This window comes from Mobula birostris, chromosome 22, assembly GCF_030028105.1.
Source record: "Mobula birostris isolate sMobBir1 chromosome 22, sMobBir1.hap1, whole genome shotgun sequence".
NCBI lineage: Eukaryota > Metazoa > Chordata > Chondrichthyes > Myliobatiformes > Myliobatidae > Mobula > Mobula birostris.
In genome coordinates, this window is record NC_092391.1 from 46,194,742 (window position 1) to 46,444,219 (window position 249,478).

At 43.4% G+C, this 249,478-nt stretch overlaps 2 protein-coding genes and 2 long non-coding RNA genes across 4 annotated transcripts; 1 reads left to right on the forward strand and 3 right to left on the reverse strand.

The window, feature by feature from the left end:
* Nucleotides 1–20,944: 20,944 nt before the first annotated feature.
* Nucleotides 20,945–30,261, reverse strand: LOC140186400 (tubulin beta chain-like). Its single transcript, XM_072240633.1, has 4 exons — nucleotides 30,128–30,261; nucleotides 24,331–24,439; nucleotides 24,143–24,253; nucleotides 20,945–23,062 (listed from the first exon to the last, which is right to left on the reverse strand). Exons 1-4 carry the CDS (start codon nucleotides 30,182–30,184, stop codon nucleotides 22,008–22,010), a joined length of 1,332 nt encoding a protein of 443 aa, XP_072096734.1. The 5' UTR covers nucleotides 30,185–30,261; the 3' UTR covers nucleotides 20,945–22,007.
* Nucleotides 30,262–30,569: 308 nt separating this feature from the next.
* On the forward strand, nucleotides 30,570–43,352 carry LOC140186178 (uncharacterized). Its single transcript, XR_011882805.1, has 2 exons — nucleotides 30,570–30,935; nucleotides 42,538–43,352. It is a non-coding gene; the product is annotated as an uncharacterized lncRNA (long non-coding RNA).
* A 39,975-nt stretch (nucleotides 43,353–83,327) lies between these two features.
* LOC140186440 (uncharacterized) lies at nucleotides 83,328–227,225 on the reverse strand. The gene is made up of 28 exons (XM_072240711.1): nucleotides 227,195–227,225; nucleotides 225,142–225,354; nucleotides 204,650–204,727; nucleotides 201,809–202,009; nucleotides 199,906–199,959; nucleotides 198,836–198,937; nucleotides 196,258–196,320; nucleotides 192,757–192,972; nucleotides 187,080–187,157; nucleotides 182,754–182,975; nucleotides 179,846–180,058; nucleotides 179,160–179,237; nucleotides 176,154–176,375; nucleotides 166,978–167,109; nucleotides 164,248–164,338; nucleotides 132,059–132,141; nucleotides 128,202–128,414; nucleotides 123,005–123,082; nucleotides 122,333–122,581; nucleotides 108,475–108,693; nucleotides 104,260–104,337; nucleotides 102,436–102,678; nucleotides 99,926–100,144; nucleotides 95,710–95,787; nucleotides 93,852–94,094; nucleotides 88,625–88,843; nucleotides 85,763–85,840; nucleotides 83,328–85,149 (listed from the first exon to the last, which is right to left on the reverse strand). Exons 1-28 carry the CDS (start codon nucleotides 227,208–227,210, stop codon nucleotides 84,986–84,988), a joined length of 4,143 nt encoding a protein of 1,380 aa, XP_072096812.1. The 5' UTR covers nucleotides 227,211–227,225; the 3' UTR covers nucleotides 83,328–84,985.
* Nucleotides 153,578–156,805, reverse strand: LOC140186405 (uncharacterized). Its single transcript, XR_011882861.1, has 3 exons — nucleotides 156,735–156,805; nucleotides 156,194–156,380; nucleotides 153,578–154,006 (listed from the first exon to the last, which is right to left on the reverse strand). It is a non-coding gene; the product is annotated as an uncharacterized lncRNA (long non-coding RNA).
* Nucleotides 227,226–249,478: the final 22,253 nt, after the last annotated feature.

A 249,478-nucleotide genomic window follows, 5' to 3' on the forward strand; every position in this document is an offset into this window, starting at 1 on the left:
GTCGACCATGACGCTGAACTAAACCAATCCCATCTTCCTGCACGTGGTCTACAATCCTTCCATTCCTTACCTATTCACACATGTGGTCTGCATGCTTCTTAAATATCACTATCATATCTGCTTCCATCCCTGCCCCTGACAACATGTTCCACATGCTGCCTTGTGTCCTGATGCAGGGTCTCAGCCCAAATGCCAGCTATCCTTCTGCCTCCACAGATGCTGCCTGACCTACCGGCAGTTTGCTTTTGTCCAACCTGTCCTTATAGTTAACATTGTCCATGCAGTCCACATCTTGGTGAACCTGTTCTGCACCTCTCCAAAGCCTTCACATCCTTCCTGTAATGCATTGACTGGAGCCACACACAATACTTCATATGTGAAATAACAAAGCTTTATACAGCTTCATGACTTGCCATCTTTATAGACTGTGCCCTGACCAATGAAGGCAAGAATGCCATACAGCTTCTTTCCTACCCTATCACTTCCAGGATGCATGTCTGAAGTAAGCCAAAGTTTTTGAAATTCAACCTGCAATTTTGGTAGGGTGTTGAGCACAAGTCTTTTAGTTATTTTTGGTCATAGGTCAAAATGGGTTGAAAAGCTAGTGAGAGTGCCGTCATGCAGGGAACCAAAAAGATTCAAGATTGTTTAATGTCATTTCCAGTACACTAGTGTAAAGGAGAACAAAATAATAGTTATTCTGAATCTGATGCAGCACAAAAAAATTAATAATAAAAAGCACAAATGTAAATACACAAGATAGCTTAAATACATAGATTGATTCTATGGCCATAAAGAATGTACATAAGATGACTGACAGGATATAGTAATGGTAGTTGGGGGTGTGCGGTGGAATGGGTTATTGGGTGGAGGTGTTGATCAGCCTTACTGCTTGGGGAAAGTAACTGTTTTTGAGTCTGGTGGTCTTGGCATAGATGCTATGTAGCCTCCTCCCTTCTGGGAGTGGGACAAACAGTCCATGAGCAGGGTGGGTGGGATCCTTCATGATATTACTGGTCTTTTTTCCCTGAACCTTAAGTGTTTCAATACTAGTGTTTATTAATCATGTCACACAGATTTTACCTTTTTGTCTTAGTACAGTGGATTCTGGTTAATTGGGACCTGTACATTTTCATCCAATGAAACAGCTGTCCCAATTGGGTGAAGTTTCATAGAAATAGTTAACAAAAGATCAACTACCATTTAACTGAGTAACAAATAAGAACACTACCAATATTACAACAGTACTATAGAACTATTAGCTCCTAATAGTTATTGACAGAAGTATTCATCCAGTGTATGCTGCTGATGAACATTATCAGTGCAGATATTGGACTGCCACGTGAAGTAGTGTCAAAAATTGCTGCTTTTTAATTCTGTGTTGGTCAGCCCAAATGAATATCATAGCTTACGCAACTGATGCAATTTAAAAACACTTTAAGCATGGTTTAGTGTTTAACAGGCACATAGTACACACGACCGATGCTAGTTAGAAACTGTTGTATCTTCCAAATCTTCATTTTCCTTGTAACATTCAAAATGGTCTGCAGGTTGAGACTCTAAATTGGAGAAAGGCTAGTTTTGGTGGTATCAGAAATGATCTGGCAAGTGTGATTGAGACAGCTTGTTTTCTGGCAAAGTGAGAGGCCTTCTAAAACAAATTTTTTTAGTACAAAGCTTGTATGTGCCTAGCAGAATAAAAGGTAAAGATATTAAGTGTAGGGAATCTTGGTTTTCAAGAGATATTGAAGCCTTGGTTAAGAGAAAAAAGGTGCATGGCAGATATAGGTGAGTAGGAACAAATGAGGTGCTTATGGAGTATAAGAAATGCAAGAGAACACAAAGAAATCAGGAAGGCTAAAAGAAGGCATGAAGCTGCTCTAGCAGACAAAGTGAAGAAGAATCCTAAAGGATTCTACAGATACAGCATACGTTAAGAGCAAAAGAATTGCAGGGGACAAAATTGGTCCTCTGAAATCTTAGAATGGTAATTCATGTGTGTGGCCAAAACAGAGGGAGAAGATCTTAAATGAATTATTTGCATCTGTATTTACTCAGGAGTCACAGAGTCTATAGAAGTGAGGCATAACAACATCAATCTCATGGACTCCGTACAGATTACAGAGGAGGTGGTGTTCGCTACCCTGATACAAATCAGGGTGGATAAATCCCCAGGGCCTAACAAGACATTCCCTCAGACCCTACGGGAGGCATTCAGAAATTGCAGGGACCCTAGCAGAGATATTTAAATTATCTTTAGCGACAGGGGAGGGACCAAAGGATTGGAGGATAGCCAATGTTGTTCTGTTGTTTCAAAATGGCTGTAAACATAAACCAGGAAATTATAGGCCAGAGAAAAGATAGCATGGTAGGTCATGTCTAACCAATCTTATAGAGTTCTGAGGAAGTTACCAGGAAGGTTGATGAAGGCAAGGGAGTAGATGTTGATAACATGGACTTTAGTAAGACATTTGACAAAGTCCCACCTGGGAGGTTGGTCAAGAAGGTTCAGTCACTCAGCATTCAGGATGAGGTTGTAAATTGGATTAGACGTTGGCTTTGTGGGAGAAAACAGTTGTAGTCGAGGGTTGTCTCTCTGACTAGTGGTGTGCCACAGGGATCAGTGCTGGGTCCTTTGTTGTTTGACACCGAAGATTTGGGTGTAGTGGACAGTGAGGAAGGCTATCATGGCTTGCAGAGGGATCTGCATCAGCTGGAAAAATGAGCTAAAAGATGGCAGATGGAATTAAATGCAGACAGGTGCGAGGTTTTGCACTTTGGTAGGCAACCTGTGTAGATCTTACACAGTGAACTTTAGGGTACTGAGGAGTGTGGTAGAACAAAGGGATCTGGGAATATAGGTCCATAATTTGTTGGGATAATGTTGTAAAGCAAGCTTTTGGCACATTGATCTTCATGAATCAATATACTGAGTACAGGAGATAGGATGTTATGTTGAAGTTGTAAAAGATGTTGGTGAAGCCAAATTAAGATTATTGTGCAACCCACATAAAAGTTGCTGGTGAACGCAGCAGGCCAGGCAGCATCTCTAGGAAGAGGTACAGTCAACGTTTCGGGCCGAGACCCTTCGTCAGGACTAACTGAAAGAAGAACTAGTAAGAGATTTGAAAGTGGGAGAGGGAGGGGGAGATCCGAAATGATAGGAGAAGACAGGAGGGGGAGGGATGGAGCCAAGAGCTGGACAGGTGATTAGCAAAAGGGATATGAAAGGATCATGGACAGGAGGCCTAGGGAGAAAGAAAAGGGGGAGGGGGGGTAACCCAGAGGATGGGCAAGGGGTATAGTGAGAGGGACAGAGGGAGAAAAGGAGAGAGAGAAAAAGAATGTGTGTATATAAATAAATAACGGATGGTGTACGAGGGGGAGGTGGGGCATTAGCAGAAGTTAGAGAAGTCAATGTGCCTGTTGCGTTCACCAGCAACTTTTATGTGTGTTGCTTGAAACTCCAGCATCCGCAGATTTCCTCTTGTTTAGATTATTGTGTGTAGTTTTAGTCAACTACCTACAGGAAAGTTGTAAACAAGGTTGAAAGAGTACAGAGAAAATTTATGAGTTTGCCAAGTCTGGAGGACCGAGGTTAAAGGAAAGATTGAATAGGTTAGGACTGTAGGTGGAGGTGGAATCATGATGGTGCTGAATTGAGATGCATTCGCATTCATCTACGTAAACAGAGTAATTTCTACCTTTGATGTCTCTCCTTTTCCCTTTCAGGTGGATGGGGCTCTGTTGAAGACCCTGACCCGGAGTTACACTCAGCGTAGAAGATAAGCACGCCTTCAGGGTTCTTAGATTTCATGGTCCTGTGGACAGACTGATTCTAAGTCAGTGCCAACTGATGTCGCGGGAGAGAACGGAACATCAGGAACAGTGGGTCAGTTGTCAGACAGTTTCTCTCTCTCTCTTCAGTGAGTGAAGAGATTGTTGCCAATTCTCAAGTCACGGAACTCAGGAAAAAAAAAAGTGGCACAACAGACTTGTAACACCGTAAACCAACAGGTTGTTTTGTTACGTATCCCCTCTCACTGTGAAAGTGGACACCTCTTTAATAGGGAGAGAGAGCCTGTGGCATGTCAAATTGCTGGGTGAACAATTGGTTTATGTTGTACTGCAGGTCATGGTCCTTACTGAGGGCCTTGCTATTGTACACTTGGTGGATGGTGGGTGGTGGGTGGAGGGTGCTGATGCCTTTTTGTGGAAGCAGGTGGGGGAAGGGTTGTTTCTTGTGCATGGGAGGGGAGAGTGGGGGTGCTTTGAGGCTCTAATGTTTTAACCATCATTCATTCTTTGGGGCACTCTTCTGGTTTCTTGGATGTCTGCGAAGAAAAAGAATTTCATGATGTATATTGTATACATTTCTCTGATATTAAATGGAACTATTGATCTGTATTCTTTAGAACGTAGAAGATTTGACAAAGGTATACAAAATGAAGGGTATAGACAAGGTAAATACAAGCAGGCTTTTCCACTGAGGTTCGATGGGACTACAACTAGAGGTCATGGGTTAAGGGTGGAAGGTGAGAAGCTTGAGGGGAGATTTCTTCACTCAGAGGGTTGTGAGAAGCTTGTATAGGTACATGGATAGTAGGGGAATGGAGGGCTATGGTCTCCATGCAGGTTGATGGGACTAGACAGTTTAAATGGCTTTGGCATGGACTAGATGAGCTAAAGGGCTCTTTCTGTGCTGTCCCTCTCTATGATTGTCGGTACCTTCAAATTCTTTGTAGTTTCTAACTTGAAGTAATGAAGTTATTTCATTTTCATTCCCGGCCATTTCTGGTATCTCCAAGCCTGAATATTTGAAACCACAGTGAGCAAAACTGTTCTAAACTGTCCAGGTTCAACCTAAAGAAGGCTACCTTAAGAGCAAAAAAAAATCAGTTCAAATTGAGGTTAGAGTCTGAATCAGATGCACATCAGTTCTGGCAGGGTTTTCAGGCCATTACATCCTATAAAGCAAAACCTAACAGCATGAATAGATTTCTGAATGGACAACAAACCCATGAGTACTTCCTCAGCATTTATTGACAGCCCTGCTGGCAGCCGATGGGGTAACATCTTTTTGAACCTGCTCCTACCTTATCTATATTTTTGTTTCCTTCCAGTTTTTGGAAACCTTATTATAAATCTCAATATTGCTCTATTATGTTTATGAGAAAGACTAAAGCCTCTGCAAAAGAAAAAGAAGATGATTCTCCAACCACGAGGAAATCTGCAGATGCTGGAAATTCAAGCAACACACATAAAAGTTGCTGGTGAACGCAGCAGGCCAGGCAGCATCTCTAGGAAGAGGTACAGTCGACGTTTCGGGCCGAGACCCTTCGTCAGGACTAACTGAAAGAAGAGCTAGTAAGAGATTTGAAAGTGGTAGGGGGAGGGGGAGATGTAAAATGATAGGAGAAGACAGGAGGGGGAGGGATGGAGCCAAGAGCTGAACAGGTGATAGGCAAAAGGGATATGAGAGGATCATGGGATAGGAGGCCTAGGGAGAAAGAAAAGGGGGAGGGGGAAGCCCAGAGGATGGGCAAGGGGTATAGTGAGAGGGAAAGAGGGAGAAAAAGGAGAGAGAGAAAAAGAATGTGTGTATATAAATAAATAACGGATGGAGTACGAGGGGGAGGTGGGGCATTAGCAGAAATTTGAGAAGTCAATGTTCATGCCATCAGGTTGGAAGCTACCCAGACAGAATATAAGGTGTTGTTCCTCCAACCTGAGTGTGGCTTCATCTTTACGGTAGAGGAGGCCGTGGATAGACATATCAGAATGGAAATGGGACGTGTTGGAGATTTCCTTAAAAAGCAAAGAACAGAACTTCCTGAGGAATTTCAACATCTTAACGTCAAATTGGACACTATGCAACAAAATCTAATCAAACACGATAAGCGAATTAAGGAGAATAAAGAAACTTTGTCGATACTGGAAGCGGACTTAGAAGACATGAGCAAGCTCTGCAAAAAATTATCATTATCTAATGAATAATTAACAAAGAAGATTACCAACCTGGAAAGCAGAAGCAGAAGGAACAACCTACATATTCTGGGTCAGTTGAAGGTAGCCACCCCATGGAGTTCTTTGCAAGCTTTCTGAAGCAGCTATTTCCTGGTTTATTGTTGTCTGTGCCTAAGTTAGACCACGCCCAGCGGTCACTGGCCCCGAAACCAATGTTTGTAGTGAAAACTGACTGTAAAAGCTTTTATAGATATGCCAAAAGGAAAAGACTGGTAAAGACAAATGTAGGTCCCCTACAGACAGAAACAGGTGAATTGATTATGGGGAGCAAGGACATGGCAGACCAATTGAATAATTACTTTGGTTCTGTCTTCACTAAGGAGGACATAAATAATCTTCCAGAAATAGTAGGGGACAGAGGGTACAGTGAGATGGAGGAACTGAGCGAAATACATGTTAGTAGGGAAGTGGTGTTAGGTAAATTGAAGGGATTGAAGGCAGATAAATCCCCAGGGCCAGATGGTCTGCATCCTAGAGTGCTTAAGGAGGTAGCCCAGGAAATAGTGGATGCATTGGTGATGATTTTTCGATAGATCCTGGACTAGTTCCTGAGGATTGGAGGGTGGCTAATGTAACCTCACTTTTTAAAAAAGGAGGGAGAGAGAAACCGGGGAATTATAGACCGGTTAGCCTAACGTCGGTGGTGGGGAAACTGCTGGAGTCAGTTATCAAAGATGTGATAACAGCACATTTGGAAAGCGGTGAAATCATCGGACAAAGTCAGCATGGATTTGTGAAAGGAAAATCATGTCTGACGAATCTCATAGAATTTTTTGAGGATGTAACTAGTAGAGTGGATAGGGGAGAACCAGTGGATGTGGTATATTTGGATTTTCAAAAGGCTTTCGACAAGGTCCCACACAGGAGATTAGTGTGCAAACTTAAAGCACACGGCATTGGGGGTAAGGTATTGATGTGGATGGAGAATTGGTTAGCAGACAGGAAGCAAAGAGTAGGAATAAACGGGACCTTTTCAGAATGGCAGGCGGTGACTAGTAGGGTACCGCAAGGCTCAGTTCTGCGACCCCAGTTGTTTACAATATATATTAATGACTTGGATGAGGGAATTAAATGCAGCATCTCCAAGTTTGCGGATGACACGAAGCTGGGTGGCAGTGTTAGCAGTGAGGAGGATGCTAAGAGGATGCAGGGTGACTTGGATAGGTTGGGTGAGTGGGCAAATTCATGGCAGATGCAATTTAATGTGGATAAATGTGAAGTTATCCACTTTGGTGGCAAAAATAGGAAAACAGATTATTATCTGAATGGTGGCCGATTAGGAAAAGGGGAGGTGCAACGAGACCTGGGTGTCATTATACACCAGTCATTGAAAGTGGGCATGCAGGTACAGCAGGCGGTGAAAAATGCGAATGGTATGCTGGCATTTATAGCGAGAGGATTCGAGTACAGGAGCAGGGAGGTACTACTGCAGTTGTACAAGGCCTTGGTGAGACCACACCTGGAGTATTGTGTGCAGTTTTGGTCCCCTAATCTGAGGAAAGACATCCTTGCCATAGAGGGAGTACAAAGAAGGTTCACCAGATTGATTCCTGGGATGGCAGGACTTTCATATGAAGAAAGACTGGATGAACTGGGCTTGTACTCGTTGGAATTTAGAAGTTTGAGGGGGGATCTGATTGAAACGTATAAAATCCTAAAGGGATTGGACAGGCTAGATGCAGGAAGATTGTTCCCGATGTTGGGGAAGTCCAGAACGAGGGGTCACAGTTTGAGGATAAAGGGGAAGCCTTTTAGGACCGAGATTAGGAACAACTTCTTCACACAGAGAGTGGTGAATCTGTGGAATTCTCTGCCACAGGAAACAGTTGAGGCCAGTTCATTGGCTATATTTAAGAGGGAGTTAGATATGGCCCTTGTGGCTACGGGGATCAGGGGGTATGGGGTGAAGGCTGGGGCGGGGTTCTGAGTTGGATGATCAGCCATGATCATAATAAATGGCGGTGCAGGCTCGAAGGGCGGAATGGCCTACTCCTGCACCTATTTTCTATGTTTCTATGTTAGGGGAGCTACCTAGGTCGGTCATTTTATGTTTTCATGAATTTCATACTAAGGAGCTTTTAATCCGTCATACCCGTCGAGTAGGAATGGTCGATTACAACGGGAAGATGATCAGATTCGTGGAAAATTATACACCGGAGGTTATGGCTGAATGTGCCAAGTATAAAGAGGTTATGTCGCTGCTTTATAACAAAGGGTTTAAGCCCTCCCTTTGCTTCCTCGCACATCTTAGAATCGTTCAGAAAAATAGCATGCAGAAATGGCTGGGATCGGTTGAACACACACGCAAGTTTTTGAAAGCAGTAGATAATTGCCTTATATCTCTTACACGAGCAATCATCTTTTTAATGTTGGATAGAATAAGGTTTTAATAAACTTACGTTTTGACTGTTTATATATCTTGCTTTTTGATATTTTCTTTGATTTTTTTATTACTTTACTGTTTTTTTGAGGTTTTTCTATATATTTTGAAATTGTTAAAATGAATCCTGTTATGTTTTGGATTTCTGATCTAAGTTTATTTTGTCTGTTTTCTCTTGGTAGGAACATAATAACCTTGAATGATTGGAGTTTTGCCAGCAGGATTTCTTTGGGAGAGTTGTCTTTAGGGTTCAGCATGCCGACTGTCCTTTGCCCAGCTTTTTGGTTTTGGGAGAGGGAGGGGGTGGGATTTCTTTTTTCTTTTTTCTCTGGAAGCTGGGTTGGGCTACCATCCAAATTTTCTGTTTGAGTACCTTATTTTATGGTTCGTTCTCTGGTTCTAATATTTTATGGTCAGATCTTTTAACTCTTCTGTTAATTAGTATTTAAAATGGACCAAAATATTAATTTACTTAGTTTTAATGTGAAAGGGTTAAATCATCCAGTGAAACGGAATAAGATTTTTGCTTATATTAAAAAGGGCCCCCATTATTTTTCTATAAGAAATGCAAGTACGTAGTTGTGACAACGCACGCCTTTTTAATCGGTGGAGGGGTTTACAATTTCATTCTTCATTCAGAGCAAAATCTCGGGGAGGGGGTCTCAATTTTTATAGACAATACAATTTCTTTTGTTCAACACAAAGTTGTCTCTGACCCTAATGGACAATTTGTCATAGTGTCAGGGAAACTAGATAATAAATTTATTGCATTTGCTAATGTGTACGCCCCAATGTGGATGACCCAGGATTTTTTTTGAGCGTCCCTTTTCATTCCTGTCAGATTTGAGTCTTTATTCTTTAGTGATGGGAGGAGATTTTAATTGTTGTCTAGACCCAGTATTAGATCATTCTTCTCCTAAATCAGCCACACCTAATAAATCAGCTTTATTTATTCAATCCTTTCTCATGAAATGTGATATTGTTGATGTCTGGTGTTTTTTATTAACCCGGCAGAAAGGGAATATTCATTCTTCTCTCATGTCCATCATTCCTATAACAGGATTGATTATTTTTTTATTGATAGTCAAATGATTCTATTAGTTCAATCCATTGAATATAAAGAAATAGCTGTATCTGACGATTCTCCTGTATTGTTATCTTTAAATCTTCCTGGTTTCACTCATATGAACAGATCCTGGTGTTTTAATTTAACTTTGTTATCTGATAAGGACTTTCTAAAATTTCTGGAGAATCAAATTACTATTTTTTTTTGAAGAAAATGCGTTGGAAGAGACTTCTAGTCTTATCATTTGGGATGCTTTTAAGGCATATATTAGAGAACAAATTATCTCCTATACTGCATATCTTAAGAAAAAAGCTAATAAAAAGAGAACTTACTTAGTTAATCAATTAAAACAATTAGACCAGAAATGCGCTTTGGCACCAGACCCTGAACTAAACAAAAGACATATTGAAATTAAAACTAAATATGATCTTCTTATAAGGTATCCATTTGAAAGCCAACTTTTAAAAGATAGAAGCCAATTCTACATACATGGAGAAAAAACTGGTAAACTATTGGCTCATCAATTGAAGAAGTTTATAGCTAAATGGCAAATTAAAGAAATTCGCAAAACCAATTTTGAAATAAATGACACTTTTAGAGAATTTTATTATAAACTGTACAGTTCTGATTTTGTTAAAGATAATACTGCAATGAACACTCTTTTAGACCAATTAAATATTCCTGGACTTTTGGTTGATAATTGAAAGCAGTTGGATCAATCTATTTCTCAGGAGGAAATCACTGAGGCTATACGTTCATTGCATTCTGGGAAATCTCCAGGACCTGACGGATTCTCTGGAGAATTTTATAAGGCTTTTTCTTCTTTGCTTGTACCTTATTTATGTTCTACCCTTACTGATTCCTTCAAGGTGGGTAGGTTGCCACAGTCTTTTTATGAAGCTTCCTTTTCACTTATTCTTAAAAAGAATAAGAATACCACTGAATGCTCTTCATATAGACCAATCTCTTTACTCAATGTTGATGCTAAGATCCTATCTAAAGTTTTGGCCCGTAGACTCGAGAATATTATACCTTCCATAATATCTGATGATCAGACAGAATTTACTAAAAATCAATATTCCCATTTTAATATACAGTGATTGTTAAATGTTATGCATTCTCCATCCAAGGAAATATTGGAATGTGTGATTTCTCTGGATGCGGAGAAGGCTTTTGACCGAGTTGAATGGAATTACCTTAGAATAATTTAATTTTGGGCCAATTTTATTCTTTGGATTAAGTTACTTTACTTATCTCCCTCCGCTCAGGTCCTTACTAACTTTCAGAATTCTAAGCCAATTAAACTCCAACGTGGAACCAGACCAAGGGTGTCCGTTGAGCCCTTTGCTTTTTGATTTGGTATTAGAACCTTTAGCAATTGCCTTTCAAGAGTCTAAAGATATCACCAGTATCTTAAGGAAAGGTACTATTCATAAAGTTTCGCTTTATGCTGATGACCTATTGCTTTTCATATCTAATGTTACAACTTCTTTACCCTCTATGTTTCTTTTACTGACTAATTTTAGTCAATTTTCAGGATATAAATTGAATTTACATAAGAGTGAATAGCTTCCTTTAAATAATTTAATACCAACTGATATTAACCTTCCTTTTAAAGTTCTAAGAAAATAATTTACATATTTGGGTGTAACAATCACTAAGAATTATAAAGATCTATTCAAAGAAAATTTTCTAACCTTGAATTATGTGAAAAAGACATTTTCTAATTGGTTGCCTCTCTCTTTATCATTGATTGGTCAAATTAATTCCATTAAAATAAATATTTTACCTAAATTTATATACCTTTTTCAAGCCATACCTGTTTTTATTCCTAAGTCTTTTTTTTATTCTTTAGATTCTATTCTTTCGTCCTACATATGGAAGAACAGAAAACCCCGATTAAATAAAGCCCACCTTCAAAAAATTAAAAAGAATGGAGGCCTTGCTCTACCCAATTTTAGGTTATATTATTAGGCAATTCACATACAAAATCTTACATTCTGGTTATATTATATTAATCGTGACGATTGTCCAATATGGGTCTTTCTGGAAGCCAACTCTGTTACGAATTTTTCTATTATTTCTCTTCTTGGATCCTCTCTTCCTTTATCTTTAAATAAATTAACTGAGTTTGGTGGTTAAACACACTTTGAGGATCTGGCTACAGTTTAGAAAACATTTTGGTTTATTGAGATTTTCTCTTTCTAGTCCTATTTTTTCAAACTTTTTCTTTAAACCATCTATGACCGATCTGTTTTTTTAGAGAATGGGATATATTAGGCATTAAATGATTTCAGGATCTGTTTGTTGGAGGGCATCTTTCTTCTCTTGAGCAGCCCTCAGTGAAATATAACTTACCAAATACCCACTTTTTTCGATATCTACAGATTAGAGATTTTTTAAGATCTAAACTACATATATTTCCTACCAACCCAGATAAGAACATAATAGATATAATTGTTAATTTGAAACCTTTTGATAATGACTCAATATCTTACATTTATGGTCTGTTGTTGGGACTGAGAATGGCTCTTTTAGACAAAATTGAAAAAGATTGGGAAAAGGATTTAGACTTCATTATCTGATGAGACCTGGAGGGCTATTTTCAAAATAGTTAATTCTTCATTATGTGCTCATCATTCCCTCCTACAATTTAAAGTGGTACATAGGGCTCATATGTCTAAAGACAAGCTCTTTCATTTTTTTGCAGATATATCTCCTTATTGTGACAGATGTACTAATGGAGAAGCTTCATTAATTCATATGTTTTGGTCATGTTTGCCTTGAAAAATATTGGAAAAATGTATTCCAAACTTTTTCTGTACTTTTTAAAAGTTAATTTTAAGCCCAATGCCTTATTTGGTATTGTTGAGGAAAGAGCTATAATTTTGAAGCCTTCTCATTTGCAGGTATTGGCTTTTATTTCTCTTATGGCTAGGAGGGCGATCTTACTTAAATAGAAGGAGGTTACCCCCCCCCCCCAAACACATACTGAATGGTTATGCAATGTTATGTCATGTATAAATTTAGAGAAGATTCATTGTTCGATTTCTGATTCTAATCAAGATTTTCAAACGTTATGGGGACCCTTTCTGAACTACTTTGAAAATCTTTGGATTGTTATTGTTATTAAAATATAGACCTGGGCTATTATAAAACACTAGATGGTAAAGTACTTTTTTTTCTTTTGTTTTTTTTTTCAATCAATCAGCTTTGTCTTGGTAGTGGGTGTAGATTTTTTTATAATATAATTAACCATAATTTCATAATTCAATTTGTTTTATTTGATTGATCATGAATATGGGATACTGTAATTGTATCAGTATGATTTATATATATAGTGCATTTTGTGCTAACTTATTTTGAATTATAAGTATCCTTATGAATTCTGTATTCGTGTATATGAAATTTAATAAAAATATTGAAAGAAAAGCATTTACTTTCCCTCTTTTTGCACTCCTTAATTACTTATTGTAATTTATAGAATTCATTACTATGTATTGCAATGCATTGCTGCCACAAAACAACTAATTTCACACATATTATAGGCATCCGTTAGTCTCATGGAAGGTTTCCAGGCCTGGACAAGGTTGTATGGAAGACCAGCAGTTGCCCATGCTGCAAGTCTCTCCTCTCCACGGCAACGATGTTGTCCAAGGGAAGGGCATTAGGATCCATACAGCTTGGCACCAACTAACTGGATATTTTTTTTCCTATGGCTTCATCAATTCTCATGTCCTTTGCAAATTTATTAATCAGATCATATACAAAAGGAACACAAATTCCAGTACCAGTATCTGTGGTACCCATACAAAATGCTGGAGGAACTCAACAGGCCAGGCAGCATCTAGGAAAAGAACACAGTCAACATTTTGGGCTGAAACCCTTCGGCAGGACTGCTGTACTCTTTTCCTAGATGCTGCCTGGTCTGCTGAGTTCCTCCAGCATTTTGTGTGTTGCTCAGATTTCCAGCATCTGTAGATTTTCTCTCGTCTGTGGAATGCACCATGTTTCCAGTCAGATAAACACACATCCTACTCTTCTAAGGCCGATATTTTGGACCCAGCTTACAAATGTCTCAAACCCACAACCTTCCCCCAAATCAGAGCCTTAATTCCCAAACCATACTCTTACATTATAATTAGAATCCAGAGTATTATTACTGATTTGTATGATGTATTCCACTCAAAAGGCTCACCTGTATGCACTTTAAACATTCCAACTTCTCTACACCTTTCACACTAAGGGATCCAAATTAGTGCTTGGAAAGTTGAAATCCATTGGTAATGTAACCCTTTTACTCTTACACCTTTTATGAATATCTGATCTTTAAAATCTGTGTTAGGCCTGTCCTGTACCCTGAAGACTTGCTAACATTCCACCCACCCATTTTTGTTCCCAAACTCAACCCATATGATCTCCTATGAAGAGCCTTCTATGCTGTCCTCCAGCATTACTTTAGGAATGGATCCCAAGATGTGGCCCAGTTATATCATAGGTGACTCCCCAGTGTCCCCTTTCCTCAGATCTATAGACCTGTAACCCAGTGAATGTACAGGGTGCACCTGCAAATCTGCACCTAGGTAGGAAGGGGTTCAAAGAGTGTTTGCAGATTCACTGACCTTTAGTCACCTTTGTGCAGGCCACATCAATTGCACACCTAACACCAGATTCCTAGATCACACATTCTTCTCCAAATTTTGTCAAGGGAAAAGATTTCCAGCTATATAGGAAAGATTAGAGACATCCTCAAAGTATCTTTGAAGTGCAAATCCCTCACCAGCCTCTTGGAAGTCAAGCACACGAACAGCAGCATTTGGGTAGACACTGCAGAGCGCAAACATCACAGGGCTCAAACCACCCCCACAAGCTAATCATCCACTCATCCTACCCCAACTGTGCCATATTTTGTGGGCCCCACCCAAGCATCAGCTAATTCACCAAGCCCACAGAACTAAGACTGGTAGCAAGTCAACCTCATTTCCAAGGGACTGCCCAAATACAATCATAGTTGGCTATAGAGATCTTATAAGATCCAGTCTGGAGGGGCTCTTGGCACAAACACTTGTGCTGAACTCCCTGCATCAAGTCTGAGTAGCCTTATTGGTACTTAACAAAATAGCACCAAGCTGAGACCTCAAGTTGCAACTCAGATTTAGTTGAGTACTTTTTTAAAAATTGTTTTTCATTGTTTTCTTTGGGGATAGAGGAGAGGTTGGAGTCAGGTTAGGGTTGTAGGAAGAGGGATGTGGGGGACTTGGAGATCAGATTGGAATCTAAGTCTCCAGTCTGTGTTTGAAGACTGGTGGTGTTGTAGGACATCCATGGTCAGATGTTGGACTGACAAGAGTGGAGAAAACTCCCCCCAGCGCAGCCAATGAGTTGTCAGTGGGTTTTAGAATCGGAGTTCTATGCACGCAAGAATAACAAGTTTCAATGACCCTCTAGGTTTTCAAATCAATGAGACCAGAGTTTGAGGCCGAGTGTTCGGCGTGTCTTGGGATTGATGCCCGAGGACGAATCAGCAGTGCAGAAGTTGAGGCCCATTGGCCAGAGCCAAGCCACTGGGAAGGCTGCAGCACAATATCTGCAGGCCCAAGTCCCTGTCTGCTGGAGGCCTATACTGGGGTTAAGAGACCCTGTATGTCAGTGGAGGGAGGAATGGGCTGGTAGTTGCTACTGTGGCTTGTTGCGAACACTTCAAGCAATAAGTATTGTGGGTACGTTACGTTGACACTGGAATGTGTACATGTGGCTGCCCCAGCACACTCAAATGTGTTGGTTGTTAACACAAGCAGCACATTTCACTATGTGTCAATGTACATGTGACACATAAACCAGAGTCTTGAAGAGGAACTGAACAAAGAAATATAGAAACAAGTGTCTTACAAAATCTCACGTTGTAGTGAAACTTATGCACAGATGTGTCATAAAAGGTGGCTCAACCATGGCTAATAAAGGAAATAAAACATTAGATTCAAAGAGAAATCATCTTTCAAACCCGCCCATATTTTTGCCCAATCTGTTTGTTCACGACTCAGCCTCATCTAAATGGCTCTGAAATAGTGATTGAATCAGACTCCACTACCACTTCTGACTGCATATGACAGACAAAAAAAAAATAGAAGCATGAGTAGACAATCTGGTCCCTCGAGCCTGCTCAACCATTTAATACGATCATGGCTGATCTGAGCATGGACTCAGCTTCACCTACCTTCCTTTGCTCGTGACCTTCAATTCCCCTACTGTGCAACAATCTATCCGTCTTAAATAGATTAAATGAGGTAGCCTGCACTGCTTCCCTGGACAGAATTCCACATTCACTACACTCTGGCAAAAGCAATTCCACCTCATCTCCACCCTAAATCTACTCCTTTTGATCTTGAGGCGAAGTCATCTGCTTCTAGCCTCAGCCACAAGTTGAAACAACTTTCTTGCCTCTTCTTGTATATCCCATGCATTCTCTGAATTCCAGTGAGTATAGTCCCAGATGACTCTCTCCACATAGGCTCTCCCTCATCTCTGGAATTAACCTGGTGAACCTCCTCCATACTGCTTCCACAACCATTAGTCTTCTCCCCCCCCCCCCCATTACAAGGAGACTAGACTGCATGCAATACTTGAGCAGTGGCCTAACATTTGTATAGTTGCAATATAACCTCCCTAATCTTAAATTCAATCCTTCTATTATCGAACATGCCATTTGCCTTTTTGATAACTTGCTCCTGCAAACCAACCTTTTGCAATTCATGCACAAGAACTCCCAAGTCACTCTGCACAACAGCATGCTGCAATCTTTCACCACTTAATGTCCTTTTCTATTTTCCTTCTAAAGTGGATGACCTTATATTTACCAATATCTTTCTCCACCTACCAGCCCCTTGCCTACTATCTGCAGCCTCTCCACATAATTTTCCATTCAACTGAGTGTTATCAGCAAACTTAGATGCACAACAGTCTCTTCATTAATGTGTATCATGAACAGCTGTGGGCCCAGCATGGACAAACAACTGATTGCACTCTGCTCACTACTGATTGCCAATCAGAGAAATGCCCATTTATCTCACTCTGCTTTCAATTGGTTAGCTAATCTTTCAGCATTCTATTATCCCACTCCATGCATCCTTATCTTACGGACAAGTCTTTTAAGCAGCACCTTATCAAAATCTGAAAACCCAAGTATACATTCAGTGGCCATGTTATTATGCATCTCTTGTATCTAATGAAGTGGCCACTGTGTGGGCTCATGTTCTTTGCTGCTTCAGCCCATCCACACCAAGGTTTGACGTGTGTTCTGCACGAGAGGCTCTTCTTCACCATGCAGCTTCCTGTCAGCTTAAATCAGTCTGGTTGTTCCCCCCGACTGCTCTCATTCACAAGCATTATCACCCACAGAAATGCCACTCACTGGGTGTTTTTTGTTTTTGTACTATTGTCTGTTATTTGAAGACTTGTGTGTGGAAAATCCCAGATCAGCAGTTTCAGTTACTCAAACCACTTCATCTGCCACCAATCATTTCACATAAGTGACTAATTCCCCATTCTAAAGTTTGGTCTGAACAACTGAAGTTTCACCACATCTATACGCTATTATGCATAGTTGCTGCCACATGATTGGCTGATTAGATATTCAAATCAGTGAGCACATGTACATGCCACTGAATGAACATCCAGCTGTTCTTCTCTTACTACTGTGCTTGTTATAAAACACAAGATCCATTTGTTAAACTGGACCCGTCCTTCCTGAATCCACATTGATCCATCCTGATAGAACCACTTCTGACCAGGTGTCTTGCTATTTTTTTTAAATGATCGTTTCAAGCATTTTCCCAACTGGGTATTAAGCCAACTGGCCTATAGTTATCTGCCTTTTGCCTACCTCCTTTAATGCCACAACAATGACTGTTTTCTAATTGGCCAGAACTCACCCATAGTCCAGAAAATTTTGGTCAAATATCCTCTACAACTTATGCCATTTCCATCAGTACTCAGGGACGCACATATAGCCCTACCAGTTTGCTCAGCGCCAGCTTGTTAGTGAAAGCAATTGTATCAAGGTCCCCACCTCACTGCATCCATAATGTCTCATTGGCATGTTAGATGTGTCCTCCACATTAAGATTGACACAAAACAGTTGTTCAAAGTTACTGCCATTTTTAATTACCCAGTATTAATTCCCCCCTTTTTCATCTTCCAAGGGACCTATGCTCACTTTAGCCACCCTTTATTGCATGAATTATAAAAGCTTTTTACTATGTTTTCATTTCAACCATGAAACTTTCCTCTCACATCCCTTTTAAAACTTCTCACCTTAAATCTATAGATTGGGAGCCATTCAGAATTCATAGAGCTAAATGTTAACTGTTGGAAGTACAAGCAAGCTTGAAGATGAAAAACAACAGCAAAAGCTATTAACCTGAAGGCAAATTGTCGGTCCACCAAGATAGGAGGAAGTAATAATTGGGAACAAAGTAACTGCAAACTACTTAAGTTTTGTCTCCAAAACAAAGGCACAAATAATTTATCAAGTTAGGCGAGCAAAACTCATGCTAATCCAACTTTTTTCTCCCATATTCTTCCTGTCATTTCCCCCCCTCCAAATTCTTTAATCTACACATTAGGTGTGATTTACTATCAATTTACTTACAAATGAGATGTTCTCTTTTAAAGAATGGCATTTTCCTTTCACTCCCATCAATTCTGCCCTAACCAACACCTCATCCATTCCCAACTGCTACAACAGGAATAGGGTTCCCCAGTCCATACCCATCACCCCACGAGCCTCTGTATCCACATCATTCGCTGCAGCTTCTGCCATCTATAATTGTATCCTATCACTAAGCACATCTTTCCCTTACCCCACTCTTCACAGAGATCATTCTTCTACATCATTCCCTGGTCCACTTGTCCGACCCCACTGATCTCCCTCTTGGCACATCCCTGCACGAAGGGCTAGTGCAACTTCTGCCTATTCACCTCCTCCCTCACCATCAGGGCCCAGAACATTCCTTCCAGATGAGGTGATACTTAACTGAGTGTCAGGGTCTTCTACTGTATCCAGAGGTTGAGACACTAGTTTGTCAAGCTCCTTTGCTCCATCTGCCACAAAAGACTGGAATTGCCAGTAGTCACCCATTTCAATTTGTCTTTCCATTCCCATATGTCAGTCCATGGCCTCCTCTACAGGCACAATGAGGCTACACTGGCTGGAGGAACACTTCATATTCCATTTGGGTACACTTCGAACTGATTTCTCTAAGTTCTGGTAATTTCTCCTCCTAATTTTCCATCCTCTGTTCTGACTCCCCTCTTATCCTCACCTCCCTGCCATGGTCCACTGCAGTCTTAACTGATTCCTTCAGTCCTTTACCCCTTCCACCCATAACTTCCCAGCTTCGTGCTTCATCATGCCTCCCCCAGCAACCTTCTTCCTCACTGGTTTCATCCCCTACCAGCTTTTACTTCACCACTCCCCCATATTATTTTGGCTTCTTCCCCCTTCCTTTCCAGACTTGGCCTGAAACTCAACTGTTTGCTCCCCTCCATTAATGCTACCTGCCCTGCTGAGTTCCTCCAGCATTGTGTGTTTGAATTCGGATTTCAAGCATCAGCAAAATCTCTTGTTTAGAATTTAGAGACTATGACAACCATGTATTTCCATCTGGTTAAAATTAAAAGGGTTTGGTTATACCTATAGTTGCAAGTGTATAACGTCTGGTGGTTGGTACATACTTACCTGGCTCTTGTCGGATGGCAACTGAATGTGGCTCAAGTCTATAACCAAATACTACTGTATTATATTTTTAAGAAGTCTCATTATAACCCAATTTTGTCAAAGAGATGTTGGGGGAAGGGTGTAGTCAGTATCAGTACAAGATTAGTAAAAATTTAGGAAGTTATTCAAAGCAGGGCAAATCTGTGGAATTCTTACAACAGAGGAGGCAATTGCGAAAATCAGGACACATAGGAGACCAAATCTGAAGACAAGGAACCTACAGAATGGTGGAAATGTAGGACGTTGTTTAGAATAACCATGGAAGGACTCAGAAACAAAGATGAAAGTTGACTGGGACTGACTGCCCAAACAGGAACAGCCTGAAAATGGACTACAGAAAGCAGGCTTATTGAACCAAAGCTTAGGTTGCCAAATGGAAGGCAGGCAAGATTACTGGGAAAATGAAGTCAAAAGCCAGTGTACAAGTTTCAATAGATGAAGGCAAGTCAGAAGCAAATATTATTTAATTGGAAATTGATGATCTGAGCAATGGAAAATTTATAGCAATAGAAATAGTGCTTGCCAGGACTGAAGTATTAATAGTAACACAAGCTTAGGTTTGGTTTCACTGTGATCTGGGACCTTTAAATTTAACTTAACTAGATCACTAATTGGAAGCTTAGCTCACATCAAATAGGATAGTTAGTGATTTGAAGTATATTCACTGTTATTTGGGAAAATGTAACAGCTATTTAACAAGGCCATATTTCACAAAGTGGGCTGGATGACTAGACTTGGTGCACTTGCGGGATATCAGACAGCAACAACCTTTCCTCTACTTATGGGACTTGTACTTTCCAGTTGATCTACAGAAACATTTATCTCAATTATAACATCATATTGCAGAAGTTCAATACCAAACTCCTTAGATTACATTTGGGCAAGGCACTGGAGAGAAGCCGTTCCATCTGTACTGCTAAAATGTGCTAGACTAACTAGACCTTGTCCAAATTTGATATTCAAACTTTCATATGAAAATTAAACTACAAAAGTGGTAGATATCAGACAGCATAATCATAAACTTCATTCTAATGAACTTGTTACAACTCAAACCTAACCCTATTCTTGACTGCCTGTGATCCTTGGCACAGCCACAACCTGACCATAAACATCCAAATGTGAAAGTAAAACTAGTTCATGTTAGAGGTGCATACATTTCCTAGATGCCAGCAAGAGTGAATAGTGCTGTTCAACTTGGTTTGATAAACAGCAACTAAAGCTTGACAACGGTTCTCAGTGAAGCTCAGCAAATGATAGGCAGCTCCAGGCATGGACATTTCCATAATGCCTGGGATTCGAAGTATGCAGTGTCTAAGTACCCTGTGTGCATGTGGTGCAGATTTTCAACAGGGGAAATTGACAGGCCTGTGGCCAGGATAAAGGGTCAGAAAACAGCCACAAAAAAAAACTAACCTACCAGGTTGCTTTATTGACAAGCTCAGAGGTAGCATAATCAGTTTGCAGTTTTCTTCAGGTCATAATCAAGGATGATGGGAACTTGTCTTTGTAAGTGATTAGAATTGAATCATGCCTTGTGATCAAGCTGAAATGTAACAGCTTTTCCGATGTTGAAGTATTTCCTTCAACCCCAGAGTGAGCCAAACTTAGTCAAAGCAGCAATCAATTGGTACCAGTGAACCATAAATATCAAATCTCAAAGCTTGCAATCTCAAAACAGACCACATGAATTAAGTCATTTCAAGTTGGTGCGCTACTTTAATGATCAAACATGATTCAAGACATGAACACTCTCCATACAAAGCTCTTAGAACATTAGTGTTCAGCCAAAACTTGGATTGTGACACTTAAATGAAATGGTCAACAAAATGAAGTTTATTTGCACTCTGTCTGGAGCACTGGTGGACTCGTCTGAAAACTACCACCTTTGCAGAAAAAGTCTGCTTTGCAATAGTAAAGCTGCCACTTTTTGTCAATTTTTTCAGAATTCCAATTAGCCATAGAATACAGTTACAATCAGGCAGAGTACAGATTTACAACTATGTAGAGGACTAGATAAAGCATAGATTTCCCACTTAATTTATTGGATGACTTCAGTGGGACATCCACTCTGCCAAAAAGTAGCAACTCCACTAGGTAGACAGCAGCATAGAGTTTAGTTTAATGGAAACCTTCCAAATCAGCGGCACTGATTCAAAAATATCAACATACATCTTACAACTTTTCACTTCAACATGATCAACCTCTGCCCCAAATATTCAGGCCTTAGCAAATACTACCTTCAAAAAAAAATTGAAAAACTTAAGATTGTAAAAATGTTTTACAAGATGAAAGTAAGTAATTCATCTGAAGACAAGCCAGTGTCTCCATACTTAAAGATACTCACTTGTGCACAACCAAGTTTTGTTGGCTGGCAATCAACCTTCATCCTAGAGGCAGAAGCACATAGTACAACAAAAATACTCCTTGGGTTCTGCATCAAACTCCCATTCTAATAAAATGTCATCTGCTCAGTGTTGAGCCAACATTGCTTGAAAGCAGTGCTCTAGCTTGGGGAACACTCTCCAGAATTCCTTACAAGAGAAAAAACATTTAATAATTTCTGTTGCAAATGTGAATTCATTACATGTATACATGATTCCATCATACAAGTCAATGCCCCAAATAATCAAGAGTTTAAACTGAAATTTAAACAGCATTCAAGACAGAAATGCAGAACAGAGGAATGGTGTAAAAGTATAGAGAAAAAGACATACAGATCAGTGACATGGACAAATTCTTAGCTCTGAGCACAATACAGTTTAGGCAACTTCTTCGTCCTCCTCAAATTCACCCTCTTCCTCAGCTGTGGCATCCTGATATTGCTGGTACTCAGATACCAGGTCATTCATGTTGCTCTCAGCCTCAGTAAACTCCATTTCATCCATACCCTCACCAGTGTACCAATGCAAGAACGCTTTCCTCCGGAACATGGCAGTAAACTGCTCAGAGATGCGCTTAAACAACTCCTGAATGGCTGTACTGTTGCCAATGAAGGTGGCAGACATCTTGAGGCCTCGAGGTGGGATGTCACAGACAGCAGTTTTGACATTATTGGGGATCCACTCAACAAAATAGCTGCTGTTTTTATTTTGTACATTTAACATCTGCTCATCCACCTCTTTCATGGACATACGGCCCCGGAAAATGGCAGCAACGGTCAGGTAGCGGCCGTGCCGAGGGTCACAGGCAGCCATCATGTTCTTGGCATCGAACATCTGTTGGGTGAGCTCAGGTACTGTGAGGGCACGGTAATGCTGGCTACCACGGCTGGTCAGAGGAGCAAAGCCAGGGATGAAGAAGTGCAGACGAGGGAAGGGGACCATGTTTACTGCTAACTTACGGAGGTCAGCATTCAGCTGACCAGGAAAACGCAGACAGGTCGTTACACCACTCATGGTGGCTGACACAAGGTGGTTCAGGTCACCATAAGTGGGAGTGGTGAGTTTGAGGGTTCGGAAACAGATGTCATACAAAGCCTCATTATCAATACAAAAGGTCTCATCAGTGTTCTCGACAAGCTGATGGACAGATAGAGTTGCATTGTAAGGCTCTACAACAGTGTCTGATACTTTTGGTGAAGGCACAACACTAAAGGTGTTCATGATTCTGTCTGGGTATTCCTCACGGATTTTGCTAATAAGCAGTGTGCCCATGCCAGATCCTGTACCGCCACCTAATGAGTGAGTGAGCTGGAATCCCTGGAGACAATCACATCCCTCTGCTTCTTTCCTCACCACATCCAGAACCGAGTCGACCAGTTCAGCTCCTTCAGTGTAGTGTCCTTTGGCCCAGTTGTTGCCAGCACCACTCTGCCCTAGAATAAATTTTTTTTAAAGAGAGACTTAGGGCATGCAGCTTTAACATTAAACTAATGCACTGAATAGGCAAATAAATTTTGATTTATTTCAAATTTTTAAGTAGATATCCTCATTATACACAAAATTCAGCCTTGGTGTGGAACTGATCCTAGGGTGATCCAAACAAACTTTAAAAAAAAAAACAGCTGAAGTCAGTCACTTATAGTAGATGTTAATTTCCAGGTATGAACACTGTCAGTTTTTCTACACAACTTACTGTAACGCAGTTGACAAATTTGGTAGACTGACCTAGTCCCATTAATACATTCCAGAAGACTGGTGCAGGTAGCTCACGCAGCTAAACGTACTACATAAATTCCCTTCAAAACACTAAACTACAGGTATATTGGAAAATCTTAGAGCAACAGCAGAAAAGCTTTTGCATATTATACAAGCAGCAGCAAGAACAGGATGGTAGAAAAGGTGATCAGTGATGCTGGACAGCAGGCAAATGTCTACATGCTAAATGAAATCAATTAAAGGTTGGGGATATAGAGTGCATTGTGAAGAAACTACAGCCAATCAAGATTTCTATGGTCATTAATGCACAGATAATGAAGTAGCTTACACCTGTGTAGGCAAGGTGGAATTAATACCCATAGCCCCAAGAGAAATTTAAGGATGATGCCCTCAGATGTTCTTCCACAGCCAAGCCCACCTTCTATGTATTAATTTAGTACTGGCTTAGGCAAACAAATACATTGTGGTCTACCAAAGGGTCAATTTACGATTTCCTTTCAGGAGTACTCAAATTAGCAGAACATTCCAAATAAAGTTTGAACACTAGGGACTGACTATGCCCAATCAGATTTTCCCAATAAGTACACATTGCATATTGTGCCAAGCAGCAGGGATGGTATGGTATGGCAAGCCTTTTGCCAAATGCAATTAATCTGTAGAAGATGAAGCAATTTGCACATCCATCAGGTGTGCACACTCTTCAATAAAATGTCCTCCACCCCCATTTTCTAGGCTGGAGTCAATGGCTCAGCACAAGTTACTGACCAGCGCCAGCTATTAACACAAGCTTCACTTACCAAACACAAAGTTATCTGGCCTGAAGATCTGACCAAAGGGTCCAGAACGAACAGAGTCCATAGTGCCAGGCTCCAGATCCACAAGAATAGCACGGGGCACATACTTTCCACCTGTCAGTACAGCACAAGATATTAGACTTATAAAAAAGCAACAATATAAGCAGCACGTACAAGACCTGGATTTGTACCTGATGCCTCATTGTAATAGACGTTTATTCTCTCCAGCTGCAGGTCAGTATCTCCATGGTAGGTACCAGTGGGATCAATGCCATGTTCATCGCTGATAACTTCCCAAAACTAAAGGAAAATATTCATATTAGAAAATAAGATTCACACCAATTCACACACAAATTCAAAAATGATTCTTAAAGAATCTAACTCCAGGTACAAGTTATTCCCAGTTTACTGCAGAACCTCCAATAGCTTATGTTTCCACAAACAATGTGCGCTTTGGGATAGAGCAGCTCAGAGCATTGCCATTCCTCCCTGTAACCCATTCTTCCCACACTCCAACACCCCCCTGCCCATTCTACCTCTCATCTACATTCCAAAGGCAATTTATAGTAAATAATTAACCTACCAATGCACATGGTTGGGACGTGGGGAAAAAAGAACATTTTTCTCAGCATTAACAAAAACAGATAAATGCTCAACTGAAGTTTACTCTGAGCCTAGGCTAAGTCAGTACCAAACTATTAACATTCAGTTTCATGTGCTTCCTGCCCAAAACCAGACAGTTTAATTCTACATAAGGACAGGTTGAATGAGATCAGAAATCTTCAGAAACTCCAGAAGGTTTACAACAAATGCCATTTCTCAATCTCTAAAGAGGTCACATATGCAAACACAAAATATTCTGCAAATACCGGGGTCAAAGCAACATGCACAAAATGCTGGAGGAACTCAGCAGGTTGGGCAGCATCTGTGGAAGTGAATAGTCAACGTCTCGGCCCGAAACGTTGACTGTTCACTTCCACGGATGCTGCCCCACCTGCTGAGTTCCTTCAGCGTTTTGTGCAAGCCACATATGCAAGGCAAGACCACAATTGAATTTGGCTACAAACCCTTATCACATGCTATCACAAACCAAACAATAAAAAGCTGACATAGAGAAAACCAAACACCAGAAGGAAGAAACATTACCCCAAGGGTTGATAGATTAATTGGCCCTTATATAAATTGTTCTTACTGTGCAGGAAATTGTCAGAATTTGGTTGAGTTGATAGTAATACGGGCAGTCAATGCTTCTGACCTCTTTGAAGGGCGTCAGAGTGAGGGAACATATTCCAGCAGATACACAATGAAAGAAATTAAACCACTCAATTATTCATGAATAATAAGTGATTCACTTATTCATCCTTCAAACTTGCTTCTTTACACAAGATGAATGTCAACTCCTGGTTCACTGCACCCACCAACACCTACACCAAACCTCAAACTGAAAATTTATCAGTCACCTACTCTCCATTCAATTCAATTGATCTGCAGCACAAATGTTTCATGCTAAAAGGTGGAATAAAAACAAAATACTGGAAACATTCAGTCAACATCCAAGGAAAGGAAAATGGTAGCAATGTTTCAGAGCAAAATTCTTCATTAGAAATGAGAATAATTGATTGAATTACAGGTAAGATCGGGGCAAGGTCAAGGCTGTTATGGGGATAAATTGCAGAGGCAACCTACACATTTGGTTATGAACAGCCGTTAGAGATGAAAAAACAAAAGCCATAATGAGGGAACAGAGAAGCTAGGAATATAGAAATGTGAAAAGCTCTTTTAGTTTAGGGGAAGTGGGCTCTACAACATCCCCAAATGCCCTTAAGATTGGTGTTGGTGAGCTGCCTTCTTGCACACCTGAGGTCTTCTTTCTGGCTACACCCACAATGCTATAGGGGGTTCTATATTTTGAGCAGGTGACAATGAAAGAATGGCAATACATTTCCAAATCAGGATGATATGTGGCTTGAAAGGCAACTTCTAGGTGGTGGAAGTTTTCCATGACCATAATTCCATGCTTTTCCTTGTTGTTCTAGCTTAAAGGAAGAGATTGTCCAATGAGTCTTGGTGCTTCACTGCAGCACATGCTTCTAATCCATTAGATCTTTATTGGAAACAAAGCTAACATGCATATCCAGAAAGCAAAAAGTACATTACAAAGTGGTGGTGGTGGTGGTGGTGGTGGTGGGGGGGGGGGGGGGGGGGGAGAGAGAGGAGTGGGCAGCACAAGTACCAGAGTAAGGGGCAGCTGTCTATGACAGACAAGAAAAAAAATTGAGGTAGCCCAACTATGGAATTTTTCCCCAGAGAAGGAGACAAAGAATTTCTGGGCATTAAAGGAAACAAGGGATATAGGGAGGGCAAGCTGAAATGCGAAGCAAACAAGAGCTGCAGCCCAACTGTGCAGCTAACAAACCTGCCTGACCCTGCAGACTATTTCTTAAAGAAAATCATGGTGATAGGAGGAAACTTGTAGAAGCCACAAGTACTGGACCATGACAGCAACTGCTTTAATTGACATGCGGGGGATTGAGAAAATTGATTTCTCACTGCAGTTTCAACAGCTGCAACATCAAGTCGGGCAAGGTCAGGGGTGGGTAGTGGAGGGTAGTGTTTGCTGGGATGCCTTGATGTCCTGAGACCAAATATAGTCATGTGAAGTGGGCAAATGCAACTTCTCAATAGCAAGGTGACATAGCAAATACATGCTTTGTTGAGATACATTTACATTGTAAAAGTTATTCAAATCTATTAGAAAAAAATAATTCACTTTTTCTAACTACCACAATATCAATGTCCGTATACTACATTCTAGTTGCTATTCAGGCACAACTAAGCATCACACATGAACATCTAGAAAGCCTGAACATTACCTGCTGGAACCAGAAGCTGCATATTCTACATATAGCCCTTGTACTGAAATGGTCTCAGTCAACCGATGTTCTCAAGCATAGCATTCAAGATTGAAGCTTCATGCATGCTTTGCATGGTATGAAATTTTAGTGCTATTCTTTGTGCTTAAGTTAAATTGACACTGCACTATAACAGTCCTCTCATAAATTACTGCTGTCTACATTTTCAATGCCATCTAGCTTGTATTCCTGCAAAGTTCATAAATATTTGAATGTAATTAATGGATATAAATTATACAATTTTGACCTTCATAGTGCTAAAGTGCACCCCCAGGAAAACTGCATAGTATTCAGTTCTGCCAAAACTAATGGCCTTTTAAGACCTACCCAAATTTCTCTAGGTTTACCTTCACTTCAATCAGCCAAGACTAGTAAAGGACATTGCAAATTGCTTTGCTTTGTCAGTGTTACACAGATAAGCTACAAGCTCACTTCACCAGCTATCATTATGCTTTTTGCCCACGCTACCAATATATATCAGTTATCTAAGAGTTATCCTCATATTCAGTGATTGCTGATGAATACTAGATCAAACTAGTCCGCCCTTTGACATGATGCAGATTATGTCAAAAGGGGAATCAAATGATCTGCATCAAAGTGGGAAATTTAAAAAATCTTGTCAATATGTTAAAGTGTGATCAGGACAGGTTTTTGCACCAACAATTAAAGCTCACAAAATGAAAGCCTTCCTTTCTCCCCTCCCCAATTCGTATATACATGATAGTGACTCAATCATAAAGCTAGATATCAGTTGTTTAAGAACTTGTTCTCTCTGCGTAGTCATCAAGGACATCTGCATTCCACACGCATGGTAAGCTCAAAGTGGATTTCTGACAAAGGAAGATGACTGCAATTACTACAGTTTGTCAATTAATGGTGACTTAAAGTATATGACAGGATTAAACAAGACAACTAGTTGTACAAGTCCCCCAGTTAAAAGGGCTAATGGAGCACTGGTAGTACCAACCACGTGTTATAAATCTGAGTTTCAGAACATGCTCATGAGATTAGGGTATGCAAACGGAGAGAAGATGGAGCCCCAAATCCTGCCTTAACACGCTTTTTTCTTTTCCCATCTACCTATCAGATTATTAACCACACACTCCTCCCATTGGGCCCCTCCCCCTACTGTTCTCATCTACCCAACCCCACATCCCTTATTTGATTACATGCTCCAGCCTCCATGCATTACCTCATCCACAGCCCTCAGTGTTACCTCTACCCATCATCTCACTAGTCCCACTCTTCCCCCCATTGGCCCTCCTCATTGAATCCACCATGTCTCATCCTAGTTCTTGCTTCACTACCTACCCTCACCTCTTTAGACGTTATACCGGCCATTTCCCCTTTCAGTCATGGGGGTGACTATTCTGGTTACCAAATTACAGATTCAGAATGGATCTGAAAGGGACTTTTAGCCAAGGAGATTAAGTGTCTTGACCCAAAAAGCCAACTTATTTCCCTCCACCAATGCTGCTTGATTTGCTGTGTTCCTCCAGCATCTCAGTAATATGCCATTAATTTGCTTTTAATTATTTGTTTTACTTGCATGGCAACTGTTTCATGCACTAGGATCACTAGATCCTTTTGTACCACATTCTCACTCAGTTAAAATGCCTCTTTCCAAAATGGCTAATCTCACGTTTACCCACTTTATATGCCCTCGCCATTTTGAGTCCTACATCCTGTTCAACTCTAACTCACCAATTTGCATTAATAGCAAATGTGGGTGCAGCACAGTCCCTTCATACAAATCATCAATATAAACTGAGTCTAAGCCCCAGTGCACTTCAATTAAGCATTCCCTTACCCCTGCCAATATAACCATTCCCTCCTATCACGCAATAACCCTTATGCAGCACATCAAGTGTCTTCCAAAAGGCCAAATACAACACCTAATGCTTTTGCATTATCTTTTTATGCTCCTTGAACTATCATATTTTTCTAAATCCTGTGATAACGATGACTCTTCACTGCTTTTTGATTTCCTACATGCACTGATATTACCGTCCATTGCAAGGTACAGGCCAACTGTAGTTCCGTTTTCACTTTCCTTGTTTGTTTCAGTGGCATTACATTTATGATTTCCCTACCCACTCATCTTCCCAGAATCCAGTTTATGGATTACAAGCTTTCCCACAGCCATTCCTTCAGTAATTTCTTGACAACTTCAAGATGCAAGGTGTTGGGAGTTGCAAGACAGCTATGTAGTTTCACCATTTCTTCATTCCTCAGTCTTTGACACATTTTAACCCACACTTCCTTCTCACTTGCAGAAGCTATTCCTGTTTTATATGACACGTAATTTTACACGAGTCTTTTGTTTTCTAGCTGGGTTCTAAAAAGATTACCCATTCTGACTTTACCAATTTTTCATAACATCTCACGCATTTTCTTTCCTTGACAATTTCCTGAGATCTGAAACATCCTCCATTAATTGTCTGTTACTGTCGATCTACCATCTTACCTTATTTTCAATCGACTCCAGCCGATTGTCCGCATAATAGTGTGAACACTTATTTAAAAGTGTGCACACGACTTTCATCCGATGGAATATCCAAAAAAAACCCTGACGTGGTGAGTTTAACAGAGAAGCCCCAAGGGGAAATACCGTAACCACACAGAAATATCCATCTTTATTCAGATTCAGGAACCAACCCCGTAACATTAATTCTCAGTGATCCCTTCTATTAATTACCTAATATCCCGGATTACTGTAGATTATAACTGCTAAAAAGCCCTAGCTTCTACACAGGCCGCTGATTTTACAGCCAGGCCGTGCTGGGTTGGGCCGGGCCCCTGCAGAGGGTCGGCCCGCCCATTCCCGTCGATACGCAGTGTGCTAAGGGAGTGGCGCTGCGCAAGCCATGTTGGAGGCGCGGTGGGCTCCCACGCCCAACTAGGCCCGGTACCGACTAGAACCCCTCCACACCAGAACTCGCCGGGGTAGAGCGAAGGGAGCGGCCTACACCATCCCCGGACCAGACCAGGAATGAATTCTACTTCATTCTTAGCCACTGCACATTCTATCCCCGGCAGACTCGAGGGACAGGCCGCCCGCGGGCACGCCACACACCTTGGCCCCAATCTGGTTACCACACTGGCCGGCTTGAATATGCACGATTTCCCTCATACTGCTGACTCCAGTTCCCGCTGCTCCACCACGACAAAAGAAACCGTGCTCAACTGTGCTGCCGAGAACTGCGTCGCGCTTAATATACAGGATCCGCCTCTACCGGCGGACAGCGCTGCTTGTGATTGCCTGAACGGGCTGTCCATCAAATCCGCTAACGCCCCAACCCCGCGCAATTTGCACACGGCACGCGCAGCCAGACGCCAGTTCTCTGTCGTCCGCTTCCCATTGGCCGCACGCCGTCGGGTGCACAGCCAATCACCGAGACGAAATGCCCGCATTCCGCCTTTGGAGAAAGCGGCCGTTGCAGCAGCCGCCGCCGCGCGGGCGCGCGCTCCGGGCTGGCGGGCGGTGGCTGGGTGTGCGCGCTCGGGGCTGGCGGGCGGTGGCTGGGGCTGGGCGCGTCCCGCCTCCATGTTTTGTCAGGAGAGGGTACAGTACATCATTGCTTTGTACAGTACCTTATGTACTGAAAAAGAGAGTTTTTTTTCTCTCTGGTAGGTCACACGCCGCAGAATGCGTTCAGCTGACTCAGCCTTTCCCACCCACTTTTCCTGTTGCAAGTGCCTCGGTAATGGGCGGAGGTGGCTGATGTGAGGGAGACACAACGGCTTGTACCGAGTGCCTGCACTAGACTGAAAGTGAAGTTTCTGGAAACAGCCTGCATCGTTAACAAGTACAAGCTAGAGGGGGTGGCTGAGCGGCCCAGCGCCGCAGCCTTGCCTCCCTCATCGAAAGCTAAGGACTGATGGTAAATTACTTGCTCATTACATGTCAGCCTTGGAGACAGGAAACAGCCACAGTTTCACCCAGACTAAACTTGCGTCCAGACCTATTTACAAATGAGCCATAGAAATTGAAATATAGGCAAAGTACTACACCCCTAATGGGCGATTTGTAATTGAGATGGTTGTTTAAAGCACTTGCTCTTTCAGCTCCCATTGATAAATTTCTTTTTTAAAAAACCTATATAACTAAATACTGTACCAACATTTTACTCTGCTTATATGTGATACCAGAGTATCAGGTGATTCAAAGAGTTATAAAATAACGCATTTCATAGTATTGCCACTAATGGTGCAAAATGGAGAACTGCATGAAGACGCAGAACGTGGAAGTGCTGGTGATTGGTAGGACTGGATAAGGGCGGTAGTGCAGGTAACATGATTTTATAAAAAAGCAAATTGGATGCTGTCCTTCATAAGTCGGGGCAGGGACGCTGTAGTTAAATTTTATGAAGCATTGGCCAAATCTCTGTTGCAGTGCTGTGTGTATTTCTGGTACCAGAGTCCATTTGAAGGAGACTTTTTAAAAGCCAGGGAGTTGAATGCCTTGAATAAATTACCAGGGAAGATTTGAATCACTTAAGGCATGCGGTAATATTGTATGAATGCAGATGGAAGTACAATGGTTGACATGTATGTGATGGGCTGCATGACCTGCTTTCATTCTCTAGGGAAAATAGGAAGTTTTTTTTTAACGTAGCTAGTTAGTATAATCTGCAATATTTATGTTTAGTGAGATGAGATGTAACAAATTTCAGAACAAATTGTACATACTTGAAAAATGACTAGGTGTGAAGGGAGAGAGTGAGAGGATAATAATTATTGAATCACATTGTTTGTCCAGTGTAATCAACAATTCTGCACATTTTGCACTGTTAACATTAACTTTTGGCAGGTTTCAGAATTTTTAATGTATGTTTCTTTGAAACCGAAAGGCAATAAGTTATTATTCAAGATTTGTTTATTTCAAACTAGGAAAATGACACAACTTTAAAGGAAACAGGTGGTAGCCACTGGTTGGAAGAGATGAGAAAGAAGGATGATATATTCATGAGCAAGCTGTAGTGAACTTTGCCAAAACATCCATTCAAAAACATAATTATTCTTAACTGTCACTCTGTGCCCCCAGAAGGAAGGATCAGAGTGATGTTACAATATTAGGATTGACCAATATTTTTAAATCCGTTCAAATCTAGTTCAGGCCATTGAAGAATTTTTCACTGAGTTGAGTAAGCATTTAACAGCATCCAAATATAAGCAGATGTTAGTCCTGCTGTCCTGCCTGTTCATGATTGTTTCCTGATCTGAGTGCTTACAGGATTTTTAAAAATTTAATTTCAGATTTTCTGCACCTGCAATTTCTTTTGATTTGCAGCATTGTCTCCTGGCCTAGCCACAGATCCAAGGCAAAATACTGAGGGTCCCTGCAGGTCAGAAGGAGCAGAAATACTCCCCTCGTTCTCACATTTAGGCCACTAGTTTTTCCAACCCCAATTACAGAATATTGACAGCATAAAATTGGGTATTTGGCTCATTAAGTCTCTTCCAACTCCACATGAATACTTCACGGTGGTATTCACCAAAGAGAAATATACAGAGGATGATGAGATTAGGGGTGGTGGTGGAGGGCTACTGATATTCTGGGGTGTACAATGCTAAAAAGGAGATGTTGGCCCAATGTGATCTATCTCAAGTTCTCGAGAGAGGAGCTTATTGGAGTTTGACAAAGATCTTTGTGTCCTCTTTAGCCACAGGTCAGACCCCAGAAGGCTGGAGGATAGCCAATGTTGCCCCTTTGTTTAAGAGGGCAAATGGGGGCAATCCAGTAAATTGTAGGCCTGTGAGCCTTGTGTCAGTAATGGAAGGCTATTGGAGAAGATTCTTGGGGATGGAGTTTACTCACGTCTGCCAAAACATGGGCTTCCTAGGGACTGTTTTGTGTGGAGGTAGTCATGCATTAGAACAGTGGTCCCCAACCTCCGGGCCGCTGACCGATATATTGCCACAAAGAATGCAGCGGTGGCCAGGACGCACCCAGCACAAACTGGTGCCACCTGGCACCTAATTAATTAGCTTGTTTATTTCGGCTTTTTTCTTAAAAATGTGCTGGGTGTGTCCCAGCTACCGCTGCACCCCTGCATGCTTTGCGGCAATGTATCGGTCCGTGGCCCGGAAGTTGGGGACCACTGCTAGAAACTTAATTGATTTTTTTTAGGAGATGACGTAGATGATTGATCAGAGTAATGCAGTGGATGTTGTATGCATGGACATTATTAAAACATTTGACATCTTCCCTTATAGTAACCTGGTCCAGAGATCAAGGCACATAGAATCTGTGGAAACTTGGAAGACTGGATTCAAAGTTAGTTTGTTCACAAACAGAGGGTAGTCTCTGAATAGAGTCTGTGACCAGTGGTGTTCTGCAAGAATCAGCACTACTTATGATTTGGACAAAAATGTAGGTGGGTTGATTACTAAGTTTGCAGGCAACAAGAAAATTGGAGTTGTGGAAAGGCTGTCAAAGGATGCAACAGGATATAGATCAGTTGGAAATATGGATGAAGACATGACAGGTAGAGTTTGGTATGGACAAGTGTGAGGACATGCACTTTGGGAGGTCAAATGTAAGAGGACAGTATAAAGTAAATGCTAAGGCTATTGGGAGCATTGATATACCAAAGGATCTTGTGGTGGATCTGTAGTTCTCTTAATGTAGTTAAATAAGTATACAGTATCCTCATCTTAATTTTTTAGTGCATTAAGTACAAAAGTTGGACAGTTATGTTATAGCTGTTTAACATTTTGGTTAGGCTACATTTGGTTGCAGTTCTGGCTACCAAGTTTTATGGAAAGGATGTACAGGGTTTGGAGAGGGTGCAAAAGAGATTCACTAGGATGTTGCCTGGATTAGAGAGTATTAGATATAATGAAAGGCTGGACAAACTTGGATTGCTTTTGTTTTTTTAGGACCATCAGAAGCCAAGGGATAACTGGATAGAAGTATGTAATTATAAGAGGCATTCATAGGGCCAATAGTCTTTTTACCCTCTTGTCTAAGAAGGCATAGATTTAAGGTGAAAAGAAGAACATTTAAAGAAGATTTGGGAGGCAAAAATTTTTACACAGTAGTAGGTGCCTTCTCATTCTCCCATATGAGCTGTATGTTATCTACCTTACAGTATATGTCTTAGGTGATGGGGATCCTTAATGATGGATGCTGCTTTTTAGAGGTATTGCCTTTTGAAAGTATGCTCGATGCTGGTGAGGCTAGTGGAACAACACCTTGTATTCCACCTGGATGGAATGACACCTTATATTCTGCCTGGGTAGCCTCCAACTTGATGGCATGAACATTGATTTCTTGAATTTCTGGTAATGTCCCCCCCCCACCTTCCTTCCCCATCCCCTTTTCTCTCTCTCACCTTATCTCCTAGTCTGCCCATCTCTGGTGCTCCTCCCCCCTTTTTCTTCCAGGGCCTTTTGTCCTTTCTTACGAGATTCCCCATTCTCCAGCCCTATATCTCTTTCACCAATCAACTTCCCAGCTCTTTACTTCCCCCTCCCCCTCCCAGTTTCACCAATCACCCTGTGTTTTCCTCCTCCCCTCCTTTGACCTTTTAACTCTACTCCTCATCTTTTTTTTCTCCAGTCCTGCTGAAGGATATTGGCCCGAAATGTTGACTACTCTTTTTCATAGATGCTGATTTCCTCCAGCATTTTGTGTGTGTTGCTTGGATTTTCAGCATCTGCATATTTTCTCTTGTTTGTGATGTAGGTGGGCTGACTAAAGGAGAGGTCACACTGGATCTGGTGCTAGGCTGTGGACCAGATCAGGTTGGTGGGTGAGCATTTCAGGCAAGTGAACCAAACTCCCTGAAATTTACCATTGCTTTGGGGAAGAATAGGAGCAGATGGTATGGGAAAGTAGGGTCAATTATGATATCGGGCAAGAAACTGGAAACAAATATATTCAGGGAAATGCGCAGCAGAAATGTGGGAGTTGTTGAAGGAGTATTTGCATGTGGTTCCAGATGGGTTTGTTCCATTGAGGCAGAGGAAGAATGGTAGGGTGAATGGCACCTACTACTGTGTAATGGTTAACAAAATATGTGAAACATTTAGTCAAAAGGAAGACAGAAACCTACTTCAGGTTTAGGGTGCAAGAATCAGACAGGTTTCTAGAGAGTTACAAGGTAACCAGGAAAGAGCTGAAGATTGGACTTAGGAGAGCTAAAAGGGGGCATGAGAAGGTTTTGGCAAGTAGGATTCAGAAACCGCCCCCCCCCCCCAAGGTGTTCCATATGTATGTGAAGTACAGGAGAATGACTAGAGTGAGGGCCATACCAATCAGGGATAGAAGAGAAAATGTGTGCCTGGAATCAGGAGGTAGTGAAGGTCCTTAATGAATATTTTGCTTCAGTTTTCACCACTGAGAGAGACCTTGATGTTTACGAGGACAGTGTCAAACAGACTAATATGCTACAACATGCCAACATTAAAAAAAGAACATCTGGTGGAACTTTTGAAAAACATCAGGATAGATATGTAAATCCCCAGGGCCGGACGGGATATTTCCTGATTTACCACGAGAAGTGAGGGAAAGGATTGCTGTGTCATTGGCATTGATCTTTGCATCCTCATTAGCTATAAGATTGAAGGATGGCAAATGTTATTCCTTTGTTTCAGAAAGGGAGTAGGGATACCCTGGGAATTATATACTAGTGTCTTACTTCAATGTGTGTTATTCTAATTATTAGAGCATATTTTCAGAGGTAGGAATTATGAGTACAAGAAATTCTGCAGATGCAGGAAATGTTTTGGGCCGAGTCTCTTCTTCAGGACTCGTCATTTAGAGAAGCATAGTCTATTAGGGATAGTCAGCATGGCTTTGTGAGGGGCAGGTCATACCTCATGAGCCAGGTTGACAAAATACATAGATGAAGGTAGAGCAATGAATGTAGTATCGTTGTCATCAGGTGCCGTGCCCAGTTTGAGCTTTGACTGCCATGGCCCACACACTCCTGTTTCGGGTCAAGTGGATCAATTCATTGGTATTCATTTCCAGTTCTCTGGCTGCTGTCTCCATCATCTTTTGTCTTTGTCTTTCTCTTGCTTTCTTCCCTTCAATCTTTCCCATAATTACTGTGTATTCTAACTTCTCTTTCCTAATCACATGTCCAATGAAGTTACGTTGCCTTTTCATAATCTCATACATTATTTCTCTTTTTGTGTTTGCTCTGTTCATGACGTCCTTGTTAGATATTCGTTTCATCCATGACGTTCTTTGCATCCTCCTCAAAAACCACATCTCTGCTGCCTCGCAAACACGAGGAATTCTTCAATTCGTTTCCTCATGTTACTAGATATTGTCCAACATTCTGAGCCATATGACATAACTGGATCAACGTAACATTTCAGTACTCTGAGGCGGGTTGTCATGCCTAGTTTAGTATTGGTCAGTATACTCTTCATTCTCATAAAGTTGTCTTTTGCCATCCTTATTCTTCTTTTGATGTCCATGTCACCCAGCTTCCTAAGTGGCGAAAGTTCTGTACTTGTTTTATGTCTTCCCCATTTATTCTCAGCCTGCAGATAGGATTCTCCTTCTTTTTGGATATCACCATACATTCTATCTTTTTGCAATTGATAGACCCATTTTTGCTTTTTTTTCAACAACTATATCAATTAAGTTTTGCAGTTCTTCCTCCATACTTGTAATTAACACGGTGTCATCTGCATATCTGAAATTATTGATGTTTTCACTGCCAACTTTGATTCCCAAGATGTCTCTTATTTTTTGTAATATTGTTTCACTGTACACATTAAATAAATCAGGGGAGAGAAAACACCCTTGTCTAATGCCTCTCTTGATTTTTGTAAACTGACTCACTATCTCCATCTATTCTTACAGCGGCAGTTTGTTCCCAGTACAGATTTCTGATTAGGTGGAGGTCTTTCAAATCTAGATCTAGGGTTTACTGTAATAGTTCAAATAACTTATTGTGCTTCACTTTATCAAACGCTTCTGTGTAGTCAATAAAACAAAAATATTTTTGCACTTTAATAGCTCGTTCTAAAGAAATCGCCATTTCTCTTCCCAAATGTTCATCTGCCTGTACTATAGCCATTGATATTTGAGGTACAAGCTCATCCGCCTTCTCCGTCATAAGTTCAGTTACCGAACCTGCCGGATCTGCTGTTGGCCTTCGCTCGTATCCTGAGCAGGAACCCTTGCAGATGCTACCGTTCCGGGTTAGAGTGGCCCTGGGAGCAATGAATGACTAAGGGGTAACTCCACTTTCCCCATAGCTCTGAAAGTCCCCAATCAGAGCCTCATCAACGGTTGCAGTTTAGAGTCATACCCAGTATATGTAGATTTTTGTAAGCCTTTTGATAAAGTTCCTCATGGTAGGTGGAGCATGTTCTGCCTGGAGGTCAGTGACAAGCTGCTCTTTGTAATTTTTATAAGTGACTTGGATGAGGAAGTAGACGGATGGGTTAGTAAGTTTGCAGACGACATGAAGGTTAATGGAGTTGTGGATAGTGTAGAGGTTATCAAAGGTTAAAGTGGTACATTAATGGAATGCAGAGTTGGGATGAGATAGCAGATGGAGTTCAAGTGGAGATGTGTGATTGGAGAAAAAAAATCCAAAAGTATTCAATTCTGAGACTAGATTTTTTATGTTTCTTTTAGTATAAAAGACAAGGCTAACAGGTTAAGGAAACCTTGGTTTTCTTGGGATTTTGAGGCCCTGGTTAAGAAGCAGCAGAATAACAGGTATAGTAGCAAAGGGAAAATGGAAGTACTTGATTACAAGAAATGCCAGAGAACACTTAAATAAATCAGGAGAACTAAAAGAAGGCATGAGGTTGCTCCAGCAGGCAAGGTGAAAAAGAATCCCAAGGGCTTCAACAGATATATTAAGACAAAAGGACAGCAAGGGACAAATTTGACCCCTTTGTAGCTCAGCATGGTCATCAATTCATGGAGCCAAAAAAGTTGGATGAGATCTTAAATGGATTTTTGTACCTATGTTTATTCAGGAGATGGACACAGCATCTTTTGAACTGAGGCAAAATAGCAGTAAGGTCATGGACTGTACAGTATATGGATTTCAGAGAAGGAGATGCTTGCTGTCTTCAGGCAAATTAGAGTGGATAAGTCCCCAGAACTTGACAGTCTCTCTCCTTGGGCCTTGTGGGTGGTTAGTTCAGAAATTGCAGGGGCCTTGACGGGGGTATTTAAAACATCCTTGGCCGCAGGTCAGGTGCCAAAGGATTGGAAGATAGCTAATGTTGTTCTGTTCTTTAAGAAAGACTATAAGAATAAGCCAGGAAATTGTAGGCTGGTGAATCCGATGTTGGTAGTGGGCAAGTTATTGGAAGGTATTCAAAGGAACGTGATATATAAGTATTTGGATGGACAAGGACTGACAGTGGATAGTCAGCATGGCTTTGTGAGTGGTAGATTGTGTCTAACCAATCTTACAGAGCTTTTCAAGGAGATTTCCAGAAAAGTTGATGAAGGAAAGGCAGCAAGGGCTTTGATGAGGTTGATCAATGATGTTCTGTTGCTTGGCATTCAGGGTGAGGTAGTAAATTGGATTCAAAATCATCATCTATGTCAACAATCTGCTTGACAGTGTGGGAAACTGAATCAGACAGAGAAGGCGGCCATCAAGTTTGCAACGGGATCTGGACCAGTTGGAAAAATAATAGATGAGATTTAATGCAGACAGCTATGAGATGTTGAACTTTGAGAGGACTAACACAGTGAATGGTAGGGCACTGAGAAGTGCTGTAGAACAGAGAGATCTAGGAATGCAGATTCGTAATTCCTTGAAAGTGGCGTCACTGGTAGATAAGATCGTAAAGAAAGCTTATGGCACATGAGCTTTCATTAATCAAAATATTGACTACAGAAGTTGAGATGTTATGTTGATATTATATAAGACATTGGTGAGGTCTGATTTAGAGTATTCTGTGCAATTCTGCTCACCTAGCTACAGGAAAGATATCAGTAAGATTGAAAGCGTGCAGAGAAAATTTACAAGGATGTTGCCGTATCTTGAGGACCTGAGTTAAAGGGAAATGTTAAATATGTTAGGACTTTATTCCCTGGCATAGGAGAATGAGGGAAGATTTAATAGAGATATACCAATTATGAGGAGTATAGAGAGGGTTAGTGCTAACAAGTTTTTCCCCATTCAGGTTGGGTGAGACTTGAACTAGAATTCATAGGTTAAGGACGAAAGATGGAATAATTAAGATGAACCTGAGGGGGAACTTCTTCACTCAAAGGGTGAAGAAAGAGTGGAATGAGTTGGTAGCGGAAGTGGTGGATGATGTCCAATTTCAAAATTTAATAGAAGTTGCTACCTATGATTCAGAAACAGTGTCTTCTCCTCTCGTCTGTTTTCTGAATGGACATTGAACCCATGAACACTACCTCACTACTTTTATTTTTGCACTACTTATTTAATTTAACTATTTAGTATATACAGTGTACTTACTGTAATTCACAGGCTTCTTTTCAACAAATTTCATGACATATGCTGGTGATAGTAATCCTGATTCTGTGGCCTAACCGATGTTTTACAAAATTATACTGTAAAACTGCCTTCTCTTATAGCTCCTATCTACCTTTGCTGTCATTTTAAGGGATATTTGCATTGTACACTTCTATAGCAGGAACCATTTTATAACCATATCCATAGAATTTTGGAAGTGACACCCAATTTATTCATTTTTTCCACAGCTATTTGTACACTGGGATGCAAATTATCAGACACATAATATTTATTAGTTTTCAGTGCCATCATTTTCTTTTATCTAATACTAATTTTCTTAGTTCCTCTTCTTCATTAGACTATTCTCCCTGATCTACTGGAAAGTTATTCTATAAAAGTTGGCTTCACTGACCTTTTCCTTTGTACAAACATGTAGCTGCTTTTCTAGTCTTGCTCTCATGCAAGTTTCCCTCTTACCTCATTTTTTTCACACAGGAACTTGGTTAACAAGATTTGACATGCATGGTTGAAGGCAAGATACTGAGATGAATTAGTGATTGGACACAAAACAAAGATGGAATAAAGCCATCTTTTTCAGGTTGGGGGTCTGTAGCTGGTGATGTAAAGAAATTGGCGTTAGTCTTGATATACAATCAATGTTTTGGTTGAGAACACTAGAAATCACTTTCCAAAGTATCCTGGTGATACAAAGTTAGGTAGGATTGTAAGTGTGGAGGAGAGTATAAAGAAGCTTCAAGGGAATAAATATCTAGGCAGTTTTAGTCTTCTCAAAGTTGAGTTTGTTGTCATGTGCACAAGAACATACAGTGGCATGCAAAAGTTTGGGCACCCCTGGTCAAAATTTCTATTACTGTGAATGGCTAAGCGAGTGAACGATGAACTGATTTCCAAAAGGCATAAAGTTAAAGATAACGCATTTCTTTAATATTTTAATCAAGAAAACTTTTTTATTTCCGTCTTTACAGTTTCAAAATAACAAAAAAGGAAAAGGGCATGAAGCAAAAGTTTGGGCACCCTGCATGGCAGTAGTTAGTAACACCCCCTTTGGCAAGTATCACAGCTTGTAAACGCTTTCTGTAGCCAGCTAAGAGTCTTTCAATTCTTGTTTGGGGGATTTTCGCCCATTCTTCCTTGCAAAAGGCTTATTCAAGTTCTATTCAAAAAGGTTCAAAGGAACATCTAAACAAGCCTGATGCATTTTGGAAACAAGTCCTGTGGACTGATGAAGTTAAAATAGAACTTTTTGGCTACAATGAGCAAAGGTGTGTTTGGAGAAATAAAGGTGCAGAATTTCATGAAAAGAACCCCTCTCCAACTGTTAAGCACAGGGGTGGATAGATCATGCTTTGGGCTTGTGTTGCAGCCAGTGGCACGGGGAACATTTACTGGAAGAGAGAGAAAAGAAAATCAATTAAATTAAGTAGCAGCAAATTTTGGAAGCAAACATCACACTGTCTGTAAAAAAAAAAGCCGAAGATGAAAAGAGGATGGTCTCTACAACAGGATAATGAACCTAAACACACCTCAGAATCCACAATGGACTACCTCAAGAGGCACTGAAGATTTTGCCATGGTCCTCACAGCCCCCTGACCTAAATATTATCGAGAATCTGTGGATAGACCTCAAAAGAGCAGTGCATGCAAGACAGCCCAAGAATCTCACAGAACTAGAAGCCTTTTGCAAGAAAGAATGGGCGAAAATCCCCCAAACAAGAATTGAAAGACTCTTAGCTGGCTACAGGAAGCATTTACAAGCTGTGATACTTGACAAAGTGGGTGTTACTAAGTACTGCCATGCAGGGTGCCCAAACTTTTGCTTTGGACCCTTTTCCTTTTTTGTTATTTTTAAACTGTAAAGGATGGAAATAAAACGTTTTCTTGCTTAAAATATTAAAGAAATGTGTCTTCTTTAACTTTATGCCTTTTGGAAATCAGTTCATCTTTTACTCGCTTAACTATTCACAGTAACAGAATTTTGACCAGGGGTGCCCAAACTTTTGCATACCGCTGTATATGCACAAATACAATGAAAACCTTACTTGCAGCAGCATCATAGGCACAGAGAATTATATAAATAGCATTCACAAGCTAAAAATAAATTATACACAATTTTTACAAGAAAGAACACAAATAGAACAAAAAAAACATGAAGTCCATTTTCAAACAAAGTGGTCAAAGTGATCACTGAGGTAGTGATTAGGGTTGTGTTGTTCCATCCAAAAACTGAAGGAGCTGTTCTTGAACTTGTCTTATGTTAACTGTGAGAGAGGAGCATGGCCCCGAGGGTGGGGATCTTTGATAGATGTTACCTACGTGAGCCAGTGCCTCTGTAGATAACCTCCAATGGTGGGTAGGGATGTGCCCGTGATCTATTGGGCTGGATCCTTGGTTCTCTGCAGCTTTTTATATTACTGTGCAAACCAATTTCATATCAGAAAAAATGAAATATCACCTAAAAAGGATATATTTATCATAGGAGGAATGCAGTGAAGATTCACCAGACTTTTCCAGGGATGGTGGATTTGCCATATGAGAAAAGACTGAGTAGTGTTGACTCTTTTATCTAGAGTTGAGAGGAAAGAGAGGGCTCACTGGCTGGGACAGAAAGGATATTTATCCAGACTGAGGAGTCTAGAACCAGGAGGCACAATTTCAGGATAATGGGTAGTAGGAACCCTATCACTGAGTTGATTATTTCAGATGTCAATACATTTCTGGATATTAAGGGGGTAAAGGGAAGTGTGAATGGTGCTGAAAAATGAAGCTGTAGTACAAGATACTGCTCTCAACTTCATCAAGATCATGGCTGATGGAGAGTCAGCTAGAAAACGAGTAGAGCCAAATAACCTACTCCTATTTCTCAAGTTAAAATTTCCTCATCTATCCCCCATCCATTATCATCTTAAATATACATCATACTATTTATGTCAATCACTCCAATTTGTAGTCAGTTCCATACTCTAAGCATTCTCTGAATAAAAGTTCATTTTCAATCTTTTATTGGATTCATTAGTAACTGCTGTATGATTGACTTCAGGAGGAGGAATCCGGAGATCCATGAGCTAGTCTTCATCGGGGGAATCAGAGGTGGAGAGGGTCAGCAACTTTAAATTCCTTGGTGTTTATCGTCTCTGAGGATCTGTCCTGAGTCCAGCACATAAGTGCGATTATGAAGAAAGCACAGCAATGCCTCTACTTTTTAAAGAAGTTTGCAAAGATTTGGCATGTCATCTAAAACTTCGACAAACTTCTATAGCTGTGGTGGAGAGTATATTGACTGGTTGCATCACAGCCTGGTATGGAAACATCAATACTCTTGTATGGAAAAGCCTACAGAAAATAGTGGATACAGCTCAGTCCATCATGGATAAAGCCCTTCCCACCATTGAACACGTCTACGTGAAGCACTGTCACAGGAAAGTAGCATCTGTCATCAAGTACCCCCACCACCCAGGCCATGCTCTTTTCTCATTGCTGTCATCAGGAAGAAGGTACAGAAGCCTCAGGAGCCACAGCACCAGAGGTATTGCCCCTCAACCATCAGGCTCTTGAACCAGTGGAGATAACTTCACTTGCCCCATCACTGAACTGTTCCCATAACCTGTGCACTCACTTTCAAGGACTCGTCACCTCATGTTCTTGATATTCATTATGATTATTTTTCTTTCTCTTTGTTTTGTACAGTTTGTTGTTTTTTTTGTACATTTGCTGTTTGTCTGTCCTGTTGGATGCAGTTTTTCATTGATTCTATTGTGTTTCTTGTATTTACTGTGGTTGACCGTAAGAAAATGAATCTTAGGGTTGCATATGGTGGCATATATGTACTTTAATAAAAATTACTTTGAACTTTGATTATACATTCCCTCACATGCAAGTGCCTACATCCAGTTTTAAAACTCTTTCAAAATCTTAAACCTCCATGTGAGTCCTCAGCCTTCAAAGTCCTGCCTGTCTTGATAGCAAAAGCCTCTCAGTTCTGGTATCATCCCTGTAAATCCTTGTCTGTTGAGAATTAGGCCTGGACAATGCAGGCTTTAACTTTAGCATTGAACCTAATATATAGAAGGTCTGTGTTTGCAGTTAGAAGTCATTTAGAAAGAACAGAAATGCCCAAATAAAGCAAGTCAGCCACAAAAGCCAGCACAAGGTCACATTTTTTTTGCTTTTTTTTTGAAGCCGCAAGCAAAAATTGAAATTCATTGAAATAAATCATGTTAATTTACAACTCCTGTTTTTGTCTGTAACATAAAGCAGCTTTAATGTTTTGAATGTAGGCTTGTCCCACCCACATTTCTAAATCACCTTACTTGATAGAGTGAGGGCAAATGCAATATAGATAACCAGCCAAAATCAGAGAAAAATTCTAACATTAAATTCATGCACTCCATTACACTGTGGTACTATTATATAATGGATAATATATGCATACTACATACTTAACACAACTTGCAGGTGTGTTTGGAACTTCAGTGTTTCAGAAATAACAGAAAAGCTAAAATCAAGGAGACAGACAATGAAAAGGGTAGAAAGAATGGCATTTAGATGTTTTGGTACCTCATTTTCTAAAATTTCATGCCCAATGTTATGACATTATTGCCAAGAAATTAGGTTTCTGGATTGAAAAAAAACACTAATGTGGAAAATCTGAAATAGAAACAAAAAATATCAGGAACCAATTAGTAGGTCAGGCAACATTTCTAGAAAGGAAAACATAATATTTCTAATCAAAGACCCTTATCAGAATTGGGAAGATTTTCCTGATTTTCTTCCTTTTCCACCTTTCTCTTTGTGATCTGGGAAGAAACTAGAACATGTGGGGAAAGTCCAAATGGTCATAGGAAGAATGAGCAAACTCCAGACAGACAGCACCCAAATCCATTAACTGCTGCACCAATATGCTGTGCAACTTTCCTCTGGAAGAGAGATTAAGGGAGTATAAAATTGAGGTTTATAGAAGTATGAAAGCCCTACAGAAACCAGAAAGGAAGGATCATTTTCCCACAACAGAAGGACAAAAATAAGATGCATTGATGTAAAAAGGAAAGTGAGGAAAAATGATGGTAAAAGTGGAACTGACAGAATTACAGGGCAGGGGTAGACCATCTGGCTCATCGAGCCTGCTCCCCATTCAATAAGATCATGGCTGATCTGGCCATGGACTCATTTCCACCTACATGCCTTTCCCCCATAACCCTTAATTTCCCTACTATGCAAAAATCTATTCAACCTTAAATATATTTATGGAAGGGTGGCATTACTGGTCAGGGATACTATTACAGCTACGGAAAGAATGGGTAATGTAGCAGGATCCTCTTTTGAGTCAATATGGTTGGAAGTCAGGAACAGGAAGGGAGCAGTTACTCTTTTGGGGGTATTCTATAGGCACCCTGGTAGCAGCAGAGATACAGAGGAGCAGATTGGGAAGCAGATTTTGGAAAGGTGCAAAAATAACAGGGTTGTTATCATGGGTGACTTTAACTTCCCTAATATTGATTGGCACCTGATTAGTTCTAAGGGTTTAGATGGGGCAGAGTTTGTTAAGTGTGTCCAGGACGGATTCCTGTCACGGTATGTGGACAGGCCGACCAGGGGGAATGCCATACTAGATCTAGTACTAGGTAATGAACTGGGTCAGGTCACAGATCTCTCAGTGGGTGAGCATCTGGGGGACAGTGACCACCGCTCCCTGGCCTTTAGCATTATCATGGAAAAGGATAGAATCAAAGAGGACAGAAAAATTTTTAATTGGGGAAAGGCAAGTTATGAGGCTATAAGGCTAGAACTTGCGGGTGTGAATTGGGATGATGTTTTTGCAGGGAAATGTACTATGGACATGTGGTTGATGTTTAGAGATCTCTTGCGGGATGTTAGGGATAAATTTGTCCCAGTGAGGAAGATAAAGAATGGTAGGGTGAAGGAACCATGGGTGACAAGTGAGGTGGAAAATCTAGTCGGGTGGAAGAAGGCAGCATACATGAGGTTTAGGAAGCAAGGATCAGATGGGTCTATTGAGGAATATAGGGAAGCAAGAAAGGAGCTTAAGAAGGGGCTGAGAAGAGCAAGGAGGGGGCATGAGAAGGCCTTGGCGAGTAGGGTAAAGGAAAACCCCAAGGCATTCTTCAATTATGTGAAGAAAAAAAGGATGACAGGAGTGAAGGTAGGACCGATTAGAGATAAAGGTGGGAAGATGTGCCTGGAGGCTGTGGAAGTAAGCGAGGTCCTCAATGAATACTTCTCTTCGGTATTCACCAATGAGAGGGAACTTGATGATGGTGAGGACAATATGAGTGAGGTTGATGTTCTGGAGCATGTTGATATTAAGGGAGAGGAGGTGTTGGAGTTATTAAAATACATTAGGACAAATAAGTCCCCAGGGCCTGATGGAATATTCCCCAGGCTGCTCCACGAGGCGAGAGAAGAGATTGCTGAGCCACTGGCTAGGATCTTTATGTCCTCGTTGTCCACGGGAATGGTACCGGAGGGTTGGAGGGAGCAAATGTTGTCCCCTTGTTCAAAAAAGGTAGTAGGGATAGTCCGGGTAATTATAGACCAGTGAGCCTTACGTATGTGGTGGGAAAGCTGTTGGAAAAGATTCTTAGAGATAGGATCTATAGGCATTTAGAGAATCATGGTCTGATCAGGGACAGTCAGCATGGCTTTGTGAAGGGCAGATCGTGTCTAACAAGCCTGATAGAGTTCTTGGAGGAGGTGACCAGGCATATAGATGAGGGTAGTGTAGTGGATGTGATCTATATGGATTTTAGTAAGGCATTCTACAAGGTTCCACACGGTAGACTTATTCAGAAAGTTAGAAGGCATGGGATCCAGGGAAGTCTGGCCAGGTGGATTCAGAATTGGCTTGCCTGCAGAAGGCAGAGGGTGGTGGTGGAGGGAGTACATTCAGATTGGAGGATTGTGACTAGTGTCCCACAAGGATCTGTTCTGGGACCTCTACTTTTTGTGATTTTTAGTAACGACCTGGATGTGGGGGTAGAAGGGTGGGTTGGCAAGTTTGCAGATGACACAAAGGTTGGTGGTGTTGTAGATAGTGTAGAGGATTGTCAAAGATTGCAGAGAGACATTGATAGGATGCAGAAGTGGGCTGAGAAGTGGCAGATGGAGTTCAACCCGGAGAAGTGTGAGGTGGTACACTTTGGAAGGACAAACTCCAAGGCAGAGTACAAAGTAAATGGCAGGATACTTGGTAGTGTGGAGGAGCAGAGGGATCTCGGGGTACATGTCCACAGCTCCCTGAAAGTTGCCTCACAGGTGGATAGGGTAGTTAAGAAAGCTTATGAGGTGTTAAACTCTTTCATAAGTCAAGGGATAGAGTTTCAGAGTCGCGATGTAATGATGCCGCTCTATAGAAGTCTGGTTAGGTCACACTTGGAGTACTGTGTCCAGTTCTGGTCGCCTCACTATAGGAAGGATGTGGAAGCATTGGAAAGGGTACAGAGGAGATTTACCAGGATGCTGCCTGGTTCAGAGAGTTATGCATTATGATCAGAGATTAAGGGAGCTAGGGCTTTACTCTTTGGAGAGAAGGAGGATGAGAGGAGACATGATAGAGGTGTACAAGATAATAAGAGGAATAGATAGAGTGGACAGCCAGTGCCTCTTCCCCAGTGCACCACTGCTCAATACAAGAGGACATGGCTTTAAGGTAAGGGGTGGGAAGTTCAAGGGGGATATTAGAGGAAGGTTTTTTACTCAGAGAGTGGTTGGTGTGTGGAATGCACTGCCTGAGTCAGTGGTGGAGGCAGATACACTAGTGAAGTTTAAGAGACTACTAGACAGGTATATGGAGGAATTTAAGGTGGGGGCTTATATGGGAGGCAGGGTTTGAGGGTCGGCACAACATTGTGGGCGGAAGGGCCTGTACTGTGCTGTACTATTCTATGTTCTATGTAGCCTCCACTGCTTCATTGGACAAAGATTCCACAGATTCACCACTCTCTGGGAAAAGCAGTTCCTCCTCATCTGTCCTAAATCTACTCCACTGAATCTTGAGGCTATGTCCCTAGTTCTAGTCTCACCTACCAGTGGAAACAACTTTCCTAACTCTATCTTATCTATTCCTTTCATCATCTATAAGATCTCCTCTCATTCTTCCGAATTCTGTCCCAGGTGACTCAATCAAGGCAGAAAACTTCGTAACATTTCAGAAATACTTGGAAGTATAGTTGAGGAGTTGTGATGTTCATGGTTTCATACTCCCCGGAGCCCTACCATTCATTGTGTATATCCTCCCAAAATGCATCACCTTGCATTCAACAGTACCAAAGTTCCACTAATCTTACTGATCGATTGACATCTTCCAAAGTCCAGTATAAGACTATTCAATTTTCATGTCATCCGCAAACTTTGTAACATGTTTTTATACCTCTATCAAATCTTCCCTCAATCTTCTATGTTCAAGGGAATAAAGTTCTAACTTATTCAATCATCTATGTCAAGCCTCCAGTCCCAGCGATATTGTTGTCCAGTTCTGGCTGCCTCACTATAGGGAGGATGTGGAAGCATTGGAAATGGTACAGAGGAGATTTACCAGGATGCGGCCTGGTTCAGAGAGTATGCATTATGATCAGAGATTAAGGGAGCTAGGGCTTTACTCTTTGGAGAGAAGGAGGATGAGAGGAGACATGATAGAGGTGTACAAGATAATAAGAGGAATAGATAGAGTGGACAGCCAGCGCCTCTTCTCCAGGGCATCACTGCTCAATACAAGAGGACATGGCTTTAAGGTAAGGGGTGGGAAGTTCAAAGGGGATATTAGAGGAAGGTTTTTTACTCAGAGAGTGGTTGGTGCGTGGAATGCACTGCCTGAGTCAGTGATGGAGGCAGATACACTAGAGAAGTTTAAAAAACTACTAGACAGGTATATGGAGGAATTTGGGGTGGGGGATTATATGGGAGGCAGGGTTTGAGGGTCAGCACAACATTATGAGCGGAAGGGCCTGTACTGTTCTATGTTCTATGTTTCACACATTCACATTCAAATTCTTAATGTTTACAACAAATAGTAACAGTTACTGATGCTAATGATCACAAGCTTCTGATCACAGTAACAAACCTCTACCTTCACCCTCTGTTTCTTATTACTAAGCCAATCTTGGAATCAATTAGCCATCTTGCCCTGGACTCCCATGGGCTCTAAACATTTGAGACCTCAATTTCACATGAGGTACTTTTACAAAGGACTTACTGAAGTCCATGTAGACGACTTCAAACACAAATGCCTTCATTTATACACACAAAATACTGTAGGAACTCAGCAGGTTAGGCAGCATTTATGGAAAGGAATAAACAGACGTTTCAGTCCAAGACCCTACATCAGGACGCCAAAATGTCTTTTTATTCCTTTCCATACTTGATGCCTAACCTGCTGAGTTGATCCAGCATTTTTTGTGTGTTGCTCTGAACTTCCAGCATCTGCAGTATCTCTTGTGCCTTCATTTTGTTACCTCTTTGAAAAAATTCAGTTCAATGAATTAAACAGAATCTTGTCCTAACATAATCATACTAACTATCTTTGATTAAGATTATGATAGAGTTGTGGTTGTAGAGTGACCAGGACTGGTTGTTTAATATTTCAGGTTGTACAATGTTCAAAATAACACACAAAATGGGAAAGCAGGGAAATATTGTTTATTAATCAAGGAATCAATGTGGTATGGAACTGAAATATAGATGCAGTAGATAATAATGGAGACAGAAAAGACTACAAATGTGGAACCTGCAGTAAATAACAAGCTGCTGGGAAGGGGGAAAATGTATAGTCAATATTTTGGGTTGAAACCTTTCAAAAGTCCAGCTGAAAGGCCTCGACACAAAATATCGAATGTTTTTTAGCCTCTACAGACGCTGCCTGACTAGCTGAGTTCCTCCAGCAGTTTAATTTTTGCTTTATGAGGGAGTAATATACAAATTTAACAGCTCATTCTCTGCAGAATCCCCTCAATTTTGTCTGGCTTGGATTATGTGGTCCAAGTCTCCAGGAGGAGAGGGGGTTGAGTTGCTTGTGGCTTGAACTAACAATCAGCTGAATCAGGGGTGAAAGTGCTCCGACTAGTGCTGAGTCACTGCTAACACATCTCAGTATCCTGGACAGCTCCACTGCATTGCAAATAGTCAGTGCAAGTAGTACATTCCAGATTCCAACCACACTGCTTAAAATAGTTCTTCCTCATATCATTCTTAACTCTCTTCGCAAGATCAAATTCAAATTTAATTGTCATTACTCATGAATATAACCAAACAAAACAGTATCTGGGGCAAAACACGGCACGAACATAGTACTGGATCTATAATATATAGCTCCTATGTATAGTTCCACTCACTGTCTGCTTCCCTGTAGTTTATAGTTGCAATCTCTGATAAGTGTTCCCTCCACCTCTGTGATAAAGACTTACTGAAACCCAGGGTAATTTATGCTTTACCTTGTAGGTGGCAGACAATTTGCCTATTGCATTTTCCCAAAAAGAGTGTTAACAACCAGATTATCTGTATCTTCGTGAACATCATAGAGTGGTTAAAGCATAGATGGAGGCCTTGCAGCTGTATGTAAAGAATTTACCTGCCCTCACCCCACAACTCTAGATTTCTAAATTTTTCCCCTTTCAGAAACAGACAATTGAATCTGTCTCCCCTACTCCCCTTGGCTCTGCACCCTGGAACTGAGTCCCACACTGAGTAAAGACAAAGGTTTTCCTCATATTGCTTGAGGAATAAACTGTGGCAGACAGTTTGTACCTGACTAGATTCAGTTTTGAATCTAATTTAACCTATGCTGAGGAAAGATGTCTCAGAAGGCTCTTCAAATAGGTACAGTATAGCAATATCTTGTGTACTCCAGGCCTCCGAACAGACAACAGCAGAAAGAGGAGTAGATACGTAGATATAGCACAGAGAACTATAAGAATTATTGGGTCTAGGTAGTAGGGGATTCCAACTACACCAATATTAACTGTGATCATCTTGATGTGAAAGGATGAGAAGGAGTGAAATATTTAAACTGCATCCAGGAGAGACTTTTGAGCCTGTGAATAGATAATTCATCTAAAGAGGCAGCATTGGTCCTAATCTTAGGAACTGTAGCTGAATAAGTGGTTGAAATATCAGTGGGAATCCATTTTGAAAACAGTGACCATAATTTTTTAGATTTCAGGTAGTTATGGAAAGGTATAAGATGTCCAGAAATTAAGTTTCTGACCTGACGGAAAGCCAATTTCAGTATCATAAGACAAAAACTAGCAGAAGTAGACTGGGAGCAGCTGCAGTCTATATTGAAAAGGGGAAGTCATTCAAATGTGAAATAAACAGAGTTTAAGAGCAGTGTGTTACCATACTGGTGAAAGGTGAGAACAACATGTCTGAGGGATCTGGATGACAAAAGGTTTCGAGGCTGGATAAAGGGAAAAAAAGGAGCAAATCACAGATATAAAGAACTGTAAAAAGGGATAGGCTTCAGAAGTATAGAAAGTTAGAGAATACTTTAAAAGGAAATTAAGAGGACAAAGAGGAGGCACAAAATATCACTTAGTCTGCTGGTGGAACTCAGACGCTTGAGCAGCATCTGTGAGGAAGTTAAAAGTTCCAGAGCATCTTAAAGGTATATTATTGGTAAGAGGGTAAACAGGGAAAATGTCTTAAGGACCAAAGTGGCAATCTATTTACGGAAGCAGATTCTATAAGGGTAATATTAAGTGAATCCTTCTCATCTAGTTTACAAAAGAAAGGACATTGTAATTGGAGAATTCAGGGAGGGGGGCAATTACATTTTAGAACTTACTATCACTAAAGAGAAGGCATTATATGTCTTAGCTTAAAAGTAGAAGTGCCACCAGGACCTAGTGAGATGTATTCCAGCTACCATGAAAGGCAAAGCAAGAGATTTCTGCACCCTTGTCAGAGAGTTTTAAACCATTGCTGGTGAGCTGCCAAAAGACTGGAGGGCAGCAAATGTGGTACCTCTCAAGAAGGGCAGCCAGGATTAGGGTATGCCGGTATTTACAAGGCTGTTATGATTTCCTTTCTACCTTTATTCCTTTCCCTAACTACCTTGAAAGTGGGCCAACTGGAGATCTGCAGTACAATCTCAGCAAAATGATCTCCTCTCTTTTTATTCCTAGGTTTTCCCGAAATGGCCTCATTTCAAGAGCAATCTAGGGTATCTTCTCTTATGCCTGCAGTAATGGAGTCTTTTATTCTGACACCACCTCCTCCCCATCACACCTGAAGCACTATTATGCAATGTTGAATATGACTCTGCTCTTCCTTTAATCATGTCTCCATGATAGCAACAATATTATATTCCCAAATGCTGAACAACACTTAGTTTTGATTGATTGATTTATTTAGAGATATGACATGGAACAGGCCCTTCCAGCCCAATGAACTGCACCACCCAACAACCCAGCACTGCATATCTTAATGACAGGACAATTTACAATGACTAATTACCCTATTAACTGGTATGTCTTTGGAAGGTGGGAGGAAGCCCATGCGCTCATGGGAGGAATGTACAAACTTCTTGCAGATGGCATCGGAATTGAACTCCGAACTCCAATGCCTCAAGCTGTAATTACATTGTGCTAACTGCTGTCTGTCTTACCAGAGTCCTTGCTATTTAGGCTTGTATCCTTCCCATAAGCCTTTTCATTTCCATGTCTTGTTTGCTGCCTTGACTGATATTCTTTCCATATTGATTTGTAATTCCCCCCACCCCTCTATATGTCAACAATGTCCCAGTCTTCTGACATGTAAGTTTAATTTGCTTTCTCCTGCCTTTTTTCCATAGCCTTTGACACCCTAACTGTGAGCCTATCAACCACTGCATTAAATATACACAATGACTTGGCCTCCACAGCCGTCCATGGCAATGAATTCCACAGATTCATCACCTTCTGGTTAAAAAATTCTTTCTCGTCTCTGTTCTAAATTAACATTCCTTTATTCTGACACTGTGCCCTCTGGTTCTAGACTCATGCACTATAGGAATTATCCTCTCTACATCCACTCTATCTAGGCCTTTTTATACTTGATAGGTTTCAATGACATTTTAACTATATAACAATTACAGCACGGAAACAGGCCATCTCGGCCGTTTTAGTCTGTGCCGAACTCTTACTCTCACCTAGTGCCACCGACCTGCACTCAGCCCATAACCCTCCATTCCTTTCCTGTCCATATAGCTATCCAACTTAACTTTAAATGACAACATCGAACCTGCCTCAACCACTTCTGCTGTAAGTTCATTCCACACAGCTACCACTCTCTGGGTAAAGGAGTTCCCCCTCATGTTACCCCTCAACTTTTGCCCTTTAACTCTCAACTCATGTCCTCTTGTTTGAATCTCCCCCACTCTCAATGGAAAAAGCCTATCCATGGCAACTCTATCTATCCCCCTCATAATTTTAATTACCTCTATCGTCCCCCCTCAACCTTCTACGCTCCAAAGAATAACGACCCAACTTGTTCAACCTTTCTCTGTAATTTAGGAGATGAAACCCAGGTAACATTCTAGTAAATCTTCTCTGTACTCTCTCAATTTTGTTGACATCTTTCCTATAATTCGGTGACCAGAACTGTACACAATACTCCAAATTTGGCCTTATCAATGCCTTGTACAATTTCAACATTACATCCCAACTCCAATACTCAATGCTCTGATTTATAAAGGCCAGCATACCAAAAGCTTTCTTCACCACCCTATCCACATGAGATTCCACCTTCAGGGAACTATGCACCATTATTCCTAGATCCTTCTGTTCTACTGCATTCTTCAATGCCCTGTATGTCCTATTTTGATTAGTCCTACCAAAATGTAGCACCTCACATTTATCAGCATTAAACTCCATCTGCCATCTTTCAGCCCGCTCTTCTAATTGGCCTAAATCTCTCTGCAAGCTTTGAAAACCTACTTCATTATCCACAACTCCACCTATCTTAGTTTCATCTGCATACTTACTAATCCAATTTACCACCCCGTCATCCAAATCATTAATATATATGACAAACAACATTGGACCCAGTACAGATCCTTAAGGCACACCACTGGTCACCGGCCTCCAATCTGACAAACAGTTATCCACCACCACTCTCTGGCATCTCCCATCCAGCCACTGCTGAATCCATTTTACTACTTCAATATTAATACCTAACGATTGAACCTTCCTTACCAACATGTGGAACCTTGTCAAAGGCCTTACTGAAGTCCATATAGACACCATCCACTGCTTTACCCTCGTCAATTTTCGTAGTAACCTCTTCAAAAAATTAAATAAGATTTATCAAATATGACTTTCCACACACAAATCCATGTTGACTGTTCCTAATCAGACCCTGTCTATCCAGATAATTATATATACCATCTCTAAGAATACTTTCCATCAATTTACCCACCACTGACGCTAAACTCACAGGCTGATAATTGTTAGGTTTACTTTTAGAACCCTTTTTAAATAATGGAACAACATGAGCAATATGCCAATTCTCCAGCACCATCCCCATTTCTAATGACAAATGAAATATTTCTGTCAGAGCCCCTGCTATTTCCACACTAACTTCCCTCGAGATCCTAGGGAATATCTTGTCAGGACCCGGAGACTTATCCACTTTTATATTCCTTAAAAGTGCCAGTACTTCCTCTTCTTTAATTATCATAGTTTCCATAACTACCCTACTTGTTTCCCTTACCTTACACAATTCAATATCCTTCTCCTTAGTGAATACCAAAGAAAGGAAATTGTTCAAAATCTCCCCCATCTATTTTGGCTCTGCACATAGCTGTCCACTCTGATTCTCTAAGGGACCAATTTTATCCCTCACTATCCTTTTGCAATTAATATAACTGTAGAAACCTTTTGGATTTATTTTCACCTTACTTGCCAAAGCAACCTCATATCTTCTTTTAGCTTTTCTAATTTCTTTCTTAAGATTCTTTTTACATGCTTTATATTCCTCGAGCACCTCATTTACTCCAAGCTGCCTATATTTATTGTAGATCTCTCTCTTTTTCCGAACCAAGTTTCCAATATCCCTTGAAAACCATGGCTCTCTCAAACTTTTAACCTTTCCTTTTAACCTAACAGGAACATAAAGATTCTGTACCCTCAAAATTTCACCTTTAAATGACTTACATTTCTCTATTACACCCTTCCCATAAAACAAATTGTCTCAATCCACTCCTTCTAAATCCTTTCACATCTCCTCAAAGTTAGCCTTTTTGCAATCAAAAATCTCAACCCTGGGTCTAGTCCTATCCTTCACCATAATTATATTGAAACTAATGGCATTGTGATCACTGGACCCGAAGTGCTCCCCAACGCATACCTCCGTCACCTGATCTATCTCATTCCCTAATGGGAGATCCAACACTGCCCCTTCTCTAATTGGTACCTCTATGTATTGCTGCAAAAAACTATCTTGCACACATTTTACAAACTCCAAACCATCCAGCCCTTTTACAGAATGGGTTTCCCAGTCTATGTGTGGAAAATCTCCCACAATCACAGCCTTGTGCTTACTACAAATATCTGCTATCTCCTTACAAATTTGCTCCAATTCTCGCTCTCCATTAGGTGGTCTATAATACACCCCTATAAACATTACTACACCTTTCCCATTCCTCAATTCCACCCAAATAGCCTCCCTAGATGAGTCCTCTGATCTATCCTGCCAAAGCACCGCTGTAATATTTTCTCTGACGAGCAATGTAACACCTCCCTCTCTTGCCCCTCTGATTCTATTACACCTGAAGCAATGAAATCCAGGAATATTTAGTTGCCAATCACACCCCTCCTGCAACCATATTTCACTTGTAGCTACAACATCATATTTCCAGGTATCAATCCATGCTCTAAGCTCATCCACCTTTCTTACAATGCTCCTAGCATTGTAAGAAATGCATTTAAGAAACTCTCCACCTCTTACTCTCTGATTATCCCTAATGGTGTAAACAACTTTGTTATCTTCCTCTTCCTTCTCCCCTATATCTTCTGTCTGAGTGCTCCTGTTCTCTGTCCACTGCCTATCCTCCCTCACACACTGTCTACTAGCTTTCTCTATTTGTGAACTAACCTACTCGCTCCTTGTGTCTTCATTTTGATTCCCACCCCCTAACCATCCTAGTTTAAAGTCTCCCCAGTAGCCTTTGCAAATCTCCCAGCCAAGATATTGGTCCCCTTAGGATTCAAGTGCAACCCGTCCTTTTTGTACAGGTCACACCTGTGCCAAAAGAGGTCCCAATGATCCAGAAACTTTAATCCCTGCCCCCTGCTCCAATCCCTTAGCCACGCATTTATCCTCCACCTCATTCCATTCCTACTCTCACTGTCGCGTGGCACAGGCAGTAATCCTGAGTTTACTACCCTTGTGGTCCTTTTTCTCAACTCCCTTCCTAACTCCCTATATTCTTCTTTCAGGACCTCTCCCCTTTTCCAACTCATGTCATTGGTACCTATATGTACCACGACCTCTGGCTCCTCTCCCTCCCACTTCAGGATCTCTTGGACGTGATCAGAAACATCTCAGACCCTGGCACCAGGGAGGCAAACTACCATCCGGGTCTCCAGACTGTGTCCACAGAATTGCCTATCTGACCCCCTAACTATCGAGTCCCCTATTACTACTGCCCTCCTCTTCTTTTCCCTACCCTTCTGAGCTACAGAGCCGGACTCTGTGCCGGAGGCACGGCCACTGTTGCTTCCCCTAGGTAAGCTGTCCCCCCCCGCCCCCCCAGCAGTACTCAAACAGGAGTACTTATTGTCAAGGGGCACAACCACAGCCACTGGGGTACTTTCTAGTACCTGACACTTCCCCTTCCCCCTCCTAACCGTGACCCACTTGTCTGCCTCCCGTGGCCCCGGTGTGACCACCTGCCTGTAACTCCTCTCTGTCAACTCCTCACTCTCCCGGACCAGACGAAGGTCATCGAGCTGCAGCTCCAGTTCCCTAACATGGTCCCTTAGGATCTGCAGCTCGGCGCACCTGGCGCAGATGTAGATGTCCGGGAAGCTAGGAGACTCCAGGACCTCCCACATCCGATACCGAGAACAACAAGCTGCCCTCACACTCATACTTACCCCTTTCCTCAATATGACAGGGAAAATTGAAAACCAAACCTATTTTCCCCTTATTCTTCTGAACACCAGTGAGTACAGGCCCGAGCCACCAAAGGTTCCTCATATGTTGACACTTCCTTTCATGGAATCATTTTTGTGAACCTTCTTTGGACCTTCTCCAATGCCAGCACATCCTTTCTTAGATAAGGAGCCCAAAACTGCTCACAATACTCGAAGTGTGGACTGACAGATGCCTTATGAAGCCTCAGCATCATATTCTTGCTCTCATATTTTAGTCCTCTTTAAATGAATTCTAACATTGCATTTGCCTTCCTTACCACCCATTGAACCTGCAAGTTAACCTTTAGGGAATCTTGCGTGAGGACTCCCAAGTCCCTTTGCACCTCTGATATTTGAATTTTCTCCCCATTTAGAAAATAGTCTACACCTTTATTCCTTCTACAAAGTGCATGACCATGAGACCATAAGAGATAGGAGCAGTGCAACACACATAAAAAATGCTGGTGAACGCAGCAGGCCAGGCAGCATCTACAGGAAGAGGTACAGTCGACGTTTCGGCCCGAAACGTCAACTGTACCTCTTCCTGTAGATGCTGCGTTCACCAACATTTTTTATGTGTGTTGCTTGAAATTCCAGCATCTGCAGATTTCCTCGTGTTTGAGATAGGAGCAGTATTTGGCCACTCAGCCCATCGAATCTGTTTTGGCATTTTATCATGGCTGATCTGTTTTCTCTCTCAGCCCCATTATCCTACCTTTTCTCGTAATCTTTCAAACCCTCACTAATCAAGAATCCATCAACCTCCACCTTAAATACACTAAATGACGTGGCCTACACATCTGCTTTTGGCAACGAATTTCATAGATTTACCACCTTTTGGCTAAATAAATTCCACCTCATCTCTGTTCTAAGTGGATATCCCTCTATTCTGAGGCTGTGCCGCTGGTTCTAGACTCTCTCACTATAGGTGACATCCTCTCCACATCCACTCTATCTAGGCCTTTCAATATTCAGTACATTTCAATGAGATCCCCCTCATTCCAACCATTTAGAACCATCAAATGTTCTTCAGAGCCATTGAGTGCTGCTCATATGATAACCCTTTCATTCCTGGAATCATTCCCAGAACCATAAACTTGCCTACACTATATTCCATCTGCCACTTATTTGCCCATTCTTCCAATCTGTCCAGATTCCGTTTCCTCGACACAACCTGCCCACGCCCCCACCTATCTTTGTATTGTCTGCAAACTTGGCCACAGAGCTATCAATTCAGACATCCGAATCGTTGACATATGACATCAGAAGAAGCAGTCCCAATACCAATCCCTGGGGAACTCCACTTGTCACCAGCAGCAACTAGAATAGACCCCCTTTATTCCCAAAATTTGCCTCATCCAATCAGCCAAACTTCTATCCTTGTTAATATCTTTCCTGTAATACCATGGGCTCTTACCTTGTTAAGCAGTCTTGTGTGTGGCACATCGTCAAAGATCTTCTGAAAATCCAAATAAACAATGTCCACTGACTCTCTTTTGTCTATCCTGCTTGTTATTTTCTCAAAAAATTATCAGCCGTGATTTCCTCTTAAGGAAACTTAAGGGAGTATTCTGGAGTTAGGTTATATAGCAAAACATTAACTGCAGCAACCAGCTTCAGGAATCAAAATTTAGGTTGGAATGTGGATTGTAGATTAAATTTAAAATGCGGCCCTGGACAATAGCTTCCTGGAGCTGTGGACACCAGCTCATTGGAAAAACAGATCATGCTGATTAACGTTCATTTTGGCTGTCTGGAGTGTGGGTACAAAGAAGGAAGTATGAAAATGATATGTAATTCAAAGGAGGCATTGTAGATACATTGTAAATATAGAACTGTCCATAAACATGTAAAATGTCATGTGATATTGTGTCCAACAAGCCTCTTCCTCCAAAAGGGGCCTCAATATGATGCCTGCTGCATGTTTTTGTTGCATATCCATTCGCTTCAATCTCTCTCCGGTGACTTTATTGACATTACAACACTTGGGGCCTCGTCTGGGAGTCCTTCGTGTGACCTGTCATGTATCCAGTGGTCTCAGCAGTCTGAGTGGGTGAGTATTTTTAAAATTAGCACTCACACTTGGATCTGTTCGGGTTGCTCACAGCGGAGAGCTAAACTAGAAGATATAAAAGTAGTGTGGTGTATGTGTATGCATGTATGTTTATGTAAGAGTCTAAACTTTATGTGTTAACTTGGTGAGGTGGGGTATCAGTTGTGAAGGGTGGTTACTGAAGGTTCAGTTCACTAGTTCCCTACCTTTTCTGGGAACTGTATTTACGAGTGTGTATGTGTTTTAACAATATGTCTATAACTTTGGTGTAACACTTAGATACAAAGGTATGCAACAGGAAATAATGAGTTCAGGTGCACATATAATAAGTGGAAGATTGCAGAGTACATACTCTGTGATTTTAAGTGTGTGCTGTTTAATTTTTATCTATTATTTATATTTTGCGTAACGTGGGAATTAGTATGGAGATATTTGAGGGAGATGTTATCCCCAGATATATCTATCAGGATGACACCTGTTGAGGCCAGGCAACATCAGATTGAGAACCCTGATGACCTGAGCCACCCTTTGACCATCGAGTATGCCTTCACCCAGGGAAAAGTAGAGCATCTTGTCAGAGTTGCTCTCACTGAAGGTTGCCTGTAGAAATGCAAATTTTGGTGCAAGCTTGAGGAAATGATTGAAATTCACCAGGTGCACCCCAAAGGTATCCATGTGTTGGTAAAATGGGCCAGGGAGTGCGGGATGGTACATGGGCAACTGCCAGGAACCCCAGCAATGAAAATAAGATATTGCTTCTTTAAAGCATGAAGTGAGGCAGCGACTGGGGGAAGGTGAGAGTAACTGAGAGGAATGATAATGTCTGTGATTCAGAGAGTTGATGAGCCTGCCATGGATTATGTAGAACGTAAATATTGAACGTGTGAGGAGAACTCCTGAATGAGGAATATTCAGAGTTGGATAATCCAGGTAGGGATGACCCAGTATTCCTGAAAATGCTGACGGAAGACCTGAGCTCAGTCCCCTTGGAAGTTTTAGATTTGGGGATAGTGGTGAGATCGCCCTACTGCACAATAGGATCATGGACTGGTGAGATAGACCAGAGGAGGAGGAAGACAGGTCATAAAGTAACTACAATGCATGTAGTTGATGTGATGTCACAGAGAACTTACTTTGTGTGTCAACAAACAGGGCACGTAGCAAGGAACTGCTGAAATAGACGTGCGGGGGAGGGGTAAAGGAGTTGATTTGTTACAGTGTCCTGATGAAAGCAGGCAAAAACTACCCAATTCCCTGAATTCCCACTATTTTTTTGCTATATTATATGCCCTCTTATTTGCTTTTATGCTATCATTTTCCCTTGTCACCCAGGGTTTCCTCATCCTCTCTTTAGAATACTTCTTCATCTTCAGGATGTATCTGTCCTGCGGCTTCTGAATTGCCCCAGAAGCTCCAACCAATGCCGTTCTGCCGTCATCCCTGCTCATGTCCCCTTCCGATCAACTTTGACCAGCTCCTCTCTCATGCCTCTGTATTTCCCTTCACTCCAATGTAATACTGATACATCTGACCTTATCTTCTCCCTCTCAAACTGCAACATGAATTCTGTCACTGGCACCCAAGGGTTCCTTTACCTTAAGCTCCCTAATCAATTCTGTTTCATGTGCAACACCCAATCCAGAATAGCCGATCCGCTAGTGGGCTTAACCATGAGCTGCGCTAAAAAACCATCTTGTAGATATTCTACAAATTCCTTCTCCTGAAATCCAGTACCTACCTGATTTTTTTGATCTACTTGCATATTGACATCCCCCATGACTATTGTAACATTGCCCTTATTACGTACCTTTTCTATTTCCTTTTGAAATTTATACCCCACGTCCTGGCTACTCTTTGGGGGCCTGTAGAAGCCATCAGAGTCTTTTTTACTCTTGCAGTTCCTTGATTCTACCCACAGGATTCTGCATCTTCTGCTTCTACATATCTCACTTTCAAAGCATTTGATTTTATTTTTTACCCACCCACTCTGCCTACCTGGCTGTCATTTTGATGTAATGTGTATCTTCGGATGTTAAGATCCCAACTATGATCTTCTTTCAGCCACAGTTCAGTGATGCCCACAACCTTATTCCTGCCAATCTCTAAATGCTCTAAAGATCACCTACCTTACTTTGTATACTGTACGTATTCAAATATAACACTTTCAATCCTCTATTTGTCACCCTTTTTGATTTTTCTCCCAAGTTACACTTCTCCTCATCCCATGGACTGCAGCTTTGCCCAATCATTCATCCTCAATTTCACTGCACACTGATTCGATTTGTATACTGAGTGCCCCATCCTCAGCTCTATCACTCTGGGTCCTGTCTGCCTGCAAACTTACCGTTAAACCCTCCCTAACCTGCCTGCAAGGATAATGGTCACCTCCGGCTCAGGTGTAACCTATCCTTTTTGTACAGGCCATACTTTCCCCAGAAGTGATCATAATGATCCAGAAATCTGAAACACTCCTCTCTGCACCATTTCCTCATCCACTCATTCTGTATCATAATTCTATTCCTGCCCTGACTAGCACATGGCACTGAGTGTAATCCAGCGATTACTACCTTGGAGGTCCTATTCTTCAGCCTTTTCCTTAAATCCTGCTCACTCTCCCATTGAGAATCTTCTGTAGTCGCTCTAAGATATCCTAGACCCTAGCACCTGGGCGGCAACACACCATCCTGGCTTCTCTTTCATGGACACAGGATCCCCTGTCCATCCCCCTAACTATCGAGTCTCCTATCACTGTCATTCTGCCTGACTTTACCCTGTCTTGCTGAGCCCCAAAGCTGGCCATAATGCCTCTAGCTTGGCTGCTGCTGTTGTACCCTGATAGGTCATTCCTCTCCCCCCCCCCCCCCAGCAGTATCCAAAGGGATATATTTATTTTTGAGGGGAACGTCTACAGGAGAACCCTGCACTAACTGCTTACTCCCCTTATTTCTCTTGGCAGTGACCCACCTACTTTCTCAAGCCTGCACCCTGGCTGTGACCACCTCAGTAAAAGCCTCTTTTAAGAGGTTTTCAGTCTCCTGGATGGTCCTGAGTGCATCCATCTCCAGCTCCAGTTCCAGTTCCTTGACCTTGTTAGTCAGGAGCTGTAGTTGGATGTGCATCCTTCAGATGTAGCCATCAGGGAGATTGCCTGGTACCCTGAAAACTCACAGGAGGAGCATTCTACTGACAAAACTACCATCCTGCCTACACTTATTATGCCTCTAGCCTGTGCCTGTTCTTGGCCAAGCTCGATGAGCCAAAGCTAGACCACTTTTACAATGGCCTAGTCTGCTAAAACCCCACTTCTTTTCAGTGACCTTGCTAATGAATCCTAGTTACTATAAACCCAAGCAATCTCCTGCTCAGCAAAAGTCCTGACAGGCCCCATTTGCTTTTTAAAACTGGCATGTAAATTCCACAAGAAACTGTCTCCAACTCACTCCGCAAAATCTCGCTCTGTAGAGAACTCCCAACAACCCTCTTTCACTTTTTAAAGCTGACACGTAAAGTCCACAAGAGCTCACTCCATGATCTCTCACTCTGTAGACAATTCCCAACAACCGTTTTTTAAAGATGATGTGTAAGGTCCACGAGGAACTGTCTCAAACACACTCTGTAACCTTCTGCTCTGCAGACATTTTGGAGGAACTCAGCAGTTCAGGCAGCATCTATGGAGAGGAATGTACAATTGATGTCTTGGGCTGAGACCCTTCATCAAGACTGGAAAGGCAGGGGAAAATATCAGAATAAGAATGTAGATTGAGAGGAAGGAGTACAAGCTGGTAGGTGATAGGTGAAACTGAGTGATGAGGAAGGTGGGTGGGTAGGAGAGGCTGGATGAAGTGAGAAGCTTGGAGGTGATAGGTAGAAGAGATAAAGGGCTGAATAAGAAGGAATCTGATAGGAGAGGAGAGAGGACCATGGGAAATAGGGAAGGAAGAGAGACACCAGAGGGAGGTGATATGCAGGTGAAGAGAAGGGTAGGGGCAAGGGAGGCAGAATGGGAATGGAAAATGAGAGAATGGGGAGGAGAGAGAAATTACTAGATGTTAGAGAATTCAATTTTCATGCAATCAGGTTGGAGACTACCCAGATGGAATATGAGATGTTGCTCCTCCAACCACCTCATACACCACCTCCCTCTTGTTTGATGTACTGCATTCACAAAGCATTGAGTGACTCGTGTAGGAGCAGATACAAAAGTAAATGCAATTGTGGTTTTCAGATCAAGTTCAGGAACACCGAGGATAAATTCTACCCTGCTGAGTGTGCTCCAGTGCTATCCTGTGTGTAGGCTTAGTCAATGAGGAATTGAACAAACTCACAGAGCAGGAATTCAGCACTGAATCCATTTATTTCAAGGGCCTGTCCAGACAATCAATACAACCCAGAGAGTTGAAGCAATAGACTTAAAGACAGCCTCTTTTTTACAACTAATATTAAGCAAATGAATACTCTCCCCCTTTAAAATGAAAACATAGAAGAAATGTATTTTCCTACTTACATACAGATTTAACTCTTTAAGGTATCTCTCTATACTTCTTGGAACTCCATAATAGCCTGGTGTGACCAAGTTTTCATTTGTACATCAGCTTTAGGATTAACCAGGATTTCTCCTGGGCTCACTTACTCTGGAGACTCTTCACCTTCCACATTGATATCCTCTTCGAGCACACTATTGGAAGCGTGGTTGGGCGCAATATTCTAAATGAATGCCCCTCTCCAAACTTAGCTTGAATTTCATGATTGCCATCAACTGCAAAACTAGTATCCAATGTCTAACCACAAATGACAATCAAAGACATACTCATCTACACCATAATGATTCCTGGAATGATGATATGAGCACCGCATTGTGTCATTTTCCAATGCTCCTGTCCTTGCACACTGATTCTTCAGCACTGTCACACCTCATTGCGTCTTCCTCCTGAGTCAAATAGAGTTGAGTGTAGGTTCCCTTTCCACTGTTATGATTAAACTTAGATTTATGGTCACTATCTTCAAAGTGGCTCCCAATGACACTTTATGCATTCCCTAGGATTAGGTCTAGCACTGTCCTATCTCCAGCAGAGCTATATACATATAACACAAAATTCTGGATACATTTTAAGAATTCCTCCCTATCTATTCCTTTCACACTAAAGTGATCACAATTAATACTGGAGAAGTTGAAATGCATTCAGTGTTTCTCCCTTCTGACCGATTACTGTACATGTTCCTGGAGTTGCAGACATTCCTCTGCTACCTCATACTAAGCACCAGTTTTTGAGTATAGTCATAAATAAGTACTGAATGTAAACAAGTTGCAGGGGTTGAGGAGAACATCACATGCATCCAGTTTGCTCCTTTGCTAATATCCACTTACCAGGATGTATATTTTGCTGAAATTGCCAGATAGGCAACAAAATCTCCTTGCACTGAATTCCAGTTCATGCATTGCCTGTGCGGCAACAGGCTCGTAGCTTCATTGCTGCTGAGTCAGGAAGGAAGGAACCGATTTCTCCAGCAGTCCTGTCCTGATCATCATACAAATACTAGCTCATGCAAAATATCATGGCAGGCTGGACTTTGTTGGTCAGGACATTGAATGTAGAGGTTGGGATGTTATACTGCAGTTGTTAAAGACATGGGGAAGCTATGTTTGGAATATTGTGTTCAGTTTTGGTCACACAGTTATAGGAAAGATGACATTAAGCTGGAAAGGGTGCAGAGAAGATTAATGAATATGTTGTAGAGATTTGAGGGAGGTTGATCAGGTTGGCACTTGCTTTTATTGGAGCACAGGAGAAAGAGGGATGATCTTATAAAGGTGCATAAAATTACAGGGATACAGATAGAGTGAATGTGCAGTCTTTCCCTCAGGTTTCAGGAATCAAGAACTGGAGAGTATAGATTTACGAGGAGAGGGGAGATTTAATAAGACCCCGATGTTGTGGCCATTACAGAGATTTGGTTGAGAAAGGGGCAGGAATGGGTGATTAATATACCAGATTTTTGAAGCTTTAGAAAAGGTAGAGAAGAAGGTAAAAGGGGAAATGGGGTGAGTTGCACTACTAATCAGGGACCATATCACAGCAGCACTCAGTGGGGAGATAACGGAGGGGTTAGACACTGAGTCCATTTGGGTGGAATTCAAGAATAGGAAGGGTGCAATCACACTGATGGGATTGTACTTTAGCCACCCCCCCCGCCCCACCACCAATAGCCATCGGGACATTGAGGAACAGATATATAATCAGATTGAGGAAATACGTGAAAATAATAGGCTTGTTGTCATGAAGAAGTTCAACTTCCCTGTTATAAACTTGGACTTTCTTAGTTCAAGGGGTTTAGATGGGGTAGCATTTGTTAAGTGTATCCAGGAGGGTTTCTTAGATCAATATGTCAATGGTCCAACAAGACGAGGGCCTCTACTGGACCTGGTGTTGGGTAATGAGCCTGGCCAGATGACTGACCATTCAGTAGGTGAACAGTTAGGGAACAGTGACCACAGTTCCTTAACTTTCAGGCTAATTATAGATAAGGATAGGTATGATCCTTGCAGGAGAGTTTTAAATTGGAGTAGGGCAAATTATGAGGGTATTTGGCAAGAAATAACGAGAGTTAATTGGGAACACCTTTCTTCTGGCAAGTCTGCATCAGGCATATGGAGGGTGTTTAAAGATCAATTGCACAGAGTACAGGAATTGTATGTTCCTGTTAGAAGGAAGGACAGGGATAAAAAGATAAGAGAACCTTGGATGTTCAGGGAAATGATGAATTTAGTCAAGAAAGAAAAGGAAAAGTATGTAAAGTTTTGGAAGTTAGGATCAAACAGAGCATGTGAGGATTATAAAGAAGCCAGAAAAGAAGTCAAGACAGGAATTAGGAAAGCCAGGAGGGGCCATGAAAAGTCCTTGGCAAGTAGGATTAAGGTGAATGGCAAGGCATACTATACATACATCAAGAGCAAGAGGATAACTAGGGAGAGGGTGGGACCACTCAAGGATGAAAAGGGGAACATTTGCTTGGATGTGGAGAATGTGAGTGAGGTCCTTAATGAGCATTTTACTTCAATATTTACCAAGAAAAAGGACATGGACGACCAGGAGATGAGTGCTGAGTGTATAAATGCGTTAAGGTGATTAGAGGTCATGGAGGTGGAAGATTTGGGCATCGTACTGAGCACTAAGGTGGATAAGTCCCCAGGGCCTGATGGGATTTTCCGCAGATTATGGAAGGAAACAAGAGACAAGGTTATTGGGGCCTTGACCAGTATCTTTGTGTCCTCTCCAGGAACAGGCGAGGTCCCGGAGGGCTGGCTAATGTTGTACCTTTATATAAGAAGGGAACAAGAGAAAATCCTGAAAACTATAGACTGGTGAGTCTCACTTCAATTGTAGAGAAATTGCAGGAGAAAATTCTTAGGGATGGGAAATATGAGAATTTGGGAACCCATGGCCTAATTAGGGAGAGCCAGCATAGTTTTGTGTTGGGCAAGTCATGTCTTACCAACTTGATTGAGTTTTTTTGACAATGTGACGACAGAGATTGATGAAGGTAGGGCAATGGATGTTGTCTACATGGATTTTAGTAAGACATTTGAGTAAGTCCCTCATGGGAGGTTAATCCAGAAGATTAGAATGCATGGGTCCATGGAGAATTGGTTGTTTGAATTCAGAACTGGCTTGTGCATAGAAGACAGTGGGTACTGGTCAAGGGGACTTATTCAAGCTGGAGCATTGTAATTAGTGGTGTTCTGCAGGGATCTGTGCTAGTACCTCTGCAGTTTGTGATGTATATAAATGACCTGGAGAAAATGCAGATAGGTGGGTTAGTAAGTTTGCGGGTGATACCAAGATTGGTGGAGTTATGGATTGTGAGGAAGACTGGCAAAGAATACAGCACAATATAGATCAGTTGCAGGCATGGGAAGAGAAATGGGATATGGAGATTAACCCAGATAAATGTGAGGTGTTGCACCGTGGTAGGGCAAATGCAAGGAGACCCTTAACAGTGTTGCTGAGCAGAGAGATCTTGGGGTCCAAGTTCATAGCTCCTTGAAAGTCAATAGGATGGTTAAGAAGGCTTATGGAATGCTTGCTTTTATTAGTCAAGACATTGAGATCAAAAGTCAAGAGGTTATGTTGCAATTTCATAGAACTCTGGTTAGGCACACAGTTCTGTTTGCCTCACTATAGGAATGATGATGAGGCTTTGGAGAGGGTGCAAAAGAGGTTTACCCAGGATGCTGCCTATCTTAGAGGGCATGTGCCATTATAAGTGGCTGGACAATCCTGGGGAGAACTGATGGATATTTATAAGATTATGAGAGACATAGATAGAGTAGACAGGGGGGTATCTTTTTCCCAGATGCACTTACATCCACAGTGATGAAGTGTTTTGAGAGGCCGATGATGAAACATATCAGCTCCTGCCTGAGAGGCAACTTGGATCCGCTCCAATTTGCCTACCAGAGCAACAGGTTCATAGCAGATGCCATCTCATTTTCTCTTCATTCAATCCTGGAACATCTGGACAGCAAAGATGCATACATCAGGATGCTCTTTATTGATTACAGCTCAGCATTTAACACCATCATCCCCTCAAAACTAATCAATAAGCTCCAAGACCTTGGCCTCAGTCCCTTCTTGTGCAATTGGATCCTGGATTTCCACTTGTAGACCCCAGTCAGTTCGGATTAGCAACATCTCCTCCTCGATTCCTATCAGCACAGGTGTACCGCAGGGCTGTGTGCTTAGCCCCCCTGCTCTACTCGCTTTACACCTATGACTATGTGGCTCAGTACAGCTCCAATACCATATTCGAATTTGCTGATGACACCACTGTTGTGGGCTCGAATCAAAGGTGGTGATGAATCTGCATACAGGAGGGAGATTGAAAATTTGACTGAGTGGTGCTATAACAACATCCTCTCACTCAATGTCAGCAAGACCAAAGAACTGATTGTAGACTTCAGGAAAGGGAAACCAGAGGTCAATGAACCAGTCATCATTGAAGTTTCAGAGGTGGAGAGGGTTAGCAACCTTAAATTCCTGGGTGTTACTATTTCAGAGGATCTGTCCTGGATGCAGCATGTAAGTGCAATTGCAAGGGAAGCATGGCAGTGTCTGTACTTCCTTAAGAGTCTGCGGAGGCATGGCATCTAAAACTTTGACAAACTTCTCTAGATATGTAGTGGAGATGGTATTGACTGGCTGCATCACAGCCTGGTATGGAAACACAAATGCCTTTGAATGGGTGCCTTCCCTGCACCTGAACAGGGTTAGAATTCCTCTTGTCCTCCTTCCTTTCTGCCAGTCCTAAGAAAGGTCTCAGCCCGAAATGTCAACTGTTTATTCCTTTCCATAGATGCTTTGCCTGATCTGCTAGTTCCTCCAGCATTTTGTGCATGTTGCTCTGAATTTACAGGACTGTATAAAATCCCACTTTCCAGCTACATTGGACCCTTTCCAGTTTGCCTACCTCTCAAACCGGCCCACTGATGATGCTATAGACTTAGCCTTCCACTCCATCCTGACCAACCTAGAAAACGATGCCTCATATGCCAGGATGTCGTTCTTCAACTTCAGCTTGGTGTTTAACATAGTCATCCTTCCGAGGCTGGTGGGTAAACTGTCCTCATTAGGACTCAACAGCCTTCTCTGTAACTAGCTCTTGGACCTCTTGGTGGAAAGACCCCTGTCAGTCCAAGCTGGCAGCAACATCTCAAGCTCCCAGCTCACTGAGCACTACTGTCCTCCAGGGTTGCATGCTCAGTCTACTGCTCTTCACGCTGCTGACTCACAATTGTACTGCCGGATTCATCTTAAACTGCATCAAACAGTTTGCTGATGATATGATAGTCGTTGGCCTCTTCAGCAACAATGACAAGTCAGCATACAGAGAGGAGGTAGAGAGGCTTGTCAAATGGTGCGAGAGCAACAGCCTGGGGCTCAATATGGACAAGACAAAAGAGATGATTATGGACTTCAGGAAGGCACAGGTTGTTTGACCACTCTCCGTTGCACATCAATGGCTCTGCAGTGGAGAGTGAAGAGCACTAACTTCCTTGGTGTGCACATAACAGATGATCTAACCTGGACCCACAACACCTCCTCACTAGTCAAGAAGGCTCAGTAGTGTCTGCACATCCTGAGGAGACTGAGGCATGCAAGGCTGCCCCTCTCCCCACTCTAACAACTTTCTACAGGAGCACCATCGAGAATGTCCTATCTGGCTGCATTAATGTGTGGTACGGAAGCTACAGGACCCTACAGAGAACATAAAAACTGCCAAGGGGATCATTGAAGTCTTCTTCCTACCCCCCCCCCCCCCATTTGTGACACTTACTGGGAACGTTGCAGACAAAGGGCCGAAAGTATTATCGAGGATCCCTAAAAGCCATCCGACAATCACTTTGACCTACTACCATCAGGAAGGAGGTACAGAAGCATCAGGACTAGGACTGGCAGGCTGTGAGTCTAATGAATAGTCTGCTACCACCGAGGTCTCGTCACCAGGACAGCGAGCTGTTTACTGTTTGCCTGTGCTGCACTTCACTATGTGCATTTTGAATTATATAATATTTATCTTGGTTTATGTGCTGCGTATTAGGGTTAATGTTGTGTGGGTGCGCCGTGGTCCAATTTAGTTACATATATGTACAGCCAGGTGATAATAAACTTGACCTTGACTTAAACTTGAATCTGCAGAATCTCTTGTGAATACGTTGTCTGCTCATTTACTGATGGCAGATGCGTGTACTAATGAGGTTCTCTGTCAGTTACTGGGAATGTTGCTAAACACTGTGAGATCCTCCAGAGCCACGTCTGTGGTGTCTCTGTGTTAAGGAGCTACCAAAACCAAGCCTGCCCTTAGTTAGGATGGAACAGCAACTTATGTGTTGGGTCTGTGGGATCTGAGAAGTTTTTATTTTACAGATTATTAGGATAAAGATTACACAGAACAGTACAGCACTATACAGGCCCTTGGCCCATGATGTTGTACCGACCTTTTGACGTACTCCAAGGTCAATCTAATGCTTCCTTCCCACACAGCCCTCCTTTTTTCTTGCATCTGTGTGCCTATCTAAGATTCTCTTAAATCTCCCTAATGTATCTGCCTATACCACTGCACTTCTATGCACTTCAGAATCAGAAGGTGTGGCTCATCACTCTGTGTAAAAAAAAACCTACCTCGGACATCCCCCGATACTTTCCTCCAATCGCTTTAAAATTATGTTGTATGATATTAGCCATTGATGCCAGGGAAATAAGCACTGGCTTCCTACTCCATCTATGTCTCTTGTCATCTTATATACAGTAATTCTATTAAGCCACCTCTCATCCTCCTTCACTCCAAAGAGAAAATCCTAGCTTGCTCAACTTGTCATATGACATGCTCTCCAATCAAGGCAGCGTCCTGGTAAATCTCAGAATGAATGAATTGACTTTATTTCTTACATCCTTCATATATATGAGGAGTAAAAATCTTTGTTATGTCTCCATCTAAATGTGCAATGTGCAATTTATAGTAATTTACAATAAATAGTATTTACAACAGGACAGTCAATATAGCATTGAAATGTAATTGTATCAGCGTGAATTAATCAGTCTGATGGCCTGGTGGAAGAAGCTGTCCTGGAGCCTGTTGGTCCTGGCTGTTAAGCTGCAGTACCGTTTCCTTGATGGTAGTAGCTAGAACAGTTTGTGGTTGGAGTGACTTGTGTCACGAACTCCGTGATAGGTTGAAAAGGACCAGCAGAAATGGAACACACCTGGAGTCTGGTTTACTATAAATTAAGACTATATTTATTACTACTACGCATTAATATCATTAAACCGAATAATACAATAAAATACAGGTTATAAACTGTTTTATATATATACGTAAATGTGTGTGGATACGAAAATAATAGTCCAGGAGGTAGATATCAGTCTTACGGTGTCAGGTAAGCTTAAGCAGTTCAGTTCACTTTGTATTGTGTCGAGTTGAATTGATGGAGAGAGAGAGAGTTAATTGAGTTGATGTTCAAGTTGGCAGCTTTAATGGTTCTTGCTTCCGAAGTCTTCAGAGTCACTTTGTGTGACTCCCACACAGACACAGAGGGACAGAGCCCCTTCTAGGGATTGGTCTACTAACCCACGGCACGGGTTCACCACCAGCAGACCCCCACAGGCAAGCTCTTAACCGCACTGGTAATCACGGGTCGAAATTAATCGGTCCGTCGTCACCACCCTCGTGGTGGTCTTAAACTCCACCAGTGGTTTCTCGGATAGCTTCCGCAGTTCTCTCGTGTCGTGTCTCCTCTGTCATTATCAGACCGAAGGATCAACTTTTTATAATCCATCCAAAATTCCAGCGTCCATTAGCTTAACCGCTCTGAGCTGTTACCATGGTGACTTCCCAGCTCGTGTCTCAGCTCACGCCGTATTCTATCTCTCTTTTAATTACCTCCTTGTTCATTAGACTGCTGAACTTTCTAGCAGTTTCTCACCTGTGTGACACTTGGGTCCCCAATAGTCCTTTGGGTCTTTTTTACAGACCTCTCTTTGTAAATGTCCTGAATAGTGGGAAGTTTACATCTACAGATGTACTGGGCTGCCTCACTGCCTGGGATGTACAGTTCCCATCCCAGGCAGTGAGGCAGTCAGTCAGGATGCTCTCAATTGTGCCCCTGTAGAATGTTCTTAGGATCTGGGGGCTCATACCAAACTTCTTCAACTGTCTGAGGTGAAAGAGGCGCTGTTGTGCCTTTTTCACCATCAGCTGGTATGTACAGACTACGTGAGATCCTTGGTGATGTGCCTAGGATCTTAAAGCTGTTCACCCTCTCAACCACAGATCCATTGATGTCAATACAGGGTAAGCCTATCTCCATTCCTCCTGTAGTCCACAACCAGCTCCTTTGTTTTTGCGACGTTGAAGGAGAGGTTGTTTTCTTGACACCACTGTGTCAGGGTCACCTCTCCAAAGCTTCTACATCCTTCCTATAAAGAGGTAACTAGAATTCAATATAATACTCCAAGTATAGTCTGACCAGGTTATCAAGGAACTGCAACATTACGTCATGGCTCTTGAACTCAGTCCCCCAAGGCCAGCACAGCACACATCTTCTTAACCAGTTTTTCAACTTGTGCAGCAACTTTGGGGGATCTATGGATGTGGATCCCGAGATCCTTCTGCTCCCCCAAACTGCTAAGAATCCTTTCATTAAGCTTGTACTTTCTGCCTTCAAGTTCGACCTTCCAATATGTATCACTTCACACTTCTCCAGATTAGACTCCATCTGCCACTTCTCAGCCCAACTCTACATCCTATCAATCTCCTGTCCTTAGCAGCAGCACCCTTCTGTGGAAATTACTATGGAAATGAGGGAGAATCTTAGTAAGACACTTTGCTCACATCGCTACCACCACCACAGAATACTTCCAGAGCTGAGATTTCAGCACAGGAGGACACCCACATTAATGGTTTTACACAGGAGAGAGACTCTTAGTGGTATTTGTAATCATTGTTATCCATGGGATGTCTGTGCTTCTCTCCAATTATAGATTGGATAATGAGTAGTGAACATTTATTTGGTTTGATAAAGGGTTTTGAAACCTGAAACGTTGACTGTTTCTCCACAAATGCTGAAAGTGAGGGTGAGGGAAAGATGTGTTTGGTGGTGGGATCCAGTTGGAGGTGGCGGAAGTTTCAGAGAATTATGTGCTGGACGCGGAGGCTGGTGGGGTGATAAGTGAGGATCAGAGGAACCCTATCCCTGGTAGGATGGGGTAAGTGCAGATGTTTTCCTAGTGTGGCCAGCTGTATATAGGTGAGACCAGACATAACCATTCAGGACCTCAAACAGTCCTTCCAGGTGAGGTGACACTTCACCTGTGAGTCTGTTGGGGTCATATACTGTGTTTGGTGCTTCCAGTGTGGCCTCCTGTATATCGGTAAGACCTGCTATAGATGGGGACACCACTTCGCTGAGCATCTACCCTCCGTCCGCCAGAACAAGTGGGATCTCCCAGTAACCACCATTTTAATTCCACTTCCCATTCGCATTCTGATATGTCCATCCATGGCCTCCTCCACTGTCGTGATAAGGCCACACTAGGCTGGAGGAACAACATCTTATAATCCGTTTGGGGTGGCCTCCAACCTGATGGCATGAACATCAATTTCTCAAATTTCCAGTAATGCCTCCCCCCCCCCCCACCATTTCCCATCCCCTTTTCCCTCTCCCATGTTATTTTCTTGCCTGCCCATCGCCTCCCTCTGGTGCTCTTCCCCCCTCCCCCCCACTTTTTCTTTCTTCCATGGCCATCATCAATCAACTTCCTAGCTCTTTGTTTGCATAGCTAGTAATTCACTTGATGCCCAGCCACATATGTCGGTGTTCATTATCAGACAGCTGTTGCTGAATTTTTTTGTGTGAAGGCCATCTTTGCCCTCTTGATGCCTAAGAGGAGGTTTCTCTTGGCTGCTCAGAGAGCTGTTCTGTCTCCAGACTTGAAGGTAGGGTCATGGGCTTTTAGTAGGGAGCGAACCTCTGCATTCAGCCAAGGCTTCTGGTGGGCCGTGACATGACCGTTCTTGAGGTACCAACATCGTCTGCACATTTACTGATGTAGCCAGTGACAGATGAGGCATGCTCCTCGAGGCCTGTGCCTTCTCTGTTCGCAGTGGCTCCCTTGAACACCTTCCAGTTAGTCTGTTCAAAACAGTACTGAGGCATAGAGATTGCCTCATTAGCATTTACAGTGGTGGTTCTTTTGACTGGTTCCTCTGTTTTCAGCAATGGTTGGTATGCTGGGAGGATTAACATTATGGATATATGGTCAGAGAAGCCAAGATGAGAGTGTGGGATGGCTCTGAAACTATGGGAACTGTTTGCTACCTCTTTATGATGCATGGAGTTGCTTTGCCATTGGAGGGAACTAAAGGTACTGTGGTGATGTCAGCAGTTGTAAAAAATAAACATTCTTCTACTAGTGAATGTTTCTGAATAGTTTTGTTACTTAATTCCTCAACACAGTTGATCAACTGTTTAACAAATTTTGGATCAATTTTAACCCATTGCCCCCAGCAATTTGGAACCTGCAAATAAAAGCCCAGAAAATTGAGGAATTTGTTGTGCCACTGTAAAGCTGGCATATGTGTTTAGATCAACACACACAAAATACTGGAGGAACTCAGCAGGCCAGGCTATGGAAAAAAAGCACAGTCAACATTTCAGGCCAAAACCCTTCAGCAGGACTGGAGAGAAAATGCTGGATTTCAGTTCAGCATTCAACACTATTATCTCACAGACGTTGGTGAACAAACTCCTACTCCTTGGTCTAAATACACCACTGTGCAACTGGGTGTTGGACTTCCTAACCAACAGACCTCAGATAGCCAGGATGCACAACCGCTCATCTCTCCCCATCATCCTCAACACGGGTGCCCCTCAGGGCTGTGTGCTGAGCCCACTGATGTACACTCTGCTCACACATGACTGCATGGCCATTCACCCGAGTAAACACATTTTCAGGTTTGCTAATGACACAACAGTGGTGTGACTCACCACCAACAATGATGAGATGGTATACAGAGAAGAGTTGGAAGAGCTCGAGCCCGGTGCCAGGCAAGTAACCTCTTCCTCAGTGTCAACAAGACGAAGGAGTGGTGTAAATGACAATTATTTTAAAAATAGTTATGTATTCTTTCCTGGTTCAGCTCAGGGTATTTGCATATATATTTGCAAACAAATGAGATGATAAACTTGTTCAAGGCCACAAGAAAACATTTTAACAGAACTAGCACAGATGCAATACAGAAAGAAAAAACAAATCTCAATGGTACGAGCAGTACAGAAATCAAAATAACACAGTACTTGTCATTCACTAAGCAACCCAATCTGGAGGGGGCCATAGATCTGACAATCTCATACGCAGCCTGTTTTATCTCTATCTCTGTCTAACTCTGACTCGATATACTCTGACTCTCGAAGTACTGTTCCCTATCTCAGAACCAGCTGAAATCCAACCTAAAAACAAAACTCTCTTTCCACTGGACAAAGAAAATGCTCCTTTTTATACCCTTCAAGACCTCTGACACTGGTACTTTTCTATCTTTCTTGGTGGTACCAGCTCCATCCACGCCTATCTCTTATGATCTTCTGACCAGACAAACATGTTTTTCACCACTTCCCACTATTATATTTGTAGACTTCCTTGATCTTCTCAAAACATTGCTGTGGACTGGTTCTATTGTACTCTCTCTTTGAGAGGATTAGAATATAAAAACAAGGGTGAAATGCTGAGACTTTGTAAGGCACTAGTGAAACCTCGTTTGGAGTATTGTGACTAGTTTTGGTCCCCAAATCTAAAAAAGGATATGCTGACATTGGAGAGGATGATTACAAAAATGATTCTGGGATTGAAAGGCTTATCAAATGAGGAGCGTGTAATGGCTCTGGTCCTGCACGCTGGAGTTCAGAAGAATGAGGGGGATTCTCATTGAAACCTATTGAATGTTGAAAGGCCTAGATAAACTAGATGTGGGGAGGATCTTTACCATGGTGGTGGAGTCTAAGACCAGAGGGACATCATTTAGAAAGGAGATGAGGAATTTCTTTAGTCAGAGAGTGGTGGATCCATGGAACTCGTTGCCACAAGCAGCTGTGGAAGCTAAGTCATTGGGCATATTTAAGGCAGAGGTTGGTAGATTCTTGATTAGTCAGGACATGAAGGAATATGGGAAGAAGGCAAGAGTTTGGGGCTGAGAGGGAAATGGATCAGCCATGATGAAATGGCAGAGCAGACGATGGGCCAAATGGCCTAATTCTGCTTCTATATCCTATCGTCTTAAAACAATCCCACTTCAAGCTAACACCATTTTGTCTGACAGACTTCCATTTTATTTTAGCATATAACAAAGAAGAATTGCATTTAGCTTTTTTTCTTACTGATTGTTATTGACTTCAGAACTCGTACCACTCACACCCTTCGTTACATCAGCAGCACTGCAGTGGAAACTGCAAGTAGTTTCAAACTCCTGGGAGTGCACACCTCGCACAACCTCTCATGGTCCACGAACACATTCCACATAATCAGGAAAGCTCGCCAATGCCTTTGCTTTATGAGAAGGCTGAAGAGAGTTGGACTATGTACATCTATATTTACATCCTTCTACAGATGTGCAGTAGGGAGCATCCTGACAAGCTGCATTATTGCATTAGGCAGGAAGGCTCTACAATGGGTAGTCAAAACTGCCCAATGCATTAGCAGCACCAACCTACCGGCCATCAAGGATATATATGTGGAAAGGTGCCAGAAGAGGGTCAGTAACATCACCATGGATCCCACCCACCCTGCTCATGGACTGTTTGTCCATTCCCAATAGGAAGCAGGTTACATAGCATCCACCAGACTCAAAAACAGTTACATTCCCCAAGCAATAAGGCTGATCAACACCTCCACCCACTAACCCACCCCTTCACAGCCTCAGCTACTACTACTTCATCATTTCCTGTCAGTCACCTTATTTACAGACACTCCTGTGCCTGTTGTCACTTTATGGACATTGTCATGGTCCGGTCTATGAGGTCCATATTCCGGTTCACAGTCCGGTCTATCGACCCTTGCTCCAGGTTTTCCTGTCTACCCTCTTTCTGTCCTTGTTGAGCTCTAATTGAGACAGCTGATGCTCGTTGGAGCTGGCTGCATAAATACCTCCAGGGACCAGGGTGTGGCGGCTGGATTGTTCTTGTTCTTACTCCTTGTATCCCTTCCTCTGCTTTCTGTTTCCTCACCTGAAGCCTTGCCTTGCCTTGCCTTGCCTTGCCAGTAGCTCTCACCTCAACTGAAGTTCTCATCTCGCCTTGCATTGCCTGAAGCCTTGCCTTGTCTTGCTGGTAACTCTCACCTCATCTCGCCTGCAGTCTTGTCCTGGAGCCACCCTGTACCTAGCTGCCTTCCTGTCCCTTGCCTCTGTTGGGTAAGCCAGGCCGTCTTGCCGTTACCTGCGGTTGGTTCTGAGCCTTCCTGTTCCATGCCTCTGTTGGGTGGTGATCTGCGCCCTTCCCAGGAGGAACCTGCCTAGCCTCAAGCCTGAAGACTCCAGCCTCCTGCCTCCTGCCAAACCTCGCCTCTAGCCTCAAGCCTGAAGACTCCAGCCTCCTGCCTCCTGCCAAGCCTCCTGCCAAGACTCGTCTCTAGCCTCTAGCCTCAAGCCTGAAGACTCCAGCCTCCTGCTTCCTGCCAGGCCTCGCCTCCAGCCTCAAGCTTGAGGACTCCAGCCTCGTCCTTGTCTAGTTGTAGGGTCCGAGCCACAGGCAAGACCCAGGTACTGGGTCCTTGTCCAGTCTCTGGCTCAGAGTGCAAGCCCAGGCTCCTAGGTCTCTTGTCCAGTCCTGTTCCGGGTTCCTGGTTTTCGTGTCCATGTCCTTGCCCTCAGCCTGTATCCTAGTCCTGTCCCTAGTACTTCAGTGTCTGTGTCTTGCACTTGGGTCCGTTCCCAGCCACCTCCTTATGACAGACATACAATCAATCTAGGTAAATAAGCTTTCTAGTGTATTTATATTTATTGTGTTTTTATTTATTATAGTGGATTTCAGTTAATTGGGCCGTTGGTTATTCGGGGAAGCCATTTATTGGGGACAACTCATAAAGAACAAAAATTAATTGAGAAAATAGTTGGGATTCCCTTCGTTATTTGGGCTACTATGGTGCTTAATAGGGATAGGGGACTGTTGCCGAACAGTTTCTAACTAGCGTCATTTGTCTTTGCTCGTGTTAGACACTGCACTTAGAACAAAGTTTTTAAAAAGCATCAGTTGTGTGTTTGTGTTCAAAGGGCAGAGATTTTTGTCCCTGATAGTTGACGAGAAATAAGCAGTAAGGCAATTCAGAACTGTTTTGCTCAGTGCGGTTCCAAACATTCAGGCTTGGAGTTGCCAGAAACAGCTGGGAGTGACAAGGAAATGATTTCACTCCATCAACAATTTAGGATCTATGAAGAATTTGAATGTATCGATAATCATTTGAATGTTATCTTTGGTCGTCACTGGAAACTTAGCTTTCACCTGCAGTTCCAAGTAGCTGTTTGCATGCGCGGGTGCACTGCTTCAAAGGGCAGACTAAACCTGCTGAGAGTAGCCAGGGGGTGAGATAGGGACATTCCTGACCTAGCATGCAAAGTCTTTCATCAAGATGGTGACCTTCCAGCAGGACTTGATATCTGTGTGGTCCAGAAAACAGCCCATTGTTCAGAGAGTCCATAAGACAGCTCTGCCGTTTGCTCATGGCTGATTTATTTTCCCTCTCAACCCAATTCTCCTGCCTTCTCACTGTAATCTCCTCTGTTACACACTGGGGATGGACAGTGATGAACAGTCTTGCATCTTCCCCTCATCACCTTAGTAAATCCACAGTCTGCAAAGAGGTGGGTGACTTGAGTGTCTCTTCCTCACTATGGCCATCCTGAGGGCAGTGTGGAGTGGAAATGATACGTTGCCCATACAACAAGAATCTGACTGAGTGGGCCCCTCTCACCACCAATCAAGCAAGGTCCTAGTGCCTGTTGGTGAGCTTTGGTGATGAAGCATTCTGCAAAGGTGATTTGGACAGCTTGCTCCACAGTATCCATTTGAGTCCCTATCTCGCAATGTCTGCAGGACACTTACTGTCAACCACTACGTATAATGTAATTTTTAAAATTCACAGATGACCCCCCCCATTGGTAGATTTTGAGATGGTGAAGAGAAGGCTTGTAGGAACAAGATAAGATTAGTTGATTTGTGTCACAGCAACCACCTTGCACTCAATGTCAGTGAGACTAAGGAACTAATTGTGCACTTCAGGAAGGGAAGTCCTCATTGTGGGGTCAACTGGTCCAACCAATTCTCTGTCAAGTGCTGAAGTACTCGGGATCTGTTTCGGAAGTGCTGAGGCATGTAACAAGAATTAGCTGGAGCAGATTTGGAAGGTCAAACAAATACTGGACCTGTGGCTACACCATACTCTGTACGAACTGGGATGAACTTGGTCATTGGGTGTGATATAAGACCATAAGACATAGGAGCAGAATTAGGTCATTCAGCCTATCGAATCTGCTCTGCCATTCCATCATGGCTGATCCCAGATCCCACTCAACCCTATACACCTGTCTTCTCGCCATATTCCTTTATTGCCTTGACCAATCAGAAAACTATCAACTTCTACCTTAGATATACCCATGGACTTGGCTTCTATAGCAGTCTGTAGCAGAGCATTCCACAGAAGCACTACTCTTTGTCTAAAAATATTCAACCTTACCTCTGTTCTAAAAGGTTTCCCCTCAGCTTTGAGGCTGTGCCCTCCAGTTTTGGATACCCCTAGCATAGGAAACATCCTCTCCACATCCACCTTATCTAGTCCTTTCAACATTTGGTAGGTTTCAATGAGATCCCTTTGCATTCTTCTAAATTCCAGTGAATACAGGCCCAAAGCTGCCAAACACTCCCAATATGTTAATCCCTTCATTCCCAGAATTATCCTCGTGAGCCCCCTCTGGACTGTCTCCAATGATAACATATCCTTTCTGAGATATGGGGCCCAAACCTGTTGATAATACTCCAAGTGCAGCCTGACTAGTGTCTTATAAAGCCTCAGCGTTATCTCCTTGCTTTAATATTCTATTCACCTTGAAATAAATGCCAACATTGCATTTGCCTTCTTTACCACAGACTCAACCTGTGAATTAACCTTCTAGAAGTCTTGAACGAGGACTCCTAAATTCCTCTGAACCTCTGATGTTTGAATTTTCTTCCCATTCAGATAATAGTCTGCACTATTGTTCCTTTTATCAAAATGCATTATCATACATTTCCCAATACTGTATTCCATCTGCCACTTTTTTTGCCCATTCTTCCAATTTGACTAAGTCTTACTACAATCATATTGCTTCCTCAGCACAACCTACTCCTCCATCTTTCTTTGCATTATTTGCAAATTTTGCCACAAATCCATCAGTTCCATTATCCAAGTCATTGACAAACAATGTGAAAGGTAGCAGTCCCAAACTTGATCCCTGAGGAACTCCACTAGTCACTGGCAGCCAATCAGAAAAGGCTCCTTTTATTCTCACTTTCTGCCTCCTGTCTGTCAGCCATTCCTCTATCCATGCCAATATCTTTCCTGTAACACCATAAGATTTTATCCTGTTAAGCAGCCTCATGCGTGGCACATAATCAAATGTCTTCTGAAATTCCAAGTAATTGACATCCACTGCCTCTCCCTTGTCTGCCCTGCTTGTTACTTCCTTGAAGAACTCTAACAGATTTTTCAGGCAAGATTTCCCTTTACAGAAACCATGCTGACTTTGACTTATTTTATCATTAGTCTCCCAGTACCCCGAAACCTCATCCTTAACAATAGACTCCAACGCTTTCCCAACCACTGAAATTAGGCTAACTGGCCTATAATTTCCTTTATTTTGCCTTCCTCCCTTTTTAAAGAGTGGAGTGACATTTGCAATCTTCTAGATCTTTGGGACCATGCCAGAATTAAGTGATTCTTGAAAGATCCTGACCAATGCATCTGTTATCTTTTCAGCAACCTCTCTCAGGACTCTGGGATATAGTCCATCTGGTCCAGATGATTTATCCACCTTAAGATCTTTCAGTTTTCCCAGCACTTTTTCCTTTGTAAGACCAATGGCATTCCCTTCTGCTCCCTGATACTCACAGACCTCTGGCACACTGTTAACGACTTTCACAATGAAGACATATGCAAATTTCTAAGTTATCTGCCATTTCTTTGTCCCCGTTACTATCTCACCAGCAGCATTTTCCAGTGGTCCAATATCAACAATCACCTCCCTTTTACTCTTTATATAACTGAAAGAAAACTTTTGGTATCTTGCTTTGTATTATTGACGAGTTTGCCCTCAAATTTAATCTTTTCCCTTCTTATAGATTTTTAGTTGCCTTTTGTTGGATTTTAAAAGCTTCCCAATTGTCCAGCTTCCCAGTCACTTTTGCTTCCTTATATACCCTTTCCTTGGCTTTTACGCATTCCTTAACTTCTCGTCAGCCATGGTTGCCTATTCCTGCCATTTGAGAACTTTTTCTGTGGGATATATCTATCCTGCACCTTGTGAAGTACTCCCAGAAACTTCAGCCATCTCTACTCTGTCATCATCCCGACCAGTATTCTCCAATCCACCAGGGCAAGCTTCTCTCTCATGCCTGTGTTATTCCCTTTACTCCATTGCATGTGACTTATGCTTCTCCCTCTCAAATTGCAGCATGAATTCAATCATGTTATGATCACTATCTCCTAAGGATTCTTTTACACTAAGTTCCCTAATAAGATCTGGGTTATTACACAACACCCAATCTAAGATAGTCTTTCCTCAAGAGCCCTGCTATGTTGGCAGCTGGCCAATTTCATTCATCTTTTCCGTTTCGAACTGTCCCAAACAGGAGGGCTAGCTGTGGTGGTCGCTGCCAACTCTTGCATTAAAGTTGCCGAGAACAAATAGTGGCTTTTGAGAAGGGATTTCTTTGATGGCAGCACTGAGTTCATCATAAAACTTGTCCCTGGCTTCCTGGGAAGAGGTTAATGTGGGTGCATAAGCACTGATAATGCTAACCAGGCCTACAGACATTTGAAGCTGTATCCCGAGCAGTCTTTCAGTTCCTTCAGCTGGTGGTATGATGGTGTCAACTAGCCTGTTTCTTATGGTGGAGCCAACACCGTGCTCCCTGGGCTCTTCTGGTGGCTTTCCATGCCAGATGAAGGAGGTCTTCCTCTCGAAGGCTTCCAGAGGAAGAGAGCCCTGTATCTTGAAGGAGGACGATGTCCATCTGCAGTCTGCTCAGTTCATTGATGATGACTGCGGTCTTGCAGGCGTCGCTCGTATCTTGCAGGTCTTCTGTAAGATCTTTACATTCTGTATGGTCCATACATTCCAAGTACCTACCTTGAGGGCTGGATACTTCTGAAGTTTTTTTTGCCAGGTGTAAGGTTATTGATCCACCTGTCGGGGGTTCCCCAAGCCCCACACAGCTGTGTGGACCATGGCGAAGCAACACCAATTTGACTGGGGACTGCCCAGTGAGGTCCTAGGACCTCTCCCGCAGTTAGAAACAGCCCCTGGCACCTCACTCTTCGCCAATCAAGTGCGGTGGCTTATCACCGGTAACTGCTGCTTCCCGTATTCTGTCAGCACTGAGTAGCAATGCTGGAATGTCCTCTCCGGGGCGCAAACCTGTGTGGGAAGATTTGAAGAACCAGCTATTGCCAATGCAGTGTGTGCCCCCCTGTCCATATCACTGATGTAGTCCAAGCGAAAGGCAAGCGCCGATACAGCTTGGCACCAGTATCATCGCAGAAATTGCCAGAGTGAAGTTGTAAACAAAATCAAACTGCCTTTGGGACCCCGGTTCTGGATTTCTTCTTTGGGGTTTACTCCCGAAGCCTTCTCCGTGGATGGGTATGACTGCAAGGTAGGAGAGGTTTAAAATCAGTTTTCCTTCTCCTATGCGGGCTGTCGTCCAAGGCTGATGGGGCCCACCCACCCGAAGCAGCTGGTTTTGAGGCGCCAGCGGTCCACCTTTGCCCATTCTCTTGTCAGTAGAAACAGTTCCGCCGGGCCCAGTAGCTAAGCCATACATGAAGGCTTAGAGTTGGATTTGGGTTGTCAGAGGCTGTTACTGTCAGATGCATGTCATTTGGAGCACTTTATAGGTAGTGGGAGCTTATCTCCACTGCCACTCCCAGCTATGACAAACTTAGGAACCTTAATATGGTCTGAAAGAAGCTGCAGCTTCTGCAGGTGGAGTTGTCAAGGACACTGGAGAGCTCCCTGCCTTTCCACATCCCACATGAGGAGAATTCCACTATTCTGCCTGTGATCTCCAGTGCTCTAATTGTGCAACAGGAAGAAAAAGTAAATGAAAAAATCTATATGAAATGTATAGCCTCTGCCTCTCCTTGTCAAAGCCTGAACTCCCCACTTTACCACTGGTTTGCTCACACAATGGTCGCTCCGCTTAAACCTAACTCCTTTTTACTAGTCCTTGCCAAGTGCCTAATTATGCACAATTCAACATTTCATTGGGGACTGTAGCATGTGAAATGTCCCAACTCCCCCCATTTGCTTGATTTGAACTCTCTCCCCCTCGGCCCTCCTATAGAATCCAATATTTCCTTGAGAACTGTGGTGCACAGAATGCCCCAACTGCTCCTGTTCGCTTCTGAGGTGGTGAAGGTGTTGCCCAACTTTGCATCTTTAGCCACTTCCATCAGGAGTCCGGAGCTACAGTGTTGTTTCCTGTCAGCACTTTCGGATCATCCAGTCGCAGTGGAAGTCAGCAGCCAGGGCAACAGGTTAGGATGTTGCCAGCAGTTGTGGAAGCCGGCAGCTCACTTAGCATGGGTATGATGTGCACATTAATCAGCAAGAGCGAGTGTAATGGTACTTTGTATCAGCCATGAGGAGCCAGCCACCAATCACCCCCTTAACTCGTGATTGAGAAGTTGCCTCCTCACAGAAAAACACCCAGGCTGGATGCACAACAATCATTGCCCCCAACAATATACACCATCTATGGGATTGCCATCGCGACCACTCCAATAGCTGTGGAGGTATGGCAGGTTGTGTACTTTGTGGGTGACAAACTGAACATACTTCAGTAGCTGATGACCAAGTGATTCTTTATTCTAATAGTCTCTACAATCACTACAGCAGCTGAGAGCATAATTTGTAAAATAAAAGCAGCATTAAAAACAGTCACTTTTAACAATTGACGAAATACAATGAATAAATGGATGAGAGTTTCCACATACTAATACCAAACATCTCACTAACATCATGAAAGGCTTTAAGATTGGAAAATCTGCAGTTTACTTCAGCGCACTGTTGCTATGGTGCATCATAAAGGCCCCAAAGGAGGTCTGTGTCCCTTTGCATTCAAAGGGTGTTATTCATTGGTGGCTGCTTGAAGGAAAAACAGCATGACAGCAGTAGGAAAGTATTTAACACCAGTGCTCAGAAGGAACAGAAGAGTGATGAAATCAGCTCCAGTAAGAGAAACAAGTCAGCTAGCAAATTAACATAACTTTCCCTTAGACCACTCCCAGCTTTTATTACAAAATACATATTGGCAGGAAAAATCCTACACATTTCTCTGCCCAAACTCTGATACAAATTGTGTTAATAAAACTATCTTCTTTAATTATTGTGTATGCAGTCTGCATATGGGATTGTTCCTGCATCATCTAGGATGTGCCCTCTTCTCATTGTCACTGTCAGGAAGGAGGTACAGAAGACTGAGGCACACACTCAGTGATTCAGGATCAGTTTCTTCCCCTCTGCCATATGATTCCTAAATGGACATTGAACCCATGAACACTACCTCATTTTAATATTACTGTTTTTGCATTATTTGTAATTTAGCTATTTAATATGTGTGTGTGTGTCTGTGTATGTGTATATATATATATATATATATTCACTGTAATTGATTTACTTTTTCTTTTTATATCATATATTGCATTGTATTGCTGCCATGTAGTTAACAAATTTCACATATGCTGGTGATATTAAACCTGATTCTGATTCAATCACACTTTTCTCACTGTATTGGCTAGGATTACAACAATATAGGTCGTACCTCAAATATCTCAGTGACATAGCGTAAAATACTAATTATCCAAATCCCGACAGTAGTCTTAATGGCTCGACAGGCTTTCTTTCCCACTTGAGACACCCAGGACCATTCCCTTAAAACTCATTGGTGCTTAGTTCCCTAGCTCCATCTACATTTAACAGTTCTGTCCCTCATTCCTTTTCAATTTAATATTATTAAAAACAGCAATCTACAAGGCTAGCACAACAAAGACTTGAGGGTGCTGGATGATCAGACCTTGGAGGTGTATAGTATACTGTGATCTTATTGTATTAAAACAGCCTATTGCTCTTGTGAAGAGGATTAACAATATAATTTGATACTGAAGTACATAGAGAAATTAGAAAAGGTGAACTATCATGAAATGTAGAAAATTTCAAGGACAGCCTTAAAAGAAAGCAGCAGAAAGATATATTTTGCTCAGCAATTTCATATCTTAAACTCAGGCAGTAAAAACCACAAGCAAAAACAGAAGGGAGAAGGAAATTAGAGTTAAACAAGTATCCGTATTTACTCACTGAGCTTTGCATATTATTATTAAAATATTTCAGCTAAATTCCTCTAACCTGGAAAAAAGTACCATTTAAAGCATTAATTAAATTTCAAAAAGATATTATTTGTGCATTGTATGGGGCAGCTACATGTGATAAGTGCCATTCTTATTCATCCTCCTGGCTCATTGTTTCCTGGGAGGTAACACATTTTCCTTGAAATAGCCAGGATTGCTGATGTTCCCTGCTGGCTTGTAGACTGCCACCACAAAGAATGTGCCTTTCCCATCCGTTGCTTGTCCAGCCCCCATCTCTTTTGTTGCCTTCCACACCAGCTGGGTGAAGTGTCCTGGAATCAAAACCAGAGGAAGATGGGCCAACACCATTATAGAGTTATACAGCATAGAAACAAGCCCTGCAGCCCATCAAATCTATGTCAACCAAAAACCACCCATTTCCACTAATCCTACATTGATCCTAGATTTTTATTCTCCCCTCATTCCCTACAGATTCACTCATCTACAAGAGTAGCAACTTATAGTGGCCAATTAACCTACCAACATGAATTCTGGGACATGGGAGGAAATCCATGCAATCACAGGGAGAATGTGCAACTCCATAATGCAAGATGAATGAGAAATAGTTGTGATTGGGTTTCACACCCCTCTCCTTCCCCACTCCCCCAACCCTCCCCTCCCTCTCTAGGCCCTCCTTCACTCTCCCTCCTTCCCATCTCTCTCCTCTCTTATCTCCTTTCCCAGGTCCTTTCCCATCTCCCTCCCTCAAAGGACCCTACCTCCCCCTTGCAAATCCCAGCATCTGCAATTTCTTGTGTTTCCAATTTCAGTGTAAAATTTCCTCCCAAAGGCTGCATTTTGGGAGATGGTGACCTCCAGCAAACTGAAGCCAATGAAACTGAATGAATCTTGAACATCAACCTACAAATGCTCTCAAACACTTACCTGTCTTACTACTAAATCCTGGAGCTTTGAAGTTGTAGTCCTGAATTTCATTGTACCAGGATTCACTCACCTCTTTCCCTGAAACAAATAAAAATTTAAAAGATCATTACATTTCAGATACACTCTGTCTGCAGATCTGACGACAATTCTCCTAGTCTTTTACCTGTTATAACTAAACCCAAGCTCAATTTGTTCCTTCACGACTAAGTCATCAAGACTACAGAGACTAATCATAAAGAGATTTGATTTCAGCTGCTATCCCTGGAAGCAGTAAAGTAGAACAATAAAAACAAAAGCGAACCTCAAAGTCCATGCCATCAGCTGATCTGTGCCTTGATCCCCATGTCTCCTAATACTCTAGGTGTCTAATAATTCATTGATCTGAACTGTGAACGTACCCAATCACTGGAACCTACAGCTCTCAGATACAAGATTTCTTAAGATGTTGTTGGGTGTCATTGAGTTGTCGACTCATGTCGACCCTACATTGGTCGGAAACACTCTCCCTCAATCTAGCCATCAAGCCATTTAATAATTTTGAAAGTTTTTATGAAATAGCTTCACATTCTTTTAAACTTAAGAGCATAAAGTCTTCCTTGTACGGCAAACTATTTCTAGAACCAGTCTCATGAATCTTTGCTGTACTTCCTCAAAGGCAAATAAGTCTTCTCTTAATTAAGGAAAGCAAAACAGAGTAACATTCTTCATGAGATTTACTTCTGCCTCATTTTTCCTACTCATTACCATATACCTTGATATTCAGAAATAAGTTGATCTGTGTTTGGAATTAACTCCATCATCAAGTCTCCAAACCACTGGATTCAATTCCAAAGGTTCACTTTTTGATCCTTTATCCTGACACTATTGCCCTTCATTCTAGACACCTTATCCATTTCCAGTCTGTTGCAAGAGGATTCCCTCTCATTTTTCTAGATGAGAAATACACTTTTCTAAATAGCGAATACAAACTGAGCTGATCTAACCTTCCATCTCAGCAATCCCGTGTTTTAGTGAAGTAGATTGCCAGGCCTTTCTTCCACACAGATAGTGAAGTAGATTGCTTATGTTTCAGTAAAGTAGATTGCCAGACTTTTCTTCTGCTGCTGCCCAGGTTGGGACCCGGCTGGATTCGAACTCAGGACCATCTGCCTCGAAGTCCAGTTCTGATACCACTGCACCACTGGCCAACCAATGCATCTTAAGATGAGTAATACTCCAAATAAAGGACCTTTTCATTTCAGTTCTGAAAGGTCAAACCCCTCACTTGAAACTGTGTTTTTGAGCTCAAGATAATCTATACAGGGAAACAACGCCCCCCCTCCCCCCCTCCCCCCCCCCCGTATTTACCACTGATCACTCTCCAGCCTTAAATCGTGCTACAATTTATAAAGATTTTCCAAAGTTGGTCAGAGTTCTCATTCATCTTTCTTCCCTTGTTGACAATGCATACAACCTGCTGACTAAACAAACTGAATGAAGTGCACCAAATAGCTGTAATAAGTCATGTCAAGCACAACTTTAGATCAGAATATAGCTTTCATGATTTTTAAACGTCCCTGCAGTTTGCAGCCATTGTCATGCCGTCGTAATACATCGGACACATACTGCTGGTCACAGCTCCAATGACCAGAGTTCAATCTTGACCCTGGGCAATGTCTGTGTGGATTTTGCACATCTTTCCCATGACAATGGTTTTCCTCTAGGTATTTAAAGTGAAGATGGATTAATACTTATGAACACAAGAAAGTCTGCAGATGCTGGAAATCCAAAGCAACTCACACAAAATGCCAGGGGATCTCAGCAGGTCAGGCAGCATTTATGGAAATGAATAAATAGTTGATGTTTCAGGCTGAGACTCTTCTTCAGGATAATATTTGATAGATGGAGGAACAGAAAGTGATGGAGAATTGGCACAGACAAGGAGCTAAGGTCAGCCCAGATCAGCCACAATCATATTCAGGGATGGGGTAGGCTTGAAGGACCCGATACCTTCTCCGATGTTTTTTGCATTTTGATTTCTCTCCCACATCTCAACATTGAGCTGATTGCTAGGTCAGTTGGCAATTATTGTTTATTATTTATCATTAAATTATTAAAATAATATTATAAAATATTATTCATATATAATATATTCATAACATTATTGTTAATTGTTCTGATGTAGGCGTGTGGTAGAGTATGGGAGGAATTGATGGCAATGTGGGGACAGTAGAATGGGATTAGCGGGGAATTAGTAATGGGGGCTTATATTGTTGGTGCAGAAGGACCTGTTTCCGTGTTATATGACTATACAATTCGATGACCTTAACATGCACGTGGCAACGTCAAACCTCAAAGCCCATCTTCCGAAGCTTCACAATCTTGCAAAGGAATCAAGTGAATGCTCACTAGCCTTGCCAAAAAACCACTGATCATCATTAATTTCAATTGCATTTAATAGACACTGGTGCAACTTTGGTCCAGAGAAAATCCATTTTGTCACTTTTCTTGGGTTGAAAGGTTTCTAGGGAAGTAGATTTTATTAAAGTTATGTAGGAAGTTTTTATTTTCACTTTTCACTGAAAATGTTCACCTACAGAGGACAGAAGGCCTCTTGTATTTTACAAATCATCTGGTCTCTCTCTACTAATATTCAAATACATTTCTTAACACAATTCACCAATATTCATTATTGCACAAACCATTAGTGTTAATAATTCCTACAGTACTGACAAGAGACTACTCCAAACCCTCTGCTCTCCACCCCTGAATGATTACTCCAAACTCACAGGTCGTTGACTAGGAGGGATCACTGTTAATGGGAGCTCATCAACCTTCATCTCTACCTATACAGACTATCAAAGTTTCCAATCAGCTCTGTACCCGTTGGTAGTGTTTTGTTGCTGCTCCATTTGTACCAGAGGTTCTCTCCATATTGGGTGTCACTGTGCTTAAGTGCTTTGATACTGGCAAGATGCTCTGCCCATTTCTGTGCTTGTATAGACAGTTCAGGATTGACCTGGAGTGGTGGTGACTGATGTCGAGCTCGTAAACTATTGTGCTCTTTAAGCAGCTCAGCAATAAAAGCATCCTTTTCATTGCCTGAAAAACACAAATTGTTGATTGCATAATTTACAGGATCATACTGAGATACTTAAGTGATATTTGTTCACATTGTAATTTAGTGAAATGGAGAGTTTGCTGTTGATATAATTGCAATATTTACACAGAGAACTTAAAGCATCAAAACAGAACACTCTGTTCTGGTCCAAAGTGGTAATGCTCCATTTGTGCCTTCTTCCAGTGATGACCTAAACCTATTATTCTTCTAACCGAAAAACAATTATGACCAGAAAAGGCTATTTGGCTCTTTGAGCCCACTCCACCATGGTCAATCTTCCACATCAGATCTATTTTCCTGCATTACCCCATTTCTCTTATATTTAGTAATCTGTGATTTGAATGCCTTCATAGGCCTCTGGGGAGAGGATTCCAAAAGCTTACTAACCCCCGCGTGTTTAAACCTTTTCTCATTTCAGGCAGAAACAGCCTACCCCTTATTCTCAAGGGGTCCTAAACCTCTCTTCCAGCAGAAACATTCTCCATCTATCTAGCCATCAAGCCCTTTAACAATTTTGAAAGTTTTGATGAAATTGTTTCACATTCTTTTGAACTTAATAGAATGAAGTCCTCCTTGTATGGCAAACCATTTCTAGAACCAGTCTTGTGAATCTTTGCTGTACTTCCTCAATGGCAAACAAGTCTTTTCTTAATTAAGGAAAGCAAAACAGAATAACATTCTTCACAAGATTTACTTCAGCCTCATTTTTCCAATCCATCCCCATATTCCTTGAAATTCAGAAATAAGTTGATCTGTGTTTTGAATTAACTCCATCAAGTCTCCAAACCACTGGATTGAATTCCAAAGGTTCGCTCTTTTCTCCTTTAACCTGACACTAATGCTCTTCATTCTAGACACCTCAACCAGGGAAAACATCTTCCCATTTCCAGCCTGTCTTGCGCTGTTGAACGTTTCAATTGAATGCCCTCTTGTTTTTCTAAATAGTGAATACAAACCTAGCTTACTTAATCTCTGCTCTTTCGAAAATCCTTCCATCCCAGCAATCAGTCTAGAGATTCTTCACTGAACTTCCTTTGTGCCAAGTAGCTGCTCTTTGGAGGAATGTGACCAAAACTGCATAAAGCATCCCAGGTAAGATTCCACTTAGTATAACCGTTAACTGGTATCTTTGTTTCTGTATCCTCTTGCTCTGAAGGCCAACCTACTATTTGCCTTAACTGCTTGCTGTGTCTGTATGTCTGCTCCAGTAACGGGTGCACAAGAACACCCAGTCTCTTTGCATATTAACATTTCCCAATGTACAAGCCATTTAAGTAACACGCTGTCTTCATTTTTCTATGAAATTATCAGCCTTATCTAATTATACTTGCCCAACTTAAACTGAATCTGCTACCTTCCTGCCCACTTGCACAATCTGTCCAGGTTTTTGAAATCCCTTTCAATAGGTTTTGATATGTACATTTCATATACATTTGTATCTTTCATAAAATCCACAATTCCACCCAATTCTTTTCTGGAGCTAAATATGGAAATATTACACCGCTTCCCTCAACCAATTTATTGATGTACATTATAAACAGTGGAGACCCAGCACTAGTTCCCCATGGTACCCTGTGAGTAGTTGTATGGCATCCTGAAAAAAGGAGATCATTTTCTCTTTTCTCCCTGTTTACCAATGTTCAGTCCATGCCAATGTATTACATCCAATGGCAGGTGCTTTAATTTTGCTCACTAACCATTTATGTGGGACTTTATGTAAGGCCTACTGAAAATCCAAGAACAGAATAAACAATAGTTTTCCCTCATCTATTCTACCAGTTATTCCTCAATAAAGACTCCAAACACAACTTCCCATTCCTAGAGCCATACTGAGTTGTTTAACACAGAAATAGGCTCTCCAGCCCATCACATCCGTGCTGACCCTTTGCCCAACTTCACAAATCCCATTTACTGCATAAGGTCCATAAACCTTCAATGCCTTGTCAGCTTAAGTGCCTGTCTAGCTGTCTTTTAAATATAGTAGTAGTATGTCATTCCACCATCTCCTCCGGCAGCGAGTTCCAGATATCATCCCCTCCTTGTGTAGCACTCTTTCCCTCAGATCCTCCTTGAAATTCCTTGCTCTCACATTAAACTTATGCCTCGCTTTTGACCCTTGCCAGGATTCAATCGATCTACTTTTTAATCATAAATCTACGATGACATGGTGTATCCTGAGTCCAGCACGTCAACGCAACCATGAAAGATTGCCAGCGTGTCTGCTTTCTTAGTGTCTTTAGATGTACAATGACAAGAATTCTGAATCACATCCTACAGAGAGTGGTGGACTGAGCTAGTTCCATCACTGGTACAGCTCTCCCTACCATCGAGGACTTCTACAAGAGGTTATATCTCAGAAAGGTGACATCCATTATCCAGGAACTCCACCATCTGGGCCATGCCCTCTTCTTCATGCTGCCATCAGGCAGGAGGTAGAAGAGTACAGGCAGACACTTCAAGGCTCAACAACAACAGGTTCTTGAATCAAGCTGAAAAATCCGAATACAAGCTTGGACTACATTTTATTTTCTTCCTCTCATCTTACACTGATGCTGTTATGTTTGTCAGGTAAGGTATATTTCAGGATGAAAGTCGTTTATTGCCATATGTACATATATGCACAGAAAACGGAAAACCTACATGCAATACCATTATAGCATTAGAGACACAACGTTCACAAGAAAACTATAAATTAAACATAAATTATAGTGAATTATACAAGAAGGAATACGATTAGAACAAAACACTGAAGTCTACTGTAGTGGAAAGTGGTCATGCTGTTGATATACTGAGGTAGTGCGAGTTGGTTGAAGAACTGAATGTTTGAAGGGAAGTAGCTGTTCTTGAGCCTGGTGGTGAAGGACTTCAGGCTACTGTTCCTCCTGCCCGATGGTAGTTATGAGAAGATGGCAAGACTCGTGAATAGCGAAGATGTTTGATGATAGATATTACTTCTTCAGACAGCAACACATACTATAGATACTTTTGATGGATGTGTCAATAATGTATTGGGCTGAGTCCAGCATTCTCTCCAGCTTCTTATGCTCCTGCGCATTCAAACTACTATACCAGATCATGATTGATGAGCAGTTGCTGGACTGACACCTCTCAGGCCTGCTAATGGCTGTCGGGAGCAATAAGACATGGGACTCTAGGAGGGCTGGGTATTTTCGCCTGGACTTGTTAGGGCATATTCTGGAGATATGGAATATAGCAAATTTTAATTTTAACAGTAACCATTCTTCAGATGTGAATGTGGATTGTAGATTGACTTTAAAATGCAGCTTAGAACAATGGCCTTCCGGGAGCTGCAGACTGGGGTCAATTGCAAACCAGGAAACATCACATTGACCAAGAAACACCCCACTGACCTGAGATGTCTGCATATGCATGAATGCAGCTCAGAGATAAACACTCATTTTGGGGGTGTTAATGTGAAGATCTAGGGCTACGTCCTCACTACACCGGATAAATTTGAAAACGCCGGTTTCGAGTAAAAACGACAGGCGTCCACACTAAGCGTTTTTCAAAATATCTCCGTCCACATTAGGCGGATATTTGGGCGAATCTCCTCCTACTGGGCATGCGCAGGACACAGAAAACAAGCGAAGAGGAAACCGTTTACTTAGTGCGCGTTTGTCCAGTTACAGAATAGAAAAACTTTAAAGGAATTGCTCTTGGCTGTCACGCAGGAGGACTTAAAACTTAAAAAAAAAACAAATACTGGAGCGTATGGAGGCAACCGACAGGGAGTTCATGGACAGTATAACCCAGCTGACGACAAATGTTGAAAAATTGACTAACTCTGTTGCATTAATAAAGCACCTTGTTAAATGTATAAAACGTCTGCATCAGCGTTATCTTGTATTTCCATACAATGTTACATTAGGCTGTTACACATCTATTGTCAGAGAAGTACTTGCATAAATAGGTAAACCACCTTCATACAAGCAAGGACAGAAAACAGGGCGAAGTGAGTATACTTTCTTCTTCACTTCGTTGTTAAAACAACGAACATCTGTTCTGGCACGTCATGACAGCGTTTTTAAATAGTCAAAAAAGCTCACTTTACAATTTAACTCTCACGCCGTTCACACCGACTGCGCGTTATACCAAGCAGAAGCAGAAAAAAAGCATTGTTGTTGTGTTGTCATGACAACGTTTTTAAATCTCTCGGGTTATCCCGTACACACTACGCCGGACATTAAGCGTTTTCAGATTTATTCACTCTGGAGAGTGTTTTCGAAAATCTCCGTTTTCGGGGGCTGAAAACGCCGGCTCAGTGTGGACGGGAGGGCAAAACGAAGAGAAAAAGCTTCGTTTTCAAAATTATCCGGCGTAGTGTGGACGTACCCTAGGTGTAACTCAAAGGAAGCATTATGAATGCATTGTAACTATAGAAATTGCCCTGCTGTTACCTTTGATCTTTAGCATATAATAATGTTATGTAACGTTGGGTCTGGGAGTATCTCTCTGGAATCACACCAAATACCGTCAGCTTGTATGTGCCGAATAAAGACTTTTATACTAGCAGCTGCATGTCTCTCTGGTGGCATTCGTTGACAGTCACAACAGACCTCACAGAAATAATTTTTTGTTTCCTTTATAGGGAAGTTCCCTCCCCACCATTCCAAGATCCATGGCTACATTCACTCTAATCAGCAGTGACCATCCTACAGAACCGTGGCTATTTGCAGAAACTGTTAGTAAAAACTGTCAGCCAGGTCAAGTGACTATATGTTGGAAAAGTGCCCCGTCTAACCCATGAGAATATCAAATCTCTGACCGTTTCTACCTGCTGCTTTATCATCCTATCCTGTCACTTCTGAATGCAATTGTCCACCAGCATCATGTACATGATGGGATAAAGCAAATTTCAAGAAACGTTCCGGAGTACTCAGGAGCAGGAACTCACCATTAGATTACTGAACAATATTAAACATTGTTTTCATTTCTTCATAGGAAATGCCTTAAGAACAAAACTTGTACCCGAAACTGGTGCTGCTTTCCCTGTAGCTGGAGTGTCAGATGCCTTGACTTTTTCTCTGTGGGCTGATCCACCTTGCTGCACCTTGCTGCCAGGGGGCAGGACGTTTTTAGCAAAGTAGCCTGGATTGGTGATGTTACCAGCTGGGTTGAACTGAGCCACCACGACAGTGAAACCTTTGCCATCAGATGCCAGGCCAACTCCCATCTCCTTGGAATCTTGCCACACCAACTGTGTGAAATGGCCTGCAGAGAACAGGCAAGAACATACAAAGGAAAGAAAGCAATGTGGTCTGTAGGTAATATCTAATATATTCTTCCATCTACAGATCGGTCTATTAGAAGGCTGTCTATCTCCTATCCACTATAAACTTGAGATCATCCAAAACACTTAAGACCAGAAACTCAATCCAAACCCACAAAAGTCAGGGGGAGGAGGAGGAGGAGGGAGAGGAAGAGGAGATGGGGGATAGAGGACTGGAGAGAGTGGGGGGTTCTGGAGAGTGGGAGGTGGGTGGAGAAGGGGGGAGGGAGAGAGTGAGGGGGAGGGGAGAGGGAAGGAGGAGTGGGAGGGGGAGATGAGAGGGAGGAAAAGGGGAGTGGGGAAGAGAGGGAGTGGGGAGAGGGGGAGAGGAGGGCGAGGGGAAGGGGGAGACGAGGGGGAGGGGGAGATGAGGGGGGAGGGGGATAGGAGGGTGAGGGGGATAGGAGGGTGAGGGGGATAGGAGGGGGAGGGGGATAGGAGGGGGAGGGGGATAGGAGGGGGAGAGGGAGATGAGGGGGAGGGGAGATGAGGGGGAGGGGGAGATGAGGGGGAGGGGGAGAGGGAGAATGGAGTAGAGAGGGAGTAGACAGTGGAGAGAGAGGTGGGAGAGATGGGTGGAGAATGGGAGGGGAGAGACATGGAGGGAGGGGTAGAGAAGTAGGGGAGAGTGGCGGTGAATGGGTGATAGTGGGTACAGGGAAAGGGGAGGTGGTGAAAGTGAGGAGGGAAGAATGTGGGAAAGAGGGTGGCAGAAGGGTCGAGGGGTTGGGAGAGAGATGGGTGAGCGAGACAGTGGGGAGGGATGGCTGAGGGGGAAGAGCAAAGAGGTGGGAGTAGGAGAGAAGGGGAGGGGGAGTGGTGGGAGGAGGGAAGGGGAGGTGGTGAGAGAGGGGTTGGTGGAGAGAGGGTGGGAGAGGGGCAGGAGGGTAGGTAGAGTGTAGGAGAGGAGTTGGGGTAAAGTGTAGGAGAGGGGAGTTGGGGGTAGAGTGTTGGAGAGGGGAGTTGGGGGTAGAGTGAGGGACAGAAGAGTGGAGTGAGGGGGAGAGGGAGGTTCGTGGGAGGGGAGGTGAGTGAAGTAAAGAACGGGTGGAGGAGAGGAGGAGAGAAAGATTAAGGGAGAGGTTAGAGTGTGAATTTTGCCACAATAAGATGAACAAGCAGAATCCCAGATGCTTTCAAAATGAAAATCAAGTAGATTGGAGAAAAAGGAAGAGTAGAAAATGCTGAAAAACAATTGTTGGGAGGAGATTCTTGTGGAGAGTAAGCACCAACTCAGACTGGAGCTGAATGAGCTATTTCTGTTTCAGATATTCTATCAATTCAATATAACCATTACACACAAACAACAGGAATTCTGCAGATGCTGGAAATTCAAGCAACACACATCAAAGTTGCTGGTGAACACAGCAGGCCAGGCAGCATCTCTAGGAAGAGGTGCAGTTGACGTTTCAGGCCGAGACCCTTCTCGACGAAGAGTCTCGGCCTGAAACGTCGACTGCACCTCTTCCTAGAGATGCTGCCTGGCCTGCTGCGTTCACCAGCAACTTTGATGTGTGTTGCTAACCATTACACACAACCACTTAATCAAAAACTTACCACAATTCTTTTGAAATCCAGGGGAGGAGAAGTCATAATCTTTAATTTCATTGTACCAGGAATCAACAACTGCCTGTCCTGAAAACATGAAAGAAATAATTTGATTAAATCTATTTCGGTGCAAAGCTGCACTAAGAATGAAATTAAATCCCATATCCTTGCAAGACACCTTTTGTAGTATCAGTTATCATTGCCTCTAAATTGCAATAACTACCAAGAGGTAGAGGAATAGATGTATGCAGGCAAATTATGAAAAGACGTAAAAGTAACAGGGTTTTTAGTAGCGAGTGACTTTACTGTCCCCAGTACTGACTAGGACTTCCTTCGTGCATGGGTCTTAGATGGGGTAGAATTTCATCTGTTCATTCAAGAGGGTTGTTTGAAACAGTATGTGCATAGTCCAATTAGTGGAGCAAACATACTGAACCTGTTTTAGGAAATGAACCTGGGCAGGTCCAGGTGACCGCCTATTCAGTAAGCATTTTGGGAACTGTCATCAAAACTCCTTAGGTTTTCAGATACAGATTAGCTTTATTTGTCACAGGTAGATTGAAATATGAAAACACACAGCAAAATGCATTATTTGCATCAACAAGGATTGTGCAAGGCAGCCTGCAAGTGTTGCCAAGCTTGTGGTACCAACATAGCATGTCCACAATTCAATGTTTATCGTTGCAATGTGGGAGGAATCTGGAGCTTCCTGAGGAAATGTACAATCTTCTTACAGACAGCAGCGGGAATTGATCCTCGATCAGTGATCACTGGCACTGTAAGACTTCTGGTAAGGTGGTGACATGTTCACATGCAGCAGCCTCTCGGAGGTCAACCAAAGCTGCTTTTTTCTTTGTTAAGCGTATCTTTTACAATTGTAAGACAATTCAACTCCGAGAGCATAGGGTAGTGCAGGGTTACTCCATCAGTAAGCTGCTCATTGATTGAAGCAGCTGAACTGGTGTCAGAGGTGGAGCCTACTGAGATGTCGAAGGGGCTGGCCAGACAGGGAAGGAGGCAGCCAGGATGTCGGAGGAGTCTGCCGGGATGTCGGAGGAGCTAGTTTGGGTTTGGAGGTGCTGACCTGGCTGCAGACAGTGCTGCTGTCTGTTACTGGAAGACATTGGAGTTGCTGCCTGAAGGCGGCGTGCGGTATAACTGTGGGAGATTGTCATGGACATCTCACTTGTGATTGCGAGACTCTGTTGAACAGTGACAATGTACAGTGTCTATATAAAGTATTCACTCCCGCCCCCCCCTTGGAAGTTTTCATGTTTTATTGTTTTACAACATTGAATCACAGTGGATTTAATTTGGCTTTTTTGACACTGACCAAAAGAAAAAAGACTCTTTCATGTCAAAGTGAAAACACAGATCTCCAGAAAATGATTTAAATTAATTCCAAATATAAAACACAATAATTGATTGCTTAAGTATTCAATCCCCTTTAATATGACACTCCAAATCATCATTGGTGCAGCTAATTGGTTTTAAAAGTCACATAATTAGTTAAATGGAGATCTGATTCTGGAGGCCTGTATGCAGTCAAGGTGTTTCAATTGATTATAGTAAAAATACACCTGTATCTGCAAGGTCCAACAGCTGGTGAGTCAGTATCCTGGCAAAAACTACACCATGAAGACAAAAAAGCACTCCAGGCAACTCCACAGAAGGGTTATTGAAAAGCACAAGTCAGGAGATGGGTACAACAAAATTTCCAAGTCACTGAATAACCCTTGGAGTACAGTTAAGTCAATCATTAATAAATGGAAAGAAAATGGCACAGCTGTAAATCTGCCCAGAACAGGTCATCTTCAAAAACAGAGTGACCATGCAAGAAGGGGATTAGTGAGGGAGGCCACGAAGAGACCTATTTCAACTCTGGAGGAGTTACAAGCTTCGGTGGCTGAGATGGGAGAGACTGCACATACAACTGTTACCAGAGTGACTTACCAGTTGCAGCTTTATGGGAGAATGGCAAACAGAAAGCCACTGTTAAAAAAAAACTCACATGAATCTTGGCTAGAGTTTGCCAGAGGACATGTAGGAGACTCTAAGATCAGCTGGAGGAAGGTTCTATGCTATGATGAGCTCTTTGACCATTAGACTAAATGCTATGTTTGGCGTAAGCCAAACATCGCACATCATCAAAAAGACACCATCCCTATTGAGAAGCATAGTGGTGGCTGCATCATGCTGTGGGGATGCTTCACTACAGCAGGTCCTGGAAGGCCTGAAAAGGTAGAGGGTGAAATGAATGTAGCAAAATACAGGGAAATCCTGGAGGAAAACCTGATGCAGTCTGCAAGAAAACTGCAACTTGGGAGATTTGTTTTCCAGCAAGCCAATGACCCAAAGCACAAAGCCAAATTTACACAGGAATGGCTTAAAAAGAACAAAGTCAATGGGTTGGGGTGGCCAAGTCAGAATGCAGACCCTGGTCAGAATACACTGGCATCCGTGCTGGGTTGGAGGCTGCCCTCCCCTGTTCGAGCAGTGGCATGACAAGCAGGATTGTGTGCTTCTGCGCACTGCTAGGAGACTGTATAATCAGTTGCGGGACATTTTGCTCAGAGTCTTGGACTATATTTTTTGCGCATGAATATGTTTCCTTTCTCGCTATTATGAATGTGTTAGTTTATATGTTTACTGCCTTGGCTCCAGTGGAATGCTGTTTCGCTCACTGTATCTATGTATGATTGAATAATAATTAGACTTGATTTGATTTAAAGCGATGTGTAAACTGCTATGGTACCGTGCCACCTTAGTTATGAATATGTTTAAGTCTGGAACTTGTGCAAGTTAACTGCATAAGTTAACTTGTAATTCTAAAATGATTAATGTTGTGCTTAAGAATTTTTATTCTAAACTATATCAATCTGAGCAATGTAATGATGGACAATCTACGATGGAGTCCCTTTTCAGGAATTTAGATCTCCCAGGCATTTCTTCTGAACGAGAGTCCCTCCTCAATGCTCCGTTATCTATACATAAATTGTAACTGCTCAATAAATGCCTTTCCCCCTTGAAAGTGAGTGCTGAGAGCCAGCTCCATCATGGGCACCAGCCTCTCCAGCATTGAGGACATCTCTGAAAGGAGATGCCTCAAGAAGCTGGCATTCATCATCAAGGACCTTTACCACCCAGGTCATGCCCCCTACTTCTTCTCTAAAGTGCTTCTCTTACAGATATTGTCTGACCTGCTGAGTATCTGTGCCTTTTGTATCATGCAGAATTCTAGCCTTTCCAGTTTTTTGCCCCTTCAGAGATGTTTGGATATAGGTAGCTTGGGATATTTTACTATGCTTTGTTAATGGAAGTTACTGATTGCACAATATGGAAGAAGGACTCGGAATTAGATACTCTCATTTAAAGTCACATCCAGATCTTTAAAATTTGCAAAATTATGCTGATAATATCTAAATTTTCCACTCATTTTGACACTGAACTAAAGATTATTAATTAAACAATTTTGATTCCTCATGACAATTTAAAATTAAAACTACATTTCTTTCCAACAGGATTGTCTTAAGTTACTGATATCTTTAATTGAAGTTGTCTTAATGTACTTTACAACAACATTGTGTACAAAGGTCTCTAAAGATGGTCATACACGTTATGAGGCTTAATTACTCCTGAAGTTCAGTCATGCAATGTAAAATGAGAAATAGCATCTGTGCACAATTGTGCTTTACAACTAAAAATAAACATAGCTCTTAAGTTGTAATATAGGAAGATTCCACCAACAAAATGTAATGGATTACAGGATAACCTATGAAAGGAATAAAAAAGTCTCAAGATAGATGTAGGATTTCTTGCTCTTCAACCAGTGCCAATAGGTCCAAGGGGACCAATTAGCCTCATCTGATGGTGCCAGAAAACCTCGGTGCCAACAGGATTCAGCCTGGATTACGTGTTGATGATTTCTGGAGCAGCACCTGAACCACACCCCATTAGTGTAAAAGGGAGAAGTATGCTACCAAATGAATGACAGATGGCGCTGTTTATCTAAATTGGGAGCATATGCTGGAATTTCAATGGCTTTACACAGAAGAAATATGATTTGCATAGTTAAGGAATTAAGAGTCTTGGATCAAATAGACTGCATGCTGGTTCTGGTAGAAATAATCTTATTCCATGAGGCATGACCTACTAATATCCAAACAATGTATGCTCCCTTACTGAGGATAACCATCAAAGGATGTCAGATCGCGATGCAACAGACCTGTGACCTGGCAATCTGCAGGGCCTTGCTGACACCAGATGTTCTCCCCATATGGTGTGTCACTGTGCTTTAGTGTTCTAGACTTGACCAGATGTTTTGCCCATTTCTCTGTATCCCTGTTGATTTGAGAGTTCAGGATTAAAGGTTGTGCTCCATGGCGCGCCCGATACTTGTTTGCGGAATTCAGCAACTGTTCGGCAAAATTTCCTGAATCTTCACCTGAAAGAGATAAAGACAGGTGATAAACAGCTACTTTCAACCACAGGGGAGGGGAGAGAGGGGGGGAGATCACTGACAGGCAATCCTGCATCTTCCCTCTCCATCCTTTGGAGAATGTGACAGGATGGTAATCTGTGGCAGTGTCCAGCAGCAACAGAATGGGGCACCATCAGCCACACTTTCATCCAATCTAAACTCTGCTCCCCATATCCCAACTCATGCCAAGCCCCATTCACCATCACAGCTCTTCTCACCAATACAACAAAATACAATAGATACTTTTGATGGTGGGAAAGGATGTGTCAATAATGTATTGGGCTGAGTCCAGCATTCTCTCCAGCTTCTTATGCTCCTGCGCATTCAAACTACTATACCAGATCATGATTGATGAGCAGTTGCTGGACAGACACCTCTCAGGCCTGCTAATGGCTGTCGGGAGCAATAAGACATGGGACTCTAGGACGGCTGGGTATTTTCGCCTGGACTTGTTAGGGCATATTCTGGAGATATGGAATATAGCAAATTTTAATTTTAACAGTAACCATTCTTCAGATGTGAATGTGGATTGTAGATTGACTTTAAAATGCGGCTTAGAACAATGGCCTTCCTGGAGCTGCAGACTGGGGTCAATTGCAAACCAGGAAACATCACATTGACCAAGAAACACCCCACTGACCTGAGATGTCTGCATATGCATGAATGCAGCTCAGAGATAAACACTCATTTTGGGGGTGTTAATGTGAAGATCTAGAGCTACGTCCTCACTACGCCGGATAATTTTGAAAACGCCGGTTTCGAGTAAAAACGACAGGCGTCCACACTAAGCGTTTTTCAAAACATCTCCGTCCACATTAGGCGGATATTTGGGCGAATCTCCTCCTACTGGGCATGCGCAGGACACAGAAAACAAGCGAAGAGAGAACCATTTACTTAGTGCGCGTTTGTCCAGTTACAGAATAGAAAAACTTTAAAGGAATTGCTCTTGGCTGTCACGCAGGAGGACTTAAAACTTAAAAAAAACAAATACTGGAGCGTATGGAGGCAACCGACAGGGAGTTCATGGACAGTATGACCCAGCTGATGACGAACATTGAAAAGCTGACTAACTCTGTTGCATTAATAAAGCACCTTGTTAAATGTATAAAACGTCTGCATCAGCATTATCTTGTATTTCCATACAATGTTACATTAGGCTGTTACACATCTATTGTCAGAGAAGTACTTGCATAAATAGGTAAACCACCTTCATACAAGCAAGGACAGAAAACAGGGCGAAGTGAGTATACTTTCTTCTTCACTTCGTTGTTAAAACAACGAACATCTGTTCCGGCGTGTCATACCAGCGTTTTTAAATAGTCAAAAAAGCTCACTTTACAATTTAACTCTCACGCCGTTCACACCGACTGCGCGTTATACCAAGCAGAAGCAGAAAAAAGCATTGTTGTTGTGTTGTCATGACAACGTTTTTAAATCTCTCGGGTTATCCCGTACACACTACGCCGGACATTAAGCGTTTTCAGATTTATTCACTCTGGAGAGTGTTTTCGAAAATCTCCGTTTTCGGGGGCTGAAAACGCCGGCTCAGTGTGGACGGGAGGGCAAAACGAAGAGAAAAAGCTTTGTTTTCAAAATTATCCGGCGTAGTGTGGACGTACCCTAGGTGTAACTCAAAGGAAGCATTATGAATGCATTGTAACTATAGAAATTGCCCTGCTGTTACCTTTGATCTTTAGCATATAATAATGTTATGTAACGTTGGGTCTGGGAGTATCTCTCTGGAATCACACCAAATACCGTCAGCTTGTATGTGCCGAATAAAGACTTTTATACTAGCAGCTGCATGTCTCTCTGGTGGCATTCGTTGACAGTCACAACAGACCTCACAGAAATAATTTTTTGTTTCCTTTATAGGGAAGTTCCCTCCCCACCATTCCAAGATCCATGGCTACATTCACTCTAATCAGCAGTGACCATCCTACAGAACCGTGGCTATTTGCAGAAACTGTTAGTAAAAACTGTCAGCCAGGTCAAGTGACTATATGTTGGAAAAGTGCCCCGTCTAACCCATGAGAATATCAAATCTCTGACCGTTTCTACCTGCTGCTTTATCATCCTATCCTGTCACTTCTGAATGCAATTGTCCACCAGCATCATGTACATGATGGGATAAAGCAAATTTCAAGAAACGTTCCGGAGTACTCAGGAGCAGGAACTCACCATTAGATTACTGAACAATATTAAACATTGTTTTCATTTCTTCATAGGAAATGCCTTAAGAACAAAACTTGTACCCGAAACTGGTGCTGCTTTCCCTGTAGCTGGAGTGTCAGATGCCTTGACTTTTTCTCTGTGGGCTGATCCACCTTGCTGCACCTTGCTGCCAGGGGGCAGGACGTTTTTAGCAAAGTAGCCTGGATTGGTGATGTTACCAGCTGGGTTGAACTGAGCCACCACGACAGTGAAACCTTTGCCATCAGATGCCAGGCCAACTCCCATCTCCTTGGAATCTTGCCACACCAACTGTGTGAAATGGCCTGCAGAGAACAGGCAAGAACATACAAAGGAAAGAAAGCAATGTGGTCTGTAGGTAATATCTAATATATTCTTCCATCTACAGATCGGTCTATTAGAAGGCTGTCTATCTCCTATCCACTATAAACTTGAGATCATCCAAAACACTTAAGACCAGAAACTCAATCCAAACCCACAAAAGTCAGGGGGAGGAGGAGGAGGAGGGAGAGGAAGAGGAGATGGGGGATAGAGGACTGGAGAGAGTGGGGGGTTCTGGAGAGTGGGAGGTGGGTGGAGAAGGGGGGAGGGAGAGAGTGAGGGGGAGGGGAGAGGGAAGGAGGAGTGGGAGGGGGAGATGAGAGGGAGGAAAAGGGGAGTGGGGAAGAGAGGGAGTGGGAGAGGGGGAGAGGAGGGCGAGGGGAAGGGGGAGACGAGGGGGAGGGGGAGATGAGGGGGGAGAGGGATATGAGGGTGAGGGGGATAGGAGGGGGAGGGGGATAGGAGGGGGAGGGGGATAGGAGGGGGAGAGGGAGATGAGGGGGAGGGGGAGATGAGGGGGAGGGGGAGAGGGAGAATGGAGTAGAGAGGGAGTAGACAGTGGAGAGAGAGGTGGGAGAGATGGGTGGAGAATGGGAGGGGAGAGACATGGAGGGAGGGGTAGAGAAGTAGGGGAGAGTGGCGGTGAATGGGTGATAGTGGGTACAGGGAAAGGGGAGGTGGTGAAAGTGAGGAGGGAAGAATGTGGGAAAGAGGATGGCAGAAGGGTCGAGGGGTTGGGAGAGAGGTGGGTGAGCGAGACAGTGGGGAGGGATGGCTGAGGGGGAAGAGCAAAGAGGTGGGAGTAGGAGAGAAGGGGAGGGGGAGTGGTGGGAGGAGGGAAGGGGAGGTGGTGAGAGAGGGGTTGGTGGAGAGAGGGTGGGAGAGGGGCAGGAGGGTAGGTAGAGTGTAGGAGAGGAGTTGGGGTAAAGTGTAGGAGAGGGGAGTTGGGGGTAGAGTGTTGGAGAGGGGAGTTGGGGGTAGAGTGAGGGACAGAAGAGTGGAGTGAGGGGGAGAGGGAGGTTCGTGGGAGGGGAGGTGAGTGAAGTAAAGAACGGGTGGAGGAGAGGAGGAGAGAAAGATTAAGGGAGAGGTTAGAGTGTGAATTTTGCCACAATAAGATGAACAAGCAGAATCCCAGATGCTTTCAAAATGAAAATCAAGTAGATTGGAGAAAAAGGAAGAGTAGAAAATGCTGAAAAACAATTGTTGGGAGGAGATTCTTGTGGAGAGTAAGCACCAACTCAGACTGGAGCTGAATGAGCTATTTCTGTTTCAGATATTCTATCAATTCAATATAACCATTACACACAAACAACAGGAATTCTGCAGATGCTGGAAATTCAAGCAACACACATCAAAGTTGCTGGTGAACACAGCAGGCCAGGCAGCATCTCTAGGAAGAGGTGCAGTTGACGTTTCAGGCCGAGACCCTTCTCGACGAAGAGTCTCGGCCTGAAACGTCGACTGCACCTCTTCCTAGAGATGCTGCCTGGCCTGCTGCGTTCACCAGCAACTTTGATGTGTGTTGCTAACCATTACACACAACCACTTAATCAAAAACTTACCACAATTCTTTTGAAATCCAGGGGAGGAGAAGTCATAATCTTTAATTTCATTGTACCAGGAATCAACAACTGCCTGTCCTGAAAACATGAAAGAAATAATTTGATTAAATCTATTTCGGTGCAAAGCTGCACTAAGAATGAAATTAAATCCCATATCCTTGCAAGACACCTTTTGTAGTATCAGTTATCATTGCCTCTAAATTGCAATAACTACCAAGAGGTAGAGGAATAGATGTACGCAGGCAAATTATGAAAAGACGTAAAAGTAACAGGGTTTTTAGTAGCGAGTGACTTTACTGTCCCCAGTACTGACTAGGACTTCCTTCGTGCATGGGTCTTAGATGGGGTAGAATTTCATCTGTTCATTCAAGAGGGTTGTTTGAAACAGTATGTGCATAGTCCAATTAGTGGAGCAAACATACTGAACCTGTTTTAGGAAATGAACCTGGGCAGGTCCAGGTGACCGCCTATTCAGTAAGCATTTTGGGAACTGTCATCAAAACTCCTTAAGTTTTCAGATACAGATTAGCTTTATTTGTCACAGGTAGATTGAAATATGAAAACACACAGCAAAATGCATTATTTGCATCAACAAGGATTGTGCAAGGCAGCCTGCAAGTGTTGCCAAGCTTGTGGTACCAACATAGCATGTCCACAATTCAATGTTTATCGTTGCAATGTGGGAGGAATCTGGAGCTTCCTGAGGAAATGTACAATCTTCTTACAGACAGCAGCGGGAATTGAACCTCGATCAGTGATCACTGGCACTGTAAGACTTCTGGTAAGGTGGTGACATGTTCACATGCAGCAGCCTCTCGGCGGTCAACCAAAGCTGCTTTTTTCTTTGTTAAGCGTATCTTTTACAATTGTAAGACAATTCAACTCCGAGAGCATAGGGTAGTGCAGGGTTACTCCATCAGTAAGCTGCTCATTGATTGAAGCAGCTGAACTGGTGTCAGAGGTGGAGCCTACTGAGATGTCGAAGGGGCTGGCCAGACAGGGAAGGAGGCAGCCAGGATGTCGGAGGAGTCTGCCGGGATGTCGGAGGAGCTAGTTTGGGTTTGGAGGTGCTGACCTGGCTGCAGACAGTGCTGCTGTCTGTTACTGGAAGACATTGGAGTTGCTGCCTGAAGGCGGCGTGCGGTATAACTGTGGGAGATTGTCATGGACATCTCACTTGTGATTGCGAGACTCTGTTGAACAGTGACAATGTACAGTGCCTATATAAAGTATTCACTCCCGCCCCCCCTTGGAAGTTTTCATGTTTTATTGTTTTACAACATTGAATCACAGTGGATTTAATTCGGCTTTTTTGACACTGACCAAAAGAAAAAAGACTCTTTCATGTCAAAGTGAAAACACAGATCTCCAGAAAATGATTTAAATTAATTCCAAATATAAAACACAATAATTGATTGCTTAAGTATTCAATCCCCTTTAATATGACACTCCAAATCATCATTGGTGCAGCTAATTGGTTTTAAAAGTCACATAATTAGTTAAATGGAGATCTGATTCTGGAGGCCTGTATGCAGTCAAGGTGTTTCAATTGATTATAGTAAAAATACACCTGTATCTGCAAGGTCCAACAGCTGGTGAGTCAGTATCCTGGCAAAAACTACACCATGAAGACAAAAAAGCACTCCAGGCAACTCCACAGAAGGGTTATTGAAAAGCACAAGTCAGGAGATGGGTACAACAAAATTTCCAAGTCACTGAATAACCCTTGGAGTACAGTTAAGTCAATCATTAATAAATGGAAAGAAAATGGCACAGCTGTAAATCTGCCCAGAACAGGTCATCTTCAAAAACAGAGTGACCATGCAAGAAGGGGATTAGTGAGGGAGGCCACGAAGAGACCTATTTCAACTCTGGAGGAGTTACAAGCTTCGGTGGCTGAGATGGGAGAGACTGCACATACAACTGTTACCAGAGTGACTTACCAGTTGCAGCTTTATGGGAGAATGGCAAACAGAAAGCCACTGTTAAAAAAAAACTCACATGAATCTTGGCTAGAGTTTGCCAGAGGACATGTAGGAGACTCTAAGATCAGCTGGAGGAAGGTTCTATGCTATGATGAGCTCTTTGACCATTAGACTAAATGCTATGTTTGGCGTAAGCCAAACATCGCACATCATCAAAAAGACACCATCCCTATTGAGAAGCATAGTGGTGGCTGCATCATGCTGTGGGGATGCTTCACTACAGCAGGTCCTGGAAGGCCTGAAAAGGTAGAGGGTGAAATGAATGTAGCAAAATACAGGGAAATCCTGGAGGAAAACCTGATGCAGTCTGCAAGAAAACTGCAACTTGGGAGATTTGTTTTCCAGCAAGCCAATGACCCAAAGCACAAAGCCAAATTTACACAGGAATGGCTTAAAAAGAACAAAGTCAATGGGTTGGGGTGGCCAAGTCAGAATGCAGACCCTGGTCAGAATACACTGGCATCCGTGCTGGGTTGGAGGCTGCCCTCCCCTGTTCGAGCAGTGGCATGACAAGCAGGATTGTGTGCTTCTGCGCACTGCTAGGAGACTGTATAATCAGTTGCGGGACATTTTGCTCAGAGTCTTGGACTATATTTTTTGCGCATGAATATGTTTCCTTTCTCGCTATTATGAATGTGTTAGTTTATATGTTTACTGCCTTGGCTCCAGTGGAATGCTGTTTCGCTCACTGTATCTATGTATGATTGAATAATAATTAGACTTGATTTGATTTAAAGCGATGTGTAAACTGCTATGGTACCGTGCCACCTTAGTTATGAATATGTTTAAGTCTGGAACTTGTGCAAGTTAACTGCATAAGTTAACTTGTAATTCTAAAATGATTAATGTTGTGCTTAAGAATTTTTATTCTAAACTATATCAATCTGAGCAATGTAATGATGGACAATCTACGATGGAGTCCCTTTTCAGGAATTTAGATCTCCCAGGCATTTCTTCTGAACGAGAGTCCCTCCTCAATGCTCCGTTATCTATACATAAATTGTAACTGCTCAATAAATGCCTTTCCCCCTTGAAAGTGAGTGCTGAGAGCCAGCTCCATCATGGGCACCAGCCTCTCCAGCATTGAGGACATCTCTGAAAGGAGATGCCTCAAGAAGCTGGCATTCATCATCAAGGACCTTTACCACCCAGGTCATGCCCCCTACTTCTTCTCTAAAGTGCTTCTCTTACAGATATTGTCTGACCTGCTGAGTATCTGTGCCTTTTGTATCATGCAGAATTCTAGCCTTTCCAGTTTTTTGCCCCTTCAGAGATGTTTGGATATAGGTAGCTTGGGATATTTTACTATGCTTTGTTAATGGAAGTTACTGATTGCACAATATGGAAGAAGGACTCGGAATTAGATACTCTCATTTAAAGTCACATCCAGATCTTTAAAATTTGCAAAATTATGCTGATAATATCTAAATTTTCCACTCATTTTGACACTGAACTAAAGATTATTAATTAAACAATTTTGATTCCTCATGACAATTTAAAATTAAAACTACATTTCTTTCCAACAGGATTGTCTTAAGTTACTGATATCTTTAATTGAAGTTGTCTTAATGTACTTTACAACAACATTGTGTGCAAAGGTCTCTAAAGATGGTCATACACGTTATGAGGCTTAATTACTCCTGAAGTTCAGTCATGCAATGTAAAATGAGAAATAGCATCTGTGCACAATTGTGCTTTACAACTAAAAATAAATATAGCTCTTAAGTTGTAATATAGGAAGATTCCACTAACAAAATGTAATGGATTACAGGATAACCTATGAAAGGAATAAAAAAGTCTCAAGATAGATGCAGGATTTCTTGCTCTTCAACCAGTGCCAATAGGTCCAAGGGGACCAATTAGCCTCATCTGATGGTGCCAGAAAACCTCGGTGCCAACAGGATTCAGCCTGGATTACGTGTTGATGATTTCTGGAGCAGCACCTGAACCACACCCCATTAGTGTAAAAGGGAGAAGTATGCTACCAAATGAATGACAGATGGCGCTGTTTATCTAAGTTGGGAGCATATGCTGGAATTTCAATGGCTTTACACAGAAGAAACATGATTTGCATAGTTAAGGAATTACGAGTCTTGGATCAAATAGACTGCATGCTGGTTCTGGTAGAAATAATCTTATTCCATGAGGCATGACCTACTAATATCCAAACAATGTATGCTCCCTTACTGAGGATAACCATCAAAGGATGTCAGATCGCGATGCAACAGACCTGTGACCTGGCAATCTGCAGGGCCTTGCTGACACCAGATGTTCTCCCCATATGGTGTGTCACTGTGCTTTAGTGTTCTAGACTTGACCAGATGTTTTGCCCATTTCTCTGCATCCCTGTTGATTTGAGAGTTCAGGATTAAAGGTTGTGCTCCATGGCGCGCCCGATACTTGTTTGCGGAATTCAGCAACTGTTCGGCAAAATTTCCTGAATCTTCACCTGAAAGAGATAAAGACAGGGGATAAACAGCTACTTTCAACCACAGGGGAGGGGGGAGAGAGGGGGGGAGATCACTGACAGGCAATCCTGCATCTTCCCTCTCCATCCTTTGGAGAATGTGACAGGATGGTAATCTGTGGCAGTGCCCAGCAGCAACAGAATGGGGCACCATCAGCCACACTTTCATCCAATCTAAACTCTGCTCCCCATATCCCAACTCATGCCAAGCCCCATTCACCATCACAGCTCTTCTCACCAATACAACGAAATCTAACACTTAAACATTGTCATGTAGGCTTTGGAATTACTGTTCATACAGAACAAATCATTACTCATCAAGGCAGTACAAGATAAGGCAACAAAAGAAAGCAGAAAAAAGTACAAGAGCTACAGAGGAAATGCAGTGCAGGTAGACAATGAGGTTCAAGTTCGTAATGAGGTAGATTATGAGGTGCAGATCTCATTTTACTATTGTGACACTCTCACTGGTCTGTATACAAACTTGGCTCATTAGCTAATTCTGCTAATGACCACGTGACTCAGCAGTGAGAAGGCCACCTTTCATACGCAATATATGTCTAGGATTGCTATGATCTGGGATTCAATCGAACAGGAAAGTTTGAATGTTCCAATAAAGAACACTGATTGTAATGAATACTGTGTAAATACTAACCTATAAAAAATTATCAGTCACTAAAATGACAGATCGTACACCAGCATAAAATTATAAAGAAAGTAGATTTACCAATTTTTCAACTCTATCAAAGTTAACAGAGAAAAGAAATATAAAAAGGCCCATTACAGTTAAATCAATTGCACGTGCACATAAATGTTGGAGCTTATTTCTGGAGTAGTCAGGTATATCACTTTACTCATGCTCTGAACGCACATTCTGCGTGAAAGACAGCAGCTAAATTTCGAACTTCCTTCAAAGACCATCTCGAACAAACTGGCTAACTCAGGAGTATTGGCACTTCCTCCTTCAAACCATTCATCTGCACAAAGCACTTTTACAATGGGATCTCTCCTTCGAATGGCATCTTCTCTTGTGCCCCGCTCCACAGCTCCCCCTAAAAAAAAAACAAATTAGACTACTGTCCTTCAGAAAGCTTATCCTGCCTAGCCTTCTCAAATGCTCCATGATATCCCACTGCACAGAAAGTTACAACACATACCAAGACAATCCCAGTTGGCTGACACAATGTTCCTAACTTGGACAACATGGCTCCTTCAGCCAAAGCCAAAACATTCTATTAACAGGGCACACTGCTTTCTCAGAAAACTGCTAAAAGAAAAATACCTCATAGCATAGCAGAAGAAATGTTAACCAGGGTATTACATTATACTAGGGAACTGTTCATTATGTCTGACAACAATGGGGTAGAAGTTGTCCTTGAGCCTGATGGTACATGCTTTCAAGCTTTTGTATCTTCTGCCCAGTGCGAGAAGGGAGAATAGAGAATATACAGGGTGGGTGGAGTCTTTGATTATGCTGGCTGCTTTACGGAGGCAGTGAGAAGTATAGACAGAGTCCATGCAGGAGGCACTGCTTTCTGTGATGTGCTGAGCTACGCCCATCATTCTCTGCAGTTGCCATAACAAGCCATCATTCATCCACGTAGGATAGTTTCGATGATGCATTGATAAAAAAGGGTCAAGAGAGACAAGTCAAATTTCTTTAGCCATTATTTTGGTTTTGGCCTTCAACTGCTTTATCATAGAGCACGGAGACAAGGCCTTTAAGTTGACTATCCATACTGCTCACCCATCTACACGATTCTCATCCTAATTTCTGATATTTTCACCACTGCACTCCAATTCTACCACTCACCAACACTAGAGACACTTTACAGTGTTCAATTAACTTACTAATACACATATTTTGAAAAAAGGGAAAAATCTAGAGCACACAGGGAAAATGTTCAGGTTCACAGGAAGAATCCATACTGACAACACCAGAGGTCAGGCTTGAGCTTGTGAAAGGCGTTGTGATGCAGCAGCTCGACTGAGAAAGTCTAATGCTACAGTTCTCAATCCCTCCCTTTAAACATATCTTCCTGTGAATATCTTTGTTTCTTTAAGAGCTCCATCCAACCCATTTCAGACAGGAGTTTCAGAAGCAGTTACGCCAAAGATTCAAAACAAGTGCAGCACATGGGTGCGTGCTTAGCCCACTGCTCTTCACTCATCAATTTGTGGCTAAGCACAGCTCAAATGCCTTGTATAAATCTGCAGATAATACCACTGCTGTTGGAAGAATCTCAGATTGTGAATCGTAGGTGTACAAGAGTGAGATAAATGTAGCTGGTTGAGTGGTGTTGCAGTTGCAATCTCACACTCTGTGGCTGCAATACCAAGGAAATGATTGTGGTTTACAGAAAGGGGAAGTGGGAAGAACTCACACCAGTATTCATCGAGGGGCCTAAAGACCACGAGCCATAAAACACACAGGAGTAGAATTAGGCTATTTGGGGGACTTCCGGGGTCGAGTATGGAGTGAGTTGGTGCGTGTGAGTGTGGCTCCCGACTTTTATTGAAAATCTACCTGTTTATCTTTGCCGTATGCTCGAGATAACTGAATATTTACCATTGTGAACAACGCGGGACATAGCTGGACATTGAAATGGCAAGTAGAATGTACCTTCGAAGTAAAACTGGGGAAAAAGGTAGCGAAGCCTCGAGCAAGAAGGCTGATGTTACAGTAATGGCGCCGTTGCACGCTGCTGGACCTGGACCCGGCCCTGCGCTACCCGATGACCTGGAGAGGCTTCGTTTAGTACTTATTTCTGACATGACGGAAGCGGTGCATTCTTCCTTAAAAAGAGAACTTGAAGATGCTTTATCACCAGTGACTGCTACCATGGAACAAATTATGTCTGCTTACGAGTCGCACGACGAATACATTCGTGGGGTTGAAGACGGCCTGAATGATTACAGTGACTGACTGGTGAGCGCCGAAGCCGCCATTGCAGCGTTGCAGAGCGAAAATGCATTTCTGAAGGGAAAGCTAGATTACCTCGAAAATCAGTCGCAGAGATCCAATTTGAGAGTAGTCGGCATTCCTGAAAATTTGGAAGGTTCGGACCCTGTTAAATTTATGACCGAATTTTTTGATGAAGTGCTGGGGGTAAATTTTTTCCCAAGGCCTCTCGTGCTTTCGCGTGCTCACCGAGTCAGACATAAACCATCCGGTGTCTCTGGAGCCAAGCAAAAGAGACCAAGAACGTTCCTGGTTTGCTTTCACTCCTTTCATGATAAGCAACGCATCATCAATAGACAGAAGCAGGAGCTGTATTTCCGCGGACACAGCGTGTTTTTTATGAAGATTTTAGTATGGAGCTGGGTAAAAAACGGGCAGCTTTCAAGGAGGTGAAATCCCTGCTTTATGGGAAAGGGGTCAGGTTTGGCCTCTTGTATCCTGCCCAGCTCCAGGTCGTGCATGAAGGTGAAAAGCATTATTTTGATACACCAGAGGCGGCCAAAGAGTTTTACCATTTGTGCTGGGGAGAAGAAGAACGAGAAGAGCAATGACTTTTTTTTAGGTTATTCATGCAGCATGGAAGGGGCCTCATGCTGAGGCAAACTGTTAATTTTCACAATCCACTTCTTTGTTCATTTTTTCCAGTTTAATTTGTGGAACGCGATCAGGTCGAACTGCTATGCTGCCGAAACTGATTAACAAAAACTTTCAACCAGCAGAATGTAAATATTCGGGATTCGTATCTCGGGTGTTTAAGTTGCCCGGTGTTTTTTTCTGTTTTTAATGCTTAGCTTGACCTGTGTCATCTTTAGCCTATATGTTATATTAAATGTAGTATAAGTGATAGGATAAATGTTAAGGAGGGGAGCCACCCTAGATTAGATTGAAAGTTGGGCTGTATGGGGAACGCCTTGGAAGTTTTTTGTTGGGTACTGCCTGCGATCATCCTCAATTGGGGAGGTAGATCTAGGTTTCGGGGGTTAATTGGGTTTTTTTGTTTGTGTAAAGGGGTGGGGGGAGTGTTTTGGGGGATTACCATGGCAGTTTATTCTTTTGTGTGTTACGGATTGATCAGACTTTCTTTTCATTGTGCGTTATTGTGTGCAACTTACGCCCTCACACTGTTTTGGATTGTAGGCCCTGTGTGTCTTTTGATATGGTTAACGTGAGTGCTGCTGATGGAGGCCACCCTGTGAGGTTTATTTCTTGGAATGTAAAGGGGCTCAATGGTCCGGTTAAAAGAGCTAAAGTTTTCTCTCATCTGAAACAATTAAAAGCAGATATACTATTTCTACAAGAGACACATTTAAGAGTGGAGGACCATAATAGACTTTGTAAAGCATGGATTAGTCAGGTTTTTCATTCCAGATTTAATAGTAGGTCCAGGGGGGTGGCAATATTAATCACCAAAAGAATACAGTTTACACCATCTGATGTAATCAGTGACCCTAATGGTCACTTTATTATAGTCTCTGGATGTCTCTTTCAGATACCTGTCATTTTGGTAAATGTTTATGCCCCTAATTGGGACGACGTCCACTTTGCAAATGAGGTTTTGTCATTAATACCTAACCTGAATACACACCAGCTAATCTTTTCAGGAGATTTGAACTGTGCTATTGACCCACTGCTTGGTAGGTCTAGCTCTAGGGGAACATTTTCTGGTATGGCAAAGGCCTTCTCGATGTTTATGCAACAAAATGGTTATATGGATCCTTGGAGATTTTTGAATCCATCAGTTAGGCAATTCTCTTTCTTCTCTCATGTTCACCACTCCTATTCCAGGCTAGACTATTTCTTTATAGATAATTCCTTGATACCTATGATTAGACAAATTGAATACACTGCTATAGTTATATCTGATCACTCGCCCATGAAACTGGACCTATGTTTTCCTTTAAACGTTAGAGAACGGCCTCTGTGGAGACTTAACCCCCTTTTGATTTCTAATGAGAAATTTTGTAGTTATATATCGGCTAACATTGACACATTCTTCCAGACTAACAATACTGAGTCGGTATCGTACTCTTTACTTTGGGAAACTTTAAAGGCTTACCTGAGGGGTCAAATAATATCTTATACTTCACATGCCAATAAAGAGCATAGGAAGGAAATGCAAGTGTTAATGCAATGTATTTGGGATCTGAATAGAAAATACTCTGAGGCACCCACTGCGGAATTATATAAAAGCCGGGTTGATTTGCAAGCGAAGTTTAATCTTTTATCTACAAACCTATCAGAACAATTAATTCTTAAGACACGTAGCCTCTATTATGAATATGGTGACAAGGCGAGCGGGCTTATAGCTCATCAGTTGAAACATCAAGCTGCATCACAACTTATTCCCCAGATAAGAGACATGCACCAGAACTTGACAAGCAATCCAAAAGAGATTAATAACATCTTTGCAACTTTTTATTCCTCTCTGTATGCCTCAGAGTTCCCATCAGATAAAACAAATATGGAACGTTTTTTAGATAATTTGGAAATACCAACTCTTGAACCAGAGGAAGTGGAGAACCTAGATCGGGCTCTTGGGCAGGAAGAGATTAATAATGCCATTAAGGCTATGCAGAGTGGTAAATCCCCAGGTCCTGATGGTTATCCAATAGAATTTTATAAGAAATTTAAGGATAAGCTCATACTGGTCCTTCTAGAAGTGTTTCAGGAATCTTTGGAGAACGGCTCCTTACCCACTTCTCTTTCACAAGCAGCTATTTCACTACTTCTTAAATAGGACAAGGACCCGACTCAATGTGGATCATATCGCCCCATCTCACTTTTGAAAGTAGATGTGAAAATTTTGGCTAAAGTGCTTGCATGCCGTTTAGAACGTCCCCTTCCCAAGATCATTTCAGACAATCAAACAGGTTTTATTAAAAATCGCTATTCTTTTTTTAATATCCATCGACTGGCTGATGTGGTTTATTCACCCAGTGATTCTCCAAGGCCAGAGATTGTTATCTCCTTGGATGCGGAGAAGGCGTTTGATAGCGGAGTGAGTATACTTGTTCAGTGTTTTGGAGAAATTTGGATTTGGCAGAATATTTATAGCTTGGGTTAAGCTATTATACCACTTGCCTTTAGCATGTATACAGACAAATTATTTTCGATCTGACTATTTCCCATTAACACGTGGCACTCGCCAAGGCTGCCCATTGTCCCCTCTTCTTTTTGCAATTGCAGTTGAGCCTCTTTCTATTGCACTTAAGTCAACTACATTATTTCAAGGTGTTAGAAGAGGGAACATGGAACACCGTGTTTTCCTATATGCTGATGACCTCTTACTTTATGTTAGCGACCCTATAGGTAGTAGTCCTGCTATTGTGTCATTATTAGGTCAATTTGGAGCCTTCTCTGGCTATAAACTGAACTTTCAAAAAAGCAAATGCTTTCCCATTAATAACTTGGCCCGACAGATCCGACAGGAATCTTTGCCCTTTCCTTTATCTCAAGATGGTTTTGTACACCTAGGAATACATATTACTCGCTCTTTTACATCTCTGTTTGAAGCTAACTACAGGCCTCAGGTTAGCCAAGTGAAGGCTGATTTCGAGAGATGGCGCAGTTTACCCCTTACTATAGCTGGGAGAATTCAGTCAGTGAAAATGACTATACTTCCTAGATTTCTCTATTTGTTTCAGTGTTTGCAAGTTTTCTTATCTAAGTTATTTTTTAAATCAGTCGATCAAGCTATAACCTCCTTTATTTGGAAAAATAAGGTCCCAAGGGTTAATAAGCACATTCTTCAAAGAGGTCGTGACGTAGGTGGAATGGGTCTTCCCAGCTTTATTCATTATTACTGGGCATCGAACATTCAAAAAGTATTATTTTGGCTTCACCGGCCAGATATAATCTGGTGTCTGCTTGAGTCACGGTCTTGCCACACCTCGTCTCTCCCAGCTTTGGTGTATTCTTCCTTACCATTGAAATCCTCTCATTTCACATCTAACCCGGTCGTGCTCTCCACCCTCAAAATTTTTAATCATTTTCGCTGCCACTATAAGTTCATATCAGCTTCAGTTTTGGGCCCCATTCATAAAAAACATTTATTTCCTCCCTCCACATTCGATTCAACTTTTAGACAATGGGGTTTGAATGGTCTTATGCGCATTAAGGATTTGTATACTGATAACATACTTGATAGTTTTGATAACCTGCGCGGTCAGTATGGCCTTCCGCATAATCATCTTTTTAAATACCTGCAGATTCGCTACTTTGTCAAGGAAAAATTTCCCTCTTTTCCTGTTCTACCATCTGCTATGTTATGGGAAAAACTCACTCTTAGCTTTAACAATAAGGGGCTGATTTCTGAACTATAATCTCAGCTGATGTCTTTGGGACTTCAAGATCTAAACAAAACTAAGAGTAGGTGGGAGGACGACATCGGTATGGATCTGGCAGAGGAATATTGGGCAGAAGTATTGAATGGGGTTCATTTCTCATCATCATGTGCTAGACTGGGGCTCATACAATTTAAAGTTATACACAGGGTACATTTAAGTAAAGCCAGACTGGCAGACATATACCCTGGGACAGACGCTGGCTGTGACAGGTGTTCCTTCTCTCCAGCTGGTTCAGTACATGCATTTTGGTCATGCCCTCGGCTTGATGACTATTGGGCACTGGTTTTTAAAATTATCAGTGAGGTTTTGGGGGTGACATTGAGACCTTGCCCGCTTATTGCTGTATTTAGTGTGGCAGATGATGATTTGGGTTTAAATGCAAGCCAGTCGGATATCATTGCATTTACATCGCTATTGGCCCGTAGGAGAATTTTGCTGGTTTGGAAATCTGCCAATCCCCCAACTGCTGCTGCTTGGTTAGAAGATGTAATGTTTTTTCTGAAATTAGAAAAGATTAAATTCACTTTGAGGGGGTCTGTGAAAAAGTTCTATTCGAAATGGGGACCTTTCTTATCATATTTTGGGAGTCTTAAGGAATTACCTACTAGTTGAGGGCATTTGATTGTACTTGGGAAGTTGCCTCCCATTTAACACGCTTATAATTTACCTCACAGGGTGGTTGATGAATTGTAAATATGAGTGTATTTTGGATCATCTGACATGTTGCAGATGTGTATGAGCCGTCGTATTGAAGTAGTGTGGGGGTATGGTTGTGAAATGTCCGTACTTGCATTTGTGAATTGTTGTGCTGTAAATATTGTAGCTGCCATGATATGTTCGGGGAGGGCGGGTGGGGGGGAGGTTTGTTTTGGGGGTACGATACTAAAGCAAAATGGAGGAAAATGTAATCCATTATATATTCTGTACTGTGTCATTCCTTCAAAAAAAATAAAAATTAAAAAAATTAGGCTATTTGGCCCATCAAGTCTGCTCCATCATGGCTGATTTAATATCCCTCTCAAATCCATTTTCCAGCCTTCTTACCTTAACCTTTTACACCCTTACTAATCAAGAACCTCTCACCTCCACTTTAAGTTTACAAAACGTCTGTCAGTGTCAAAGAATTCCACAGATTAACCACCCTCAGGCTCAAGAAATTCTTCCTCATCTCTTCTCTAAAGGGACATCCTTGTGCTCTGAGGCTGTGCCCTCTGGCTCTAAACTCCCCCACTACTGGAAACATCCTCTCCATGTGCACTCTATCTAGGCTATTTAATATTCAATAGATTTCAATTGGATACCCCCTCATTCTTCTAAACTTTAGTGAGTACAGACCCAGAGCCATCATATGCTCTTCATACACTAACCTTTCATTTTTGGGCTCATTGTCACAAACTTCCTCTGGACCCTCTCCAATGTCAGCATATCTTTTCTTAGATACGGACCCAAAACTGTTCAGAACACTCTCAATGCAATCTGACAAATGCCTTATAAAACCTCAGCAGTACATCTTGCTTTAATATTCTAGTCCTCTTGAAATGAATGCTAACACTGCACTTACCTTCCTCACTAGTGACTCAACCTGCAAGCTCAAAGTTCAAGGAAAATTTATTATCAAAGTACATACATGCCACCAAATACTACCTTGAGATTCATTTGCTTGCAGGTATTCACAGTAGAACAATGAAAAACCACACACAAAGATTACTATCCAATGTGTAAAAGACAAATAGTGCAATAAATAAATAAATACAAGTGATTCCACTTCTCTAGGAGCTTACCAACATTCAACATGATATTAAAACTTTTGATAAATTGCTATAGATGTGTTGGGATATGGCCCAGTTCATCACGGTAAATCCATTCCCATCACTGAGCACACCTACATGAAACGTTGTCGCAGGAAACCAGCATCCATTATCAGTGACTCTCACCACCCATGTCATGCTCTCTTCTTGCTGCTGCCATCAGGAAGAAGGTACAGGAGCCTCAGGACTCACACCACCAGATTCAGAAATAGTTATTACCCCTTAACTATCAGGTTTTTCAACCAAAGGGGATAACCACTCAAATTCACTTGTCCCATCATTGAAAGGTCCCCACAATCTATGCATTCACCGTTAAGGACACTTCATCTCATATTCTCAATACTTATCGCTTGCTTATTTATTAGTTCTTTCTTTTTTTTTACTTGCAAAGTTTGGTGTCTTTTGCCCACTAGTTGAATAATCAAGTTGGTTCAGTCTTTCATTCATTCTATTATGGTTATTATTCTATTGGGTGGCGGGGTGGAGATCTCTACCACAGGAGGTGTAAAGCATTCCTTCCCTCCACTAGCCTGCAGGTCACCACACATGGGCAAGGTGTAGCACCTGCTTCGGCCCCTGAGCACGGGGAGTCACATGAAGCTATGAGAGTAGGTGGTGGATGGTCATATGAACAGCTGGTACATATCACATCATGGTTATGTGACCACTGACACCAGGTAGACAATCTCTGAAGAGTATTGATAATAGCTGGGGTCACCCTTGTAAAGACACTGCCCAGAAGACAATGGCAAACCACTCCTGCATAATTTACCAAGAACTATCAAGGTCACAGACCATGATCACCCACATTATATGACGCTGCACATAATGATGATCAGTATGCACTTTAGGGACCAGTATCAAAAATTCTAATCGTTTTAAAGTAGTTATGGAACAGATAACATTAGTCCACAAGTTAAAATCCTAACAGTGGGACAGGGCTAATTTTGACAGTGTTAGACAGGAACTTGCAAAGTTTGATTGGGTGAAGCTGTTTAGGGATTTGTGGCAAGGGGATGCTTTTGAAAGCAAGCAAGGTAGAACTCAGGGTCAGTATATTCCAGTTAGAGTGAAGGGCAAGGTTGGCAGGATTGGGAAACCCCAGTTCACAAGGTATATTGGGGCTCTGGGCAGGAAAGTGGAAGAGGAATACAATACAAATAGTGGAAAGCAAGTGAACCCCCCGAGGAGCATAAATGAAGTAGGAGTACACTTAATTGGAAAGCCAGGAGTGCAAATATAGGACATGAGGTAGCTTGGGAAGACAAGGTGAAAGTGAATCCAACAGGATTCTGAGCAAAAAAGTAGCTAGGGAAAGTATAAGACCCCTTAAGGATCAATATGACCAATTTTATGTGGAGCTACAGGATAGAGGTGAAGTCCTAAATGAATATTTTTTTGTTTGTATGTACCGTGGTGTTAGCAGAAGCTCAGGAATTCCGAGAATAGTGATATCACATTTAGAAAGGATGTGCAGCCTTAAAAATAAACAAACAAAGCTAGGGGCATAAATTTAAAGTGAGAGAGGTAAGATTTACAATGGAGATAGGGAGGCGGGTATCTAAATGAACTGCCAGAGAAAGTAGTAGACCGGGCGCAATTACAATGTATCACATTTGGACAGCTGTAAAGGTGTAGAAGGATATGGGCCAAATGGGACTAGTTCACGTTGGCATCGCGGTCGGGTTGGCACAAACGAGTTGGGCCGAAGGGCCGTTTCCGTGCCTTATGACTGCTATTTGATTTCTGCTGTATTTTTGTCAGTTTTCTAGTAGGATGGGACTTGGAGGCGCTGTGCTCTTCAAAACCCATTCTCTCCCCATGAAACACTTCGGGATTTCGGGCGGAAGCTACAGGACCTGCCACTTCCCCTCCTCTTTCACGGCAGCTCAGAGGGCGGTGAAGACGGGAAATTTGGGCACAGTCTCGGCGGAGCCGCCCTCACACCGGTCGACGGCAACCGCCAAGTGACCCAACCACGTGACGTTAATGTCACTATGGCCACACGTGCCTGTCCTGCGCCGCCAAGTGACCCAACCACTCGGCCACGTGATATAACATCGCTACAGGTGCATGTGATGTCACCACGCACGTGCCTGACCGGCGTTGTGCCTGTTGCTGCCTGACCGGCGCTGCCGAGTGGCCCGTCCGTTCGGCCATGTGATTTAACGTCACTAGGGCTGCATGTGACTGGCCCTCCTTGGGACTGCTGCTGTCCGTCCTGCACTACCGAAAATTTCTGTGGGTTCCAGCACATGTAGGGGTGAAGGGGAATGAGAGGGTGGAAGAGTCGGCAGAGAGGGTGTTGAAGAAAGAAAACATAGAAATGCACATTAGTATCAGTAAAGCAGAGGTTAAGTGTGTAATCTGGAAAAAATCAACCAAATGTGGCAAGAAAGATGGGACAGGGAGGGGAAAGGGAGGCATTTATATCAAATATGAAAAAGTGTTGCAGGTACTAGGGTAGATAGTGGATACAGGAGAGAGGAAATTGTGTGGACTAGGTTAAGGTTCGGGCACTGTGCATTAAGCAAAACATTGAAAATGATAGGGAAACACCAGACAGGATTGTGTGAGGAGTCAGTAGAACATGTAGTTCTGAGTTGCAGGAAGTATGAAATACAGAGAGAGATGATGGGAATTAAACTAAGGGAATTGGGGGTGCAGGAATTCACATTAAAAGGGTTGCTGGGTATGGGTGAGAGAGCACAGGCTAGGGTATTTTCAGCTTTCTTAAGGGGTACAGAGGTTTTTTTATAGGATATGACAGATAAGCAGGAATAGGGTACTAGGGTGGCCAAAGATGGGAGGATAAAGTGTAGGTTAGTGTGTGTGTGTGTGTGTGTGTGTGTGTGTGTGTGAGAGAGAGAGAGATTGGGTGAAGGGATTTAGATTGTAAGTCTATATTTAGATTGTAAGTCTATTGCACACTCCGGAGCAGAAGGTGTCCATAATGCACCATTAAGCTGGGTGCTAACCACCGTAAAACAAGAAGAAGTCCTGCACCACCGGCTTGCCGTCTGTCCCGGACAGAGCAAACACTAATCCAATCAAGGTTAGGACAGTCTAGCACTTCTCCAGGCACTAGTATGGTAACACCAATGTTCTTGAATGGAAAATGCTGCAAAAAAAGGTACTGGATATGGCCCAGTCCATCACCACCATTGATAACATCTACACCAAGTGTTGTTGCAGTGTCCATCACCAGGAACCCCCACCACACAAGCCATGCTCTCTTCTCGCTGCTGCCATCAGGAAGAAGGTACAGGAGCCCCAGGACTCTCACCACTAGGTTCAGGAACAGGTATTACTCCTCAACCATCAGGTTCTTGAACCAAAGGAGACAACCCCACTTAACTTCACTGAACTGTGCCCACAACCTATGCACTCACTTTCAAAGACTCTTCATCTCATGCCCTTGATATTTACTGCTTATTTAGTATTAACATTATTATTTCTTTCTTTTTGTATTTGCACAATTTATCATCTTTTGCACACTGGTTGTATACCCAATTGGTGGGGTCTTTCATTAATTCTATTATGGTTATTGGATTTATTGAGTATGCCCAAAAGAAAATGAACCTCAGGGTTGTATATGATGACATAAATGTACTTCGATAATAAATTTATTTTGAACTTGGGTCACGACTGCTCTGGTCAATGCATACGGGGCTCAGATGACCTCTTGAGATGTTGCACTTTAACGGGCAGGGGACTTCGTATGCAGACTGCCGATGATGGAAAGGCCCGTGATATATAGTGTTTCCAATAGTGTGTAAAGGCATGGCTTGGAGAGCAACAGCTTCCTGCGTGGTGGAGATCGCTGGACTGAATTATTTTCAACTGACTGGTAAAACTCCAATAATGCGGCACACTCAGAACCAAGATGTTAAATTAACCCATTTTCTAGATTACTCTATATTGTTTCTATCACAATAGTTTTGTCAACCTGGTGTCCGGGTCCAGTGAATTGAAGGAGTGTTGGATAATATCACCTGTTGGGCCAAATGATCTACCTTTGGGATTTCTGGATAGTGGATCATTAGAGTTTTGATATATTTGTACAAATATTAAAGCACGCCTCTAATTGCTTTTCCATTAGTGTTGATGGCAATGTTCCAGACATAACTCCTGGGGATTCCGGAATAAGGTTGTTGGAGGGTTGACTACACTATGAATGGTGTGGGTGTTTACTGTTCAGGTGCTAATTGAGAGAATATGCTGTTCACCAACCTTTGATCATCTCCAATTCCATAACTTTTGGACAGGTGATTTTGTTTGATATTGATGGTAACGGTGGCCTAAACTATGTTTGTGTCAATTAGTTGTTTTGAAGATTTTATTTTGCATAATTAGGAAAGGAACATTTTTTAGTTGAAGAAAAGTGTGACTCGTATAGGAGTGAATGCCTTGATACTATAGGAGGAGTTCCCTTAAATTAAATTAGCCATTGTTTCAGTTGCCCAACAGGAAAAGGAGAGTTTGTTTAGAGAACTGAATTGTACCTGATGTAGGTGCCAACAAGCCTGTCTCCAGTGCACCAGGTTTGCTTGTGTTCCCTCTGGGGGCTGACGAACCCTCATCCTCCTGCACCTTGCTGCCAGTGGGCAGGACATTTCTAGTAAAGTAGCCCGGATTGGTGATGTTACCAGCTGGGTTAAACTGAGCCACCACGATAGTGAGACCTTTACCATCAGATGCCAGGCCAACCCCCATCTCCTTGGAGTCTTTCCAAACCAGCTGTGTGAAATGACCTGTGTGGAAACCGCAGGAAGGTAATTCATAAAATTTAATTTGTATTTTCCATCTCAATGTTTTATTAATCAATACAGACGTATTGTAACCTCCAAAGTGCTGAAAGTAGACCCAGTCTGGCCCCTCCACCACTCTCCCCCTCCACCTGTTCAGCTTGAAGTTAGTCATTTTCAGGAAGAAAAATATCAGCAAAAAAAGAGAAAATCAAACAGTTAAATAACAGAACATACGGACATGCATGCCTTCAAAACCATCCCATCACCCAAACGCCCAACATCATACTTTACAAATAACACTGAATTTCTCAGCACCTCCTGTACTGATGACCTGCCCTCATTATTACAGCATTTCCATTCAGATCATCATTTCTCCCAACAGCAGTACCAGAGTTGATTAGGATGGTTTCAGAGAAGGAGAATTACCACAATTCTTCTGAAATCCAGGAGAGGAGAAGTCATAATTCTTAATTTCGTTGTACCACGAGTCAGCAGCCTGTTGTCCTGAAAACAAAGTCACAGGAAAACATTCAGGTTTCTCAAAAGGTAAGTAAAAATCATTTCAGATAAGGGGAAGTAGGCAAAGAATTTCAGGCTTTTATAATAGTTATACAGTATATAGTTGTACAATGCGGAAACACTATGTCCTTCCTAACCATCTATACTGAACTCATTTACCAGCACTAAGTCTATAGCTGTACCTTCAAAGTGTAAAGAAAATTTGTTATCGATATATGTATATGTTACCACGTACTACCTTGACATTCATTACTTGCAGGAGTTTACAAGGAAAGAAGAAATACAATAGAATTTATGAAAAACTATACGAAGACTGACAAACAATCAATGTACGAAAGAAGGCAAACTGCAAGTAAAAACAAATACAGTGGATTCTGGTTAATTGGGACAGCCGCGTATTTGGAACAACTCTTTAAAAAAACTAAAACTAATTGAGGAAACAGCCGGGATTCGCTTCATTTATTTGCCGCTATGCATCTTAATAGGGACAGGAGACTTGCCAAATAGTTTCTGAATAGCATCAGTCATGTGCACTTGTGCAGCAGTTAAACACTATTCTGTGCTTCAAGCAGACAATTTTTGAGTAGTTGCCTGGGTTTGGGTTCAGGAAGCAGTGATTTTAGTCACTGATAGTTGACGAGAAATAAGCAGTAGGACAATTCAAAACAGCTTTGCTCAGTGCCGAGAGGATCACCATTGTCTCTCCCACCCTCTCGCCTCCACTTGTGACATTTACTGGGACTGCTGTATACATTGTTGAGAATTCCTACCATACGTTCCACAATCTCTTAGACCCACTGCGATCAGGAAGGAGGTACAGGAGCATCAGGACTAGAACTGCCAGACCGGGTAACAGCTTCTTCCCTCAGGCTGTGAGTCTAAAGAATACTCTGCCACCACTGAGGTCTCGTCACTAGCACAGCAAGCTGTTTGCAGTTTACTTGTACTGCACACTGCATGCACTTCAAATTATATTTTATTAACTTATTTGTGGTAATGTTTTATGTGCTGTGTGTTACATGTTTTGCGGGTGCAGCGTGGTCCAGAGAAACATTGTTTAGTTGTATATATGTACAGTCAGATGAGAATGAATTTGAACTTATCCTATCTAAACACACTGAACAGGTTGGGGCTGTATTGTTAGAATGGGGTGATTCTTAGAAACATAGGATCCTAAGTAGCCTGGACAGGATGGAAACATGAGATGTTATCACATGTGGAGACCTCAGATGAGTGGGTAGAGTTTCAAGATAAGTGGCGACTCATTACAAACAAATATAGAATTTCTTTTTATGGTGGGTGGGGAATTCTTGGAACTCTATATTGTGGAGATTACATCATAAGTATTTCAAGTAGAGGTAGTTAAATATATGAAAGATCAGAGTACTAAGGGCTGTGAGGAATGGCATAGAGGAGTTGAGGCCAGGACTAGATCAGCCATGATCATATTGAGTGGTGGGTCAGGCTTGAGGGACTAGGAAGTCTTGCTCTTATTTTCTTCTTGTAAATTTTCTCTACTGTTACCCATGATGAATATTATCCTGTCGTCTACAAGTTTCCTTCATCCTGTGAACAACACCACTAATTTTCATGCTCATTATACTTTCCACATTCATATCCAAATCATTAATATGCAAGCTGTCCCCAGTTTACCAATGCATGAATTACAGATAAACGCGTGTGAGTGAACGCTGATAATAAGTTTCAAAGTCTGACATACGTACGTGTGTTCATTCCTATGAATGGCTGAACTAGTTTTTGTCTCTCCATGTTTCGTACTTGTTCTGTCTTAGCATATTTTTGACATCATTCATCACCATACTGAGGAGGTATGGTTACCACGCTGAGTGACTTTTTATTTTTTTGACTCTCAGACAAAATTCTAAGAGTTTCTGTAAAAATGGAACTTGTGTATTACCAAGGAACAGCCTAAATACAGCAAACAGTATGGAACCCAGCAGCAGTCTCTGTGGTGCACCAATGGTCAAGATATCCAATAAGCATTGAACCCTCTGCTTCCTATTACCAAGCAACTTTAGATTCTATTTGCCATTTTGCTTGAATCCCATTTTGGACCAGCTTCCCATGTGGGACCTTATCTAGAATATTATGGAAGTCCACATGGAATACATCAACTGTATTAGTTTCATCAATACATTTTGTTACAGCTTCAGAGTAGTAAATCAGATTGGTTAGATAGGTTCGCACCCTTAACAAAGCCATGCTGTCTCTTGTTGCTGCTAGCAGGCAGGAGGTACAGAAGCCTGAAGTCCCATACCACCAGGTTCTTGTATGAACTTGCATAACCATAATCCTTCCACAACAATGGAACACTATGGACTATCTCTTGGATGACCATGGCCTTGTCTCTGATTGGGCTTTTTAGCACTAATTTATTATTTTACTGTCTTTTCTTCACTGTCTTGTATAAGTTATATTCTGTGTGGTCTGAATCTACGTGCCTATGATGCTCCTGCAAGCAAGTTGTTCATAGTACCTATACTTCATCGTAGTTTGCACATGAGAATAAACAACTTGATATGTTTAATCCCTGCCTTTACCAGGTGAATTAATCTTCTTCTGAGATTTCGATAACTTCCCTAAGACTGGCATTAGACTCTCAGATCTGTAATTACCTGGCTTTCTACCACTGCTCCTTGAATAGAAATACCACATTTTCTGCCCGTCAATCATCTGGAACCATATGTAGAAGAAGACATTTAGAAATCTTTGTGGGGCTCCAGAAATCACCTCCCTTGACCACTATAGTGGGTTGGGATCCAACTCCCCATGCCCTTGAATTCTTCCAACTTTAATTCCAAAGGAAGAAATCTTCTACCTATACTTTTTAATGATTACATGTTCTACAATTTTATTTCATCCCACCCTGCATTTTCCAACCACAACATCATTCATGAATATAGATGAGAAGCTTGCATTTAAGACCTCACTTTCGTATATTGTCCATGCACAGATTACCATTTTGGCCCCTATGGGCCCTACTCCATCAGGTCCAATATAATAGCTGGTGAAATGTATTTGATCAATCATGTGATGAACCGGTTGGGCCTCCTACGCATAGGCACAGGTTTTAAAATGCCCATGTTTACGTTTCAGCAGGCCTGGTTTGCAGCTTCTACACTGTAAATTGCCCAGCGTGTACCTTTATCAACATGACTCAGTAAAAACTAATTATATAATTTGTTTGTCAGTCTTTCGCAGCAACAGGTATACAATAGCCATTTCATATTAAAGGGATTTCTGCGCTGGTAGTTTCTAGTTGAGGTTAATTTGGGACTCTCTGCCACAGGCTAGGTAGGAGTTGCTTGGTGGGTGGCTGGAGAGTATGGGAGCTAGTATCCACTATCTACCTTTTCCAAAGAAAAAGTGCTTCTGAAAAGATTCGGGGTTTTAGTGGTATTTATACTATACTTTGAATTTTGAACTTTATCCCTTAGTGTGCCATTCCCATCTTAAAATTTCTTTTTCTCTTTAATGATTAATATTTCACTATATCTTTTTCTTGATAATGCAATTTTATAAGTCCTCATTGTATTCCTGTTTCTCTGATTTCTTAATCCCTTCACAGTCTTACTGTCATAGGCAGCGTGCAAGTCAATATACTAATACATGCCACTTCCCTTGCCCTCAATTTACCACGTACTCAGCCATGGAATCTTGTGTTTAGTTTGTACCTTAATACAATATATTTTTCCTGCACTTTGTTGAATAGGGTGAATCTGTTAAATATTTCCCACTTTCATTTGCCAATATTTTGCCCATTTTAGTTTCCAAAGTTTTGTTCTAAATTCCTCAAAATCTCAATTTACTTACCTGCCTTCTTTCATCTTAAATATTATGATTTTTGCTATTTAAAATGTACTTTTATGTGTTTCTGCTTTGGTTCTTCCCCCATTACCGGAGGCAGCAGAATCAAAATCAGGTTTATTATTACTGATATATGACCTGAAATGTGTTGTTTTGTGGCAGAAGTACAGTACAAAGGCATAAAATCTATAAAGTACAAAAACAGTGTCACAAACAAGGAAGAACGTGGTATTGTTCATGGATGATTCAGAAATTTGACGCCGAATGAGTCCTCCACCTTTGCTGGTTCTAGCTACATTATTAGTCCAATCAATATTGTTGGTGATAAATCTTTTATTATCTTTTATCTTTATGCATTTCAATCCGTTTTATGGCTATATAATGCCTCACAATATTTAATTCCCAGTCTTCAGCAAGCATGTTGTAGCAAGCTGTACTATATCTGATCCATATCAACGCATGTTTGCTTACAAATCGCCAGTTGTAATTAAGACACTGTGCATTAGCTGCTCTGACAATGAGAATTTTGAGCTGTTTACCCTTCACTCAATCTGAAGCAGCGTGAGAAGTCAGATAATGATGTGGAGCAGTGATAGACTGGATAGTCTGGTTAGTGCAGTAATCTTCCATGAACATAAACTGAATATTTACACTGGGATTAGACTGAGAATTCAGAGCATTGTGATATTGTGGCTGGCATGTGTGACACGGTGGGTTGTGGGCAACAATATATAATTTCATTCTAGCAGTTTATCTTAGGGTAGATAAAATCTGTTGCATGAGTTTCAGTTGGACTTGTCATGTTCAGGACAGCACACATTGGTCTCAGGTAACAGACTCAGTCATCTGGAAAATTACTTTATTGTATCCAAACCCAGCATTACTTCTCATACTTATTTTCAAATCCCTTCCTCGCCATTTATGAATACTGCAATCTCCTCCACGTCTACAACTATGATTTAGCTCTAATTCTGGCTTTTTGAGAATTCCCTTATTTTAACCACTTAAGCATTGGTGACCATACTTCAGTTGCTTAAGCCCTAAGTTCTGAAATATCCTTCTTAACCTTTATCACCTCTCATTCTTCCACAAAGTTATTTTTTAAAGGCTCCCTCAAAGCTTTTGTCCATCTGTTTCAATACTTCTTAGATAGACAAATTTTGTTTGGTGATCTTCCCATGATAACCAATGTAGTTACTTTTCCCAGACATAGTCTAAGGCACTCTGTATGAATTGAAGTTGTTGTGTAGTATCCTGTGTTTGTGAAATATCATACCTGTCACCTCCTGCCTGATTGTGCTCTGCTGACACCAGATATTCTCCCCATGCGATGTGTCACTGTGCTGCAGTGTCCTGGAGTTTACCAGATGTCTTGCCCATTTGGTAGCCTTTTCACTGACATCTGGGTTTAGGATTAATGGTTTTGCTCCATGCCTCTTCCTGTATTCATTCACAGATTTCAGCAACTGTGAGGCAAAGTTACCAGAACCTATACGTGGAATGAATGGAGATATCAGTGAGACATGGAAGGTCAGTATTGTGATGAAACTCAAAAAGGCAACATGGCTTTTTCTCCATTCTCACACTGAACTAACATTATGTTTGTTACCATTCAGTAGTGTGAGACCATTTCCTGGGTTCTGTTTATGACTCCAGTGAAGAGTTGCAGGATGGTCTACAGCCTAGAGGTCAGGGGCAGAAACAGTTTGAGAATAAGTAGTTACGTGGGGTTCACTCAAGCTATTTAATTGAATGTGATATATACTATATATGAAATTGTGTGTATGACATATGACAAACAAATGATATGACATATGACAAGCAAACCCATACAGTTAAAGGCAATGTTGACCTTGAAAGAAGGAAACATGAATTTACATTGCCTTCAGTCCAGTCACTGGAATCCTGTCAAAGTGTGGTTACTGCTTTAATGTGGAAAATTGAACTAAATTGATCAAAATCATGTTTGCTGCTGTGTGCTGGGGCAGCAGGCTGAGGGTAGCAGACACCGACACAGTCAACAAACTCATTCGTAAGGCCAGTGATGTTGTGGGGATGGAACTGGACTCTCTCACGGTGGCGTCTGAAAAGAGGATGCTGTCCAAGTTGCATGCCATCTTGGACAACGTCTCCCATCCACTACATAATGTACTGGTTGGGCACAGGAGTACATTCAGCCAGAGACTCATTCCACCGAGATGCAACACACAGCGTCATAGGAAGTCATTCCTGCCTGTGGCCATCAAACTTTACAACTCCTCCCTTGGAGGGTCAGACACCCTGAGCCAATAGGCTGGTCCTGGACTTATTTCCTGGCATAATTTACATATTACTATTTAACTATTTATGGTTTTATTACTATTTAATTATTGATGGTGCAACTGTAACGAAAACCAATTTCCCCCGGGATCAATAAAGTATGACTATGACTATTTTAGCCCTTAACTGAGTGCAGTAACTGATTGTGCTCCACTGCTCTCACCTTTCAGGAGATGGTCAGAATCCCAATTCTCTCTGCATACTGGAATTCCAATGTACCTGTGAAGATTTTGCCAGAGTCGTGATTGCTGTTCTGATTTGTGCCTACGTAAGAACTTGTGGAAGAATATCAACCACAGGGTCTCTATTTCTCAGAAGACTTACACCCTGCAGTGCATGTCAGGAAAATGTTTCTTCAGGATCATTGTTGATAATCAGTAATTAGAAGAAGGTTGGGGGTGGAACTGGTGATTGGTAGAATTCAAAATTGAGGGATTGGCATTGATTGTCTTTTTCACCCCTACTGGATTTTTCAGTCCTAATGAAACAACTGAGCTGATAACAAGATGTGTTGTGTAATGGGCAGCAATATCAATGTCAGCTACTTTCTGTTGCCCATCTGTGCATTTCACCCCTTTATTCGCGTTACCAGAGCAATGATACTGTGTTCAGTTCTTCTGGTGTCTATCTAAGTGGGTCTTTGTTGTGTTTCAGTGGAAGCCTGTTGGTTTCTGGAACTGTCGGGGAAGTTGCTCACCGGGCTAATATCACTTTGTGGAACAGCACCACTGTTTGGAAAGAGTAAAGCCATATTCTGTGAGGTTTCCTACTGTCCAGGCGTATTTGGAAAACTGGCATCCATCTCCAAACATCATTGTGATAAAACCATCAAAGAAGATGTCAAAGTTAGTTTTAATTTTCTTTAAAAGATTATATCCATTGGTTGTAAAACATCTGTGGAAAATTACTGAATGATCTATGATGGGAGTGTGGAAAAATGCAATTGGAGATCTTTGAGAATTTTCTCAACAAGAACTGGGAGCTCCAGCATTTAGTCTTAGCACATAAGAGATATGCATAAACACTTATGTATTTTCTCAGTATGTTCCTGTCAATCTGCATTGCAAGCTTCACTTCCACCTGTGTCTGTTCTCATGTCAATTGGGACAGGAACCAGGGGCTACCTAATCTAATTCCTAGCTTGGTTTGCTGGGTTACTGCCCTGTGTTAATTACAATACGGAGCTCAACCTTAACCAGTCCTAGCTGGGGTGGGATGTGAATGCCCAATTTACAGATCCATGATATTTTAACATCTGAGCTTCATTTGCCTTTCAATTTCCCACCGAGAGCAGCTAAATGTTGCAGAGAACTTTCCAACAGGTGAAGCAGAACATGTCACTGGGTTCCAACTAGAGGTTTAAGGACCGAGGAAGCAGATAGAGCTTGGAACCATTCTGCAGCACCACAGCCTTGCAAGAGTTGTGACAGACTCTTTTCTATCTTTGGTCCTGGTGCGGCACCATGGCAAAGTGTGGTTATCCCATTCATACATCACGTAAAACTGCCTTCAGATGCTATTGATGTTAAAGGACGTTAAGAAGCTTTGGCCTGCCTTGGGAGGATGCTTTATCCAACAAATCCAAACATGGCCAGTATAAACTGGGAATACAGAAGAAAATGCCTGAAGAATCTAGGATGTCAGGCAGCATCTGTGGAGGGAAATAAATGGTCAATATTTCATGCTGAGATGCTTCATCAGGACCCTTTATCTGCAGACCCCCTTCATGCTGAGTTCCTCAAGCATTTTGTGTGTGTTGGCCAGGATTTCCAGCATCTTCAGGTTGTCTTGTGTCTATGTCATCGTGGGAATAGTTGGAATGAGAATGGATAAATAATTCTGTACTCAGTTACTACGTTCTTCTGTCTCTACAGGCCAGAAGGGCTAATCTCTGGGAGACATAGTTAAGGGTATCAGGTTGTTGGCGGTATGTCTGGGGTCTAAAGATTCTTTCCTTGCTTTGGGCTGACCCTATCATCACCTTGTTGTCAATTAGTAGAATAGTTTAAACAAAGTATCCCAGCATTACCATTTGGGTTGTTCTGAGCCATGATGATTAGACTGATGTCATCAGTTGCTTAGCCAATCCAGATCCGTTTGGAGTGTCTCCAGACACGCTGTGCGAAATGACTTGCAGGAGAACAGCACCTGGGTGGATAACAAAGAACAGAGGTGATGATGATGGACCTCCATCCCTGTGTTCCTTAAGTCATCTGATCAGATAATCATCACCGTAAAATGATTTGGCATTCTTTGCTTCCAGCACAATTATTTCTGAACCAATTGTATAAAGAAACTTCCAGTAGTATGCAATATGGTGAAGTGTGGCTGACATTAAAAAAATTTGCAGTAAGATACCAATATTAATGGACGTTTAGTTAACATTGATTTCTATAAACAAGCGTAAAATGGTGCATTTTTATTGGAGTAGTGAATATAAATAAAGTAGCAGAGTGGAGAGATCTGGGATAACAGATAATCATCTAAAGTGATAATAAGTTTATAAGAAAGTAAAAAAATATATATCCTGTACCTCCACAGAATGTTGGACAGATGTTTGGGAGAAACTCATTGGCTACTTGCCACTCAGATTAAGACAGTATGCTCAGCTACTTTTCTCCATTCTTCCAGCCAAACAGGCCAAATTTCCAGCAGACTAGCAGCAGAACAGCACTGACTGTTTCAGTCATGGGTTCCCCATGGCCACTGGTGCACATGGGATACTGTCTGTTTTCAGATTGGGCAGAGAGTCAGCAGCTTGGAACAAACTAGCCTTTGAGTTGGGGGCTGGAAGTTCTACAGTGAGAGGGCTACCTTGCGACTTGAAGACGTGATCGAATATGGCTGGGATGTAAGGGTACTGGGGCCTCCACTGTGATCTCTGGAGAGCGTTGGGTCTGTTGGGTAGGCAATAAAGAATGGTAGATCAGAGTATAAGCAGGTGTGGGTTAGGGTCAAAGAGTTGGAAAAGTGGGGGAGGAGGGTAGAGAAAATTTCAAGGGCTGGTACAGCAACCAGCCCACTCTTCACACATTTAAACCTTTTACTGTTGATGCATCCCAGCTTGTTGAACGCTTTTCTACTTTTATTCCATTTCTTAAACATGATTGTTCTAATTAATCAAAGTTTAAAGTAAATCTATTATCAAAGAACAAAAATGTCACCATATACAACCCTGAGATTCATTTTCTTGCAGGCATACTCAATAAGTCCAATAACCATAGTAGGATCAATGAAACACTGCAACAAAAGGGTGAACAACCAATGACAGCAAACTGTGCAAGTACAAAAAGAAAGAAAAAGTAATAAGAAATAAGCAATAAATATGGAGGACATGAGATGAAGTGTGTTTGAAAGTGAGTCCATAGGTTCAGTGATAGGTCCAAGTGAAGTTGAATGAAGTTATCCCCCCTGGTTCAAGAGCCTGATGGTTGAGGGGTAATAACTGTTCCTGAACATGGTGGAGTGAGTCCTGAGGCACTGAAGAATGCATGACCCGAGTGGTGGGGGCCCCTGATGATTGATGCTGATTCCTTATGACAAAGCTCTGTGTAGATGTGCTCCATGGTGGGGAGGGCTTTACATGTGATGGACTGGGCTGTATCCTTTACTTTTTGTAGGATTTTCTGTTCGAGGGCATTGGTGCTTTTATACCAGGTCCCCTGAATATTTAACTCGTGGGGAATTTAAAGTTACTGACTCTCTCCACCTCCGATCCCTGATAAGGACTGGCTGACAGACCTCCGGTTCCTTCTCCTGAAGTCAACAATCAATTCTTTAGCACTCAACAAATCACCCCATATGAGCCAGATGTCTTCTGTGGGTTCATCCTCCTGAAGGATGCTCTCATGTCAGTGTCAGAGACTGAAACCACAGGAGCATCAGCTTTGGGAGCACATGATGGATCCCTATGCTTTGATGGTCGAGCTCACATGGAAGTGAAGTCCTGTTGTCACCTATGTCACAACATTGGAGGGTTGCAGATGTTGTTCTCTTATTCAAGAAAGGGAGTAGAGATAGCCCAGGAAATTATAGACCCGTGAGACTTACTTCAGTGGTTGGTAAGTTGATGGAGAAGATCATGAGAGGTAGGGTTTATGAACATTTGGAGAGGTATAATATGATTAGGAATAATCAGCATGGCTTTGTCAAAGGCAGGTCATGCCATACGAGCCCGACTGAATTTTTTGAGGATGTGACTAAACACATTGATGAAGATAGAGCAGTAGATTAGGTGTATATGGATTTCAGCAAGGCATTTGATAAGGTACCCCATACAAGGTGTCTTGAGAAAGTAAGGAGGCATGGGATCCAAGGGGACCTTGCTTTGTGGATCCAGAAGTGGCTTGCTTACAGAAGACAAAGAGTAGTGGTAGACCGGTCATATTCTGTATGGAGGTTGGTGACCAGTGATGTGCCTCAGGGATCTCTTCTGGGAAACCTACTCTTCATGATTTTTATAAATGACCTGGCTGAGGAAGTGGAGGGATAGGTTAGTAAATTTGCTGAAGATACAAAGGTTGGGGTGTTATGGATAGTGTGGAGGGCTGTCAGAGGTTACAGCAGGACATTGATAGGATGCAAAACTGGGCTGAGAAGCGGCAGATAGAGTTCAACCTAGATAAGTCTGAGGTGGTTCATTTTGGTAGGTCAAATATGATGGCAGAATATCAATGGTAAGACTCTTGGCAGTGTTGAGGATCAGAGCGATCTTGGGGTCTGAGTCCAAGTTGTGCAGGTTGACTTTGTGGTTATGAATTTCTTATGTTCTTTTGAAGGCATATGGTGCATTGGCCTTCATCAACTGTGGGATTGAGTTTAAGAGCTGAGAGGTAATGTTAAAACTGTACAGGACCCTGGTCAGACCCCACTTGGAGTACTGTGCTCAGTTCTGGTCACCTCACTACAGGAAGGATGTGGAAACTATAGAAAGGGTGCAGAGGAGATTTACAAGGATGTTGCCTGGATTGGGGAGCATGCCCTATGAGAACAGGTTGAGTGAACTTGGCCTTTTCTCCTTGCAGCAGTGGAGGATGAGGTGACCTAATAGAGGTGTATCAGATGATGAGAGGCATCGATCATATGGATAGTCAGAAGCTTTTTCCCAGGACTGAAATGGCTAACATGAGAGGGCAGTTTTAAGGCGCTTGGAAGTAGATACAGAGGAGATGTTAGGGGTAAGATTTTTATGCAGAGTGGTAAGTGTGTGGAATGAGCTGCCAGCAACAGTGGTGGAGGCAGATATGAAAGGGTCTTTTAAGAGACTCCTGGATAGGAACATGGAGCGCAGAAAAGTAGAGGTCTATGGGTAACCCTAGATAATTTCTAAAGTAGGTACATATTCAGCACAGCATTGTGGGCTGAAGTGCCTGTATTGGGCTGAAGGGCCTGTATTTTGCTGTAGGTTTTCTAGGTTTCTATGTTTTCACTTTGTAAGAGGTGATAAGGTTCAGGTCCTGATACAGCTGTTGAGCATTTTTCATTGATTCAAGTTTCATTCGGAATTGCCTCTTCAGCCATGAGATGGCTTTCCGGAGATCATACTTGGATGTCTCATAACTTTCTTGGTCACCAGACTTGATTGCCTCTGATCTGGCCCTCAGCGGATTGTGGATCTCATGGTTAACCCAGGGCAACTGGCTGGGGAATACTGAATGATTATGTGGGGACAGACTCATCTGTGACTTTTTCAATCGTTCATGTCAACCATGGTGTATTCATTCAGATTCACAGATGAGTTCTTCAACCAGTCCGCTGACTCGAAGCAATCCCATAGCTGCTCCTCTGCCTCCCATGATCACACCTTTATTGTCCCAATCTCTGAAGCCTTGCCCTTTAGCCTCCACCTTTATGCAGGTAGGACAAGAGCAGGCTGTTATAAGATTTCCCAAAGTGTGGTCTGGGCATGGAACAGTAGGCATTCCTTATCTTAGTAGAGCAGTGATCTAAGGTGTTGGGACCCTTGTTGCTACAGGTTATATGCTGATGGTAATCGGGCAGAGATTTTTTCAAATCCCCGACGATGTTTTGAAATGGGTGGACGGTTTCTTGTTTAGTGACAGCATCATGTAGTATCTTAAATACCTGATCACAGTTGGCCAATGATGATATGTAAATTGTGGTCAGGAACATGAAGGAGAACTCTTGGTGAATAGAATGGTCGGCATTTGATAGGTGTTCAAGGTTGGGGGAACAAGAGTATGATATAACTGCCACATTGGAGCACCATAGAGAGTTTATCGTGGAGCACATACCTCCAATTTTGCCTTTTATGAATTAGCAATTTGATCCACCCGGTGTATTGAGAACTTTTCAGGTCTGATCAGTGTATCTGGCGTACTCTGAGAAAGCCATGTTTCAGTAAAGTACAGAACCCAACAATTTCTCATTTCCCTTTGATACAGCAATCTTGCCCTCAGGTCCTCAGATTTGTTCTCCAGTGACTGTATAAGATGCTGGGTAGAGGGGGCCTCATCCCTCTGTGTTTCAGCCTGGCTTGGAGTCCCCCACCCCCTCTGCTTGCTTGCAGTTATCTTCTTCCGAAGATCATGAAATTTGTAGATCATTAAGTTGATTTAAAAGTATCTTGCTTCAAACGAAATTACATCAGAGTAATTCAAAGGAAGTAGATTTAGAAATATATCACATAGCCCGTAAAACATTGTTGTGATTCACCTGTGCCATTTTGACCAAATAAAAACGTGCCTATCCAAACCGCTCATAAATGTTGCAATCCAGCAGTTCCTCTGGCAGCTCATCCCACACTTGCACCCATGCTGAGTGAAGACGTTCCCCCTCAGATTTCCCTTAAACATTTCACCTTTCAATCTTAACTTATGTCCTCTAGTTTCAGTTTCACCCAATCTCAGTGGAAAATTCCTGCTTGCATTAACTCCGTGGTCACCGGAAGAATATACAAACTCCTTACAAGCAGTGGTGGGAATTGAACCCGGGTTACCTGTACTGTAAACATTGTGCTAACCACTACACTATTGTTACATTCCCTACATTCTTATCAATCCCCCCCATCCCCCATCCCCACAGATTCGACACTCATTGGCACACTAGGTGCAAATTACAGTGCCCAATTAACCTACTGACCCACTCGTCTGGGATATGAAAGGGAACCAAAGCACCCAGTGGAAACCCAGGGGGTCACAAGTAGAACGTCCAAACTCCACATAGGCAGCACCCAAGGTCAGGATTGAACACAGCTCATTGGCAGTGAATCTACCAGCTGTCCCACTGAGCCTCCGTTAATGAATGATAAGGCCCTTGTGAGCACAGAGAAAAGAGGAACCTCGGTGTACCACTCCAAGGTCCCTGCAGGTGGCAGCACTGGCTGATTAGGTGAATGAAGGTAGACGGGATACTTTCTTCATCAGCTGAGTTATAGAACATAAGACTTCGGATATAATTTTGTAAGACATTAATGAGGTCCTAGTTACAGGACTGTGTGCATTTTTGGTCTCAGCACTGTAGGAAGGAAATGAATGCATTATAGAGGATGCAGAGGAAATTCACCAAGGTGTTGCCTGGGATGGAGTGTTTTAGTTACGGGGTGTGAATGTAAGGCTGTATTTGATTTCCTTGGAGTAAGCTGAGAAGGGACCTTACGTATTTAATATTTCAGGAATATTTGAGTAATTTTGTAAATATGTTGTTGATGAAGCAAGCTTGTTCATTTAAAATAATTGATTATGGGTTCTATGTATAAATATGTGAATTGCATTTGTCATCATGCTACCATATGATATGTGCGTGCCTCACTTAAAGCAAACCCAAGTTAGACTCAAATTTTAGTCTCTCATGTCTTCCTTTGAATTAAATGGCAAAATAATTAAAATGGAATTGGACACTGGTTTGGCTGTTTCAGTCATTCCACAAAATGAGTTTGAATGACATTTCAAAGATACTAAACTGAGGCCTGTAAATATCCAGCTAAGGACATGTACTGAAGAAAAGATAACTCCTGTGACATTTTTAACAGTGAAATACAACTAACAAGCCCTATTGAGCTTGTATGTGGTAAAAACAGGAGGACCAGCATTGTGGGGATGTGAGTAGCTGAGACAACTGCAACTAGATAGGCCATCCATCACTTCCTGCAATGAAGCCAAGTGAAAGTGAATTATGAAAGGTACTGGATGATGCCACAACTGTCTCCATGCTGAACACCAGGAACTGCTTACAAACAAGAGAAAGTCTGCAGATCCTGGAAATGTAAGCAGCACACACAAAATGCTGGAGTAACTCAGCAGACCAGGCAAGAACTATGAAAAGAGTACAGTCACTGTTTCGGGCCGAGATGCTAAGATGGGTGGCCACAGCAAAAACAGGATCTCCCAGAGGCTATCCACTTAATTCCACTTCCCACTCTCCTTCCAGAATGTCTATCTGTGGCCTCCTCTACTGTTGCGATAAGTCCACGCTCAGGCTGGAGAACAACATCTTATATTTCGTCTGAGTAGCCTCCAACCTGATGGTATGAACATTAATTTCTCGAACTTCCAGTAGTAGACCCCCCCTCACCATTCCCCATGCCTTTTCCCTCTCTTCACCTTATCTCCTTGCCGGACCATCTCTGGTCCTCTTCCCCCCTTTTCTTTCTTACATAGCCTTCTGTCCTCTCCGATTAGATTCCCCTTTCTTCAGCCTTGTATCTCTTTCACCAATCAACTTCCTGGCTCTTTGTTTCACCCCTCCCCCTCCCAGTTTCACCTACCAACTTGTGCTTCTCCCTCCCCTCCCCACCCTGACCTTTTAACTCTACTCCGCATCTTTTTTTCTGCAATCCTGCTGAAGGGTCTCGGGCCGAAATGTCGACTGTATTCTTTAACCATTGATGTTGCTTGGCTCGCTGAGTTCCTCCAGCATCTTGTGTGGGGTACCATGAACTGCTGCCCAGTAGAAGACAAACAGGTGTTGGTGCCAACCTCTAAGCCTTGGTTGGAAAGCACATGGGACCAAGGAAGGACCATGCTGCCCAGAGGAAGTGTGAAAGAGATGAAAGCAGTGGTCTGATTACCCCAGTTTTTGTCAGCAACATATCTGACGAAGCTTCTGATATATTAATCAGGCAGTTACTTGCGACATGTGGCTTGGTTTTAAGCTGGAAGAGAGTTCAAGGAGCTTCAGGAAAGTTGCAAGCATTCAACTTTTGTGAGTATAAAGAACCAGAATCCACTCTGCATGCATTAAGTTTATTGCATGAATGACAAGTGCGAGATAATAAAACTGCTGAAAATAGATGCAAAGACCAAAGCCCAGCTGGGTAAATTGAAGGCCAAGAAGGAGTCAATAGAGATACGAAAACAAAGGATTTATCAGATGAGGCAACCTGGAGGAGAGATCAGATTGGTAAGGGAGCAATAGAGAATACTCTAGTGAATTAAATGCATCTTCCCAAGATCAAGATGCACAAACTAGAAGAAGAAAAAGGAAGGAGAGGAAAGGTGTCAGAACCACTTCCTGCAGTCTCAGAGTCAACTCCTACACCCACTGCGGAGGAGGCCCCAGAACCAGAGATTGTGTCACAGCCATGTCTTGCCTGCCGAGCAGAGTCATTCCCCCTTGTCAGAAAAGACAATAACCCACAAGAGTAAGAAATTGTACACACTGATTAAATCTTTAGGCCTGAATGAGACATTTTAAAATGTACTATGCTATGAATGTCTGCATCTGGTAGTTATACTGCGCAGTGTACTGTGTATATAGTCGAGGTGCATTCTCTGTTGAGTTGGAGTTTATAGCTAAGAAGGGAGGAGTGTTGTGCACTTAATATTTCAGTGATATTTGAGTAAACGTTGATTAAGTAGTCTTGTTTAAAATAATTCATTATGGGTTATATGCATAAATAGGTTAATTGCATACGTCATCACACTATCACATGATACGTGCACACCTTGCTTAAAGTATACCTGAAGTTAGACTCTCGTGTCGTCCTTTGAATTAGTTTAATATTTGAAGTTATAAATCGTAACAGACCTGACTAAAGTAATCGAGATTAAAGGACATTGCCCACCATTGAGAACATCTACCATAAATGCTGCCTGGGCAGGGTGAAAAGTATTATCAGGGATGCATCTCACTCTAACCATGGACTTTTTACTCTCCTCCCATCCGGTAGGCGCTACAGCAGCCTCCGCTCCCACACCAGCAGGCACAGGAAGAGCTTCTTCCCTGAGGCTGTGACCCTGATGAACACCTCATCACAGCACTAAGCAGTATTGCATCCGTATTGTACTGTCTCAGTACTTTTATATTTGTGTGCTGTAGCACTTTTTTTATTCGCAGTTATTTTGTAAATAACACTATTCTTTGCATTTCTGGTCAGATGCTAAATGCATTTCATTGACTTTGTATCTGTACTCGGCACAATGACAATAACGTTGAATCTAATCTAATCTAACATAGACAGGGTGAACAGTAAGAAACATCTACAAATCAGAGGTGTCTAAGATTAGAGTCCATAGCTTAAGAGTAAAATACATGCACATATTTTAGAAGTATTTTTTGAACAATTGAGTTACAAAGGCATAGATGGATACAGGGAAATGGGATTAGTACGCTGGGCTGAATGGTGGCTATATTTGGTTGGACTCTATGACTCAATAATCTGACTCCCTGATACCTCGGTAAGATCATGACAGCCCCTCACAGTTTTATCCAGTTGGATACTTGTCCTCTACACAGTGTCTCAGTCTGAAACTGTGCAGCAACAGCATTAAGGCTGAACACTCTGCAAGCCAGTCGGTGAATGCCAGAGTCGCTGCATTGAAGGGGAAGACCACTTTGCTGATTTTCACCTGTGACTGCTCTAGATTTAAATTCAAGTTTTCCAGTACATCGTGTTTCCTCTTGATGCTAAAGTTCAATTCATTTCCTTAATCCTGGAAACAAAATTAGGTTTCATTTTCCAAGCTGACCTTTCAATTCAAGTGAAGGGATCTCAACGGAGAACAGGCGCTCCGTAGGCGTTCTGATAGAATGGCGTCCTCTGTACTCGTAATATATTCCACATCCAAATAGGCAGATTAGTTTTTGCAGATTTTAAGTCAACGTAAAGTATAAATTACGTTTCTTACCGGTATCGATGTGGAGCGCAGGTCTTGCGGATTATGCCTCTCTCGCTTTGATGTAGTATAGTTGCATGAAGTTCAGAGCTGAACTACTGCTGAGCACACAGAAAGCACCATTTACTGATCTGACAGCTTTATAAGGAGGAAGTGAAATAACAAATCGTAGGAGGTTCTAACTAAAGGCTGGTTGAGGCAAGAAGTGCAACAGCAAACGCAGAATTTCTTAACCCATGTTAACCACAGAGATTTAAACTCCAGTTAGCTCCGTTTGTGACAGAGTCTGAAATCATACTGGCAGAATATAGTTACACAGCTGGTGGTTCAAGAACAGTTCCTGCTCATATTTTGTCTCAGTACTGCAACAGTATGACTGCTTTGCATTACAATCAATACTTCGCTTTGCTCTCAAGTGCAGTTTATTGTCTGGGATCACTGACAATGCTAAGAGCCTTGCACGTGCAGTGCTCCTGATAAATATCTCCGATGGGTGGAAGAGAGATCCTGATGATCCTTTCAGCAGTCCTTGCAAACCTTTGCTATGTCTTGTGGTCAAATGCTTTGCAATTCTCATTCCGGAGAGTGATGCAGCTTGTCTCAATCTCCTCAGGAAGTGGAGATGCTGCTGCGAGTTCTTGACCAAAGAGATGGTGTTGAGGGACCAGGTGAGATTGTCTGTTATGCGCACTCCCAGAAACTTGGTCCTCATAACTCCCTCCACAGAGGAGGCACGTATGTGAAGTGAGGAGTGGATATGTCTATCCACAGCCTCCTCTACTGTCAAGATGAAGCCACACTCAGGTTGGAGGAACAACAGCTTATTTTCCATTTGGGTAGCCTCCAATCTGGTGGCATGAACATTGACTTCTCAAACTTCAGCTAATGCCTCCCCTCCCCCTCGTATCCCATCCGTTATTTATTTATACACATACATTCTTTCTCTCTCTCTCCTTTTTCTCCCTCTGTCCCTCTCACTATACCCCTTACCCATCCTCTGGGCTCCCCCCCTCCCCCTTTTCTTTCTTCCTGGGCCTCCCGTCCCATGATCCTCTCATATCCCTTTTGCCAATCAACTGTCCAGCTCTTGGCTCCATCCCTCCCCCTCCTGTCTTCTCCTATCATTTTGGATCTCCCCCTCCCCCTCCCACTTTCAGACCTCTTACTAGCTCTTCTTTCAGTTAGTCCTGACGAAGGGTCTCGGCCCGAAATGTCGACTGTACCTCTTCCTAGAGATGCTGCCTGGCCTGCTGCGTTTCACCAGCAACTTTTATGTGTGTTGAGGAGTGGTCAGCCTGCATCTTCCTGAAGTCCATGATGATCTCTTTGTTCTTGTCCACGTTGAGACTTAACTTCTCTGCATTCTCTCTGTACGCTGCCTTTTCATCGTTGTGGTGAGGCCAATCTTGTGTCATCAGCAAACTTGGTGATTTGGTTTGAACTGGGCCTAGCAGTGCAGTCGTGCCTCAGCAACGCGAACACACGACGAGGGTGGGGAGCAGGGGGCTTCCTCATTGAAACATTGTTCCATGCCTCAGACTGAGTGTTAAAGTCAATCAGCCCATCAGGAAGAGAAGATTCTCTGTCTTTGACACGCAGGGTGGAGTTTCAGTCTGTTATGGACTGAATGCCTCTGTCACAGAAATGGCTGTATATTCTCTGTAAGTGATCCCATTTCGCCTTCCTGATGGTGCAGGAAAGCGCAGTTCTTGCTGACTTGGGAGCCGTCTTATCCCCTGATTTGAAGGCTGCATCCGATCTTTCGCCACGCTCAAACCTCTGCTGTGTCCTCCCATAGATGTGTTCTTTCTGGTAAAAGTTGTACATGATCTGTGTTTGTTTTTCTAGTGAATTCTTTATATCTGATGCTATGTGCCTGTGATGGTGTTACTGATAAGTTCTCCATTGTACCTATGCACACATGTACTTGTACTTACAATTTAAAGTGGGGGGTTATATGGGAGGCAGGGTTTGAGGGTCAGCACAACATTGTGGGCCGAAGGGCCTGTACCGTGCTGTACTATTCTATATATGACAACAAACTTGACTGACTTTGCATCTGTAGGACAGCTCTCCCAATGGTTAATTTCCAAGAAATTGAAGAAATATCACGGGATAAACCAGTGCCTAATGCACCTATTTTAACATTACCTGAAATTAATCACTGGAACTATTGTTTCCAGGCACAAAATTAGACTAACACTTCAGGTTGCATGTTTGATTTTTTTTTCCACGGTGTTAAACATGCAACAACAAACATTACTGCTAACACGGAGCTCATATCCAAACGAAGAAGCTGCTGTTGCACCGTTCCAGAGACCCAGGCTGAACTCTGACCTCTGGTGCTATCACGATGGAGTCTGTGTGCTTTCCTGTGACTGTGGATTTTTCCTGTGTGTCCAGGTGTCTCTCACATCCCAAAAGTGAGCACAGTGGCAGGTTAATTGGCCAGTGTGAATTGGCCCTGGTCTGTTGCTGAGTATGAGAGTCATTGGGAAGTTGATGGGAATATGGGGAGATTAAAGTGGTTTAGAGTAGGATTAGTGTAAAGGGATGATTAATAGATGTGGCCTCTTTGGCTTGTTTCCATGCCATATTGCTCTATGACTCTTTGACTTCAAAAGACACATATAGTCCAGCCGTTTCAACAAAATGCTCCTAACTACAAATGGACTTTGGCCTAAATGGGAAACATGGGGCAACCAACAGCTTGACTGTTGTAGCCAACATCCCCGGTTCCTCCATTTCAAATCCTTTCTCGCTGATAGGACAGATCTACCACTAGTGGTCAGACATTGGCACATAGTTCTGAGGGAGTTTTCAGCACTGACTCCCCATGCCATGAAATCTTAACACCTTGAGGTGGAAACCCATCATACATGGACATAGAAACCCTTCACCTACCCACCTCCCAAATAATTTATCCTTACTTCTCTGTTTTGAACACCAGCTGGAATAAATACAAAGTCTGAGAATAGACTTAGTGGAATGGACCAGCTATAGCAGTGAGCAAGCTGGTGAAGAGTGGAGCTACCAGTTGGTCCTTAGCAGGCAGTGAGTTACCATAATAAAGTCATACGTCACGGAAGTGGGCACTTTGACCCAACTGGCCCTTGTCAATCAAGATTACCATTTAAGCTAGTCCTATATTCCTATGCCCCTCTAAACCTTTCCTAACCATGTATCTGTCCAAGTATATTTTAAGTGGTCCCTTAATGTTATCATAGGTGGGGGAGGGAGTTGCGTAGTGGGGATAAGCTCCCACTAGCTATTAAATGCTCCGAATGACATGAGTCTCAAATTGCCTCTGACAAGCAAGTCAAGCTCTTGGCCTTCACGTGTGGCTTAGCTACTAAATCCAGCAAAACCTTGCTACTAAACGAGTCAGAACCCCTACTGACAAGGCAGGGGGCCTTAAAATCAGTCGCTCCGGGCAGATGGAGTTCATCAATGTGGTTGGCAGCTCATCTAGGAAAAGGAAAACTCGGATCTCAAACCTCTGCTGCCTTGCGGCTATACCCACTCATGGGAAAAGCTTTGGGAGTAGACGTTGAGAAAAATTCTGGAGCTGGAATCCCTAAGGTAGTCCTACATTGAGTTCCATATTGGCTGGAAACTCTTGCCAAGTTGCTGGTGTCATTCCTTTGGGCTCATTAGCCGCGTGGAGAGGGGAAGCCTGCGGCAAGGACAGCAGCTCCCCTGGCTTGTGTATAATGTGGACAGCTCAGATGCAACATCTATGGTCAACACCAACCAACAGAGAGCCTAACGTTTTAAATGTTGATGAGCCCGTTTCTGACAGTTCCTCTGACAGCCCTTTCCGTATCTGAGTGAAAAAGTTGTCCCACAGGTTCCTACTAAACCTCTCACGTCTCAGCTTAAACCCATGTTCTTTTGTTCTTGATTCCCTAACCTTGGAAAACACTTCTATAAGTTATTGAGTAAGACAAGGGAGTGACAGTTTCTTAATCCCACCTATTGCAGATGCATCTTGTTGACAATAATGGTTGGATTTACTATCTCATAACCTTTGTTGAGATCATCGAACAGCTCAAAACTGGACATCATGGACCTTAGAAACAGCAGAATTGTGTTCTGCTGTAATCCTAAGGGCTGGTATATCCCTCACTGAATTATTGCCATTCAGCTAGTGATGAGTGGTTATTGTTCAATCAGGAGTGCAGAAGAACAGGCGAGGAACGCCTTCAGGCTCAGCTCAAAACAAGAATTACCATTTTGATACTACAACACATACTGATCAACAAGATCAGTCATTGCTGGACAAGTTTAGAAGAAAGAATTGAATCAGGAATGCAGACCTGCTATTTTCTGCTGTGTATGATGGGAAAAAATTAAGTACTAAACACAATTAAATAGCTGCAACTGTGTCCTCAACAATGGAGAAGGAAAACAAATACATATCAAAGGCAAGGCTGATGTGTCTGCAATCTCCTTTAAGCAGACGAACATAATACAAACCGGGATAATTCGTTCAGCCCTTTACTCTGCTGTTTAATAATAAGATTATAGTCAAGCTTTTATCTCTGTCATTTTTCTGTATTAACTCATCCCGTGAGTTTTACCTATCATATTAGTTTTGAATATAATCAGAGTCTGAAACTTGACAAGAGTCTTGGGTAGGTAACTTGAAAGATTCACTACCTTCTAGACCAGGGGTTTATGCCATGGACAAATACCAGTAAACAAGGGGTCCATGGAGCCCAGGTTGGGAACCACTACTCTGGAGTGAAGAAACTTCCCTTCACCTCATTCCGAGCCAACACTTAATTGCAAACGGTGAACCTGAGCCACTGACTAAATAGTCCTTATTGGTTCTGTCCTATGGAGTCCACTGTCACGACTGCGCCATTTAACGCTGTTCAAGAAACAACAGGCACCACTTGATACAGGAGAAGTTATGGAACCAGTCCACATTCCGGTGTCCTGACACAAAAACAGAATGTGTTGGAAATACGCAGGTTGCCCGACAGCTTCTGTGGGGAGAGAAACCGAGCCAAGGTTTAAAATCAATGTCTTGACCAAATTTGGAGAGGTGTTTTGGGTAAACAGAAGAGGCAGGACAGAGAATGGAGGGAATATTTGTGTTGGGTGGAGATTAACACTGTGCATGTGACTCAATGATTCCTGTACAACCAAGTTACAGATAATAAGAGCACTAAAAATAAACTATGTTCTAGAACCGTGAGAGGCACGATACAGCAATTGCTAGAAATCTGAACCTAAAGAAAATGATGGAAACACCCAGCAGATTAGGTAGCATCAGTGGAGAGAGAAAAGGCTGAGGATCTTTCATCAAGGTTCTCAGGAGTAAAGCATCCCCGTACAGAACTGTTCCTTGAACTGATGTCGGGCTTCAATGGAAGAGCTTAAGAGGCAAAACATGGAACACAGCAGGGAGCAACGCACCTAAAATGCTGGAGAAACTCAGCAAGGCAAGCAGCATCTATGGAGGGAGAGTTGACATTTTGGGCCGAGACCCTTCAGGAATTGACATGACGGTTATTGAAAGCTCAATGTCTCCCTTGCAGTGGAATTATTCACCAATGTTCTTCCATTCATGCATTTAAGCAATCTAAGTCTCCAACCTTTCACAAACACCCCTCTCTCCCAGTTTCCTCCACCTCCTCCCCGCCACCCCACAATTCGGAACCTGCTTGTTTCCTCACCTCTTCAAATGACCGAAGTGCTAACTCTGCTTCTGATTCCACAGATGCTGCCTAATCCATTGAACATCTCCAGCACTTGCTGCTTTTATTTCTGATTTCCAACATCTGCAGCGTTTTGATTTTCAGCATTCTGGTGATATCGAATGTTGGGGCTCTGCCACTGATTGCATCTCAAGACATTCAAGTGGTGGAGCAGTTAGAATGTATCACCCAAAGACCACCCATCAATCTACCCTAAATAACCAGAAAGGTAATGAAATGTGTGGTTGATGCGTTGTCAAGAGACCATCACTCAGTAATAGACTGTTCAGGCCTGCTCAGTTTTGGTTTTACCAGGGCTACTTGCTTCGGGACCCTATTCCAGCCTTGGCCCACCTTTTTCTAACCTCTGAGTACCTATCTCTCCTCCAGGATCATTCAGTATTATGAATTGATCTCACCATCAATGAAGATGGTGGCGCGACCGTTCCGAATTGATATCGATATGTGTTAACTAGGGGGCCGTGCACAATCCTGATTTGATGGAGACAGATGTGAGAAGCACAGAGGAACACCTGGAAAGCTTCTGAAATGCCTGCTTTGCTGCCGCTGCTACTGTGCGATCGAGAATCTCCGGAGGGGAAGGCCCCAAATCCTTGGTTTTGCCTATCGCCTGTTGCTGGGGCCGAGGTCGAAGCACTTGTCAGAGATGGTGCTCGGTGTCGAAGAGGTGGATTGGAGGCTCGGAGTTTTCGGACGGACTCGGAGTCGGACTGTGGTCGGATGCTTCCAGGATGCTGCATCGGCCAGTTGGCAGCGCTGGAGGTTCACCGTCTGCGTGAGATGATGGGACTTTCAAGAGACTCTGAGACTTTTACCGTGTGCATGGTCTGTTCTTATCAAATTACGGTATTGCTTTGCACTGTTGTAACTATATGTTATACTTATGTGGTTTTTGTCAGTTTTTAAGTTGGTTTGTCATGTGTTTCTGTGATATCATTCTGGAAAAACATTGTAGCATTTCTTAATGCATGCATTACTAAATGACAATAAAAGAGGACTGCGAGTCCTCATAAACTAATCTAATCTATCCCAGAGTACTGCACTATCCTTCTCGAAACCTACCATCACCAACCTTGTTTAAAGAAAAATCCCTGAGCCCTGTGTAGTTGTACACTGTTACCCCTCCTTGGATCTACTTTTCCATGAATAAACTGGAAACTCCCAAACAGATGCTGGAATCTGGAGCAACAAACACGCTGCTAGAGGAGCTCAACGGGTCGAGAAGCTTCCATGGGGAAAAAAAACATATTGTTGACATTTCAGGTTGAAAACCTGTGTCAGGTCCTGCATCAACAATATTAACATTTACCTTCCCCAACACTCCATGTTTGAATCCCTTCATCAAATTCCTGCCCTTGCCACAGTAACAAGAACTCTTACTCAGCGGGCCATCTGAACAGACCACAGATCAAAGCTCCATTTTCCAACCACCAGGATGACCCCTTTCCTTGGCAGCTACCTGAGATTCATACAGATTGCTAAAAAAACTTGGTGTCATATTTGATGCTAAGATGAGGTGTGATGATAGCATTGAGATGGCTGCCTATTTCTCCTTTACACTCCATTCAACCTTTTCATCTCTACTTTTTTCCAGATGTCCCTCAAAACCATAAATTATTAACATGTATGCAAATAGTTCTTTCTGTGGTTGTGTGCAAGTGGCTTTTAATATTGTTACTAGGAACCATAAAAGGTGTTTTTTTTGTGTTAAAATCAATATTTAAAACATATTGTTACTACCTATAGGGCTACTAGAATGCAAATTTATGGGTCTTGGATGCTTTGAGTCACACAGGTCCGCGATTGAAGATTAAAAAAGCAGCACTTTGCAGCAGTCTTCGGACTTTGAACTGTGGACAATCAGTGAACATGATTTATTAGCAAGGGCAAATAAAATAAGGCAGGGACAAATAGTTTGGTCATTGTTGGGGCGACCATTGTGTGAGTGGGCTAGTGTTAGAGTGGGGAGGCTTTGGCTTTGGCTCATCAGGCTTACGCGAGATCAGGCTTCAGTGAGTTAAGTATCTGGTAAGTTTCTTCTTCTTCTTTATTCTTCATTCACTGTCTGTTAGGACATAGAGCAGAGAGGATGACTCCAGGGGCAGTTATGTTCTTTGTGCAAGATGTGGGAATTCTGTGAGAGCTACAGCCTCCCAGGTAATCACATCTGCACCATGTACAGCAGCTCCTCAGACAATGCATTAAGGAACTGGTGCTTCAGCTCGAAGACATTTGGCTCATACGGGAGACTGAGGAAATGATGGGCTACACACGTCAAAGTTGCTGGTGAACGCAGCAGGCCAGGCAGCATCTCTAGGAAGAGGTACAGTCGACGTTTCAGGCCGAGACCCTTCGTCAGGACTAACTGAAGGAAGAGTTAGTAAGAGATTTGAAAGTTGGAGGGGGAGGGGGAGATCCAAAATGATAGGAGAAGACAGGAGGGGGAGGGATGGAGCCAAGAGCTGGACAGGTGATTGGCAAAAGGGATATGAGAGGATCATGGGACAGGAGATCCGGGAAGAAAGACAAGGGGGGTGGGAACCCAGAGGATGGGCAAGGGGTATATTCAGAGGGACAGAGGGAGAAAAAGGAGAGTGAGAGAAAGAATGTGTGTACATAAATAGATAACGGATGGGGTAAGAGGGGGAGGTGGGGCATTAGCGGAAGTTAGAGAAGTCGATGTTCATGCCATCAGGTGGAGGCTACCCAGACGGAATATAAGGTGTAGTTCCTCCTTATAGGAGGAACCTTATGGATAGGAGCTACTGGGAGGTAGTCACTCCTAGAATGCAGGAAGCAGGTAACTGGGTGACTGTCAGAAGAAGGAAGGGAAATGGGCAGCCATTGCAATGTAGCCCTGCGTTCATTACCCTCAATGATAAGTACTGTATGCTGTTTTGGATACCGTTGAGGGGGGGTGAGCTACCAGGCAGGAGCCCCAGTGATTGGGTCTCTGGTACTGAGTCAGGCATTGTGGCTTAGAAGAAGTGAAATGAGTTGCAGTAATGATAGAGGTTCCATAGTTAGTGGAATAGAGGTGTGATTCTGTGGACGTGAAACAGAAACCCACATGGTATGTTGGCTCCCAGGTGCCAGGGTTAAGGATGTCTCCGAGCAGGTCCACGGCATTCTTAAGGCGGAGGATGAGCATCCAGGATGTTACATATTGGCACCAATGACATAGGGAGGAAAGGCGAGAAGGTCTTGAAGAGAGATTTAAGGGAGCTAGGTGGTAATTTGAAAAGCAGGATTTCCGGAGAAGTAATCTCTGGATTGCTGCATGTGCCACATGCCAGTGAGAGTAAAAATAGAAGCATTTGGCAGATCAATGCATGGGTGAGGAACTGGTGGAGGTGGCAGGGATGCAGATTTCTGGATCATTAGGATCCCTTCTGGAGAAGGTACAACTTATACAAAAGGGGCAAGTTACACATGAAACCGAGGGGCACCAATATCCTTGCGGGCATGTTAGCTAGAGCAGTTCTGGAGGGTTTAAACTAATTTGGCAGGGGGATGGGAACTGGAGTGATAGGGCTGAAGATGGGGCAGTTGTTTACAGACAGAGGCAGTGTGTAGTCAGACTGCTAGCAAGGACAGGCTGATGATAGGGCAAAATTGCAGTCAACAGAACGAGGTGAAATGTAAAAGGAGGACTATATCGAAAAGGGTGATGAATACAGTACTGAGGGTGTTATATTGGAATGCAAACAGTATATAGAATAAAGTAGATGAACTTGTAGCAGGATAGTTAGAGATTGGCAGGTATAATGTTGTGGGCATCACTGAGTCATGGCTGAAAGAAGAGTATAACTGGGAACTTAATACCCAAGGATACACGTTGTATCAAAAGGACAGGCAGGTAGGCAGAGAGGATGGAGTGGCTCTGCTGGTAAAAAAAAATGAAATCAAATCCTTAGAAAGAGGTGGCATTGGGTTGGAAGGTGTAGAATCCTTGCAGGTACAGCTGAGGAATTGCAGGAGTTAAAAAGACCCCTGATAGAAGTTATCCAGACTGTAGTAAAGATGTAGCCTACAAGTTACAACAGAAGATAGAAAAAGCTTGTCAAAAGGGCAATACTACAATAGCTGTGAGGGATTTCAAGGTGTAAGTGGATCGGGAAAATTAGGATGGTGCTGAATCTCAAGAGAGAGAATTGTAGCACACCTGCAAGGTAGCTTTTTAGAGCAGCTCATGATTGAGCCCTCTAGGGGATCAGCTATTCTGGATTTGGTGTTGTGCAATGAAACAGAATTGATTAGAGAGCCAATGGGGGCAAGGAAATGGTGGACAAATTGAAGAAGTATTTTTGCATTAATGTTCACTGTGGAAAACACGAGCGGTATGCCGGAAGCTTGAGAGTGACGGGGGGTAGAGGTGAGTGAAGCTGCTGTTATTAAGGAGAAGTTGCTTGGGAGACTGAAAAGTCTGAGGGTAGATAAATCACCTGGATCAGTTGGTCTACACCTCAGGTTTCTGAAAGAGATGGCTGAAGGGATTACAAAGGCATTAGCAATGATCTTTCAGGAATCAATATATTCTGGCATGATTACGGCGAACTGGAAAATTGCAAACACAAACAACACACCGGAGGAACTTAATGGGTTGGGCAGCATCCGTGAAAAAGATCAGTCGACGTTTCAGGCCGGAACCCTTCGTCAGGACTGCAGGGGGAAGGGGCAGAGGCCCTATAAAGAAGGTGGGGGGAGGGTGGGAAGGAGAAGGCTGGTAGGTTCCAGGTGAAAAACCAGTAAGGGGAAAGATAAAGGGGTGGGGGAAGGGAGGCAGGGAGGTGATAGGCAGGAAAGGTGAAGAAAGAATAGGGGAAAACACAATGGGTAGTAGAAGGAGGCGGGAACATGAGGGAGGTGGTAGTTAGCTGGGGGAGGGGGCAGAGTGACATAGGGATAGGGGAAGGGAGGGGGAGGGAATTACCGGAAGTTGGAGAATTCTATGTGCAAATGTCACCCCACTCTTCAAGAAGGGAGAGAGGCAGAAGGAAGAAAATTATAGGCCAGTTAGTCTGACCTCAGTAGTTGGGAAGATGTTGGAGTTGTTTGTTAGGGACGTGGTTTCAGTACTTGGAGCCACATGTTAAAATAGGCCGTCGTCAGCATGGTTTCCTTAAGGGCCTGACAAATCTGTTGAAATCCTTTGAGGAAATAACAAGCAGGATAGACAAAGGAGAATCGGTGAATGTTGTGCACCTGGATTCTCAGAAGGCCTTTTACAAGGTGCCACACGTGAGGCTGCTTGACAAATTAGATCACAAGATCACAAGACAAAGGAGCAGAAGTAGGCCATTCGACCCATTGAGTCTGCTCCGCAGCTCCCCCATGAGCTAAACTATTCACCCATCTAGTTCCAATTTCCGGCTTTTTCCCCATATCCCTTGATACCCTGACTAATTAGATACCTGTCAATCTCCTCCTTAAACACCCTCAATGATCGGGTCTCCACAGCCATATGTGGCAACGAATTCCACAAATCCACGACCCTCTGGCTAAAGGAGGAACCCATGGTATTACAGGAAAGATGCCAACATGTATAAAGCACTTTCTGATTGGCAGAAGGCAAAGAGTGGGAATAAAGGGAGCCTTTTCTGGTTGGCTGCTGGTAACTAGTGGTGTTCCTCAGAGGGTCTGTGTTGTGATTGCTTCTTTTTATGTTGTATGTCAATGATTTGGATGACGGAATTGATGACTTTTGTTGCTAAATTTGTGGATGATATGAAGGTAGGTGGATGGGCAGGTAGTGTTGAGGAGGCAGGGAGGCTGCAAAAGGACAGATTAGGAGAATGGGCAAAGACATGGCGGAGGGAATACAGTGTTGGGAATGAAAGGGTTATCATATGAGGATTGATTGATGTCTCTGGGTCTGTAACCCTTGGAATTCAGAATAATTCATTGAAATCCATCAAATGTTGAGAGGCCTCAATACAGTGGATGAGGTAAGGATGTTTCCTATGGTGGGGGGAGCCGAGGATCAAAGGGACCTGCATTTAAAATGGAGATGTGGAGCAACTTCTTTAGCTAGAGGGTGGTCAATCTGTGGAATTCATAGCCAATACCTTTTACTCAGGCCAGGAATAGCCAATACCAGAAGAGATTCATTAATGGTGTGTGGAGTTAAGTGTAGAGGAACTGTCAGAGGTAGTATTTTATTTTACAGGGACTGGTGGGTGTCTGGAATGAACTGCCCAGGGTGATGGTAGCAGCTGATACATCAGGGACATTTAAGATAGGGACTTAAATAGATGCTTATGGACTGTGTAGGAGGGAAGGATTAGATTGATCAGCACAACACTATGGGCCGAAGGGCCTGTAATGTGCTGTACTGTTCTAAGTTCTGAATTCCTTCAGTAAGACATGTTGTAGTGTTGGAAACCCGTATTTAATCATTCAGTCAGCTTCACCGAAGATATTAACCATCCCTCTCGGTAGCAATCTCTATTGGAGTGGCAGGTTGACTGTTCATTTCTCATTCTGAAGAACCGACACATGATCAAAACTGATACTACAGTGCAATATCCGATCTGATGTTGCACTCTTTTCTATTAATACCGCAGCAGGAATAGGTTGAGTAATGCGCAAGCAACTCTTATCAGCTTCACACTTCACTTATCATAATTCATCTGAACTCTAGGATGAGATAAGCTGTCGGTACTTCGTTCCATGGAACATGAATCAATGATTTCCTGCCTCAGCAGCAGCGAAACGGTGCCTCAATTCTCAAAGGTAGCTCGATTTTCACAAAACAAAGCTCCAGCACAACTCTAACAGTGCAAGAAGAGCAGACTAAAGACAAAGACTTGCATTCCTAAAGCCCGATTCTCAGCTCTGTGATTCCCCCAATTTGCTTGACAGCCCTGCAGGACTTCTGAAATGTAGAGAAAAGACAGAACAAAATCCCACAAAGAGCAGCATAATAATGAGCTGGCAATTGCTCAGAAATTTAATCGCATAATACTGTTTCCTTCACTCTTCATTAATTGAAAATCATTGCTTCCCCCCTGATTAAAAACTGATAAGGACCACTTCTCTAATACAAACAGAAAATGCTGGAGATACTCATCAGTTCAGGCAGTAGCTACAAAGAGAGAAACACAATTAATGTTTCAGGATGATGACCTAAAAGATCTGAGTTAATGAAAGACCATTTGCATGAAGTATAACATTTTTCTTGTTTTTATAAATGCTTCCAGACCTGTTGAGTATCTCCAAATATTTCCGTTTTTATTTCAGATTCCCAGCGGAAGCAGCTTTTGCTTTTTAATGATTTTGTATTTCAGCGCAGGAGGAGACCGCTCCACCATTCGAGCCCTTGAGTTGCTATGAACCAAATGCTGGTAAATTGGATTAGAATGCAAGGGCAGTTGGTGGTGGGCACAGAGCTAGAGGACTCTGTTTCTATGTCTAATGAGTGTAAATCCAACATGATTACTCCACCAGACACATATTGCCCTCCCCTCCCCTTTTGGCATTTTGCAGTCAGGATTGGAATCGGAACCAGGGCTATTATCATGGACAGAAGTTGTGAAATTTGTTTTTTTTTTCCTGAACCTGCAATGTGAAATAAAGAATTACGATAAATTACAAATATTAGTCAATAAATAGTGCAAAAGAGGAATAGCAAGATTGTGTTCTTGGGTTCATGGATCGCTCTGAAATCAGATGTTAAGAACAAGAAGCTGCTCCAAAAACATCGAGTGTGGGTCTTGAGACTCTTGTACTTCCTTCCTGATAATAGAAATGAGAAGAGGGCATGTCCCAGATGGCATGGGTTCTTAATGATCAGCCTCTTCACGACTCTCTAGTCTCCCTGCAGGGGATGCAGACCCAGCCTTGCACCTCTTCCATTCACTGCATCCAGGGATCTGAACAGCCTTCCCAGGTGAAGCCCTTGCACTTCTTCCTGTCCAGTGTACTGTATTTAGTAACACACTGAGGTCTCCTCTACACTGGAGGAACAAAATACAGGTATGGGTGATCACTCGTGGAGTGCTAGTGTTCAGTTTACAGGAGTGACCTGGAGCTCCTGGTTGCCTGTCACTGTGTCCTTGTCCCACCCTGACCTCTCTGTCTGCAGCATCCTGCAGTGTTACACCAAGGCTCAATGAAACTGCAGCTTGTCTTTTTTTCCCCTCTCTGTCAGGGCATCTTGTCATCTGTAGAACTCAATACTGAATTCTCCAACTTCTGCTAATGGGGTCATAGATTCATAGAGAACAGAAATGGGCCCGGCAGCCTACTTGGCCCATGCCAACCAAGGTTCCCATCTAATTTAATTCCATTTGCCTGTGTTTGGCCATATTTGTCTAAACCTTTCCTGTCCAATGTTGATAATGTACCTGCCAAAACCACTTCCTCTGGCAGCTCATTCCATATACTGATCACCCTCTGGATGAAAAAATTACCACTCAGGTTCCCATTAAATCTTTCCCCTCTCACATTAAACATGTCCTCTAGTCTTGGCAAAATTACCCAACCTTGGGGGAAAAGACCATGCATTCATCCAATCTATGGCTATTATGATTTTATTTACCTCTGTAAGATCACCACCTCAGTTTTCTATGCTGCAATGAAAAAAAGTCCCAAATTGCTCAACCTCTTTCCATAACTCAGTTCCTCCAGTCCTGGCAACATCCTTGTAAATCTCCTTTGTACTCTTACCAGCTTAATGACATCTTTCCTACAGCAGGCTGACCAAAGCAGAATGCAATATTCTGAATTCTGAACTATACCAACCTCCTTCTATTCAAACCATTAGTAGAATGTGTAAAGCTCTTTGGGAATGGATGCGGTGTTGACAGCAATACTGCTCGACTTTGTTTGGTAGTCCATTATAGCATGTTATCCCTGTTCCAACTGACACTGGTCTGGGACTGGTATTGTCTCCCTTTTCCCATTGGGCAGAAGATACAGAAGACTGAAGGCATACACCACGGATCAAAGATAGCTTCTACCACACTGTTATAAGACAGTTGAATTGTTCTCTAATACAATGAGGTGGACTCTTGACCTGACATTTATCTCGTTATGATCTTGCACATTATTGTGTACCTGAATAGTACGTTCTCTGTCCCTGTTACACATTATTTTGCATTCGGTTATTAGCTTATCTTGTTCTACCTCAATGTACTGTGTAAGGGATTGATCTGCATGAACAGTACGCAGGACAAGCTTTTCACTGTATCTCGTTACACATGACAACAATAAACCAATTCCAATTTCAAAGGAACACATGCAAAATTCTGGAGAAAGACAAGCAGGTCACTCTGCATCAGTGGAGAAGATGAACAGTCAACGTTTCATTTCCCTCCATAGATGCTGTTTTGTCTACTGAGTTCCTCTGGCATTTAGTGTGCATTGCTCAAGATTCCCACCATATGCAAATCTCTTGTGTGTCTCTCATTTCAAACTGCAACCTCACCAATATCCATACACTGTATAACTGTCTTTCTTTCTGTCCATCTCAAGACTGCCCATTTTCATCTCCCATCCTTCTCCAGCTATTTTCCATCATTTGCACATTCTGGATTGTTGGGCATGTCCCTGTCAGGCAGACTATACAACATTAGCAACACATCACGCTGACTAAGGAGCCAAATTCTCCAGTTAATGATGGCATCATCTCACCCAGTTACAGATATTGTCCTTCCCCCCAGCTTCTCTTCCACTCTTAGACCAACTCTCTTTCTCAGTTCTCATCAAGGATATTTCACTTCAATTGTTAACTGTTCCTCTTTCCATGAATTTTACCCAATCTGATACATCTGATAACTATCCTGGCATCTTCTGTTTTTATTTCAGATTAAGGACATATGCAGTTTTTTGCTTTTCAAACTATACAGAGCATAAATTAAAAAAATCACGGATGCAGTTGGACAAATTGAAAAGGCTACTGAATGGGTGATTATAACCTTAAAGACAAAAAGATCATCAAGGAGGTTTAATGTAATTAGGTTGAATGTCACTGAAATTTCATATTATAATCTTATTTTGATCTCAAGCATGAAGGATACTCACAGGGGAACTGTAATGAAGGCCAATGAATTTGGACTGCCTCTTTGACGGAGTGGGGAAGCTTGGAGGAAGTAGGCAATTAGCTTCAGTGATATATTGGGCAACAACATTACACACTGTACCTGTGTCCTGCGGACTTGATAGGGCCTTGTTGGTATCAGGAATTTTCCCATACAGCGTGTCATCAGACTGCAGTGTTGAAGGCATCAGCAGCTATTCCGGCCCTTCTCACTGATGAATGATTTCCAGATTAACAGCCTTGCTCCTGCTGCATCCTTTATTCATTCACAATTCCAGCACAATTATCACCTGAAAGAGATATGAATGAGATTCGGGAATTAACAGCAGCTGCAGCACCAGGAGAGAAAATGAGCTCAGACTGTGGCATTGTGCTTCTCCCTCTCTGAGAGATCTGGGTTGCCTGTCTGCCTTCTCTTCAATGCAGCACTCGAGCTGCAGCATTCTCTGAACTGAAAATGTCTCCTCTTCCCTTGCCTTTCGTAAGCTGCGTCCAAACATGCTATTGGTTACCCGTCCCTACTGTTATCACATGGCTCATTCAGATTTAGCACAGACTCTTGAGGAGTGGGTTGAAACATTCTAAACTTTGAAAGAGCGCAATACAAATATAATTATCCTATGCTTCACTTAACACCAGCTCACCTCATGGTTATTAAGGCCTGTGGGTGTCTGCACGTCCCAAGGGCCCAGACTGAATAAGATAGGGCAGGCTGTCACTGACTGATAGGGACATGAAACAGCCACATGGTCCACATGTTCTGTGTTATCTATTATCCAGAGGTGGTGTTGCTGATTGGCTGCCTTGTGCTGCTGTTCAGCTATGAAAAGTTCAAAGTAAATTTATTATCAAAGTACGTATGTGTCACCATATGCACCCTGGGATTCACTTTCTTGTGGGCATACTCAATAAATACACAACAGAGTAATAACCATAATATAGTCAATGAAAGACTGCACCAACTTGGGCATTCAACCAGTTCGACCAAAGGACAACGAACTGTACAACCAAACAAAAAAAAAAATCAAAACTACCACAACCACCATCATAAATAAATAAATAAGAAATAAATATCAACCACATGAGATGAAGAGGTCTTGAAAGTGAGTGCATAGGTTGTGGGAACATTTCAATGAGAGGGCAAGTGAAGTTGAGTGAAGTTATCCTCTGTGGTTCAAGACCCTGATGAGCGAGGGGTAATAACTGTTCCTCAACCTGGAGGTGTGGGTCCCAAGGCTCTTGTACCTCCTTCCTGATGGCAGTAGCAGGATGTGAGCATGTTGATAAGTTCATATGTTGTGACCTTTCTAGATTTCCTCTGCCACATAAATGGCCTGTCCTCCACAACTTCAATTTCAGGTCACTTTAGAAATAATTTCAGGGGTCCTTTTTTGTCTTCATCATTATGCAACATCCAAAAGATTCAATGGCAACTATTTTGAGGGTGAGCAAGGAGCACTTTGTGGTGTCCAAACAGATCACTCGAGCAGCATTATAAACCTTGCTGTATGCAACTTGGTTCCTGAATTCCCTTGCATTCCATCAGGAACTGTACTTCAAAATAAAACTTCAACAGTTGCCAAGCACTTGCCTTGAAAATGTCCTGCAGGACATCTTGTATCTGCCCAATTAACGTTCATGATGAAGCTGTTGGACATAATCAGGCCCCAAAGGAGAGCGATGAAGGATAGTGTGCAGAATTATGATGCAAAGTGTCACCACAATTAACTACCTCATTTCATACATTGTATTAATCCATGATTTCAGCTTGCCATGTAGGGCTATTAATACATTTGGTGCTTTGGAGTTGTGGTGTCTATTGAAATAACTGTATAGGGACAAGGGAGACACAAGAGACTGCAGATGTAGAATGAGGAGCAGAAAAGCAAACTGCTGGAGGTACTCTGTAGGTCAGGCAGCATCTGTGCAGGCAGAGGGAGGGTTGACTTTTTCAGATCAAGACTCTGCCTCAGTGGAGAGGGGAGAGAACCAGAATAAAGGGGTGAGGGATGGGGTGAGACAGGGGCTGGTAGGGGAAGGAGATGATGGGCAGGTGGAGCTTGGCTGGAGGAGAGTAAGGAGTGGAGTTAGAGATGGTAGCTGGTGGGTGAAAGGTAGAGATAGATAAGGGAAGAGAAAAAAAAAGAGGAGACATGATGGAGGAGGGGAGGGGTGAGTTAGAGACAGAGGGCGGAAGGTGATAAGTGGAGACAGAAGAAGCTGCAGATGTTAGGACAGGATAAATAAGAAAGGTGAACAAGGTAAGGGAGGAATAAGTGGCAAATGGAACCAACTGGGGAGGAGACTGGAGAAGTAGAAGTTGTAGTGTTGTAGTGAGTGGGTGAAAGGGAGGTGGAACCAGGTGGAACAAAGGAACGAAACTGAGTGACGGAGATGAGTAAACCAGGAGAGAGAGGGAACCCAGGAACTGGGATTGGTTTATTATTGTCAAATGTACCAAGATACGGTGAAAAGCTTGTCTTGTATACATTTCATACAGATCAAATCATTACACAATGCTTTCAGATAGAACAAGGTAAAACAATAACAGAATGTGGGTTTCCGGAGATTGGAATATTTAGTGCTTGTACCACTGGGTTGCAATTTCCATGTGGAATATGAGGTTTCGTTCTTCTGTTTTGTGTTTGGCCTCACCGTGACGGTGGGGAAGGCCGAGAATTGGCAGGTCATGGTGGAAATGGGAAGAGGAATTTAGATGACATATAACTGGAAACTCAGCATGGTTGCTGCAGACAGTGTGTAGGTGTTCTGCAAAATTGTCACCTAATCACTACTTTGTTTCCCCCTCTCCCCCACCCCCCCCACTGTGGAGGAGACCACACAGAAAGCACCAAGTGCTGTGGACAAGATTGGAGGAGGTGCACGCAAATATTTGTCTGATCTGGATGGTGGTGAGGTAGGATCATAAGTCCTAGGAGCAGAATTAGTCCATTTGGTCCATCAAGTCTTCTCTGCCACTTCACCATGGTCCATTTGGTCCATCAAGTCTTCTCTGCCACTTCATCATGGTCCATTTGGTCCATCAAGTCTTCTCTGCCATTTCATCACGGTCCATTTGGTCCATCAAGTCTTCTCTGCCATTTCCTCACGGTCCATTTGGTCCATCAAGTCTTCTCTGCCATTTCATCATGGCAGATTTATTATCCCTGTCCACCCCTTTCTGCTTCCTTTTTCCTGTAACCTTTGACTCCCTGATCAATCAAAAGCCCATCAACCTCTGGTTTAAATATACCCAATGACTTAGCCTGCACAGGCATCTGTGTCAAAGAATTCCAAGATTTACCACCCTTTGGCTAAAGAATTATTCACATTATTCATTCACAATTCCAGCACAATTATCACCTGAAAGAGACATGAATGAGATTTGGGAATTAACAGGAGAGAAAATGAGCTCAGACTGTGGTAGTATGCACCCTCTGCCTAAAGAGCTTTCCTCATCTCTGTTTTAAATGGATATCCCTCAATTCTGAGGCTGTGCACTCTGATCCAAGACTCCCCCACTATAGGAAACATCCTCCCCACATCCACTCTATCCAGACCTGTCAATATTTGACAGGTTTCAATAAACTAACCCCTCATTCTTCAATTTTCCAGCGAGCACAGGCACAGAGCCATCAAGCACTCCTCATACGTTAACCCTCTTATCCCTGGGATCTATCTCCTGAATCTCCTCTGGACTCTCTCCAATACCAACACATTCTTTCTTAGATACAGGACCAAAACTGTAGGAGATTTAGGTGCAAATATTGCATTTCCCACAGTTGCATGACTGAGAAATTATTCTGCATAAAACGACTCCGTGTACAGCACTAAACGAGAATCCGCTTTCAATAATCATAGACTGCAGAAAACCTATGCCAGTCACAATTAACTTCACAAGTTTAAACAGAAAATGTAAGGACTCTACAATTCTGGTTAAGACAACAGTTAGTAAAGACAGGTGCTTGAGAAATCTAGAAGCCCAACACTCTACAGCACACCACAGGGGCCTGCAGGGCTCATGTATTTATAGAGGGAATTCCAGAGTTTGAAGCCCAGTGACCAATGGCGAAGTAATGGGAGATGAAGACATACAGTGAGCTTGTACTGGCTGACTGTACAGTGTTGTGGAACTGAAGACCATCTCAGAGATGTAGAGAGATGAGACCACACAGTCACCCAAACACAAGGGTGAGAGTTTGAAACTGGCTGCTTTTTGGACCAGAAACAGTGCTTGAATTAGGCCACAGACTCCATGGTTTTGGATCAGCTGAGGTTTATGGAGAATGGAAGATAATTAGGGGAAATTTGGGGATTTTTACACACCAAACTGTCATAAAAACTCATTTTTGAGTCACTAACATAAATTGAGAAGTAACATTCAGATACAGCAAGGAACTAGGAAGGACAGTTATATATATGCTTTTATTGCAAGAGAAATTGAGTAAAGGAATGAAGAAATATTTTTTCCGGTTACATTCGGCCCCACTGACGCCACATTTGGAATAATGTCTCCAGATCTGGTGTCACCACTGAATGAAAGATACACTTGTTTTGGAAGTGCAGCGATGATTGGTTCCTGAGGTGATACATGACAACAGAATAAAGTCTGTGCAACCTGACTTCAGAAGAATGGCAGTTGGACTGATGAAATGTATAAAATTCTCATGGGGCTTGACGAAGTAGATACGGAATTAATTTCTTGTGGCTGTGGTTTCTGGAACCAAGGGTCACAGTCTCATACTGTGCACAGTTCTGGCTGCCCAGTGAAAGGACAATCGTCAAATTGGAAAAACTGCAGGAAAGAGTCATGAAAATGCTACTGGGATTGGAGAGACTGCATTTACTGGAACTCCTTTCCTTGGGGTGTAGGAGGCTGAGTGATGACCTTAGAGAGGTTTGTTAAATCCTGAGGAGCATAGATAAAGTGAATCGTCACAACATTTTACCCAGGGTAGAGACCATGTTGGGTAAAGGGTGTACCTGGAGAATTGTTCACCTGAGAATGTACCTGGAGAGTTGTGTACCTGAGAATGTACCTGTAGCATTGTGTACCTGAGAATGTACCTGGAGCGTTGTATACCTGAGAAAGGATGCACCTGTAGAGCTGTGTACCTGAGAATGCACCTGGTATGTTGTGCACCCGAGACGGTACCTGGAGTGTTGTGCACCCGAGACTGTACCTGTAGAGTTGTGTACCTGAGAATGCATCTGGTGTGTTGTGCACCCGAGATTGTACCTGGAGAATTGTGTACCTGAGGATGTACCTGGAGAGTTGTGTACCTGAGAATGCACCTGGAGATTTGTGTACCTGAGAATGCACCTGGAGAGTTGTGTACCTAAAACACTACCTGGAGAGTTGTGTACCCGAGAATGCACCTGTAGAATTATGTACCTGAGAATACACCTGGAGTGTTGTGTACCTGAGAAAGGTTGAACCTACCATAGAGGGCGTGCAGTGAGGATTCATTTAACTGGTTTTGGGGTGTGGCAAGTTTATGTTGTCAGGAGATGGGGACTATATTCTCTAGAATTTAGATGAATGAGAACAGATCACACCAAAAGAGCTCAATCAGTGAATGCAGGGACAATGCTTCCTTTGGCTGAGAGATCTACCATCAGCGGACACAGAGTAACGAAAGGTCACCCAGATCTGAGGTGAGAGAAGCTGTTTTACACCAATAGTGATGGATATTTGGTATTCATCAAACCTCGGAAGGTTTCAGATACTGAGTCCCTTGAAATAATTCAAATCAATGATTGAGGAATTTCTGGATATTAAAGGAATTGAGGGTCAAAGGTACAGCGCAGGAAACTGGCTCGGGGGAGATAACGAACACAAAGCAGGCTCGAAACATTCGACAATCACCTCCTGCTTCGGATGTTTTCTGGAATTGGGGGAAAGGGAGTGGTGTAGGGGCATGCTGCTGAGGAGAAAGATGAATGAGGTGGTGGTCGGACAGAAGAGGGAGAGTGTGCTGATACCCTTCCACCATACGTCTTGCCTTGCATAATCTGGAATCCATCGGGAAGATCACAGACTGCGGCCGATACTTCCTTCTCTCTCCCATGGAGAAGAGTGACTGTAACTCTGAGCCAAACCCCACAATCACAGGGAACTAGAGGAACCACGCCAGTGAGTGGTGCAGGGGGGTGGGAACCAGAGTGTTAGGGCAGCTAGTGAGCGGATCGGTTGTGGGAAAAGTAGATGGGAAGCCTACACACAAAGATGGGATCTGGAAATTTGAGCATGTTGGGACTAATGTCCCGAGTTGTGTCTATTTCAATGCAAGGAGTACTGTAGGTAAGACAGACGAGCTTAAAGCAGCATGTGGAAATATGATATTGAAGTTATTAGTGAGACTTGGTTGCAGGAAGAGCAGGACTGGCAGTTCAATGTTCCAGGGCTCTGTTGTTTTAGACTTCACAGAGGGGGAGGAATTACATTGCGAGCATCTGCCTTACTCTTCAGGGAAAATATCATGGCGGTGCTCAGACAGGACTGACTGGAGGCTATCTGAGTGGAACTGAGGAATAAGAAAGGGATGACTACATTAATGGGATTATATTACAGCCCTCCCAATAGTGTGTGGGATGAAGAGGAGAAAATTTGTAGCAAGATGACAGATTATTACAAGAAATATAAGATTGCAATAGTAACACACATAAAAGTTGCTGGTGAACGCAGCAGGCCAGGCAGCATCTCTAGGAAGGGGTACAGTCGATGTTTCGGGCCAAGACCCTTCGTCAGGACTAACTGAAAGAAGAGCTAGTAAGAGATTTGAAAGTTGGAGGGGGAGGGGGAGGGGGAGATCCAAAATGATAGGAGAAGACAGGAGGGGGAGGGATGGAGCCAAGAGCTGGACAGTGGATTGTCAAAAGGGATATGAGAGGATTGTGGGACAGGAGGCCCAGGGAGAAAGACAAGGGGGAGGAGGAGAAACCCAGAGGATGGGCAAGGGGTATAGTGAGAGGGACAGAGAGAGAAAAAGGAGAGAGAGAGAAAAAGAATGTGTGTACATAAATAAATAAATAACAGATGAGGTACGAGGGGGAGGTGGGGCACTAGCGGAAGTTTGAGAAGTCAATGTTCATGCCATCGGGTTGGAGGCTACCCAGACGGAAAATAAGGTGTTGTTCCTCCAACCTGAGTTGCAATTGCAATAGATTGCAATAGTAGGTGATTTTAATTTTTCACATATAGGCTGGGGCTTGATGGAGAGAGTTTGTATTTAGGAAAATTTCCTTAACCAATGTATAGAGATTCCAATGAGAGAGAATGACACTGGATCTCCTATTGACAAATGAGGCAAGGCACATGACACAACTGTGTGTAGTGGAACACTTCGGGGCCAGTGATTATAACACCATTATCTTCAAGATAATTATAAAGAATGACCGGACTGGTCATCGGGTTGATATTCTAAACTGGAGAACGGCCACTTTGATGATGTCAGAAAGGAACTGGCAGGTGTGGACTGGTCTTCTGGCAATGGATTCTTTGTAAGTGGAAGGCCTTCAAAAGCAAAACTTCTGAGAGTACAGAGTTTGTATGTTTCCGGCAGAATAAAAGGCAAGGCTAAGAGGTTGAGGGAATTTTGGATTTTGAGGTGTATTAACCCCTGGTTAACAAGAAGGAGGAGGTGCAGAACATGTATGGGTAACAAGGAACAAACGGAGTGCTCGAGGGGTATAAGAAATACAAAAGAAGATGGAGGGAAGTCAGAGAGGGTGACCAGTCAAATACAGGCCGATGACACTGACCACCTTCTTGAACAAAATACCAGAGGAGCTCAGCAGGTCGGTAGCATCTTTGGAGAGAAATAAATGGTCGATGTTTTGGTCAGAGACCCTTCGACAGGGCTGGAAGGAAGGGGTAGAGGCCAGAATAAGAAGGGGTGAACGAGAGGAGCGGGTGAAGGGTGAGACCAGGTGAGGGGGAAGGGTTGGGTGGGTGGAGTCAGCAATGGATGATATCTTACAAGTTTGTTTTCTCAGATATAGCTGGAGTTAACCCACCATTTTCTAAAGACACAAATGGATGCATTTATATTTTAGTGAAGTTTTATTTCTCAAATGCCTGAGTGCTGTGAATTCTCTCCTCAATTCCCTGGAGTTTGTTGTCCTTATCTTAATGGCTCTGAAGTTGATCACTACTCGCATGGGCTTCGCTCGGCCTTCTTCAGTTTTGGATCTTTCTTCTTGGGACAGTGACGATGTGCTTTTTTCTTTTCTCCCTTTGGAGAGGCTGCTGGCAGGAACAGTATACAAACTGGTCAGTATAAGTCCAGCAACATGCCATTGCTATCTGTCTAATAAATGTTTCAGTGACTGACCGATCAATGAGCTGCTGTCTGCCTATTCAGGCAAATAGTAGCTCAACAATATATCATTAACATCTAAGTAATATATGTCTATTAAGACACTGAAGAACACCATTCAGCCCATCAAGTAAATGCTGGCTTCCAACAGAGCAATACAAAAGTTCCATTCTCTTTTTTGTCCTCTTAATTCATTCCCTTTCACATTCTTATCAATTACCTTTACCTCCCTCCCTCTGCTCTCTGTGGGGGTCCTTCCCTCTGTGATTTCCTTGACCATTCATCCCTCCCCACTCATCTCCCACCTGGCACATATCCCTGCAAGCAGTCTAGATGCAACACTTGCCCATACACCCCCTCCCTCACCTCCATTCAGGGCCAGGTGAGGCAACACTTCACCAGCGAATCTGCTGTGGTCACCTGTTGTCTGTGGTGCTCCCAATGCGGCCTCCTCTACATTGGTGAGACCCATTGTAAATTAGGGGACTGCTTCATCGAGCACCCTCGTACCATCCGCCACAAGCGGGAATTCCAAAGGGCCAAATATTTTAATTCCAATCCCTATTCCTGCTCCAACATGCCAGTCCATGGACTCCTCTTGTGCTAAGATGAGGCCACCCTCAGGGTGGAGGAGCAACATATCTTGATAACCTCCAACCTGAATAGCAATTTCTCTTTCCAATAAACAAATCCCTCCCCACTCTGACCTTTTACTTCTTCTCACCTGCCCATTACCTCACCATGGGTCCCCTCCTCCTTCCCCTTCTCCTATTGTCCACCCTCCTCTCCTATCAGATTCCTTCTTCTCCAGCCCTTAATCTTTCCCATCCACCTGGCTTCATGCATAACCTTCCAGCTATCCCCCGCCCCCCACATTATTATTCCTGCATTTTCCCCTTCATTTTCAGTCCTGAGGAAGGGTCTCAGCCTGAAGCATCGACTATCTATTCATTTCCATAGGTGATGCCTAACCTGTTGAGTTCCTCCAGCAGTTTGTGTGTGTTGCTCATCAGTTTCTTTTTGATTTATTTTGTCATTTGCCTAATAATTTAAAGAGTCCAAATACCCTACTGACTGCACACTTTTGGGATGTGGGGGGATTGGGATTCGAGCTTCTGGATGTAATGTTCACTGCCGCAGGGAGGATATGCACACTCCATGTGGACCAGCAGCCGAGGACAGGATCGAACTTGGGTCACTGGAGCTGAGAGGCAGTGGCTCTCCCTGTTGTGTGAAACCCTCAGAAACATCTGCAAGTGTCTGTCTCATACACCTGTTGATAACTCCCTAACATTCTCAATAGTATCGGTCTGTGATTAACTCACCAATGCTCTCTCATAACTCCTGTGTCTGCCTAATGAACCTTTCAACAGTTCAGAACCATTACCAGCATTGTATATTTGATCAGGCTCTCAAAAGTGTAAGAGCAGATCATGTCCTATAAAGGGTATACTGTAGAAAGGATATATTGACATTGGAGAGCGTTCAGAGAAGATTCACAGGAATGATTCCAGGAATGAAAGGGTTACTGTATGAGGAACGTCTGGCAGCTCTTGGGCTGTATTCCCTAGAGTTCAGGAGAATGGGGGGGGATCTCATAGAAACATACCGAATGTTAAAAAGCCTGAAAAGATTAGATATGGCAAAGTTATTTCCCATGGTAGGGGAGTCTAGGACAAGACTTCAGGATTGAAGGATGTCCATTTAGAACAGAGATCCAGAGAAATTACTTTAATCAGAGGGTGGTAAATCAGTGGAATTTGTTGCCACGAGAGGCTGCGGAGGCCAAGTCATTGGGTGTATTTAAGGCAGAGATAGATAGGTTCTTGATTAGCCAGGGCATCAAAGGGTATGGGGAGAAGGCAGGGGAGTGGGGATGACTGGAAAAATTGGATCAGCCCATGATTGAATGGCAGAGCAGACTTGATGGGCTGAATGGCCTGCTTCTGCTCCTATATATATTATGGTTTTATGGTCTTATAGAACTATCCATAACAGCGCACCCATTGACGGTTATCTGAAAATAATCTACCATTCAATAATGTTTTGGCAGTATTTGTGAAATGAACTGTTAGCAACTTATCTACCTGATCAATTCTACAGGGTTCACAAACTTTCTAGCATCATTCTAAATAGGGTATGGGAAGAAGGCAGGGGAGTGAGGATGACTGGAAGAATTGGATCAGCCCATGATTGAATGGCGGAGCAGACTCGATGGGCTAAATGGCCTACTTCTGCTCCTATCTATTATAGTCTGTTAACCCCAGTCCGTACTAGTGTTGTTTTTCCAGAGACAGTTTCACTCCCCTGTCTGTATTATCTGCATTATTTTAATAATTTCTAGTGTTTCTTACCCCTCAGCATCTGTGTATGTTACACCCTGTCTGATTTAGTCTGTTTTGTGCCTCAGCGTCCATTGGTTTTTATATGGATAATATTGGTTTGTTTCATATTTCTCACTGTTTAGACAGTTACTCGGAATTCATTGCTCCCTGTGATGTGCTGTACTGTTCTATGTTCCTTGTTCTAAAATCCAAGTCCCTTTGTGGTCCATGGGTTATTTTACCTGATTCTGCTGCTGCGGCAGGCTGTTCATCGGCTGGTTTTGCCTCGGCCGGTTTCTCTTCGGCTGCTGGCTGTGCAGCTGCCTTCTCCTCAGCTGGTTCCTCCTTGGTTTCAGGTTCCTTCTCAGTTGTCTCTGTTGGGAGGGAAACCATTGAAGTCATATGGACATATGTGTTACATAATAATACTTCAGATGTGACATTGCAGTATTAGACTTGTGTTCTTCTTCCTGAAGACAGACTGTCAATTCTACATAATACACGGCTCAGTGTTTGTCTGCAAGCCAGTCAGTGTATGGGTCAGACAGTTGTTGATGAGTGGACCAGAAAATGCCATTATCTGTCAGTCCCTGTGTTATGTTCTGTAACTTCAAAGCATTAAACTAATTCAAAGGAATTCACGGAGTCTGAAATGTGAATCTAACTTCAATTTTACTTTAAGCGAGGCGGACCTGTTTTACATGGTACCGTGATGATGCATGCAATTCACGTATTTATACAGATAAGCTGTAATGAATTATTCAAATGAACAAGAATACCCAATCACACAATGTATATACAAGGTTACTCCAATATTACTGAAGTATTAAATACACAAAACTCCTCCCTGCTTAGCTATAAACTCCAACACAATAGAGAATGCATCTCAGCCATATACATAGTATACTATATAATGCAACTTCTTTATACAGACATCCACGGCATAATAAATTTTAATTTGTCCCATTCAGGCTGAAAGATGTAATTGCTGCTGAGGATTTTTTCCTCTTTTGGGATAATGTCTTTCCTGACGAGAGAGGTAACTCTGCTTGGCGGGTGAGAATTGTGGCTGTGACACAATCTCAGGTTCTGGGGCTTCCACCGTGGTGGTTGTAGGAGTTGACTGAGACTTCCTCGTCCACAGCTTCATCTGATTCCTTTCTTTTTGGCTTTCTATTCATCCAGCTGGGCTTTGGTCTTTGCACCTACTTTTACAAGCAGCTTGTTGTGAGCCCATTGAAGGTCATGCAATAACCTTAATGCACACAGAGTAGATTTTGTTTCTTCACAAAGCTTGCAAATTTCCTGAAGCTTCTTGAACTTTCTTCCAGCTTAAAATCAGCCACATTCCACAAGTAACTGCCTGATTAACCTATCAGAAGCTTTTTCAGATATGTTGCCAACAAACACTATTGATGTTGGACCACTGCTTTTGTCACTTTCACATGTCCACTGACCAGCATGATCCTTCCTTGGTCCAATATGCTTTCCAACCAGAGGCACTGAGTTTGGTACCGATACTTGATGGCTTTCTGTTGGGGAACAGTTCATGGTGTGCAGCACGGAGATAGTTGTGGCATCATCCAGTAATTTTCTTAAACTGCTTTCAGTTGGCTTCATAGCAGGGGATGTATCATGCAAATTATGCAACTGGGTCACCTCAATCTCAGGACTTTTCACAAGCTTATCGACTCTTTTTTTAAAAAGACACTTGCAATGCATCACAAGTCATTTCAAAAGCCTCTGGTAAGTAATCGTTGTAGAGTTGGTATTGTGCGATGCAGAATTCGATATTATTTGTGAAATAGTTCACTAACAATTTCCATTTTTACCATTTCCGAAGTGAATTCGTCATTCCTCCCTGAAAGTACCTGCAGGAGTTGGTAGATCAGTAAAGAGAGCCTGTCGCAATCTTGCCTTTATTGGGCGAGGCAGTGATTTCAAGTCAGAAAGTTATACCGCAGATTTATAAAACTCTACTCTGGGTGCACCTGTTGTATTGCATTCAGTTCTGGTCATCCCACTGTAAGAAGAACATTGAGGATATCACATCTATAGAAGATGTGGGGTCTGCAAGTGAGGAAATTGAGGATCAATTGCACAGTGGGGTATTGAGGCTAAGGTCTAGGAACTTATTGATTAGTTTTGAGAGGATGCTGGTATTGAATGCAAAGCTGTAGTCAATAAAGGGCATCAAGATATTTGCATCTTTGCTCTCCAGAAGTTCCAGGATTGAGTGAAGAGCCAGTGAGATGGCATCTGCAGTAGGCCTGATGCTCTGGAAGGCCATTTGGAGCGGATCCAAGTTGCTTCTCTGACAGGAGTTGATATGTTTTATCACCATCCTCTCAAAACACTTCTTCACTGTGGATCTAAGTGCTACTGGATAATAGTCATAGAGGCAGGTCACCATGCTCTTCTTGGTTACCAGAAAATTCGAATTCTGCTTAAAGCAGCTGGGTACCCCAGACTGATGAAGTGATAGGTTAAAGATCTCCTTGAACACTCCAACCAGTTGATCAGTGCAGGTATTTGGTACTTGTGCGGGTACCCCATCTGGGCCAGATGCTTTCCATGGGTTCACCATCCTGAAAACTGCTTGCATGTTGGCTTCAGAGACTGAAATCATTGTATCACTGGGGGTTGTGAGAGTTTGTGATAGTTCCTCTATGCTTTGATGGTTAGAGTGAGCATAGAAGGCATCGAGCTCATCTGGAGGCAAAGCCCTGCTGTCGCATAAATCGTTTGATTTAACTTCATAGGAGGTGAAAACATTCCAGCCCTGCCACAGCTGTTGAGCATCCTTCAGTGATTCAAGTTTAGTCTGGAACTGCCACTTCACTTGTGAGATGGCTTTCCAAGATCATACTTGGACCTCTGGTAGCTTTCTTGGTCACCAGACTCTCAGCAGATTGTGGGTCTCATAGTCCATCTAGGGCCTCTAGTTAGGAAAGAGTCTGAAGGCTTTTGTGGGGACTTACTCGTCTACAACAATGTTGATAAAATCCATGATAACCTTGGTGCATTCATTCAGATACGCAGATGAGTCCTTGAATATCCTGTGATGGCACCTGGAATGGATTGCTAGGATTGGTGTAGGCAATGCATTAGAGGCATTTCAGAGGCTTGTAGACATGCACAGAGATGTGCAGAGAAGGGAGAGAGGTGGACTCTGTGTAGGCAGAAAGAACTTGTTTAGTTAGTTGGTTAATTACCAGTTTAACGAGTTTGGAAAAACATTGTGCCTGAAGGTCCTGTTCCTATGCTGTACTGGTCTGTGTTCTTTCAAGGAGAAATACAATGAGACCTGGAGAAGTGGTGAAATGTCATCTGTCCTTCACAAACTGGTTTGATGAAAATCTTGACAAGGTAGCAGAGGAAGTCGTTGAGGGAAATGCAGGATATATTGTGCAGGGGGTACTTCACAAGACATTTGATGAACGTTAACATAAAAAACTGGTTGATAAAACTGAGGCCCATTGAACAGCTTGGCATACCAACTACTCTGCACGTGACCACAAGAGAGCGTAGAGAGTTGTGGACGCAGCTCAGCACACCAGGGAAACCAGTCTCTGTTGATGCTTTTCTCTGTGTCATTAAAGCCTCCAGCATAATCAAAGTCCCCTCCCTCCCTGGACATTCTCCATCTCTGGTCTTCAGTCAGTTAGAAGATATAAAAGCCTGAAAGCACATATCACCAGGCTCAATGACATCTTCCATCTTGCTGTTATAAGACTATTAATATGATGGGATGGACTTTTGATATTACAATCTACCTCGTTATGATCTTGTACCTTATTGGTCACCTGTACTACATTTTATTCTGTATTCTGTTATTGTTCTACCTCGATCTACATCAATGCACAGTGTAATGATTGATCTGTACGAACAGTACACAAGACAAGCTTTTCTCTGGATCTCAGTACACTTGACAATAGACCAACTCCAATTCCCAATTCCAAAGGGCTCATTGGCAACGTTTGACGGAAATCCTCTCTCAGATTGTAGCGTGGTCCAGTACTGCAAGTGATAGGCTCTTTGAACTCTATTAATGACTTGAATATGGCTGTGCGTGTCAAACTAGTTTAAAACTGCAGATGGCAAGCAGTTTGCAGAAGTGGCAGATGAAAATGAAGAGTGTTTCACGTACTGGAAATGTGAAATTCAAAATCCACACAAATACTGCCCGAATCTTTCGGCTGATCAGACTGTGTTTACAGGAATGAAATGGAGTTCATGTTTCAGATCAAAGACGCTTCATGAGGAGAGGAACCAGGTCCAACAGCACAGGACAAGCCATTTGACCCACAATGTTGCACTGATCTTGATGCCAATTTGTAATCCTCCTGTAGATCATCCACATTCCACCATTCCCTTCGTACCCACATCTCTATCATGTGTTGTTATATAGGAGGCGGGGAGGGATATGTTATTATACAGAAGTCCTGTAGAAGATGGGGAGGAATGACCAGGAGAACAGATCTTTGATAGGGTGAAGTCCAATGGGTCACTGGGGGTAGCTAAAAGACTTTGCACCTCCAGGAGGGGCAAACGTACAAGGGCATTGGTAGCAGGAGACCAGCAAAGAAGGGTGTGGAAGGTGGTCTGTGGCTGTATGTACAAATCCAAGATAGTGTGTCACATCCCTGGTGCCGGGGCAAAGATGTCCTTAATACCATCAGAAATTTGGAGCAGAATTGGGCTCTTCAACCCATCGAGTCTGCTCCGCCATTCAAATGTCATAGATTGGTTGCAGGATATTCTGGCGTGTGGGGGGAACAGCCAGAGGCTGTAGTTCAGAGTAGTGGCAGGGGCAGAGGACAGGGTCCTGCAGCATGAGATAAGGAAGCTGGGTCACAGGGTGAAAAACATGATCTGTAAGGGTGTAATCACTGAATTACTTCCAGTGCCATGTGCTCACAAGTATAGGAACAGGAAGATTGGCCAGACGAACGTGCAGCCACAGAGATGGTACAGAGGGAGTGCTTCAGATTCGTGGGTCACTGGGACTGTTTCTGGATAGGATGGGTCCTCTAGCAGCTGGCCAACTGAACTAGAACCTTGCAGGAAGCTTTATCCTCATCTTAAGGAAGGGTTTAAACGAATAAAAATTATCTGTGGAATGCTCTGCCTCAGAAGGCAGTGGAGGCCAATTCTCTGGATGCTTTCAAGAAAGAGTTAGATAGAGCTCTTAATGATAGTGGAGTCAAGGGATATGGGGAGAAGGCAGGAACGGGGTACTGATTGTGGATGATCAGCCATGATCACAGTGAATGGTGGTGCTGGCTCGAAAGGCCAAATGGCCTACTCCTGCACCTATTGTCTATTGTCTATTGAATCTGGCAGGGATTTAGGAGATTCAGTCATATATGGAAGGAAAGCTAAGCTAGACCGGTGGGTAGATTAGAATTAGACATGGATGGGAGGAACAGAAGTTTAAATTGCTTCCATTTGATTGCAAGGAGTCTGAGCGGTAAACAAAGCATTGATCAGCGATGAGACTGTAATACTGTTGTTGCCACTGAGATATAAAAGAGCAGAAACAAGCATTTCAACATTCCAGTGATAAAAATGTTCCTGTGTGACAGGAGAGGGGTATGTAAAGAGGAGGCAGTGTTGGTTGAAGATTCCATTACCATAGAAATGAGAGAAGACATTTGCAGTATGCTACCACCCACACTGGACCCTCTACAATTTCCGTACCGATGGAACCGGCCTACTGATCACACCATAGCCATAGTACTACACACCATCTTCACTCACCTGGAGAAGAGGGATGCACATGTTGGAATGCTGTTCCTAGACTAAAGTTCAGCATTCAACATCATAATTCCCTCCAGACTTGAGAGGAAGCTCAGAGGCCTCGGCCTGCACCTCACCTTGTGCAGCTGGATCCTAGACTTCCTATCGAATCACCAACAGGTGGTAAGGACGGGCACCCTCATCTCTGCCCCTCTGCCCCTCAACCCAGGTGCCCCCGGGTTGTGTCCGGAGTCCCCTCCTCTAATCCGTTTACACCCACAACTATGCTGCTATACACACAGCTCCAATCCGCTGATCAGATTTGCAGATGACACAACATTGATCAACCTTATTTCTAGTGGTGACGAGACAGCCTACAGACACCCTGGTACAGTGGTGCCTAGATAACAACCTCTCCCTCGATGCCCGAAAAACAAAAGAGCTGATTGTGGATTACAGGAGAAACAGAGACAAGCTCAGTCCGATCAACATCAATGGACTTCAGTTGAAAGGGTGAGTGGTTTCAAGTTCCTTGAGATCCACATCACTGACGATCTCTCCTGGACTGTACACACTGGCTGTGTGACAAAAACAACACAACAGTGTCTTTTCCACCTCAGGTAACTGAAGAAGTTCAGCATGGGTCCCCAAAGCCTCAGACCTTCTACAGGGACACCACTGAGAGCATCCTGACTGGCTGCATCACCGCCTGGTACGGGAACTGCACCAGCCTGGTTCACTGGGCGCTGCAGAGAGTGGTACGGACAGCCCAGAACATCTGTGGATGTGAACTTCCCTCCATTGAGGACATTTATAGCAGCAGTTGGTAAAGAAGTCCTGGAAGATCATCAGGAACACCCGTCACTCCAGCCATAAACTGTTTCAGCTGCTTCTGTCTGGCAAACGGTACCACAGCATTAAAGCCAGGACCAACAGGCTATGGGACAGCTTCTTTCTACAAGCCATTAGACATAAATTCACATGTCTGTACATTGTGACGGGGTCATAACACAAAAATTTTTACTCCTTCAAATTGTGGGACAAATGTAAGATTTAAATAAATAAATAAATCAGAATGGGGAAAGTTTAGGAACAAAAGGTTTGTAGTCAGTTTGCTGGGAATGTTCTGCAGCAGGTGTTCCCAACCTGGGGCGAACGGATCCCTTGGTTAATGGTAGGAGTCCATGGCACACAAAAGGTTGGGAACCCCTGTTTTACAGGCTTCCTGACTATCAGCAGGAGGTGGAGGAGCTGATAGTTCAACAAATCACAAAAAGATGTAAGAGTGAAAGGGGATTTGAACTTCTCCAGTATGAATTGGGTTCATTGTAACATGAAAGGCATGGAGGGGGGCGTTTTTAAAAAGACAGATCATTTCAAAATAAAAATACATTGGGGTAGTACAAAGGGAAAAACAATAATAGACTGCAGAATGTAGTGTTACTGTTTCAGAGAATGTGTAGTGCTGGGAGACAATGTGATGTTACGGCCATATTGACTGAGACTGTGAGATCAAGAGTTCTTTAACAGGTGGGAGAATGACTCAAGTGTCATATACTGGCAGGATAGAAGCCGTCCTTGATTCTGTTAGTGCGTGTTTTCAAGCTCTTGTATCTTCTGCCAAATGGAAGGGTGAGAAAATAAACCGTATTTGGATGGAGGGGTCTTTGATAATGCTGACCGCTGTTCTGAGGCAGCAGGAAGTGCAGACAGGGTCCCTCGGAGGGGAGTCTGTTTCTGTGACAGACTGAACTGTGTCCATAACCCTCTGCAGTCTTGGGCAGAGCATGGGCGGGGTCATGGTGAGATCAAGAGTGAATCTTATTGTGACTGCAGATATGCACGTCAGTGTTCCTTAATGGATCAGTCATTTTCTTAAATACCTTATTTACAATTTTCAGTTTTACAAAGGCAAAATATATTGAAGACGTACAAAGCAATACAAAGGAAATACAGTTCCAGCTGGAGCACAGACAAAACAAATCAAAAACAAAAACAAAAAGGCTGCCAGACAATTTACAAGATTACATAAATAAACTTTCAGAAAAAGAGTTGCCACAATACTGACATCACGGAAGCAATGTAAAGTAAAATGAATAAAAGAATCCCGTTAGGCACCACACCCACTCATGAGACTAGACAGGTCAAGGTCACTATGTATGTGAGGTAATATGACACTGAGCCAATAAGGGTCCCCATATTCTCTCAAATATATTCTGTGGATTGGGTTTGTGCAGACGCAGTCTTTCCATTTGTATAACAGACAACATCTCCTTGAGCCAGTGTGCGAAGGTGGGAGGAGTAGTAGACTTCCAGGTCAGAAGAATAAGTTTCTCAGCCACCACCATTCCTAGATGCAGAGCAATCTGCATGTCGTGCGGCAACTCAAGAGTCTCTGCAGAGCATCCAAAGATGGCGAGGTTGTGATTGGGCTGGATGTCTCTAGAATAGACTTTTGAGAGCCACTCAAAAATTGCAGTCCAAAAGTTGTATAATGTAGGGCAAAACCAGAAAAGATGTGCTAGTGAGCCCACAGCAGAGCGGCACTTATCGCGTTCAGGAGACACAGATAGGAAGATGCTATTCAGTTTTGTTTTTGAGTAAGGCAATGTATGCATCACCTTGTACTGGATTAACCTGTAGCGTGAATTAATAGAACAACAGTGAACCCGGGACATTGCCTCCTCTCAAAGTTCCGCTGATATCTCTGAGTTCAAGTCCCTGGCCCAGGCTTCCCCAATAAAATCTGTAGAAACCAAAGGAGTAAAGCAATTCACAAATTTTGATATTAACTGTTTGGAGTCTGGAGGGAGCAAGAGGTTTTCAAGAAAGGGGTAGGTGGTGGAAGTAGGCTTGAAGTGTGGGCACTTTTCCTTAACGTAGTGTCTGACTTGGAGATAGCGAAAAAAATGTGAACTTGGAAGGTTGAACTTTGTGCTTAATTGTGTGAATGATGAAAATTGGTCATCGATGTACAGATCTAAGAAAGTTTTGATACTCCTCTCTCTCCAGACTGCAAACACCCCATCTAATTGTCCAGGCTTGAATGAGTGATTTTGACAAATGGGAACGTGTATGGAAACACTGGGAGTTTGGTGATCCACTTTCATCTGATCAGTCATTCCTGATCAGAACTCCCATATAAATTTATCAGTTGATGTGAAACTGTCAGGCAGTGACTGTTTGATAAGGATCAGCTTCTATATTTGATCTCAGCTGACATTAATACATGCAAATCATATTTACATATATAAATTTATTAACATATGGCATGGGGGAGCTGTTATGGGCAACATTTTTCGCCTTTCCTCAGTAGGCCTTATGAAAGGGATGGTTTTGTTCATTTGTCAGGACAGGACCATCATTGGCAGGGCCAACATTTACTCTCTTGAACCACCCAATGTCAGTGGTGTAGAGGCTGCAGAGTTTAGGAATTTGAAGGGACAGCCAGGATGGTGTGTATCTGGAAGGGGATTCTGCACTCTCAGACATGCCATTCAGATGGTGGGAGGGTTTGGGTCTGGGAGAAGTAGCCAGCTCACCTCAGCCTTCTCAGGGGGCATTGGAGAAGACCATTAAATTGTGACCCTGCCAGTGATGTCCACATTCCCACCCCCTCTAAATAAAGTGAGTTAATTTCGCATTTCGCTCCCACACTTCAGCCTTTGCTACTTGCCTCCTGCTGGAGCTTCCTCCTTTGGTGCAGCAGGAGATGCTGGTTCAGCCACGGGCTTGCTGTACGAGGCATCCAGTGGGAGGACGTTCCTGGCAAAGGATTCCGGACCGGGTGTGTTCCCGCGAGGCTTGTACTGAGCCACCACAAAAGCCCCTTTGTCACTCACGTCATACGCAATCCCCATCTCAGTGGTCTCCTGCCAGATCAGCTGAGTAAAATGTTCTAAAGGACACAGAAGGAATTAACATCTTTAATCTGTGTACCTATGTGTATCTGTCTGTTGATGCACATACGTGTGCAAATACAACTGTGAGTGAGACATATACAATGTGTACCATGAATGTCAATGTATATACCGGTCCTTTATGTGGAAGTGCATGTACATCAATGCAAGAGGACATATGTACTGATATAAGAGCTGTATACAGTCTGTATGTTAGAAGGCTGGATGAGTGTGTGTATTGCGCATGTGTGGGAATGTTTCAGTACGAGCATGTGCCTATGTGTGACTCTGAATAAATGTTTGTGTAGACCTTAACATATCTATGAGTAAGAGTTTGTGTGCACATGGAAATGTTTGTGTGTGGAACCATGTCTGAGCACGTTGAACAGCGTTAACTTGTGTTTCTCAGTAAGTGTCTGCACATTGGTCTACGTACAAATAAATATGGATTAGGAGCAGGAATAGCTGCTCTGTCCCTTGTGATGCTCTGCCACGTAATACGATCATCTTTATCTGATGGTAACTCAGTTCTACATCCCATCTCCCACAGTAACCTTTGGTTCTGTTGCTTATCAAGTCCCTATCTTGTCCTGGCTTGTAAAAGATTCAAAGACTCTGCTTCCACCACTCTTTAAGGAAGAGAATTGTGAAGACACAAATCTGTGAGGGAGAAAAACAAATGTAATTCATCCCTGTCTTTAATGGGCAACTGCTGATTTATAACTAGTAATGGCTGGTCCTAGATTCTCCTGCAAGTTATATGTCAATGACTTGAATGATGGAATTGATGGCTTTGTTGCAAAGTTGGCAGGTGATATGAAGATAGGTGGAAGGGAAGGTAGTTTTGGGGAAGTAGAGAGGCTACAGATGGACTGAGATAGATAAGGAAAATGGGCAAAGAAGTGGCAGATGGAAAACGGTGTTGGGAAGTGCATGGTCACGCACTTTGGTAGAAGAAATGAAAGGGCTGAATATTTTCAATATGGAGAGAAAATTCAAAAATCTGAGGTGCAAAGGGACTTGCGAGTCCTTGTGCAGGATTCCCTGAAGGTTAATTTGCAGGTTGAGTCAGTTGTCAAGTGAGAAGTGTTTGATGGTTCTGGGACTGTTTTCACCAGAATTCAGAAATATAAGGGGTGACGTCATTGAAACCTATCGAATGTTGAAAGGTCTCGATAGAGTGGATATGGAAAGGGTATTTCCTTTGTTGGGAATGGAGTACACAGCCTCAGAATAGAGGGGCATCCTTTTAGAACTGATCTGAGGAGAAATTTCTTCAGCCAGAGAGTGGTGAATCTGTGGAATTTGTTGCTGCAGGTGGCTGTGGAGGTCAAAACTTTACTTATATTTATGGCAGGGGTGGATGTATTCTTGATTGGTCCGGGCATGAAGGGATACGGGGAGAAGACTGAGAGGAAAAGTGGATCAGCCATGATGAAATGGCAGAGCAGACTCGATGGGCCAAATGGCCAGATTCTGCTCCAATATCTTATGGTCTTATGGTCTAAACATTCTCTCCACACCGACCTGTTGAGATCCCCCAGGGTCTGAAATACTTCAATCCAGTCACCTCTTATTCCTTGAAAGTGAAAGTGCACTATTTCGTCATAACCTGCCTGTCCTGGTATCAGTCCTGTAAACCCTAGCTGTACCGATTCTAACACACTAGCATGTCCCCTTCAACAAGAGGGCCAGTACTGTGCACCGCGCTCCAGATGTGGTCTTGAGAAAGCTCCACATAATCTTGCAACTTCACCTTGTGACAAGTGATTAGCAATCAGTGTGCTATGTGGGAGCAAAACATTGGATTGATCTGGAGTAGCTTAACATTTCAGCAAAGCATCGTGTGCTGCAAGGCCTGAACTGTTCTATGTTGTAGTCTGAAAAAGAAATGGAGAAAGCTAAAGGGGGAATTGAAATATCCCTGATAAGATTATGGGGATCCAGAGGCATTCAATCAGTACAGCTTATCAGAAGCCAGAAAAGAATGTGTCCCCTAGGGAGCAAAGGTGAAATGTGCGTGTGAAACCCGAGGACGTGGGTGAGATCTTCCTATCTGCATTCACCAAGGAGAAGGATGTGGAAGGTAGTGAGTTCAGTGAGGAGGATGTGGATAGTCTGGAGCAGAAGGGGGAGAGGTTAAATGGCAATGGATGCACAAATTCTCAGGGCCAGATGAGATCCATTTTAGGAAGATGGGAAGAAATGGATGGGACCCCAGTGCAGATTTTACATTCTTCATTCATCATAGGGAGATACTTGACTGGAGGATCACAAATGTTGTTTGTTTATTCCGAAGGGCAGCAGGGGTTAGCCTGGTAATTACACACCAGTGATACAGACCTCATGCAGGCAAATGGGATTAATATCGATGGGCAAAAAGGATCAGTGTAGATGTTCTCTACAGGGTCCATTTTTTTGTGATATGACTCTATGACTTTATATGTATTCTGTAAATGAAATTGTGTGTTGGAGATTGTGAATGCTTGTTTACGCAAGCACATGTATGCAAATGTGTATATGCATCTGATCTGTATGCTAGCAATTGTATCTCTGTGCAGAGACGAGGCACAAATCTGGATTGACAGTGTGTCTTGATAATCTGCTCCTTACTTCACCTTCACCCACTCCATTCTCCAAAATGTTCACACTCAATTGGGACTTGGGTTACCTTGGCAGCTTACTGTGCCTTTCTCTCTAACTCAATCAGTCTTCCGACAGACACTCAAGATAATCTTGCCTTTGCTTTCACTTGCTTACAATAACCAAAGGTAAGGATTTACCGGTCTTCGTGGATGGGCCAGGATTCTCAAAGTCATAGTCGTTAATTTCTGAATACCAGCTGTCCACGGCAACGTTTCCTGAAACACATTGAAGAGAGAGCATGCTGGAATCATTGTAACGTGAGAGCTGTTCAAGTGGTGAAAGAACACATTGACAGATTAATATCGGGTTTAGATGTTACTTTTTAAGTCACATTTCATGGATGTGAGCAAAATGAACTTACTTCAAGCAGCAAATAAGTGAAATCTTTCAGAATACTTCTCAATGAGGGAACAGGTGTGAAGATTCAAGCATGCACGGCTGAAGGTTACTCTATAATTTGTAGGAAAGGTGAGCAAGTGTTTGAAAGAATGTATGGTGCATTTCTTCATAAAATATGATCCAGTACACTGTGTATGTCAGTGAAAGCATGACTTAGTATTCCATGTACCACATGATCGAACAGACTACAGAAAACATGATTCAGTATGTAACATGGGATGTCCACCCTGCTGATCCTCTGTGTCTTCAGCAGCTAATGGTGAATGCTGCAGTCCGTGTCTAACACTATGTAACAGCTGCTGGCCTGGAGACTCTGCTACACTCCCGGTGACTAATTTCTCTGGTCATGAACAATGTTCTTTGCAAATGCTGTTGAGGATTGTGCAAATATCCGAACATACAATGCAGTGGAGATAACACAAACCTGCAATTTCTCCTTCCGTGATGTTAGGGTTGGACCAGATGTTCTCGCCGAAGTTGGTGGGACTCTGTGCAATGACACCATCCTGTGAAAGGGCTACTGCCCAGACCTTGCAGTCCTTGCTCAGTTCCCCACTGAAGAACAGAGGCGCTGTGTTGTGGCGAGCTCGGTACATGTTGTGAGAGTCCAGAGCCTCCTTCTCAAACCGCGCCAGTACTGAAAATGAAACCCATATCGTCAGCAGTACTTCTGCAACTGGAATAGTCAAACAGTCTGCTGCTCACACCACACCATCACACACCTTGAATAGAGGCTACAGGCTGGAAAGTGAGACAGCATGGACAGAGAGATTGCAAGTCCTGTTTCCATGACTCTATAACAAAGAAAAGTAAAGCACAGTATGGGCCCTTTGACCCATGACGTTGTGCTGACCTTCAGAAATCTACCCCACAATCAATCGAACCTTTCCCTTTTACACAGCCCATCTCATAACTCTCCATGTTTGTTTTCGCCACATGCCTACCTAAGATTGTCTTAAATGTCGCTATTGTATAATCCTCTTCCACTACCTCTGGTCATACGTTCCAGGCACCCCCCAGTCTCTGTGTAAAATGGCTGCCTCTGACATCTCCCCTCAACTTTCCCCCACTCACCTTTGTCAGATGTTCTCTGGTATTGGCCATTGCCACCATAGGAAAAAGGGAACTGGACGTCCGCTCTATTTATATGTCTCATAATCTTACACACATCCATCAAATCACCTCTCATCCTCTGTTGCTCCAAAGAGAAAACCCTTAGCTTTCTCACTTTTTCCTCATAAGGCATCTTCTCTAATCCAGGAAGCATCCTGGTAAATCACCTCTGCATCCTGTCTAAAGCTTCCACATCCTTCTTATAATGTGGCAACCAGAACTGAACACAGTACACCAAGTGAAGTCTAACCAGGGTTTTACAGATCTACATTATCTCGTGGCTCCTGATCTCCATACCCCAAATAATGAAGGTCAATGCACCATACACTATCCTAACGTCCCTGTCAACATGTTCAGCAACTTTGAGGGATTTATAGACATGGACCCAAAGATCCTTCTGGTGCTCCATACCGCTAAGAATCGTATCATTGACCTTGTACTCCACAGAATCAGCACCTTCTGGCTAAATAAAATTCCTCCTCATCTCTTTTCTAAAGAGATTTCCTTGCATTCTGAGGCTGTGCCATCTGATCCTGGACTCTCCCATGATCAGAAACATCCTCTCCATGTCCACTTCACCTAGACCTTTCAACGTTCAGTAAGTTTCAATATGATTCCCCCTCATTCTTCTAAACTCCAGTGAGTACAAGTCTCTAGCCAGCAAATACTCTTCATATATTTACCCTTTCATTACTGGGTTCATTCCGATGAACTTCCTCTGGAGCCTTTCCAATGCCAGCACATCCTTTCTCAGATACGAGGCCTGAAACTGTTCATAACACTCCAAGTGGGGTCTGACCAATGCCTTTTATAGCCTCAACAGTAAATCCTTGCTTTTAATGTATTTTCGTCATCTCAAAACAAGGCATTTGCCTTCTTTACTTCCAACTCACCCTGCAAGTTAACTTATATGGAATCCTGCATTCAGACCCCCAAGTTCTGAATTCACTGCCTGTTTAGAAATAGCCTGTGCCTCTATTCCTTCTACCAACTGCATGACTATACACTTTCTGACTCTATATTCCATCTGCCACTGCTTCCTCAGCAATGCCTGCACAACCACCTCTTTGACTCCTGCCAGTCAGCCAATGTCTGTCCATGCTGGGGTCTTTTCTGCAGTGCCATGGGCTCTTCTCTTGTTTAGCAGCTTCATGTGCAGCACCTTGTCAAAGCCCTTCTGATAAACCAAGTAAGCAAGAGCCACTGACTCTCCTGGCTATTACTTCCCAAAAGAACTCTAACAGATTTGTCAGGCAAGATTTTCCCTCAAGGAAACCATGCTGACTTTGGACTATTTTATCACATGCCTCCAAGTACCACACAACCTCATCCTTAATAATAGACTCTAATGTCTTAAGAACCACTTAAGTCAGGATAACTGGTCTAGAATTTCCTGTCTTTTTTCTCCCTCCTTTCTTAAAGAGTGAAGTGATATTTGGAGTACCCCATCAACCAACTCATCCCAGTTCACTCCCCAACCATCCCAGCACACTTCCCTACTAACCAGCATACCCCAATACATTGTCCTACAAATAGTCTATCCCAGCACACTCCCCTAACCACGAGCACATCCAAGCACATGCTGCTCCCAACCAGCCCACCCCAGCACACTCGGCTACCAAACAGCACATCCCAGTCTGCTTACCTTCCAACCAACACACCCCAGTAGAGTTTCAACTAACCAACTAACCAACACACTCCTCTACCAAACAACGCATCCCGGTATTCTTCTCTACTAACCAGCCCAGCCCAGCACAATATCCTATGAAGCAGCATGTCCTAATGCACTCCCTTACCACCAGCTGTCCCAGCAAACACCACTACCAACCAACGGATCCCAGCACACCCCTCTAAACCAATAGTCTTTCTATTGACCCAACACATTCGTACCTTACCCAATATCTTTCCAATGCTCATCAGAGCACATAGGAACCCTGCAGAGCCCCTGTGCTGTGGTGCAGGGAATTAAGGAATAGAGTTAATGGGCCTGAGGAATTCCATTTGGATAGCATGGTCCCAACTGACCAAATGGCCTCTTTCACAAGCACGCTTAGTATAAGGTATGAAAAAAGTACAATTCTCTGAGTTGGTAAAACCTCTCCATATCTCCACATCAACCAACCTTTGATTATAATATCTTTGCTTTGGAGAAAGACATTTCTCGTCCCCTCATTAGACCTTCACATACCCATTGTGACTGCTCCCATTCCCGTTCCTACCTGCTGCCTCTTTGTCGACTGTTTGTTGAGAAATTGCGTCGCTTTTATCTTTGGAGTCCACGGAGAGTGAGTCTTTTGGCCGCACGTTAGTTTGGAAGGAGTTCTGGTCCATGATGTTTCCAGCTGGGCTGTACTGGGCCACCACAAATATCTCCTTGGTCCCTACTGCATAAGCAATGCCCATCTGTGTGCTTTCCACCCAGACCAACTGGGTAAATCGACCTGCCAAGGGGGAAACGTGCTAATGAAAGATTTTAAACCAAAGCACGTGCATCTGGAAACATACTTATAGACACACAAGCACTGGCTTGTGCTTTAGAAACATGCAATCTCTCAGAGTAAGGGAGCATAGATTGTCTTTTTCCTTGTATTTGATTTTCTTTATTCTTGCTTGTATGTTTGTATAGTCATTTGTTTGTCCGTAAATGTTCAGTGGATTTTCAGTAATTTGCACTGTGACTGGCTTTGTAATTTATAATTACTTTGTAAGCCGGGGATGTCATGGTGGTGTACGTAAATCAAAGCTGTTCATATCAGAGAACTCCCTTATCTATCCAGCTTGAATTAGTTTTCAGTATAAAGACTGACCACAAGGCAAGTGCTTTGTTCTTTCCTTACAGTAGAGTGAGTTGCTTACAGATTGAATCAGTCACCAGCTGCTGTGTTTTATGGTCATTCCCTTGTTATAAGCATCTAATAAAATGGCTAGACCAAAAGATTTGTCCTTCATTCTTGACTTCCAAAGAACCTCCTGGATAATATCATCTCCAGATCCAACAGGAAGGACCATTTATGTCGGAGATGAGAAATATCTTTGGATAGTTCCAAAACTCCACTCTGGCTGGTGGAGTTTTGGAACTCTCCACCCCAGGGGTACCTGAGGTGAAGTCACCGAGTTCATTCAAGATAGAGATCCATAGATTTCTGGACATTTAGGGGAACCGACGGGTATGGGGATAGTGCAAGAAGAAGAGATGGCACTGAGGTCAAGGGTCAGGTAGGGCCTTGAATGGTGAAGTGGGCTCAAAGGGACACAATGGATAATCCCTCTACTACTTCCTCACTACGCCTCTGTGAACATGTAAACCATCTGGCATCATGCATAATGATCAAACCAGGTTGCAACCTCCCCTCTACTGTAACCTCCAAGGAGGGGCAAAGATTATGAAAGGGTTTCTACTCTGATTCAGTGTGTGTATATGTGCTTTGGTGAAACATACGCCAAACCAAGCTTTATTCAATTAAAGTTTGCAAACAGCTATTAATGGCATCAATGAAAGAAAGGGCAAATGTTGTTTCTGATTTCAGACCCTGCACTCTGCAGACATGTGGGAGATTCACGTCCAACCTCTTCCAAGGCAGGCAGCCAGCTTGTTCCTAAAGTTATGCCAGCTTGTTCCTAAAGTTATGCCAGCTTGTTGGCATACAGAGAGCACCTGTAATACTATTAGATTCACACTTTCTTCCCGCTTTGAATGGGGAAGTTGTCTTGCATTTTTACAGGCATCCGTTAGTCTCATTAGACCATGGATTTGCGCCTTGGAAGGTTTCCAGGGAGCAGGCCTGGGCAAGGTTGTATAGGCAAACTCGCAGTTGCCCATGCTGCAAGTCTCCCCTCTCCACCGATGTTGTCCAAGGGAAGGGCACTAGGGCTGATACAGTTTGGCACCGGTGTCATTGCAGAGCAATGTGTGGTTAAGTGCCTTGCTCAAGGACACAACACGCTACCTCAGCTGAGGTGCGAACTAGCGACCTTCAGATCACTAGACTGACGCCTTAACCACTTGGCCACGTGCCAACACCTTGCATTAATGACAGAGAAAAGGCAAGACATGTTCTTTCCATTCGAGAGTGTAAGCACACAGTTCAGATGACTCAAAATGCCAGATAAAGTACTCTACTGATAAAGCTTATTTTCATGCATTAACTAAAAACTTACATCACCATCCGATGATTAGCTTTGTGTATTACACTATTGTTGACAGCTTTCATTAAATACAAAAATAAACAATGGCATTGTTACACAAGTTACAAATCTCTAATTTATAAATGCCTTGATGTTAAAGTTCAAGGTTTTTTCAGTACTCCCAGAGAGTAAAGCAACTAGCCTAATCAAAGACCCCAGCCACCATAGACATGCCCCTTTCTCCCCTCGGGCATTAGATCCAAAAAGCACAGATCACTGGACTCTAGGACTGTTTCTATGCCACTGTTATTAGAATATTATATGGTTCACCAATATGATAAAAGGAACTCGACCTCACAATTTATCTCCTTATGATCTTGCATCTTATTGCTTACCTGCGCTGCACCTTGTCTGCAGCTCTTACACTTTATTCTGTTTTTATTTACTTTGTTCTACCTCGATGCACTATATAATGATTTGATCTGCATGAACAGTCTGTAACACAAGTTTTTTCACCGTATCTTGGTACATGTGACAATAATAAATCAATTCCAGTGTCTGTACCGAGCATGATGCAAATCCAGATAACCCCCAGACTGTCGGGTGAAGTTGAAGCCATGAAATTGAAGGCAGATTATTCAGGGAACTTGGGAAGCAGCAAGAGACAGATATTAGGAAATTACTTATCTTGGTAGGTAATGGTGTCCCATATGGGTCATTGCATTCCCAAAGGACTTAAATGATGGGCAAAAAAAATCGTTCAAGTTTAACAGTGACCTTTTAGTAAGTGATATTTTCAGGAGTATAAAGAGGAAATACTAAATAATTAATCAATATTAATAGGTAGAATAAATGGGCACAATTATTTTAAATTAATTTTAAAGTTGGAAAATATAAAGTCATCAACTTTGGTACGTGCAAGAGTATTTTCCAAACTCCAAAAAGTTAGTGGCAGCAGTGATCTATGAGAAACTGGCGTTCATAGATAATGGGCAAAGGAAATAATCAAATTCACTGATGAGACACCGGTGATGTATCTCAAGCACTACAGTACTGGGAATCGAAGTGATGCTGCTGCTGTACAAAGCCTTGGCCAGACTAATCCTTGTCATTTCGGAAGAAGGTAAGGCTTTTGACATGAGCGAAGCAGAGACCTTTTGCATCCAAGAGCTGAATTACGAAAACAGGTTACACAAACAGTCTGGCGTTGAGTTGACTAAGGAGTGATTGAACTGAAATTTCCACGATATGGAGGGAAACTGACAGGTGAAGTCAGTCCAGATTGGTGTAGATACAACTGGAGAACTTGTCTAAAAATTGCAGCTGGGGTTTTCAGGAGTGTTCTTGTACATGCAGAGAGGGTGATATTTGTAACTCCTCCTCACATGACAAGTGATGTTTAACTAAATTTAAGACTGTTACAGTAATTTGTTGATAATCAGGGACATTGTGTGGAATTGGAAAGACAGGGTCATGGAGTTGGTCACAGATGAGTCATGATTCCATTAGAGTCTGATTAGGTTTGAATAGTTTAATAGTCTATTCCAATGCCTAAACTCGATATTCCTAATCGAACCATAAATAAATCTGCTTACACATTTCTGCCCATACATTGCAGATCGTAACTTTGTTGAATAAAATATTTTTTTTTAGCTATGTGTGGTCTGGTCCCTGGCACTCCAGCCAGAGGAACAACTTCACTTCATCTACTCTATTAGAAGTTGTGCAACTTTGAACAATTATGTTCAATTTTCCCTGATCAATCTCTGCTGTAAGAGCAACTCCCATCTTTCCTAATCTGCCTGCAGGACTGAAGTCCTTAGGTGAAAAACAAAAAAACTTGCAGATATTAGAAATCTGAAATTAAAAAGAAACATACAATTCTTGAAATGTTCAACAGGTCAGTCGGTGTCCATAGAGAGAGAAATACATTAAGTCAATGAACTTTCATCAGGGTGCCTTTGTACTTGTAGAACTATCTTGTAGCTACTTTTTCTTCCATTATCCTGGGGTTCCCTGTGAACTTTCATTGTCTGTGAGGTTTGCTCCAAGAGTTGGGCAGTTTCTTACTGTTACATTTCTCAGATTATTACAATGCTTACAGCATTAGAAACTTCAACTTCTGCGGTTGCAAAACTGTTACAAACCTCTCTCTTGACGTTTCAGATCTCATGGTTTGGGAGTTTCTGTTGTAAAAGCCTTTACGAATATCACAAAGTACTCGCTGGCATATCCCTCCTCTCTCCCCAAACGAAAACAAACTACTGTCTGAATCCAATGTAACACGGGTCTGGAGGTATTCACTCATGCCATTTGTTCATTATATTGCTATGTTTAAGATAAGCTCTCAGCTTGCAAGCTGAAGGGCTTCTGAGTCTGAATTGTATTGCTTACCATCAGGTATAAATTTAAATGCTTACATGTCAGCGTGCTGTAACCAGGACTGTTAAAGTTGTAATCAATGATTTCGTTGTACCACGCAGTAACAGGGTCTTTGCCTGAAAAGGAGACAAAAGGCAAACATTCTTGACTGTCAACAATCAGCATGCCACGCTTCATGAGGAGACATTGGAGTGTGTGTACTAGGCACTTGGCAAGATCCAATAAAAAGAAGTTAGAGTTAAGTGGAGAGGGCATTGTGGGAGCGTCCATTGTGTGAGTGGGCCAGTGCGAGAGTGGGGACAGGAAAGTGGAATGCTCCTCTTGTAGGATGTGGAAAGACAGGGAAACCTCCAAAATCCCTGACAACAACACTTGCAAGAAGTGCATCCAGCTTTAGTTTCTTACAGACCATGTTAAGGAAATGGAGCTGGAACTGGATGAACTCTGGGTGATTTAAAAGGCTGAGGTGTTGATCAACAGAGCATACAGAGAGGGAGTTACACCCAAGGTGAAGGGCAGAGGTATTGTCAGGAGAGGAATGGGGATAGACAGCCTGTGCAGAGTACCCCTGTGTCTGTTCCCTTCAATTATAGACACACCACTTTGGATAATGGTGGGGGGAGACGGGTGTGGGAATGACCTCACAGAGGAAATCCACTGCAGTCAGGTCTCTGGTACTGAGTCTGACTCTGTGGCTCAGTAGCAAAGGGGGGCAGAAGAGGTGAGCTGCAATGGTAGAGAATTTGATGGTTGGGGGAATAGCCAGGAGTTCTGTGGATGAGAACAAGATTCCCAGAAGGTTTGTTTCCTCCTAGGCGCCAGGGTCAGGAACATCTCCAGTCAGCTCCTTAGCATTCTTAAGTGGGCGGATGAGCAGCCAGAGGTCGTGACCCATGTCGGTACCTATGACATGAGTAGGAAGGGTGACAAGGTCCTGCAAAGTGAGTTCAGGGAGATAGGTGCTAATTTAAAAGGCAGGACCTCCAAAACTGCGATCTCGGGATTGCTACCTATACCATGTACTAGTGAGGGCAGAAATAGGAAGATAATAGAGTTTAACAGATAGGTAAGGAGATGGTGCAGGAGGGAGGGCTTCAGATTTTTGGATCATTAAGCTCTCTTGCAGGGAACATGGGACCTGTGGTGATGGAAAGGTTTACACCTGAACTGGCGGGTGACTAGTATACTTGCGGGGAAGTTTTCTGGTGCTGCTTGGGGGCAGGGGGAGTGGGCGAGTGGCACATTTAAACGAGAGTTGCGGGGGATAGAAACCAAAGTGCCAGAGCAGATAGTGGAGTGGTTTCAGGGAAAGATGTTAAGCCTACGTACAATGTCAGTAATCGAGAGGTTGGGCATGGTGTGATTAATGTACTGAGGTGTGTATATATCAATGCAAGAAGTTCCTGTGTGTATATTTCAATGCAAGCAGATGAGCTTCAGACATGGATCAGCACGTGGAATTATGACACTGTAGACATTAGTGAGTTGCAGGAGGGCCGGACTTGCAGCTCAATATACCAAGGTTCTGTTGATTAGACATGATAAAGTAGGAGGGATTAAAGAGGGAGGTGGCATTACTAGTCAGGGAAAATGTAATGGAGTTGCTCAGACAAGAGCCCATCGACTGAGGCTATATGGGTGGGATTGAGGCATAGGGAAGGGATGACCCTGTTAATGAGATTACACTATAGACCACCCAATAGTCAGTGGAATTAATAGGACCAAATGTGTAAGAAATCGCAGACTGATGCAAGAAACATAAGTTTGTCATAACAGATGATTTTAACTTTCCACATATTGATTGGGATTGCCATTCTCTGAACAGGCTGAATGGAATAGAGCTTGTCAAATGTGTTCAGGAAAGTTTCCTTAATCAATACACAGAGATCACAGCTAGAGGGACTGTGATACTAGATTCTTCAGTTAGGAAAGGAGTCAGGGCAGGTGACAGAAGTTTATGCAGGGGGACACTTTACATCTTGTGATCATAATGCCATTAGTTTCAATATAATTATAGAAAATAGAATAGTACAGCACAGTACAGGCCCTTTGGCCCACAATGTTGTGCCGACCCTCAAACCCTGCCTCCCATATAAGCCCCCACCTTAAATTCCTCCATATACCTGTCTAGTAGTCTCTTAAACTTCACTAGTGTATCTGCCTCCACCACTGACTCAGGCAGTGCGTTCCACGCACCAACCACTCTCTGAGTAAAAAACCTTCCTCTAATATCCCCCTTGAACTTCCCACCCCTTACCTTAAAGCCATGTCCTCTTGTACTGAGCAGTGGTGCCCTGGGGAAGAGGCGCTGGCTGTCCACTCTACCTATTCCTCTTAATATCTTGTATACCTCTATCATGTCTCCTCTCATCCTCCTTCTCTCCAAAGAGTAAAGCCCTAGCTCCCTTAATTATGGAGAAGGGTAGGTCTGGGCCTTGGGTTGAGGTTCTAAATCAGAGAAAAGCCAGTTTTGATTGTATCAGAAAGGGTTTGGCAAGTGTGGATGCCAGGTACGCCTTGAAATTGTGAGACCTTCAAAAGTGAAATTCTGAGAGTACAGGGTTTGTATGTTTCTGACATAATAAAAGGCAAGGCTAACAGGTTCAGAGAACCTAGCTTTTTTTGAGGCCCTGTTTAAGAATAAGTAGAAGGTGCATAGCAGCTATAGGCAGGAAGGAACAAATGAAGTATTTGAGGAGTATAAGAAATGCCAGAGAACACTTGAGAAGGAAATCAGGAGAACAAATAGAAGGCATGAGGTTGCTCTAGTAGACAAGGAGAAGGAGAATCCTAGAGCATCTACAGATATATTAAGACCAAAAGGATAACAAGGAAAAATTGGTTCTCTTGAATATCTGAGAGACCATTTATGCATGGACCTGAAAGAGATGGGGGAAATATATGGAGTTTTGCATCTGTATTTACTCAGGAAATGGACACAGAGTCCCAGAAGTAAGGGGAAACAGCAGCAAGGTCATGGACCCTGTAAAAATTACAGAGGAGGAGGTGTTTGCTCTCCTGAGGCAAATTGGGGTGGACAAATCCCCAGGGCCTGACAAGGTGTTCCCTCGGACCTTGTGGGAGGCTATTGTAGAAACGAGCAGAGATATTTAAAATGTCCTTAGCATCGGGTGAAGTGCTGGGTGATTGGAGATTAGCTGATGTTGTTCCAGTGTTTAAGAAAGGCTAAAAAGTAAGGCAGGAAATTATAGGCTGGTGAGCCTGACATCAGTAGTGGGTATTGGAAGGTATTCTAAGGGATTACATGGTTATCAGTAAAAGAAAAGGAAGCTGGAATATGCCGGGCACTTGTTAAGAGATGGTGGACTGCAGGAATTGTTATTGGAAGGGATGACAGAAGGAAAGAGGGAAGGAGGAAGGCAGTGAGCCACTTGGTACGATAATATGATGCAATGGACTGGGTTGAGTTATGCTGAGGCCAGAAAAAGAGCGCAAGATCGAAGAAGATGGAGGTGCATAGCCGCCAAGCCTGGATTCGGGACGGCACCCACTGACTGACTGACTGCTTCTAAGGGACCAGATAAATAAGTATTTGGATAGAGAGGAACTGATTCAGGACAGTCAACATGGCTTTGTGCTTGGTGTGTCATGTCTAACCAATCTTAAAGAGTTTATTGAAAAAGTTATCAGGAAGGTTGAAGAATACAAAGTAGTGGATATTGTCTACATGGACTTTAGCAAGGCCTTTGACAAAGTCCCGTATGGGAGACTGGCCAAGAAGGTTCAGTTGCTGGTATTCAGGATGAGGTAGTAAATTGGATTAGACATTGGCTTTGTGGGAGAAGCCGGAGAGTGGTAGTAGATAGTTGCTTCTTTGACTGGAGGGCTGTGACTAGTGGTGAACCACAGGGACTGGTGCTGAGTCTGTTGTTGTTTATCAACTGTATCAATGATCAGGGTGATAATATAGTAAATTGGATCAGTAAATTTGTGAATTACACCAAGGTTGGGAGTGTAGGGGACAGCGAAGAAGGCTATCAAAGCTTGCAGAGGGATCTGAACTAGCTGGAAAAATGGGAAAAAATGGCAGATGGCATTTAATGCAGACAAGTGTGATGTTTTACACATTGGAAGGACAAACCAGGTGAGTGGTAGAGCACTGAGGAGTTTGGTAGAATGGAGGGATCTGGGAATACAGAGCCATAATTCCTTGAAAGTAACATCACAAGAGAATAGGGTCACAAAGAAAGCTTTTGGTTGATTGGCCTTCACAAATCAAAGAATTGAGTACAGGAGTTGGAATGTTATGTCAAAGTTGTATAAGACGTTGGTGAGGCCTAATTTGGAGTATTGTGTGCAGTTCTGGTCACCTACCTACAGAAAGTATATCAATAAGATTGAAAGAGTGCAGCGAAAATTTAGAAGGACGTTGCCTAGACTTGAGAACCTGAGTTAGAGGGAAAAGTTGAATAGGTTTGGACTTTATTCCTTACAGCATAAGAAATGAGGGGAGATTTGATAGAGGTATGAAGATTTATGAGGGGTATAGATAGGGTAAATGCAAGTCGGCTTTTTCTACCAAAGTTGGGTGAGACTAGAACTGGAGGTCATGGGTTATGGGTGAAAGGTGATATGTTTAAGGGGAGCATGAAGGGGAACCTCTTCACTCAGAGGTGGGCGAGAGTGTGGAACGAGCTGCCAGCTGAAGTGGTGGATTGGGTTTGATTTCAACATTGAAGTTTGGTACATGAATGGGAGAGGTATGGTTTGGGTGCTGGTCAATGGGACCAGGTAGATGAATAGTTTGGTACAGACTAGATGGGCCAAAGGACCTGTTTCTGTGCTGTAGTGTTCTATGACTCTAAGGTAACTAGAATCTGACCAACACATTGCCCTTTAATTCAGTCAGCTGACTCCAAACCTACAAAATGAATCAAAATGACTTTTTTCTCAGAAGCATCTGAGGAGGCTGCATTCCGGGAAGTAACGTACATTTGACAAGTACATTAAGGTCAAAGGGGTAGCTATGGAAAGAGTGGGAGCATTTGGGACCATAGTGACAATCTGTGCTTGGAGCTAGAGGACATGGTTTCTACCTTTATTGAGGAGAAGGATATTTTCGGTGAAATCCTAGAACATGTTACAAGAAGTCTTAGTGTAATTAAAATGGATAATTCTCAGAGCCTAATTAGATGTATCACTCTCTTGATTGCTGAAACACTTTGATTCTACATTCTGTAATTTTTTGTACTACCTCAGTGACCTGTGGTAATGCATTGATCTGTGAATAGTGCACAAGACAAGATCTTCCCTGTCCTGTAGTACTGGTGACAATAATAATCCAATTCCAATTTCAGGATTGCTGGGGTCCTATTGGAGATACTTACATTGTCTGCTGGTCACAAGTGAGGTGCCAGATGACTGAAGGATGGCAAATATGGTTTCTTTATTCCAGAAGTGCAGTGGGGATAAGAGAGGTAGTTACAGTCTAATGTCAGTGGTAGGTAGTTATTGGAAAGGGAGTATTGTTCAGGAATAGGAAGTGTGGAGCTCTTCAGAGGAGATCCTAAACAAGCAGCTGGACTGAAGAAACAAAGTGCATTGATGAAGGAACCATGGTTGCAGAATATCAGACATATTCAGTGGGATTTCTTTCAATCGCCGGTTCTTTGACGTCCGGAGTTCAGAGGGATTGGTAAAGATTCGGGGAAGGTATGGAAAGGATAAAGAAAGACCGGAGATGGAAATATACACCTGAAATTTCTGCTGCGGTGCTGGGTATGGTCCAGATGTTCTCGCCGTTCTTGGTCTTGCTGTCCTCTGCCACTCCCATGGATACCAGGTATTCTGCCCACCTCTTGCATTCTTGCCGTAGTTCAAAACTGTATTGAAGCGCCGGTGCGTCGTGCATCGCTCTGTAATGATTGTGAGCCTCCAAAGCTTCGGACTCAAACATGCTCATTTCATTTTCTGAAAACAGAACACACACATGAATGTAATACAGACTCGAGAGCAGAAGTCTCTCAGCTTCTTCAGATGGGACTTCATCCAAGCTGACATAGCTCCAGTTCAGAGTACAATTTACATGCACAGCATAGTCTCCATTATCTGTTTATGTGTCATGTCCTAATGAGCTCTGTGCTACATTCATGTAAGGAATTAGATACATTTTGACGCTTTCCTATCTACTTCTATTGACATCTTTGCTTCCCTCTCTCATGTTAATATTGCCTTGATAACACCACTTTGACATTGTAGCATAAGTACGATGTGGTGTTGTTGAGGTGGAGTACGCAGTCCAAGACATCAACCTGGCTCTCCACAGATGCTGCCTGACCCACTGAGTTCCTTCAGAAGTTGGTTCTGAGTTGGACGACAATCTGCAATCAAACGACCAATGCTAGATCATTGGGAAAGTGGGCCAAGGAATGGCAAAGGGAATTTAATTCAGACAAGTGCAAAGTGTTGCATTCTTGTAAGTTAAACTAAGGCAGGACCTAAACCAGTAAATGAGTAAAGAGTGTGGTAGAACAGAGACGTGCCCACAGTTTCCTGAAAGTGGTGACACAAGTAGACAGGGTGGTTGGCATGGATGAGTTGGGCTGAAGGGCTGTATCTGTGACTCTCTGACTGTAATGTAATGCCATTTCACTATTAGAGCACATTCCATCATATCATCTCATCCAGTCAATCACATTTCTTTTATTGAAGTAAGTCATAGAGCAAAGGCTTCTAAAACCTAAAAGATCTGGTTGGTATGTGTCAATGAGAAAGGCAAATAAAAGTTGTCAATTATAGACACGAGACGGCTATTGTCCCCAGATGCTTCAAAACCTCCACAATCATCCCTGTAGCAAAGAAATCAGTTGTAGCCTGTCTGAATGATTACCGTCCCGTTGCCCTGACCCCCATAGTGATGAAATGTTTTGAACAGCTTGTCAAGCCTCATATCACAGCCAGCTTCCCCTCATCACTGAATCCCCTACAGTTTGCTTATCGTCCAAATCCCTCTACAGAGGACGCAATATCCACCACACTGCACACAGTTCTCTCTCACTTGGACAACAAAGACACTCATACCAGAATCCTGTACATTGATTTCAGTTCAGCATTCAATACCATCACCCCGCAGAGACTAGTGGAGAAACTGTCGCTGCTTGGCCTTAACACTGCCATGTGTTGCTGGATTCTGGATTTCTTGACAGAGAGACCACAGTCAGTCCGTGTTGGCAGGAACATCTCTGACTCCATCACACTGAGCACTGGATCCCCACAAGGCTGTGTGCTTAGCCTATTGCTGTTTACACCACTAACACATGACTGTGCAGCCAGATTCAAGGAGAACCTGATCATTAAATTTGCAGATGATACCACAGTGGTGGGGCTCATCAGCAAAAATGATGAAACAATGTACAAGGAGAAGGTCAAACACCTAGAGAGCTGGTGCAGGGATAACAACTTGATGCTTAATGTCACCAAAACCAAGGAGATGATCGTCGATTTCAGACAGTCTCAGCCTGAGCACACACTCCTCAGCATCAGCGGCTCCACAGTGGAGAGAGTGGAAAACATCAAGTTCCTTGGGGTGCAGATCTTGGACAATCTCACCTGGTCCAGGAACACCACTGGGATTGTGAAACGGGCCCAACAGAGATTGCACTTTCTGAGGAAGCTTAAACAAGCATCATTCCCCACTAACATCTTAACTACATTCTACAGAGGCGTGGTTGAGAGTGTGCTGACCTTTTGCATCACAACCTGGTACTCCAGCTGCAGTGCTGTCGACAAAAAAGCCTTGCAGAGGGTGGTTAGGGGAGCGGAGAAGGTTATTGGAGTCTCCCTACCTTCTGTCCAAGACCTCTTTCAGAGTCGATGCCTCCAGAAGACACGGAACTTCAATAAAGACCCCTCTCACCCTCTCCATGAACTGTTTGTTCTTCTACCATCAGGCAAACGTTACAGGAGCATCAAAACTAAAACCACAAGGCTACTAAACAGCTTCCTCCCACAGGCAGTCAGACTGCTAAATAGCTGCTCCACCTGACTTTGCTTTGGACACTTTTAACTTGCACTGGACACTTATAACTTGATTTTAACTGACATGTGGCTGTTGTGTTTTACTATTTATTGTTATGTTTGTTATTTAGTGTTGTGTTTGTTATGTTATGATTGCACTGCTCCTGAGAAACGCTGTTTCATTCTGCCCTGCAGAGCTGATGTACGGTTAGAATGACAATAAAGTTTTTTGAATCTTGAATCTTTGAGAGATTCTGCAGATGCTGGAAATCCAAAACCACACACACAAAATGCTGGAGGAACTCAGTAGGTCAGGCAGCATCTATGGAAGTGAATAAACAGTCGACGTTTTGGGCCAAGACCCTTCTTCAGGATTGAAAAGGAAGGGGGAAGATGCCAGAATAAAAGGATGGTGGTGGGGGGGGGGTGTGAGGAAGGAGGACAGCTGGAAGGTGATAGGTGAAGTCAGATGGGTAGGAGAGATCAAGGGCTGGAGAAGAAGGAATCTGACAGGAGAGGAGAGTGGACCATAGGAGAAAGGGAAGGAGAAGGGGACCCGGGGGGGGGAGGTGAGAGGCAGGTGAGAAGAGGTAAGAGGCCGGAGTGGGGAACAGAAGAAGAGGGAGGGGGGAGGGAATTTTATTTTTACCAGAAGGAGAAATCAATATTCATGCCATTGGGTTGGAGACTACCCAATATAAGGTGTTTCTGATTCATATCAGGTATTCTGATTCATTAATATTCCTTCAATTAAAACCCAGGGTACCAAGGGATTATTTTTTCCCCTCTGAGTTGGAGGACAAGGTCTTGGTCTATTTCAGGAGATCTGCCATGCCTGGAAAGACCCGAGGCCTCGACTGCACCTTACACAATCAGTGTTCTTGGGAAGTGAGAGCCAAGCATTGACAGTGCTGGCAACCCGAATATCTTGGGCGCCTGGTAAATAAAGAATTTGAATATCCTGAGAAGCTGGAAAAGGATTGACACAGGTTGTCCTGAATAGACAAAATGTAAGCACAGAACACTCAGTTTCTAGAGTGGGATCATGATCTACCTGGAAAGCGAGCGCATCCAGATGAGGACTGGGCTAAGACCGGCACCCGTTTAATTAGTCCTAATGATGCACTGTGGCCCCGTGTGGGGTGCAGGAGGGGTACAGGGAAGCCAGTTTGTTATCACTGTGAGGTGTGTGGAGATGGTGTGGAGAAGGAGGTTGCTCGTCACTTGCGATAGCCTTACCTGCCACAGCTGCTGGAGCTTCCACTTCCTTTTCCTCTGGTTCTGCCTCGGGCGGGGGTGTGACTGTGGAACACACGGACAAGCAGAGAGAGCTTTATCAGGGGGACGGGCTGGTGGGCAGAGAGCTGTTAGATAGTAGCGCGAGTGAGTAAATGAGAAGGTTACGCGGAAGATACAGCCCCGGGGTGGAGGCATTCTGTCCCACAGGCACTGGCAGCAGCCCCTCATCCTCCCTCGTCGGAGAGTGAAGAAGGCATACAGGATGAGGAAGGTAGTTTATTTAGCCAGATGGTGGTGAATCTGTGGAGCTCTTTACCACAGATGGTTGTAGGGACCAAATCACTGGGTTTATTTATTGGTTAAGATATAGTGTGGAATAGGCCCTTCCTTTTATTTATGTGCTTTGTTTTTCTGTCGGTCTGTTTCTGTCTTTCAGTATCTCTCTCTCTAACTTCCCTTGCTTACCTATTAACTAGACTTTATCTACTGCCTATCCCCATGGCAACCCTGGCCTCATAGTAACAAGGTTTTGTAGCCCATTGCACGACTCCCACCCTCTCCTTAACTTTAAACTGGCCAGTTTATCTCCCTTCAAAATAAATACAACAGTAGAAGGTGGAAATCTGAAATAGAAACAGAAAATTCTGGAAATACTCAGCAGGTCAGGCAGCCCCTGAAAGTGAAGGTCAGGTCTTTGACCTGAAATTTTATTCTAGTCCAAACAAGCCTATTTCCATTCCAGTCTCTACTGTTTGTGTGACTATAGATGAGCAAACTGCATATAACGCATGGCTGAGACAGCTGTCCTTCCCACAGAGGGACTGTGACTGCTGGTGAAACTTGCCTCCAGGCTAAAGTGATTAAATACTTGTGATCGTCTATGAGAATTATTCAGAAGCATTCGATATTAAAAAGATACATGCTGTAATCTAATTTCTGAGTTAAAAAAACAAAATAATGAAATATAGTTAGAAATGCATTTAAATTAATTTGATTAAATTGAAAACTCTCACGAATGACCTTAAAGTTACCCTAGCAACTCACACAAAATGTTGGAGGAAGTCAGCAGGCCAGGCAGCACCTATGGAAAAGAGTACAGTCGACGTTTTGGGCTGAAACCCTTTGGCAGAAAGTTACCCTTCTCCCTCTGACCTACGTTTCTTGTTTCACATGAAGAGATTGTTCCCCAGCCTGAGTTACCTCTGTACTGGTATAGCTGGCAGGTTCCCCGCGTAGAGTGAAGACCTTGGCATGGGTGAACAGTGGTCTCGTCAGAAAAAAGTCTGATTTATCTGGATGTCCTGAGTACCAGCACCTATTCACCCGTTCACTGGGCTCCCAAAATGAAAAAGGTAACTGCCCGCAATGCCACTGGCGTGGCCCAGTGGTGGAACCGTTCCCTCACGGCTTCAGCACCCTGGGTTCAATCCTGACTTCCAGTGCTGCCTTTGTGGAGTCTGCACGTTCTCTCTCTGAATGAGTGGGTTTCCCCTGGGTTAGTACGTTAATTGGATGCTGCAAGCCACCACCAGTGTGGAGTGGACTCTGGGACAGTTGATGAGAAGGTGGATCAGAGAAGGATTAGTGACAGGGGCTGGTTGATGGTCACTGGCCTAGTGGACTGTAGAGCCTGCTGAGTGCTGTAGCTTCTCTGTGACACTTCTGACTGGATTGGATGATCATACACTAATGTGTGACCCCGATATTTCTTATTAACCTATTGGCCTCAAGTTTATCCGATTATCAATTGCCTTTTACACACCCAGTCTGAAAATTTTCGAATGCTCTCTTGAGCAACACACACAGAATGCTGGAGGAACTCAGTGGATCAGGCAGCATCTGCAGAAGGACATAGACTGTCGACATTTCAGTTCGAGACCATTCAGCTGGAGAGGAAGCTGGATGGCTGCCAGCAAGTATAAAGAGTTGACACAAGAGCTGCTGGGTGATAGGTGGATCCAGGGGAGGCTGGCTACAGGCAGATGGGAAAGGGGTGAAGGGAATGGTGACAGGAGCCTGTAGGTGAAAGCTGGAGGCAACAAGGGGCCACAGATGGTGGAATCTGAGAGGAAAGTAAGGATCTGAAATAAGGGAGATGGGAACAGTGGGTGGAGGGGACCTACTGAGAGGAGTGTCTAGCTGATGGGCAAATGGAATGGGTGCAGGAGGGAAACAGGGTGATGGGGCGGGGGGGAGGGGAGTGATGTAGGCCAGGAGCATAGAGAAAGAGACAGAGGGGTGTAGATGACCAGAAAGTGGAGAATTTGATGTTCATGCCCTCAGGCTGTAGACCCAGGTGGAAGATGAGGTGCTGCTCCTCCAGTTGGGGATTGGTCTCACCCTGGCAAGTGCTGAGGAGTTAAATCTGAGGGAAGCTTTAGTGGCAGGAAAGGTGAGAGGTAAGGGGGGGGGCTCATGGGGGGGGGAATGAGGTTTGTATGGATGTGCTAGTGAGAAGCCTTAGGGCCTTGTATGGTGAATCCTCCGAGCTCTGGTTTGGGCGGGGACATCTACACACAACATCCAGGGAATGTCCTTCTCCCCGTCAGTCTGTCAAATTGTCAGCAGATTGCCGTACCCACAGGTGTTGTCTTTGGGGTCCTGAGGATTGTTTCAGGCTCTTCGGCTTTCTCTTCTGCATTCTCCGCCTCTGGTTTGGCTTGGGGCTCCGGCGTGGGCTCTGCAGGAACAGAACATCCACTGGTAACCATGCTCCGTTTGCGTGAGGGAGAGGAGTCATGTTGGTCAGAGGGTGATGCTTCAGGTTTGACGGTGTGCAGGGCTGGCTGGTGGTAGGTGTTGGTGTCGTGACGTGGCAAAACAAGAGGCCATATTAGCGTGTGGCCGAGACGATGCATGTTTAGCATGCGTTGGATGGAATGTTGTACTGTTGTCATGGACCATGGCCAAGAGCGCATGTGTGTGGTGACGTGTGTGTGTGTGTGTGTGTGTGTATGTATATCTATCTCTCTCTCAATCTCTCTCTTTATATATATATCATGTCACTGCTGGTTAATATATTGCTGACTTCTATTCATCCAGGAAAGGGCACCACCCTGGCTTGTGCCATGGAGCTGGAGGAAGTGATTTGGTGAATTCAGGACTGAATCCACTCCCTCCTGATGGTCCTGAATAGTCAAGTATGAGGTAGGGAAACAGAAATACACTATAAATCCCCACGAGATATGAATGAGGTCAGCACTGATCTGACTTTAGACTTAACTCTCCATAAACTCAACTGTGGTGTGGACCAAGGCTTTTCCTCAATCCTCAATACATTCAATAATTCAGTGCTGGGTAGAGAATGCCAACAATTCCCAACCAGGATGAGTGAAGCCTGTCCTTTGGCCCAGGGCTCACAAACTGCGGTGTGCTGTAATCCTTCCCCATGTAAACAATATCCTCTTATCATCCTTACATCATCCCACACTATAGTCTGTCTTTGAGTCCCAAACTATGTTTTTACCTCTTTGTAGATTTGTTGTGCATCCCTACGACTTACTTTCCCACCTCTTTGCATCATCAGCAGCACACTTGGTCCTTGATTTATGTCAAGGACACAGATTGCGAATGGTTGGGGCACCAGTGCTGACCCCTGTGGCCCCCACCACTGATAGTCCCCATTGACTGGCCCAGCTGAGGCTTTACCTTCAGGTTGTGTCTCGGTCGGTGGAACTTCCTCAGGTTCTGCGGCGGGTGCTTCTGGCACGGGAGGAGATGAAGACACACACAGGGTCAATCAGACGAAGTATTGCATCAAGTAAACTAAATGCTCACCCACTGCATTGGGGTGGCTACTTTGCCCCATATATAACACTGAGTTTAAATCTCCCACCCAGTTTTACAATAACTACCCAATTCCATTTAAATCTAATTGGAGGATTTTACAATCGTTTACGAATTTCCCATTCAAACCTGTTTTAAGTAAAGGAATTATTTTCACCATCTCCTTTTAGTTCTATTAATGATTAACTCAAAAAAGTATTCTCCAGTTTGTCCTTATACCCCGTAGTTAAATTATTTGCTCTTCTTAAGTTAAGGTCAAGACCAATTAATTTCTCAGTGATGGGTCCTCATCCCTTATAAGTGGAAATAGTGTTGACTTTTTCTATCTTCATAATAGGATGGTCCATGAACCCACAAACACTACCTCATAATTCATCTTTTGCACTATTTACTAATTTTTGTAACTCATAGTAATTTTTATGGATTGCAATGTACTGCTGCTACAAAACTAAAAACTTCACAGCTTTCCACCTGCCCCCTCAGTGATCAACCTCAAAGCCTTCAGGATTAGGACAACCAGCTCCAGGGAAATGAAGAGTGAATTCACGGCACTCAGGCACTTGAGAAATAAAACTTCGCTAAAATATATATGCATTGATTTGTGTCTTTAGAAAATGGTGGGTTAACTCCAGCTACAAGCGACACACATAAATGTTGGAGGAACTCAGCAGGCTAGGCAGCATCTATGGAAAAGAGTAGTCGACATGCTGGGCCGAGACCTTTCATCAGGACCGGAGAAAAAGATGAGGATTCAGAGTAAGAAGGTGGGGGGTGGGGGTGGGGTGATCGTTGAAACTGGGAGTGGGAGGGGTGAGGTACAGAGAAGGGCAGCTGAGTGGTGATAGAGACACAGGGCTGGAGAAGGAGGAATCTGATAGGAGAGGAGAGCAACAATGGAAGAAAGAAAGAGAAGGGGGCAGAGCACCAGAGGGAGGTAATGGGCAGGTAAGGAGATAAGGTGAGAGAGGGAAATGGGAATGAAGAATGGTGGTTTGAACTCCAGCTACAGCTGAGTAAACAGACTTGTACAAGTTCTTAACTTGTAACCTAAAAACCACTACTGACCCTAACCCCCTCCCCTGGTCTCACCAATCACTTGCTCCTCTCCTCCCCCCCCCCCCACCTTCTTATTCTGGCTTCTGCAAACTTTGTTCTCAAAATGTCGACTGTTTATTCCTCTCCACAGATGACCTGCTGAGTTCCTCCAGCATTTTGTGTGTGTTGCAGCAATTTTCACACTGCACGTCAGTCATAAGAAACCTGATTCTGTTCCGGATACGGGATGCTCCAGGTGATAAGGATCCACGTGGAGAGGCAGCAGTACATAAAAGGGTCACAAGAATTGCATGAGGACCATGACTATGTACCACTCAAGGAAAAATAACTGAATGGAATGGGCTCTTTTCAGTAAAAGACTTCACACAGAGGGAGATGTTGTGTCGGAAATGATCTAAGGATCTCTGATGAGGCTGTGGAACCACTGAATGGAGGAAGCCTCCCCGTTAGGTTGTACAGTTTGGAGAATCGGTACCTCTTGTTCTAACTACCCCACGTGCTTCCGCCCCCTTTTATAAAGAGGATCAAAACCACCAATTGATTTTGTTCCCCAAGGGAACCACCCTGTTTCAGTGGCCCCAGCTCTTCAACAGGTTCCCACTAACCAGACGGAGCATTTGAGGTTAGTGGGTTAAGTTAACATGATGAGGTTGATCCAGGTAGAACGACCCCTCATCAGTGACCCTGCAGTTCCCGTTGTGGTTTCTACCTGCTGTCACGTTCTCGGCTGCAGGCTCTGCTGTTGCCTCAGGAGGGGCTGCGAGGGGCAGAACGTTCTTCTCAAAATACCCCTCGTTGGTGATGTTTCCAGCCGGGGAGTAATGCGCCACCGCTATCGCCGTCTGCCCACTCACCGAGTAAGCAATTGCCATTTCTGTGGTGTCCTTCCATAGCAGTTGTGTGAAGTGCCCTGACAGGGAGAAAGAGAGAGAGAAAAAACACAAGCCGATGAACGTGGTGCACGTTGGTTCATGCATTCAGAAGTGTCAGAAGCAACACCTGAAGGTCCAGTGGGACCCTCTGTGCCCGTGTGTGAAGGACAGGGAGAAACACAGCTCACATCACTGGGTACACACAGCACTGACTCACCAGCAACTGGGCCTCAGTCCACCATCCAATCACAATCCCCCCAACCATATTTCCTCCAACTACTTTACATGCCCTACCCCTACACCCACCCTCTTCAGACTCCTCCCAAAACACTCTAACCGCCTCACACACCCCTCAGCGCCCCTTCCCCTTTACAATACCTGCTCTCCGTCTCACTGCAGCTACCCACGTCCCACTCAGTCCTCACCTTCTCTTTCTTCCACCAGCTCTGCTCTCGCCCAGCACAAACCCCTCCAGCTCATCACCTTTCACCAGCACTACTCTCACCCCAGTGAGGAAGTCCATAGCTTTAAGGCGAGAGGTGAGATATTTCAAAGGGATCTGAGGGGCATCTTTGTCATCCAGAGAGTGGCAGATCAGTGGAACGAGCTGGCAGGAAGTGGTTGAGGCAGGTGCAATAACCACATTTAAAACACATTTAGATCAGTACATGGATAGATGGGGCTTAGAGGGATGGGGGCCAAACACTGGCAAATGAGACTAGCCCATTGGCACCATGGATGGGTTGGGTTGAAGGGCCTGTTTTGCATGCTGTATTATTCAATAGCTTATATTCTATATCCGCTCCATCTCATCGACACTGCATTCAGTCCCGTTACACAACTCCCAGTCTAAACTCACTCTCACCCTGCCCACTCTCAGCTACTAATACCACCTCCTCCACCCGCTGACACACACAGTCCCAACACATCCTCTTCACACCATAGGAAATGGAATTAGATAATTATTGTCACATGTACCCTGACAGAGTGAAAAGTTTGCTTTGCGTACTGTTCATACAGATCAAATTCAGGAATAGCTTCTTCCCCTCTGCCTTTAGATTTCTGAGTGGACATTAAACCCATGAACAAAACCTCATTATTTTTTGCACTAACAAGAGAGAATCTGCAGAAGCTGGAAATCCAAGCAACACACACACACATAATACTGGAGGAACTCAGCAGGCCAGGCAGCTTCTACAGAAAAGAGTAAGCAGTCGACGTTTCAGGCCGAGAACCTTCAGCAGATGTGTGCTGCTTGGAGTGCTGTGTTCATTTCTGGTTGCCTCATTGTAGGAAGGATGAGGAAGCATTAGAGAGGGTGCAGACAAGATTTACAAGGACACTGCCCAGATGCAGAACGTGTCTTTTGAGGAAAGGTTGAGTGAGCTAGGGCTTTTTTCCCCTTGGAGTGACGGATGATGAGAGGTGACTTGATGGAGGTGTTTAAGATTAAGGGATGCATGGACAGAGTGGACAACCAGTGGCACTTTACTGTGGCAGCAATGGCCAATACCAGAGGACAACAGTTTAAAATGAGTGGAGGAAAGTTTAGAGGAGCCCTCACAGATAGGTCTCTTTTACACAGAGACTGGTGGGACTTGGAGCACACTGCCAGGGGTGCTGGTAGATGCTGACACATTCGGGATATTTGAAACACTCATAGATAGGTACATGGATGTAAGAAAAGTGAAGGATTAAGTCGGTATAAGAGGAAGAATTAGATTAATCATGGAGTAGGTTTACATCAGCTAACACAACATTGTAGGCTGAAGGGCCTGAACTGTTGTTTGCTCTCTATTCTAATGCAAGCAGGAGCTGTGGGGCAGAATTAATCCAGCATTTCTTTGCAACCAGAAGATACTTTGTGGAAATTATTATGTTAAACTTGATGGTAGGCTCTCTGACTGGAAAATGTTGAGTCTTCTCTGCTTTGAGCTAGCTTTATTAGGACGGTGCAGGAGGACACTGAAGTCAGTGGTGTTGAAGAGGAGGAGGATCAGGTCCTATTTATGAATGGGATGCAAAGTGCTCACCCCATCCGAATTTATCTCATCAACAGAGATATCCATGTGATAAACATAACAAGCTGGGATCAGAGGGCACAATTAAAACACAATGAGTATCACAGCCTCAAAATGACATTGGAGCTTCATTAAAAACAGAAATTACTGGTGCATTTCTGCAGTCGTGTAGCATCTGTCGAAAAGAAGAGAGAATTAACAATCAGCAGATGACCGCGACCAAGGATCTTCTCCCAGAAAGGTTAACTCTATTTCTGCCTTCAAGAAACCACTTGACTGCTGAGATTGTACAGCATTTTCTGTCTTTATTTTAGATTTCAGCAGGTTTGACTTTGTGAATATTTGGGGCCTTGATCCCTTTACAGTTGAAGGGCGGATACATCACAGAGGTGCATGGCCCAGAGTCAGGCCTTTTGGCCCATCACATCCATGCTGACCCCTTTGCTCATCTCCACAGGTGAAACAGAATGGAGGGTCAGTGCAAAGCAAGGGGATGCTGACGAAGAGAGAGTTGGTGTGGTGTGGTGCCAGAGGCATTTAGTGCGGATACTGAGGTGCAACTGCTCAACAGAGCCGGGCATTTCTGGGATATTTAACTGTCTACAAAGAAGTGAAAATTGCGCTGAGAAAGCATGTAACCAGAATGAACACACTCACCAGTTTCACTGGAAAATCCAGGATTGTTGTAGTCATAATCCTTAATTTCTTCATACCATGCATCTACTGGATCCTTGCCTAAAAATAAAACAACTTGTCAAAACCCTCCAGTGAGGCAAGAGTGGTAAGGACATGTAAAACAAGAAAACACTTGTGTGCAGCAGACTATGAAGTAGAAATGGTCACATTACCTATTACCCCAGAGAACGGTGAACATCATGGGCTTCCCACTGTAGGATGTGACATTACATTTATCCATTCACATTAGTTATACTGCATCAAGATTATTAGTGGTTAACACAGCCTATTAAAAGGAACGTTTGTCAGTGATGGAACCTTTCCTTGGATGCTTGTGTTCTGTTATCTCAGGTTCACCAAACCTTCAATAGAATCTAGTCTGAAGTCTCATTTTTTAATACAGGGGTTTCCTCAACACTGGGCTCCTCCAGACACTGTGTTCTGAATTCTACCATGAGAAGGAATGGGCAAATGTTTCGAGGATGTGTTCAAAGACTCCTTGAAGAAATGTAACATTCCTGCTGAGTCCTGGGAATATCTGACCCATCAACGGTCAGAGAGGAGAAGAAACATTTGGGAGGGTTCAGACGTATTGGTTCAGGGTAAACGCTATACCACAAATGACAGACCACTCCGTTGGGCACCTCTGCCCCTTGCTGGAAGAGTCTACGGGTTCAACGTTTGCCTCTTTAATCAACTCCAAACCCATAATGTGGAAGATGACCACCATCTCATGTTCCTTGCCTTTTGGAGCTTTGGGATGCAGCCTGTCAGGCCCAAGGGCTTTGACAGCCTTTAGCCCCATCAATATCTCGGCTTTATTTTTCTATTAAATTTAAGAGCATTTTAAAAAAGTGAAATCATTATTCTGGCCCAAAGGCAAATTGCTGTTTTCAACATTTGCAATGGATAGATTTCTGAAACAAAAATGACTTTGGGGGATTCTTATTGAAGCTTATTTGAAATGAACATGTAGAGAAGGAACAAACTAGAGACAATCTGCAGATGCTGCAAATCCAAGCAACACACACAAAATGCTGGAGGAACTCAGCAGGCCAGGCAGCATCTATGGGAAAAAGTACAGTCGACGTTTCGGGCCGAAACCTTATTTCTGTCTTCATAGAAACCACTTGACTGCTGAGATTGTCCAGCAATTTGTCTTTATTTTAATTTCTGCAGGTTTGGCTTTGTGAATATTTGGGGCCTTGACCCCTTTACAGTTGAGGGGTGGATACGTCATAGGGGTGCATGGCCCAGAGTCAGGCCTTTGGGGTAAAAGATGAGGAGTAGATTTAAAAGGTGGGAGAGGGGAGAGAGAAACATGGGGTGACAGGTGAAATCGGGAGCGGGAAGCATGAAGTAAAGAGCTGGGAAGTTGATTGGTGAAAGAGATACAGGGCTGGAGAAGGGGGAGTCCGATGGGAGAGAACAGAAGGCCATGGAAGAAAGAAGATGGAGGAGGAGCACCAGAGGGAGGTGATGGGCAGGCAAGGACATAAGGTGAGAGAGGGAAAAGGGGATGGGGAAAGGTGAAGGGGGTGGCGTTACTGGAAGCTTGAGAAATTTATTTTCATGCCATCAGGTTGGAGGCTACCCAGATGGAATATAAGGTGGTGTTCCGCCAACCTGAGTGTGGCTTCATTGCGACAGTAGAGGCTGCCATGGATGGACATATCGGAATGGGAATGGGAAGTGGAATTAGAATGGGTGGCCACTGGGAGATCTTGCTTCTTCTGGTGGACAGAGCGTAGGTGCTCAGTGAAACGCACTCCCAATCTACGCCGGGTCTCAGCGATATACAGGATGCCACACCGGCAGCACCAGACACAGTATATGACCCTAACAGACTCACAGGTGAAGTGTCACCTCACTTCACGTGGGGATACCAGCGTTAGTTCTATTTAACACAGAGAGTGGTAAATTCATGAAATGCACTGCTGGGTGTGCTGGGAGAAGCAGGCACATTTGGGACATTTAAGATAGGCACATGACTGAATGAAAAATGGAGGGCTACTCCATGTGGGAGGGAAGGGTTGGGATTGATCTTAGAATAGGCTAAAAGGTTGGCGCAACATTATGGGCTGAAGGGCCTGTACTGTTCGATGTTCTTACTTTGCATCTGTGCCCTGCCATCTAGTTTTGGACCTTTGTGGAAAAGACTATAATGTCCACCTTACCCATACCCCATATGATTTTATACACTTCTATGAGGCCACTCCTCATTCTCCTGCACTACAGGGAACAAAGGTCAAGCATGGTCCACCTCTCCCTATAACTCAGACACTTTAGTCCAGACAACATCCTCATAAATCTCTTTTGAACCCTGTCAGGCCTGACAATATCATTCCTATACCAGGGTGACCAAAACTGCACACAATACTCGAAGTGCAGCCTCACTAACAACTCGTATCACTGCAATATAACGTCCCTACTTCTAAACTCAGTGTTCTGACTGATGAGCACCACACTAAGCACCTTCTGCACCACACTATCTACTTGCACAGTTGCTTTCAGTTAACTCGCACACTTGTACTCCCAAGTCCCTCTGTTCCCCAGCACTCGACGGTCCCCGGCCATTCACTGCAAAGTTCCTAGCCCAGTTTGACTGTCGAAAATGCGTTATGTCACACTTTTCTAAGTTGAAATCCATTTGCCGTCCCTCAGCTCATCTCCCTACCTAATCGATTTCTTTGTAATTCATTGTAACTTGCTTCACTCTCAACAAGACCCCCTGATTTAGTATCATCAGCAAACTTGCTAATCGTGCCATTTACGTTCATATTTGACTCATTTACAAGTTTATGGGGCTGTACTAGTCATTACCCCATTTACAAAAGATTTAGCCTCTTTCTTCTTCTGCCTTTCCCTCTGCCTGTCTCCCTTACCATGTAAAAGTTGATCCTCATCTTACTTACTCTCACCCCTTTCCTTATTGCTCTACATTTTTTGCCCAATTCCTCTCTCTCTTATTCTCCCTTCCATCTCTTCCTCCTTCCCATCTCTTTCTACCCCACTTTTTCTCTCCTTCTCTCTCTCGGTCACCATTTCCTCCCATTCTCCTGGTCTCTGCAGTTCTCTGTTGCTGGTACCCTCCTTGCCTGAAGCCTCTGACAATGACTGAACTGGTGTGATGGTCCAATTTCACAGGGCTCGAAGGATAGGAATAAAAAGTTGGCTGAATTCTCTTGACTCTGTCAGAGAAGAAGACCTATGAGGAATTTTTGCATGTTGGTAATGGAAGCCATTTTCATTGTATGAGAAATGCCTAAATGGCAATTGAATCAAAAATTTCAGCTTTATTGCAGAGAAGACGGTAATATTTTGGAAATAATTAATGGTGATCGTTTGTAAAAGCAGGAACAGAAGGGTTCTGGGGCTGGCTAGACAGACCTCAAAGCCCAGAGATGTTGAGAGAGACCTCATAGGCCCCAGGCCTCTGGCTCCATCTCAGTCACCTGAAGGTTTAGAGCAGCTGTGGATGAAGAGAAGCAATGTGAGCTCGTCGAGCTCAAATGGGATAAAGATGTGACATTTTCTCTGTGAGAGGACCAAAGTAGAATCAAAACTTGTAGGTGAAGCTGTAACTAAATAATGAGCAGGCCATAATTAAACAATGGGTTGGCACAGTAACGCAGCAGCTAGTGTAACACTTTACCGCGCCAACAATCAGGGTTTGATTCCCGCTGCTCTGTGTATGTACTCCCTGTAATCGTGTGGATTTTCTCCAGGTGTTCAGGTTTCTTCTGACATTCCCAAGGTTAGTAAGTCGTGAGCTGATCTGTTGGCACCGGAAGCCCCCAGCACATCCTTGGTCTGTGTTGCTTGTTGACACAAAATGGCGCATTTCACTGTATGTTTTGATGTTTCAATGTACATGCGACAAATGAAACTTAACTTTATGCACGTACAACCGAGGAACATTCCTAGCTGGTAGAACAACAGAGCAAGTTTACCGAATTGCCAACAAGAAAGAGAGTGAAATAGAGCAGGAAAAGGAAGTGGATGGCAGATGTCAAAGTGATGACAGGAGATCTAATCCATTATAGGGAGCTTAGACAGGGAGTCAAAGCGAAATAACGGAGACAAAGAGAGAAAATGTGAAAAGTCAAGTAGGAAATGTACAAGGGAAGCCAATCATCTTGTTTAAACTGCGTGTTAGAGAGGAGCTGACCTAAAAGAATACCTAAAGTCAGAAATGGAAGAAAGGTCCATGTTCGTAAATGAGTACTTTATATCAAAATTTCCTGTGGCTGAAGACATCACTGAGGGTGGTGCCTGGAGTAAGTTGCTAAAGTGGAGATGTTAGAAAGGACACCCACTCTTACAGTAGATAAGTTGCCTTGTTCAGATAGAGTGCATCTGTAGCTGCAGAGAGAAGGAAGGGGGGGATATTGCAAAGAGCCTGGCCAAAATCTCTTAAACGTCCACAGATTCAAGTGTGCTCAAACAAGGGGGAAGACCTAAATCCAACAACAGTTGTCCAGTCACTTAACCTCTGTGTGGGGAAACTTTTGGAATATTCAATGATTTAATTAGCAATTTGGATAAGTGTAGATTATTTAAATCATGTCCAACCAACTTGTATTTTTTGATGTGACAACGGACAGTAATGTGAAACGTGATTTATGAAGTTTCAAAATCAAATTCCACATAAGAGATGTTTTCAAGTTTGTATTTAAAGAGACTGTAGCAGTATAGGGAGAAATGCAGTGTGAACAAGGCAGAGATTAATAGGAATATTTCCTATTCCTAAGGAAAACTTCTATAGTTGTACTGTGGAGAGCATTCTGACAGGCTGCATCACTGTCTGGTATGGAGGATCTACCGCACAAGACTGAAAGAAGCTGCAGAAGGTTGTAAATCTAGTCAGCTCCATCTTGGGTACTAGCCTACAAAGTACCCAGGACATCTTCAGGGAGCGGTGTCTCAGAAAGGCAGCGTCCATTATTAAAAACCTTCAGCACCCAGGGCATGCCCTTTTCTCACTGTTACCATCAGGTAGGAGGTACAGAAGCCTGAAGGCACACACTCAGTGATTCAGGAACAGCTTCTTCCCCTCTGCCATCCATTTCCTAAATGGACGTTGAACCCTTGGACACTATCTTACTTTTTTAATATATATGATTTGTTTTTTGCACAATTTTTAATCTACTCAATATACATATAGTGTAATTGTTTTATTTATTTATTATCTTATTTTTCTTCTTTTATATTACGTATTGCATTGAACTGCTGCTGCAAAGTTAACAAATTTCACATCACATGCCAGTGATAATAAACCTGATTCAGATTCGGATTCTTTATTAGACCTGCATGGAAGCGTAAGGTGGTGTTTGATAAGGAACACTGTTTTTCTTAAAACATATTAAGGACTTGGGCAGTTGTACAACAAATGATTGCCAAATTTTTAGATGGTACAAAACTCAAAAACATGAGGATATTGACAGGCTGATGAAATGAGGATACATACAGTGGCATGCAAAAGTTTGGGTACCTCTGGTCAAAATTTCTGTAACTGTGAATAGCTAAGCGAGTGAAAGATGACCTGATTTCCAAAAGGCATAAAGTTAAAGATGACACATTTCTTTAATATTTTAAGTGAGAAATCTTTTTTATTTCTATCTTTTACAGTTTCAAAATAACAGAAAAGGAAAAGGGCCCAGAGCAAAAGTTTGGGCACCCTGCATGGCAGTACTTAGTAACACCCCCACTGGCAAGTATCACAGCTTGTAAACACTTTCTGTAGCCAGCTAAGAGTCTTTCAGTTCTTGTTTGGGGGATTTTCACCCATTCTTCCTTGCAAAAGTCTTCTAGTTCTCTGAGATTCTTGGGCCGTCTTGCATGCACTGCTCTTTTGAGGTCTATCCACAGATTTTCGATGATGTTTAGGTCGGGGGACTGTGAGGGCCATGGCAAAACCTTCAGCTTGCAGCCCTTGAGGTAGTCCATTGTGGATTTTGAGGTGTGTTTAGGATCATTATCCTGTTGTAGAAGCCATCCTCTTTTCATCTTCAGCTTTTTTTTTTTTTTTACAGACGGTGTGATGTGATGTTTGCTTCCAGAATTTGCTGGTATTTAATTGAATTCATTCTTCCCTCTACCAGTAAATATTCCCCGTGCCACTGGCTGCAACACAAGCCCAAAGCATGATCGATCCACCCCCGTGCTTAACAGTTGGAGAGGTGTTCTTTTCATGAAATTCTGCACCCTTTTTTCTCCAAACGTACCTTTGCTCATTGTGGCCAAAAAGTTCTATTCAAAAAGTTCAAAGGAACATCTAAACAAGCCTGATGCATTTTGGAAACAAGTCCTGTGGACTGATGAAGTCAAAATAGAACTTTTTGGCTGCAATGAGCAAAGGTATGTTTGGAGAAAAGAGGGTGCAGAATTTCATGAAAAGAACCCCTCTCCAACTGTTAAGCACGGGGGTGGATCAATCATGCTTTGGGCTTGTGTTGCAGCCAGTGGCACGAGGAACATTTACTGGTAGAGGGAAGAATGAATTCAATTAAATACCAGCAAATTCTGGAAGCAAACACCACACCGTCTGTAAAAAAGCTGAAGATGAAAAGAGGATGGCTTCTACAACAGGACAATGAACCTAAACACACCTCAAAATCCACGATGGACTACCTCAAGAGGCGCAAGCTGGAGGTTTTGCCATGGCCCTCACAGTCCCCTGACCTAAACGTCATCGAGAATCTGTGGATAGACCTCAAAAGAGCAGTGCATGCAAGATGGCCCAAGAATCTCACAGAACTAGAAGCCTTTTGCAAGGAAGAATAGGCAAAAATCCCCCAAACAAGAACTGAAAGACTCTTAGCTGGCTACAGAAAGTGTTTACAAGCTGTGATACTTGCCAGCGGGGGTGTTACTAAGTACTGCCATGCAGGGTGCCCAAACTTTTGCTTTGGGCCCTTTTCCATTTTTGTTATTTTGAAACTGTAAAAGTTAGAAATAAAAAGGTTTTCTTGCTTAAAATATTAAAGAAATGTGTCATCTTTAACTTCATGCCTTTTGGAAATCAGTTCCTCTTTCACTCGCTTAGCTATTCACAGTAACAGAAATTTTGACCAGGTGTGCCCAAACTTTTGTATGCCACTTTATGACAAAAGAAATTTGATGCAGATAAATTGTAAAGTTCATCAAGTTATAGAGTCATACAGCATGGAATCAATAGGGGAGGTAATGGCCTAGTGGTATTATTACTGGATTATTAATCTAGATAGCCAGGCAAAGTCCATGGGACCTGGTTCGAATCTTTCTTTGGCAGATGATGCTAAGTCTGCATTTGCTTTCTGGAATTAAAATGTCCAACAATGACCATTGTTATGAAGACCTATCTGGTTCAATAATGTCCTGTAAGGGACAATATGTCCTGGTATCCTATTTCCTATTAGGGTGGAAATCTGCCCTCCCTGCCTGATCTGGCCTACACCTGACTCCAGACCCTCAGCTGTGTGGATGATTCTAAACTACCCTCTGAAATGGCCGAGCATACTGATAGTTGTAATAAACTGCTCGAAAGCCTCAACCGATTCAAGAAGGCAGCTGAATGCAAAGCAATGCGGATGATTGTTGGGTAATAATATAGAGACCTGGGAACAACACCATGGGACTAGTTGGTGCCTAATTACACCACAAATAATCTATACTATAACACTGTTTTAAAGACACTCGTTGACATTGGCTGAAAAGTTTGATTACAATACATAGTATAGCTATGACATCTGGTTTATCCTCCAGTCTCGATAGACCCATGAAAATACATTTCCCTGCCAACGACTATGTCCGTGACCCACTCTGTGCAAAGTGAATGTGGCCGAGGCCTTTGACCTGTGTAGCACAATTCTCCATACTAACCGTGATCCTCCGCCTCGTGCAGTGAGCCATTCTTTCCTCATAGGATAACCCTCAGAAATCAGTGCAGTGGATCTACGCTGCACTTGAGCAAGAATTTCATTCCCATGACTGGAAGTCACATCCTTTACACCAACCACAGCAAAAACCCCCACACCTTCCATACTCCATCTGGCCTCCAACAAAGTCAACATATAATTGTGCCTTTTAATTGCTAGATGCACTTTCACGCATACTTCTTGACCTTGTTTCTGGTGTTTATCTGTATTTCTCTGTCCGTGCTCATTTGTGACCAAACCATATGAACATCTTTCACATGGCTGAGGTAGATAATCAAAAGCCTTTGGAAAATGTTGACATTCTACACACACAAGCTTCCTTTCCAGTCACTTCTTCAATGAAATCTGTTCAATCAAAGTCAGTCTTCCATACGATCACATTGAACCCTGAACATACTATGCTTTTTCTAAGTGTCCTGTTGTGCTGGGAGACTGTCTTCCCTTGTCAAGTAGTCCCTCCTACTCTTTATTTCTTGATGCCCTTTGTGTTACAAACTCTACCCGTCTCCTCCAGTGATTTGTTGGCAGTGAATTGCACAGGTTCATCTCCCTCTGAGCGAAGAAAACTTTTCTCTCCTGTAACCCAAGACAGTCCCCCAGCCAGGGGATCATCCTCTCACCATCAAGTCGGTGTAACCTGATCAAAATGGTTAAAGTTTGAATTAGATTCCCTTTCGCTCCAGTGACAATCTCTCCTTGTACAGCAGTACACCCGTCCTAGGATCAGTCTGGTGACTTTTGTTGTTCTTCCTCAGTGACAAGCGTTTCTTTTTATGGGCAAGGAGAACAAAAGTGCGCACAGGACTCCAGGAGCAATCTCACTGACAGAACAACTAGGAACAAGAGCCAGTCCTTCTGCCCCTCCTTTGTCAGCAGCATGGTGAATCTCTCCGGGCTATTTTTGCTGCACTGTCCCCAAGTCCCTGGATTCTTTTAGTGGCCAAATCTATCCATCCAGTAAACTCAGTGACTGAGCCTCAGCAGCCACTGGTGGCAAAGATTCCACGGGTTCACCACCTGCTGACTGAAGAACTTTCTCCTCATCGGATTCCTAAAACAGCGGTCCCCAACTACCGGTCCGCGAGGAAACAATATGAGTCAGCTGCACCTTTCCTCATTCCCTGTCACGCACTATTGAACTTGAACATAGGGTTGCCAACTGTCCCATATTTGCTGGGACATCCCGTATATTGGGCTAAATTGGTTTGTCCCATACGGGACCGCCCTTGTCCCGTATCTCCCCCGCTAAGGTTCCTATGAAACCTTTCGTGCCGAAATGGCGTAAAGCGCAGAAGCAATTACAATTAATTTATATGGAAACATTTTTGAGTGTTCCCAGACCCAAAGAACAACCTACCAAATAACACATAAAACCTAAAATAACACTAACATATAGTAAAAGCAGGAATGATATGATAAGTACACAAAATAAAGTAGAAATAATGTATGTGCAGTGTAGCCGGGAAGATTAAGCCAAAACCTATTTGTAGAAAAAAACCCGCCACGTACGGGCATGCGCACGTCACACATGCGCACACCGGTGCCCGCGCAGGGCTTCATGGTCATAGTAGTCTTTTTGGGGTAAACACGAGTGTCCCAGGATTTGATTGCTACTTTTGTCTCTTATTTGGGAGTGAGAAAGTTGGCAACACTAACTGTAAAAGACATGTTGAGGTGAGTCTAACCCTACCTGAACACCCCCTCCCCCGTCGGCTGGTCCGCAAGAATATTGTCAATGTTTAACTGGTCCGCGGTGCAAAAAAGATTGGGGCCCCCTGTTCTAAAAGACCAATGCCCATTCTGAGACTGCACCCTCCTGGTCCTAAACCTGTCACCAGGGAGACGTCCTCCCTGCATCCAGCCTGCCATGTTTATGTTTCGGTTGGCTTGGCACTGGAGCCAGAGGCTCATGGTGGAAGGTTGCTTTAGTGATGAGAAGCCTGTGACCTGCGGTGTATCACAAGAACCATTGCTGGGATCCTTACTGGTTGCGAGCTAAATTAAGAGTTAGTTTGGATACGGATGTTAGAGGCACAAAGAATAAGTCTGCAAATGACATATGCGCTGATTTCTCTGGCAAGTGCATGTGATTCATCCTTGGGCACAATACTATTATTAACTCCTTCTGTTTTCTGGGATTGGGGACACTTTTCCTTCCCATTTTTGCATTAGGTAGTAGGTATAATCTTTGTGCATCTGGCATTCGTTCGTTAAATTTATCTTTTTTTCTGACCACTGCCATGAAGCTCCCAGAACTATCTGAACTAACTCATTCTTCACAGATCCCTTTTTGTAGAGTTAGATTTTGAACGACTCTACTTCCTTGATTAAAGAACTCTATCACATTATGGTCACACTTCCTGAATGGACTCCACACAACAAAGTTATTAATGAATCCTTCTCATTGTTAAAGAAGAGGAAGTGAAGAGGTTTCAGGGTGACTAAGCTTCCTGTTCAGTCTGCCTGTCACGGGTGCACATATTAACATAAGTACGTTCCGTTTTCAAACATTATCCTTCTTTCCAAGCAACACACACAAAATGCTGGAGGAACTCAGCAGGCCAGGCAGCATCAATGGAAGAAAGTATAGTCGGTGTTTCAACATTAGGGTAGGTAATTTCCTGGTGCTAGATAGGAAATACCTCGGGTTATTTGGGAAGTGAGGAAGTGATTGCTGCAGCTTTGGTGGTGATCCTCGTGTCCACACTGGCCACAGGAGTAGTGCCAGAGAACTGGAGGATGCAAATATTATTCCTTTGTTCAAGAAAGGGTATAGGGATAACACAGGGCATTATAGATCAGTGAGTCTTAAGTCAGTGGTGGGCAAACTATTGAAGAGGATTCTTAGAGGCAGGATTCACATGCATTTGGAAATGCATAATCTGATTAGGGGTAGTCCTACATGGCTTTGTGAGGGGCTGGTTGTGCCTCACGAGCCTGATAGAATACATTGAGAAAATGACAAAACATATTGACAAAGGCAGAGCAGTGGACGTGGTGTATATGAACATCAGTACAACATTTTACAAGACTCACTGTGGTAGGCTCCTTCAGGAGGCATGGAAACTTGGTGGGATCGATTGAGAATTAGCTTGTGTTCAGTTCTGATAGAGGGTGATAGGAGATGGACCATATTCTGCCTGGAGGGTGATAGGAGATGGACCGTATTCTGCCTGGAGGGTGATAGGAGATGACTGTATTCTGCCTGGAGGTCGTTGTGATAGGAGATGGACCGTATTCTGCCTGGAGAGTGATAGGAGATAGACCGTATTCTGCCTGGAGGTCATTGTGATAGGAGATGGACTGTATTCTGCCTGGAGGGTGATAGGAGATGGACCATATTCTGCCTGGAGGGTGATAGGAAATGGACCGTATTCTGCCTGGAGGGTGATAGGAGATGGACCGTATTCTGCCTGGAGGGTGATAGGAGATGGACCGTATTCTGCCTGGAGGTCGTTGTGATAGGAGATGGACCGTATTCTGCCTGGAGAGTGATAGGAGATGGACCGTATTCTGCCTGGAGGTCGTTGTGATAGGAGATGGACTGTATTCTGCCTGGAGGGTGATAGGAAATGGACCGTATTCTGCCTGGAGGGTGATAGGAGATGGACCGTATTCTGCCTGGAGGGTGATAGGAAATGGAACGTATTCTGCCTGGAGGTCGTTGTGATAGGAGATGGACTGTATTCTGCCTGGACGGTGATAGGAAATGGACCGTATTCTGCCTGGAGGGTGATAGGAGATGGACAGTATTCTGCCTGGAGGGTGATAGGAGATGGACCGTATTCTGCCTGGAGGGTGATAGGAGATGACTGTATTCTGCCTGGAGGTCGTTGTGATAGGAGATGGACCGTATTCTGCCTGGAGGTCGTTGTGATAGGAGATGGACCGTATTCTGCCTGGAGGGTGATAGGAGATGGACCGTATTCTGCCTGGAGGGTGATAGGAGATGATTGTATTCTGCCTGGAGGTCGTTGTGATAGGAGATGGACCGTATTCTGCCTGGAGAGTGATAGGAGATGGACCGTATTCTGCCTGGAGGTCGTTGTGATAGGAGATGGACTGTATTCTGCCTGGAGGGTGATAGGAAATGGACCGTATTCTGCCTGGAGGGTGATAGGAGATGGACCGTATTCTGCCTGGAGGGTGATAGGAGATGGACAGTATTCTGCCTGGAGGGTGATAGGAGATGGACCGTATTCTGCCTGGAGGGTGATAGGAGATGACTGTATTCTGCCTGGAGGTCGTTGTGATAGGAGATGGACCGTATTCTGCCTGGAGGGTGATAGGAGATGGACCGTATTCTGCCTGGAGGGTGATAGGAGATGACTGTATTCTGCCTGGAGGTCGTTGTGATAGGAGATAGACCGTATTCTGCCTGGAGGTCGTTGTGATAGGAGATGGACCGTATTCTGCCTGGAGGTCGTTGTGATAGGAGATGGACCGTATTCTGCCTGGAGGGTGATAGGAGATGGACCGTATTCTGCCTGGAGGGTGACAGGAAATGGACCGTATTCTGCCTGGAGGGTGATAGGAGATGGACCGTATTCTGCCTGGAGGGTGATAGGAAATGGACCGTATTCTGCCTGGAGGGTGATAGGAGATGGACAGTATTCTGCCTGGAGGGTGATAGGAGATGGACCGTATTCTGCCTGGAGGGTGATAGGAGATGACTGTATTCTGCCTGGAGGTCGTTGTGATAGGAGATGGACCGTATTCTGCCTGGAGGTCGTTGTGATAGGAGATGGACCGTATTCTGCCTGGAGGTCGTTGTGATAGGAGATGGACTGTATTCTGCCTGGAGGGTGATAGGAAATGGACCGTATTCTGCCTGGAGGATGATAGGAGATGGACCGTATTCTGCCTGGAGGGTGATAGGAAATGGACCGTATTCTGTCTGGAGGGTGATAGGAAATGGACCGTATTCTGCCTGGAGGGTGATAGGAGATGGACCGTATTCTGTCTGGAGGGTGATAGGAAATGGACCGTATTCTGCCTGGAGGGTGATAGGAGATGGACCGTATTCTGTCTGGAGGGTGATAGGAGATGGACCGTATTCTGCCTGGAGGGTGATAGGAAATGGACCGTATTCTGCCTGGAGGGTGAGAGGAGATGGACTGTATTCTGCCTGGAGGGTGAGAGGAGATGGACCGTATTCTGACTGGAGGGTGATAGGAGATGGAACGTATTCTGCCTGGAGGTCGTTGTGATAGGAGATGGACTGTATTCTGCCTGGAGGGTGATAGGAAATGGACCGTATTCTGCCTGGAGGGTGAGAGGAGATGGACTGTATTCTGCCTGGAGGGTGAGAGGAGATGGACTGTATTCTGCCTGGAGGGTGATAGGAGATGGACCGTATTCTGCCTGGAGGGTGAGAGGAGATGGACTGTATTCTGCCTGGAGGGTGAGAGGAGATGGACTGTATTCTGCCTGGAGGGTGATAGGAGATGGACCACAGGAATCAGTTCTGGGAACTCCAGTTCTTCGTGAATTTATAAATAACGTAGCTGAGGAAGTGAAAGGGAGGTTATGTGGTGAATGTTGGTGGTGTTATGTATAGTGTAGAAGATAGTTGTAGGTTACAAAGGGACAGTTATAGTATGTAGATCTGGGCTGCGAAGTGGCAGATGGAACTTAATCCTGAAACACGTGAAGTGATTCACTCTGTAAGGTCGAACTTCAAGGCAGACTACAGGGTTAATGGCAGGATTCTTAGCAGTGTGGAGGAGCAGAGGGATCTTGGGCTCCATGTGCGTAGATCCCTCAGAGTTATTGTGCAAGTTGCTAGGGTGGTTAAGAGGGCAAATGGAGTGTTGGCCTTCATTAGTTGGGGGACTGAGTCAAGAGCCATGAGGGTAGTGTTGCAGCTCTATAAAAGCTTGGTTAGACCACACTTGAAGTATTGCGTTCAGTTCTGGTCACTTCATTATCAGGAGGATGTGGAAGCTTTAGAGAGGATGCAGTGAAGAGTTACTAGGATGCTGCCTGGATTAGAGGGCATTTCTTATGAAGATAGATTGAGTGATCTAGGTCTTTTCTCTTTTGAGTGGAGGATGAGAGTTGACTTGGGAGAGATGTACAAGATGATAAGGGCCATAGATAGAATGGACAGTCAAAGACGTTCTTCCAGTGAGCAAATGGCTAATACGAGTAGGCATAAATTGTCAGTGTTTGGAGGAAAGTGTAGGGGGGATGTTAGAGGTTTTCTGTACAGAGAGAGGTAGGTGCATAAAACACACTGCCAGGGGTAGTGGTAGAGACAGATACACTAGGAACGCGTAAGGGACTCGGAGATAGGCACATGGATGAAAGATAAATGGATGGCTAAGTAGAATGGAAGAATTAGATTGATCTTGGAGTAAATTAAAAGGTCCGCACAATATTGTAGGTCAAAGGGGCTATACTGTGCTATACTGTTGTATGTTCTATGATCCCTTCATGACACCCTCCCTTTCTGCTATCGCTGATTAGCAAAGCTACTCGTTCACCTCCTTTACTTCCGTCACTGCGCCTTTTGAAACCCTTGTTCCTTATACTTACCACGTTAAATACATTTCATCCTATCCAACTGACTGTATTTATGCCCTATCTACTGCCTATCCTTCCTTACAGGCTTCCTTACACGTTCGGTGTTGAGGAAGGCAAATGCAATATTAGCATTCATTTTGAGAAGACTAAAATATAAAAACAAGGATGCAATGTTGAAGCTTTATAAAGCATTGGTGATGGCCTCACTTGGAGTATTATGAGCAGTTTGGGCCCCTTATCTTAGAAAAGATGTGCTGGCATTGCAGAGGGTTCAAAGGAGCTTCACAAAAATGTTTCTGGGATTGAAAGGCTTGTCATATGAAGAATATTTGATGGCTCTGGGCCTGTATTCTCTGGAATTCCACAAGAATTGGGGGGGGGGGGTGGAAATCTTATTGAAACTTATCGAATGTTGAAAGGCCTATCAAGGATAGGGGTGAGGATGTTCTCTATAGTGGGTGAGTCTAGGACCAGAAAGCACAGCGTCAGAATAGAGGGACCTCCATTTAGAACAGAAGTGAGGAGAAATTTCTTTAGCCAGAGAGTGAATCTGTGGAATGCGTTGCCACAGGCAGCTGTGAAGGCCAAGTCATTGGGTATATTTAAGGTGGAGGTTGATAGATTCTTGATTGGTCGGGGCACGAAGGGATATGGAGAGAAGGCAGGAGATTGGGGCCAAGAGGAAAATTTCATCAGCCATGATGAGACAGCAGAACAGACTCAATGGGCCAAATGGCCTAATTCTGCTCCTATATCTTACGGTCTTTACACCAACCACTCCATCTTTGACCTATCACTCTGGTTCCCATGCCCCTGCCAATCTAGTTTAGACAATCCCCAGCAGCTCTAGCAAACCTTGATATTGGTCCTGCTCGAGTTGATATGTAACCCATCCCTGCTGTACAGATCACACCTTCCCCACAAGAGATCCAAGGATCCATGATTTTGAAACTCTGCCACCTGCACAAGTTCTTCAGCCACACATTCATCTGCCATACATCCTATTCTTAACCACACATGGCACAGGCAGCAATTCAGAGATTACTACCTTTCGAGCCCTGATTTTCAGCTTCCTACCTTGTTTCCTAATTTCTCTCTTCAGGTTCTCATCCCTTTTTCTACCTATGTCAATGGTACCAATATGTACCAAGATTTTAGGCTGCATATCACCCTCCTTACGAATGCTATAAACTCAGACAGAAACATCCCTGACCCTGGCATCTGGGAGTCTCCCTCACGCCCACGGAATCTCCTGTCTGTTTCTCTAACTATTCAATAACCCTCACAAGTGCACTCCTTTTCTTCTTTTCTGAGGCACAGATCCAGACTCAGTATTAGAGAGCCGGTCACTGCGGCTTTCCCCTGGTAGGTTGTCCCCACAACAGGATCCAAAGTGGTATACTTGTTACTGAGTGCAATGGCCACAGGGGTACTCTGCACTATCTGCCTATCCTCTTTCCTTCTCCTGACAGTCACCCAGCTACCTGTCTCCTGCAACATAGGAGTGACTACCTCACTGTGGCTCCTGCCTATCAATTAGATTTGAGAGATTTGAGAGGTAAATTTACACAGAGGTCACTGAGATCCCAGACGGAGCTGCCAGATGAAGTGGTTGCAACATTTAAGAGGCACTTGGATAAGTACACGGAGGGAAGGGGATTGGAAGGTCTTGGGCTGAATGCAGGCAATTGAAAATAGCAGGAAGGATGCGATGGTTGGCATGAACCAATTGGTTCAAAGGGTCTGTTTCTGTGCTGTATTGCTCTACGATCCTGGGTGTGAGGTTGGGAGTCACTGTGTTAGCAGTGAAGGGGATGGAGATCACAGGGAAGATATGGGAGAGGATTCATAAGCTGCAAGGACTCACCTTGACCATTCTTATAGGACATGATATTTTACCATGACATTGGTAACCAGTCTGGGCAGCGTTCTTCCACTGGGGAGTTCACCACCACCTACAGCTCACTCTAAGTTCCCGGCGAACATCCCTCCTGTGGGTGGTCTCTCCAAGCGTCTTTAATAAACTGGGGAGCCCATGCTTGACCTCTGGAATGGCTGATGCTGCCATGTGGAAAGAGAGTGCCCCTAGTGGCTGTGCCTCAGAAGTACGCCCTGTGTGTACATGCTGAGGAACTCAATTAGACCTCTCCTAAAATGGCTCAGGATTACGCAAGGAAAACCATTAAGTAGTGCAGGCAATTCTATGACACAAGAGATTCTGCAGATGCTGGAAATATAGAGCAACAAACTCAAAATGCTGGAGGATCTCTTCCCTCCATAGATGCTACCTGACCTACTAACGTCCTCCAGCATTTTGTAATCCTTTTAGAGATTTTTTTACAGCAACAACTAGTGAAATGACAAATGGTGCATCTGACCATGGAGACACACAACTCTCCTTTAAACTGGGCATTAATTAATCTAGTTACTACAGTTAACGCCCCTCCTCCTCCCTCACACCCCATCATGGTTCAAACCCCTGCTCCTTCTCAGATCATAACGTTCACTCCCATGCCACTTTGCCCAGCTGAGAAGCCCACCACTGACTGATTACCTGATCCAATCTTTAGTCACATCCTTCCTGGGCCCTGACCATCCCTGGCCCACTGCACATCCGACATCTATTCCTGGGTAACTGATCATAATGGGCTCCTGACCCACTTACCCCTATCCCCTAATTGTTGGTCCCCAGCCATTGTCTCACCACTGGTCAGCATCCAACTTCGGCCCCCGACCTCCCTCATAATTCAAGACCTCGTCGCCCCATTCCCAGCCCCCTCTGAGCTGGGTCCACAGGTTTTCCTTTGCGTTCCTTCTGCACCATTTCTACACCAAGGAAATGCCATTTCATTCACATCTGATGTTCTGGGGTTCTGTCAATGTTCAACCTGCTGGCAGCACTCACAAAGCACGATCAGTCAAGGGCACAATGACCAACCGATGCCCTTTCCAGGGGCTGATGGATTTCAAGGCTACAGAATGATTAAATTGTACTGTTTAAGGTATCATGGGGGAGGACCAATGATTCTCAGATATGGATGGCTATTTTGCATTGTTAGAAATTCACCTTCAGCTTAAATAAAGCCAATTACTTAGATATGAGGAGCACAATGATTAAGAGAGTTTGAAAAACATTAGCGCCAAAGAAGAAATGGAAAGCTCATGAGAAATTCCTCAACACACATAGGCATCATTGCTGAAATAAAAACTCCATGAACAAACCAAAATACAGCTTCAATCAAACTAACATAAAGGCAGAAATTGTTGAAAATACTCAGCAGGTCAGGCGGTGTCTGAGGAGAGAGGAAGAGTTGATGTTTCCAGTCTGAAACCCTTCACTAGAAATGGTAAGAAAGAGATATCAACTTATAATTGTTTCAGTGAAGATGCTGGAGATAAGGACAAGACTGCAGACACTCTCTCCCACTTGAGGTTACATTACAGTTTGAAAGATCTTTCATCTGAAACGTTTCCATGCCATGGATCTTTTACTGACAGCTTCTGTTTTTGGATTTCCTATTTGAAACCTACAGCTATTGACTCATTGAAGATGTTGACAAAATCATTGATTACAATCATTGCTTAAGCTTACTAAAATGCTTCAGCTTAACTGGAAGTTCACACAGAATAAATAGTACAACACACAGTGATGTTCCACAGATGATATTCTCACACACCGAATGATAACTAATAACGTCAGAGAGTATCCAGTGTAGACCGTCCCCTGCCGTTCAGTGAGATAACGGTTGATTCAGTGCGTTGTTACTTTACCACATAACGTTTTGTGTATATTCAGAAAGGCATGGTGTCATAGTGTCACACAGCACAAAAAAAGAAGTTTCTCCACCCACCATAACCATTAAATTCCTATCTACGGAAGCTCCATTTCCCCCCACGTTATTAGTCATAGAATCATAGAGCAATACCGCCCAGATAAACACCCTCAACTCAATGAGTCCATGCTGACCACAGTGCTCATCAACTAGTCTCATTTTCTTGTGTACGGTACATGCCATATCCCTCCAGTGCCTGCCTATCCAAGTGCTTCTTAAATGACACCATTCTACCTGCCTCAGCTACTTCTACTGGCAGCTCATTCCATATATTCACCACCTTTTCCTAAATTGTTAACCCTTAAGTCTCTTTTAAATCTTTTCCCTCTCCCCCTAAATCTATGTCACCTAGCTTTGGACTCTCCTATCCTGGGGAAAAGACTGTCACCTTCCAGCTTATCAACGCTTCTCATAATCTTAAACACTTTTATAAGGTTGCACCTCATTCACCTACATTTTAAGGAGTTAAAACCTAGCTTGGTCAACCTCTCCCTATAAATCAGACCCTCTAGTCCTGGAAGTACCCTTGTATATATTTTCTGCCCTCTGTCCAGGTTGACAACATCTTTCTTATCAAACCTATACACAGTGACCTCACCCATGACTTATACAATTACAACATAATATCCCAACTCTTACAGTACATTCAAGTGCCTTGACTAACGAAGGCGACCATGTTAAATCCCTTTTTCACCACCCTGTCTACTTGTCACACTGCTTTTAACAAACTCCAAGGTGCCTCTTTTCATTACATTCTCTAGTGCCCTAGCATTCATAGTACAAGTCCTTTTCAGGTTTGACTTTCCAAAATGCATCACCTCACATTTATTGGTATTGAAATCCATTTGCCACTCATCAGCCCACTTACCTAACTGATTAAAATCCCCTTGAGATCTACGATAACAAAGATCTTCTTTGTTATCAAAAACATTTCCTAATTTTGTGTCCTCCGCAAACTTGCCAATCAAACCTTGTACGTTCACATCCGGGTCATTTATATTAATAGTGAATAATGAGGGACACAGCAGTGACCCCTGGCAGCACACCACTAGGCACTAGCCTCTATTCTCAAAAAACAAACTTTCAACCACTTCCTCGCTCCAAGCCAAGTTTGAATCCACCGAACAAGGTCTGCCTGGAGAAACTCAAAGTCCAAGTCTGTGATCAGGCCTAGAGAGTTACCCAACTTAATTCGTGGTAAAAGTTCAAATATTTCCTCCAGGGTAATATGAATGTCCCCTAAAATATATCTGATTTTTTCTCTTTCCTCTTGAGCAATCATGATTTTCTCCTCAGTAAACACTGAGAAATGTTGATTTGAAATTCCACCCACCTTTTGTAGCTCAAGTCCTCGGTGGCCCTGCTGATCTCGAAGGAAATCTAGTCCCTCTCTAGCCACCTTTTCACTCTGAACATTTCTATAGAATCTCTCGGATTTTCTTTAACTTTACCTACCAGATCCATTTGACACCCTCTCTTTGCCCTCCTGATTTCCCTCTTAAATGTATTCTTAACCAAATGTTTAATAAGCAGTAAGGTTGCCAGCACTAACCCTGGTGATGCATTACTGACCACAGCCTTCCAATTCTAATTCCAAGACAATTACTGATCCAATTCTCACCTTGTCCTTGATCTCCTGGGCTTGAACCTTTTGGACCGATGTGAGATCTTGTCAAACGTATTTAAGTCCACACAGACCACATCAACGGCACATTCCTTATTGCTGCATCTCATGTCCTCCTTAAAAAATTCAAATTATTCAGAGAAGAAACCCCTTAAACGAGCCCACTGACCATCACTGATCGATCTCTGCCTTTCCAAGTGTTGACCAACACTGCCCTTCAGATTTTTTTCCCTTAAGTTCCCTACCACTGATGTAGGACTGAAGGTTCGATTATTATCCCTGCTTGCTTTCTTGAATATTTGCTGTCCTCCAGTCATCTGGCATCCCACCCTTGACCAGCAATGATTCAAATATGTCTGTCAGAGCTCTGACAATCTACCTATCCTTGTTTCCTGGGGCAGCAGGGATCTAGACTGTACGACACTGTGAGTTTACATGGACTGAGTGATAGTTTGTGCACTGTGGCAGTGACAAGCCTCTCTGTGTAACAGGCACACCATTTGGTTGTTGATTCCTGCCTGCCGTACAAAATTCCTGACACCAGACTTACCACCATGGCACAACACCAACCTGTAAACTCCATCGCTCCAGAGCTCCACTTGTACCAGATGTTTTCTCCGTTCTTGGTCTCACTGTGCTCCATCTCACCCCGGGGAGCCAGTTGGTCAGCCCAGGCCTGGCAATCACCTACCATCTCCTTGTTGTAAGTGAGAGGGGGGGTCGCGTGGAGCCTTCTGTACTCGTTGTGAGCATCCAGCGCCTCCTGCTCAAATTTTGAAAGCTCTGAAAATGGATGCATTCACAAGGTGTTAACTTGGACCTTGATGCATTTGAATTTCAGTCTGTCACCCACCTCAGTGCCTGCCAGTCAGTTTCTCCTGCCAACCTGAGCAGCCGTAGGCACAGCTTGGCATAAAGTGATGACTGAAAGTTCTGTAGACCAGACTGAAGTGTACACCCTCTCAACTTCCATCCCTTGCCTCCACATGGCCCCAGCTCCTGAACATCCCTCTGTGGACAATCCCTCTCCCCCTACCCTTTTAACCAACAGTAGGACTCTCACGTTTGAGTTTGGGGGAATTAAATTCTGCCCTAAAAATCTGACACAGAAACCACGCGGAAGAATCTGGGGCAAGAAAATCAGCTTGAGGAACTTGACAAGTTGAGCAACACCCATGGAAGGGAATGGACAAGCTGACATTTTGGGTTGAGTCCCTTCGCCTGGCCTACATGTGGGTGATAAGCAGAGGGAGTGGGTGGAGGAGGGGATAGAGGCAGTTGGGGGTGTCAGAGGAGATGGAGTACGGCTGGCCGATTGTCTCACCGTTACAGCTGAGAGAGTTTGGCCAGGCAAGACATTACACTGAGTCCAATTAACCTTCCTGGTGTGCAGGTCATTATTTATCTGGTCACTACTGCAACACTACACTCAGTCCCTACATTCCCATTGTGGCCAGTTGAGACGTAGAGTGATAGAGTGACATAGCATCAAAGCCTGTCCACGTTGACCATGGTGTCTCCCATCTGCCTGCATTTGGTCCACTTCCCTCTAAACATTTCCCATCCACGTACCTGTCCAAACATCTTTTAGACATTGTAATTGTACCTACCCCTTCTATATCACCCCCACCCCCCATCCCCGGTCCCTTTTAAATCTTTTTCCTGTCACCTTTAGCCTATTCTTCCTAGCTCTAGATCCCCTGACCCAGGAAAAATGACTGTAACTATTTACCTTTATCTACAACCCTCATGATGTTATTTGCCACTAAAAAGTCACCTCTGTCTCCTACACTCCAAGGAAAAAATGTTCCAGACTAACTAGACTATTATGACTCAAGCCCTCCCAGTGAATCTTTTCTGTTTAGGTAGGTTCTGACAAAGATTTGAAAACCATTTCATTCCCCCTATCTTAATTTCTTTTCTCCTCTCTTCCATATCTCCTCTCCTCTCTGCCTCCTCCATTCTTCCCAATTCCAATAGTTTACAACAGAAATACTGCACAGATCCTGAGGTGTACACCAGGAAACCTGATAATCTGGCATCCGACCCTTTCGCACATTCTGAGGGTTTGACGCCTGGCTAAGAGCAAGCCATGGGTGTGCAGCTGGAGCTAGGATGAGATCCCGAACATCAAGAGATTGTGATCTGGTGGGTTAGGGTGAGTTGGGATCCAGGAGGCTTGCATCTATCCCACTCCTTTGGTCCTCATTGGATCTACTGGAAAATGTGTCACACCAAAGTGTAATGTGTAAAGAGGATTTTACAGTGGGTTCAGATATTAATGAGGAATAACATTTGCCAACATTTGCCGGTACAGTAACTCAGTAGTCCCGGGATGCTGGATTATTGGGTTTTGTGGAAATCTCTACCCTGCCCAGCCTGTGGGATGTTCTGCCAACGTTTACCCCAGCGGGGCCCATACACGTCAGTGCTGCACTCAGTGCGAGTCAGTCAGCCTGATCTGGACAGCTCTGTGCGCGAGGGGTATGAGCAATCAGCCCACTCTCCTTCACCACGACGCTTGGTCGAACACGGTGCAGGAAGGAGCAGGGAGACCAGTCCGAAAGCGCCTGCTGGGATTCCTCACTCTCCGACTTGGTAGCTGGGCAGGATTCACACCCACCTCCATTATCAGCCATGTCCTCCTGGTCAGTGTTCCGCTGATCCAACACTGAATCTCAGAAGCAGTCTTCCTGTAAGACAGAAATGTAGTCAAGGGGAATGAGAATTACCCGAGGGCACTCAGTACAAACCAGTCCCTGAGGTTCACACAACAGCATACAGAAGAAACTCCTTAATGGCAAAAATATGAAACTTGCTGAGGTGAGGATTGCAAGTGTTCTTAAGGAAGTGATGGAGTGATGGAATTACACGGCATGCTAACAGGCCCTTCAGCCCTTCTTGCCATGCTAGTTAAGATGTCCCTCAGAGCTGGTCCCATTTGTCTGCATTTGGCCTACTTCCCTCCAAAGCTTCTTTATCCACATACCTGTTGAAATGTCATTCTAACACTATAAATATATCTATCCCTTCTGTACAGCACCACCCTTTGGTCCTTTTTAAAGCTTCCTCCTTTCACCTTAAGCCTATTCTCTCTAGCTCTAGATCTTTGATCAAGGAAAATGACTGCAACTACTCACCTTATCTACAGCCCTCATGCTATTATAAGCCTTCATTACCCCTCAGCCTCCTACACTCCAAGGAAATAAGTCCCAGCCTAATTAGTCTTCTCCTTAGAACTCAAGCCCTCCAGTCCTGACAGCATCCCCATGAATCTTTTATAAATGATACCTTTCCCTTAGCAAGTCATAGTGCAGATCAGAAATATTTCATTAGGAGTTTGTGGAGACTTGATGTGTCACCAAAGACTCTAGCAATCTTCTACAGATGTGCAAGGAGAGCTTTCTGACTGGTTGCACCATCATCTGTTATGGAGTCGTCAATGCACAGGATCAGGAAAAGCTGCAGAGGGTTGTAAACTCAGCCAGCTCCACATGGGGACAACCCTCCCCAGCACAGAAGACATCTTCAACAGTCAGTGCCCTAAGAATGTGGCATCCATCATTAAGGACCCTAACCGCCCAGGACATACCTCTGTTCTCATTACCACCTTCAAGGAGGAGGTCCAGGAGCCTGAAGACAGGCACTCAATGCCTTAGGATCAGATTCTTCCCCTCCATCGTCACATTTCTGAACGGCCCATGAACTCATGAATACTCTTTCTGTACCACCTATTTAATTAATTTTTAAATATTTCTTATTGTAACTGATGGTATTTTTTTTAATGTAATACATTGTACTGCTGCCACAATATAACAAATTTCACAACTTATGTCAGTGATAATAAACTTGATTCTGGTTCTGATTTTGACTAGAATGGCACACAATTTTCCTGTCTGACCAATGACGAGTACAGCAACGTGATGTCCCGTCTCTATGGTGTCATGGGAACAGCCCTATCCAGACGGTAGGGATGAAAGAAAGGGACAGACTTGTGGCATTGTGTTGGAAATGGGAGCAGATGACCTGCCCAACATGGAGTGGTGAGGTGAGACAGCATGAACCCCCGTCAACTTCTGATTGAGGAGGGAAAGGGTGAGGGTGCAAAAGAAAGAGGAATTGGGATAGGCACAGAGTGCTGACATTGAGAGGGAAGGAATTTGAATTCCTGAAGTAAAAGCTTTGGCAAGAGAATGGACAGGAGAATAGATGTTAGGATGTATAGTCAAGGTAGGTGTGGACGTCAGTGTGGTAACGTTGGTGGGCAGCTAGCACGAAGATGCAGTTAGAAAGTCAAGAAAGGGAATTGTGAAGAGTGATTAAAGTTGGGAACTGGAAACAACATTGATGTAATTTCCAGTCAGACCCAAGAGGTGGAAGGATATCAGTTTAGTCAGAAATATATCAAGATAAAAGTGATGCAGAGAACCTGAGTGAGATGAGAACAAGGAACAGTTTTGTCAGAATAACTGACAACATTGAAATTGGTTTATTATTGTCATACGTACAAAGACACAATGAAAAGTTTGTCATGCAGATTAAATTACCACACAGAGCATTGAGGTAGAACAAGGTAGAATGATAAAAATACAAAATAAAATGTAGCATCAACACATAAAGTGCAGTGCAGGAGAACATTAAGGTGCAAGATCGGATCAAGGTAGAATCTGAGATCAAGAGTCCAACTTATTGTACTAGGAAACTATTTAATAGCTTTATACCAGAGGGGCTTGTAGCTGTCCTTGACCTGACTAGTAAGTGTTTTCAGACTTTTCTATCTTTTGCTCCATGGAAGAGAGAAGAGGAGATGTCCAGGGTGGGAGGGTGGGAGGGTGCTTTACTGAGAAAGCAAGGAGTATAGATAGAGACTGTGGAGGGCAGAATGGTTCCCATGATATGTTGAGCTGTGTCCACAACGCACAGCAGTTTCTTGTGGTCATGGGCAGAGCAGTTACCATAGCAACCTATTACGCCTCCAGGTAAGATGCTTTCCTGTGGTGTATTGATAAAAATTAACAGGGATCGATGGGGACACGTCAAATCTATTTAGCCTCCAGAGGAGGTAGAGGTATTGGTGAGTTTTCCTGGCCTTGACATAAACGTGATTGGACCAGGACGGGCTTTTAATGATGTTCACTTCTAGGAATTGAATCTCTGACCTTAGCACCGTTGATGTAGACATTGATTGTGTGCACTGCCCCCTTCCTGGAGTCAATGACCAGCGCAGAACTGGAAATTACAATCAAATAATGGACCTTCCAGGGCAGGCCTGCCTTTTGAGAAGGAAACAGATACGTGGCATTGAGAGCCTAGGATTGGATGGACTGGAGATAATCAAAGAGAAGATGAGGAACTATCAGACAACTGGCATTTAGTCCTTGCAATTACTGTTCCTTCTAAGCTGTGTGGGTGTGCAGCCGCACAGTAACTGAAATGCTTCCATGCACATAGCCCTTGTTGCTGTGCAACTGTAAAAAAAATTCAGATCTTTGGGCAATAATACCACCCTTGACAGACAATGGATAGAATGGACCTGAGGAGACCGTGGGGCAAATCAGGGTTATAGACTTGTACAGTACAGAAACAAACCCTCTGCCTGCATCGTCACTGGCAGCCATGAAATGCCCATCTATACCAATCCCATTTTCCAGCTCCTGGTCTATAACCTACCATGTTTTGGTGATTCAAGTGTTCATCTAGATATTTGTAAATGTTGTGGGACTATCCCTCAGCCTCTTTTGGAAAACAAGCTCAGCCTCTCATAAGACCATAGGACATAGGAGCAGAATTATGCTATTCAGCCCATTGAATCTGCTCTGCTATTCCAGCATGGCTCATGTAGTATTCCTCTCAACCCCATTCTCATGCCTTTTCCCCATAACCTTTGTCACACTTACTAATCAAGAACCAATTAACGTCTGCTTTAAATATACCCAATGACTTGCCCTCCTCAGCCATCGGGGTCAATGAATTCCACAAATTCATCACTCTTTGGCTAAAGAAATCCATCCTCATTTCTGTTCTGAAGGGATGACCTTGTATTCTGAGGCTGTGCCCCCTACTATACCTCCCTACTATAGGAAACATCCTCTCCATGTCCACTCTATCTAGGCCTTTCAGTATGCAATAGGTTTCAGTGAGATCCACCTTCATTCTTCTAAACTCTAGTGAGTACAACCAGAGCTATCAAACTGCTGCTCATACATAAACCCTTTCACTCCTGGGATCATTCTTATGAAACCCCTCTGGACCCTCTCCTATGCCAGCACATCTTTTCTTATATAAAGGGCCCAAGACTGCTCGCAATACTCTGTGCTGTCTGACTAATGCCTCATAAAGTCTCACCATTACTCCCTTGTTTTTATATTCTAGACCTCTCAAAACGAATGCTAACATTGCACTTGCCTTCCTTACCACTGACTCAACCTTCAAGTTAACCTTTAGAGAATCCTGCACGAGGGCTCCCAAGTCTTACACAGCTCAGATTTCTGTATTTGCTCTCCATTTAGAAAACAGTCTAATCCTTTGTTCCTTCTACCAAAGTGCACGACCATATACCTCCCTACACTGTATTCCATCTGCCACTTCTTTATCTATTCCACTAATCTGCCTATCTTGCTTCCACAACACTATCTGCCCTCCACCTATCTTTGTATTGTCTACAAACTTGGCCACAGAGCCATCAATTCCATCATCCAGAACATTGACATATAATGTGAAAAGAAGTTGTCCTGACACCAACCCCACTAGTCACGCAGCCAAGCAGAAAATGCCTCCTTTCCCCCAACTCTTTGCTTCCTGCCTGCCAACCGATCTTCTATCCATGCTAGTATCCTTCCTGTAATACCCTGGGCTCTTGTTTAGTGGCCTCATGAGTGGCACTTTGTCAAAGGCCTTCTGAAAACCCAAGTAAACAGTATCCACTGACTCTCATTTGTCTATCTTGCCTGCTATATCCCAAAGAATTCCTCTGGATTTTCAGGCAAGATTTTCTCTTAAGGAAACCATGCTGATTTTGGCCTATTTTATCATGTGCTTCCAAGTACTCTGAAACTTCATCCTTAATTATGGACTCCAATATCTTCCCAATCACTGAGGTCAGGCTAACTGGCCTATAATTTCCTGTCGTTTGTCTCCCTCCCTTTTGAAACTTCCAGTCCCCTGGAACCATTCCAGAATCTGCTGATTCTTGAAAGATCCTACTAATGACTGCACAGCCTCTTCAGCTATCTCTTTCAGAATGCTGGGGTGTAGTCCATCTGGTCAAGTGACTTATCTACCTTCAGACTTTTCAGCTTCCCAAGCATCTTCTCCATAGTAATAGCAACTACACCCACTTTTGCCCGAGACTCTTGAATCTCTAGCATAATGCTGGTGTCTTCCACGGTGAAGACTGACACAAAATACTTCCATCTGCCATTTCTTTGTCCTCATTACTACCTCTCCAATGTCATTTTCCAGTAATCCAATATCCACTCTTGGCTCTCTTATACTCTTTATATATCCGAAAAAAGCTTTTGGTATTCTCTTTTATATTATTTGCTAGCTTACCTTCATATTTCATCCTTTCTCTTCTTATTACTTTTTATTTGCCTTCTGTTGGTTTGTAAAAGTTTTCCAATCCTCCAACTTCTCACTAATTTTTGCTCTGTTGTATGCTTTTGTGCTGTCTTTGCATTTCAGGTAAACAGACTTGGGGTTGAACAGCATTCTGTGGGAGGAAAGGGTCAAAGCCCTCGTGAGTCCTGATGCAGGGCTTTGACCTGAAGCATTGACAATTCGCCTACCTCCAGAGCTGCTGCTTGATCGACGAGGTTCCTCTGATGTCAGCAATCTTTTGTGTCAACACCCTGTCGATGCTCCTCTGCACCTTCCCCAGTGCAATCACACCCTTCCTGTCGTGTGGCCAGGGCCGACACACAATATTCCAGCTGTGGCCTAAACAGTATTTTATGGTGTTGTATCAGAGGTACGCCGCTTTTTTACTTTCTGCTCCAGCATCCTGTATTCCTCACCACCCTATTTAAAGTCAAGTCAATTTTTATTGTCATTTCGACCATAACTGCTGGTACAGTACACAGTAAAAACGAGACAATGTTTTTCAGGACCAGGGTGCTACATGAAACAATACAAAATCTACGCTGAACTACGTAAAACAACACAAAAACTACACTAGACTACAGACCTACCCAGGACTGCATAAAGTACACAGAACAGTGCAGGCATTACAATAAATAATAAACAAGACAATAGGCACAGCGGAGGGCAGTAGGTTGGTAGTCCAATGGCTTGGGGGGAAAAGCCGTTACATAAATAACCAGCAGAATGACGGTGTCCGCGATTCCACCCATTTCTGAACTCCCGCCGAGTATTTCGTTGGAGTCGGACGTAGTCCAATTTAATGTCCATTGGAGAGCAGAATGGACGGGAGAACCGGTTGGCTAGGGCTTACTTTTTTCCTGGCACGGACTCCTGCCCGCTCGCCTGCTTCCACTTCCTCACACACCGCTTACGACGTCCCCACCTCTGGCTACCGGCATCAGGCGACTCCGAGGACTACGGGCCCGATTCTCTCAGCAAGCCAAGGTCACGCAATTTAACCCGCAGATCTTCCTGAAGGTTTGTTTTTGGGTGATCTCTGTATTGTAGCAGTATCTGGCGATGTTAGATAGTCGCTCTGTTATCCATTGGCCTAAACCCTAATTGTGCCTTAAAATTAAATTTAAAAACTAAATTAAAGCAGCAGCAGATCTGAAAGGCCGCTGCTGCTGTGCTGCGCTGCCTGCTGTGTTACCACCTTCACAGTCCTTGCACTTGTATACCAAAGTCTCTCTGATGCTCCATATTTCCTTAGGCCCAACCATTCACAGTACACGTCTTGCCCTATTAATCCCCAAAATGCATCATCTCATGTTTATCAAATTAAGTTCAATCTACAAATGCCCTGCCCAACTGATGTGCCGATCTATATCATTAATGTACAGTAGTTTTGATTACCCACCCCACAACATCACTAATTTACATCTGCAGACTTAGTGATCCTGCTTCCTGGACTTACACCAGAGTCATTAACCCCAACCCCATCCTAACTATCCCAGCCCCGATCACTGGGACACAGGCTTCCAATCACAAATGCAACTCACTTCTGTCTCATATCCCATACCAATTTTGGATCCAAATGCTCCAACCCATGTGAGACCTTGATGAAGGCCTTACTGAACTTCATGTCTACCACGTCATCTCGCTGTTCTCAACAATATATTTAGTTCAGAATCTAATATACTCAATTAGTCAGACAGGATCTCCCACCAACAAATCAATGCTATCACCAATGAATCCCTGCCTCTCCAAGTGCGGATGAATCCTAGCTCTCAGAATTATTTCCATGCCACTGATATTAGACTAACTAGCTTGTAATTACAAGGCTTATCCTTGCTCCTCTTATTGAATAAAGGTATCACACTTGCTCTTTTCCAGTCATCTGGCACTTCACCCCTGGCCAGTGACGATTTAAAGAACTCAGTCATAATGCCCCAGCAATCTCCGCCCTGCCTTACAGCAGCCTGGAATGTATCCCATTACATCAATCAGGATTTATCCACGTTTAAGCTTGCTATGACAACTAATACCTCCTTTTTTAAATTTCAATGTACTCTAGAATTTCTCTGTCCCATCTGAAATTTCCAACTCCAATGTCTCTTTCGTGGGTACAGATGAGAAGTATTCCTTCAGACTTCACTCTCACTGTCTTGCTCCACCACCTTTGGTCCCCAACATTGGCCCCTTCATTACCCTCCTTGCTCTTAACACATGGGAAAAGGTGTCTTGTATGTTTCCTTAATCTTATGTGCTTGTGATATCTCTTTGTCATCTGACTTTTTTTTTAAGTACTGCTTTACATTCCACACTCTATCACACTTTATATTCCTGAACCAGCCCGTCCTTTGCCACACTATTCCTACCACATGCTTCCTTTTCTCCTTCTTTATCAAACCCTCCATAACCCTTGACAGTCAGGGTTCCCTGGACTTGCTCCTCATCCTTTACCCCTATGCTGACCTTGAACTCCCACCAATTCATTTGCGAAAGATTCCACTTCCCGGATGTAGATTCACCTGTAAGTGATAGCTCCCAATCTGTCCTCAACGACAAGCTTTGTTTGTCACACGTGCATTGAAACATGTGGCGAAGTGCGTGGCTTGCGTCAATGACCAACACAGTCAGAATATGTGCTAGAGGCAGCCCGCAAATGTCGCCATGCTTTTGACGCCAATATAGCACGTCCACAACTTACTGACACTAACCTGTGCTTCTTTGGAGTGCTGGAGGAAGCTAGAGTACCCAAAGCAAAGCCCACACAGTCACAGGAAGAACATACAAACTCCTTAGAGGGAATCAAATGGTGATCGGTGATCACCAACACTGGAAAACAATTGTACCAACTGCCACGTGACCACACCATCCTTGTGAGGTCCCAACGAACAATATTTAGATCAACCTTCCTCCAGTTCAAACGCTTAATTTCCAGACCATCCTTATTCCTTTCTATGGATGCTTGGAGACTGATGGACTTTTCTGACCATCTTTAGGGTGTCCCACCACTGGCCCTTCATCCACTTGCCTGGTTCCACTCTCTAGGATTTGGTCTAGCAATGCCCTATCCTTAGTTAGACTATCTGGAAAAAATGTTCTAATGGATGCACTTTAAAAGTGTATTAATCTTTTGCACAAAGGTGATTCTAATTAATACTGGGAGAATGAAATCCCCTTCACCTGTAGCCCTGCTCCTCTTTTACCTCTGAGATGTAACCACACATATCTACTCTATCTCCTGCTGGCCATTGGGAGGCCTGTAGCTGAATCCCAACAAAGTAATGACACTTTTTTATTTCTTCTCGGTAGCCTCGTTTGAAGAGCCTTCGAAGTAATTCTCCCTCATTGCTGCATGAGTGATTTATTTTTGGGAAATATGGATTTTCCATTCCTCGAGAGGGTGATAGCGTGATAGCTTCTCCCTGAATAGCTTTGGTACAGCAGTCAGAGCCGAAATGTGGGACTCAGGGATTCAAACCAGTGTGATGATAAATTGACCCAGCCCAGGGGAGGTTAGTGTCTAAAAATAAGGTACTCCAACATATTGTTTCTCTTCTTCGTCATTATGTGCTGTATCATATGACATAGGTGATCATGGTCTCATGACCATGATTGCTCTTGGCAAATTCTTCTAAAGGTTTACCATTTCCTTCTTCTGGACAGTGTCTTTACAAGACAGGTAACCCCAGCCATTATCAATACTCTTCAGAGACTGCCTGCCTGGTGTCTGTGGTCGCATAACCAGGACTTGTGATACACATCAGCTGCTCCTGTGGCTCTGATGGCTTCAAGTGACCTTGATTAGGGCACTAAGCAGTTGCTACACCTTGCCCAAGGATGACCTGCTGGCTAGTGGAGGGAAGGAGTGTCTTACACCTCCCTTGGTGGAGACATATCTATACCCCGCCACCCACGGGCACTTTCAGACTGCAAATGTCTGGGAGCTTCTTGGCAAGAAACATCAATGCATTGTACAGAAGGTATATACAAGCCCAGTGAAACCAAGGGTATGTTTACACAGGGGACAGATCTGATCAAACAGACTGATTCAGTCTGGGTGACACTGACCCTCTGGAGCATTGCTGGAACTGCCCACACTCAGGAACATGCAGGACAACCCATCACACTCCTGACATACACCAGCGTGTAGACATCTGATAGTCGGCATCTTTAACTTCTACTGGCCACAGTACTTAGACACCAGGCCCAGTTCAGTTTCTAGATCATATTAATACTTAGATGTTGACAGTAAGAGATCTGACAGAGGTAGTGGCATTAAATAGTGAGGGTAGAGGGCAGACTCTCTTTTGTTGGAGATGGTAATTACCTGGCACATGAGCAGTGTGAATGTTCCTTGCCGCTTATAGTATCTGCCAACTCCAGACGATGTCTAGAATTTTCAACGTGGTTCTCAGAGAGCCGTGATCTCAGAGTGTGGGTTTGGTGATTGAATAAGTAGTAAGCATATATTAATTCATTAATTTTAAGGGGTGGTGTGGGGGTGCATCTCGTAGAACCACTGCCAAACAGCACCAGACACCTGGGTTCAAGCCTGACCACTGGCACTGTCTGTGTGGAGTTTGCATGTTCTCCCTGCCACTGTGTGGGTTTTCTCTGGGTGCTCCTGTTTCCCATATATGTGCTGGTTAATTGGCCGCTGCAGATTGAGCCCAGCATGTGGTGGGGGTGGGGGTAGAAGTAGAAACTTGAAGGGAGTTAATGGGACTGTGGGAGAGTCAAATGTGATTGGAGTAAATGGGCCCCTGATGGTTGGTGGGGTCCTGGGGGGTTGCTGTAGAGTCTGACCTGTGGTGGGGGTGTTGTGGTAGGGTCTGACTTGGGGGGCAGGAGTTGTGGTAGAGTCTGACCTGGGGGGTTTGTGGTAGGGTCTGACTTGGGGGGCAGGAGTTGTGGTAGGGTCTGACTTGGTGACTTAGGGGGGGTTGCTGTAGGACCTGACCTGGGGGGTTGCTGGAGGATCTGACCTGGAAGATTGTGGGGGGGTCTGAAGGCGGGGTTGTGGTGGGGTTTGAACTGGAGGGTGGTGTTGTAGGGCCTGACCTCGACCTCAGGAGTGTGGTAGGGCATGACCTGGGAGGGTTTGTTGTAGGGTCTGACCTAGGGGGTTGTGGTAGGGTCTGACCCGGGGGGTTGTGGTAGGGTCTGACTTGGTGACTTGGGGGGGGGGGGTTGCTGTACGGTCTGACCTGGGGTGGGGTTGTAGTAGGGTCTAACCTTTGGGGTGGGATTGTTGTAGGACCTGACCTGGGGGGTTGCTGGAGGATCTGACCTGGGGGGTTGTGGTGGGGTCTGAAGGGGGTGTGTGGTGGGATTTGACCTGGGGGTGTGGGGTGTTGTAGGGTCTGACCTCGAACTTGGGAGTGTGGTGGGGTCTGACCTGGGGGATTACTGTAGGGTCTGACCTGGGTGGTGGGGGGGTTGCTGTAGGATCTGATCTGGGGGGTGTGGTAGAGTCTGACCTGGTGGGCTGCTGTAGGGTCAGATCTGGGGGGGTGTGGTAGGGTCTGACCTGTGGGGGGCTGCTGTAGGGTCTGACCTGCGGAGTTGTTTTCAGGGTGACGGGATGGGGGGGGGGGGCGGTAGTTACTGTAGGCTCTGTTTCCATAATGTATGATACCATGGCCCAGATCCTGCAGGACACCACAATGAACTTCACTGGCCACAGTATGGTCTACGGAGCTCATCAGTGCACACACAGCTACCCACCGTAAAAGGAGGGAGGTGCATTACTGAATCAACTGAGGACCCTGCCCCGTGTGTTGTTGTGGGGCTGAGATTACCGCTGAAAAGCAGATGCAGACCTTCAGCCAGTGGGAAATTTTCCTTTGATTTCCAGGGCTCCCGAATGCCGCAGTCTATCAGATGCTGAATTCATAACACAGGCAGTCACTCTAATTTCCCGTGGAAAGTCAGCTCAGGTCTGCATCTGAACCGACAATGGAACCTACTACTGATATACTGCAAACTGTGCACTGTGATGGGAATAGTGGTGCTTGTGTTGCCTGATGTCACTGTTTGCTCACATTAGGCGATGAATGGAATCAGACAGAAGGGAAGCCGACTGACAGTAAGATTCTCTCGGCTGTGTTTGGGCAGGATATCCCACGCCGTCTCCCAGTGTTGCCATGCCTCTAAAGCAGTTATATCTGACAGGCAAATGACTCTTGGGTGTGCCTGGCACTACCCCTTACTGTGCCTTTTCAACCCTTCTCATTAAATGGGCTGGTTACTGACAGTGCTGGGTCTGGTGTAGTTCGGGGTATGACAGCCCCTGGGAATGGCGAGAATGGGGGAGTGTCGTTGTGCTGCAGGAGAAGTCCCTGGTAGGTCGGCCCTTTTCAGCTGCGGAGCCCAGTCTCAACGATAACGAAGTTGCGCCTTTAATGTAGTGACACGTTCTACTCTAAGCCCACTTCCTCTCCGATTTCCTCCCCACTCCTCCCACTAACCCCATCTTTTCCCACTGGATAGGAAAACATAGTATTTCGCAGTACAAGACCCACAGGCAGTGGCAGAGGCTTACAGTGCTTATCTTGTCTCACTGCTGCATGTTATAAGCAGGAGGAGGGGCAGCTCAGCTCTGCCACGCCACAAGTTTGTGACTGGTCCTTCGCCTCTCCTCCACTTTCACACCTGATATTTATATCCCTTCATTCCCTCGCAATGGACAAATCCATCAGGCTCAGCCACTGAGCACTGGTACCCTCTCCAAATGATTTACAGTTCTACCTCTCCTCTCAGTCCCAAACAACTGGCTCCTGGTCATGAGACACAACAGGTGCCTGAATCTGCAGCAAGAACCGAACTGCTGGAGGAACTCGATGGGTCAGGCACATCTGTGGTGGGAATGCTTTAGCCGAGACATTCCCTCTAGAAATGCTGCCTGATCATTGATTTCCTCCAACAGCTCATTATGAGACTCTGCCCCATCTCCTTCCACCTCAAGGCTGCCCAGCCAGGATAAATAGTTAACTGGAGTTACTCCTGCTCAAAGAACTCCACTCCCCCACCCCAGGAATCAGTTCGGTGAACTTCAGCGACAAGACCTTCAGGGCCAGGTTGCACTGTGCCATAGTCCAGAGCCAGACTGGATAGTCTACAACCCAAACACGTCAACATGGCATCCACCAGTTTCAGAAACTTCCCCTACATTGGATATGAAGAGCAAACTGCACACACTGCAAGAGGTGCAATTGCACCAACACCAGTCTCTCTCCTGTTCCCCCAACTCCATGCAACAGAAGCCGGTGCTGTATTTCTCTTCCTCAATGTGACTCTCTGTATCTAACCCGCTGTCTAACCCCATCTACCTCCCTTCGATTTTACTGCAGTCTTGATTTATCCCTTCCTACAACCAGGAGTATGAAAGTTACCCACTGAAGTTTCTTAGTGTGATTCCCACTCTTGCCCTGCCAGGGAACTTAGACTTTTGAGAATACTTCTCACAATTCATTTGGTAGTTACTTGCAGTCTACTAATGGCGGGATGCAATTGTTACTCTGTCCTTTGATTAGTGTCCATATTTTGTCTGTGGCTGCTACATTTTTATGAAGTACGGTACCAGTTTCTTTCTTGGGAAGGGGTTGGAGGTTCATCTTTCCTCACTCCGCCGTCAATCCTCTCCCTCTCTCTGCACTCCTCACTAACCACACATCAAATCTCCCTTCTCCCCACAAAATGGTCACATAGCGTCTTACACCTCGGGCTCCTTGCTTCATGGGTATTTATCTGTAAGGTCCCCTTATGGGGAGATTTGGCGGTCATCCCAACGCACAGCTCCAACTGACTCTCGGGGTGATTTGTGACTTTAGTTTGGGGTGTTCCTACCCCGCGGTGAGATCCCCAACTCGTCGCCCCGCGCGGAATTTCCTTACCACGGGATGCCTGCGTGCCCGAGCCTCGCCGGTCGTTCAGGCGCTGCCGTCTCCTGAAGCCCAGGTCACCCGTCGTCACTATCGCCGCTCCCCTCGTCACTATGGGCAGGATCACCAGGTCTCCTCGGGGTGATAGCCGCCCAGGTCGTACCGGCCGCACCCCCTCTTCTTGGTACTGAGGCCAAGGGTTAATACCCTACACTGCGTGACACCGTTGTCCCGGTCTGTCGTGTGACACTGTAACCCTAGTCCCGAGCTAGACAAGGTGGTCTGCAACTAAGTGGCATCAACATTTAATGGTCTTGTTGTAGGTAACCAGCTCGTCTTCCCTCCACCATCCCCTCACCTGCCAACGCTCGCTTTTGTCTTGTTAAACTTTATGCTTGCTCACAATTTACCGCTTGTCCGTAAATATTCAGTGGATTTTCAGTAATTTGTAGCAGAGGTGGTTCTGTATTTTTGTTACATTTTTATGAAGTGCTAGTTTCTTTCTTGGGAAATGGTCGGAGGTTCACCTCTCCATCACTCCGCCGTCCAATCCTGTCCCCCCTCTGCACTCCTCACTAACCACACACCAACCCCCCCCCCACTCATCTCCTCCCCACAATACACCTTTAAATCTACTCCTGAGCCTTTTCCCCCGCAGTCCTGTCGAAGGGTTCCGCCCGAAACGTCGACTGTACTCTTTTCCGTTGATGCTGCCTGGCCTGCTGAGTTCCTCCAGCATTTTGTGTGTGTTGCTATATTTTTTTGTAGTTTCTTTGCCTGTGTCACATCAGCATAAGTCAAACTGTTTCATGGACTGTTTATATCAAAGGGATCTGTCTTGTTTGAGCTAATGTTCAGTTTAAGATTAAAAGAATGTTTTTTTTTGTCCTTACCTAGGGTAGAGTGAGTTAGTTATTGTTATTTCTTTGATCTGAGCATTAATAAAATGGCTTTAACCACAAGATTTACGTCTCACTTTTGACTTCGGAAGAACCTTCTGGACAATACCATCTGCAGTTCCTTTTTCAGAACTAGTTCCCTGCATCTGTTCCCAGGATGAGGCATTGCTTTCCAGGACACCAGAGATGTCTTTCTTTTTCAAAGAATGGAGTTTCCTTTCCTCCACCATTGATGCTGCTCTCACCTACATCTCCTCTATTTCCTGGACATCTGCGCTCAGCCCAGCTCCCTGCCGCCTACACAGTGATCCTATCCTTACCTACCATCCCCGAGCCCCTGCATTGACACATCATTCTCCACAACTTTCGCCATCTCCAAAGGGATCCTACCACCAACTGTATCTTTGCCTCCCCCCCCCCCCCCTCCCACTGCTCTCCACAGGGATCACTTCCTCAGTGCTACACTTACCCCATTCAGGGCAGAAAGAATCCTTCCTGGTGTGGCAACACTTCACCTGCGAATCTGCCGGGGTCACCTATTGTGTCCAGAACTCCCGATGTGGCCTCCTCTACACTGGTGAGACCCATCAGAAATTGGGGAGCCGCTTTGTCGAGTACCTCCATTCCATCTGCCAAAAGCGGTAATTCCTGACAGCCAAACATTTTAATTCAGATTCCTATTCCCGTTCCAACATTTCAGTCCAAAGCCTCCTCTTGTGCCATGATGAAGCCACTCTGGGGGGAGGAACAACAACTTACCTTCTGTGTAGCCTTTAACTTGATGACATGAATATCGATTTCTACCTCCAGTAAAAAAACTTTCCCTCTCCCTTCTTCTATTCCCTGCTCTGTCCTCTTACCTCTTCTCACCTGCCTATCACCTCCTCCTCCCCCTGGGACCCCCTCCTTCCCCTTGTCCTATTGTCCTCTCCTCTCCTATCAGATACCCCTTACCTTTCCTGCCCACCTGGCTTCACCTATCACCTTTCAGTTAGCCTTCTCCACCCCCCCCCCACTTTTTTATTCTGGCATCCTCCCCCCTTCCTTCTCAGTCCTGAAGCAGAATCTTGGGCCAAATGTCCAGCCTGCCAGAATTCTGGGGTTTGGAGGCGTTGGGGGGTGGGGGGTCAATGGAGGTCATGGAGGCCATTGTCGAAAGGCAATTTTTTTTTCTGGAGGGAGTGTCCCATTTGGAGGTTTGCCAGAAGTCCACAGAGTCATGAGTATCAGGGACGTTTGATATAGGTGAGGTGGAAGAGATTGATGTCTGGGGCATCTTGGAGTTGGAAGGATGACTGGAGGACAAGATGTGGACCATGATTATCGACAAGTCTCTGCATGACCTGGAAATGGCAGCATTGAATTCAGAGAGAGACGAGATCACTGTTCAGTGACAGTGCCTATAGCATGTTGGGCTGAGGGCCCTGAGGCTTGGAGTAAACCATTCTGATGCTTTATCAAAGGAGGATCTCAATCTGTGCATCTGAAGAAGTACTGCCACAAGTCTAACACCGAAACTTTAAGCTCCTTGTGAAGGCAGCTCCCCTTAATTAGGACTTGACTCTGACTACAGGAGCTTCACAGGGCCCACGGCTTCCTGACTGCCCTGATACCTACCATAAATGGCAACCACAAAGACACTCTTGACTTCTCCAACCAGAGGTTTGTTGATAGTGTCCAAGAGACCAATGAGCTAATAAGGGTCACAGAGTCACAGAGCACTGCAGCATGGAAGCAGGCTCCTCGGCCCATCTTGTCTGCACCGATCTATTTTTGTGCCTTGACCTATCTACCTGCAATAGAGTCAATTAATTAATTGCAGGTGAAAGGCATTCCTGGACTGGAAGCTTCAACTTTCCTCAAGGGAAAAGAAACAGCCCTGGGAAACGGGGTTTCTGAAGGTGGATGTCTAGTAGAAAACCTTGGACCTGAAGAATGGATGGTAGAGGGGTGGTGTAACTCTTTACCAGAGAAGGTCTAGCATCACCCCAGTGCTTCCTTCTCCACAGTCCTGCAAACATTTCTACAACTAATCCCCTCCTGAAGGCCATGGTGGAACCCAAGATCATTACATCTGCAGGTGGTGTGATCCGTGTTTCCAACATCGTGCAAAATAGTTTTTCTTTATGTCATCCTTGTCTTTGTCCTTATCCTTGTCTCTACTCCCACCTCACCTAAGGCAGAGTCTGTGTTCAGTTTGTCCAAACTCAACATACCATCATAAAACATGGAGACAAGCCCTTCAGCCCACACTTGCCAAGCTGACCATTACACCAGTATCCACTCTCCCAATTTATTCTCCCCATATTCCCAACATCTGCCAGATTCCATCACATACCACAGAGCCTTCTAGAGCAATTTACACTGGCTGCTTAACCCAACTTTAGGATGTGGGAGAAAACCCAATGGTCACAAGGAGCACGTGAAGAGTCCACGCAGACAGCACCCTGTCACAAAGCAAGCAGAATCTATTGCAGTGCTCCAGCAGATGCCAGACCAGTGTTCTGTAATTAATCAGTGAGACTTCTCTGCCTTCATATTTTGTGCCTGTATTAATAAAGCATGTGTCCATGTAGGCTCCATCACCTGTTTCCTCAGGCAGCATTGGCACACACGTCCCTGAGACTCTCTGCTCCTGCAGCCCATTTAGAACAGGAATTCTTTTTGTACATCACTTCTCTTCCTTCCTCCCTTGAAAGTGCATCACCTCACATCTCACTGCATTAAACTTTATCTGCCATGTACTTATCCATCCCTCCAACCTGGTTACACCCTTGTTGCAGCTCATCACCATTCACTTTGCAGTTCGTTATCCTACCCAGTTTTATATCATCGGCAAACCTGGAAATTGTAGAGAATCATAAACACAATTGGTTCTGCAGGTGCTGGAAATCCAGAGAAACACACACAAAATGCCAGAGGGACTCTGCTAAGTCAGGCAGCATCTATGGAATGGAATGAACGGTCAACGTTTCCGGCTGACACTCTTCACCAGGACTGGAATTGGAGTGTTGAATGAATCCCAGTGGAACTGGAAATTGCAGTTTCTCTCACCACTGCCCATATCATTAAAATATTGAACCCTACTAATGGGAATAACAGTGCAGGAGGTGCATTCTGCTCTGCTATGCTTTCCTGCTGCACCTCACCCTCACTAATAACCTAAAAGGTGTAAGTATGAGGGGAGACCTGTCGTTAACTGTCCTGACTCACAGTGTTGTTGTACTGTTGAAACCAAAGCTGATGTCGAGGCTCTGTGACTCCACTCCATTTCGTCCCCCTGGTTCGGTCCCTTCCCACCTACATTTGTGACACTTCACATGCCCTCTAGTTATCAACAACATTCAGTTCCCTGACCCTGACTTTCTCATTTTCACTATGGATATCCAGTCCCCATACACGTCCATCCCCATGTCAGGATGGCCTTAAGGCTCTCCGTTTCTTTCTGGACAACAGACCTGCCCAGTTCCGCTCAGCCGCCACCATCCTGCTCAATCTGGCAGAACTGGTTCTCTAACTCGACACATTTTGTTTTCAGCACCTCTCATTTTCTCCAAACCAGAGGGCACATGCAGGTATCCCAGGTATGCCTGCCTTTTTGTTAGCTACGTGGAACAGTCCACATTCCAAGCCTACACTGGCAATGCTCCCCACCTCTTTCTCAGTTGCATCTTTCTTCAGAAAACTGTGTTTCCCTTCTACTACTATCAATGCTGCCCTCACCCATATCTCCTCCATTTCCCACAAGTCTGCCCTCACCCTATTCCCTGCCGCCCCTCCAAATTAACAGAGCTAGAGTTCTCCTTATCCTCAACTACCACCCTATAAGATTCCAGATTTAGCACATCATTTCATGCAATTTCTGCCATTTCACTGGGATCCCACCACCAGGCACCTTCCTCCCCCCCTACTTTTCGCAGGGATTGCTCACTCTTTGTGCTTATCCCTTCCTACCTAACTCCCTCCTGCCACTTACCCCTGCAACCATGCTAGGTGCTACGCCTGCCCCTGCACTTCCTCCCTCACCCCCATTCAGGACGCTAAACAAACTTTCCAGGTGAGGCAGTGTTTCGCCTGTGAATCTGTCGGTGTTCCAAGTGGCCTTCTGTACACTGGTGAGACCTAACGCAGATCGGGGGACTGCTTTGCTCTGATTGCCACAACAGCCAGGATCTCCTAGTGGCTAGCCACTTGCCCTTTCCACACCACAGCCTCCTCTACTGTCACAATGAGGCCAAACACAGGTTGGAGGGGCCACACCGCAAATTCAGTTTCGGTAGTCTTCAACCTCTCAGTATGAACATCGATTTTTTGAACTTCTGGTAACTACTTCCTTCTGTTCGCCCTCCATCCTTTTGTTTTTCCCTCAACCCCATCGCTCCACCATCCCTTCAATTCCCCTCCCGCTCAATCACGACCTGCCCACCAACTCCATCTGGTTCCCTACCTCCTCTCCTTTATTCAATGATCTGTTTTCTCCCATCAGATTCCTTTTCCTTCAGCCCTTTGCCTCTTCCACCCATCACCTCCCAGATTTTCACAGTATTCCCTTTCATTCCCTACCTTCCCCTCTCTCACCTGGATTCACCTATCACCCACCACCTTTCACTCCACCCTTCCCACTACCATCTTTTTTAGCTTCTGCCCAATTCCTTTCCAGTCCCAACAAAACATCTTGGCCTGAAATGTCACCTACTCATTTCCCTCCACAGATGCTGCCTAACCTGCTTTGTTCCTCCAGTAGTTTGTGTGTTGTGTCCAGATTCTCCCCATCATTTACCCAGCTTTGGACCCTGACGACCATCACTCTCTGAGATTACTGCACTCCAGGATCACTGTACACAAACTACATTTCACGCACAACAATGCTGAACAGAAATCAAAACCAGGACACAAGCTGAGGATGGGGCAGTTGGTGTATAACTAGATGGAGTGTGCAGATGGACTGTCAGGATGATAGGTAGAAATTGCAGTCAGTGGGATAAGTTGCAGTGTGACATTGGCACAAAATCTAAAAGGGTGATGAATACATGACTGAAGGTGTTATATTTGAATGCACACAATATATAGAATAAGGTAGATGAACTTGTAGTGCAATTAGAGATTGGCAGGTATGACATTATGGGTGTCACTGAGTTGTGGCTGAAAGATCATAGGTGGGAGCTTAACATCCAAGGATACACATTGTATCAAAAGGTCAGACAGGTAGGCAGAGAGGTTGGAGTGGCTCTTTTGGTAAAAAAAAATGAAATCAAATCCTTAGAAAAAAGTGCACAGGATTGGACAATGTAGAATTCTTGCGGACAGAGTTAAGAAACTGCACCAGTAAAAAAGCTCCAGATGGGAGGCCTCCAACTAGTAGCTAGGATGTGGACTATGCAGTTAGATAAGGAAAATCAGGTTGGTGCTAGATCCTAAGAGAGAGAGAGTTTGTAGAGTGCCTAGGAGATGGCTTTTGATAGCAGTTTGTGGATGAGTCCACTAGAGGAATAGCTATTCTGGATTAAATTACGTGTAATGAACCAGATTTGATTGGGGAACTTAAGTTAAAGGAACCCTTAGGAGGCAGAGATGAAGAAGTATTCTACAGGCTGACAAAGGAAATCAAAAACAACATAAAAGCAAAAGAGAGGGCATAAAATAGAGCAAGAATTAGCGGACAGTCAGAGAATTGGGAAGCTTTTAAAAACCAACAAGACAATTTAAAAAGTCATAAGGGGGCAAGGTAAGCTCACCAATAATATCAAAGAGGATACCAAAAGTTTTATCAGATATATAAAGGGTGCAAGAGAGGCGAAAGTAGATATCAGACTGCTGGAAAATGACATTGGAGAGGTAGTAATGGTGGACCAACTAAATAAGTATTTTGAATATGTCTTCACTGTGGAAGACTCTAGCAGTATGCCAAAGATTCGAGAGTGTCAAGGGGCAGAAGTGAATGCAATTGCAAATACTAGGGAGAGGGTGCTTTGGAAACTGAAAGGTCTGAAGGTAGATAAATGACCTGGACCAGATGGACTACACCCAGGATTCTCAAAAAGGTGGCTAGGGAGATTGTAGAGACATTGGTAATGATCTTTCAAGAGTCACTTGGATCCAATGGACCCCAGGGTTCTAAAAGAGGTAGCTGAAAAGATTCTGGTGGCATTAATAGTGACCTTTCAAGAATCAATGGATTCTGGCATTGTTTTGGAGGACTGAAAAACATAGGCCAGTTAGGTTGACCTCAGTGGTTTGGAAGATGTTGGACTTGATTGTTAAGGATGAGGATTTAGAATACTTGGAGGCACATGATAAAATAAGCCAAAGTCAGCATGGTTTCCTTAAGTGAAAATCTTGCCTGACAAATTTGTTAGAACTCTTTGAGGAAACAACAAGCAGGAGAATCGGTGGATGTTGTGTATTTGGAGGTGCCATACATGAGGCTGCTTAACAAGGTAATACAGGAAAGCTACTAGCATGGATAGAGTACTGGCTGATTGGCAGGAGGCAAAGAGTGGGAATAAAGGAAGCTTTTACTGGTTGGGTTCTGGTGACTAGTGGTGTTCCACAGACGTTGGTGTTGAGACTGCTTCTTTTTACATTATATGTCAATGACTTGGATGACGGAATTGATGGCTGTGTACCCAAGTTTGCAGATGATACAAAGATAGGTGGAGGAACAAGTAGTATCGAGGAAGCAGGGAGACTGAAGGACTTAAGACAGATTAGGAAAATGGGGAAAGAAGTTGGAGACAGAATATAGTGTCGGAAGGTGTATAGTCACACTGTTTGGTAGGAGGATCAAAAGCATAGGCTATTTTCTAAATGGGCTGTAACTTCAAAAATCTGAGGTGCAAAGGACCTTGGAAGCCCTTGTACAGGATTCCCTAAAGGTTAACTTGCAGTTTGAGTGGTGGTGAAGAATGCAAATGGATTGATTTCAAGAGGACTAGAATATAAAAGTGAAGATGTAATGGTGATGTTTTATAAGGCAATGCTGAGGCCTCACGGAGTATTGTGAACAGTTTTGGACCCCATATCTAAGAAAGGATGCACTGACATTGGAGAGAGTTAGAGGAATTTCATGAGAATTATTCCAGGAATTATTGTAAGAGGAGCGTTTGATGGTTCTGGGTCTTTACTCAGTAGAATTTAAAAGATTGATGGGGGATCTCATTGAAACCTATCGAATGTTGTAAGGCCTAGATAGAGTGGACTGGAGAGAATGTTTCCTATAATAGGAGAGTCTAAGAGCAGAGGACATAGCCTCAGAAAGAGGGACGTCCATTTCGAATGGAGATGAGGAGGAATATCTTTTAGCCAGAGGGTGGTGAATCTGTTAAATTCACTGCCACAGGCGGCTGTGGAGGCCAGGGCACTGGGAGTATTTAAGGTACAGGTTGATAGATTCTTGATTAGTCAGGGCATGAAAGATTATGGAGAAAAGGCAGGAGAACAAAATTGAGAGGGAAGATGGATGAGCCACGATGAAATGGCAGAACAGACTCGGCTGCCTGAATAGCCTTATTCTGCTCCAATATTTTATGGTCTTTGTAGTAACTGCAGACGCTGGAACCAAAAGCAACAAACAATCTGCCGGAGGAACTCTGTGGGATGAGCAGCATCTGCAGGAGGAGAGGAACTGGCGACGTTCCTCCTGCATCAGGTCCTGTTGATATTGCTTGACTTTCGCCATCAGATCGTTTGTTACACTGTAAAAATTCTCCACTGGTGGAAAATGCTCAGTTGTAAAAGGTATTTTACAATTTCAAGTGTCTGGTGATTGGATCGTTGTGGTCCTTTACGGAGAAGATATAAACTGCCTTTCACCTGTAACGTCACCATTAACAACCTTACCCTTGGGTTTGAAGAAAGTAGTCCTATTTTCTGAGGCCATTCACTGACTGAGTTAGAACAGTCACCTCTGTGAGAACTGTATCGAGGAGGTAGAATTCTGATCTGAACCACAAAGGCTCGAATTTCAAACTGGCTCTAGGAAACTACCCAAACATTCCATCTGAGCCTGACTTTGAAATCGTTCAGCAGGAAGTTAAATACTGCAAATCTAAAAAAATCTCTTAACCTCCGACAATCTGAAAATGTAACGTTAGGGTTTCAAATTCATCAGGCTGCAAGTTAGAGAAGACAGTTAAATTGACACAGGTCTGGCATAGGGATGTGGGGCAGCTTGGTGCACACGTGTCTTAGGGACAGTAAGTAGAGGAGGTTGTGGGATGGGGGTAAGAGGTAAGAAATGTATATGGGTTAGAGTACCAGAGATAGAACGAGTGGAAGGGGATGTAGAGTACAGGGGATGAATCTATTAGTAGGATAGGGCTGAGTGAGGTCAGGGAGTATTTAGTATATGGCAGATGTGATCTAGGAATGAGTGGGATAAGTCTGGAGGGTGAAAAGCAGTTAGAGGGTGTTTGACCATAATACCATGATACCATAATACATAGGAGCAGAATTAGGCCATCCAGCCCATCCAGTCAACTCCACCATTTTGCATGGCTGCTTGATTATCCCTCTACTTGAAGACAGGTGGTG

Excerpts from the sequence above, each read along its gene's own strand:
- LOC140186400 (XM_072240633.1), bottom strand. The coding sequence starts at position 30,184 with ATGAGGGAAATCGTGCATATTCAAGCCGGCCAGTGTGGTAACCAGATT. Across the intron at positions 24,440-30,127 it reads GTAACCAGATTGGGGCCAAG|TTTTGGGAAGTTATCAGCGA; the intron begins GTGTGTGGCGTG and ends ATTTTCCTTTAG. Across the intron at positions 23,063-24,142 it reads GCCAGATAACTTTGTGTTTG|GGCAGAGTGGTGCTGGCAAC; the intron begins GTAAGTGAAGCT and ends AATTTATTCTAG.
- LOC140186440 (XM_072240711.1), bottom strand. Across the intron at positions 179,238-179,845 it reads CACGGAAGGAGAAATTGCAG|GAAACGTTGCCGTGGACAGC; the intron begins GTTTGTGTTATC and ends AATGTGTTTCAG. Across the intron at positions 108,694-122,332 it reads CTTGTTGGCACCTACATCAG|GTGAAGATTCAGGAAATTTT; the intron begins GTACAATTCAGT and ends TATCTCTTTCAG.